Raw genomic sequence first — 288,358 nt, 5'->3', positions numbered from 1 at the left:
GCCACGAGAGTTGAGGTTCGGGTGTGAAATTCATGGTTTTCAGGGTTTTTATCGTTAACTTGGTTTCCCTGGGTCTTTTCCCATGTGTTATGAATAAATCTCCTTTTTTCTTGGTACAAGCACTGGTTTTAATTTATTGTATTTATCCGCGACAAGGCCGGTCTGTGAAAATATTGTCAGAAATAAACCAGTCCGTGGCGCAAAAAAGGTTGGGGGCTGCTGCACTAAGGAGTCCTCCACAGCTGTCTTAAAGAATGGTGTCAAGGAGAGAATGGTGAGCTGAATGCTAACCTGTAGGTTGGAGGTGTAGGTGTAGGCAAAGGCAAGGATTAAAGAGTGGAAGCTGAAGAAGGAAGAATGTTGCACAGAGTTGGAGGTGAGACAGGTTCTGGGTTGATAGGGAAGTGTTACCAGATCACTGGGAAAGTACAGCTGCTGAGGGGAACTGTCAGTGTTTGGTATATCCTCCTGACAGAGGAAAGAACACAAACAGGTTAGCTAGGAAAACATGGGATAGTAATGGTGAACTACTATTAGGAGGCTAGGTGTACAGCAAAGAGGGAGGTGGCAAAGACAAAGGAAATTGCTTATAGTGAGTATGATGTGAAGCTGGACACGAAGAAAGACTTGATTTAAATGAGTGGACTTCCTTTTGGCTTTTTTTAAGAATTCTTTGTGGACATCAATTTCAGACTATGAAACACAGTTTATGGTGAGAGGTTAGAAGAGGTTGTAAAGGAACTAATGAAGGGGAAAATATTTCAGGAGAGTATATCAGGAGAAATTACAAGCTACTATTTCCTCCTTTTTAGCTGTTGGCACCCTACATATTGGCTCTTACTAGAAGCCTCTCAAGCATTATATCACTTGCCCACTGTGTCTGCTCATTAACTGATGATGACAGTGCATTATGCTGCTTTCTGTTTTGGGTTCAGTGTGTTGGTATTTTAAAATGGGTCAGGTCTGGCTGTGCTATGATCCGCCTCCAACAGGGTTTCTCTTTCTTGTAATTCCAAGGTCTCTTTCCAACCGAGTCCAAATAAAGAGCCGCTTTATTTTGCTGTAAAATTGTATCACTCTTTGAGAAAATTAATACTCGAGTAAAAAGAAATAAACTCAAAGATATTTAAGCAAAATGGGATGTTTTGCTTCTTTAAACAAACGTAATAATATGGGTTTGAGTGTCATTCCATTTGCTGTAATAACTGAAATTCTCCTGATTGCTAGCCATGGCTGCTCTTCAGAGCACAGATCTGTTAGAATGATAAATATCAAAGGACAGAAAAGAGTGGGAAGGGCTACAGAAGCATTTCTTAAGAATGAGACCTCAATCAGTCAGCAGTCAGTCAGATAAATGGGACAGAGGGATGAAATTTGGCACTCCTGCTTCACTTCAAAGAGAGGTCGCACTGCTAAGATCACTGCAAGAGTGATGTGAGAGCTCAGGCTGGTATTTTGCAGGCACTGCTTGTAAATGTGTTTTTCACGAGACAAAGATAAGGACGATGACAAGAACACCTCCAAACCAATGAGGTTTCACGACCTTACTGATCAAACGCAATATAGCTGTAATAAACCTGCACTAGAAATCACTCACTGCAATGACAAGATGCAGTATACTGGGAACAGAGACAGATTGAACACTGGTTTTCCCTTTCTTGTTCTACATAATCAAATTGAAATTATGGTTTCAAATAACGTGGATCTTTTAGAAATTTATGATTATTATATTTTACTTACAAAAGTCATTGTTGTTCAATAGGAGAAAAAAAACACTACCAAGCATACAGTTGTAAATAAGAATTTAACTAATTGAATGACATCATCAGTTTCAAGAAAAGTTAGGCTGCTGTATAAAATGTGATTAAAAACAAATAATAGAAAACATATGAAATGTTTAAACTGAGAGTGCAAAGTACTTAGTAAACTACAAAGTAAGGAAACAGGAACTGATTAGGTTAACTGGCTACAGATCAGCACTGTGACTGGGTTTAAAAAGAGCATCTTACTGAGGCAGAGCTTCTCAGAAGTAATGAGCAGAGGTTCATCAATCTGCAAAAAAAATTCTACAAATTGTGGAAAAATTTCAAATGTTCAAAGACACCATATGACCCAGCAGTGTCTCATTCTTCATTTAAATGATCTATATCTATCTATATTTCACTGTTTTTATGTGAAGTCAAGTCAAGTGGCTTGTATTGTCATTTCAACCATGTACTGTGGTACAGCACAGAGTGACACGAGTGCAAAAGTTGCAAAAAAACAAGACAAGACCGTGCAACACGAGACAGAACAGGATGATACAGACACGAGACAGTGCAATGGAAATGTGCAAAATACTGAGTATTGTGCAAAAAGGAACTTGCTGTCTGAAGGTGTGTGTGTGTGTGTGTGTGTGTGTGTGTGTGTGTGTGTGTGTGTGTGTGTGTGTGTGTGTGTGATTCTGCAGATAAGTGCTTGGTAGTAACATGTATGAAGGTATGCGTGTGTGGTCTCATTCTAGTCGCTGAGTGTTCAGGAGTCTGACGGCTTGGGGGAAGAAACTGTTCCGCAGTCTGGCAGTGAGGGCCCGGATGCTTGGACATGAACAAAACTGTTCCTCTTTGCAGAAGGTACCGGGTGCGTGGGGTCCTCCACAATGCTGGTAGCTTTGCAGATGGAGCAGGTGCTATGAGTGTCTGTGATGGAGGGAAGAGAAGCTCCAATGATCTTCTCAGCTGCTCTCACTATCTGTTGTAGGGCATTGCGATCCGATACGGTGCAGTTACCAAACCAGACAGTGATGCAGCTGCTCAGGACGCTCTCGATAGTCCCTCTGTAGAACGTGGTGGTGCTTTGGCAGCCAGGATCAGGGGCATCACCAAGGGGTGGTGCACTGGCCACCCCCCATTGGTCCCCTCTGATAATTTTAATAAATGTGAGCACAAGAGAGAGGGAGATACCCTACAATGAGTTAAAACGTTAGCTCCTGGCTAGGCTCCAACACCCAACCGTGAGAAGGATAAGCAGAAGTGTATGGATGGATGCGATTTGGGTAGTTACTGCAGGTAACAACTTCAACGCTTTCCCCAATTGTGTCTGAGTGAAGATTCTTCTGTCATCTTCACTGCAGAGATTCACATTTCATGTCCATTATAGCAGAAATAGGATTACTCCGCGTAGCGAGTGTGAATTGGACCACAGTAACATCACCTGTCACACCACTGTACTATCAAACACCCCTCCTCTGTGGGCCTCTTTATCCCACTCCCTTCTAGGGATTCTCAGAAACTCCAGAGTAATACCCTGCTGTCTGAGAAACATCTACAGCAGCAGCATCTGTCCTTAACTTTGTTCTTTTAAATCTAGCAGTGGTGATCTGATATTGATTCAAACATAAAGTGGTTTTCTTATTTAGTGCACTCCTGATAGTGGGTTTCAGTGATAGCAAAATCAGCTCTCTGTGCCACAGCTTGAACAGACTGAAGATTGTGTGTTTATGTGACCCATACCCACATTAGCATACCTACATGACCTTTGACCTTGGGACTTTGCGGAGCCGTAAAACAGACTAGCTGCAGTGGGATTTGCTGGGTGTCAAGGAGACAGAGGTTTAGCAACAATTGAAGATGACAGCTCATTCATCATGGCTGAAGTATCCGTTCCACTGAATAGAGCACATTTTCCATCCTAGGCAGCTCTGGCTCGCTTAATTAAAAATATGAGCATAGTAAACAACTTCACTGACTTCTTGTTTTCGTAGTGCTACCTCAATAAAAAAACAACAACACACTTTTGATGTTTGGCATCTTTTTTTTGAATGAAGAATTGAACTGAGTTGTTAATTTTGAGGATATGCTTTAGATATTCTCTTTGTTCTTCTGTCTTGTTTTCAGGGCTGCATGGAAAATAAATGTGTTTGTGTGTGAATGAGATAGTGCCTTATTGTTCACCACAGACAGATGAAAGCTGGGTCTGATGTCAGGAAAGTGTGCACAAACACACACACAGACTCACACCTGGGGATTGTTTCACAAAGACAAAGTATCTGTGACTTCCGTCAAATATTCTAGCAAAGATGCTTAAGTTGGACAAAGATTTTTTGTGATGTCTTTGAAAGTAATATTTTGCTAAGAAATTTGTAAAGCTTGGTTTACAGGTAGTTATTGTCAATTTCTGTGTTTTAAAATAAATTCACATGGCGGCATTGTGCTACCACCGGTGGCGAGGGGCAGCAGTTCATGGAGCCCTTTCTACTCTGCTGTCTCTCCCCGGGTCCCTGCAGCTACTGGCACTGTAACCAGCTTGCAGGGGCCAGCACAAACGTCGGGGCAGGAGTGTTGGTGGTGCCTGCGGTCGCTACACTTCTGCCGGGAGTGCCAACTCAACCAAGTCAACCAAGTCTTCCGTGTCATTAGAGGCCCAACACCCAGGAAAGACGTACAGCATTCTGATAGGGTGCCAAGGGGGTACACATCAGGCTGTGGTGGCCAAAGACTGCATGCAAAGCCGGGTTCGGCCAGGGGGGTTGTTGGAGGCAGAGTGGGTGGAGGTTAGGGGTGTGCTTGCTGCAAATTAAATACAAAGTCAAAGCACAGAGTTAAGGCTGCGGTGAATGAATGAATGCGGATGACTTCACAACCTTTAGTGACTCTGAGGAGGAGGAGACAGGAGGGCCTTCTCGTGAGGCCTCACCAGCTCCATTATTTCACTCTGTGGGAGATTTCCCACTAGAGCAGTCTCGTGATGACACCCTACGCTGAGTCTTTGAGCAGGTAATAAAAATTCATGATCACACGGTGCACCCTGATACAGTATTGATTAAAGATAGGCTGTTTTGATTGAGTTGTGACACTTGCACGGAAGAGGAATACACCCAGTTGTTGGTACCTAATAGCCGCCAGGAAATGATTTTCCCAGCAGCTCATTATAATGCATGACAGGGTTTATGGGATGTAGGATATGAAAAAATTCTGGAGTAAATAATGGCCCGACTTTATTGGCCAGACATTTGGGTGGATGTGTGCTGATGGTGTGCATCCTGCCCAGAGTGCGCCTTTGAACCCATTGCCATTAATGGAGGTCCTGTTTGAATTCATAGGCATCGACCTCATTGGACCATTTCACCCAAGTGCATGTGGCTATCCCTTCCTATTAGTTCTTGTGGATTATGCAACATGATATACCTGTGCCGCTGTGCACCATTTCTGCAATGAGTTTGGTGGAGTTTTAAGTCATCCTCCAAATTGGCATCCCAAAAGAGATGCTGACTGACCAGGACACATCGTTCATGTCTTGCACAATAAAAGTACGGATTATTGAGTATTAAATGTGTTTGGATCAGCACCTACCACCCTTAGACTGAGACAAATCCATGATTCGTTTATTCACAAGGATGAACACAATTGCGATCAAATCACTCTCCAAGTTGCATCGATCCTTTGTGGTCACACGGCAAGTGGGGGACATTGACTGTGAGAAAGTATGGTCGGACAGGGGAGGAGCCACACTCAACCTCCTAAAAGAATGGAGAGAGACTGAAACTCTTCTCTGGTTGCCCTGATGAAGGAAAGAGATGAGTCTGGGCCAGAGGTGCCAAACTCCACCATTCCCTCCTCGCTCCAGTACTACTCATTTTTTCATAACGCTGGGTTTAACCAAGGGCTACTGGCAGACTCCATTGTTTGCAGAATCCAAGGAAAAAATGGCCTTTCCCAGTCTGTGGGGGTTGTACACCTTTGTCATACTTCATTTTGGCTTGTTTGGAGCCCTAGCGCCTCATGGACCGGGTGCTGCCCCCGCACGCTGCATATGCTGCATATGCTGCATTGTGGGCGATCGTGGCTCAAGAGTTGGGAGTTCGCCTTGTAATCTGGAAGGTTGCCGGTTCGAGCCCCGGCTTAGACAGTCTCGGTCTTGGACAGTCTTGGGCAAGACACTTCACCCGTTGCCTACTGGTGGTGGTCAGAGGGCCCGGTGGCGCCAGTGTCCGGCAGGTAAGGGGGGTGGACGAGTGATTTTGGTGATTGTCATCATGCTAACCACAGCTTCCAAGTTTCTATTAGCTGTTGGGGCCTGGCGCAGCAATGTGGGACCAGAGCCGAACGTGAGCTGGTCTGGAACAGAGCTGCAGTAAAAACTGGAGCTGAACCACAGCTACAGATCCTAAAACTGTAAATAAAGCGCATCAAGAGGTGTGTGTGTGATTGTGCCAGGCTTTGTGTAACGATGTGTTACAAACACATTCTATTTATAATGGCAGTGTTGAAAAAGGGTAAGCCTCACAAATAAAAGGGGTTTAAAAAACAGAAACATCAAAAGTTAAGCAGCTGCACACATACAGAAGAATCTTAGTTTCCCCTTCCACAGGTAAAGGAACTGTTTCAAGCTTTGGCACTGGCACCAAGTAGAAAAGGGGAAAAAAACAGAAGAAGGTGTGGATGCCTTGATACCCACACTAAAAGATATTGCATGCAGAGAGCAATCGCTCATGTTTCAAAGAATGACAAAGTGCGCAAAAGTAGGTTGAAGTATGCAGTAGATCAAAAACCTGTCAACCAGGAGGCTCCTGGGAAAAGTTGGAAATTAGGTTCAGCAGTTTCCAGGCAGAGATTGAGATGTTTTGGACATATGCAGACAAGGGATAATGGATATATTAGGATATGGGCTAAAGGATACTGAATATGGAAGTGCCAAGGAGGAGGAAAAGATATAGAACACAAAAAGATTCATTGATGTAGTGAAGGAGGACATGCAGAGAGTTGGTGTGACAGAAGAGGATGCTCTTGACAGGGTGAGATGGAGGCAGATGATCCGGAGTGGAGATCCCTAAAGACAGCAGCCAAAAGAAGAGCAAAAAGAATATTTCCTAGCATTAGTTATTGTTAGCACTGATGATTTTTCTGGGTGTATCCTTTCATCCTATGACAGCTTAAATAAGTGCCAACCTGCCAAAGACTCTAGCTGGATGAGTGTTAGAGTCAATGAACAGCTGGATGGAGTTTGTGTACAAGATTATTGTCCTACAAGACCAACTCAGTTTGGAACAGAAATACTAGATTTAGTTTTTTATTTTAAGTACAGGTGCCTCTCATAGTCTAATTAATTAAAATCATTATCATTATTCATTCAAATATTTTGTGATAACTAAAGGAGTACCTGAAATTTTTTTTATTTTCTTGAGTTGGAGAAAAATATTGAAGTTCTCCAACCACTAATTAAGTAGTGTATACTCTGTGGTAAGAATACGGTTGCTAGAATGGGAAGACAGCAATTATTCTCCTCAAGGACCACAGTATTATGCAAGAGCTTTTAATGGTGTGTGAATCTACACAACTTTCAGTGACTATATAAAGTAAATAGCTTTTAGTACAAATCACTTGGGAGTTTTTTATTGGTAAGGCAAATGGTCCAACAATTAACACCTAACTCGAGCCAGTTACTGTATTGCAACCTTTCTAACATAAACAAAACTAGTCTGAAAGCAACACTGATACCAGAAACTAAAGGACTTTTGGATCAATTTCTCCCCAATTCATGCCTCCCAACATTTAACATAAAAATTATGCTTCAGGAGATCGCTACATGAGGTGTCTATGCTGTGAGAGGTTTTCAAACCACATGTTTACCTATCAAACTAACTCACTTGTGGTTTTATAATAATGTCAACAAATAGTTGATATTTAGTTGAAATAAAATGATTATTTGGCAGATTGGCTACCACCGTTGGCAAACCATGGGTAAACCACCATTTTTGGAGCCTGGATTTACATTATGGATGAATAACGGTAATTTATGAGTTGCTTCTTTCAAACTTGGTTAGAAAGCTGCATTCATAAACTATATGACTACTGTATTGCCACTGCACCAACACACATATTAACTACTTATACATAGGCATTAAAACTGAAGCACAACCTTTCTGACACAGTCTGTGCAAGCCACAACATTAATGAAAGTGTTTATTTAAAATGCTCCAGAAGGCCCTAACAGCACACACACACAGTGAAACGGTCCAGTTTCATGACTTGAAGTAGTGGACGAGGCCTATCAGACACCAGCTCTCTTCAGCTACAAGTATATGAATATACATCTATGTATAGAGGCCCAAATACTTTTTGCACCAGTCTATAAATATACTTTGAAATTTTACTGCTGTTTTTGCCACTTCAGTGGCACTTCATTTCTCAGCTCAGAAAAAATATTCTGGCCCAAACTTCCTTTTCTGAAACATGAATACTAACTAATACTTGGTCTAAGAGTGAATCACAAAAGGAACACAGGAAGCTGGTGGTGGTCAGAGGGCCCGGTGGCGCCAGTGTCCGGCAGCCTCGCCTCTGTCAGTGCGCCCCAGGGTGGCTGTGGCTACAATGTAGCTGCCATCACCAGTGTGTGAATGTGTGTGTGAATGGGTGGATGACTGGATGTGTAAAGCGCTTTGGGGTCCTTAGGGACGAGTAAAGCGCTATATAAATACAGGCCATTTACCATTTACCATTTGTGCTACCTCGATGCTCTCTCTTTGTCTTTCTAAGGTTTCTTCCTGTTAAAAATAAGTTTTTCCTCCCCACTGTTACCAACCTCTTGTCCAGAGGAAATTTTCTGATTGTGGGTGTTCTCTTTTTAACACTTTATTTTGAAATAATCTGTCTATCTATTATATCAGCGGTCCCCAACCTTTTTTGCGTTTATGCCCGACAATATTTTCATGGACCGGCCTTTAAGGTGTCGCAAATAAATACAACAAAATAAAAGTAGTACCGGTACTGAAAAAAAGATTTATTCATAACACACGTGAAAAAACCAAGGAAAACCGAGTTAACGATAAAAACGATAACAAAATAACGCTGAAAACCGATAAAAACCCTGAAAACCATACATTTCACACCTGAGCCTCAACTCTCGCGGCCCGGTACCAAACGACTCTCCGAGGCCCGGGGATTGGGGACTGCTGTATTATATTATATTATATTATATTATATTATATTATATTATATTATATTATGCTGTGATATACTGTTCCCAGTTGATTAGTGTTACCAGTCCATTTGTTGCGATGGGCTCTGCTGATGGCCTGAGCTGGAAAGCCTTGTGGTTTCACGGTCCCTCTGTCCTCCCTGTGCTTGCTCACCATTTTTCTATCTCTCTCCCTTTGCCTTATTGCTCTCTCTCCTTTCTTTTGTCTTTTTTGTGTCTGTGTGTGTTAACCTCACCCAGTGCCAGTGTATGACTTTGATTAGTTGTACACTGGCACTGATTCCTTTCATTGAGTCCTTTTTCACAGAACATATTTGGACCTGTAGAAAATGCAGTAGTAGTAATGGCAGAAATCAATTAAGCTGAATTAAGCATTAGTTGTTTTCAGTCAGATAATAACTACTCAGAATTAAAAAATCAAATATCTACTACAAACAGACTCATGGAAACCAGAATTGGAGAAGAACAAAGCTAAGCTGAGGCTGTGTTTCTCAATGTCAAATCTTCAACAAAACCATGTGATTTCCAAAAACTAGGCTGTATTTTTGCCAGAAGGCCAGTTACACAGTGTATAATAATGAGCTGGAATAGAATCAGTTCTCCACTTTCAATAAACTTCAATGTTCCCGAACTGCATTACTGCCTGACTGCTAATTTGTCATCTCAATTGAAGAATATGTAGACCAGAGCAGGTGGCTATCACTTTGCAGCCCTCTGGTGAAGGTAGTGCTCACCCAACTGTATTAATGACACATACCTGCCTGAAATTACTTATATTATAATCATTCATACTGAATGCATTCAGCTATAAAAATCCAGATATCTTCACTGAGCTGATCAGTCAAAACACCTTCATTTCATTTGTTATTGCTACTCCTATGAAAGAGAGGTGATGCTGATGCTACATACAAGAAATAACTTAAGCAGGACCTTTCTGATAAAGTGAAGTAGGTTAAAAGAAAACAACAGATCAAAAAGAAACACTATTATACTGCAAACTAAAGAAATGGCTGAGAAATAAAATCAATGGCGTCTATCTGTCTAGAAAGGGTTACAAAGTAATTTATGGCTTTGGGACTCTAGTGAGCAAACTGAGAGTCATTATTACAAACTTGAAACAGCGGTGAATCTCTCCAGGAGTAGCCAACCTACTAACATTAATTCAAGAACATATTAACAACTCATTTAGTAGGTCAACAAAGAACCCAGAACAACACCTAAAGAAATGCAGGTGTTTTTCTCTGCATCAGACACAGTGGCGAAGATGGTTAATAAGAGGAAACTGATCTGTTATAATGACAAATCACTTGTATAATGCTAGCCATGGTTTATCCACATTTCACAAGTGCAAACCACCAGAACAAGCTTCTGGCCTCTAAGCTTGACCAGTTCAATGTAAAACAGACACAAACACACCCATAAAATGGAGACAGCTTTCACTCTTGAAAAGACCCCAAATAACCACTAGTAACCAAAAAACATACAAAGGTTGTCTCACATTTGCCAAGACAAAGGTTGATTTTGATTTTGAAAGGTTGATTCCCATTGCTACCAGTGTAACTCATAAAAAAAAGAACAAATAAAAAGAACATCAAACACACAGTTAAACATGGCGGTGGTAGTGTTGTGGTAGTGTTGCGGTCAAAAAAATTCTGAAGGAGAATGTCCAGTCATTAATCTGTGCCCTGAAACTCAAGCACACCTAGTTATGCAGCACAACAATGATCCAAAAAACCAGCAAGTGCACCTCTGAATGGTTACAGAAAAAAGAACATTTTTGGCATGACCTGTAAATTCTCCAGTTTCAAACATTCTACAAAGAAGAGTGAGTCAAAATTCCTTCACAGGAATGTGACAGACTCATTGCCAGTTACAAAAACACTGAATTGCAATTTTTCCACCATGGTTGACACAACCAGTTATTAGTTTTTAAGGGCAATTACTTTTGCACACAGAGCTATGAAGGTTTACATATTTCTTCCCTTAAAAAATAAAATCATCTTTTAAATACTACATTTTACATTTACTTAGGTTATCATTTTCTAATATTAAATTATATACTAATTAATGCTCTGAAACATGTTGCTCTGACAATTCAACTCAATTTTATTTACATAGTAACAAATCACAACAACAGTTGCCTCCATGCACCGTATATTGTAAGGTAAAAATCCTACAATAGTACAAAGATGCCTAACAAATATGCAAAAAATCTGAAATCAGAAAGGGGGCAAATATCTTTTCACAGCACTAAACCCTGACAGCTCCTCTCCAAGCTCTCCACCATGTGCTTTGCAAGACAGACACACTGAATTCTCTAAGGAGGAAGGAGAACAAAAGCAGATATGCATTTCCTTGGACCTGAATTTTAGACAGGAGCCAAACTGTCCCACGTGTCATGGAAACTCAGATTGGACTCAAACGTGGGACTCAGGGCAAAAAAAAAAAAAAAAAACCTTAACGGGTTTATTTATTTACAGACAAGGGAAACAACAGTTCAAGCACACGGTCTCTGTTAATGAAGTTCCAGGTTCCTGTCAGACAGTCAGTTCCACATATCCTTTTCTCCACAGAGTCTCTCTCATAAGTCCCAGCTCTCCCACCTCCAGAGCAATCTGCACAGAAGGACAAACAATATAAGCGACTTCTACCATGAAAAATAGACAGCGAGCAGACTACTTATTTCAATGACCCAGCAAAGACTGAAGACAAACCACCATCTTAAGTAGACAAGACCATTAGGAAGAGGTGAGCTGAGCTAAAACACAAGGTGAGGTTAACACACACAGATGGAGCGAGAGGAAAGGAGAGAGAGCAATAAGGCAAAGGGAGAGAGATAGAAAAATGGTGAGCAAGCACAGGGAGGACAGAGGGACCGTGAAACCACGAGGCTTTCCAGCTCAGACCATCAGCAGAGCCCCATCACAACAAATGGACTGGTAACACTAATCAACTGGGAACAGTTTATCACAGCAAAGCACATTGCTTCAAATACAGGTCTTTAACACAGCTGAATGTAAATGTAATGATTTGTTTGCTCGTGTAACGTACACAAACATCTATCCTATAAAAATATAATAGTATTTGCTGCTTTGCATGTCAACTACTGTACTATTCATGCACTGAATTTTATTGTGCATGAATTTTGATCTTTAAAACACACCATTGGATATCTGCTATCATGAGTTTATATGTGGTAAAGAAATGATTTTCAACTCTGTCACAACATATTCAAGCAGAAACATCTATCCCACTATTGCTGTTAACATGTGAAGCATTACAATTCCTTACCATGATGATCTTTATTGTCATTATACACGGGAGAGAGAAGTTCAGTTTGGCTTCTCCTTGGATAAAAATAACAATAAATAAATAGAATGAATACATGAACACAATGAATAAAGGTAAATAGGTAAATAATAAGAGATTAAAAATTAACTCTAACTTAATAAGCCCAAAAGATAAACAGCATCACTTTAAATGATTTGGCCATTGAACCTCAGTTTTAGCTGCTGGAAACCATCTCACAGAGGTTTAAACTGAGGTTCAGTTGAAGTGACTGTAATGTGTACAGTACATAAAAGATATACCAGATAAATCGGAAGGTTGCTGGTTCGAGCCCCGGCTTGGACAGTCTCGGTCGTTGTGTCCTTGGGCGAGACACTTCACCCGTTGTCCGGCAGCCTCGCCTCTGTCAGTGCGCCCCAGGGTGGCTGTGGCTACAATGTAGCTTGCCATCACCAGTGTGTGAATGTGTGCGTGAATGGGTGGATGACTGGATATGTAAAGCGCTTTGGGGTCCTTAGGGACTAGTAAAGCGCTATATAAATACAGGCCATTTACCATTTACCATAAATCTGTCATTGCAGGCAATACAGCATTCTATAAATCCAAGCTTTAAAACTTAAAAGGCTACGTTCACACTGCAGGTCTTAATGCTCAATTCCAATTTTTTGATCAAATCCGATTTCTTTGTCTGCTTGTTCACTACAAATAAAATGTGACAGCAAACGCGCTCTAGTGTGAACGCTCAAAGCGTCCCGCATGCGCAAAAGAAGACGTCACACACAACGCGCTCTGTTCAGACCCAGAGCAAACAGTATTGTTTGACTGATGGCCCTTAATATAAAGACTTGTTTCGGACTTTACGTTTCCCAATTTTGCTTTAAGTTATAAAGTTATTTACATTTGGCCTAATAATGATCCTTATTGCTGTTTTAGAGAGGAGCGGTGCTTCAAAGGATAGTTGCAGATTTCTGTCAGAATCTGCAGATTATACAGTTCAAATAAAATGTTCACGTTTCTCCAACGTTGTCTTCCCAACAGTTTCACTGACGTCTACACTGGATGGCCAGGAAGCGTTCGCGATGTCTTCTCGGGTGCTTCTCCGGCGCTGATAATTGGCGTCTGTCTTGTGTCAGTGACTTAGTGCGATGACCGTTCAAACAGCAGTTGCTTTCTAAAACATCAGATATGTATCGGATTCAGTACCACATACGAAAGTGACCCAGATCGGATTTGAAAATATCGGATTTGTGCCGTTCACACTGTCATACCATGATCGGACATGTGTCGCATAGGCTCAAAAAAGTAGGATTTGATGTGCTTTCATCTGCAGTGTGAACGTAGCCAAAGACACAATGAAATCAGTTCTTCCTTGACAATCTGTTTGTGTAGTTGTTCATCGGAGTGTGAATGTGTATGAATATTAGATAAAACGTGCTTTCTCCTAACTTACTGGCACAACCTTTGGGGTTCCACCGTTTTCCAGCTGAAAACCAGTCTGAGGCTTTAAATTGATGCCAATCTCATTTACACTGCCTCTTACCTAGTTGCAAACTGCTCCAGTAAGAGCTAGAAGCCACCACCTGAAAAAACCAACAACCACATCATCCACCAAAAGTAGTGACGAGGTCCTGGGACAGCCAAGCTGGATGCCTTCCGTTACTATGCTACAAAATGCCTTCTTTAAATCCACAAAGCACAAGTAGACTAGTTAGACAAACCTCCAAGCACCCTTAGATATCCTCAAGAACATATAGAGCAGGTCCAGGATTCCAGAGGATAAAACTGCAGTTTTCCTCCATAATCTGAGGCTCCAGTACCCTTCCATAGATCTTCCCGAGGAGGCTGAGTAATGTGACAGGACCATGTAGGACTTTAAAAACCAAAAAAGAAACCTTCAAATCAATTCTAAAACTAACATGTCACGCAGTAACTAGTATAATATAATTACTCCTTTTGATACATATAAAAAGCCTGGCAGCAGCATTTTGAGTTAACTGCCATCTGTGTATGTTACGAGTAAAGTGCATTGGACTGTGACAGGAATGGACACTTTTTAAAAATATCTTTCTAAACTGAATAAAAAAGGATTGTATGACAGCTGTGACTGCTTGTTACCAGATACGTAGCCAGTAAGAAAACTCTCATTCTCCAGGGAAAACCCCAACATACAACATGCATGCAAAGATATAAGATGCTAACACAGTCTTAGTGTAACACTGCAGAGTTTTCCTCAGATTTAGAACCTATTTGTGGGTGCAAAGACAAGTTTAATAAATTTGGGGCAAAGTAACTTTTTTGGCTGTCTGAAACTGCAGAGAAATACAAAGTCAAAAAAAGTGTAAAAAATACAGGAAATCTGAAACCCTTATGTTGACCACTGGACACCAGGTTTAAAGCAATGAACAGTAGAAACTGCATTAGCATGCACTGACACTCATGCCGGGGAATGACCGGAACATTTTATAAATGAAAACAAAGCAAGCACACATCACATATATCAGATTTTTCATAATGTGATTAATGTGAGTTGTGATGGTTTGCAGTTGAATTTATGTCATTTAATTAGAAAAAAACAAAAGCCCCCATCTATTTCTGGAAAGAGGAATTTGACATTTGCCTTGAGTGATAGAAAACAAACGGCTTTGAAAGATTTATTGTTATCTTTAAAGCGTGCACACCCTGGTGGAAAAAGAAAGAACAACACGCAGAGGTATGCTCTAATTCAAACCAGGATATGGTCTGTGGCAGTGTATGTTGTCTGGCTAACATCTGTTACTTTGATTTCTTCAGAGACCATGCACCTTTTGCCCTCTCTTAAGCTTCCAATCCATCAGTTTGCCTCCGACTCCTATTTTCTTTTCAGACTTCTCCTCTGCCTGTCTGCCCATCTGTATTGTGTCTGTCCTTGAACCTGAAATGAGACGGACTTAGCCATCCCGAGCATCCTAATCTCAGGTAATGGAAGAAAATTGGTCTCATCCTCTTTCCCCTCCTCCATCCTGAGCCTGCTGATCTCCAGGGAGGGCTGGCCACCATTTTAATGAATGCTGAGTTAAAAATAAATAGCAACATTAAATCCTGTAATCCATACCCAGTGCAGTCTGCTATCTGGTCCGGTTTTAACATCATAAAGTCCTGAGGTATGCCTGTTTCTAACAAGATGGCAGAACTCATTCACTTATTTAAAGTAAATGAATTCCAAAGGACATGATTTTTCTTTACAGAATAATTAAATTGTGCCTCATCCCCCAATTAGCTTGATCTATGTGCTTATTCACCAAAGATGAAGGGAACTCAAGGAAGACTGACTCAATTAAGAGAATAATTACATCACAGTGGCCTTAAATTGAACAAGACATACCTAACTCAAGACTTTATTTTCCATTAGTAAATGTCAGAAAGCAGCATTAAAATCCAAAGGTGGAAATTTGTATTTAAGGACAAAGACAAACACAGTGCTATATATAGAAACCCCAGAAAACAGCCGGGGCTGCACTAACTGAAATGAGTACAACGATCTAGCGAGGACCAACACTCCACTGAGGCCTTAAATACTGCCAGGAGTAATCAGCCGGGATGAGCAGCAGGTGAGTATGGCGAGGAATACAGAACAGAACCTCGGGCGCCGCCCTGATGGAGAAGGTGAGCACAACCACCAGAGCAGCGTACGGCGGACCATGACAGTTACCCAAAAAACATGTCAAACAGACTTTTTGGACTGGATATTTTAAATTTCTTTGTCACTGTCAAATGTGCTTGGTCAAAGGGGGTCATATTATTGTTGGGATTTTCCTCTGTATGTATTATTATAGGGTCTACCTTACAATACAACTGTTGTTGTGATTTCGTGCTGTATAAATAAAATTGTCTGACTAACCCCTCCAAAAAACAACCCCTCCTGTTTTTATGACCTACATACGGTGGCCCTGAGAGGCCAAACAGACTGCAAGTTAAGAAAACACCAGTAATAAGAAAAACACTTCAAAACCACACAAAACACAACGGGAATAGGAAAAAACTGATTTCCAAAAGCACAAGGGAAGTGTTTCTGGGGAGACAATAACCCGACGTACCAATTGCAGGAACCAAAATATGCTAAGAATTGCGCTGGGAGACACTTAAAAGAAGTGGAGGATCTATCGGTTTTGTGAGGAAAGAAAAGATGAGAGGTAAGTTTGTTAGCCTAACTATTGGCCTAAAAATCCGTCATCAGTATTATATGAATCATGATAAAACACACCGACCATGTTTTGGATTCCTGCAGCTGGTCCGTCGGGTTAGTGTCTCCCCAGAAACACTTCCCCTGTGCTTTTGGAAATCAGTGTTTTCCTATTTCTGTTTTGATTTTTTCCTGTTTCCGTTGTCGTTTTTCCTATTGCTGGTGTTTTCTCAAGTTGCAGTCCGATTGGCCTCTCAGGGCTACCGTACCTACCTACATGCTACTAATTGACCTTGTTTGATTAAATCTATATAATATATTCTGTGGACTTGATAACGTCTAATAATTCTAAAAAAATCTGATTCGTATCAGTTCCTGTCAAGTAAGGCTGAACATCTGAGAGTTTCCAAACACACACACATCTACACACTCACATCACCGGTGCCTGCCTAGACTGTTATTTGGTGCCATAGACAGGCATAACTGCTCTGTAATTGGCTGAGCTAGCTCATTAACAGCTCTGTTCCAGTCCCTCTGGGTATTAAACGTGGCCCCCGAGTGCCCAGACTGCCACCCCCGGCTTTTGAAAACCAGAGCTATGAATTTGCAGCAATTAGAACCCATCACTTTGTAAACAAAGTGCCATGCTTAGTGTGTTTAAAATGTTTGTGTGGAACAAAGGACGAATAGGTGATATACAGGTATAATGTGTGTTGAATTCCAATATAGTTCGATATAGCTCCATAAATGGAACCATAACTATTCACACTGACCCATTCAGAATTCAATGAGCGGAACAGCCGCAGAAAATGGACCTCCAAATTACTGAGAATCAATTTTCTCTGCATGTGTTATTGGTAGAAGTGTGGCACACTATATAATTGAATGGCTGTGTTTTAGGTGTTGGGAGTATGATGACAAAGCTCAGCAATCAGGTGAGATTTAGCAGCAGAGTGTGAATATTTGTTGATCACTGCAGGGAGTTTCGCTGAGGGCTTACTGTTGCTGTCAGAGATTTGTGTGGGATTAATGGAAAATGTGAAGTCGCTCATTTGAATCTCAGCTTATTTATTTGGTATTATGTTACGTTTCTCTCAGTGCCAGCTTCACCGAGGGTTTGAAAGGAAATCTCAGGACGTTTATCCAAATCACTGGTGGGCGCTTTATCAGGTCCCAAAGTGAGTGCTAATCCATGGGGATAAAGACAACGTTTTACTGAGATAAGTTGTTTGTTGTTGTGGAACAATTGTAAGGTCAAAAATTCTTTGTACATGTTGTTTTAAAGGATCATGTCACCTACATCACAAAAAACTGAAAATATTTAATAGAAAAGTGTTTTTTGTTCATTTTTCTTTCATTTCATTAGAAGTTAATGCAGCTTATAATGTCACAGCTTGGTTTCCTTATAAAAGTTTTTATATTATTTTATTCAGTAATGTTCATTAGTGTTTTTAATCATTATAAACTATGCTTTGCCCTAAGTTAACATGTAACTTAAAATGTTTAAATTAAACTAAACAGCACTAAAAAGCATGTTAATAGCATCAAAATACAAAAAATAGTTATACAGTCTGAATTATACTGAACATGTTTTATGTCTGTGTATGGGGGAAATGCTCATTCTGCAAGGTTTCATGTCTTGTATTACCAGGTGTTTCTGATTCTACTGTATCTAAATGTATTATGCTGATTATATTTCCTGTCCATCCAGCTCACAACAATGAGACAAGTGGGCTCTTATTGCATAGTACTACAGTACTACAGCTTCCTTGAGATTGCCTGTCTAGTGTGATGAATATTGCAGCATTCATGAAAGTAGTATACTGGGGTTATTAAAAACAACTTAAAGGCAAATGGAGTGTCTGCAAATTTGAGGAGGATGAGGGTTGGAGAGAAAGTGATTCTGTGCAAACCCGAAGGCCTGATATCTTTAATCACCTAGCCTCACACATCACAGCACTCAGCACAGAAAATGACTGAAAATAATGTAGAGAACATGAGCCATCAGCTGACTGTACATTTTGACACTACTGGCTGAACTAACAATAGTAAATGACCTATAAAATTACCCCCTTTTATGTTTCTAAAAGTATGTCGATCTAGTCATAGTTGGCCAGCTGGATCAGCTCATTGTTATTATGTGTTATAAGGTGTTTATTAAATAAATCTTTAATCAATAACCTGAACCTGTAAAAGCTTTTTTGGCCATTTGACAGCTGTGAAAGCACTGAATAAGGCATTAATGCCTTCTTAAATAGCTACGGCAAAGCCACAAACTTTACACAGCAATCACTTGTAGAATTGTAGAATCAGTGTGGGTGTTGCTGTGGTGTGTTCAATGTTTTGTGGTTAGGAGATCTTCAGTTTGGGTGACAGTTGGTTGGAGACCACAACTGTTATTGAACTTTAGCTTTCAGTGAGTGTTTCAGGGCATCAAGTGAGTTTAATTTCAACATTCAGTCTCTTATTTCTGGATTTGGTTTCTGCATGCTTGACTTCAGTAACAAACAGTATATTAAATGATTTGGAGAGCATAGGCATATGATCACATATATTTGAACCTTTATACTTTATATCTCAGGTGTAAAGTGCCAGTCTGAACATGCATATCTGATGAAGAATGACTGATTGGAAGTAAGATTCCTGCAAAGATGATGGTTTCCCAATTGCATTTCCACCCTGCATGAGAAATATGTCTTTATTGATATGCCTGCACAGCCTGGATCAACAGACAAAGAGCACTTCTCTAGTCTTTGGATGATGATGGAAACATTATCACAGATGTTGCGCAGTGTGCAAAGCAATTAGAAATAAAAACGTAACCTTCTTTCAGCAAATATTACTTCCTGGCATCACACAAGCAGTCCTCTGTGACACTGTGAGGGATGAAGCCTTTCTCCTCTCATGGACCTATCTGCCAGTTATCAGGGGCGTAGGTGGTGAAGAGCTCATTTGGGATCCTTCCATTTCACTGTAAGTCAGGCTAACTTTATTTATAAAGCACTTTAAAAACAGAACATAGAAACAAAAGAAAAAACAGAAAAACAGAAAAAATGTAAAAAAAACAAACAATAAAAAATAAAATAGAATTAAAATTACAACAAATAATGTCAACATCTCAAACTAGAAAGGGTGTGCAAGTGCAGCAGCTCAGAGGACCAGGGTGCAGCTATTTAAGGACTAAGAATTTTAAAATGAGCTCTAAAATGGACACACAGCCAGTGCAGTGAGGATAAAGCAGGAGTGATATGGTCTCTCTTCCATGTTCCAGTTAAAACCCCTGTTGCACCATTCTGCACTACCTGCAGATGAGACATTGAGGAGTTACACTAATCCAGAGCTGCAATAAAAGCATGGATTACTGTTTTAAAGTGATCTTTCAATCGATTTTTTTTCACCTGCCGTCTCTGGTGAAAATCCAGTGAAGTTGGATTTCACAGCTGCACTGATCCAAACTAAAATCACTGTCCATTCTGAATCCCAGGTTTGTGATAGTAGGCTTTACATACTGTGTACTGTGTAGGTCCATGTTTACAGGAGAAGACCCACCAGTGGCACCATGGCCAAAAAGAATCAACTCTTATTTTCATTTAAAATACAGGCAGTTTCAAGCCATCCATGCTTTTACTCAGACTGCAGCTTCAGCATGTAGACAGTGATAAGGACCACATGTGTCCTGCACATTTTCTTAATTTTCACTTCCAACCCAGCAACTCAACATCTGGCACCAGTGGTGGTTCCCAGAGCCAAAGGGCATTTGTGAACCTGCTGCTGTGTCATCTGACAAAGGAGATCTTTTCCTTTTTAAGGGAAGCATACAAGGACAAGATTCAATGTATATAAAAGACGGAGAGAGCCACTGTGGCATCACCCAGTGCCATCCTTGTCCATAGTCTTATTACGTCCCGTATTGATTACTGCAATTCCATCTTATTTGGTCTCTAATAAATCTAAATTAAAGGCTCCATGTATCAAAATCAGAGATTTTTCTGAAGTTGCACATTGAGGGCATTCTTAGAAACCCCAAACAGCAATCTTCATTTGAAAAATTAAGATTGTTATTAATAAATACAGCTCCTCTTCCTCTTCTCTTGCTACAAGGTTCTGTTTTGGGGCCTTTATTTTGTTTTTTTTAAAATATTTTTTCCCTCACAAGCGCATTTTGAGCACTTAAGGACATTTCTTATCACTGCTATGCAGATGACATTCATTGGACATCTCTTTTCAGTCGCACAATGTTTCTAAGCTAAACTCTTGCATAGGTGCTTACACTCTGTTAAAAGCTGGATAGCAAATAATTTTCTCCAAGTTAAAAATGAGACAGAAAATAGAAGTCCTTGTTTGTGCAACAAATAGCTTTGGTAATGGAAATCATAGGTCCCCTTTCCACTTTTGGTGTTTTCATCACAGAAAACACAGTAGAAAAATGAACTGGGGTTTTTGCTGATATTTCTCCATATAGATCGACACATTAAATTGAGTCATTGTAACAAAATGTTTGTCATTTATAAGGTCATTAGAAAAAAAAACCCACATGATAAAGGAGGACATTCATGTCTATCTTGTATCATAGTAGCTGCTAGCTAACATTTTGAGTTTGACGTATTAGCACAGTCATTTTTTCCTCACTCTATCCGTCCTTCCAATTTCTTCCACTCTTCCAATTCAGGGTCACAGGGAACTGGAGCCCATCCCAGCTGTCGAGAGCGATAGGCAGGGTATATGCTGGACAATTTGTCTGACAAAAGGACAGAGAACCATTTACACCTACTGTCAATTTCGAATCACTAATTAAGCCATGCATATTTTTGGACTGTGGGAGAAAGCTGGAGTAACTGGGAAAAGCCCATGCAAGCACAGGGGGAACATGCAAACTCCACTTCCTTTGTTGCTGCAGTGATATGTTGATTGCTTGCTTAAACAGCACAACCAGTGTTTCTCAAACTCTGTTCATTATGAAAAGCTTTAATAGCAAAGAAATGAATTAAAAAATGCTGCAACACAACTCAGAATTTATCAAAAGTTTTATGTTTCTTTCTCTGACTCTCCAGCTTGCTTTCTTCTCTTTCCCACTGGCATGAGTGACACTTCTCCTCCCATGCCATCCTTAGTGGGCACCTGACAGGCTCAATGAAAAGCACCCGGCAGGACAGTATTGAAGAATGAAGTGAATAATTTATCTGAGCATCTGGGCTCATGTCCCTCATTCATCTCAGCCCCCCTTCCCAGTATCCTCTTCATCTCACCCCTATCACTCTTTCAGCCTCCAAACACGCATCCATCAAGAAAATATTTCTTCTTCTCTTTGGACCTTAGTGTAACTGGGCTCTAGTTTTGTTTTGTTTTTTGTTTTTTTCTTCAAAATGACATCTCACCACCCACTCTCTGCTTTTAGCTCACCATCCAATTAGAATTTGTGGGAAAAGATGATAAAACCAAATTTAAAAAGATTATGATTGTGTTAGTAAGTAGCAGAAATGGCCACTTAATGCCATAAACTTACATTTCACTGTTGCCTGTTTATTTGATCTCATGTGTTATTAAATCAGGGTTATATATTCTACTACAACATTTATGAAAGAAAAAAATATGATGAATTGATATATGCTTTTTGCTTTAAGCTACATGTGAGAGACAGGATTCTTGTTGTTAAGAATACTAACTTTTACAGAATGATAGCAACAGAGTTTTAACACCTGAATTGATTTTATGACTCTGTCAGCAGAACAAGAAGAGGAGGAAAAACGACACCAGCTTCATAGAGCCTATTTACCAAGTGTTGTAAATACTGTAAGAGGGGAATGTTGTGACCTGTTTTTTGATTCTTGTGTATTGTGCTTCAGTGTTATTGATATTTGCTTGCTTGTGTTTTTACAATTGTAAAATCTTACTGTGGATGTAAGAGACAAATTATGTGGATATTTTGCATCTTTCTAACAATCATCTTTATTGTGTAACGTTTTATTAGATTATACTTGATGGCTTGGGCTCCAGGAAGATTAGCAACTAATTCAATTCAATTCAATTCAGTTTTATTTATATAGCGCCAAATCACAACAAAAGTCGCCTCAAGGCGCTTCATAGATACAGAGAAAAACCCAACAATCATATGACCCCTTATGAGCAAGCACTTTGGCGACAGTGGGAAAGAAAAACTCCCTTTTAACAGGAAGAAACCTCCGGCAGAACCAGGCTCAGGGAGGGGCGGGGCCATCTGCTGCGACCGGTTGGGGTGAGAGAAGGAAGACAGGATAAAGACATGCAGTGGAAGAGAGACAGAGGTTAATAACAGATATGATTCAATGCAGAGAGGTCTATTAATACATAGTGAGTGAGAAAGGTGACTGGAAAGGAAAAACTCAATGCATCATGGGAATCCCCCGGCAGCCTACGTCTATTGCAGCATAACTAAGGGAGGATTCAGGGTCACCTGGTCCAGCCCTAACTATATGCTTTAGCAAAAAGGAAAGTTTTAAGCCTAATCTTGAAAGTAGAGATAGTGTCTGTCTCCCGAATCCAAACTGGAAGCTGGTTCCACAGAAGAGGGGCCTGAAAACTGAAGGCTCTCCCTCCCATTCTACTTTTAAATACTCTAGGAACAACAAGTAGGCCTGCAGAGCGAGAGCGAAGTGCTCTAATAGGGTGATATGGTACTACAAGGTCCTTAAGATAAGATGGGGCCTGATTATTTAAGACCTTGTATGTGAGGAGCAGGATTTTTAATTTAGTTCTGGATTTAACAGGAAGCCAATGAAGGGAAGCCAAAACAGGAGAAATATGCTCTCTCTTTCTAGTCCCTGTCAGGACTCTTGCTGCGGCATTTTGGATCAGCTGAAGACTTTTCAGCGAGTTTTTAGGACATCCTGATAATAATGAATTACAGTCGTCCAGCCTGGAAGTAATAAATGCATGAACTAGTTTTTCAGCGTCACTCTGAGACAGGATATTTCTAATTTTAGAGATGTTGCGCAAATGGAAGAACGCAGTCTTACATATTTGTTTAATATGTGCGTTGAAGGACATGTCCTGGTCAAAAATGACTCCAAGGTTCCTCACAGTGTTACTGGAGGCCAAGGTAATGCCATCCAGAGTAAGAATCTGGTTAGATACCATATTTCTAAGATTTTCAGGGCCAAGTACAATAACCTCAGTTTTATCTGAATTAAGAAGCAAAAAGTTAGTGGCCATCCAAGTCTTTATGTCTTTAAGACATTCCTGCAGTTTAACTAATTGGTGTGTGTTATCTGGCTTCATGGACAGATAGAGCTGGGTGTCATCTGCATAGCAGTGAAAATGTATGCTATGTCTTCTAATGACCACTATTGTGGAAGCTAATAGGGTTCCTTACAAACAAACAAACAAACAAACAAATGGTAATTGTTTGGGGGTGGCACGGTGTTACCACTGTTGCCTCACAGCAAGAAGGTCCTGCTTTCATTTCCACCACCTTGGCCGGGGCTTCTCTGTGTGGAGTTTGCATGTTCGTGGGTTTTCTCTGGGTACTCTGGCTTCCTCCCACAGTCCAAAGACATGCAGTTAGTGGGGTTAGACTAATTGGAAACTCTAAATTGCCCGTGTGAATGCGGGAGTGAATGTGAGCATGAATGGTTAATTATTTTGGTTTTACGGTTCTATTTTTGGCTCAGTTTTATTGTTTTCTGACCATCACTGCTGGTTTTGATTTGCCTTTCCCCTTCATATTATTTATTGTTCTAAACACAGCCTTTGCAGTCAGATGTAAATCAAAAAACATATTGAAACCCAAGGATGCGGTCACTGGGTTACCTTCTTCATAACTTCACTGAGATAACAAATGAATAAACAAAGAAGGAAACCAAGACACTCTGACCCTTCACCGTTTTTCATATGCACTGGCCTTCATTTGTATTGCACTGAAGTGGGGAATAGGTTAACACCTGGTGTGCAAATCCAAGACATAATATGTGGAAATCAATTCAATGAATGTCTGATAACCAAGAGCAAAAATAAAAGAGGCATGCACCACAAAAACATGACTTCAGTGTATCTGTAATAAATGATTTTAAAAAACTGGACTTTTTAGAGCTGAGTTTAGCTCTGTACCAAGAACAGAAGTTATTAATATTCTGTATTCAAAAGAAAATCTCATTCTCCTGAGTGCAAAACAGGAGTAAATAAAACAACAGAAACTGAAGAGTGAGGCAGTGGTGAGGAATGGAGAGATTTTCTGAAGGAAGATGACTGGGGAATGTTTTCAACGCCTGGCAAGTTATGGAGGGTTGTTTTTAATCCCTTTGCCTGGTTTCATTAGAGCGAGCCGTCATTTGTCATTGATCACTGGTTGTCATGGAGGATATGTGGCAGCCTTGAGCCCATCAGCTCTATCCCATTCTGGAGCATGCTGGGATCTTAATGGAATGATTCAGTCGGAGAGGGGGAGAGAGAGACAGACACACAAACAGAGGAAGGTCACAGATATGTTTAACCCCTCCGGCTGACAGCGAGATAGTAAAATGAGGGCGCGGTATCGCAGCATGGCCTTAATAGCTCGCTCTGTTGTGGAGCTTGCGGTTCGGACAAAGCGGAGTATATTTCCTTCATGGGCCAAGAAATGCAAATGTCCCAATTCTAGCAGCTGACAACAATTGTTGAAAGGGAACCTCTTTCTCAGTAAAAGAAATATTTTATCAGAAATGTTGCTCTGTCCTTTAGCTTTGCCAGAACTGATATATACCCAGTATTTACTCTTGTAAATATGTATGAACTCGTCTGAACCTGTTAGCGTGCCTGCTTCAGATGCATTATTACTCCTGGAAGAGCTTCATTTAGCTAAGGGAGCTCCCTGGGTACTGGTCATGGGAGAAAAAAAATTAAGATGAACTTTTGCGAGATTTCGCAAAAGTTCATCTTAATTTTTTTTCTCTCTCATGTCCCTTGTGGGGCTCCGTAGATTTTTGGTATTTTTGATGCCCAAAAAATGTTGTGCATTTTGAGGTTCAGTCTCATTAGATGCCACTTCTCTGTTAAATGTTTGTACACAAGATACAAAGTCATATAAACTGTTCTGTCATTCTCCATGTTCAACTACTCACCCTGCCTGTGATAACTATCCATCTGGACCAGTTAGTTAGAGCTACTGCCTTCTTTACTATGTCAGTCTTGGAAATTGCATTTTTAATCTCTGTGACATTTTCACCGCTATAAAAAAAGTTATTATATAATATATTACTGGCTTGGACATGTGCTTCTTTGCTGCCTTGAGGCAGCATTGTTAATTGATACTATATTTTGAGTTATTGACACTATATTGAATTGACAGTAGTTGACAGTGATGACAGTCATGCTATAAATATATGTTCTTAAATCCAATACGCTGTTAAAACTTTGCATTATACAAAATGACATTAAATAGCTCTGGTCCTCCCATTTCCTTGGTGACATGCTTGAAACACTTAATCATGAACCTTCAGGCCTAAATTCTAATTGATGCAGTAGCTTGGTCTTTGCTAATATGTTTAGCCAAGAAACCTAGCATGAATGAATGAAATAAAATACTAGTGGATCAAATACTGATAAAGGACTGTTGCTGAACATGCCAAAACACACTCTCTACAATAAATGAAATGTATACTACTCTGTATTTCATAGCTAGAGTTGTAGGCTACAGTTAGCAAAGGCTAATGATGTCACCCAAATGGTCATGGCAGATGGCCGCTCCTCCAGTTCTGCAGGAGGTTTCTTCTTGTTAAAAGGGAGTTTTTCCTTCCCACTGTCGTCAAAGTGCTTGCTCATAGGAGGTCATATGATTGTTGGGTTTTTCTCTGTATGAATTATAGTAGGGTCTACCTTACAATATAAGATGCCTTGAGCCGACTGTTGTTGTGATTTGGCGCTGTATAAATAAAATTGATGTCGAATTGTTAGCCTCCAAGCTGGGATATGGTGAAGTGTAATATTGTCGGTCATCGGTCATTCATGTGTTGATTAAATCTTCAAATTCATTCAGGTTGAAAGGTTGCATGAAGTCCATTTATGCAGAATTGTATTAAGTCTTGAAAGCATTAAAGATTCTAGCAATCATCGACCATCAGATCTCATAAGAGCAGCATTTATGGGCACATCGCACAGTCTCTCCTCCCACACAGGCCCATCTCCCTTAAGCAGAGTGAAAAAATAAAAAAGTTGGTTTTATTTGTTGTAACAAGCTGTGGTCCACACCTTGAGAGTCACTGGTGTAAAATGAAGTATGACTCAATTACATACACTCAACAAAAATATAAACGCAACACCTTTGTTACTGCTCCCATTCCCCATGGGATGGACGTAGAGACCTAAAATTCATTCCAGATACACAATATAACCATCCCTCCCAAACAGTGGTCACAAATCAGTCCAAATGTGTGGTAGTGGGCACATCTGCTATATTGAGATAATCCATCCCACCTCACAGGTGTGCCACATCAGGATGCTGATCTGACATCATGAGTAGTGCACAGGTGTACCTCAGACTGCCCACAACAAAAGGCCACCCTGGAATGTGCAGTTTTTTGCGCTATTGGGGGTCTGGGGACCCAGAACCGGTCAGTATCTGGTGTGACCACCATTTGCCTCATGCAGTGCAACACATCGTCGCATGGAGTCTATCAGATTGTCAATTGTGGCCTGTGGAATGTTGGTCCACTCCACTTCAATGGCTGTGCGAGGTTGTTGGATATTCGTGGGAACTGGTACACGCTGTCGTATACGCCGGTCAAGCACATCCCGAACATGCTCAATGGGTGACATGTCCGGTGAGTATGCTGGCCATGCAAGAACTGGGACATTCTCAGCTGCCATCTGCCCTGAACAATGTGAACCATGATTCATCCGTGAAGCGCACACCTCTCCAACGTGCCAGACGCCATCGAATGTGAGCATTTGCCCACACAAGTCTGTTACGGCGACGAGCTGGAGTCAGGTCAAGACCCCGATGAGGATGACGGGCATGCAGTTGAGCGTCCCTGAGACGGTTTCTGACAGTTTGTGCAGAAATTGTTTGGTTGTGCAAACCAATTGTTCCAGCAGCTGTCTGGGTGGCTGGTCTCAGACGATCTTGGAGGTGAACCTGCTGGATGTGGAGGTCCTGGGCTGGTGTGGTTACACGAGGTCTGCGGTTGTGAGGCCGGTTGGATGTGCTGCCATATTCTCTGAAACGCCTGTGGAGACGGCTTATGGTTGAGAAATGAACATTCAATGCACGGGCGACAGATCTGGTTGACATTCCTGCTGTCAGCATGCCAATTGCACGCTCCCTCATTGCTTGTGGCATCTGTGGCATTTTGCTGTGAGACAAAACTGCACATTCCAGGGTGGCCTTTTGTTGTGGGCAGTCTGAGGTACACCTGTGCACTACTCATGATGTCAGATCAGCATCCTGATGTGGCACACCTGTGAGGTGGGATGGATTATCTCAATATAGCAGATGTGCCCACTACCACACATTTGGACTGATTTGTGACCACTGTTTGGGAGGGATGGTTATATTGTGTATCTGGAATGAATTTTAGGTCTCTTGCCTTCCTATCTCAAAATTTAGCAAAAATAACAATAAAAATAAAATTCTCTCTCCTAGCTGTCTCCACATCTTACTTATGATTGTCATTTGGACAGGACTCCCAAGCAGTGTATGCTCATGATCTTCCCAGGAACACTCAGGCTGTCACTTTATATGAACCCCATAATGGCAGGGCTACTATTTATATGCCTGACAGCTAGCTTGAGAGTCTGATAGGGGATAATGGTGCAGCTCTGCTGTTCAGCAGCAACAGAATCAATAATCGCGCTTTTCTGACAGGTGCAAAGGAGGCCTAGGGATAAAATGAGAGAAGGAGAAGGCAAGAATGAAAATCAAAACAAACATAATAGGATGTAGAAAAATGCGGGCCAACAGAGTTACAAAGTTGGCTCTTACCTTTGTCATACATCATTAGTTAATATCAGGCGGGCAGATGGGATAATTATTAGTGTTTCGTCAACCAAAGGGGCTGAGAAAGAGGGTGCATTTCAAAGTATAATCTCACCTGTCAAGGTTAGAGACCCTTTGGGAGGGAGGGTAATGGAGCATATTTAGCATGGGCCTCAGGCATAGCTTTAAAGCTATATACGTTTACTGTAAGACTGTATTACTCAGCATCAGTCTGCTTGTTGTAGGACTTTATTTGGCAGACTTACTCAATTCCTCAAACTATATTTATTGCTTAAAATTAAAATTGTCTTTGCTGTAATGTGTGCATGTTTTTTATACAAAAATATAATGAATATTTGATATCCTCAGAGTGATACCTCTAATACTCCTCAGTTTTAAATTCAAGTCCTCTGCTTGTAATAATAATACTGTCACAAGCCCAAGGAATGTTACCACAGCAATAAAGAAGCAAACACAGGCCACATTCAGGAACAATAAACTGACAGAGCCCACGGTTTTCCTTCTAGATTTCATCTCTTACTACACGGACAATATTTAGGGTTTAGAGGCTATGCGCTTGATGGAAATAATCTGACCTGTGGAATTGTGCATGCCTATGAAAATGCACATTTTCTTTCCCCATACTAATGCAATCCTGTCCTTTTTTTGCCAGATTTGTTTCCCTGCAACTTTGTCCTGTTCATAATAATGGGTTTCTGCATATAAGGAGACCCATGATCAGAGAATTGGGCTGCCACAGAGCACTGCAAAGATAGAATATGTTCTCAAGGTTTTGTGTCACTAAGAGAGAATAACTTTTTTTTAGTGGAACACTTTGATCTCACCTTAAACTTCACTAGGTATCGACTACTTTTATAGTTGACACTTTTTTCAACAGTTTGTGTAACAAAGTTGTTTTTGTTGAAACAAGCTGTTGTAGTAATTCACTCTGTGCTTTACAAAACTGTTTGCCTCATGCTCTTGATGTTTATCAAATAACCATGTATTTTCCAATGTAGATGCTCATCTTTCTTACTAGTGAAAGATGAGCTGTGGTGGGCGTTTACTAGTGAAGTGAAGACTGGTGTCTCAGAGATTTTAAATTACGCAAACATATAGTTTAGGGAACGTTAATCTCTCCACTGAGGTTAAAATAAAGTTTGACAGGTTGGACGAATGCTGACTTTTTTATTGCATGAGACTGTAGTGATCGTCCCACAAGTGGGGCTAAGAGGTTTAAATCCATTAATTCCTCTCTCAAAGCCGATATTATTGCTGCTCTTTCACACTAAAACCTCCGTTGCACTTGCATGCTGTATGTCTTTTGGATCGGAGGATTGAAAGACTCTGAACAAATGTAACATATGCTGTTAGTACAGTATGGTGGTTGAACTGTTGCAGTCTAACCTTAAAGGAGAAGCAAAACATAAACAGAGAATGACTCCAGGCAGTGAATGAGATGATGCTGGGAGCTATGGTGCAGGGAAATTCAATCCCTCACAGTGAGACAAATTGTTCCATTAGCGACTTGCTGTCCTTTCAATTTCTCAGCCTGTTGATTAATAGCTAAAGAGCACTGTCTGTCACAATGGGAGTCCAACTTGGCATGTCTTCCTGGCTACTCCTCAGCCAAGGCCCCCTATAATGAGCCTGTGCTCTCGGCGCCCAGCAGCAGATTGCTTTGATGCTGCTATTTACCCAGCTTCTCTTGGCTCACCATACAAAAATGCACAAATCTACCCACTCGCCCCCAGCCCTCCACCCCCCGCCTGAAAATTGCAACAGGGTGTTCTTGGTAATGAAAAAAAACGAGACAGCACCATCGCTACAAATGAAAATCAGCATGGTATTGTCACTCACTTTAATATAATGCAGTAAGATGTGCATTTTCAACTTCTATCACCTCCTTGGTTCGAGTTTTGCTCCCGTGCCTCGACGAAGACTCGTGCTTAGCAGTTGGCCAAACACACAAAGCTGCATATTTCACCCATAAGGATGAAATAAGAGAACGGCGGCAAAACTCAATTGAATCGGTCTTAGATGTTTAGTAAAACCTCAGTGTCAGGGTGGAATGCTAATGCTCTCCTAGCTCTTGATCAGGGCCCTGCGGACAGAAAACGCCAGCTTCCACAACCTTGCTTTTAAGATTTTAATTTACTCTGTAAACCTGAAGGGCCTTCTTTCACAATATGTGAATTATATGTTTAATTTTAACATTACGCTTCTCATTCCACACACACAGTTCACATCCCAGCAAACAGAATGCACCAGTTCACATAAAAGAATAACAAATCTTTACTCTGTAGAGTCAGTAATTCCAGTAAATCTTTTCAACACGTTTTATTTGCCTTTAAATATATAATTTTTTTGTCTAGTAGAAAGTTTGACATTTTTTTCTTATCTGTTGCTTGAGTTTTCTTTCCCTTAAAATAATTCTGAAAACTCAGGTTCATTCATGTTTGTCTTTATTTTTGCCCTTCTGGATACAAACCGAGTAATAGATTTCAGGATTTTCTTTGAAGATAGTTTCCTCACTCTGATCTCTTCCTTCCATTGTTTCTTGATCTTTCTGCCAAACTCAGTGAAACAGGGTTTCCTCTGGATATTCTCTATTTGTATCTGGTATGTTTCTATAGCATTATGACAGTACTAGATTTCCATCAATCACATATAGTGAAGCAGTCCTTTGCTATTAGCATAGTGAATTATGCTGATTCACTTTCACAAAACTTCTCAGCTGCAGAATTTTTCTTTAAAAAAAGGTTTTCTATACTGATTGAATTTTTGCCTCAGTTCTTCAAAGGATTTCATAACATCAGAGTTTGGATGATACAGATCGTGAATCCTTTCAAGCTCTTTAGAAGACTCACGTTAAAAATGTAGCATCAATTCATCCTGGGACAAAAAACTGGCTGCCTAGCAGGGGCTATACTGAGACATAGAGTCTGGTTCTTTAAAACATTTTCTCATACCATACCATATTTCAAACATATGTTTAAGAAATGAAGTACCAGTCCACTTTTGCAGCTTTTACATTATGTTAGAGTATAATTGCATGGTAAGCTGTAGTTTTAGAGAATAACATTCCACATGTGTCCAATGAGGAATGTTGTTTACTGACATATAATGATTGGCTTCAGTTGTGCAGCAAGAACTGCTAGTCACTAACAGAAATACTAGTCAGTTAAATGTATTATTCTTATTTGTGTCGCACACTAATTAGGCTACAGGTTGCTAGGCCTGGTTGCTGTGATGACGACAACCCACATTAGGTGGTTTTCGATTGTAATAGACAACCAGTCGATCTGAGTTGAGTTGTGGCATGTCATGCAGGTCTAACCGAGTAGGTACTAATGGAAAAAGGGCTTCAATGAGAGGCAACAAGCAAGGTGAAAAGTAAAAAAAATGGCGTCTGCAACAACCAGTGTAGTACTGCAGTACTTTGATGCTGAAAATGAGCAGCTTTTGTGTCATCTGTGAAAGTAAATTCATAAAACCTCATTTTTGCACAGTGGTGTGGACATTAACCTGCAAGGTAAGAAGGCCGCTGCTGCCATCACTGCTGTTAATGTATACTAAGGACATCATTGGGTGTAGGATTTCATAAACATGCAAACATGACAGATTTCAGCAACTTGTAAAACATAATTTGATTATTGAAGAATATTAATCTTAAATGCATATGCAGTAATTGTATGACTGATGAATGATGTTTTCTATTAGATTGTGCTCAGCGGCGACAGTTTTAAGTATCTTATTAGTTTTAGACTGTTGACTACTCTTTTTTTCTCTCCCACTTAAACAACCATTAGTGTCCAGGAACCTTCCCGACAGCCCCCACAGTAAAACGATCCATAATGCAGCTTATTAAAACTCCTAAAAAGCAGAGAAATTCAAGTAAATTACACCAGATGGTGTCTTTACTGAGCTCCACAGGGTGATATCCACCTCAACCTGCTAGTGTTTCTCTGCTTCCCTCCTTTGACATCAGGGCTTTCCGCTGCAGCATTTCACTGCATTTGGAGTGAAAGTTACAGTAAGTATGGGAAAGTTAAAAATGATTTAGACATAATAATTGAATCTATTCTGACCCAAGATGTCTGTGAAGGTTCTCAGTCATCGTAGTCTAAGGAGCTTGGAAAGAAAAGTGTCTGGACTTCTTTGAGTTTCTTGAAGACTGAAGAAGCTTCTCGGATGAGACGTGAAACGTCTTCAAGCAACTCAAAGGAGTCCAGATGCTTTTCTTTCCAAGCTCCTTAGACATTCTGACCCAAGGTTGGCAAAACTCCCCAAGCTACTCTTTTACCTCTCTCTTTCCCTGTGAGAAAAGGGGGGAAGCATATTCTTATTTTAGCCAGCATCAATTGCAATTTTCACTGTTTTAAAGGAATACTATTGCTGGTGGTTTGCCAAATCAGCTGTTTCTACTTTGTGCTAATTCTGTGAGTAGCTAATAAACTGCATTCTGGCTCCATTGATGACAATGACTTTATTTAATTTAATTGGATGTGTGGCAGCATGGTTTAGACACATCCCCAAAGTTGCCATGTGAAATTGCACCTAGCAGATAAGGAGGAAACGAAGTAAGACTGAAAAAAAGAGAATATGGTCATTTTTCTACTGAAACACCCCTCATGTGTGCTGTTTCATTAAAAAAACAAACTATAAAAGATACAATATAACCCCAGGAGTATGTCGTGTGTAACTTTAACTTGCTTACAATGCTTGTCCATGCCTATATACTGGAGTGCTTGGCCCTGTACAAGCCGAATAGCGTACTAACAATAACCAGGAACTTCATGCGGCTGTGAAAGACAAAACTAGAGACAATCGCACAAGTTGCCATCAAGGGCAGAATATTCACTGTCTCCACTGCTGTTCTGCATGGGCCCAAACCCCTTAAACCAATGAGCCCCTCCATGGGCTCTACTATCAGCAGGCAGAGGAAGAAATCCTATCAGTGGCTAGAGAATGATGACCTAAAGGACAGCACACGCCCGTGTGATCAGAGCAGAATTGTACCACGGACAACATGTTGCCAACTGTGCAAAGGGGCCCTGGAGAGTATCTAATACATAGTAGCATAATTAAGATGTGAGCTGAAATCAAGTGGATGTGAAAGTGTGGAGGAACATATGGACAAAAAGTTCCTAATTCCCAGTGAAAGATACCATTGAAAGAGTTTGAGACCACCAGGGCTAAAGTCCTTTGGGACTTTGAGTTCCAGCACTAGGAGCATTATGAGCTGTAACCCCAAAACTCAAAGAGTGGCTCGAGCAGATTCGAGGGACAACAGTAGAGTCTCTGCCCAGAAGAGTGCAGTCACTGGAAGTGTGCAGAACCCTCAAACCTCAGGCCTTCAGTAGAGGACCTGAGCTTGAGAAACAAACATATCTCCAACCCCAGGGGGTGAGAGGGAGATTGGCATTGTTGCATCACAGGAAGAAAATCCTGGATTTGAATTCACCATCTGGCCAGAGCCTTTCTCTTCTGTTTGCATGTTCGCCCTGTATCTGGGTGGATCCTCTCTGGGTACTCCAGCTTCTTTCACAGTCCAAAGACTTGTATCCTTTAGTATTATCATCAACTAGTTGGGTGGAAAGGATTGCGCCAGGCTTTAAAGGTCACAGCTACTGAGTTTCTGGATTAGACTTAACATCAGAGACACCCAATATTAAAGGATTCAGATAAGTGGAGGCCCAAAGAACACTTGATTACTGTAGTGGCTTTACTCTCGACTGTTAAAATGAATCTATAAATCACCATGATGGAAGGCATATTTAATCACCCTGTTTGGTTCAGCTAATGGATGACACTGCAAGAATAGAACTTGATTTCCTGTGTCCAGTTTCATGACGACTCGATGCAGGATCTAATTTACTGACTTTCAAAACCACTTACTGCAATAATAACCCATCGGGAATGTGAGCCGTACAACAGATAGGGTGTTATATCTGAATTGTGCATCAGTAAGAAAGTCCTCTTGGTAAGTGATACATGAATAAATGTATCTAACCTTTGAAAGTAATATCCAGTCAGGACAACAGCAGTGGGAAGCTTTAGTGCTAGTGGCTTCTGCACTGTGCTGACTCCGCTCTCTGTCTCTCTAACAAGTGGGTTGGTGTTGTGATGTTTTTTTTTGTTTGTTTTTTTTTAAACTGTTGTCCTGATTTCCCCATTACACTTAAAAGGAATAAATCTCTCTGATTGACTGCAGTACAATCCAGGCACTTACAAGCTGGCATGAGCTGTCACCGACAGATAAATTGTTTTTATTCACACAAAATGATATCACGTGCGTATGAGGACAAGTCTGTGCAAAACAGTTATCTAAAGCTCTTAAAATAGATTAAAACAGCAGGAAAACACAGGAATTCAACACAACAAAACTACTAGTGTGATTTAAGTTGGACTCATGTGGCTGGCAATCACTTCAGTCACAGACTCCTACTCTTCTTTGTACGAGTCCTGACCAAACAGCTCAGGACTAAATAATAAAAACCTCCAATAAAATATGGATATAAAGCGAAAAGAGAGACTATTTAAGAGCTGGAAATCCAGAGTGTAATAAGACTGGGTGAATAAAAAGTGCTCAGTTAAGGCAGCCTCTGGGAGTTGTCACTCAGCCTGTATTTCTGATGAAATTAGTGCTGGCGGAGAGCTTGTCTCTGGTGGGTAACGGTTGGGGAGAATTACTATCACGATGTAGACTGCTATCCGCTTAGTAACATTGAGCTGATCAAAAACAGTCAAGTAAGGGCTCTAGACTAACTTTTTGCCATAGGCGTACCGGTACGCCTAACTTTAAAAAGTTAGGCGTATCGAAGTTAGGCGTACCGGCACAAAAATTAGGCGCACACAAATTTTATAATAATTTATATAATATAATGTGTTTTTCTGGATACACTGTGCTTTTTCAGCATTCAAAGATTGATGACACCGTGTCAGAGCACTGGCTATGAATTTCAGAAGGATCAGGCCTTAACTTAACAGAAAAGTTAGCAATAGTTCTTTTCCTATTACAGCTACATCCACGTCTGTCGTGCCTAGGCTGCTCACTAGGGCTGGGTATCATCACTGATTTCTATAATCCATTCGATTCCTGTTTTCAAAGTCCCGATTCGATGCAACTTAGCCTCAGACAGTCAGAAATATTATAATTCTGATCATTTATCAGTACTGACTTCATCAGAATTGTGAACATCACAGCAGATGCCTTTGTGTGAAAGTAACTGAGAATAAAACACAGAAAAACATGAAGGAGATTTTCCTGGTCTGGCTTTTTATAGCAGATAACCTTAAAAATATTCTACAATGTTCTGCATATAAAGTTTAAATTTCTTCAGTATTGAACAACAGAAAAAAATAGGCTTTCTTGTCCGAGGTCATTTAAGTGAAAAAGAAAAAGACAGCAGCCGACAGCGCTGTAAACAACGGTAGACTGGTGGGTAATAAGCGAATGAATAATACAGAAAACAGAGATTGGAGACGGGAAACTGTTCTTGAAGTACAGAGAGAGAGAGAGAGAGAGAGAGCTAGCTGTGCATGAAGTGTGATTTTAATAGTCGTGGAAGCAAAACAGCAAAATTCATGACGACATTGATCAAATGTGAAGCGCAGTTTGCTGCTTCTTTTGCTGCTGGCTCGGTGAATTTTGGTTGGAGAGAGACAAAACCTGCAGCTCAGAATCAGCGCAAAAAGACGTAATCACAGCGCGGACCGGACGCATCAGGATCGCTAAGCTCCGACAGCGTGTCCGTCTGCGGGCCGTCGGGTGAGAAAGCCGAGAAAGACAAAGTTGATTCTGATGCGTCGGTCCGTTCTGTGTTTACGTCTTTGTGTGGAGTCCGTGTACCTGCTCTCATTTGCTGTTTGGTTGTTGTTGAAATGGTTTTGTGAGCTTTAATCTGAGAATCTGGCGTTTCTGGCAAAACACAGTTATATTTAAAAGTCGATTCAGGATTTAATGAATTGATATCGCTTTATTCAAGCTACTCACCTCCCACTTCCACCTGCACTTTCAACTGGACCACGGCCAATCAGAGAGGTCCCGCCCCTGACTATCTCTGATTGGTTTAGTCCACGATAGGGGCATAATGTGTGTCTGTTGTTGACCACAGGGAAGGTTGCAGATTTTTTTTTTTTTTTTTGCTACCGGAACAGTTGGGTATTTTTTTTTAGTGGCACCACTGAAAAATTTGGTCGCACTCTAGAGCCCTGCAAGTAATCCAATTTCTTTCTGTTAACTATGGGATAACTTGCTCTTATGTCTTCTTATATTATATATCATAATATATTATGACTTAAAAGCTTCACCAATGTATATTCTGATGTTAACAACGTACAGAATGTGAGAACTGCCAACTTAATTCTCCTATCATAAATATTGTTTAGTGTAAAAATGACAGGGGTTAAAAACAGAGGATTATTACAAGACTTCATTTTCTCAGATGTGTGAAACTTTTCAGGATACAACTTATGCAGACCAAACATTTTCTGGTGTTGTTCTATAGTTCAGCTCCATGTAAGTTAGGTTAATGGATTCTAAAACATAAATAAAACACAGGTAAGATAATGGTGATACTAAGAGTGGTTGGTAAGCCTTGAAAAATGCTATATAAATGTCAAACTATTTTCAGTTTTGTCCACCATCTTGTGCTTTCACCACTGTCCTAACCTAATATTCAAGTGTTGCTGTTTTAAAATTGTTCCACATTGAAGGTTATGTCAAAGTCACATGGCTACTGACCATCCAACTTGGACGTTCTAGCTTTGGGGCGACTGTATCGAGTGAGGGGTAAGATAAGATAAGAGATAAGATAAGATAGAACTTTATTAATCCCTCGGGTGGGTTCCTCTGGGAAATTCGACTTCCAAAAAAAGCACAGCAACGACCAAAGTTACAGTTACAGAACTGTTATATATATATATACACACACACACACACACACACACACACACACACACACACACACACACACACACACACATATATAAATACAGAGACAAATATAAATAAAATATATGAAGGGGATAAATAGAATAAATAGGAATAAAAAATAAAAATACAAGTGAATTGCACATTTCAAGTATTGAGTCTATTGCACTGTTGACTATTTACAAAAAGTATTGCACAAGGTATTGTACAGTGAGGTGCAGAGGCACTACAGCTTAGTTGTTCCCCCCTCCTTTGTCCTCCTGTTTCCCCTCCCTCTCCCCTCCAGAGAGGAGTTAAACAGTCTGATGGCGTGTGGGACAAAGGAGTTTTTAAGTCTGTTAGTTCTTGTCTTGGGGAGAAGCAACCTGTCACTGAACAGACTCTTCTGGTTGTTTATGGCCGTGTGCAGAGGATGCCTGGCATTGTCCATAATGTCCATCAGTTTCTTTAATGTCCTTTTCTCTGCCACTGTCACCAGAGTGTCCAGCTTCATGCCGACCACAGAGCTAGCCCTCCTGATCAGTTTCTCCAGATTGTTTTGCTCCAGGGTGTAGCAAAACAAGTAAGTTCACCACAAATAAATTTGAATTGAAAAGACATAGGGTGTGTTTTGTGGAAACAAAAACAAAAAACAAATAAAGAAGAAAAATATAAGATAAAGATGACTTGAGTAAATGAAAAATGCATTTAACATCACTAATAAACCATGTTTTGCAAGAAACCTCTTACACTGAGCCTGTCTAACAAAGTGAATCCTGGTCTAGTTAAACTATCTTAGTTCAAATTTTTGTTTGTATTGTCAAGTTTGTCTTGCCAGCAAATAAAGCTGCCGTCTTAAGTAAATGTTTGGTCCTTTAGTCCTGCACTTGGGTCCAGCCACTGCCAGCCACACAGCTCACCGTGACAGAAGCTTGTCTTGTCAAATCCAAGAATAAGCCTAATTTAAAAGGCGCCAAAGATGGCTCGTCTTTATACTACGTCCACACTAGCCCGGAAAGATTTGAAAACTGTGTTTTGGTCTGAAAACGCTACGCGTCCACACTAGCGTTTTCAGCTGTTTTCACGGGGTTGTGCGTCCACATTGAAATGGCCGAAAACACTTACGTTCCAGTACTGAGCATGCGTGAAGCGCAAGAAGATTCAGCCTGCCTTATTTCTGTCAGCCGTTTATTTACTTTCCGGCTCGTTGAAACGTCGTGGCAAAAGGTTGAGGAAAAGCACCGAGTTTTTTAAATGGACTAACAATGAGGTGAAGTTGTTGCTGCGAGTAACACAAAAGTACAAAGTTGCAAAAGCGAGTGAGAATTAAATAATTTGAAGAAAAGCTATCTGGAGCATGTACAAAGTGATATTAATCTTTAATAGGGCTGTCAAAATTGAGAGCAAACAAAACAACTGCTGTATAATGCCCTCCGCTGTCTTTGTTTAATGGGTCACATGACTGCATCACATGACTAAAATGCATCACCGTTTTAGAAAGTCTCCGTTTTCACTGTCCACACTGCGACGCAAATGCACCGTCTTCAAATGTATTCGTCTTTGAGAGCATTTTCAAAATGCTGTGTTTTTCCTTGGGGAAAACGCCATCTCAGGTGAGAACTGTGCTTAAGTGTAGTTATCTGTGAGCATGTCTCACAATGGTTTCAGCTGAAACCTCTGCAGAGAATGACCCACAACCTTTTCCACACCTTGGCTCATGTGATGAGGCACATGATCAATAGTGGCTCAACGACCCTCATAAGAGACAACTCCCACTATTGCTTAAATAGCTGGGACTCTCCACCATTTGGTATAGCCACTGTTCGAATGCAACAATACAAATGCTTTAAGATGCCAGAACAAAATTGCCCTTTCACTTAACATTATCTGCCCAGCTATGCCATTTAACTTCTATATTTAATCTGAAATTCTGCAAAAGTTTCCACAGGAGTAACATCCTAAGAAAACAGTTTGCTTTGATGTCAGATTTTTTTTTCTGTTTTTCTGCAGCCTGTGGTTTGCAGTAGATTTCCCTCCTAAACCCACATCTGCAATTCTCCAGACAGTGAAGGAGGCATTATATTCCATTTACGGAGATCAGCAGCAGACTTTTGGTTTTCAAGAGTCAATAAATATTTTGATTAATTGATTGATTGAATCTTTATTTTGAACATGTTGAAAAAGTATAAAAAAAAAAAAATAGAATTAAAATATTTTAAAATGACTCCGCTCTGTAAAGTGTTTTACAGCATCCCGTACCACATGTGAATGATGCAGTGAATGACGATCAGATTAGTGTTGATCGTTCCACACAGAGGTGAAGTTGCTCCTCTGTATCATCCCATCACAGCTGCTGCCCCATCGTTTCAAAAGGCAACAAACCGTGTGCACAAATTTTCTTCACAGACGCCCTTCATACAAGGCTTTCTAACTGCAGGATGTCACAGACAGCAGCCCCACGTTTTTAGTCTGACTGGGATAACAGTCAGGAGAGCAGTAAGGTAGGTCAGTCACACACACACACACACACACACACACACACACACACACACACACACACACACACACACACACACACACACACAGCGAACCCTGAATGCAAGTGGCATAAAGGTAAAGTAATGGTAGTATGTGTTTGCGCAGTGGGTGCTGTGTAGCTTATTTCATTAGTGGTCACTGTTTCACATGAAAATAATAAGGTCTGTCCGTCTACAGTGCAGTTTTTGCCATCATAACATGATCAGTTTAGACTAGAGACATGACAATAATGTTTCAACCGTCCCGACGTTATTACATCTCTGAAATCCAGCTTTATTTAGAGTTTTGAAAAGATAACAATAGCATATATTGTGGCATGACTGGTAGGAATCTTAAAAGCAATTTTTGACATATTAAGGAAAAAATAAACATTTTACATTTTATTATTGAAGCGTAGCCAACAAATAAAATGATCAAAAAGAGTAAATGTGGTGAAAACGTCGTGTGTGACTTTTGTTGTGAACATGTGGTCATCTGAATGAAACTATTTCACAGAGCTTCATCACATAGCTCTCTCTGTCTATTCTGGGTCACCACTCTCATCCTGATTTTGTCTCAGATTCTGTGGTCAGGTTTAATTTGGCTGTTTTTAGTCACGCTTTCAACCCGGTGTCCAAGGCAGCATCATTAATCCACCAGCAGATGGAGAGGTCATGTTTACCAGTGTCATGTTTACCATTCTCAATGATGAATCAGCCTTTGTGTTGCTCTAGAGGTACACAGCGGGCAAACCGGTCTAATGAGAGACTGCTTGGTATCTGCTGTGTATGACCATCCGTCTGCTAATTGACGGCACCAGGAAACAAGGAGCACTGCTGCTGGTTGGGAGAGTTATTTACCAGGATTAAGTGGTGGATTATGTGTTTTGGCTTGAATTTAATTATGTAAAGAACAGATGATGAATTTGTTTCTGAATGTATATCTTATTTAGCTGAAGCTATTGTTGTTTTCAGATTCACAGAACTTCACAAAACTGTTTAGATCCTGAAAATTAAAAATATTTAAGCTGCCAGATACAAGAGTTAGGAGGGTTTTTAAATCTTACGTGGTCAGAGACAAATCGCATGGATCTGCGAGGCTTTTGTGCCACTTTAATTGCACTTGTAAACTTGCCCTTAGAACTACTGTATACCAAAACTTCATGGATTAGTTTGCTGTCACTTCTGTTTGGAAAGACTTCCTTTGCCTTTAAGGGGATTAGTGTCTGACCGGCCTTAAGAACACTTGTATATCCTTTGGGCATCTTTCTTCGCCTTTAGACAATAATTCTGATGGCAAAAGAGCCAAACGGGACAGGCAAAAAAAAAAAGAAAAAAGAACACTTGTATATTAATACTTAAGAACTGGCATACTCACTGAATTATAACTACATCAATAAATCAAAGGAACCAGGTTACAGGTAATCTTAGCCCTTGTTAGGATTGCACTAAAATGCAGTCCTAAGATCCTAAGGCTTCAATGCTGTGCTTCAGTTCTTGCAGCATCCTAATGAGCATCAAAATGTCACAGACGGCAGAGAAAAGGATGGGAAAGCACAAAAAGCTGCTGGCATATCCACATTTGGTATGCATCAGAAGTTTCTGTATGTGTCTGGGGAGGATTTGGTTTTTGGAGAAAGCTTAAGGGAGGTGGACGACATATTCTGTCTTATTTTAATTTTTTTGGGCTGTTTGTGAAGCAGTTTGGTGCGCTGGAGAATTTTAGACAGATTTGTGACAGGATTCATTCTCATATTTCTTTATTTACACAACACTTCAAAACATGAACTGAGAACATAGATCAAATATATCCTGCTGTTACATGTTTCATGTAAAGTTGGTGATGGATGGAATACAAAGAGAAGTGGACCAAAGTTTAAAGGTCTTTAAGGCTCAGGTGCTATATAAGGCATTCGCTTAAATTGTGAGAAATAAATGTGTGTCCTGCAATTATGAAATTGATAACTTTTGTTTATTGAGAGAATGACCTATTTTTGTTTAGTGTTTTTGGTGAACTGTAAAAATCATAGATTTCTATTGTAGATAGTGACAAAACAAGAACATTCTGTCATTTAATTGTTTAGCACTTGTTGTAGTGTGGACAGGTCCATTGGACAGGTCTTTAGCAGTAGAATTAGCGGTAAAACTTGTGTTAAAATACAGGCCATTTAACATTTATGAAAATACCAATAAAAGTGTCATGCCATGTTCACATCTTCCAGTACGCCAGTTTGGAGTCATTGGTCGGCTGATTCTGGCTACCTGTCAGACTTCAAACAGAAGTAGCCAGGTTTTGAAACAAACTGATTATGAGTGTATAAATTTTACTGCAGTCTTCCAATTTGCATCTGAGATAGTAATTTCTAAGTCTTCCTCACGTTGCCTCAATAAGTGTTTCAAAGAAGCATCAGACTGGCCTCTTGATGTTATTCTCCTTAAGTCCTTAACAAGTGGTTCAATAGTTCAAACATTCATCTCACCCAGAGTTCTGCTGGTTGTCAGAATTTTTTTTGACATACTTGTCGATACCTAAAAATAATCTGATTGAAAGACACAGTCTTTCTTCAAATGTTCAAAATAAATAAAATGCCTTTGCTTAAAGATAACCTTCATACGCTTGAACCCTCTATCGTGCCATGGCTTGAAAGATGTGTCAATGAGAGGGGAGCCAAAGTTGGGATTTGCCTGTAAAATAGAAGTTTTCAGTTTTTACATAATGCTTTTTTTTTTTTAAATGACACATTAAATTATTTGACTATTGCACTAGTCCTGAAAATTGTAATCACAAACATATAACATGCTTATGACAGTCATAAAAAAAACTAAACGCAAGCATCAAGCTGGAGTTGGAGCAAAGAGGATTTCTGTGTGGATAGAGTCATGAGACACTTAATTTTCTTCTCATTTTAGTGAATTTTATACACACTTTAAGGCCTGTTCTACTTGTTTCAACAGTGATAAATGTTGTTGCTATTTTATGAGACAGTGTGCTTGAAAAGCATTTATAGTAGTGTGGGAAAAAAACATAATTCAACAGCTTGTCTGATCACCCTGAGCAGAATTAACTTTAAGCAGTTGCCTCCTGTATTATTTTATTAGCTTCTTAAATCGTTCCACTTTTCTTCCACAAGATTGCTTCAGTTTAAACAAGTATGCAAAAAGTCATACAAGTTGATTCTTCTTCTAATTGTACTTTGCAATGAACTGAACATATCAATATCTGATCTTGGGGTTTTGCTGGTACACCCATTTCCCTGTAGATTGTAGTGTTGTGTCAACACACACCTCAATGCAGACCAACAAATGGCAAAATATCTTCTTTAATAGAGGAGTTTGTACTTGCTGATGATCAGTTAATCATGCACATTTGGTTATCAGAAACTGGCTGCTGCTTAGCCACTTAAGTCCTATGGAAGCAGTAAGGGTGCATTTAGTTTGATAGAGTTTTATGGAATCTCGCTTTTTCACATGATTGTGTTTTTGAGCAATATTTAAGTTTAAAATTTGTGCACATTAAAAAAAAGCAATTGTCTCAAGTAAAACTGAAGTTTTATTACTTAAAAAACTAGAAAACAATGCTGAAATCAACAAATGACCTCCTAGTGGCTCAAAAACTCCGTCTCCTTTCCCCTTCAGCCTCCTTCATGGTTATCAAGAAGCCATGCCTACACAGGGCTCCTGATAAAAAGAGATGTGGTGCCACTGTCATTTGCCACAGAAGATTCAATGATTGCATGGACTCATAATTCATATTCATATATGGGAGTTAAAAAAAGAATCACCCTTGCAGGAGGCTCTGATGCTTCCATAAAAGTTCATGATTTATAACGTGTCTTTCTTTCTTTGCTTCTTTTATCACTGGGACAAATGCGTGTGTTCTAAATATTGAGTGGAACTTATCCCTGCTGCTCCTCCTCTGGTGGTATAAAATGCTTAACACAGCTGCAAGCTGAATCAAAGGTGGCATGTCGGGTTTAGACAGAAAGACAGAAATTACATCATTAGTTTCTTAAAGTGAATTTTTATACTAAAGTGAAAGGTTGATTCAAATGGCAGAAAAATACATTACTACTCACTCTTTAACTGTCAGAAACAAAAGTATGGTAGCTTAATTACATCCAAGTCCAATGACTGAATGATTAAGAGACACAGAGTAATTACAGAATAATTATTCACTGCATGATCCCCAAGTGATAACTGGTACCTAAATATCTTTTAGCACCAATAACTGCAGAGCAATTCCTTTTGTGGCTTGAAATAGAGAACTTTATTTCACCAAGTAATTTCTATGAAATTTCCCAACTTTCTATGAGCGTAGATGGAAGTTACATTTATACGCTGTACTGTTTCAGATCCAACTTTGAATCAAAGAAGCAAAAAACTGATTCATCCATCAAAAATTAAAATCTAAGCAACCACTTGATGATTGGTTGCTGGTTCTCTATTTACCGGTGGTTACCAGGGGGTCAGTTACCAGTGAATCGGGCTTCATAGCAACTGGCAACAATCTCTAGAAACCACTGGTCGGTAAATGCACTTCTTTCCCTCACAACCAGTGGCAGATAGGTTTTCAGGTCTGTGTCAGTAAGGCCTGCATATTCTGCAATAACTAGTGTTCAGCTGTCGTGTGGATCTCTCATTTTAGAAGAAGCAGCCAACAGAAAAAAGTAGATGCCCTTGTGAAGTAGGCTTCACTGTCAAAGGCACCCTGTAGTCTTGGCCCAACTTCTGATCATTCCTTTGTTCCCCTGTAATGTGGCTCACACTACTGTGATGTCCTTAATACTTACAGAAAGGTATTTTACTGCAACCAAAAACTGTAAAACAATTTGGACTATATATATTTTGTCACAAATTGTTGAGTCTTTACCTAACAATATTAAGCGCCTTGAGGCAGCTGTTGTTGTGATTTTTGGTGCCATATATAAAAAATTAATTTAATTGAATTAAAGTTCTCCTTTCAAAGACAGGGGAAACTGCTAAAAGAAAAAAGTACAGATTGTATATGTATGTTTTTATAGATGTCACATCACTCCCTGTGTAACCTGAAGTCGAGAGAGGAGGTGCTTTTAAATATTTAGTGCTTTGAATCTCTGGTTACAAAGGACAATAAAATGTTACTGCCCAACAGAAAAGTATCATAGACGGCAGAGCGGGGTCTTTACCCTGCAATTTAAAGCACTGTGAGGTTACTGTTGTTCTGAATTGGCCCTATATAAGTAAAATGAATTGGACTACATTGAATGGAGAGCCTAATATGAGTGAATGTTGGACTAACAACAAGTGGTGGTTGATACTGTTGCTTCTTCATCTGAATAAGGAGCTCATTAGCCTCGGTGCCTACAGTGCTTTTGTCTTGTGTTTACAGGTTGTTCCCCTCTGGCTAAAAAAGAACAAATGCAGATTTAAAAAATCTATGAATAAAAAAGCGTTTCTCTGAATAATTTTACATTTTTGCGCCAAACTTGTTTGAGTCAAATCATTGTGAACGCTACGGCTTTGAATTAAAAAAGAAAACTATTAAAATGCTAGAACAGGAGTGTGTGTGTGTGTGTGTGTGTGTGTGTGTGTGTGTGTGTGTGTGTGTGTGTGTGTCAGACACTTATTGTAGCAGGAGCTAGCTCAAGAACAGTTTTAGTAGGGCAGGTGTTGAAATTGTCTGTCCATCCATTTTCAGCCTATCTGTCAAACCCTGGAATAAGATGCTGTCTTTTATTGTAAATAACTGCTTTCAGTGTTTTTACTGGCCTTATCATTTATAATAACTAACCATATTCCTTTGTTTTTTTCATAAACCTTTTTTTTCCTGTTTACCATGAAATTAGGTCATCTTCATTGCTATTAACACAGTCTTCAACTGAGACACACCATCCTTTTAGTAAATTAACCTTTATTGATGAAATTGATAAGATCTTATTCTTTAAACATCTTCCTCTACACTGCTGATGCAAGGTGGTACAGACTGGAGGAAACTAGTGACTTATTCATTGTGATGTTTATATGTATCATCTGCTAAAATCTTAAATCACACTCGGTAAGCATTATATCATTAAGTGAAAAGTACATCAAATCTAAATTTAGAGAACACTGCTTATGGTTGTCAATATGATACAGGAAGCCACCACTGCTGTTTAAGTAGGCAGTTGCTCTCTACTTGCTTCCATCTCAAAGATGCTTTTCTTGCACTGTCGCATTCTCTAAGATGTTTTTCATGTTTTTAATATTTAGAGGAAACTCACAGTGTAACACACAGCTGCCAGATCACACCATATGCCTGGCACACACACACACATATAAAAAGTAGGCTGTTTGAGGCCAAGGGCTGGAGGCACTGCGCCACACGTTTAATTGGAAGAGGAGCTTGTTAAGTCCTCTCACGCTGCACATAAAGAAATCGTTTGTGAAACATCACTAAAAAGAGGATCTACAGTGTGTCTAAACTCAAATCTTTATTTGTACATCTTTACACAAATTGACTTTGGTCAAATAATTCAGTCTCTAGCAAGTAAAAGTATTTTCTTTTGTTAATGTTTGTGTGAATTCCACTGTGGAAATTAAGTTTTAAAGCCACCGAGCCCTCGTGGGTGTGTGGAGAATGACTTGTTCTGGTTCAAACACCAAGCTCAGCGAGGCAGCCTCAGAAAAAGCATTCAGAATCCCAGCACAAAAGAAGTCGTGTCCTTGTGTTACTGTAATGAACACTATTCCCTCACACAACTCCGCACTGCTGGGGATTCTTCAGTTTCCAAATTCTCTTTCATCTTAACTTGCCCACAGACTTTCTGGCCCAGAAAGGTGAACTGTCATTCATTTTAGTCTGTTGGATACACGGTTGGAAAACAGACAAAGCAGCGGTTACAACTACATCTATTCAGTTAGGAAAGACAAACCAAAAGCAGTGGTAATAATTATTTGAGCTTGATATGACCTCCAAACAATCTTTATCCTTAATCTTGATGAGGTCCAGATAATGATTGAGGGCATCAGCATGCATCAGCATGCATCAGCATGCATCAGCACGCTGCAGACGCAGGATAACTAACTTTGGTTTTACTGATTAAATTAAATGAACTTGGAGCGCTTTCTGAATTTTAAACAGAAGGAAACAGAATATATCAGAGGCTACAACCAAAAAGCCAACAAAGAGCAGAAGAAAAAGCTTCTTTAAATTCTCAATCATGCTCAGTTGTCAGTAATATTGCTGGCAATTAGATTGTGTTGTCTATGTAACTGAATGAAGAACTACCAGGGCTGGACTGGCCACCGGGCATACCGGGCATTTGCCCGGTGGGCCGCTCGTGATTTTTCGTTTTTATGGGCCGATGGGGTTTTATTTCTTTTTCTTTTAACCAGAGGTGTGGACTCGAGTCACATGACTTGGACTCGAGTCAGACTCGAGTCATTAATTTTATGACTTTAGACTTGACTTGAAAAAATGTTCTAAGACTTGTGACTTGACTTGGACTTTTACACCAATGACTTGGGACTTGAATTGGACTTGAACCGGTTTACTTGAAAAGACTTGATATTTTACCCCAAATATAAAATTTAACATGCATATTATATAGAGATTAAAATGTGACGTCATTCACGGATAGAACCGCAAAGGATTCTGGGAACTCGTGGCAAGCGGTACTAGCGCACGCAGGCTTTCAATTAAAATCAGTTATACAGCGATAAAAAGAAACACAAAAATGTCAAGAAGCTGTTGTATTATTAACTGCAATAGCCGGTCGCATGACAGCCACGGGAAGCCGACGGGTAAAGAGATCGGTTGTTATCGGATTACGTCGTTGAAGAGAAATTGTTCGAGCCATGTTTCCGAAGTAACAAAGAGGCGACTGGATTGCAGCCATTCAAAGACAAAATATAACGTCCCAGAACACTCCAGCTCACAGGTTAGTCTGCTCCAAGCATTTACACAAAGGTCAGTCTGCTGTTGTAGTTAATACGTCATTTTTTTAACATAATTGGTGATATAGGTTACAAGCAAGTCTGGCGCTGAACAGAAATGGTCGCGCTATGCTCCTTTGTTTATTGTGCATAAATAGTGAATTGTCCTGACACAATATTGCGTTTCGCTTCTGTTATTATGGTACATTGACAAAAACATATACTTTTATTCACAGGATAAAACAGTTGTTTTGTATCACTAATTGCACAGTAGGATTACAGCATACAATATTATTGTCACTGCTACATTTCTGTGATGCTACCAAAAATTATTTCCACTGCTAATTAATTACCATTGAGCTCAAAGGTCCTATTAATAAACGGTTAACGAATGTGTATTTATGACGACGATTTGTGAGACTGGTAAACTTATGATACGTACGATGGTCTTTACTTTCTACACGGTGCATTTCAAGGTCCTGTACCCATCCGTCGGTAAACTGTACCTGGGCTTGTTGCAGTGACCGGAAGTTACTAAACTTCATGAGTGTATGCACTCACACCAAGAAGCGTATAATTATAAATATGCATATAAATATGCTACGATGAGATAGCTGACTTCATCTAACTAGCAAATGTTGTCCAGGCTACGTTGGTGATGCAGTTTTTTTTAATGTGTATGATATTTTTGTCATGTGATTTTAAAGCTGGTCCTACAACCGCATCCAAGAATAACGTGCAGCTTATCTCAGAACTGTCCGTGAAAATTATTCTTGGAGCTCGGTTTAATTGAGCTGCATTTTAAAGAGGTGCAATTTCACAATTTGTGTATATTTTCTAAGTTCACTATTTTGTCATGTGTTGAGAAAAACACAGATTTAAAAATTACATGGTCTAATATTTACATTTAGCATATAACTGCAACATGCTTTTTTTCATTTTTTTTTAAAGACTCGAAATGACTTGAAATTCAAAATTTCAGACTTGTGACTTTACTTGGACTTTTACACCAGTGACTTGAGACTCGACTCTGACTTGCCTGACATTACTTGAGACTTGACTTGAGACTTGAGGATAAAGACTTGAGACTTACTTGAGACTTGCAAAACAATGACTTGGTCCCACCTCTGCTTTTAACAATATAAATGAATGGTGGTGGATTGGCCAGTTGGTCATGATCGACTCTGGGCTTGACCAGTTACAGCAGAGGAGGTCAAACTTTAAAGTTGAGGTGAAAAGGAACACGATTTCATAACTATTTCAGCTAGAAAGTTGCTAATTCAATCATGAAACTGATCAATGATCAGCTGATCGGCTTTTCTCTCTGCGCCAGAAAGAGGGAACCAGCAGATGTCGCGCTAAACAACAGCAGCACGTTTAAGCTTGATCAGCTGTCGGTAGAATTTATTTAATGTTAATTTCTATCAGCTGATGTTTGTTGGAGCCACAGCTGTAAAGCTGCTGGTCATGATATCGGTTTGGATATGTGGTGAGCAGTGTTGGTCAAGTTACTTGAAAAAAGTAATCAGTAACTAATTACTGATTACTTCCCCCAAAAAGTAATCCCGTTACTTTACTGATTACTTATTTTCAAAAGTAATTAATTACTTAGTTACTTAGTTACTTAGTTACTTTTTAAAAACTCGATTTACAACCTGAATAGGTGATAAAGCGATAGATCTTTCAGCCCAATTCTACTTTTTCTACATAATCCATCATACAAAATGCAATCAAATGGAAAAGTCTCTTTTCTTTTTAACTTGTTTTATCAGTTTTAATCTTTTAACTTTATGCATCAAGCAAAACTTTAATTATATTGTAGCATTCACAAGAACCAGACGGTTGGGTCTCAGTTTGTCCTTTTATTCGGCACATAAGCAAGAGGGTTGCTAACTCAGGGGAGAGCGCCCTCGTACTACACCTCTCTCCACCGTGGCACACACATACACACAGAACAACCAGGTCCCCCCTCCCCTTCCTGTACACCACCCTCCCTACTTCCTGCAGCACAACCAAACATGAATCTTAAAGGAACAACAACAGTGTGCAGAGATAACCAACATGTCACTGTACAATAACACTTAACCATCGTTACACTGCCCCCCCAGCAAAAAGTTCCTCGTCCCCGAGGGAACGACACAGTCTCTGAGGCGGGGTGGTAGCCTACATTCCCTCCTTTACCTCCTGAGCCCCTGAGGTGGACGCGGAGCTTCGGGGCTTTGGGGTGAAAAGTCAGAGGGAGGGGAACGCAGCGCCGGTCGGGGGCCCCTCTGAGCTGGGTCGTGGACGCTCTGTACACGTCCCTCTGGAAAGGAGGGGAGGGACTGCCCTCTGTAGGGGGCCATCCGGTCTCTGTGCAGCGCTACTATCCTCCCCCTAGGAGGCAACTGCACCCTGTAAACAACCTCCCCCACTTGCTCTAGGACGCTGCAAGGCCCCACCCAGCTGCTATCCAGTTTAGGACACCGTCCCTTCTTCCTCTTTGGGCTGTAGACCCACACCAGCTCCCCAGCACGGAAGTGCCTCCCCTTAGTGGTGATGTCGTAATTCCTCTTTTGGCGCAGGCCTGCCTTCGCCAGCTGCTCTCGGGCATAGGAATGTGCAGAATCCAGGCGGTCCTGCAGCTTCCTTGCGTAGTCCTGGCCCGGTGGTGCCTCTGGTGCGTCCGGGGGCTTCCCAAAAGCCAACTCTGCAGGAGTTCTCAGCTCCCTCCCTAACATGAGCAGGGCAGGCGTACATTGGGTGGAGTCCTGCACTGCCGACCTGTAGGCCATGAGGGTAAGGGGAAGATGGTAATCCCAGTCCCGTTGGTGTTCTGAGGTAAGGATGGCTAGCTGCTGGGCCAGCGTCCTGTTAAACCTTTCCACCAGCCCATCGCTTTGGGGGTGAAGTGGGGTGGTGCGGGTCTTCTTAATCCCAAGGCGTTCACACATGGCAGCAAATACCTTGGACTCAAAGTTACGCCCCTGGTCACTGTGGAGGGTCTCTGCTGTTCCAAAGCGGCTGAACATCCCCTCCACTAATACATCAGCGACAGTCTCAGCCTCCTGATCTGGGATGGCGTATGCTTCCGGCCACTTGGTAAAATAGTCCATGGCCACAAGAACATAGCGGTTTCCTCTGTCTGTGCGAGGAAATGGGCCCATGACGTCCACAGCTACTCGCTCCATTGGGGCTCCTGCTGGTTGCTGCTGAAGCTGAGCCCAGGACTGGTCCTGTGGCCCTTTGTGTGAGGAACATGCATCACAGCTGCGGCAAAAGTCCTCCACATCCCTCCGCTGTTGACCCCAGTAATAGCCCTGGCGGAGGCGGCGGAGAGTCTTGGAGACCCCAAAGTGGCCGGAGCCAGTGCTCCCATGGCAGGCTTCCAGCACAGCTGACCTCAGCGACCTTGGCACCACAACCTGCCACCTCTCCTCCCCCGTGGCAGGATCCTTCCAGGCACGCTCCAACACCCCCTCCTTCAGCCTGAGAGATGCAAACTTGGCCCATAGCCCCCTGGTACAGATGGAAAACCCAGTGACCTCATCCCAAAGGGGTTGCTCCCCCTTCTCCAGCCACTGCAGGACCGGCAGCAGGTCCGTGTCTTGTTCCTGCCATGCCCTCCACTCCGCTGCATCCACCACCAGAAGAACCCTGCAGGCGAGCTGTGCTGCTCCGTCTATTGTCGTGAGTTCCCGCTCTATTTCCTCTCGCTTCTCACAGTAACGGCAGCCAGCTGCAGAACATGGGCGGCGAGAGAGGGCGTCTGCGTTAGAATGGTGCGTCCCTGCTCTGTGCTCCACAGTGAAATTGAAGGCTTGGAGCTCCTCCAGCCAGCGAGCCACCTGTCCCTCTGGCTCCCTGAAAGACATCAGCCACTGAAGGGCAGCATGATCAGTTCTGATAACAAATGCTGTGCCGCACAGGTAGTACTTAAAGTGTCTCACCCCCGCCACCACAGCCAACAGCTCTCGTCGTGTGACACAGTAGCGCCGCTCACTCCTGTTCAGGACCCGGCTGAAGTACTCCACCACCTTCTCCCCTTCCGGCCCAACCTGCGACAACACCGCTCCCAGCCCCACATTACTTGCGTCAGTGTCCAGGACAAAAGGCAGGGCGGGGTCAGGGGGGGCAAGGACTGGGGACTCTGTCAGCGATCTGCGGAGGGTGTCGAACGCCTGCTGACAGTCCTGGGTCCAGATGAAGTCACGGTCCTTCTGCAGCAGGTGGAAGAGTGGTGTGGCTATGGAGGAGAAGCCCTTCACAAACCTCCTGTAATAAGACGCCAGTCCTAGGAAGCTTTTGAGCTGTTTCTGGTCTGCTGGTGTGGGCCACTCGGTAATGGTGTGAATTTTTTCCTCCAATGTGCTGATGCCCTCATGACCCAGCTTGTGGCCCAGAAACTCCACCTCCCTCCTCATGAAGTGGCACTTGTCGGGGTGCAGCTTCAGGCCTGCAGCCGCCACCCTCTCCAACACTTGTCTCAGGGCATCCAGGGCAGCATCAAAGGAGCTCCCGTGCACTAGAAGATCATCCAGGTAAACCAGACACCATTGCCGTGGGACGCCAGCCAGCACACTGTCCATAAGCCTCTCGAAGGTCGTGGGAGCGTTGCAAAGACCAAAGCTCAGGACTTTGAACTGCCATAGTCCCCTGTTAGTGCAGAAGGCTGTCTTCGGTCTGGATTCCGGGGACAGTGGCACCTGCCAGTAGCCACTCCGCAGGTCCAGGGTGGAGAACCAGGAGGACCCGGCTACTAAGTCGAGAGCCTCATCAATCCTGGGAAGGGGATAAGAGTCCTTCTTCGTCACTTTGTTGAGTGGTCTGTAGTCCACACAGAAACGCATCCTAGGACTTTTTTTCTTAGGCACCATCACCACCGTGGGGGCCCACGGGCTATCAGATGACTCTATGATGCCCGCCTTTATCATTTCACACAACTCTCTGTCCGCAGCTTCCTGATGAGCCAGGGGCAGGCGGCGGGGGCGCACTTTAATAGGCTGGGCATCCCCGGTCTCAATGACGTGCTCTACCAAGTGTGTCAAGCCAACATCACTTTCTTTCAGGGCAAAAATGTCACTAAACTCTTTTAGTACCTGCCATAGACTCTCTTGCTGCTGTGGAGTCAGCCCCTCACAGTTCTTTGACCAGATACTCCTCACTGCTGAGAGCCTCTCCTCCTCCTCCGCTCGCTTTTCTGCTGGCGGGTCTGCAGGGGTCTCTGCGGTGGAGGTGGACGCCGCGGCAGATGCTGTGCAGACCGGGGGAGGAATAAGCGGCACCTTCTGCCCATCAGGGAGTACAAGGAAGCCTTTGCCTAAGTCCAGTACACCACCAATGGCTCGTAAAAAATCCAGCCCAAGGATGCAGGCGTCCTGCACGTCAGCCACCCAGGCAGCATAAGACACACCGAGGTCCCCCACCTTGAACTGGAACACTCCCCTCCCTCTCATTGGGGCCAGCTCACCGGTCACAGTCTTAAGTTGCACATTAGTCGGTTGCACAGCAGCTCCGGTTGGGACAACATCGGGTCGGACCAGCGTTGCATTGGACCCCGTGTCCAGCAGGGCCGTACAGGACACCCCACAATCGTCACTGGAACATGGCAAAAGCCGCTAATCTGGGTCCAGCCCACAGCGATGGCCGCACCGGGTGGAAGTGGCGGTGGTGTGGGGATTTCGTTCTCCCAGGCCCGTGTACTCCCGCCTACACGGGCCCGTGGGTGTTTCCCTGAACCGCTGCAAGCTTGGGGCACTGCCTGATGAGGTGTCCGACTTGTCCACATCCCCAGCAGCTCTGTGGTCGGCGGTGTGGGCCAGCCCAAGAGGAAGGCGACTGCAGCGAAGCTGCCTGCACCAAACTGCACAGGCCCGCTGGCGTCTCCATCTGTTCCACAGGTGCTGACACAGCCCTCACCACGTGTGCGTCATCAGCGCCCCCCAGAGGATCCTGCAAGCATCTCCCTCTCCAACGCTAGCTCCAGGGCTGCACTGAGTGTGGCCGGCCGAGCAAGCTGAGTTTGCATACGGAGCTCTTTAGGGCTCAGGGCCTGCAGGAACTGGTCCCGAGCTAACTCCGCCTGCACTGATGGTGGCATGCTGTCATACGCCCTCTGGCAAAGGCACTCGACTTCATGGGCCAAAATGCGGAGGGGCTCGCCTGGCAATCTGCGTCTGTTGTGGAACTCCGACCTCAGCAGCACTGGTTGGTTATACTGCCCGAAGCACCTCTGAAGTGCTCCGACCAGAGCATTATAATCTCCCCTCTGCTCCTCGGTCAGCAGCAGCAGGCATGCAGCTGCATCCTCACACAGGCACAAAGCCAATTGGAGAGCTTTATGTTCCTCAGACCAGCCAGCTGCAACAGCTAACAGCTCGAACTGTGCGATAAACACTTCCCATGGTGTCTTGCCGCTGAACTTAGGCGTTTTTATATTCGCTGCAGCTTGCTGGGCGCCGCCATGTTTGTTTACATCACGTGACGGCGCGCCAAGCGAGGTCGACTCCTTCCCGCCGGAATTGCGGCCGCTGTGCGAACAGTTCCCGAGCCTAGTCAAACCTGGAGAAAATCCAGCCTCGGCAGACAGCCGCAGCGCCGTTTCCCTCACTCCATGGGCGGGCGAGCGCGGACGAACCTCCCTCTCCTCCCTCTCCTCCCTCTCCTCCCTCTCCTCCGTCTCCTTCTTAATCTTGCCCGGCAACATCCTCGTCTCGTAACGGCAAGCGTCGCCAGCAACAGGGTGTCGGGCGTTCTGGGATTCTTTTTTCTTTCTTCACTTCTGACACCAATGTAGCATTCACAAGAACCAGACGGTTGGGTCTCAGTTTGTCCTTTTATTCGGCACATAAGCAAGAGGGTTGCTAACTCAGGGGAGAGCGCCCTCGTACTACACCTCTCTCCACCGTGGCACACACATACACACAGAACAACCAGGTCCCCCCTCCCCTTCCTGTACACCACCCTCCCTACTTCCTGCAGCACAACCAAACATGAATCTTAAAGGAACAACAACAGTGTGCAGAGATAACCAACATGTCACTGTACAATAACACTTAACCATCGTTACAATACCATGGTGGGCTGGTCACTAGTCAAAATGCCCGGGCTGATTTTTTGTCCCAGTCCAGCCCTGAGAACTACATTGCCTTGGTGGCAAAGAATTCCCTCATCAATATACCTGCCAAAATCCCCCTCCTTCCCTGGTTTCTCCTGCATTTTAAACCCATCTCCCAGCAGCCTTCTGTTTTGCGGTTTCTTCCAGGAACCTAATTCATGGGCTGGGTGAAGCTGGTTTTAGCTCAAATGCACCAGCTGGATGCTGAATGAATTGGCTGCTGACTTCTATGTTGTCTGAGCATTTCAAGTTTCTGTACTGCAAAGACATCATAAAGAAGGTGACTTCAAAAGCACAGAAGTTTAAATAACTGCAAGTCAAACCTCTCTTCAGATGTGCATCATGAGGAATTGCTGGAAAGGTATTTGTTGATTTGAGCTTCCAGATTCAAGAATACAAGAATAGAGTCCAATCAACAGTTTGATGCAAAGGATAGTAATTTGCTGTCTATGGTTAGAGGCAGAAGTGTGACTGGGACAATCTGTGAAGTCACAGTTAATATCTTGTTTAAATCAGACCATAATCCTTAACCTTATCCCAGCACTGTCAGAATCTTATGACCAAACAAGTCCCCAAACAAGAACAGAAAAATTAAACTATTGGTTCCTACTCTTAGGTAGAGTCTGAAAGAGCACAGAAATGTCTCACCTCTGGGAACAAAACAGCTTATAATGGTTTATCGGTTTTAACAGGGAAGGTTTGTTGTAATTGTACCAATTACATGTTACATAAAATACTTAATAAGTAACTATTCTAAATTTTAAAGTGACTGTCTTCCTTTCTTTTTTTTAACGATCATGCTTTATCAACCCTGCCCTCCACCCCAACCTCTCTTCAAAGCTTATTTTGTGAATCTGTAATTAGTGTAACCATTAGAGGCCACTGTGACAGTCAAACATACCTATGCTGACTTGTAATGGTCAAATAACGTGCTTTTTTGTTTGTTTGTTTTATAAAAGTCAAAACAAAATCATTTTACTACAGGGGGATATTATAATGAAACTTTAGTATCATACTGATTTTGTTGTTTTCAGCATTAAACTAATTGTGACTTGCCATATAACAGTGCTTATCCATTATATATATATATACAGGAAAGATATGCGTGAGTCTGAAACTATTTAATTTAGTTTCATGTTTTATTGAATAGAGACAACATCTGAGGATACACTGACTGGGGAATCACTGTTCCTGGCAGGTTGCAAAGACACTCCACTATAGACGAACACTAGAAAACTAAACCTTTATGCTCATAAACTGAATTTCCTGCATGTTTCCTGCAGGTCTGAATGTTGCTATTGAATAAAATCTTCCAGACCTTTCAAGTTCAGAATCTTGTATCTCTCAAAATGAATGGGTCAACTTTCAAATTCAATATATAATTCAACATGCTGTTCAACACACTGCTTTTTAGAAGTTGTTTTTGTAACATAGAGGAGACAGAATCTCTGTGTGCATTGTGAAAGCAGAATTGGAAATACTTGCTGTAAACGCAGTGCATTTCTGTTTCTTTTTTGGAACATCATGTAAGGAGCGCTAAGATTCCAGTGAATACAATTGAAATTTCTAGCTAAATTTGGTCATAACATTGCTTTTCATATTTAACCTATGCATACATTTACAAAATGTTTGAGAGTATCTTGTTATCCTTAAAATACACAGTAAAAGTTTGAAAAAAAAATAGGATATGTTTAACAAATACATAAATACATAATGTCTACACCAACAATCCAAGACATTATGATGACTGACAAATAAAAACAAATGCTGAACATCTCATAACATTGCTTACAGTGCCCATCATCAGGAAAACATTAGAGCCTTAGGTAAACAATCATCTTTACTCTGAGCCCCTCCCGGATGGCTGAGCTTCTCATCCTATCTCTAAGGGAGAGGCCAGCCACCCTTCGGAGGAAGCTCATTTTCGCCGCTTGTATCCGCGATCTCGTTCTTTCGGTCACTACCCACAGCTCATGGCCATAGGTGAGGGTAGGGACGTAGATCGACCGGTAAATTGAGAGCTTCGCTTTTACACTCAGCTCCCTCTTCACCATGATGGACCGGTGCAGCGTCCGCATCACTGCGCATTACAACAGACTAGTCTGTTATAATAATTACTATGTATGTTTACTATTTTATCTCTACTATGTACAGCACTTTGGCTCAACCCGTGTTGTTTTTAAATGTGCTTATAAATAAATTTTGTTCCCCTATCCAGTTCACGAGTCGTTGCAGGAACGTGTTTGCTGTCTAAAACAGATAGAGTAGGTTGTCTATTAGAAGAAATTATCAGAAGATCAGTTGTTTAGTGTCTAGCTCCCCTAGTCTCAATGTTAAAGTATCTTTGGGTCAGATACTAAAACTCAAGTTGCACCTGATGCATTGAACACAGAGACATGTTGCTGCACCAAGAATCTTCTTGCAATTGCTTTGGCCACTAGCAGGTTGCCACAGATGCCCATAGTTTGTATAGAAGATGCTGACTTGCTGTGTTTGCATCACACGTTTTCAAGCTTCAGTAATGCTTGGTGTTTAGATAGCAAGTGCAGAGAAGTCAGCATCTTCTATGTAAACTGCAAATGATCATGGCAAAACCAAAGTTTCTCAAATTTCACTCAATCCAGCAATCACTCTCAAACCATTTGTGAAATATATGTTTATTAGAGGTCCCCACTGGGCGCCACCCAGTCTCTGGCCTGTGTGACTAAAGCTTAACATGTTAGAGGCACTGAAAATCAGCAGTTCTTAATCACTGTGCACTTTTGACAAAGGTCAAATAATGAAAGCCAGGTTACCTTCTGTATTCTGGTTCAAGAACTAGCAAGAGAAGGAATCAATGACAGTCTTGATTAGGGATGGGTACCAGTATCCGGTGCCATCTGACATAAACGGTAGTAACGGTAGTAACCGAAAAGCAGCGCACATTTCCGTGCTCTATTTCGGTGCTCTTTTTTCCTGAGATGTCACACACTATGGATTCTAGCCAATCATTTTACCTTTGCAAGCGTAGTAGGCGGCCCAGGTACGTACGTTCTTTTAGAGCAGAGCTACAGATTAAAAATGCCTAAGGTGAAGCGGTCAAAGTCTGGCTTTACTTCACAGCAAAAGATGCAAACTCAGCAGCCTGCAACAAGTGCTTTAAGGTGACACTGTGCAAAGGAGGTAAGTCCTCGAATCCGATGAAACACCTGGTGACGTATAGCATTTTGTTAAAAGCCGAGAAATGCGCTGTACTTGATAGCTTGCTGCGAGACCTCTCACCCTGCACATCTACTGCGGGTGTGGTGCCTGTTATCAGACCCGGAGTTTGCAACATCCCCCAAACACCCGAAGAGTAGAGTCCTGGCCCCCAGCCCTGCCAGTGTAGCAGAAATGATGAAGGATGATGATGGCAGCAGCAGCCGTTCTTCTCTGCGTGAGTAGCTTAATGTTGTTCGTGTGTAATTTACGTTGAGTAGGCTAACCACGTTATTACATTAATGCATGTAAGGTGAACTAGCAAACATCATCATAGCTACATGCGGCTGTCTTCTTGTTTGAAGGCAGATACTAACTTCACCGTGGCCAAAAAGGCTAAAATGACCAAAGAAAAAGTGGAAAACAGCTAAACATGAGAGGTTTTTGGACAAAGTTTGTGTTTTTTCCATTGTTTAAGCACTGCTTCCAGCCAAGAGTGAGACCATATATGCCCTATAGCTGCAGAAAAGGCTAACATTGTTATCTTTTTACAAAAAAACAGCTGAACATGAGTTTTTGGACCAATTTTGTGTTCTCCATTCTTTAAGCACCGGTTCGAGCACCGTTTCAAAAGTACTGGTTTGGTACTGGTATTGGATAAAACCTAAACGATACCCATCCCTATTCTTGATGCATGTTCAATCTTCCAGGTAAGGAAAACCCAAAAGGTTGATTCTGTTCATCTGGACGAAGCATTCATAGTGGGGAAACGGTTCATCACCCAGCCAAGTGACTTCTTCAGTCTCAGCTGACTGCAGGTTTCCCCAACCTTATAAACAGTACATTTGCATAATAAATGAAACTAGCACCACTGACAAACAGAGGATAGGAGGTCAGTTTCTTGATCATTAATATGCAAATTTGTTAGGTGAAAATGGCCATTGATCAATTCTCATTGATCGATGGGCATTCATCAGTGGTTGCTGATCAATGGCCATGAAATTTACATATTTAAGATTAAGATACTGCCCAATCTTTACTAGTGGTGCTAGTTTCAGTCATTATGCAAATGTACTGTTTATAAGGTTGGGGAAACCTGCAGTCAGCTGAGACTGAAGAAGTCACTTGGATGAGTGACGAAACGTTTCTCCCACTGGAAACGCTACGTCCAGATGAACAGAATCAATGGCAGATTATTCGAAAAAGTATTGGGACAAGTGACATCCACAGTGCTTTTTTGCTACCTACCAGTCTAGTTTCAGAGCACAACCTAAAATAGTCAAATGTGAAGTTTCTTTTTCTAACAAATGCATTTAAGCGCTAGGTATATTTCTATTTGTATCTCCAACATGTATTTTGTCCGGTCAAAGCAGGCACACATGCTTAATGGCTCATAATTATGGAAATGTTAATAATATAAGAAAATGTGTAAAAATCTGTGACGTGTAAGACTCAAAAGTGAATGTGAGCAGTAAAAAGAATCACACCATCAACCCTTTACAACCTATGAATATGGACCTTGTTGCGTCTTAAAAATGAATAATCCTAAGTCTGTGAACATCAAATTAATCAGCACATATGACACAATCAATAAGGGAAAAAGAACATAACAAGGGGCACACAAGTAATATGAAGTGTAATACAAAAATCGATAGTTTATGATCAGAAACACAAATGGGTAGTTTAGAGGAACTATTTCACAAAATGGTGTGAGACTGTGTTATTCCTACAGCATTGAAAAGAGGTGTAAGGATATATATTGCATTACTGAAATTATTGATCCTATACTGGAATGTTCAGTGTCTGCTGTGCCATGTTTTCTGTATTAACTTTCCATCATCGAGCTATCAAACCATAGAAATAACAAGTCAAAACTGACTACCATTATTATCCTGAATACCAAAAATCTTAATATCCCATGAAAAGTCATAGAGATGTGGGGCAAATTCTGCATTTTTATTTTAAGTAAAAATAAATAGAAACAAATTAGCCACTGTTTAAAAGAAGATTCTAAAGTGAAGAGCAGCAGGCAGGTATCCTGATTAGGAGTAACAGAAAGCCACTGAACTGAAATGTGCGTGTGAGATGCAAGTTATGGGAGATTTATCAGCTGAGCATAACAGTGGCTCTGAATACCTCACCTGCTTTAGCTGTCCCTGGACTCTGCTTGTTCTTTGCCACTTCACAACACGTTAATGCAGCACTTACATGTGGAGTCATGAAAACAATCATTACTAGTGATGCACTTTAAAACACAGAGAGGTCTGAGCATCAACTTACTAAGGCTACGTTCACACTGCAGGTCTTAATGATCAGTTCCGATTTTTTGATCAAATCCAATTTTTTTGTCTGCTTGTTCACACTACCAGTGTAGGGACTAACGCGTTATTAAGAAACGCCTTACAGTAACTACGTTATTATTGTGGTAACGAGCACGGTAACTAGTTATTATGCCAAAATCAGGAAACGCGTTAGTCGTGGCTATCGCGCAGCTTCCACAGTTTCAGTAAGATTAGCAAGTGGTGGAGGCCAGCCACCAAGTGGACGAGAGAAAGGGGAGGCAGGAGGAGCAGAGACCCGAGGCGGCCCCGGTCCGAGTGTCAGGTGAACTGAACTTCAGGTAAGAAGTTATGACCTGCAGTCTATCTGGGTCAGATATAAACCAAGTTGAGGTGGAGTTTATTTTCGTTATGCTGACTTTTTCGTACTGGGTACTAGCTAGCATGACGGGGTTATACAGCTGGGCAGGTGCTATGATGTTACTGATGTTGAGCTTTATTTTGTTCATAAGGTTAATTATTAGAGTTGCCAACAGTCCCGTAAAAACGGAATCGTCTCGTATTCAGAGATAATATTACGCATTTCGTATTGAGGTGAAAAGGAACGCAGTTTGTCCCGTACTTAGTAAATGGACTGATTCTTATATAGTGCTTTTCTACTCTCCCGGAGTACTCAAAGCACTGTATACAACATGTCTTTATACAAGCACTTCTAAACACAAGTGCAAACTAAACTACATTCACACACAGTCATACTCCAATAGGCAGCTGTGCAGCAAAGACAGAATAACTCCAGCTTTGTGTCTTTTTCATTCTAGCTGAATGGGGTGGCTGTGGCTCAGGTGGTAGAGCAGATCAGCTACTGATCTGAAGGTTGGTAGTTTGATCCTTGGCTTCCTCAGTCTGCATGCCAAATATCCTTGGGCAAGATACTAACCCCAAGTTGCCCTCCGATGCGTTCATTGGAGTGTGACTGTAATTTAGTTTGCACTTGAGTGTAGAAGTGCTTGTGTGAATGAGGCATGTTGTATAGAGCGCTTTGAGTACTCTGGGAGAGTAGAAAAGCACTATATAAGAATCAGTCCATTTGCCATTTGGTGTTGCCTACATCTTCCTACTCGGAAGGCAGAATTTCCGAGTTCTGAGTACAATCGAAAGCACCATGACTGCAGTTTTCGTGTTGGATGTAAAAAGTGCATGTGACGCTGTGACGTAGGCTAGAATCATGGTCAACGACGGTCCAGGCGCGGGAAATATGCAGATTATCTTTTCCTTTCTATTGGTAGGTGGCACACTGCTCTTGTGGCAAGTAAGCAAGCTAGAAGACTGGCAATCTTGCTGGGTATCCATTTATGGAAGCAACACATTAACAAGAGAATTCTGAGTAAAACCAAAGTTACTTTCCCTAGTAACTAGTTACTTTGAAAGTAACAAGTAGATAGAAGTAACTAGTAATGTAACTAAGTTACTAATTTAAAGTAACTTACCCAACACTGCACACTACAAATAAAATGTGACAGCAAAAGCGCTCTGGTGGGAACCCTCAAAGCGGCCCGCATGCGCAAAAGAAGACGTCACACACAACGCGCTTTGTTTAGACCCAGACCAAACAGTGTTGTTTGACTGTTTCGGACTTTACGTTTCCCAATTTTGCTTTAAGTTATAAAGTTATTTTGTTATTTACATATGGCCTAATAATTATCCTTATTGCTGTTTTAGAGAGCGGGGCTTCAAAGGACAGTTGCAGATTTCTGTCAGAATCTGCAGATTATACAGTACAAATAAAATGTTCACGTTTCTCCAACGTTGTCTTCCCAACAGTTTCACTAACATCTACACGGGATGGACAGGAAGCGTTCATGATGTCTTCTCGGGCGCTTCTCCGGCACAATATTAATATCCTGCAATATTAAGCTTAACAAAATATTGACTTTTTTTCATAAATTAACAATTAACTATCATTGTATTGCTAAATGTGAATGGACCTGGTATGATATATAAGTTCATCCTAAAATAAAAGTTTCCATGTTTAATAGATTGTTATAGATCAAAGTGTCCAGCAAACAATTTTTTTTTTTAGTAAAGTGGACCTATTATGCAAATTTACAGCTCCACATTTTATTATTTAAATCTTAGTAATGCAGTCGTAGTCGTTGTAGAGTAGCTTTGCATGATTAATAGTTCACAATGATTCTTATTATTGGTAATTATGTAGCTCTTTAGTTCATCCATGACTGAAACTGTCACATGACATGTGTTTTTATGTGTTTAAAATGTACCTTTAATGATAATCTGAAGTCCAATAGAAACAAAAGTCCAACAGGTGACAAAATCCAGGAAGTTAATGAAATCATGAGAGCAGAAAATAGACTAACATCACGGGCTGGGAAAACTAGTTCACCGACAGAGAGCTAAATTGTAAGTTACTTAAACACACAGGGATACACAAGGAAATGATCACAGCTGGGGAGAACAAAACAGGTGCAGACAGTTGGGGAACTGAGCTTAGTGAAACTAGGATAGAAACGACACAAGGAAAGTGGAAACTATAACCAAACCCTAAAGATTAAACGGAGAATTTAACTAAGGAATCTGTTATAAGAGATATTTTGGAAAGCTTGAAACACCAAACAAAGGAAATACACCTCAACTAAGGATAAGGCGGTCCACACAATGACAAGTAATAAAACTCCGAAGGTTAAGCATGACATCTGCTAACTGTGGTTCTGTTCCTGGCTCCTCCAAAATGTCCTTGTTAAATTTCTCTGATGCATCTATTGGAAAAGTGAGTTTGTGCATGATGGGTAGAAACCATATAAATGAAGAATAATGAATAATGAATGAAGCACTGGATTGTAGTTCCAGTCCATTTATCTTCTCGTTTATTTATCTTAACATGAACATCCACCATTGTGCCAGTGTCACCAATCACATTGGGTGCCTACTGTGCCAGAGTCCAGGTAAATCAAACCCTATGCCAACCTTTTCAAGCAGTCACACTAGTCAAATGAACTGGACTTTTGAGGTCAGGCCCTGAACATGTGAGTACGCCCAGTCACAGTATGTATTTATTCTCCCATATCTTGGCATTCTGATGAATAAACACCAAAAACCACTTACATTTTTCCCTTTTCTACCACTTCAAATTCAGGGTCACAGGGGGGCTGCAGCTTTTCCTGCTGGTAATAGATTGTAGATCCTTCATAAGTGAGTTCTTGATTTAATTCCATCCCCAACTTTCTTAGTTTATAGTGAACGTAACAGTTTTTGGTCATGTACTTCCCAATGAGTGGGAGACTTGCCTACATCCATCATGCACTCTCTTCTAAACACATGCATCATAGTTTGAATTGTCAATTGTGATGCACAGAAGTCAGGAAGATGAGTGTATTGTTGTTTATTTATGCCTGAAAGAATGCATGTGAATGCACTTTCACTTTGCACAGCTCCGAAAGAAGCAGCCTGAGAGTAATCCACCTGCACAGGTGTACAGGGAGTGCAGAATTATTAGGCAAGTTGTATTTTTGAGGAATAATTTTATTATTGAACAACAACCATGTTCTCAATGAACCCAAAAAACTCATTAATATCAAAGCTGAATGTTTTTGGAAGTAGTTTTTAGTTTGTTTTTAGTTTTAGCTATTTTAGGGGGATATCTGTGTGTGCAGGTGACTATTACTGTGCATAATTATTAGGCAACTTAACAAAAAACAAATATATACCCATTTCAATTATTTATTTTTACCAGTGAAACCAATATAACATCTCCACATTCACAAATATACATTTCTGACATTCAAAAACAAAACAAAAACAAATCAGCGACCAATATAGCCACCTTTCTTTGCAAGGACACTCAAAAGCCTGCCATCCATGGATTCTGTCAGTGTTTTGATCTGTTCACCATCAACATTGCGTGCAGCAGCAACCACAGCCTCCCAGACACTGTTCAGAGAGGTGTACTGTTTTCCCTCCTTGTAAATCTCACATTTGATGATGGACCACAGGTTCTCAATGGGGTTCAGATTGGTTTTTCCACACGCTTCTTGCGACCCTGAATGAAACGCTTGATTGTTCGATGATCACGCTTCAGAAGCTTTGCAATTTTGAGACTGCTGCATCCCTCTGCAAGATATCTCACTATTTTTGACTTTTCTGAGCCTGTCAAGTCCTTCTTTTGACCCATTTTGCCAAAGGAAAGGAAGTTGCCTAATAATTATGCACACCTGATATAGGGTGTTGATGTCATTAGACCACACCCCTTCTCATTACAGAGATGCACATCACCTAATATGCTTAATTGGTAGTAGGCTTTCGAGCCTATACAGCTTGGAGTAAGACAACATGCATGAAGAGGATGATGTGGACAAAATACTCATTTGCCTAATAATTCTGCACTCCCTGTACAGATTGCTTTGATGGAGATGCTCCAGTATGGATGAAGCTTACCTCTGAAGTAGGCACACGGCCACTGCTGGGTTTTATTCCTCATCTTGTGTTGTATCGTAGCAGGGGGGAACTGACTGTGCTGGCCCTTTCTGGTTGGGTTATTTCATCTCCAGCTGCTGCTCCTGCTGGCTTTCTTGAACTTTGCATGATTTTAGAAGATCCTGCTTTCCATGCTGAAGAACATGGTAGTTATGTAGTGCAGAGCAACTCCAGGTTTACAGAAGCTCCATCATTACTTTCCAAAGCCTCTTATACTGTTATTAATAGTGTAGTATTATGGTATAGCAAAACAAGAAATTACTTATTTTAGACACCTTTGACTTTGAAAATACTATAATTTGTGTTAGGTTTGATGGATCTTCCCATTCTGTTGTGCCCCTTGTGTGATATCCAGCAAATTATAACTTTAACCCCAAATCAACATCAACATTAACAAACATTAACTTTGGGAACAATGTTTAAAAATCAAACCACAAGACAGAATCCTCTCCTTCTGTTTTCTCTCATTGAGATACTGGATCATAATAGCTGCTCCACAAAGGCACGTTCTTTTCAGAGAGGGCAGCGGTGCAGGCGTTAACGTCTTGTACACATTTATGTGCACACCTTCATGTCACAAGTTTTGGTTATTAGTGAAGGCACTGACTTAACACTATTGACAGATGTGATATTTTATATGATAATGAAAATCTACTAGGTAGGTTCTAGGTAAAGTTCTTCATGTACAGACCTTCTTGTCAAGGCACACTATCACAGCTCCGTTACAGCCGGTGAGACATTTTTATTTCACGGTAATTACAGTTAGAGATCATTATTATTATTGTTTTTGTGGCATGGCAGACAACAAGTTGCTTAACGACAGTGAAAGCACATTTAATGTGTTGCGATCTAGGAGTGTGTAGAAAACTGACATTTCGTGAATGAGTATACTGATTCTCTGATTTTCTATTTCTAGGACGTTAGAGTTCAGACTGGCTGCTGATGTCATCAATACGCGCAGAGGACAAAACAAACAAACAACAGTGCGAGACGAGAGACTATCGGTTATTGATGATATGCTGGGCTGCATGTAAACTCCAAACCTAAACTGAGGAAAATAAAGACAAAAGGAGAGTGGAGTCATGTCTCTCTGAGGGTGCAACAAATGCGATGCTAGATAAGTTCTGTCACAAACAAAGTTTCAGAAATTTGTAAGTAAATGAGTAAACCATTTCAATTATTGTTGTTTTTGTGGGAATTTCCGCTCCACAGAACTGCCAATTTTCTTATTCGGTGCAACAATGTCAGCAGTTTTATTGTGTTTAAACAATATGAAACCTGTCCAACAATAAACTGGCCGTGCTGATTTTGTATTACTGGCTTTTTATTTCTCTGGAGACAATTTAGTTTCTAATTAGCTTAACACTGGAACTGCCAGATGACTCGACAAAATAAGAATTTAAGATGCTTTGAGGTTTTATTAGATTTACAAACGATTAAGGTTCTGGGGTTCTTTCATTATATATATATATATATATATATATATATATATATATATATATATACAACTACCGACCAATAACCTGCCTCAGTACTACATGGAAGCTCCTGTCAGGCATCATATCGGCTAAGATGAACAGGCACATGGGTCAATACATGAGCGGGACACAGAAAGGAATTGGCAAGAATACCAGAGGCGCAAAACACCAGCTACTGGTAGACAGAACAATCAGCCGAGACTACAAGACCAGACTGACCAACCTGTGCACTGCCTGGATTGATTACAAGAAGGCCTATGACTCAATGCCCTACAGCTGGATACTGGAATGCCTAGAATTGTACAAGATCAATGGGACCCTAAGAGCCTTCATCAGGAACTCAATGGGGATGTGGCGCACAACACTAGAGGCCAACTACAAGCCCATAGCACAAGTCACCATCAAGTGCGGGATCTACCAAGGAGATGCTCTGTCCCCACTGCTGTTCTGCATAGGCCTGAACCCCCTCAGTGAGATCATTAACAAGACTGGCTACGGATACCGACTACGGAACGGAGCAGTTGTCAGCCACCTCCTGTACATGGATGACATCAAGCTGTATGCCAAGAGTGAACGAGACATCGATTCACTGATCCACACTACCAGGCTATACAGCAATGACATTGGAATGTCGTTCGGACTGGAGAAGTGTAGTCGGATGGTAACAAAGAGAGGGAAGGTAGTCAGAACTGAGGGGATTGAACTACCAGAAGGCAACATTGCAGACATAGAGGACAGTTACAAGTACCTGGGGATCCCGCAGGCAAATGGGAACCATGAAGAGGCCGCTAGAAAGGCTGCAACCACCAAGTACCTGCAGAGGGTCAGGCAAGTCCTGAGGAGTCAGCTGAATGGTAAGAACAAGATCCGGGCCATCAACACGTACGCCCTGCCCGTGATCAGGTACCCTGCTGGGGTAATAGGCTGGCCAAAGGAGGAGATAGAAGCCACTGACATAAAGACAAGAAAGCTCCTTACCATGCATGGAGGGTTTCACCCCAAGTCCAGCACCCTGAGGCTGTACGCTAAGCGGAAGGAAGGGGGTCGGGGACTGGTGAGTGTCAGCACCACAGTCCAGGATGAGACAACGAACATCCAAGAATACATTGGGAAGATGGCCCCAACTGACCGAGTGCTCAGTGAATACCTCAGGCAGCAGAAACCCAAGAAAGAGGAGGGAGACGAGGAACCATCATGGAAGGACAGGCCCCTGCACGGTATGTACCACCGGCAGATAGAGGAGGTGGCTGATATCCAGAAATCCTACCAGTGGCTGGACAAAGCTGGACTGAAAGACAGCACAGAGGCACTAATCATGGCAGCACAAGAAAAAGCTCTGAGTACAAGATCCATAGAGGCTGGGGTCTATCACACCAGGCAAGACCCCAGGTGCAGGCTGTGTAAAGATGCCCCAGAGACAATCCAGCACATAACAGCAGGGTGCAAGATGCTAGCAGGCAAGGCATACATGGAACGCCACAACCAAGTGGCCGGCATAGTGTACAGGAACATCTGTGCCGAGTATAACCTGGAAGTCCCGAGGTCAAAATGGGAGATGCCCCCAAGGGTGGTGGAGAATGACCGAGCTAAGATCCTGTGGGACTTCCAGATACAGACGGACAAAATGGTGGTGGCTAACCAACCGGACATAGTGGTGGTAGACAAACAGAAGAAGACGGCCGTAGTGATCGATGTAGCGGTTCCGAATGACAGCAATATCAGGAAGAAGGAACACGAGAAGCTGGAGAAATACCAAGGGCTCAGAGAAGAGCTCGAGAGGATGTGGAGGGTGAAGGTAACGGTGGTCCCCGTGGTAATCGGAGCACTAGGTGCGGTGACTCCCAAGCTAGGCGAGTGGCTCCAGCAGATCCCGGGAATAACATCGAAGATCTCTGTCCAGAAGAGCGCAGTCCTGGGAACAGCTAAGATACTGCGCAGGACCCTCAAGCTCCCAGGCATCTGGTAGAGGACCCGAGCTTGAAGGATAAACCACCCGCAGGGGCGTGCTGGGTGTTATATATATAATAAGAAGTTTCCTTGTTCTCCCCGTGACCCTGGAGCAGATAAGCAGAAGAGAATGGATGGATGGGTGTCAGAATAAGAAAGGTTAATAATAATTGATAAAGATTAAAAACAAACAATCAAATACAGCTGTGAACCTGATTTTACTTGGATTAGTATTCCACTCTCAGGTCAGTTCAGCTATAGTTCCCTCACTGCTCTGTACATCCAGCAACCTCCTCATGCATATTATCACACCCTTCCCGGCTGTGACCAGGCTCAATATCACATCCACAACTCATTTGGCACTACAGTAATTATTCTCAGAGGGACCATCTACATTTATTTATTTATCAATCACATCTAGTTATCTCAGCTAATGCTATGGGACCACCCATATCAAAATGTATGTTGCCAATGTTTGTTTGTTTTTTTAATGTCTAATATTCTTGTTTATACTACAGAGCAAGCTGTATTTTACATGATTTACATATTATATGAATAAAGGTATAAAGTTAAATAAATAAAGTTAAATAATAAAATTATAATAAAGTCATCTATAAAATTAACGAAATTGCTGTATTATGTTACCTGCTGTGTTCAAAGCGACTTTTGCCAAAAACTGATGTGTGTGTTCTTTCTGTCTCAAAATGATTTCATATCATTTATGAGAGACAGATTGTAGGTCAACAACACATTTTAATAGTTTTAACATCACAATTTTGTGTTATATTACATTCCTTTCTGTGAGTTTAAAATGATTTCATTGGCAGTTCTAAGTAGAAATTGTCCTTTTTTTAATTCTTTTTGCCTCCCATAATGCAAAGTTAATAACAGAATGAACTTACCCATTTAAGAAAAAAAATAGAAAATGTGTGCATTTTATTTTAACACAGATCATTTTTAAAATGCAAAGGGTCATAATGACTGTAAAAATGACTGACTGAACATGCAGACTGAAGGCTGCATACAGGACTTTGTCACACTGGTATATGAAAAGAGGTACCAAGAACATGTGTGCACACATGTACACACACACACAGCGTCTCACTTCATGCTTGCTCCTGTCCTAGCCTCTGGTGTCACCTAGTCGTCTTGTCTTATTATTGTCCTATTTGTTGCAATTTAGTCTGTGAGCACAAGCAGAGGTGTTTTCTTAGGAAGTAACCGTGACCTCATTTTCAGAGGCTTCTTTAACATTTACTGCTTGTGAAATATGTCAAACCTTTCTCCCCTACCTAAAGTTAAACAGCTGAGAGCATCTTAAGCACAGCGGAGAAAAAAGGTGTGCACTGAGGATTTTGAACTGTGGTGTTTAAGCATTGTCACTGCTGAGGATTTGTGGACACAGGAGGAGTGTGGACACAGATCGTTATTCACTTAGCTGCTGTTTATAGTTTAAAAGTCTCCGTGTTTTATTCTGTGTATTTTAGTTTTTAATATATGGAGGGAACGTGCTGTTAGCCTTGTGCTCAGAGGGCTGTGGTCATCCATCTGTCCTGTTCTAATAAACCCAAATTTCAGGAACACCTTTAGATCTGTTCAGTTTTATTCATATAGCACCAGTTAACAGTCAACAAATCTTGTCTCAAGTCACTTTATATTGTAAGGTAAAGACGCCACAGTGTTAATGCAGGACAAATGTTCACTCAGATTCACTGATGAAGTAAATGCAAGTCAGTAATCAAAGGTGAGTTTTTGGTCATAACTGACTACGTGTGTATACTGTGCACAGACATGGATTTAAACCACGACTTAACTGTTAACAACCACAAGGCAGTGATTCTAGCTTAAAGGCATTCTGGATATTTTTAAATGTTTGTTTGTCCGGTATCCTGTTGGAAGAAAACACTTTGGAGCCACTTGAATGCATATGAACACATTTACATGAGAACAAAATGATTTCAAGTAAAATAAAAATGCCAAAATTGTAACGATTGTGTTATTTTGCTGTTTATTCATCTTATGTGGAAATGGATGCTTTCATTATATTTTATTATAATTTTTGAGTTAAGGAGAATAAAAGGCTATTTAACATACCAGCATGTTTGTTCTACTAACACAGATGAATTTAAGAACTGTAAATTAAAAAATGTTTGAGTTAATGGTGTTCAAAGTTTCATTTGTATAAAAAATGTATGGTTAACGATATAAAGAAGTACATTTGATGAGTCACGGTAAAAAAAAAAAGTGCCTGAAATGTGATTTAAAGAGTATTTTCCATTTTTCTATTAACAGAAAATATTTGCTAATGGTAGAGAAAATATACTGTCAATAAACTGAATTTTCCATTTAAGAGTTGAAGGAAATGTCCAAAAAATACTACAGAGAATATGCTCTAAATCAACAGAATTTTCCATTTCACCACTGACAAGATGGCACGGCCAAGTCCAGACGCTTTCCTGACCGCTCTGCTCCAACTATCCACTTTTCTTGTTTTTTACTTATTTTTTGCTCTGGTTTACATCCCAAAATCCTCTAGTCTTATAGTATACGACAGCGGATCACTTGTAAACATCGGTGCCAAGGTTGCACATCTAATCTTGGACACTTTTAAACCCGACCCTTCCTGGCCGCCAGAGATTCTACGCGGCGCGGAGAACAACAAAGGACGGGCCGCTCATCCGAGGCGCAGAACAAAGAAGCGCCGGGGGAAACGCGCTGGTATTAGGAACAGACTGAAACAGCAGGCGCATCGCGCACCACTGCCCAGTATCCTACTGGCCAATGTACAATCCATGGAGAACAAGCTCGATGACCTAAGAGCAAGGGTCACCTTCCAACGTGACATGAGGGACTGCAACATTCTGTGCTTCACGGAGACATGGCTGACCCCCACTGTGTCGGACCAGGCCGTAACTCCGTCGGATTCATTCTTTGTGCTCCGCGCGGACAGAACGGCAGAGTCGAACAAAACCAAAGGTGGGGGAGTGTGTTTCATGATAAACAGAAAGTGGTGTGATGCCAGGAGCATTTCTACTCTCTCCAGCGGCTGCTCGCCACATCTGGAGTTCCTGAGCATTAAGTGCTTTCTATCTGCCCCGTGAGTTCACCTCAGTCATCGCCACGGCGGTCTACATCCCACCCCAAGCGGACACAGGTATGGCTTTGTCCGAATTACATGATGTGCTGAGCTCGCTTCAAAACAAGGACCCGGGCGCAGCCCTCATTGTAGCAGGAGACTTTAACAAAGCGAACCTCAGACAAGTCATGCCAAACTTTTACCAGCATGTCTCGTGTCCAACGAGAGGGGATCGAATTTTGGATCACTGCTACACGGCATACAAGCAGGGCTACAAAGCTGTCTCACACCCGGCTTTTGGGAAGTCAGACCACAACGCCATCTTCCTCATTCCCCAGTATAAACAAAATATACGGAGGGAAGACGTGACCACGAGGGAGGTAAAACGGTGGACTGCCCAATCAGAAGCTACGCTACAGGACACACTCAACGACGTCGATTGGGACATGTTCAGAGCATGCGCAGTCGACATCAACGAGTTTACGGAAGTAGCAGTATGCTTCGTCAATATGCTAGCGGAGGAGATTATCCCCACTGCGAGAGTCACCACATTCCCAAACCAGAAACTGTGGATGGACAGATCGATCCGCGCTGCAGTAAACGCCAGGACCGCCTCCTACAACGCGGGTCTCGCCACTGGCGATATGAGCGCCTACAAAGCGGCCTCATACGGCGTGCAGCGCGCGGTGAGAGATGCCAAACGCCAGTACCGGGAACGTGTGGAGTCCCGCTTCCACCAGGGCGACACACGGAGTATGTGGCACGGACTACGCACCATTACGGACTACAAAGCCAGGGACACTGCGCCGATCAACGCCGACTCTGCATTCACCAACGAGCTGAATCGGTTCTACGCCCGTTTTGAGGTTAGCCAGGCGGCTAATGCTATCTACCGCCTGACTACCAAGGACAGTGACGTCATCAGCGAGAGACCGGTGACCAGCATCGTGGAGCATGACGTCCGAGCGGCATTGAGGAGAGTGAACACAAGGAAAGCGGCGGGGCCAGACGGCATCACCGGCCGTCTGCTGCGCTGCTGTGCTGACCAGTTAGCAGGTGTGTTCACTTACATCTTCAACGAGTCCCTGGCGAAGTCTGTGGTCCCCACATGCTTCAAAAGATCCACCATCATCCCTGTGCCCAAGAACAGCAAACCCTCATCCCTGAACGATTACCGGCCAGTTGCACTGACCTCTGTAGTAATGAAGGTGTTTGAGAGGCTGCTGAAGAACATCATCTCCTCCTCCATCCCAGACACCACAGATCCGCTGCAGTTCGCCAACAGATCCAACAGATCCACAGAGGATGCCATCGCCCACGTCCTACACACCACTCTCAGCCACGTGGACAAGAAACAGGGTAACTATGTGCGAATGCTGTTTGTTGATTACAGTTCAGTGTTTAACACGATAGTGCCCTGCAGACTGTTCACAAAGCTCAGGGATCTCAACAGCCGTCTGTGTGCATGGGTGTTGGACTTCCTCACTGGCAGAACTCAGGTGGTGAGTTGGCCGTCCGACTGCGATCTGGAGTGTGGGGCCTCCCTGCTGCTACGGAGTCGGGGTGGTCTGCCTCTCCCCACCGCATGGAAAAGGGTAACACCACCTGGGTCTGGGTGCAGTTCCCCCCTCCAGGGGCAAGGGTACCTAGACCCGGTTTGTAGAGTACGCTTGGGGAGTGTGATCGTGTGTACAGCCTCTCTTTATGTCTGTCTCCACGCTGGTTGAGTGTGGAGTGAGTGCATTTGAGAGCATGAGGGGGGGAATGGATGTTTGTGTCTGTGTGTGCCTGTATGTCTGTGTCTATATGTCAGGTTGGGTATCAGACGCCACCTCTCTGGGGACACCTCAGGCCCTCCAAGGTTTGGAGGCCTATCTCCACCTACCACCACTTCCCCTGCCGGTGGCGGACTCCCTCAGGTGTCGGTGCGTTGGTGGTTCCTTGTGTCTGGGGGTGGGCGTCCAGGTACACACCGGCTCACTCCTTGGCGGCCGCTTATCGGGGCCTGGAGCCTGGGGCTCGCTCGGGCCCCTTCGGGGGTGGGGTGCCCCCGGCCTCTCGGCCTGGGGCTCGGTCACTCAGGCACAGCTGGCGGCCGGCGGAGCTCACGGGCGCGTCACTGCAACTCCCCCTGGCTTCTGCTCCGCGGCTGCTGAGTGAACCCTCATCTGGGACTATCCTCAGCTCTTACTGGAACAGTGGCGCGGCTGCCCCTCTGTTGGTCTTCCATGGTTTCTTGTGTTCTGGGGGCCTCTGGATGTCTGGAGTTTTGATCTCCTCCATACCTGCTTCACACCCTGGAGGACGGGGCTGTGGCCCCCCCACACTCCCTAGCAGATCGTTACATGGAGAAACCTTTGGAATACAAGCGCGCTGATCCACACAGGTATGCACACGGGTGTTCACTGCTCGTAGACCCAAATTACACCTTTCTTGGCTGCTACTTCGAAGCACATCTGTCCTGCGTGCTGCACAACAACATTGAATATTTAGTATTTACTGCTGTTTACACTTAGCTAGATTAATGCGATGGTGTTGTGTTTAGTATGTTGCTTTGTTTTTTGTTTTTTTGTCTTTTTTTGCTTGTTTTCTATTCTTCTCTCAACAGGTGATCCAGGAGATTTTTATTTTTTTTCTCCCCCCCTTTCTCACTGTCCCTCTCCCCTTCTGTTTTTCCTTTCCTTCCTCTTTCTTTCTCCCTTTCCTATCTCTCACTCATGTCTGTCCCGTCTGTAACATCTGAAAATAAAATATAATAAATAATAAAAACAAAGATCGACCAAATGGACCAATACGGCAATGCCACGATGATCCATTTGGCAAAGTAAATCCATTGGGTATCCTTGTTGGTCTTCAGACAACAATTCTGATGGCTAAAGAACCAAATGGGACAGGCGGAAAAAAAAAAAAAAAAAAAAAAAAAGAACTCAGGTGGTGAGGGTGGGTAGATGCGTCTCTAACAGCATCACCATCAACACAGGAGCACCTCAGGGATGTGTCCTCTCGCCACTGCTCTACTCCCTCTACACTTCAGACTGTGTGGCCACCCATGGCTCCTACACCATTGTGAAGTTTGCTGACGACACAGTGGTGTTGGGTGCCATCTCCAACAACGATGAGGCGGCCTACATTAGATTAGATTAGATTAGATAGAACTTTATTAATCCCTCGGGTGGGTTCCTCTGGGAAATTCGATTTCCAAAAAAGCACAGCACCGACAGAAGTTACAGAGTTACAGAATATTATATATATATATATATATATATATATATATATATATATATATATATATATATATATATATATACACACACACACACACACACACACATATATATAAATACAGAGACAATATAAATAAAATATATGAAGGGGATAAATAGAATAAATAGGAATAAAAATAAAAATACAAGTGAATTGCACATTTCAAGTATTGAGGTCTATTGCACTGTTGACTATTTACAAAAAGTATTGCACAAGGTATTGCACAGTGAGGTGAAGAGGCACTACAGCTTAGTTGTTCCCCCCTCCTTTGTCCTCCTGTTTCCCCTCCCTCTCCCCTCCAGAGAGGAGTTAAACAGTCTGATGGCGTGTGGGACAAAGGAGTTTTTAAGTCTGTTAGTTCTTGTCTTTGGGAGAAGCAACCTGTCACTGAACAGACTCTTCTGGTTGTTAATGGCCGTGTGCAGACGATGCCTGGCATTGTCCATAATGTCCATCAGTTTCTTTAATGTCCTTTTCTCTGCCACTGTCACCAGAGTGTCCAGCTTCATGCCGACCACAGAGCTAGCCCTCCTGATCAGTTTCTCCAGCCTGGATGAGTCCTTCTTTGCTGTGCTGCTCCCCCAGCACACCACAGCATAGAAAAGTACTCCAGCAACCACCGACTGGTAAAACATCCTCAGGAGCTTCCTGCAGATGTTAAAAGACCTCAGCCTCCTGAGGAAGTACAGTCGGCTTTGGGCTTTTTTATACAGGTGCTCTGTGTTGCATGACCAGTCCAGTTTATTGTCCACCCACAGCCCGAGGTACTTGTACTTGTTGACCACCTCCACCTCCTCCCCCTCTATCTGAACCGGCAGTGGACCTGCTCTAGACCTCCCGAAGTCCACAACCAGTTCCTTAGTCTTTGAGGTGTTGAGTTGCAGGTGGTTTGTGTGACTCCATGCGACAAAGTTCCTCACCAGACTTCTGTACTCCTCTTCCTGATCATCCCAGATACACCCCATGATGGCTGTGTCGTCTGCAAACTTCTGAATGTGGCATAATTCAGAGTTGTAGCAGAAGTCAGAGGTGTACAGGGTGAAGAGAAGAGGGGACAGCACAGTTCCCTGTGGCGCTCCTGTGCTGCTGACCACTGTGTCAGACGTGATGTCCTTCAGCCTGACGTACTGTGGTCTGTCGGTGAGGTAGTCGGAGATCCAAGCAACCAGGCAGGGGTCCACCTCCATCCTGTTCAGTTTTTCCTGAAGCATACAGGGCCGGATGGTATTAAAGGCACTGGAAAAGTCAAGAAACAGGATCCTGACCGTGCCTTTTCCCCCATCCAGGTGTGAGTGGGCTCTGTGTAGGAGGTACAGGATGGCATCCTCCACTCCGACACCCGCCTTGTATTCAAACTGTAGTGGGTCCTGGGCATGTTGTACCTGTGGTCGGAGGAGGTTGAGGAAGAGCCGCTCTAGAGTCTTCATAAGATGTGACGTCAGTGCCACCGGTCGGAAGTCATTCAGCTCATTGGGCCGGTTCTTTTTGGGGACCGGGACGATGCAGGATGTCTTCCATAGGGCGGGCACTCTCCCCAGTCGCAGACTGAGGTTGAAGACTCGTTGTAGCGGCTCCCCAAGTTCAGCAGCACACGCCTTAAGCATCCTAGGACACACCTTGTCTGGGCCTGCTGCCTTTCTGGGGCGAAGCTTCCTCAGTTGTCTCCTGACCTGATCCACTGTGACACTGGGAGATGTTTGGGAGGAGGGGAGGGGGGGAGATGTCTTGCTGCTGAGAGAGGGATTGGAGGAGGGGGGTGTCATGGTGTCAGGAAGGGGGGGAAGCGAGGGAGGTAGGAGAGTGGGGATTGGACTCTGTAGTGAAGGTGAGGGTGAGGGTGGGGGGGTTGTGGGCTGGTCAAACCTGTTGAAGAAGTTGTTGAGTTCGTTTGCCTTCTCCACAGTCCCCCCCACTGTGCTTTTCTTGGTGTTGTGGCCTGTGATGGTTTTCACACCATTCCAGACCTCCCTCATATTGTTCCTCTCCAACTTCTGCTCCACCTTCCTCCTGTAGGTGTCCTTTGCTTCCCTCAGGCAGCGTTTCACCTCCCGCTGTGCTGCTTTCATCTCCTCCTTCACTTTGCTCCTGAAAGCCTTCTTCTTCATGTTGAGGACAGCTTTGACTTCCTGTGTTACCCACGGTTTGTTATTAGGATAACACCGTACTGTCTTAGCAGGGGCGACCGTGTCCACATAAAAGTTGAGGTAGTCTGTAAGACAGTGTGTCGCCCCCTCTATGTCCTCACCATGTGGGCTCAGGAGCACATCCCAGTCTGTGGTGTCATAACAGTCCCTCAGAGCATCCTCCTTTTCTGGGGTCCATCTCCGGATGGAGCGCGTTGTGACCGGCTGCCTTTGGACGAGGGGTGTGTATTGTGGCTGTAGGTAAACCAGGTTGTGGTCTGACTTCCCTAGTGGGGGGAGGGGGGTGGCTCTGTATGCATCTCTCACATTAGCCTACAGTAGGTCAATTGTCCTGTTGTTTCTTGTGGGACAATTCACAAACTGGTGAAAAGCAGCCAGAGTAGAGTCCAGTGTGGCATGGTTAAAGTCTCCAGATATAATAATGAAAGCCTCGGGGTTTTGTGTCTGAAGTCTTCCTGTGACTGTGTGTATTTTCTCACAGGCAGCTGTTGCGTCGGCCCTCGGAGGGATGTAAACACACACACAGATCACATGACTGAACTCCCGAGGTAGATAATATGGCCGCAAGCTAACAGCTAGCAGCTCCAGGTCCGGACGGCATACCGAAACTTTAACGGAGACGTGTCCAGGGTTACAGTATCTGTTGTTAACGTAGACAATGAGTCCCCCACCTCTGCTTTTTCCGCTGCCCTGCGTGTCCCTATCGGCTCTCACGGATGTGAAACCGCATAGGTCTACGTTAGCCTGCGGCGTTAGCTCGGTTAGCCACGTCTCCGTGAAGATAAACAAGCTGCACTCACGGTATAGTCTGTGGTTGTTCAGAGCGCACAGTTCATCAATCTTATTCTGTAACGAGTTCACGTTGCCCATGATCACTGTCGGGATTGATGGTTTGAATCGCCTCCGGTGATCCGCTCTCCTCGCTCCAGCTTTGCAGCCTCTGTAGCTCCTCTTTAGCTCGGCCGGGATGTTGTGTCGCATGCCGGTCTGTCCCTTTGTTTTTAGTGCCAGCAGCTCCGCTCTCGAATAGATGAAGGAACTGGTTCCAGAAGTTTTAAAAAGTGCATTATCCATCTTGTATCGCTATATCTAAGAGGTATAAGTAGAGGAAGGTGAAAAAAGTTTGAAAAGTCTAGTCTAAAAAAGTTAAAGTTAACAAAAAAGGTGCGGTGTTGCAGAGCTACTTGGAAAGGCTGCCGTCACTCCAGCGCCATCTTTGAATAACATGGATGAAGTGAAGAATCTGGCATCGTGGTGCCAGGACAACCACCTCCAGCTGAACGTCGGCAAGACCAAGGAGCTGGTGGTAGACTTCAGAAGGGGTCAGCACAGAGACTACAAGCCCATTATCATCAATGGAGCTCCAGTGGAGAGGGTGCAGTCCTTCAAGTATCTTGGTGTCCACATCTCCTCAGACCTGACATGGGCTGCCCACATTCAGGTCCAGACCAGAAAGGCTAGGCAGCGCCTGTATCACCTACGACAACTGAGGAAGTTCGGGGTCTCTCCAAAGATGCTCAGGATTTTCTATACAGGCGCTGTGGAGAGCATCCTCACACAGAATATGACATCGTGGTTTGGGAACAGCTGTGTGAAGGACCAAAAAGCTCTCCAGAGAGTGATCCGTACAGCAGAACGCTGCTGCAGGATTGCTCTCCCCCCGCTTCAGGACACCTACACCAGGAGATGCCGGACTAGAGCAGCGCAGATACTGAAGGACCCGTCCCATCCTGGCAACAAACTGTTCCAACTTCTGCAATCTGGTAGAAGGTTCCGCATCATCCGGGCAAGGACAGAGACACTCAAGAGGAGCTTCTATCCCCAAGCCATCCGTGCCCTAAACACACACACCCGCCCTCTCACATCATCTATAATTGACTGAGTCAGGACTCTTCCAGACACTAAACCAAGGCACAATGTACATTTCAAATTCCTTTAATTTTAAATATGTTTACATTGTCTATCCTGTAAAATAGTCAGATGTCTATTCATATTAATGTACAGAATTCACCTGCTTGCTGCTACTACTGCACATTCGCCCAATGTATATATATAATGTATATATATATATATATAATGTTCTTCCTCTACCCCCCCCCCCCCCCCCCCCCCCCCCCCCCCCCATGTCGAGGAGCGTGTCAGGCTACATTTCACTGTGTGTTATACTTGTATAACTATGCACGTGACAAATAAAGAGCCTTGAAGCTTGACGGAAAGGTCCACAAACTAAAATTATCAAGCTTACCATTTTTCTGTTTTTCTACGCAATTTTTTACAGTGTAGTGTTGAGGTTTGTGTTTTTAGGTTAGGAAGTGTCAAAAATGCAGATGAAATAGACTAAAACTAGAAAGTTATCACTGGAGGTCTAAGTTGTCACCAGTGGGAACCCCAAACCTAATCTCAACTGTAACCTCAGGCAATCGTGATATGACATGCAAATTTTTGCTTTGATTAAACTGTTCTAAGTCTTGATATGATCAGTGAAGAAAGAAAATAATTGTGATTGTATTGTTGGGAAAAACAACAACAATAAACAAAAATTGCTAAAATAAAGTCAAATAAAATCTTCGTTTAATGCAGTATATTGATATAAATAAACATGCTAAATAATAAATGTATCATAAAGATATAAAATTTATATAGCTGCAATATCAGTGTCTTTTATCAGTCCCCAACTAAACTTTAAAGCATTGTCATTCTTTTGATTCGTATCGCTTTTATTTATTTATTTATCATTTTATCATTTTTGCAGCATATTGTAAAGAAAAGTAGCTTTTTTTATTACAGATTTCTCAGGACTGTTTGTTTCATCACTCACACACACACATAGTCGACATCAGTGTCCCAAGACATGCTTCATCTATATCGACTATATCGATTCTTCTTCAGCTGCTGCTCCCGAGCTGCCCTCTTGTTTTCGGAGAGATGCGCATTCATAAATCCTACACTTACACTGTACTCATCGAGTCTTCTTATTTATGCCCCATTAATTAGGTATTACTGCAATAAACTGCCTGTCCCTGATTATAAATTGGTACACTGTTTGTTGTTTACCTGCTAAAGTTTTCAGCATTTTTGCAATAGTGTCATCATGCTAATTTGCTCTTTTTAGTAAATCTCACCCTGAGTAGCACACTCTGTTCTCCATATTTAGCTCACAATAGTTTGAATCATCAGACGGAGAGACTTAGAAAAGGAGCTTCTGGTTCATTCAATGACATTTATGATTCAGTACAGTCAGTTCAGCTGGAGTTCACTAAGAACTGAATGTGTCCTCAGACACCAAACTTTGACAGAGAAACAAAAAGAGACAGTGGGGTTAAACCAACAAACCATTCATCAGTTTATCTGGGTGTAAACTCATGTGTTCATAGACACATAAACTCTCCAGTCTACACTTACAGCAACTCAGAGAGACAAACTTGAATTAGGCTATTTTCTTTTTCCCACATTTTAACACAGCCACACATGAAAGTAAGCGTAAACAAAAATGAAAGAATGAAAAAAATCTCATGCATAGTCAGAAGGCAACAAACAAAACACCCATGGGGCCCAAACAAAGGGAAGGCTTTCACTGGCTTGTAACTGCCTGTGCTTGAGGTTATCAAAAGGGTAGAACAAAAGCCTGAAAAGAGAGAAAAAAGTTATGGTTGTTGTTTGCTGTTTTTCTCACATGTGACCTAGGTTCTTGGGGCTTGTTAGGCCTAACTTTGTACTCAGAGCGTGACCCAAAAAAGTCAGGAAGGACCAAAATGCGCCCACATATGAGAACGTCTTGGGGGAGCATAGTTGCCAGTCAGGGATCACTTGGTAATCTTTTACAGTGCTTCTGCACCATCAATTTGTAGCTTACTCACTACTTAGCATAAGAAAATCTTTGGTCGTCCCACGGCTTCTTATAACTGAGGCAAAATCCCACGAAGCAAAAATACTTTCACAAGTTAAAAGCTGAAAAGATATTGACAATGACTTAGGTTGATGTCTAGAGAACATTGAAATTTAGTTAAAGGGTAAAATATATAAACTGATTTTCTTAGGTTGTTGGAAAAAACACAAAAACAAACTCGTTTGCATCTGCATTTAGTTCAAATGTGAAAAGGACACTTTCTTTCATCGCAACCTCAAACGGCCACCAGATTTAAACCTCGAACCTTGTGGCTAATCGCAGCAACACTGCGACACTCTGACATGTAGGAAATAGTTTTGGCTCACACGGATGCAACAAACAATAACAAAAACTCCTTTAAGAAACACAATTTACACATAGAGGTATAAATTAATGGTCAAAATCTAGAGAAAGTCACTGTTATTGTTGTTTCCTCCCACTGGAATAATCGAACTTCTTTCAAGGCTGTTTTGGGGAGACAAAGACCGTCATCTCTTTGATAGTTTCCTTCTCTTTAATTGAACTATGTTTAGTGAAGTTGTTCAAACATGCTCATCTTACACATATATAAGACTACATGTATCTTTTTTGTGGATTTTTGGTTTACAGGGCCCTGTTTCAGAAAGCCGGTTTAGTGCAAACTCTGAGTAAGTATACCCTGAGTTAACGAAAACTCTGGGTTTTCGGTTTCACAAAGCGAGTTTAGATTAATTCTGAGCGAGTTACTATGACGACACACTCCGTGAAGCTAACCTGCCCCCTAGCAGGTTTACTTCAACTAACCCTGACCTTCTCCGCCTCTTTGTCGGAAACCTGACTGTAGGAAGTGTCAGACATGGCGTGCCCCTTCCTTGAAGAGCCAGTAGATGTTGAAGCCCAAATTCTCCGCAGAGCTCTCCGCCGGGAGAGAGTGATTAGAGCGCGTTTGGACATTTTATCATTTCCTGATGATTTTCTGTGTGAACGTTACCGTTTTTCAGCACAATCTATAATTTATTTGAATAACAACTTCAGGCCTAATATTGCTCATGTGACACATCGCGGACATTCTCTCAGTTCTGTACATATTATTTGTATTGCACTTCGGTTTTTTGCAAACGGGAGCTTTCTGTATAATATTGGTGACACTGAGCACATTTCCAAGGCTACCAGGAATGTTACAGTTGCACTGAAACATCTCCTGTACTCGTCTGTGGTGTTCCCCGGTCATAGACCCACAAGATTTATCAAAGAGGGATTCCACAAAATTGCAGGTAGCAGGATGAACAAAACTTAATTCATGATGTGGTGATACTTGGACTACTACTTAAATTTTACATGTATTTTCAGGGTTCCCAGGCGTGATTGGCTGTACAGATGGCACTCACATTCCAATCATTGCTCCTTCAGTAAATGAAGGAGACTATGTGAACAGGAAGTCTTTCCACAGCATTGATGTACAGGTACATAGCTCCCTGTAGCATTTCAAACTAACAAATTATTTCATCATAGTAATGGATGCTAATTTGTGTTCTCTGCACTGTGAAGATCATATGTGATGCTGCCAACATTATCACAAATGTGGAAGCCAAGTGGCCAGGCTCTGTTCATGACTCACAAATTTTTTGTGAATGTACACTGAGCACAAAATTTGGACATGGTGAGTTGAAAATACTTTAAAATATATAAAGACCAATTGCTACAGGGACATTTGAACTGAAGTGTATCCTTCTGTCTTAGGAGAGTTCACTGGCTACTTGCTTGGTGATGGGGGGTATCCATGTTTACCCTATTTGCTTACCCCTTACCCTGAACCGGGCCCACAGCAGCGATATAATCTGGCTCATTGCAGGACAAGAGCCAGAGTTGAAATGACTATCGGAATGCTTAAGGCCCGGTTCCAGTGCCTTCAAAGACTCAGGGTCACCCCAGAAAGGGCATGTGACATTATTGTGGCATGTGTGATTCTTCACAACATTGCCACAATTAGAGGAGAACACTGTCCTTCTGAACCAAACATCAGCAGTGATCCAAACCATGAACATCCTGACCCTCCCACGGACATACAAGATGGAAGCGCAGTCAGAGACACCATATGTCACAATCATTTCCTTTGACCCATCACCTCAACATGTTGAAAGAAGAATAAACAGATTTTTTTGTTCAACTGGCTTTATTGGTCGCCTGTATTTCCTGTACACAAAGTATTAATAAGTATATTATTATGTTGTTCAAACACTGAAATAATTCGTCCATCTCTGACCACTTCACCCACCCTTAACTGATGTTCCAGCAGTAAAATCTCAATCTTGGTCTTTTGGATCTGCTGCTTGAAGTGTTCCATTTCCAAGTCAGATTTTTTTATTTTCTTGATCAAATAGGTCTTGTACAGCTGCTTTACAGGGAGCTATTGAAACACAGAAAATAGCATTGACATTCATAGTACATGCCTACTTAGGTTGGTTGTAAATCAGTGCTGAACATCCTACTGAGGAAAGGTTTGTTGGAGAAGTGGCTGGACCCTCTTCCTCTTCATTTCCATCATCATTCTGTTAGAGACATAGAAAGTCCATGGTTTTATTATAGTACCACATTTTATTCAATTGTTATATTTTCCATTGTAAGATGTAAACCTCATAAAGTGTCTCTGTTGCTTCCTCCTCTGTAACAGCTGTCAATGTTTCTTCATTATTTTCCTGTAGTAAAGAAATTAACAACATTGCTGTTCTACTGCAAACTCATATAATCTGTGGAGTATTAAGAGTACTCACAACTGCATGTTGGTCTGGCTCAACAGGAGGCTGCACCAGATGCAGTACACCATCACCATCAACTGATAGAATATGAGGTTTATACAGGTCACTTATAACTTACAAGGGACCAAATGGCAATTAACAAACATACCAATCACCTTACACTTCATTGTCATTATGCTCTCAAAGACAACCAAGGCTGAGGGAAGGCAAAATCAGTCGGAAAATAACTTCACTACAAAATAATTCATTATGGTAAAGAGTTTATCAAATGAATGAGTAGCACTGCAAAGGTGACTGTGAAGAAAGGATGTATGCACATCATGTATTATTTTGAATTTACCTCTTATGTAGGCACTTGTGTCTTGTGGGGTTATTGACTCAGAGGATGTCCCCGCAGAGATGCCTTCAGCCACAGGGTGCCCACTGGTTTGGCTGAGGGCCAACTGCTCAGCCTCTGTGAGTGGTGGTGGTGGAGGACCCCCACCTGTTTTTCGGGCCTCTGCTTTTTTTCTGTTGGCTATAACGGGTCACATTTGAGCATACAGAGTAAGCAAATATGTACTTGTAATGTGCTCAGATAATTTCAATAAGTGCTTACAGAAAGAAAATTAATGTAGCCTCTAACTGCAATTGATTTACATAGGACAAACAGACCAAGCACTATGGCTCATAATACAATTACACCTTACCTGTTTGGACTATATTTTTATATTTCATTTTTACTTGCTGCCAGGAACGTTTGGGGCCTGTTGGGTTGCACCTGCGCTCACATCACATCACAAAATAAAATGTATGAAATAAAAAATAAAATAAAATATAATAAAATAACGTGTTAAATGGGTGGAAATCCCTAGATCAATGTTTAAATTAACACTCACGCATTGACTCTGTCGGCTATGTTTTGCCATGCATGCTCCCTTTCTTTTGCAGCTGAAGCTGTGTTACTTTTTTTCCGCAAAATTTGCATGTTATCGGCATATGCTGCCATCAGAATTTCGGCCTCAAGCGCTGTAAGATATATTGACCGCGCCTTCTTTCCCTCCGTCTCCATGGTGACTCGCTTAATCTGTGCTCCACTAATCAGGGCTTTATGTATCCTCGTGTGCGCGCTTAACTTGGGGTTAAAGCAACTCCGCGTTGACTGAACTAATTGTTATCAGCCTTTCTGAAACCGAATATTCCGAGTTGGACAGTTCGGGGTTACTTGACCCTGAGTATCGTTTTTCACTCTGAGTTTTCTAAATCGGCTTCCTGAAATAGGGCCCAGGTAAAAGTTCTTATTTCTAAAATAATGTGGTCACAGCTCGAGCATTTTACAGAATTGACCATCACTTCATGTCACGCTTGCAAACTTAGTGATTTTGTCAGTAACACCTCTTTCGTAGCTTCAACACCTAACAAAATGGCAAGTTTATTTGAATAGCACATTTCATTATACTCATATAAAATGTGCTCATATAAAAAGTTAACCTACACGCAAACACAAAGACACACACACTCAGCTGCTGAGTGTAGGCTTGTGATAATGAAAAGGTTTTGAGTCTGTTTTTGAATGCATGTACAGATTTGATTGACTTCAGGACAGCAGGCAGCTTGTTCCAGAGAGCAGGACCACAGTCACTGAAAGCCCCCCCCCCCCCCCCCCCCCCAACTTGGCTTAAATTCTGGGAACCGTTAAAAAGTCCGTACCTGAAAGGTCTGACTGGGTTACAGACGTTGAGCAAGTCAGAGATGTAGTGGGAAGCCAAGCCATTTAGACCTTTATGAATAGAAGGATTTTGGAGGTAATTCTATATTAAACTGGGAGCCAATGAAGTGAGTTCAGTCATATTTCTGTGTACATGTAAAGACTCTCGCTGCTGCTGAACAAGCTCAAGCCGTCACATTAATGTTCATTCTCACAGATTTGGTAGAGGTTGAAAATTCAACCTTTCAGTTGGGCTTCCAGTTTCTTTCTGAGTCAAAGAAAGCCGGAGCAGCCAGAAAGAGAGCTGAGTGGTGGCACTGGTGAGATCTAATAGTGCTGCGTTTGTGAAGTGGAATCTGTCTGTGTTTACTGTGCAGGAAGCAACCAAAGGTCGAATCTACAAGGCAGATGACCACTTTCTGGTACGTTAAATGTCAGTTCTCAAAAATCAAAAGTAAGTGGCGAGAAAGTCAGATCTGCATGCAGCCAACAGACAGAAGTCAAAGCATCACATTGCAAAGACATCAGTCACTAAGTAAAAGAGAACATTAGGCCTTTGTGAGGTGCTACTGATTCTGTTTTGCCCTCACAGACTCAAAGTAGCCTCTGGTGCTTCTAACATCTAACTTATTTACTTGTAAATAACACCAAGAGAAACATCATTATCTTTAACACATCCAATCCATGTTGTATCAGATTTCTGCCTATTTGCTAAAACTGGTTATTTTATCTGATGGTGACTTTGTCAGCAGCATCATTTTTACAGCAACAGAAATGACAAACAGCTGTAAGGTTCTCAATTATCCAATATGGTGAAATTGCACTGTTTATGAATTTGAAGCTGCAAATTAAAAGCTGTGAAAATACACTTGTTCACTTATTCCACCATTTCTCCACACCTCCCACACCTACACTACCTCCCACCTTTACAAACCAGTCAGAATTTTTTTCCACTCCCCACATCAAAAATTGATAACCGATAGGTGTCCGGCTGAAAATGCTCATAATTCTGCCTCTCACTGCTCGTGTGTTCCAAGGTGAGGTGGGAGAAACCCATCAAATTCCATCAGATCATTGAATTTGCTGGTATTCCAATGTGATTTAGTTTGTATTTGTTAGCAGAAGTATGAAATGTGCAAAGAAATCCGACGTGGACAGCAAACTGTACCGGCGATAATTAGGGATGAATAAACACACATCTGCCTTGATGAATGAATGAACACGCCCCCGAGAGAGCGCAACTTTATTTACAGCCACCTAATACATACATACATTATGTATCAAGTGAACATCAAAAAGAACACATCCCATTGGCCGTTTCCATCATTTGAGAGCATTTTATTTTCTTCATGTCAACAGTATTACTTTATGATACAAAACACAGTTGGAATTATTGTGTTTTGCCAAGTTTTGGTTAAATGTGCACATGGCCCGAAGGAATTGGAGGCGGTGTTCATGCTTGGTTGGCTTATTAGTTCAGAAGGCTCTGAATTAGTCAGTGCTCTTTAAAGTTTCCCCTTTAACAATGTCATACTGTTACACCTTTCTATGTGTTAACGTCAGAGTTTTTGTTCAAGAATGGGATACATACTGTCACCCACATTTTATCCACCCATCCAAGTGGTGAATTGTAATCCCTCTTTTCGTAAGCGCAATTTTCTCGCCTTTAGGTTTCTGACACTTAATATCACTTGCATTTACAGTGTAGTTTCCCCAAGACATTGTTATATGTTTCTGTCCTTGGTATCAGACGTTTTCAGAATAGCAATGTGCCCAGAGTGCTTTCAGGGGAAAACAGACTAAAATCTATTAATCTTTTTCTTGCCAAAGGTATAAACAGAGTACAGAACATACTTTGTGTTGGCTGATATTTAATTAAAGGCCTACAGCCGCTCCTTAGGGAACACCAGACAACATAAAGAATGCATCTGAATTTATCAAGGTCCATATGAGTATTCACTGTCAAAGAGCAGTGACTTACAGTGATGTGGTCAGAATGCATTAGTTTGTGTTTGTGAATAATCAGAAATCAATAACTCATTTCATTTGAGGAGAGAATAGGTTTGGTTTCTCCAAGTCTGTCAGAAAATAGCGCACAACAGAGCTGAGAACTGTTGCAACATTAGAGGTGCTGATTGGTGAACCAAACATCAAGCATGGGACTGAAAAATGAAACCAGTAAGAATTGTAGTTCTTCCAACTTATTATGGGCTCCCTTGTTAAAATGTCAAAGTAAACAGCATTTAAAAGAAATAATACAGTGCTAGATGTACTGTATATACATAACTTACCCATTTGGATACTTGGCTTCTTTGACTGACATGTATACTGTTACATGTAGATGTAGAGCCAGTCTCAAGTGCATTAGCTGATAACTAAGTATTCCACTTCCTCCAAAAGCAGTAACTTCCAAAACCAATTTCTGTGGATATGTCCATCTTTTATGTTTGTTTGTTTATTTGTTTTGTTGTGAGTATGTTGTGAGTTAGCATCTATAGATTCACAGCTAAAGATCAGAGAGAAGGCCAAGCTATTAATTTTCAAAACATTAAAAAAGCAGGCATATAATAAGGTGAATGGGATGCACATGGCTTTCAACACATCAGGAATAATGCTCTTATGAGATGATGAGGTTAAATAATTGTTGGCCTGTGCTGTAATTTCAGTATCTTTCAGGTGTCTCCTCACAGCCTCCCTTCACCTCTCTGACTTCAGCCAGTAGGTTTAATATGTAAACCACCTCCTGTAATGCACCTTGACATTGTGTGGGTGTACAGCTCATTTTCTCTCTCTGCCCCTGTAACATACTCCTATTTTTATGCTAATCCTTTGGCCAGACGTTCACAAGATCCCCCAGAGAGGATAACGTGCTCCCAGAAACAATACACTGGAAGATAGAAACACACACAAATTTAATTCAATTCAATTCAATTGTATTTATATAGCGCCAAATCACAACAAAAGTCGCCTCAAGGCGCTTCATAGATACAGAGAAAAACCCAACAATCATATGACCCCTTATGAGCAAGCACTTTGGCGTCAGTGGGAAGGAAAAACTCCCTTTTAACAGGAAGAAACCTCCGGCAGAACCAGGCTCAGGGAGGGGCGGGGCCATCTGCTGCGACCGGTTGGGGTGAGAGAAGGAAGACAGGATAAAGACATGCTGTGGAAGAGAGACAGAGGTTAATAACAGATATGATTCGATGCAGAGAGGTCTATTAATACATAGTGAGTGAGAAAGGAGACTGGAAAGGAAAAACTCAATGCATCATGGGAATCCCCCGGCAGCCTATGTCTATTGCAGCATAACTAAGGGAGGATTCAGGGTCACCTGGTCCAGCCCTAACTATATGCTTTAGCAAAAAGGAAAGTTTTAAGCCTAATCTTAAAAGTAGAGATAGTGTCTGTCTCCCGAATCCAAACTGGAAGCTGGTTCCACAGAAGAGGGGCCTGAAAACTGAAGGCTCTCCCTCCCATTCTACTTTTAAATACTCTAGGAACAACAAGTACCGTAGGCCTGCAGAGCGAGAGGGAAGTGCTCTAACAGGGTGATCTGGTACTACAAGGTCATTAAGATAAGATGGGGCCTGATTATTTAAGACCTTGTATGTGAGGAGCAGGATTTTGAATTCAATTCTGGATTTAACAGGAAGCCAATGAAGGGAAGCCAAAACAGGAGAAATATGCTCTCTCTTTCTAGTCCCTGTCAGGACTCTTGCTGCAGCATTTTGGATCAGCTGAAGACTTTTCAGTGAGTTTTTAGGACATCCTGATAATAATGAATTACAGTCGTCCAGCCTGGAAGTAATAAATGCATGAACTAGATTTTCAGCATCACTCTGAGACAGGATATTTCTAATTTTAGAGATGTTGAACAAATGGAGGAACACAGTCTTACATATTTGTTTAATATGTGCGTTGAAGGACATATCCTGGTCAAAAATGACTCCAAGGTTCCTCACAGCATTACTGGAGGCCAAGGTAATGCCATCCAGAGTAAGAATCTGCTTAGATACCATATTTCTAAGCTTTTCAGGGCCGAGTACAATAACCTCAGTTTTATCTGAATTAAGAAGCAGAAAGTTAGCGGCCATCCAGGTCTTTATGTCTTTAAGACATTCCTGCAGTTTAACTAATTGGTGTGTGTTATCTGGCTTCATAGATAGATAGAGCTGGGTGTCATCTGCATAGCAGTGAAAATGTATGCTATGTCTTCTAATGATAAAAATTTTATTTGTGAAGAAGTTCATGAAGTCTTTACTAGTTAACGTTAAAGGGATGGTTGGCTCAAAAGAGCTCTGACTTTTTGTCAGCCTGGCTACAGAGCTGAAGAGAAACCTGGGGTTGTTCTTATTTTCTTCAATCAGTGATGAATAGTAAGATGTTCTGGCTTTGCGGAGGGCTTTCTTATAAAGCAGCAAACTATTTCACCAGGCTAAATGATGATCCTCTAAATTTGTGACACGCCATTTCCTCTCCATCTTACGAGTCATCTGCTTTAGGCTACGTGTTTGAGAATTATACCACGGAGTCAGGTACTTCTGATTAGAAACCTTAGTTTTCACAGGAGCTACAGTATCCAGAGTCGTACGTAGTGAGGAGGTAAAATTATTAACAAGATAATCGACCTCTGTTGGAGTAGCGTTCAGGTAGCTGCTCTGCTCTATGTTGGTACAGGGCATTGAAGATGATAACAGTGGGTGGATTATATTATTCTTAAACTTAGTTACAGCGCTTTCAGAAAGACATCTACTTTGATAAAGTCTACTCTCCACCGCTGTGTAATCAATTATTGTAAATGTAAATGTTATCAGGAAATGATCAGACGGGGGAGGGTTTTCAGGAAACACTGTTAAATGCTCAGTTTCTATGCCATATGTTAAAACAAGATCTAGAGTGTGATTAAAGTGGTGGGTGGATTATTTTTACATTTAAACACGTCATACTACAACACCTGCAGTCAAAGGAGCTTGCAAAGAAAAGAGTCTGGACTTCTTTAAGTTGCTTGAAGACGTTTCACCTCTCATCCAAGAAGCTTCTTCAGTTCTAAGGTCAAATGGTGGGGAGTCCCAGATTTAAACCTAGTGGGAGTAACCCCCCACAGAGGGACAAAAGGACCCCCGATGATCCTCTAATCGCCTGAGCCAAGGTGTGAAACTGGGTGTGGGTCCCAATCCTTGGCTGATTGGGACCCACACCCACCCACACTTAATGTTTTATTGTATTTCAGATTATAGCTTCATAATAATTACAGGACATTAGACTACTTGTTCTTGTTGCTTAATAATACAGAATTATCATATAGAAATAAAAAACCTGAAGTTGTGCACTATTTCAACACGCTGCCTGCCTGCAGCACTAAAGGACTCCGTGAGAGACGTCTGTCTCGCCCTAGCAGCACCTGTCCCTCTCCTCCTCTTCAGTTTGCTTCAACATAAGCTCGTCATATTCTGTGATATGATTTACTGTGAGGTGTTTGACAAGGTTAGTGGTGTTGCCACAACACCTCACTGTCTTGCCACATGTATCGCAAACCGCATCTTGGCTGTTTGTGGAGGTAAAATATGTCCACACATGACTCAGTTTATGCTCAGCCATTGTTGTGAGTGCGCACACCAAGGGCCTGCGACACATTTATACAGCCGTATTTCGCACATGACTATGAAAGGCGGAAGAGGAAGTAGTTCCTTCCAAGTTACATGATCCCAATGATTACCTCAAATTACTAAAATATCAATATTTTAATTTGAGAATCGATTCTAGAACATAAATTACTTGTATCGAAAGAATCAATATTTCAATATCGATCCGCCCACCACTAAGAAACACCAAAGGAATTTTCAAAATTCTTTTAAAAGAGAGTTTTCAAACACAAGCAAGGCAGTCTGAGATTACTTGACAACATTAAGGCCCAAGGCCAAAGACACCAGCAAGGCTCAGACTTTAGCCACTCAACGCGTAGGTCCAGATAAAATCACAGAAAGAAACTTGACTAAAATCAGTCTCATTTTGCTGCTGACCACAGAAAGACCGTGTTGTGACTACCAAAGTCCGATCACAGAAACTTGCTCTGGCAACAGTATGTCAAGGGCTCACGTTTTTCAGTTTTCACAGCTGGTTGCACTGTGGTTTACAATTCCATCTTGCATCCTATTGCAGATATGCAAAGGTAACGATGCAGATAATACAATACACACAGATGCTTTCATACTATTTTACTATTTTTCAGTTGTAGGAAAAATGTTGTAATACTTTTAAAACAGTTATGCCAGAAATGAAAGATAATGTAAGTTATCGACTGCAAAATAAATGCATGTGTGTGTTCTGGATCATACAGACCCTGTTTGCAGAAAGTTGTTTGTATGATAAACTTTTCACCTCAGTAATTCTTAGCCGTTCAGATGAATGTTCAAAGCTGCAGGATGTTAAAGCCATTCCCACATGTTTCTCTAAGACTTATCAGCAAGGATGCAGTTACTTTCATATCAAGCCAGCAGAACACGGGTCACTGCCTCTGAATGGAGAAACTGCAATCTACTGAGAATCTACTGAATGATAAATGAACAAATTCCTTTTATGACTGAAATATGATTGTTTGTATGTGAATTTCATTACATATCATACCAAGTCAGTCCACACTGATGACTTGGTATGATAATTCTTGTATTTATTTCTCCATTATTAACCTTTTCTGTTCTTTTTTACGACATGAAATTATGATGGAAAATATACAAAATATTCACATAAATATTCAAGTTTAAAGATTAAAACAGCTTAACGTTTTTTCCTGTTAGTTGCACTGAGTATAAAGTGACTCAGAAAAGTTGATCCACACATTTTCACATTAAAAGCTAGTTTATAATATCTGGATTATGATTATCACAGCTAGAAATACAGTCTCAACAGTTGAGGTCAGTTGGAGCAGCTCAAATGAAACAATGAATAAACAGAGTTTAGTCAAGCAATGTCTTGGACTTGCACTGTAACTGCCTACAAACCAGTTCTCTTGTGTAAAGTTATATAATTAAGCAAACAGAGGCAAAAACACATTTAGGACAAGTGATCAAGTTATGAAATAAACTCTTTCAAAGGTAGGAGACAAGATTTTCACATTAATTATTTTAAAATATTCGAGTCTTACAGAACATCAGCATACCTGGAACAGTTATTTATTAACTCAATTAGGGTTCTTCGTCTGGGGAAAATAACCTGTTGAGCTGCGTCTCCTTCAGATTCAACCACAAACATGCATCCCTCTTTTTGCCCCGTTCTATATACACTGTTTTTACGCAACTCCTCTTTTCATAGGTTTTACAATGCATTCATTACATTGACTTGCTCTTAAATTATTTTTAACTTTTCACTATTTTTTCAAGCTGTTTTAACAAAAACAAAACAAAAAAAGCCCAAAAACCCCTCAATCCACAACCCTTAATTGGATAAGCAGAAAAAAATGGATGGATGGACAAGACCCAGCTGTACATTTGCATCTAAAGGGCAAAGGTCACTTTCGAAGATGCCATTGTCCACATTTTGGACAGAGAAGACAGATGGTTTGACAGAGGAGTAAAAGAAGCCATCAATGTCCACTGTGAAGGACCATTTTGAGATCCGTTCCCAGGCGCCCACTCACATCATCTGTCACATCTCAACAGGTCACATGATAGGGTGAGGCTGATAATGACCCCCACCCTTTTTCATACCTTTGCTCATTTGATGAGGCACATGATCAATAGTGGGTCAACAAACCTTTTAGGGGACAATTCCCACTAAGGCTAGATAGCTGGGACCATTGGGCTTAGAACTGAAGAAGCGTCTCTGATAAGAGAAATTTTTATTCAACGCTTTATTATTTTTGTTACATCTGATTGTTTTGGTATTCCAGCCTTAATAAAAGGTATAATTGATTTAAACAAAAACGTAAGCTTCTCCTGTGAGATTTGATGATTAAGCAGGATAGCGTTGAACAGTACAGTAACCATGACGTTTAACGATGAGCTGATGATTTTTGTCCTTTTGTTGCTTTTTTATTTAACCGTTGGTTTGTTCAGACAGATGACAGAAAGACAATACCTTCAGAATTTCATTGATGATCAGCTGATCCAACCCAATCCAGCTCCCACTGAGTGTGGTAGGAACGAACAGATTGCTCTTTTTTGCCCTTTTTCCCATACAGAAACATAAGCGATGAACTAAATTCTACATTCAGAAATCTGAAGAAGTGAGAAACATGTATTCATATTTTGCACTTACATCATGTTTTCTATTGCAATGGCTATGTATTCTTTGCATCATCTTTGTGTCACGTATTTATGAACTAAATTAATTGAAAACTACAGAAAAACTACAAAAATTATAAGTTGAGATTTTCTTTTGTAATTTTTGAATTAATTGTGAAAAGGTTCTTTTATTGCTGCACCCCTAAGTGGTCACACCTACATCCAAACCCACTAAGACTTAAACATTGCCTCCATACAAAAGTAATAACATTAAATACAGAGACTGGAATGTGGATCTGATCAGAACTGACAAAAGTTGGAGCACAGCTCAGGATTTATAATTCACATTCACTGCATTAAATTGTATGAAGCAAAAACATCAATTAATGATGCAATATTAAGAGGAGTTTCAGAAGTAGCAACAGCTTGAGGAACGCCATTTCCAATCTACATAACATTTTATAATCTCCTATTCAAAGACTACAGCTGACATGAATAATTTCCTCATGTCAAATATGTCAAAACATGCCACAATTTTCTGTGTAGAATGTCAAGAGCAGACACAGTCATGAACATACACAGCTCTGACTCATCTTGCCTTATTCATAAACCCCACACTTTGATTGCAAACACGTTGTGGTTTAATATATGAAAAAGCTAGATGATATATGACTGACCCATTTTCCAGTCTAGCCTGAGTAAGTCATCTAATTCATTCATAAAAAATTCCTGCTTGGAAAATAGGGCAGCTTTTTGCATCACATTATTTTGTAGACTCGGCAAGACCAGACTCTATATAAACGACTTTTTTGCAAAGCAAAGTCAGTATTGAAGCCTTTTTTCTTTTAATGACCTGCTTTCACATTTTTTTTAAAATTGTTATATTTTATATAATTTGTATCTTGTATTTTACATATTAATTGCTTTAAGTGGCACTTGTTGTGCTGTGTTGGGAGAAACACAAACAGTAATAACTAAATCACTGCCTCTAAGTATGTGTTTTGGCTAGCAGTGATTATGGCCACTGCAAAACAAGACAATGTAAATGTGAGAACCCAAAAACATGCAGAACCCAAAGCTCACAAAGGAACAAAAAGTCAAGCTTAAAAAAAAATCAAAAATACGAGGCGCAAAAAGACATATAGAAAAACAAAACCAACAGGGAAACAACTAATATTTTGACATATTTAAAAGTTTCTGGACACCGGCCCTTTAAAAAAAAGAAGTAAGTCATAATTTAAGGGGTTTTTGTAACTTCGAAATAGTGAAGGTATGTACTACCAGCAAAAGCTTTTGTGTTTCTGTGCATGGAGTGAAACTGTGGAACAGTTTGAATATGGAATTGAAGCAATGTCCAAACATAAAGCCGTTCAAAAAGAGTTAAAAAGATATGATCTTTTATCGAGTGGAAAAAAGTTAGCGTTCATCCTCCAGCTTCACTGTGCTAATGTGTTTATATTATGCTAACCATAGCTGTGTAGCTAGCCACCACATTATTATATACCAATTAGCCCAACTTCAGTAACCCTATAAATGTCACTACTGTTTAGTTTTCTGTCTTCATTTATGTACAGAGTGATAGCAGAGCTGCACTTTTTAATTTTTTAGAAATTTCTCAGTCAGAACATGATGTATAATATAATCCTTTCTGTCATCGTTGTATTTTTACTCAGTTGTATATAGTATTTGTATTTGTATTCTATTTTTATCTTATTGTATATTTATTTTATTTTATTCTACTGTATATAGCATTTTATTTTATTCTATTCTGTACAGTTGTGTACTGTATTTATTCTTATTGTATTCTAATTTTTGCCTCATAACTTTTGCACTGTCCACTCCTGCTGTGACAAAACAAATTTCCCACGTGTGGGACTAATAAAGGTTATCTTATCTTATCTTATCTTATCTTCAGATGGAAACTAGTGAACTCCCCCACCTCCAATTGCCGTCTCACAGAGAATCTACTTTGGAAATCACTATCTAAACTGCAAGCTTTTATAATACAATATAAACCACACTTGCTATTAACTGTTGTATCACTCAAAACCGATTAAATCCAGCTTCAGGTTTTAAACTATGAAAAAAGACTATATGACTATATTCATATACAAGTAAATGATGGATGTAGCCAATGTTGATGGCTTGTGAAGTCACCCTGTGAATAAGAAGATACTAGCCAATGAATAACCCCTGGTTTTTTCTCATTTCTGTAAACACTAATGATCGCAATTAATGATATAACCTTACTTTTTCATCCGAGACATGTAAACAACTGTCAACAAAAGTGTTGTTGTTTTTCGGTCAGAGGCGATGGCCTCCGTTGCTGATGACAAAGGATGCAGCAGTAAAGTCTGCACTGACTTCACTTGTTAGCTTCCGTGTGTCCATCTTTTATATACAGTCTGAAACTCAGGTGACTGTTTCCTCGCGGCTGCGTGCAGCGGGGCTAGGGGAGGGTCTGTGCTGACGGACGTGGGTTACTGACCTGGTAGCCTGGCTGCCCCTGGGTGGGTCCGGGATGGGCGTGAGGTTCTGGGGGCGCTCCGTCTCTGGGCTGGGACCCGGACCGGGCCTCGGGGGCTTGGGTCCTGGTTGGTGTGTTGCCGGGGTTGTGGGCGGGTGGGTGCATGGGGGCCCAGCCCTGGAGCAGGGTGCCGCCGGTGCGTCGAGCCACCTGGGGGGCTCTTCAACTGGTGGGGGAGATTGTCACATCTTGCAGGAGCTTTCCTCTCCTCAGGAGCTGCCTCTGCAGGAGGGGGAGATACAGGAGAGGTGGAGGAAGATCTCAGCCTGGGTGTTTATTGTCTTATGTAGTCTGGAAGATGAGTGGATGGTGGGGTGGGTGCAGTTTTCTCTGTGGTGGGGTTGGGTGGACTGTCCCGGGCTCTGTGGGGCCGGGCGGCGCTGCTGCACTGGGCCCGGTCTGGATGGGCCTGGGCCCCCTTTCCCTGGCGGGTCGCGGAGTATGGGGGTGCCTACTGGGGTCAGCGGGGGAGCTGGCCCCAGGGAGGGGTCACCTGCCCCTCCCTTCCTTCCCTCCCCATCTCCAGCTGCCTCCCTCTTCCCGCTCCACCACAACCACCCACACATGCAGGGCCTTGGAGTAGGGGTATGTCACCAGGGTGCAGAGGAGGCTACCCCCCCCTCTGTCCCCTTCTGGCTGCCTCTGCCTCAATTTTATCCCACAACTTAGACATTCACATTACTCACACTCTCATTACACATACATATAGGATCTTGGGGGTGGGCACGATACACGGAGTCCAAAGTACCATCAGGGTGTACACCCCACCCCTGGCATCGTTGCCCACCTCTCAATTTTAAATACACGTAGACATTGAGGGCTAGCAGGAGGGACCATGCGCTTACCTGCTGCTCTCTGGCAGGTAGCTCCATGCCCTCCTGGGTTTTAAATGCACCTTAGAACACACATGCATCAACACTATAATGAGCGGGTGGAGGGAGGTTCGGAGTCTTCTCTCACCCCCGTTCTCTGCGACCTGCTGGAGCAGGGGGGCTAGGACTAGGAGGAGGAGTTGGCCGTCCGACTGCGGTCTGGAGTGTGGAGCCTTCCTGCTGCTGCGGAGTCGGGGCGGTCTGCCTCCCCCCACCGCAGGGAAAAGGGAAACACCACCTGGGTCTGGGTGCAGTTCCCCCCTCCAGGGGCGGGGGCACCTAGACCCGGTTTGTAGAGTACGCTTGGGGAGTGTGATCGTGTGTACAACGTCTCTTTATGTCTGTCTCCACGTTGGTTGAGTGTGGAGTAAGTGCATATGAGAGCATGAGGGTGGGAATGGATGTTTGTATCTGTGTGTGCCTGTATGTCTGTGTCTATATGTCAGGTTGGGTGTCAGGCGCCACCTCTCTGGGGACATCTCAGGCCCTCCAAGGTTTGGAAGCCTATCTCCCCCTACCACCACTTCCCCTGCCAGTGGCGGACCCCCTCAGACATCGGTGCGTTGGTGGTTCTTTGTGTCCGGGGATGGGCATCCAGGTACACACCGGCTCACTCCTTGGCGGCCGCTTATCGGGGCCTGGAGCCTGGGGCTCGCTCGGGCCACTTCGGAGGTGGGGTGCCCCCGGCCTCTCGGCCTGGGGCTCGGCCTGGGCACTCAGGCGCAGCTGGCTGCCGGCGGAGCTCACGGGCGCGTCACTGCAACTCCCCCTGGCTTCTGCTCCGCGGCTGCTGAGTGAGCCCACATCTGGGACTCTCCTCAGCTCTTTCCGGGACAGTGGCGCAGCTGCCCCTCTGTTGGTCTTCCTTGGTCTCTTGTGTTCTGGGGGCCTCTGGATGTCTGGAGTTTTGATCTCCTCCACACCTGCTTCACGCCCTGGAGGACGGGGCTGTGGCCCCCCCACACCCTCTAGCAGATTATTACATGAAGGAACCTTTTAAAAAAACAAAAAACAAGCGCGTCCATGCTCACAGGTGTACACACGGGTGATCACACCCACAAACTACACCCTTTTTGGCTCCTACCTCAAAGCACACTGTGTTCTGTTGATCTTATGTGCTGCACAATAATGTTTAACATTTAGTATTTACTGTCATATTCCCATATATCATTGTGATGTTGTTTATTCTATTACTCTTGTTCTCTTCTGCTTGCTTTCTTTTTTCTTTCTCAGCAGGTGATCCAGGTGATTGATATATGCATTTTTTTTTCTCTGCCCGTTCTGTTGGTTTTTGTCTCTTGCCCTTCTCCCCCGTCCCTCTTCTCAGCTGTTTCTCTTTCCCTCTTTCTTTCTCCCCTTCTTTCCCCCAGTCAAGTCTGTCCCGTATTCAGTAAGTGAAAATAAAATAAACAATAAAAGGTGAATCAAATAGACCATTACGGCAAGGCTGGGATGGTCAGTTTGGTAAAGTAAATCCGTTGGGCATCTTTCTTTGCCTTTAGACAACAATTCTGATGCAAAAGAGCCAAACGGGACAGGCCAAAATATATATATATATATATATATATATATATATATATATATATATATATATATATATATATATACAGTCTGAAACACAATACAAAATGAAATTCAGCAATTGTTAATATTTATGTGTGAGAAATGTTTTCTATGACAAGCCCCATTAAATCACATCTGACTAAGAAGGCTGAAAGTAAGACAGGATTATATGCACATATTTTTTTTGGTGAGATCAAATACATTGATCCATTCTACCCATAATTCACCATAATTTGTTTTTCTTTACACCTTATTGGTCTTAATCTGACTTTCATCTTTTTGCAGCTCTTTCTCAGGTTGAATAAGATTCCAGCCTTTTCTCCTAAACTTTTGCACCTGACCTTCAGTTAGAAGGTCTTTTGGTTGTTTAGCTCTCAAGTGCTGAGTTTTAATTTTCATCTTGAAGCAAAAGCAGCACTGATTTCTGTACACTAATCAAGTGTGCGCTGGACTCTCTTCCAAAATCCCGAATAAGTAAAAATAACTGTGAACTCTTCTACGCTAATAAACCAGAAGAATACTTTTTGTCACACTTCCTCCAGAGATCAAGTAACTGTGCCTCCAGGCCAATATGTTAACACCTCTCCATGCACATCATACCTCAAGCTCAGCTTATTCATCAAGTGTTAACCCTCAACTCTATATTAGGGGTCTGACCTTCTTAGATTCATAGATCTTGCATGTGACTATTAATTTACTTTACACACACACACACACACACACACACACACACACACACACACTTTCGTTCTAATCTGCTATTCACTTTACTGTATGTATGTTTATTTAGTCATCAAGTCTATTTTAGAAGTCCTCAAGATGCGTTCTTTGCTGCTAATTGTAATGACTACAATTAAATTCACAGACACATAAACTCACAGACTGTGTGTGGTGCTGAAGATATTACCTTTGATAACTTTCAGAAGCTGCGTATAATTACTCATTAAACTGGATAATTAGGACATAATCGAGTGTGGGCAATTTAAATGTCAAAAAAATAAGGGCCGGGTTATAGATCATTCTATTTTTATAGGACTGATGAAGTGACGTTACATGCGGTGGTGACACACATGCCGAGATTTGAGGATGTTACAGCGACACACTGCAGCTCTACAGCCCAGAGCCAGTGAGTGGGGTAACACTGCCCCCTTCAGGTGACATCACCATCCAAACAGAAATAGGGTTTTTCGGTGGACTGTTTAAGTTGCATCACTTATGTTTTTTTCCCCCCACATTGACTTGTTGGTCTTAGATACTAAATGGGCAATAAAAAAAGAAGGAAAACAGTAAAAACAGAGATACACAGAAAAAATGCATTTCAGTTTCCCAGCAGAAGGTTCCTTTATCCATCTATTTGCTAAAATTGCTTATTCGTTCAGCCAAATGTTGATCTGGATCCCTTGTAGAGAATGAAGATGGGACTTTGCTAATTTCTCTGTTTTGTTTTTCATCTTATTTTTCCTCCTGTGGCTACAAAATCCATGTCAGAATCACTTCAACTCCTTAAATGCATCTGGAGGAGGAAGAAAAGCTATATTCAAGAATGTACAAGTGTTTCCAATGTGAAAATACTTTTACTCATCAGGCATGAAAGACTGGTGGAATATACAAAGCATAGCTGGAGGAAGTCTCTACAAACAACTATGAGCAACTGAACGAACGAGTTAAAAAAAAAATAAAGAAAAAAGATGCAATTGTCATGAATATGAGAGAAATTATGGTGGAACGCAAAAAAATATTTTATCCAATCAGTTTCAATACAGCCCCGCACATCTCATCAGTATATGGCGTGAGCATGTGTGTGTTTCTTACAGACTCAAAACCTTTAAATTATTTCAAAATATATGTTCCATGGAATCATGTCACAATATCTGAGCCATAAATTTATTCTGAATGGGTTTTTTTTTTTTTTTTATTTAAAAGCACATAAAAACATAATAAAATATCACCATTATCTCTTATAAATAGTGGCAATTGACAGAAGTGCATGAAATGTTCAGAGAGTTCATGATATTAGCTAAATGGCTGCAGCAAATATTTAGAAAAAGCTGATTCTGCTGAGTTTTTAGCAGAGGATTGGAAACCAGCATATGGTGAAGCTCATACTCAGACAGTGAATCTACATTTCAAATTAAAGGTTTACCCAAAATATCATGCCCTCCTGTTTTGTATTCAGAAGAAGGTAATCTTTTTCTTTTCTTTTTTTGTTTTAAAGGCAAAAAATAAAATCGTTTTGGCATTTACAGACTGTTCAAAGTAAGAATAAAAGGGAGAGTAATTTATGACTAATTATTGTTGTTTTTCTTCAGTTATGTGCTCGGCACGCAGTCCTAGAGCAAAAATATTCCCAGTGCTTTAAAATTCAAAATTCTAATACAAGCTACCATATACATATACACCGTATAATACCAGTGACTACATTGATAATTAATTCTGAAATGTAATTCTTTTCTTACCAGCTAATCTATTTTAGGTCACCAATTTTATGATTTGAGAATAAAATTATGCTCTGGAAGGAAACTATATTCTGCATTCAGTTGCTCTATTAACCCAACTGAAATCTTTTTTATCAGACAATGCATTCTGTTTTGTCTGAAGTACATTAGGGGGCACTGTGGCCCCTGATATAACCAAAACAGATGTCATCATGGAGAGTTTCAGAGCTGCGTGAAATAAACAAACTGAGTGCAGCTGACCTTTAAGTGATGCCATGGGAGAAATCTGTCAGTTGATGTTAAGCCCTCACGGCTTCCTGTGAAGTTTTTGTTTGGAAACAGGAATTTTCCACTCGAGCAGTAAGGTGTGAAAGACGAGAGCATGAAGAAACGCTGCTCTTAACTAAATTGACATGGCTAATTCAGTGCAGCAGCAAAGGAGCGTTTGAGAGGGTTAAACACTGATATATGAAACCACTACAGGTCTGCACATCATCTCCTTTAACGTGGCTGCTGGTGTGGGATCTTATCTTCTGTCATTATGTAATGGGAAGGAGCTCTTCACAGGATCTGTAATCCTTCTACAAGAAAGCAGAGCTCAGCTCCACCGACCAGTCTAAATGGAGGGATTCCTGCGAGTAGACACGTCCTTAGTCACATCTATAGTCGGGGTCATGTTCTGGGACAAACTGAGTCTAGTAAGAAGGATGAGAGAAAGAAAAAGAAGCAGTTTTCCTGTTTCTAAGTGGAAGACACTTGTGGCCAAATGTGGGCAGGATCGGAGAAACGATACAAACATATCTTGAGCATGGAGTTTGGACTCAGGCCGAGAACAGGGAGAAAATTGATAGTGTTTATGTTTGGGAATTCTGAAGGGATGTAGAATGTGTGTTGATTTCTGTCAACGCTGTTCATTGCACATTTTTTGCAGGCATCTCAGTGAAGTTTAATGGAGAACATATAAGATGTTGCAAGTCTGTGTTGGAACCAGACAGTTGGCTAAAATCTATTTTGTCCAATGTTAAAAACCTGCTTTCCTTTTAGAACATGTGCAGAGCAAGTTGCAGTGTAAATGGAAAAGAGATGATCTTTTTTCATTTTCTCAGTTTTTGTGCATGATTTTAAATGTCATAAAATGAGATGTGAAAAATTTTAAATGTATAAAGTGTAATTGTGCAGCTTGGTTTTTAATCACGCCATAACATTTTCAGTCTTGTTGTTCCAATTCCTGCTCTTTTAAAGCAATTTTCTGATGTCAAAAACAAAACAATATTCATTTTTGTTTTTGTTTTTTCATTTGTAAAAAAGTTGCTCTCAACTATTTGTATGAAAGTTGGACTTTAACAGGACGATTATGGGCAAGTGCCTGTGACAAAAAGAAGTAAACCAGAATACACTGGTTTGATCCACAAGCAAGGCCTTGCTTCAAAAATACAGCATCTGGATCAGAGCATATTTTGCTCCAATACGTCCAATATAAGGTTTAGCATTAATGGTGCCTTCGGATGTTGTCACAGTTGTGGTTGGACGGGTCATGGGTATGAATGCCATGGCAATTTTGGGCTTGAACTGGTCTTTTTCCAGGATGTAATCACTGTTCAGAAAACCCTGTTCTAATTTCTAACATTTGTAAACAACTGCTGATTCCAAGATCATCATTTCAAACTGTTTTAGCACAAGTTACTACCAAGGTCTAAAAAAGGCTCCAAACAATCACCCCCAGATAAAAGGAAATTGGTTAAAACAATTTGAAAACTGCTGGAACACTAGTGTGACTGTCCACAGCGAAGCCAGATTTATATTGCCGAGAGGATGTCACACACAAAAGGAGTCCTTGCTTCAAAACTGACAAAAAATTGCAGCTAGACAAGGCAAATACCTTCTGGAGAGAGGTTTTATGGTCACATTAAACAAATATGTAAGACTGGTTTCTTCCATTTGAACAATATTTCTAAAATTAATTCAATTCAATTCAGTTTTATTTATATAGCGCCAAATCACAACATAAGTCGCCTCAAGGCGCTTCATAGATACAGAGAAAAAAACCCAACAATCATATGACCCCCTATGAGCAAGCACTTTGACGACAGTGGGAAGGAAAAATTCCCTTTTAACAGGAAGAAACCTCCGGCAGAACCAGGCTCAGGGAGGGGCGGCCATCTGCTGCGACCGGTTGGGGTGAGAGAAGGAAGACAGGATAAAAGACATGCTGTGGAAGAGAGACAGAGATTAATAACAGATATGATTCGATGCAGAGAGGTCTGTTAACACACAGTGAGTGAGAAAGGAGACTGGAAAGGAAAAACTCAATGCATCATGGGAATCCCCCGGCAGCCTACGTCTATTGCAGCATAACTAAGGGAGGATTCAGGGTCACCTGGTCCAGCCCTAACTATATGCTTTAGCAAAAAGGAAAGTTTTAAGCCTAATCTTAAAAGTAGAGATAGTGTCTGTCTCCCGAATCCAAACTGGAAGCTGGTTCCACAGAAGAGGGGCCTGAAAACTGAAGGCTCTCCCTCCCATTCTACTTTTAAATACTCTAGGAACAACAAGTAGGCCTGCAGAGCGAGAGCAAAGTGCTCTAATAGGGTGATATGGTACTACAAGGTCATTGAGATAAGATGGGGCCTGATTATTTAAGACCTTGTATGTGAGGAGCAGGATTTTGAATTCAATTCTGGATTTAACAGGAAGCCAATGAAGGGAAGCCAAAACAGAAGAAACATGCTCTCTCTTTCTAGTCCCTGTCAGGACTCTTGCTGCAGCATTTTGGATTAGCTGAAGGCTTTTCAGTGAGTTTTTAGGACATCCTGATAATAATGAATTACAGTAGTCCAGCCTGGAAGTAATAAATGCATGAACTAGTTTTTCAGCGTCACTCTGAGACAGGATATTTCTAATTTTAGAGATGTTGCGCAAATGTATATAAGTATATAAGTGCATATGAGAGCATGAGGGTGGGAATGGATGTTTGTATATGTGTGTGCCTGTATTTCTGTGTCTATATGTCAGGTTGGGTGTCAGGCGCCACCTCTCTGGGGACATCTTAGGCCCTCCAAGGTTTGGAGGCCTATCTCCCCCTACCACCACTTCCCTGCCAGTGGCGGACTCCCTCAGACATCGGTGCGTTGGTGGTTCTTTGTGTCTGGGGATGGGCGTCCGGGTACACACCGGCTCACTCCTTGGCGGCCGCTTATCGGGGCCTGGAGCCTGGGGCTCGCTCGGGCCACTTCAGAGGTGGGGTGCCCCCGGCCTCTCGGCCTGGGGCTCGGTCACTCAGGCACGGCTGGCTGCCGGCGGAGCACACGGGCGCGTCACTGCAACTCCCCCTGGCTTCTGCTCCGCGGCTGCTGAGTGAGCCCTCATCTGGGACTCTCCTCAGCTCTTTCTGGGACAGTGGCGCGGCTGCCCCTCTGTTGGTCTTCCTTGGTCTGTTGTGTTCTGGGGGCCTCTGGATGTCTGGAGTTTTGATCTCCTCCATACCTGCTTCATGCCCTGGAGGACGGGGCTGTGGCCCCCCCACACCCTCTAGCAGATCATTACATGAAGGAACCTTTTTTTAAAAAAAAACAAGCGCGTGGACAGATAGAGCTGGGTGTCATCTGCATAGCAGTGAAAATGTATGCTATGTCTTCTAATGATGCTGCCTAAGGGAAGCATGTATAATGTAAACAGAATTGGTCCTAGCACTGAACCCTGTGGAACTCCATAATTAACCTCAGTGTGTGAAGAGGACTCTCCATTTACATGAACAAACTGGAGTCTATTAGATAGATATGATACAAACCACTGCAGTGCAGTACCTGTAATACCTACAGCATGTTCTAATTGCTCTAATAGGATATGGTCAACAGTATCGAATGCTGCACTAAGGTCTAGCAGGACAAGCACAGAGATGAGTCCACTGTCAGAGGCCATAAGAAGATCATTTGTAACCTTCACTAAAGCTGTTTCTGTGCTGTGCTGAGCTCTGAAACCTGACTGAAACTCTTCAAATAAGCCATTCCTCTGCAGATGATCTGTTAGCTGTTTGACAACTACTCTTTCAAGGATGTGATATGAAAGGAAGGTTGGAGATTGGCCTATAATTAGCTAAGACTGCTGGGTCTAGAGATGCTTTTTGAGTAAAGGTTTAACTACAGCCAGCTTGAAGGCCTGTGGTACATAGCCGATTATTAGAGATAGGTTGATCATATTTAAGATCGAAGAATTAATTAATGGCACGACTTCTTTGAGCAGTTTTGTAGGAATGGGGTCTAAAAGACACGTTGATGGTTTGGAGGAAGTAATTATTGAAGTTAACTCAGAAAGATCAATTAGAGAAAAAGAGTCTAACTTAACATCAATGGTACTAAAGTAGCTGTAGATAATATTACATCTGTGGGATGATTACTGGTAATTTTTTCTCTAATGATAAAAATTTTATTTGTGAAGAAGTTCATGAAGTCATTACTAGTTAACGTTAAAGGGATTGTTGGCTCAAAAGAGCTCTGACTTTTTGTCAGCCTGGCTACGGTGCTGAAGAGAAACCTGGGGTTGTTTTTATTTTCTTCAATCAGTGACGAATAGTAAGATGTTCTGGCTTTGCGGAGGGCTTTCTTATAAAGCAGCAAACTATTTCTCCAGGCTAAATGATGATCCTCTAAATTTGTGACACGCCATTTCCTCTCCAGATTACGAGTCATCTGCTTTAGGCTACGTGTTTGAGAATTATACCACGGAGTCAGGTACTTCTGATTAGAGACCTTAGTTTTCAGAGGAGCTACAGTATCCAGAGTCGTAGATTAGGCAAGGCAAGGCAAGGCAAGTTTATTTGTATAGCACAATTCAACAACAAGGTGATTCAAAGTGCTTTTGATTAGAAACATCCTGTCTCAAAGTGATGGTAAAAAAGTAGTTCCAGCATTTGTTACTTCTTGGTTGGACTATTGTAATTCATTATTATCAGGTTGTCCTAAAAGTTTCCCTGAAAAGGCTTCAGTTAATCCAAAAGTGTATTGACAGGGACTATAAAAAAAGATCACATTTACGTCTCTTAATTGGCTCACTGTTAAATCTAGAATTTGATTTAAAATCTTTTATCTCATGCAAAGGTTCTTTGAATACTAGGCCCCATATTTATAAGAAAGAAAAAAAGAGGAGAAAAGGTGGAGAAAAAATGAAGTTTTGAAGATTTTGAAAATGTGAAGTTTTCGATGTGTTACTATTGACAAGACTCAGGAGAACAGTGTAATGAAAACAGAAAAAGACATATTCTAATCAAGGTCAGTTAAGATCATGGTTAGAGTTGAGGCTGTCACCAATAATGACTTAGACCTCAAAGGGTTAATGCAGTTCATCTATTTTAATTGTATTTATATCTAAACCATCAGCTTGCCTTAAACACAACAAAAGTGTTTCTTTACACAGACAAAAGTCTGGATGCAAACCTCAAGTCTTTGGATCGAGGGTTTCATGTTTTCTACAAGGATCTAGCCAAAACACAACTGACATGACAAATATTCTGACACTGAGGTCAAAACTTCACTAATCCCCTCTTTTACAAAGCTGTAATTTGTGTACGACTGCCTCCATGCCAGAACAAAGAGGAGTGTGGAATATTGTTAGTGAGACTAACAGCACTGAAAAATTGCATTTCTCAAATTCAGTTTCCATTTGCCTTTCCGGAGAAATATCTTTGTTCTCCTGGATGATCCGCAGACCTCACTGTAAAAGGGTTTTGTTGGAAGTACTTTCTATTAGAAATATAGTCCTATCAACACTGCTGACAGCTAAGTAACCAGAAGCTTTTTTTGTAAAGGAATCGTGGCACAGTCACATTTCATCACAAACAAAATTCCACTCACATTTATTGTACTCACAACAACATTTCATTAAAATAGTAATTTGGGTTGTGCTTTTTCATCAGTCTGTTTTATGTGAAGTTACAGTATGCGAACAAATATAGAAAAGAACCACAATAAAGGTTTTGAGCATTCAGTGTCATGTTTGTTGTGACAATTTGGTATTGAAACTGTTTTGATATCTCTTTCAAAAGCCATTATTCTCTTGTAGCATTTTTCCCCCCAGTCGTTTATTGGCATCCAACTGGAGAATTAATACCACCAACAGGGTCTTGAATAATCAGGTCCCATCTTATCTTAAAGAACTCACAAAACAACAGAGCACTTTGATCTCGGACTGCAGACTTATTTGTGGTTCCTAGAGTGTTTACAAGTAGAATGGGAGGTAGAGCCTCCAGCTTCCAGGCCCCTCTTCTGCTCCCAGTTTGGATTCCCTCCCCTTTTAAGATTAGGCTTAAAACATTCCTTTTGATAAAGCTTATGATAAAAGCTGGATCAGGTGACCCTGAACCCTCCCCTAGTTATCCTGCAATAAGCATAGGTTGCTGGGGCTTTGCCATTTTTCAGTCACCTGTTTTCACTCCATCTTTTACACCATGTTGCATTTAATCATTAGTTATTAATAATCTTTGGCTCGCCTGTCCCTGAGCCTGGATCTGACTGAGATTTCTTCCTGTAAAAAAAGAGTGTTTTTCCTTTCCTGTTGCCAGATGCTTGCTCTTAAGGGGTCGTTGTTGGGATTTTCTTAAAATTCTTGCAGGGTCTTTACCTTACAATAAAAGCATGTTGAGGTGACATTTTACGTAGGTAGGTAGGTAGATAATTAATTCTAGCACTGCCAGAGTTTTTAAAAACTAATTCTGTAAACTCTGCACATCAAATATTAGGTGTCACTTTCTCCTTGCACCAGCATCCAAGGCTTGGATGCGTTCCTTCGACATTTTAGTTACCCCTCTCTGATTCCCATGTTTGACAGAGTTTCTGGTCTCTCTCACTGTTAAACTGGACTCCAGGCTGACACTTCACCATCACTCTCCACGCTAAACCCACCGAGGTTGACAAGTTCTGGAGTTTATCAGCCACACAAGCAAGGATGGTGGTAATTATTAGCTTTAATATTTAAAGGCCCTGTGTATATACTATTTGTTGGATTGATACAGTAGCATGAATGTTACTAAAATGCTATATGTTGATCAGAATATGTTCACTTATGAAGTCAGGGACTTTTAGTGGCTCTAATCAAAATAGACGTTGGTTGTTTTGTGACGCTATGAGTCTATGTTTCAGAGTTACTTACAGATTTCCATTCATCGATCCCTTTTCTTGTTTGCTTAACCAAAGCTGGTTGAGTGAGTCTCTCAGTCCAAACCATCTCACCTGGCTCCATTTGAGGCGAAGGGCAGCGGCTCAATTCCAAACTCCCTCTGAATGTCCAAGCTCCTCATCCCAGCTCTAATGCCCAGCCACATTATGGAGGGAATTAATTTCAGTCACTTTTATCCATTTCAGCCAAACATCTTTAAACCAACTACTTTTTTAGCACGACCTCGGTGGATGGATTATTTAAAAAAAATGAATTATTTTGGAACCTATAAGAACAGCAGTTCCCGTTGGAGGAGGAGGTCGTGGTACAGTTCCAAACAAACTCCAGAGCGACTCATTTATGGTTCGCTTGAAGTTGAATTGGATTTTTCTCTTTGTGAAAACAAACCAAATGATGGGGAAAGCTAAGTTTATAAACTCATCAATTACAAGAGTAAATGAACTATAAGTGTGAAAAAGCCTGAACTCTTAAATTTCACTGGGAACTCTTGCCATACTTCAAAACATGAGTGATTGAGGGATTGTGAGATTGATTGTGGGTTGAAAAGGGGTACTGTCTTGTGTCTACTACCATTCAACTGGTTATCACCAGTCAACCCCTTTCTTTTGTCAGTGCCCCTGACAAAAAGGGGGGAGGTACTGTCTTTTTCAGGGGTACTAACAAAGTTGACTGGTTATCACTAAATATTTCTTGGACTCTGACTCACACCCTGGGATTTGCCAATAAGTGTGTAAGTGGTACGAGACGCAATGCGCAAAGAAATGGAAAAACCCACAGCACATTTTAGCTCCTTAGCACTTAAAGCCAGCATTGAATAGATTGATACTTGCATTCATAGAACTTGAAATACAACAAATAATTATCATTATAGCTCAGATCTGACCACAGTGACCTTGCAGCTGCATTGAATCAATTATACCTTAATGACTTGTTTGCTTCATGTGTTTGACATTCTCCTCCAGAAGCAGCATTGAGTTGCATCTCCAAGCTTTGCTATGAGTGTTGTTAGGTCTGGCCTCAGCTTACAGAACAAACAAAACAGAGGAACATTTCTGCACTGAAACAGCGGGCCAAGAAGTGTCCGGCAATGTTGAGTGTGTGTACATAAAGCTGCCATGAGAAGCAGATAAACGTTTAAAATATTAATTATTTGATCGTTATCTCCCGGCTGGAGCAAAACAGAATGCAGTCTAAGAGTGCAAAAGTATGTGAAAGATATTTTCTGGCAAATACACAAAACAGATAACCAGTCTCAGAAATGTAGAGAACTAACTACTAGTATCAGAGGTTATGTAATTTTTTATTTAATATTCCACATGGAGGCCTCTTCTTACCCAAACTAAAGCTTTCACCGGCCTGAATATGTCCTAGTTATCACTCCATGTCTCCATGTCAACAACTTTTTATGAACCCTCTTCTAAATATAAACTACACTCATGAATAAACATGTCTGATTACAATATTTACTCTGCTAATAAATAATCCTTAATGATTTTTAATCTACAACTTTCTTTCTAAATAACTTGCTCATAAAAACATATCCAAGTGTATGCATTAATTCATGCATGAGCACGAGTAATTAATAGTGGTAAAGTTCTATTGTGAATGCCACAGTGTGAGGTTTTATTTAAGGACTCTTTGCTTTTTGTTTAGAGTCTGGTGCTGAGACTGTGTTTTGGGAGAATGTAAATGGATGATAAATCTTTGAAGTACAGAGCTGACAACCTTCCCAAAACCCTCCTCCTCTCTGTTTTCCTAAACCAGAGCTAATCTCTCCCTTCATCTCGAGCATGGGGGCGCTGACAAAAACATATATTACTAACAGAGCATGTGTGAACAGTAAATGTATGAATCTATGGGGGATTGGGGAGGGAGAAGATGATATGAAGAAATAACAGGTATTTTTCATTTTGCCAGCTCAAGGACATATAGAGCTGCTGAAAAGGAATTAGAGGGTTGAGTCCTGTGTCACAGACCTGTTAACAGCGTCAATGGCCAATATTATGTCCCACCGCAGGATCCTGGCTACTATTGAAAAGCGCCTTCAGCTATTAGAAAAAACAAATCTGTCCATGAGCTATTAAGTAAGCTAGCACTGTTAGAGAAAACAGAAACCATCAGTTTCCATCAGTGTAGGAAAAGTACCAGCTGATCTGAGATGTATATTTAGATCCCCCTTGTTCCTCCTACAGTATCCTCGGCCTTATATTTACTTACTCCGTGTGTAACAGGTAATGAGTCAGAACAGGAAGTGTGGTGTCATGACTACCTAAGTCAAGGATTTCTCTGTTAGCTTAGTCATTCATCTTCATTAGCTCATTCCAATGAAACTCAACAACTGAAATTATGCGCTGCATGTTTCTATACTAGGACCAAAACACAAGCACTTAAAGGGCCAGTACTCTGCTAAGTGGTAAGCCATTTTCACATGGGAACTTAGGGTAAAATCAGGAGAATTCGTTTAGGTTAGGTCACTGCTCAAAGATGCCCTTTCCCAAAACACACACTGATTCTATTCATGCTTATTATGGAAAGAATTTATAGGCGTAGCCAGGTGCCTTCTAATTGGTTGGTCACAGAATCTCATCTCTGCTTTTCATGTATGATATGTTTCTGTTGGCTTCATCAGGTGGTGGCCTCCAGCTCACACTGTAGTGGTTCACAACCAAGTGTGAAAGAAATTAGAATCGGCACCTCCAAGTCTGATGCCATCGTCCACAGCCGTAAAAGGGTGATGTCCACTCCAGGTCAGGGCCGAGTTACCTGCCCCAAGTGGAGGAGTTTAAGTGAAGGGAGCTTTGGGTGGTGACCAAAAGAACAAGAGTGTGGATGTAAGCTGCGGACATGAGCTTTCTCCGAAGGGTAGCTGGCCTCTCCCTTAGCGATAAGGTGAGGAGTTTAGCCATCCTTGAGGGGCTCAGAGTAGAGCCGCTACTTCTCCACATCCAAAGGAGCCAGCTGAGGTAGTTCGGGCATCCTACAAGGATGCCTCCTGGGTGAGGCCCCAGGGGAAGAGCCAGGACACGCTAGAGAGATTATATCTCTCAGAATGCCTTGGTGTTCCTCTGGACAGGCTGGAGATGGTGGCTGGGGAGAGGGTGGTCTGGGCTTCTCTGCTTAAGCTGCTGCCCCTGGATAAGCAGAAGAAGATGGATGTAACAATGATGGATAGAATATAATGTATTAATTTTGGGGTGAAACTGTATAGCAAGACTTAATCATTTTGGTGAACTGGTTGGTTAAATATAATTGAAAGAAAGAAAAAAAGGTTCATAATTTTATTTTAAGGGTCTTCCTGCATGTTTGCATTTTTTCTTTTCAAAATAATAACAGTGAAACACACCAGATTTTCCACTAATTATCAATATATACCAATATAGCTCTATCTACACCAAACAGTTTTCTTTAAAATAAAAGTGATTTACTTTGCTTCTGGCTCATATAAGTAAAAGAAATAATGAACAAATGGGTTTCTGAGACTAGAATCAGATCAAAAACTTCCTTTTTCTGCGAACTTGACCGTCGGGGTTGGCTATTACCTTGATGCGGTTCTAATGCTGTTTTCCGGCTACCAAATGATGCAGTGCCTGTAGCTGTGTGGAGTGTTGACCCAGGCAAACCCATAGACAGGATGTTCTAGAGCATCCCCGGGCTACAGCGGGCTCTTTTGCTGCAGCCTCACCCTATTTGTTTTTCCAGTTGAGAGCTACCATTTGCTCCCACCATCTATCCCTCTCTGCCCAGCCATCACTCTGGATTAGCAAGAATGTAAATGCAAGGAGGATGTGTGCACATGTTCTGTACATGGGTTTGGACATTTACAAGCTGAGTACTTCAAATACATAATATTTAACATAGGTAATATTTCAAATATTCCCTGCATTAAAGTATCACAACCGATACAGTATATGAAAAGTAATATAAAAATAATTATATTCAGTTAATGAGCACATGACTTAACAGGTTATGTGCTGTATTCACATATATCTATAATTTTCTGCCTCAGGGCTTTTAAATAAGTGTCTTTAAAGCATCCTAACACTATGCTGCCTCCTTACTAAGAAATGTTTGTACTCTTTACCTGAAAAAAGACCAGATCTCCCACTCCCGAGCACAGTACTGCAGGCACTCAGGCTTTAGAGATCCAAACAGTTTATGCGGCAGCACTGCAACCTGTTTAAGCTTCCACATAGCACCTGTCCTGTCTGGTAAACCATTTGCAGGAGAGCGTAAACATTTGCAGGGCTGTGTTTGCCTAATACGTGTAAGAATGACACCCATCTCCATCTCTACCTCACCCCGCTACTATGTTTCTAAAAGGCGAGCTTCAGCTGAGGTGCTGGTGTGGAGAGATACATTAATCACCGTGCCTGACCTCCTTCAACCTTCTCTTGAAATTCACTCCGTGAATTTATGGCTGCTTGTTTGGGACTGAAAGTCAAATTTATCAAAAATGTTGTTAACATAAGGTCAGTTTGATTCATGGGAAAACAGGATATGTTGTGTAATTATATTTCTTTCTCAACCTTTTTAGCTTATTTTAAATGTTTAAATGAGGTTTTAAGGAATAATATAAATGACTATTTACGTTATGACAGTATAACTTGGAATCCTTGGAAAGTGCAACACAGTCAGAAGATAAATGGCATTTCTTAGGAGCTGAGAAAATAGTCAGATCATTTATATATCCCCAAAGTCAAAGTCTGTGATTGAAAATAGCGTGTTTCCAACACTGCTGTAAGAGTTGTTAAAACACTTTTGGGAAGTAATTAATCAAATTCTAAACTAACTGACAATGATCCTGAGGATACTGTAAAGTACGGTGGCCCTGAGAGGCCAAACAGACTGCAACTTAAGAAAACACCAGCAATAAGAAAAATGCTGCAAAAGCACACAAAACACAACGGAAATAGGAAAAAAGAAAACAGAAATAGGAAAAAAGAGATTTCCAAAAGCACAAGGGAAGTGTTTCTGGGGAGACAATAACCCGACGGACCAGCTGCAGGAACCAAAATATGCTAAGAATTGCACTGGGAGACACTTAAAAGAAGCTGAGGATCTATCAGTTTTGTGAGGAAAGAAAAGATGAGAGGTAAGTGTGTTAGACTAAAAATCCATCATCAGGGTTATATGATAAAACACGCCTACCATGTTTTGGGTTCCTGCAACTGGTCTGTCCGGTTCTTGTCTCCCCAGAAACACTTCCCTTGTGTTTTTTCCTATTTCCGTTGTCATGTTTCCTATTTTGTTTTGTGTGCTTTTGCAGGGTTTTTCTTATTGCTGGTGTTTCCTTAAGTTGCAGTCCGTTTGGCCTCTCAGGGCCACTGTAGTAAAGAGGACCAACTTCCTGAAAGTTTATGTCAGCATGGTGCCACACATGCATTCATTTATGCAGCACACTCACTATAACTGACAGAAATTTCACATGAATGTTTTTCACACCTTATGACACAAAGAAATTTAAAGCTAGTCTGGCCAGTGTTAAAATATACTGAAACTCTGAGAATTAGCACCTAAATCCGTTCCTCACAGTTTTGTTGAGCATTTTATCATTTTTCAGTTAAATTACTTTGGTTTTATGACTCTGGCATTTATATTTTTTTGATAATTAGTAAGACAAGAATTGGACTTCGAATGATATAATCAGATGAAACATATCTTTCAAATGAATATTTCTGTTGCTCTTTGTCTGCTGAATGAAGAAAACGGAATTTGCTAGCACTTTAGCCGTAATGCCTATAGATATAGTATAGATAGATAACATGCTTTAACGTAGTCTGTTACCACAAACTGGACAATTGAATTAATAAATGAAACTTTCTTTGTACTTTTAATTCAGCTTTTATATTTTTATGAATACTTTTTACTTTTTTATGAGTTCATAATTTGTTTCATTTATTATTGGCTTGTACCAGCATAAGAATGCGATGATACTCATAGATAACATAGACTGTGACATCACCCACTAGTTTTTGAAGCCCCGTTTAGAAGCATCAGTTTAGGCCTCTAAATGTTGAGAATGTAAAATTCTCGCAAATATTTTGTTAGTTGAAAATTACTGTGTCATTTCACAGGAGAATTTTGCATGGGTTTTTTGGTAGCTCAAAATGAACACAGATACTGAATATACAGTGAATAATACTGTTTTACCTCAGACACACAGCTAGACGCTGCTCTGGGTCAATCGGCTCTTTAAAATTTTTCCTCTGCCTCCATAGATGTGGTCCCAACTCTGCCAACAGGAGCTCAAGCCCCCCCCCCCACTGACACGATGAAAATCTCCTTGCTGCTGAGCTGTTGTTTGGAAACAACCAACCAAGCTCATCATCGCTTGATGTCTCCCTATTTTTTTTCATTGTGCAGGATGTTTTTGCAGAAATGCTATGGATGCAGTGTTTATACATATTCCATGACAAGTTTGCATCCAAAAATATTCAGAATTTCATGTTGTTTTTTTCACAAAACATAAATAATATGACAGTGTAATATAAATAGTATTAACCTATATATTTCCCATTGTTAGCATCTTGGTGTTTTGGTGGTGGAGGCGATGAGAGAAAGTTGAAAATGTCGGCCAAACAAGAAACACATTTGTTTATTTAAAAATCTCCTCCAGTCACTTTCTCATGTCCTGTTGTTCTTTACTGTGCAGTAATTGACAGGTGCCATGGTTACCTGGAGCCCTGTACACCGCCCCTCTAATTTTGCTCTCGCTTTCTCTCTCTCTTCTGCTCCCAGGTCTTTGTGTGATTGGGCTTTGAGAGCAGGTGTGATCGGGGGCTGCAGCAACTGCATCATCACACCTGTGTGTCATTGCCTCTGCCTAACTGGCTTTTGAGCTATTCGTTGTCAGGCTGTTCAGCTTGGCTTTGTGGTAATTTAGGGCTTGTAAGTCTAAATATTCAGAATTGTTGTTTTCCAGGTGATTCACACTCTCATCTCCCAGGAATCCCTGATTGTGCGTCCCTTCAGTTTGCTGCCTTTGTCAGAACCTCATCTCATGGATTTACTTCAGTTTGGACTTTGAACTATGTAATTCACCCTTCCAGCTTCATTGTCTCAAGGGAGCCAGAGACTGTGCTCCTCAGTTGACTCACTGAAACTGCAGGTATATTGACTTTCTTATTCAAACCAGAGTTTGTGAATTAAACCTTTGAACTGTCCTGTGACTATCATGACAACAGCAGTCACTGCTGACCACCACAACCACATCTAACACCTTCACATACACACCTAACCTCTGTTTTCAAATGTCTAGAAAAGAGTGTCCTGTTGCAATCAGTCGTAAATCCTTAACAGATCATTTAGCATGCATTTACACTATCAATATGTTTGTGTTTTATGGGTAAATGTATACATGGTTTGTATTTTACTGATTTCAATTCTGGATATGTAACCAGCAGTGTATTTCCTAAAACTAAAATAGAAAATTGGACTTACTAGAATGGGATTTATACAGTTATTTTATCCATTTTACTCCACTGCCTTTACTAGTAGATCGCTATCTCACAATCACTTTCTTGGTAAAAGACTCAAAGTGGCTCTCAGGTTTAGTGAAGCTCTCATAAATGGAACCAGAGCACAAACCATGGGAGAGGTTTCGACCATTAAGTGGGTTTGAAATGGCCACATTTGAACTCTCACATTACCTCTTCAACAGCCTCTTCTCTTCCTGCTGTCCAGCTATAAATGAGAATCCCTCCACACCAGTACCCTAAGGCCATACGTCTGCTGCTTGAGACCGCACACTGCTATTTAAATCTTTCAAATTGCACTGAAAATTCTGATGTATTTTTCCTCTAGTCTAAACCTAATCTCTACTGTCTGCAGGCACATAGTGTGCACATTCAGCCACAGCTCTGTATTGCCAAGCTTACAAAGCTGGAATAAAAGGATCTTACTGTTAGTTTGCATGTCATGATCATAAATAATGCAAAGCTTGGTGCACTATGTCATCCTGAAAGAATACACACATATAGATAGATAGATAGATAGATAGATAACTCGATATATATAGATATATCCCGATAGATGTATAAGTATTTTCTCTAAAATGGATTCTGTCACGTTCATATTACAGTAAAATTCTAAAGTAACATGTAACAAATACACAAATCTGAGGTTTTTCCTTGAAGTTGAAAATAGGTAAATATCCCATTCTGAGTCACTTTGCTGCCTGGGATATCTCTTGATTTCACCTTCCTTTTGTTAGATAATTTTGGTGATTATATTTGTATATGTGTGGTGTGAGATTACATACACACTCAAACGGCCTGTAAACGGCCGTTGAAGATCGTCCTAAAGCATCTCAATAGGATTTAAGTCCAGACTTCAACTAAGCCGCTCCAAAACCTTTTTGTTTGTTTGTTTGTTTGTTTGTTTTAGCTATTCAGAGGTGGACCTGCTGGTCTGTTTTCTATCATCGTCCTGCTGCATAACCCAAGTGCACTTGCTCTTCAGGACAGAAAGTGATGACTGGAAAATTCTCCTTCAGGATTTTGTGGTAATAAACAGAATTCATGATCCCATCAGTTGCAGCAAGTTGTTCAGCAAAGTGCTGCAGACATCACACTACCTATTATTTTAAATGTCAATAATCATCTTATTTTTTATTTTTTAAATATTTTTTATTTATTTTATTTTATTTATTTATTTATTTTTTAACATGTTCAATGTTAAAAAACATTGAACATGGCATGTCAAGTGTACAGCACTTTGTGTTCAGCTGGGGGCTGATCTGAAAGTGCTTTATAAATAAATTGCTTGCTTGCTACCTCCACCGTGTTTGGTGCTCTTGGTCTCTTTTTCTGAAAGGCTGTAAAAGTTTTATGCCAGATGTAACAGGACTCAAACCTTCCAAAAGGTAACTTTTGTCTTATCAGTTCACAAAATATTTTTCCTAAAATCTTAGGGAAAATCATAGCCTCTTTCTTGTGGTTGTGTCATGATTACTGGCCTCAACTGAGACAAGTGGCATCTGCAGCTCTTTAGATGTTCTCCATAGTTCTTTTGTGACCTCGTGGATGAGTCATTCATGCGCTCTTGTAGTAATTTTAGTAGGCCGGCTGCTCCTGGGAAGGTTCACCACTGTTCCAAGTTTTCTCCAAGTTTGTGAATAATCACTCTTACTGTGGAGTAAACTGAAGTCTTTGTTGCGTAGCTGTTTCTTTAGATTGTGGCTTTTAGCCTGGTTCCCTTGTCAGACAGTAATCTCTCCTAGGTGTGGCTAGTGAAATTGAGCTTTCCAACAAATGTGGTTAATCACAGTTAATCTATGATTGGTCACAACTTTTTTTACTTCAGTCTGGCAGGTTTGGATAGCTTTTTTCCCTTAATAAATGAAATCAGATTTTTAAAACTGCATTTCTTCGTTTAAAATCAAAACGTTCTGAAACATGTAACTGCTTCTAAAATACAATTAACTAAGAGGTCACAAAAGAGCAACTGCTTTTTCACAGGACTGTACGTGCATGCGTACATACAGCTTTAATACATCATCAAGCGCCTTGAGGCAGCTGTTGTTGTAAATTGGTGCTATTAAATAAAATCAAATTGAACTGAACTGAAATGGAATTTATTTGTCAGTGAGAAAATTCAGAATGCAATTATTAGGTTATGAAATAAGAATTCATCATATGCAAGGTTTTTTGTGATCCATGTGATGTAATAACATTTTATCTCTCGTTTTGTTTAAGTTTTTTCTATCTGCTGTAAAAAGTCATGAGAAAGTTGTGGCTTAATTAGCTAATTGGTTAGTCAACTAATACTGTTACTACTTCCTTTCTGATTGTGAAATTAGCTTTTGTCAATTAAAAATAAATTACGCAAGGCGATTTATTCTTAATGATATACTGAGATGGGTTTTTAATGCACCAACCCTGGCTCTTTGCTCTCTAATTTGCTCGTCTGTGTTTGGCTTCTGTGGATGTTAGTTTACACTAGATCCCCATTAGTGTCAGAAATGCTGGGTGATGCCCAGTTACTGTTTGAGCTAGTTAGACAGAAGGGAGCAGTTGTGTCTTCTCTTTTTGTCACAAGTTAAGGTGGTATTTGCTTGTGCTTGTATGTGCATTGTGATTTTTTTCAGTGTATATGCGCATGAAATCCCAGTGAATGCTGGTACAACAGTGTGTGACCAGTTTACTCCTGTGTGATCAGTTTTCCTGGACAACAAAGTTAGTTCATTTATACTCTTCTGGGGCTTTATCTTCATTGGTTAGGGGAGGACTGGGTGGGAGAGGCAATCTGTCGGTGAGGATCCACAGGCGTGTTCAGCTGCTCTGTATCTATAGGGAGCACAGACAGATCCACCTCAGTCCCAGAGCTCTTCGTGAACAGATGAGAACTTGGTTTTACCCTCCATGAAATCTGTTATTAAAAAGTAATATAGTAGCTAATTGAAGAACTAGAGTGGAAGCATTTGCTGGATCTAAGGAACTCTAAGGATAACTGGTATAGGTGGGAGACCAGCTTTGAGCACAATTCTTTCAAATCATCCTTCCGTCGTAACAAAATTTTCGGAGTTTCTTGGAAGGAGGTCAGGTTCAAATCCACTCTTTTTGATGCAGTGAAGCTGGAACAGCAGTGCAAAAAAGGAAGTACGGCGCTAAAGCAAGGATGAGTGAGAGGCCCGACAAGCCAAAGCGAAAGGCATGAGGTGGCAGGAAAGCCAAGAGACCAGACACCAATTGATTTCAATGTGAACACAGAGCCATGCCGGCTCCAATGCCAGCCTGGAACAAGAGGACCAAACTCCTGCTCACACTGCTCTTTATCATCTACAGCCATCAGGTAAACTGTACATACACACACATTTGAGGCTTTTCTGTGAAATTATAACCAGACAGAAAAGCAGTATTTATCACTGAGTGTGAGAGCTGCGTCACACTTAATGGAAACGTCTTCTATATTTGATTCAAACGATCATTTTGCAGCACAAAATAACAGTAACAATGACAGCTAACAGTTGTCTGTGGAGACATATATAATGCATTGTGTGATCCGTCGGGCTTTTATGTATTTTCTGCAGCGTTTACAGGCGGCACAGGCGGTTGCCTAGTTCAGCTGTTGCTCTCATTTTGATGTGAAGCTTGGAAGTGTTCAACCAAGATAAGATAGGTGAGCTAGATATCATCTATAAAAGACGGGGTCTCAAATACAGGAAATGCTGACGTCTCACTAATGAAAGCAAATTAAGGGGGAATTATAATTCACTCTGTATATGTCACTGAGGCCGGAATAAATACACAGGTGTGTGTTTGCATTGCTGAAGGCATGGCACTAATGCAGTGAGCCAGGTTGATAAATTGCATGTATCAATTGAAGATTAAACTAAGATGAAAATGTTCCCTCAGTCACAGATGCTGCTCCTGATTAAATACTCCCACCAAGTGGATAAAAAAGGATACTGCAACAGTGCCTTCATCTGCAGGCTGCAGATACTGTGAAAGATTCAATCTTGCAATCATTAAATTAAATAGACAATTCAATTAAATGACTGTAGCTAACTGTAAATCGCTTTAATTTAATCAGCAATGAACGAATGAATAAATAAACTTTCATAATATTGAACAACTGATTAAATTTTCACTTAATTTGAAGCAAAATTAACTAGCAAAAACTTAAAATTAAACTGTGCTCCTTTCATAAACTCCTTCTGAATAACTTAATATGGTAAATATGCAATGATTACACAGGATACTAAGCATTCACTTAAATACATAAATGAATCATATGATGATGACGCCTCAGATCAGGAAACATTTTTCCAATCATCGGTTGTCGTTGCCTTCTCGTTGACTGGAGTGGTACACTGGGTGGTCTTCAGGTGTTGCAGCCGTTTTAAGGATCAATGCATTGTGTATGCTCTTTGGCATACAGTCCTGTCAGCTCAATGCACGCTAGCCATTCTCCTCTGGCATCAATAAGGCGTTTTTGCACAGAGAACTACTGCTTACTAAATATTTTCTTGAGATGATTATGCAGGAACGTCTCAGCAGATCAAAAGTTCTTTTCACCAACAACCATGGCACATTCAGAGTCCCTAATTTGCCTTTGTCCACGTTCTGATGCTGGGTTTGACCTTCAGCAGGTTCTGTTTTCCATGTCTACATGTTTAAAAGCATTGATGTGCTGCAGTGTAATCGACTGATTAGATATTTGTATTAACAAACTTGGCTCATCCCAGTGTCAGCTGAAAAACATATGCAATATATAGTACGTCACATGGTTGCTTGGAAATAGCCTCCAGGCTGGTCCATGCAGACCAGACAGTAGTTTCACCCCTCTGGTCTCCTAATGGGGTTTTTTGGTGGACAATTTATACTAAGTTTACTCATAGAAAACCCATGTAGACACCTCAAAACGATTGTTGGACCTGTAGGCACACACAGTCATGTTTGCTGGCACATTATTAATAATAAGAAAATGCCACTAACAAAACACGATTGTTGTAAAGGACATGAAAACAAAGAAAATGTTTGTGTCACAGAAGGTGTTTCAAACCTCATTAAAATGAAGATTAAACTGAATCTTATTGATGCACTTTTATACATGTTATCCCTGTTGGCCTTCCTGAGCTTGGTTAGAGGTTCTTTTTTAAAATGCTGCACTTAAAAATATTTAAAACCTCCGAAATTGAACTACAACAATCTGAAGAAACAACACCATAACTTCATGTTCTAGACATCTACATTTGGTATTGTGTTGAACTAATATCTTAAGTTTAAAACTCATCTTTACTTTCATGTAACACAAGTGTGTGCCATAAGATGGTGCAGTTAGTCAGTTAGAGAAGTCATTAGGAAAACATCCTTATGTGTAAGCGTGCCTTGGTAAAAGAAAAAGACAGCGTCTCACATCTGGGCACACCCATAATTAAACAATTTTAGTAAATGGCCTGTATTTGTATAGCGCTTTACACATCCATTCACACACACACACACACACACACACACACTGGTGATGGCAGCTACATTGTAGCTACAGCCGCCCTGGGGAGCACTGACAGAGGCGAGGCTGCCGGACACTGGCTGCCACCGGGCCCTCTGACCACCACCAGTAGGCAACAGGTGAAGTGTCTTGCCCAAGGACACAATGACCGAGACTGTCCAAGCCGGGGCTCCAACCGGCAACCTTCCGATTACAAGGCGAACTCCCAACTCTTGAGTCACAAATCGCCCCTAACTGAAAGTTACTTTTAAAATGATGGGTTGTCTTTTCTTCTCGTGATTAACTATATTCCAAAATGTTATTCACACAACCTGTCTGTTAGACTTTTAATTAAATTTTAACTGTTATTTTTTAATTTTTGTTGTAGTGGGCAAATTTGAGAGAGTTTGGAGTCCATGAATTTCATTACCAATAAAGATGTTCCCCTGATAAAAACCAATAAGTCAAATGATCAGCGTTTTGTACGATGTACTGTTTATGTGGTCTTTTATATAAGCATCTTAAACAATTCTTTCCCAGATATCATCCTGAGCGAAAACATATCAAATAACAGTTTTTCTCTCACTTCTTTCTCCATCTGAATGGAAGGTAACAGGTTCACTGCTTGAAAGTCTGATTGCTAAGCGGAATGAATACTCGAAGAACTGCAATAAAACTCTGGTAGCGAGTGCACTCTCAATAACTGGTAAGCCTTCTGCAAGTCTTCATATTTGTCATTTTTTATTACCTTTACAAAATCCTCAAGCATTATTTTTATTGCAGGAAACTACTGCAAAGGAGCGTTTGACATGTTTGTGTGTTGGCCCCACTCTTCTCCTGGAAATGTGTCCGTCCCCTGTCCGTCTTTCTTACCGTGGATCAGTGACGGTAATGTTGTTTTATCCGAAACAAATCACATAGGAGTGCACAAATTTTTAAAAACTGTATTATGCATACTTTGTTCATTAGTCACAAGAATGCAGCAAAAAGCATACGAATTTTACAGTGCATTTAAATGTCAAAATCAAAACAGCTAATTACACAGTCACACTTTAAACGTGAAAAAGAAGAAACATAGTCACAGTATTATTGCCTAATGGTCATAATAAACTCTTGGAACTGTCCTGAGCTGTAACCCACTGTTACACAATTTAAAATGCTTCTTCTCTTAAATATACACTGAAATAACATTTTTCATGTTTTTGCCAATAGTTGTAGGTTAATAAAGAATTCTTGTATTCTTTATTAACCATGGAAAAAAGCACAGGTTGCATTTAGGGCTGTCATAATGCCACAATTTCACTTCACAATGATCGGAGTAAATTTGTCGTTATTTTATGTTTGTGTGTATGTGTGTGTTTAAAGTGCATGTATTTTTTTTGTGCAATCTCAAGTCAGTTTTATTCAAGTTGAATTTTCCATGGAATTATTTTCTCGATAGTAAGACAGGAGGAACTATACATGCAGAAGTAATTCAAAATCACCCAGCTTCAAATAACCATTGTTATAACTCAGCACGATTCAATTTTGATATAATTTCATGCTAAATTGTTGAACTGTAAGTGACACAGTCCCTTAGGGGAAAATAAATGTTAGCATAGACTGCTACCCCTCTAATTTTGGACATCAGATGACATTTTTCCAGTATGTCCCTCATATTTAGAAACTTTATGAAAGACTGAATATAAAGATGTGCCCTGAAGTACTTTAACATTTCACATTTCTTAAATCTACCACCAGAAAATGATACAGAATATATCACAATGAAGTTTGAATTCTTGACCTCTTCTTCCAAGGAGAAGAACTGCCTACCCAGAATAAATACAAAACAATAAACGTAAAGTAATTATCTCCCCTCCAAGTCAGCCTTTTTTCTCACTGAGCTGTCAGAGGAAATAATGCCCATCCATGTTTCTTCCATTTACCTCCAGACAATTCTAGGAGCGCACATAGAGAATGCTTGGAAAATGGGAGATGGCGACAAATGGAGAACTCCTCCGAGCCCTGGAGGGATGTCTCAGAGTGTGAGGAGCACCATTACTTTAAAGACAAGGTGAGGGAAAGGGTGTGTATTACATAGTTTCCCTTTAGGTTTTAACGCTGAAAGCGAGGTCTCTATTTTGCAATTTGTTTCTTTCTCTAGGCGTAAAAGTTCTAGAAAGACTATAAGGGATTATTTTCTTGATTGTCCTTAATCAGAATTTTTGTGCTAAAGAAGTGTAGCATTGCCTCCGTCAGTTTTATTGTGTAATTATATCTTTTTCCAGGAGGATGAAATGCTGCGCCATACAGCCCTCAGGCTCATCTCTGTCATTGGCTACTCCTTGTCTTTGGTGTCTCTCATATTAGCCACTCTGCTAATGGGCATGCTAAGGTTTGAAACAATTTTTTAATGTTCAGAAAAATAAAGTTTATAAAGATTTATGACAACTTTGGTATTAACTTTGAACCTTTGGTCATCAGATCTTGTGTATGATTACATGATAACATTTTTTACTAGATCATTATAGAGTCGAGCTGCCAACTGTAGACCGTAGTTCACATGTATAGAGCTGCCATATTTAGTAAACCTGGCATGCTTGCTTTATGTAAAGGAAACAAAAGCTGGAAGTTTTTTAACAGATCTCCACAGACTTCAGTTGCAATATGGATGCTACATTTTGGCACTACATTTGGATGGTAACTGAAGATATCCTTTAGGCCTAAAAACATCTACAACATTCTGCTTCCACTCGGCAGGATACAGCTTCTATAATTCTGTTATACCACTAGCAAAATATAGGATGGACTTATTAACTTCAACTGCATTGATTTTATGCAGAGGATTACAGGACTTGACAGTTACCCACTAGGAAGAGATATTTACAAGCCTGTGGAGACAAGTTATCATTTTTAATTACATTAAAAGCCACAAACATTTCCATGTACCCGTGACAACCAAGAGCATTTTTCATTTCCACTTATGTTATGTCATGTGCCCTCAGTAATGCTTTTACAGTTGCACAAGAAGGATCAATGGCTTTTTCAAATTGCTTCTGTATCTTCTTACCAGGAAGCTCCACTGTACCAGGAACTACATCCATATGAATCTGTTTGTGTCATTCATCCTGAGAGCTGCAGCTATCCTTTCTAAGGAGATCATAATGCACATCATGTATTCCAACCTACCAAAGGACGACCCTGGATGGAACACCTACTCGAGCTCTCCGGTACACTATGGTGTTTTTTCTAAAGACTGTTAATAATGTCTTCTTATTTGTTTCTGGTTTTCAGTGGATACAGTTCTGAGACTAATCTACCTGAAACTTACACTTTAACAGATAGTGATAATGTGCAGATTGTCCAAGGTGTGCATGGAGTACTTTGTGGCCTGTAACTACTTCTGGCTTTTGGTGGAGGCCATTTTCCTTCATACGCTGCTCTTCACTGCTGTGCTGACCAAGAGGTGTCTGCTGAAGAAATACATGCTGCTAGGATGGGGTGAGTTAGACATGAACTATTTGTGTGTATGCTTTTATATTAGGAAGTAACCTGAGCCCAAAGCTCACTTTTGTCCAGATAAGTCAAGGACGTGGCCATATTAACATGTTCACACAAGAATGAACAAACAAATGAACATGGTAGCATGGAGAGAGGTTAGCCAACTATGGCTCGTGGATCTGAGAGCAGACCACAGCAACCTCCCTGAACAGGGTCCATAAACCATCACAGTGACAGACATCCAAGAAAGGTTTGCCAGTATGAAGAGTTGGACAGCACCAGGCCCTGACATGGGTCACACTTATGGCTGAAGAAGCTGACTGGGGTTACATGAAGGGACCGATGGAATCTTCGATACCAAACATCCACATTGACGGCGAAATAATGTAGCTCAGTGCTCCAACTTTCGGAAGAAGGGAATGCTCTCATAGCTAGAGATTGATGAGGTACAACACACATGCTACAGCAAGGGGGAGCCAGGATGGCAGGTCAGGGGAGAGATAGCATCACCCCCACCCGAGATTGGGTACCAAGCCCAAAGTGTGAATGAAGAAGGATTGTTGAGTATGAGAGGAACTGACCTGAAAGACAGAATCATGGCAAAGCTTGAAACGTGGATCCTCCAAGACTACGTGAAGTACCCTCAGAAGACCTACTAGATGATGTGAATGCAGCACGATGGACAACTAACAAGCTGATCTACACTACGGCAGCAGTGATCAGTGAGATGCTTGGCTACAAGTTGAACAGCCACAAGGAGCAATACCCTCCATGGAGAATGCGACTAGAGGCTAAGATCAAGGTAGCACGGGGGGAGATTAGCCAACTATGGCTCGTGGATCTGAGACAAGACCACATCAACCTCCCAGAACAGGGTCCAGTAACCATTACAGTCACAGATATCCAAGAAAGGGTTGCCAGTATAAAGAACTGGATCAAGGCAGTATATGGTTGAATTAAATGTTAAGTTAGGTATTTCATCATGTTAACTCCACAATGGTGCAGTGGTTAACTAAGGTTCTGGGTTTGAGTCTGCTTGCTCTCTGTGGAGTTAGCATGTTGTCTCTGTGGTTGCATCGGTTCTCTCCATGTGGGTAAAAACTGAATGGGTTTCATCTGTTAGCAGGATTATTTGTCCAAGTCAGAAACATTTCCCGTGGCAGTGAAGGTTTCATGCACTTGTAGTGCTTCAAAACTGTGAGCGATAGCGTCTTCTTGTGTAGTTTGATTCATGTGCACTTAAGTGTGATCTGTTAATCTGAAATGCTCCAGTTTCAACTACCATCTCATGTCATTGGTGTTTCAGGAACTCCGGCCTTGTTTGTGACACCATGGACAGTGGTCAAGATTTTATATGAAAACACAGAGTAAGTCTCTCAATACATGTTTTATATTAAAATAATCAGTTTAACAGACTGCTGCTTGACTCGTAAACCCTTTATTCCTTAGATGCTGGTCCATTATTAACAGAGGGTTCTGGTGGATCATAAAGGGCCCGATCACTTTATCAGTGTTAGTAAGTCAAGTTTCTCAACAACCTCTACACACTTTTCAAAGAACCATAGCACAGTCACATTGGTTACAGATATGTCATGTGGCTCCAGTGGTGCTTAATTAATTAGTTACTTTCCCCCTAATTTTCTCCATGTAATGGTTTATGCCTCGTGTTGGCATGTGATATGATGCTACTATAGTCACAAGTATGAATGATATTAGCCATCTTCTTACTTTGAAGCATTTCCAACACACTTTTAGTCTTTTTTAATGTGCATTTCATTTAAACCTGCTTTTGTTGTATATTGCAGGTTATTTTCTTTATCTTCATTAAGATTCTGATGTTGCTGCTGTCCAAGCTGAAAGCAGATCAGGTGAAATTTACCGACTACAGATACAGGTATTTAAGATTTTACTGCTTCCCTGTCTAAATGTCAGGAAACAAGCTTGACCTTGAGAACTGTTTCCAAAGTCTTATTCTTAAACTGGTACAGCAGACTCCTGGCTTACCATTTAAATGTTAATCACTCACCATGTGCAGCACAAATTCAAATGTCACCCCCACAGCTCTGACCATAAATGTCACACCACGAGGGAAAATCATGCATATAAATGTACGCACAGGTTATATAATGTTTCTTATTCCCTTAGATTTAAAAAGAGCAAAGGATAACTCCACTCTAAAAATGCTCATACTCATTCTCAATGATAAATGTATTTGTTTATGGACTTTAGCTTGGCCAGAGCAACACTGGTGCTGATTCCTCTGCTTGGAATCCATGAAGTAGTCTTCACTGTGCTGATAGACGAGTGTGTAGATGGAAGCAGTCGCTATGCTCGGAACTTTGTCAACCTCACCCTCAGCTCATTCCAGGTAACACCACTAATACAAATTATCCACCTGATGAGAATTTTATTTTGTTCTAAAACTGCATTATAACTGCTATTTGTTGCGTACAATCTTTTTTAGGGGTTCTTGGTAGCTGTTCTGTACTGCTTTGCTAATGGAGAGGTATGTTTTTCTTTTGTCAGTTACAATAAATGCAGTTTTGATATCAGGAAAATTGTATAGTAAGAACTGAAAACTTAACAAAAAAATAAATTTAAAATGCACAAGTTCTTGCTTTGTTGCCTGAAAGCTTTAAAGCTTCTTTCTTCAGTTTCTGCAGTTTAGCAGACCACATACCTGCTTGTACTTCATAATATAACCCCAGCTTGTAGTAGGCTACATTAGCCTCTATGGTCTGAGGTTCTCTGAGCTTCTATAGTGACATATCACTGAACAAGGTAAAGACTGACAAGATAGTATCCTCATTAAAAAAAAATCATGAGGCGCACAACTAATCAAAATAACACCAAAGTGGAGCGTGCAAGAACAATTGTTCACAAGGGAAAGTGGTGACCATAAACCGTGAACTACCACAGCCCCCTCGCCCCAACTAATAACACTTGAAACCAACAAATGAGATAATTGGCCGGTCAGAGGAGTGTAACGGATGCATATAAGAAATACATGGGCCATTTTTAAATTATACTAAATGTCTGTGAAGGTTCTCAGTCATCCAGGTCATCGTAGTCTAAGGTGCTTGGAAAAAAAGTGTCTGGACTTCTTTAAGTTTCTTGAAGACATTTCATCCGAGAAGCTTCTTCAGTTCTAAGAGCAACAGTCCCACAGTTTAAGCCCTATGAGAGTGTCCCCCAACAGGGTCATGGACAGAGATGGGCAGTAACGCGTTACTTGTAACGCGTTACTGTAATCTGATTACTTTTTTCAAGTAACGAGTAAAGTAAGGGATTACTATTGCAAAATCGGCAATTAGATTACCGTTACTTTCCCGTAGGAACGCTGCGTTACTGCGTTACTAAAACCGTGATTTTTTTTGCAAGAATGTCTCATGACAGTGACGTAAGCAAGTGCGACGTTGGTGACAGCAGCTGTGTGCAGATCAACAATGGATAATATATCGAGTGCGGGAGAGAGTATGAGCGTGCAGCGTTTAAAGTGTGGAAGTACTGACCTTACTTTGAGTTTGATTCCATAAAAAGTGACAAAAACATTAGCGTCCATCGTGCGTGGGAAGAAAACTTCTTTTTACAGCGAAAAAAACCCCTAAACTTCCGAGCAAGCACCGAGTAGCTACGACGTGATGGGAAACTCACAGAGACACTCGCGCGGATTCTTCAACTGACCGCAGCACACCTACACCAGGGTAACCCTCCGCCTACCCTGCTCCTGCTTTACAGGTGAAAATAGAGCAAAAGGACCGCTGAGTCTTTGACTTTATTTATTTTCTGCTGTGTTTTACTTGCATCTGTTTGAAAGAGTGAGTGAAAACACAAAAAATATTTTATTTTATGTGCTGGAATGTGCAGAAAATAGGTTTAAATGTTAAACTAATTTATTCAAGTCAGAGAATGTTGCATATAATTAAATGTTTTGCTTGATGCATAAAGTTAAAAGATTAAAACTGATAAAAACGAGTTAAAAAAAGAGACTTTTCCATTTGATTACATTTTGTATGATGGATTATGTAGAAAAAGTAGAATTGGGCTGAAAGATCTATCACTTTATCACCTCTTCAGGTTGTAAATCGTGTTTTTAAAAAGTAACTAAGTAACTAAGTAATTAATTACTTTTGAAAATAAGTAATCAGTAAAGTAACGGGATTACTTTTTGGGGGGGAGTAATCAGTAATTAGTTACTGATTACTTTTTTCAAGTAACTTGACCAACACTGGTCATGGACCCCCTATTGATCCTCTACCTAATCACACAAGGTGTGAAAACAGATGTGGGTCACAATCAGCCGAGGTTTCGGGTGAACCCATTGTGAAACCTAGCCCCACCCTATCATGTGATTTATTGAGGTCAAATGGCCCAAGACACACAAAGATTTGTAGCCCAACTTTGGTTAGAGGTTTCTAAAAAATCTTGTGAATGTGACAGCTCAAGAATTAAGTCGCCTAAGATTTTCAACTTGATGCTATTGGTGCATCTAATAAAAAATGTTGGACAAGATTAAATTGCAGTGACATTGATCTCAAGGCCAGAAATCAGAGGTTACGTTTTCTGAAAATCTTGTGATTTTAAAAAAACTTGCGTACAAGGCAGTCAGTAACTTGCAGCAACTCCAAAAAGTATAAATCCGAAGCTACGTGCCATTATGTACATGTATGTAAATATATGCCTAATGGACTGCTATAACTGGGAACCTTTATCTTTAGGTACAAGCTGAACTAAAAAAGCGCTGGCAGCTCTTCTTGTTCACCAACCACTTCAAGGTCAGGACCTGTTTTCGGGGAATGCCCCTGAAGCACCTGTGGAAATGTACTCGAGGACATCATCCGCGGTGCTCTCGGCAAAGTGACTCCTATGACGAGGGCGGCATTTCAACAATGCACCCCCACCTGCTCCAGGTGGCTGTGCACGGCAGAGGCAGAGTACTCGGAAAAGGAGAAGTTAAGGGTCAAGCGCTGAATGGCTATGATGTGACAGGACTTGAGTTCCTCACCAGGAAGAGTCTATCCAGTAGCGATGGTGAGATGACGCTTGGGGAAACCATGGAAGAGATTCTGGAAGAGAGTGAATTCTGATATACATAAGTTTTCAAGAGTGGATCACCAACCAGAAAACTTGTTTGTTTCAGAGCAGTGGTCCAAATCCTCAGTCCCCAGGCCTTCGCTGACTAAGGGGACACCAAGGTAGACATAACTGCACAATGGGCAGGAAGTTTAAATGTATGGAGAAGAGGTTAACAGACACCCTGTGAGAAAACGTTTGCATTGAGATTGTAATTCGAGCATTCTTCGAAATAAAATAGATTTTTTTTCATTCAGGGTGAATTTTACAAACTTGCAGTATAGAACGTGTTTACTCTAAATTCACCAGAAGACAATTTATCCTGCTGCATTCCCAGCCACTAAGATACACAAGCTTCATCCATGGCTATAAATCCATTAATCAGATTCTTATGTACTTACAGTATTCAGTGAATTCCACACAATTGCAGGCACGTAATGTTCACCTTTGATATTAGTACTCGCACAGTTAAAGTTATCCTATACACAAACAGCAGTGTTAAGCATTTCTCTGTTTTATTTACACAATATAATATGTCAGGCCAGTTATAAATATCCATATGATACATTTGGATTGAATTGTGTGTATAAATACAATGTATTTGTTGTTTTAATGTGAATATGTGCAGAATGTTTTGCAGGCTTTTCATGTTTTCTATTCTTGTGAAGCTCAAAATGTATCAAAGGTGATGTACAGGTACAGTAAAACTATAAGATGATTTGTACATGTAGTGTCACAAAATATGATACTGATCATATATAGAAATAAAACGGCAGTTAAAGTGTAGTTGTGTGCTTCTTCTCTCACTATCTGGGCCTGAGACACTGCGGTTACATTTTCCAAACAGATTCAGTTACACTGAAATGGAATTTCATGCATGTGCTTGAAGAGTCATGTGAAGTGACACAGAGAGTGCACAGTCTCATAGTTTCATTTATTGATTTATGTTCATGGACACAAATTTTCCTTTTTCCCGTGTACACTTACATGGTAAAGGGCTGCCATGGAGACTAAAGTCAGTTTGTGAGATATAAACAAAATTATTTTTATCATGTTCACAGACATGAACTGTAGTGCTTCAAGTCTGAAAGAGCCGCACAGTCCACCCCAGGAGTCGGGAGGAGCGGTAGCAGCTTGAATCACACACAGGACCACACTTGGGGTTCTTATACTTGAACTTTATTTAGATTGGAATGAAGTGGTGACTGAAAGTAACTACATAATATGACATCAAAGCAAAGTAACCATAGAAGGATTCAAAACAACAACAAAGAAGTTAAAATTGACAAAAATGATTTTATGACGGGAGTATTCACGGTGTGCTGCATTCACAAGTCACTGAATTCATATAAGCTACAAACTCACAGCTGACACTTGTTCCTGTGTGACGTTCCTCAAATAAGTCAGAACTGACCTGGCCTTGGCTTTTGTGTTCTGATGTGGTAAGGCACTGATAAAACACACATTCCCAGACACAAACCCAGAGAATAGGTTGATCAGTGTGTTTGAATACCTACTGTATATGTAACAGGTTTGGATTTTTCCCCCTAAATAATAAATACCTTCATTTAGAAACTGCATATTGTGTTTACTTGTGTTATCTTTGTCTAATATTCAAATTTGTTTAATGGTCTCAAACATTTAAGTGTGACCAACATGCAAAAAAAAAGAGGGAAAGCAGCAAATACTTTGTCAGTGTTTGTACAGTAACATGTAGCTTGGCATTAGTGTCTGTGGCCACTCATTGTGAGAACGAAAATTCCCAGCCTACTGTCAGAATTACCCTTTTCCAACACTGTTACTTGCACTACTACCATTACTTGACCAACACCTAGTTTTAACCATAAAGATGGAAGAATAGAAGCTAGTTATTTTGGCTCTTGTCTATTATATTTCTCCCTTCCTTTCTTTTATGTGCCTTTTTTCACTCTTATGTGTATCCATTCAGTCTGAGCTCAGATTTAGGCCTCTTACCACCAATAAATGTTGCTGACAGCCAACATAAGTGGCATTTCTTTTAGTAGTTCTAGCTGTTAATTACATCGCCCTCAGCACAAAATCCAATTTGCACCAAATTTCATACAGTTCTACTCCAACAGTTATAAAACAGCCAGCACTCAGCATCGGTTCAGCACCATCTACGTTTAAGTGGTTTCAGATCGTTCCTTCCAGCTATAATTTCCATCTGATTTTAATCATAAAGAATGACGGTGCTACACCTGATTTACACCTATTTTCCTATAAATCTTGACACACCTTCACTTTGCCTGTAGCATCGCCCTCCATGGTGCAACCATTTTCATCAGAGGTTTATCATTCCATAAACTAGCATTACAAACATGTCTGCAGAAATAGCTTTCTGTTCATTCACAAGCGTTCCTGTGGGCTGAGAACATAAAAAGCAACAACAAAAAAACATTAACAACAGAGAAGGCCCAGCAAGAGCCATGGTATACATACAGGTTACCCAAAATAGTTAAAGCCGGAAAAGTCGTCATGAACTGGGCATAGCAAAGTGACAACTTTGCTATAGGAAGAGGAATCTTGCAGATTTTGTCAACCTGCGATTAGTCTGACACCAATGACTGACAGTTTGTTCATCTAAATACACCCCAGTACATTTGGGCACAGTTCAGTGCATAAGTCTTGCACCATGGCTAAATCAATAGCCCTGGATGCATAACGCCCCCAACGAAAAAAATTCCCTTCCCTCTGGTAAAGTCTGTGTAGGTTTGACTAGATGGTTTTGGATACCCTGGAAATGCTCTCTAGGCTTCTGGTACAGGTTCATGTGCTTGTAAAATTGCACTCTTCAAGTTTTTGTAAATTAGACCTTGGGAAACAGGGGAAAGCAAGCCCCCTGAGCCTTACTTGCTAACTGTAACTGCAACATTAGTAGCAGTTTAGTAGCTTTACGCTCAAACCTAGCAAAGTAAATATCAACATCTGCCTCAGAAAATACAAGAGTCACATTGCTATTTTTAATGAAGTTAAATGGTTATAAACACCCTGGTGCACCAGGAATCATAGCATCAGAGGCTTTAACCACTTAAGTGCCAACTTTCTCCCTCTTGTCTTTCTGAAGACATGCTAAACACACTCTCAGTCTAGCATCCACCCAGGCAGCTAAGATAGAGCTTTTACCCTCTGATGCTCATTAGCAAACACAATGACTGGTTAGTGGCATTAAATGACTGGAGAATCCTACAGGTGGCAGTAATGCATCGTTCTGGATGTTAGCTGCTGTTAAGCATCAAAGAAGAAGAACTGCACGCTAAGCTACAAGCACAAAATCAGATTGTTATATGCACACAAATTAAAATGCAACAACACCTTTCCACAGACCTACCTGTCTTCCGGAGCAGGCTTGAGACATCTTTATAGACAATTTCAGCTTGTTGAGAATAGATTCCTTAATATACATCAGAGTTAAAGAGAATATAGTTTGGGATTGCTTTTAATATTACAATATGGCGGTTAATGGGTATACAAAATAGAAAATAGGCCTGGAATGGGAACAAAGAACTGGGGTACAGGGCAGAAGGACGATCAACCCCCACCCCCAGGGCAGGAAGCAAGAGTTACTGAGGGTGAGGGGCAGACCATTGCCAATGGACACTACCTTAAAAGGAGATGGGGGTCAGCACCCCTGGCCACTGTACCTGTGTATTTTCATTGTGGGGGTGTTTACTGTAGGAGTAGGTGACCAGAGGTTATACCTGCAACTGCTGTGTGGAATTCTTTAGATCAGCCTTTAGAATAGGACTGCCGTGTGCTGATCTCCAGATGCATCTGTAAGGAAAATGGGTCATAAAAGGATTGTGTAAAACATGGAAACATCTCTGCGTGATTTCTACCAAGACAAAAAGAATTGGAGAGAGAGACCGGCGTTGTCCCTTTTCACAAGCTTTACATCATGTTCATTTTTTTCGTCTTGTGAAGGTTTGCCAGTTTAATGATTAGTCAGGGGTAACTATTAAATATATACGTTATATTTATTGAAAACAACTTTTTACCACATTTACCATACATACCAATGTTCTGAATTATAGGCGCTTGAAGTACACAAGAGGGGTTGTGTACTTTAAGTGCCTATTAAATATACTAAAGTAATGGTGTAAAAAAAAATCTGGCTGATTTTGAGGGGGTCAGATAGCAGGCCACCACAGGGTGCTGCTCACTTTAAAACATATAAAGCAAAAATGATGGTTCTGAAACTCATAATTTTAAAACCCACTGTAAAGTTTCCATCAGAATAAAATATTACAGCTTCTACAGTAATATTTCAGAGGTCAGGGTTATTGTACTTCCTGTTTCTGTTGATTATCTATTTCCTGGATTAGACAGAGTAAGCAGTAAACAGTGTCTCATTAACCATTGCGGATTAGTTGAAGCAGAGCACGCTCACTACACTGGGATTAGATGCTGGAATTAATCACACAGCTTTAAGGCAATCTGGTTGAGGAACCCACACATATATACATAATGATGGTTTTAAGATCACCACAATGCAAAGAAGGAATCACAGGGCTTCAGTGTGGCACTCACATCACAGAGTCATGCAGGACTTATAAAGCGGAAGCAGCTACACACACTAATGACACTGTGGCAAAGTAATCCTACTCCAGAAGGAAACCAAACACAGCATTACACTGCAGTATGTGATTAAAACAGCTTTCCCTATTAAATCAGTCGAAATGAAGCACACAAATGAAGCATTTAGAAGTTTTCTCAGGGGGATGTTGTTTCACAATTAAACTAAATGACACAGCCAGGAGAAACTGCAAGACCACTCTAAAATTGTTGTAAGACAAAGTTCTTAATATATAACAACAGAGACCAAATATTTCTCAGCATTTCCTTCCATAGTTTAGAAGAACATGTAGGTTAGCTTTTGAATTGATTCTTTCTCTCTGTGCCTTTGTGACTTTCCTCTTAGTGCTCTAGTTTGCTTCCAGAGTTCAAAGACATGCATGGTATATTAACTGGTGCATGTGAGAGTGTGAATGCTTGTTTGTCTTACTGTGTTCACCCGAGGGGAGAACAGGACGGATGGATGACTTTATGCTCTTGTCTTTGAGTTATTTTCTAAGCCTGCCGTTCATAATTCATACACTGTATTCCGTGCATGCTTGGTTGTCAGATGATCATTGTTTTTTAAATAACTCCCAGACGTCTTCTTCCTCTTATTCCTGTGTATCTCAGGTAATGCTGACCGCATCCTATTAGTCATTGCTGGCACCAGACATCAACATGGGGGATGATTACGTGAAATAGGGTTTATTTGTGTTTAAGCTTGTGGCTTTATTGACTTTGCTGACAGTGCTATACTGCTATTGGCAGGATGACTGGATACCAGCAACTAAATGTGGGGGAAAGAGTCTTGTTTGTGTTGTAAAGTGTTATATAACATTAGGTTTCATGTTTTCATGATGTCCATTGCACTTTTTCTATTCAAATAACTGTTGATAATATAATAACTTATTGCAGCAGCTGCTCTATTAATAATATTTACGTATCCGAAAGGATGCACCCATAGATCAGCACCACTCTTTTTTTGTTTCCAGTGACTCACGTATATTGACTTTTGTAAATCAATCACAATGTGTAAGCAGGATAAGAAGACTATGGATAAAAATACAGTGTCGTGCATATAAGTTGGACACCTGGTACTACCTGCTGATAAGACCTTCACGTGTAATCATCTATTTATGTGCATCTACAGCATTAAAATGTGTTATATTGATGAGTATTTATGTATTCATGGTCTTCCAAATTTCACCTGAGGGTTTTTGTTGCTTATGTAGATCATGTGACTTATAATAACGCCCCTGATTTGCGCCAATGACCTTACAGCTTGAGTCACGGTTTTATACCTTCTCCTTCCGGTTTATCAGCTGATATAAGCCGCCCCCTTTGTGTTTGTGCCGTGACATCATGGCAGGGTCATCTGCTCAGAGTAGCACAGCGGAGCGCATCGGATACATAAGCAGAATCGAGAGCTTCAGCACTTGTCACCGTCTTCACAGGTACATCGCCTCCATCCCTCCTCCGTTAGGGAGGGAGCGGGCTGATAGAGAGTCGTCCCGAAAGCGGGTTTATTTCAAACACCTTCTTAAAGCACTCAAGTGCGCCGAATGAAAGTAGCTTTCACCTGGTGGCGCAGGGTTTGCGTTTGACGTGTACTGAAGTGTGTTTTTACAAGAGCGAGTAAAATCCCGTGTGTCGTGGATGGAGGATCGTGGAGAAGTGAAGCGCGATGATTAGGATACTGAATAAGTGTGATGTGGATTGTTTGGAGCAGGGGGAAGTCACTGACACCCGTGTTCTTGCTCTTTAGCGGATTAAAGCGTTTGTTGCTTGCCACATTCTGCTTAAACTCAGAGAAAGATTCGCGTGAATATCCACTCATGCTGCATTTACGTGCAGTGGGCGCTGTCGAAAACGAGCCTATCCAAAGATTAATTGGAGACGACTTAATTAGATCTAGATCACAGGTGTCAAAACTCCAGGCCTCGAGGGCCGGTGTCCTGCAGGTTTTAGATGTGTCCAGCTGATTTAAATGGCTAAATTATCTCAACATGTTTTGAAGTTCTACAGAGGCCTGGGAATGAACTAATCATTTGATTCAGGTGTGTTGACCCAGGGTGACATCTAAAACCTGCAGGACACCGGCCCTCGGGCCCTGATCTAGATCAACAGTTTATGCTGTGCTAATAAATGTCTTTTACTATATTGTTTGGTGTACAATTCTGTTGTTGTTAAGCAATAACACATTACCTGGTATACACCTACATAATGTGGCAGTTACACTGTTAAAAATCAAAATACTTTTTGTCATCTCTTTATACTACATGACTGTTAGAAATGCACATTAAAGAGCTTTTGACTATCTTGGCCAAAAGGCTTTCCTGACTATTCCTTCACATCTCATTCAGCATTCACCTGAGTGATGAGGAGAATAAAGAAGTGTACGGAAAGTGCAACAATCCCAACGGTCACGGACACAACTACAAAGGTTTGTCACACTCCTTCCCTTAAACGAACTATATTAGGAGTGTAATGCTCTTCATTCATCGCTCTCGTTTCTCTCCACAGTGGAGGTAACCGTGCGTGGAAAGGTATCTGCAACATTTATGTGAGGAATCCATGTCACCCTAGTAATAAATAGGAAAACCTGTTTCAGGAACAAGTGTGTTTTCTGTATATGTTTTCAGATTGATGCTAAAACTGGTATGGTCATGAATCTGACTGACTTGAAGAAATGTATTGAGGTAACTTTTTTTCCCTTAATGGAATTTAAAAACTGGCTAATTTTTACTCAAAAAAACAGACTTGTTTTGGACTGTTTAGCTTGATAAAAGCTGTTTTGGATGCAAAGATTAATTTAATTTTTCAGTTTTTATTAACAATTTGACAGTAAATAACTCAATTACTTATGTGCTAATTAAAATTATTATTGTATAGTTTTCTGAGGTTTTAACTGTTGTAAATATTAACCGTTTATAGACAGTTTTTATTATGTTAAGTTGGTTTGTGCACTACTTCTACAACATGCAGACTAAAATTGGCATTTGTTAGTTTTACACAGAACATTTAGGATGACATACATTAGCCTTGTATGGAACAAACTGTGAAGTTGGTAACTAACTGCCCAGTTGGTGTACAGTATATTGAAACATTTTAAATTAAAACCAGTGCTTCCCCTGCAGGAAGTAATCATGATTCCACTGGACCATAAAAACCTGGATAAGGATGTTCCATATTTTACTACTGTTGTCAGGTGTGTACCCTTTCAGGCTATTGTCACCGGTCTTATTACAGATTTATTTTATTTATTTATTTTCCTCACTGAAACTTTTTCATCTGCCCACGTAGCACAACAGAGAACGTGGCTGTTTACATCTGGGACAACATGGTGAAGGTTCTCCCGCCCGGCCTGCTCTATGAGATCAAGATTCATGAGACCGACAAGAACGTGGTTGTGTATCGAGGAGAGTAGTGAAGCAGTGTTTGGTTTAGTAGCCCTAAAGTGCCATTCCTTTCTACTTATTTTAGGCTAATTGTTTACGGACTGACTTCACTCTGGTCACACGTAGTTTGAAAGTCTTTTAGACGTTGTTCCTTTTGCACAGAAAAGATTTCATAGATACTGCCATGTATATTCTTGTAAACAGAATCCTATTTATGATCTCATCATTTTGATGAAAATTTGCCGTAAAGGAGAGAACAGAAGCCTGAAAAATGTGGTTAGAAAATAAACTGTAAAACATTGTAGACTGAATTCAATTAAATAAAAATTGGTTCTCTCTGGTGGTTTTGGGCCTCGTTAGACATGGTTTACACAAGAGGAGATCTGACCTCCCTCCAGAGGATGGAGAAATTTAATGAACCAAATTCAAAAGTAATACCGGTGAAGCAGACCTGACCAATCAGAAGCATTCTGTGTTTCATGCTAGTATTAACAAATGGTTAAATTACCAGAAGTCTGATATTTACATGTCATTTGGCATTTATATGAAAATAAGTTGTGAACAGCCTAATAAGATGTTCTCAGTCCAACAGTGACATCTAGTGGAATAAAATCATCCCTCTCAGCTCGGATTAGACCCAACTTTTTCAGATGAGTAGAGCTTGGATTTTATTTTCAGATGAAGGGTTTGAGTCAAGAGGTACAGAATTCAAGATGTTGGAAATCTGTTTCCACAGTCTGTAAAGTCATCGGTAGCTGTTGGCAGTGGTTGATCTTCTGTTTTGTGAAGTCCAAAGTCAACACAGCAGCTTAGTAGGAGCTTTGAGAGCTCTTCATGTGTGCATCTGTGTGATAGTGAATCCAGCTGAACAAAAGTAATCAGTATCTGGCTGCAATGCTAAAACTACTGCAGGACCAAATGGTTCGCTGACCACATTAATACTGTATGGAACTGGCCAACTGCCTCACCTGACCTGAACCCCATCCCCATGGAGTATTGTCACGACGAAAAGGCCCCAAACAAAAAGATGCAGAAAGAGCTGATGGCAGCTCGCCATAACGAACCACAACGACGCAGTAATTCCTGCTAAAGGAGACTTGACCAAGTACTGAATATTTAAATTTGAATATTTATAAGAAGGTACACATCTGTCATTTTAACCACTTGATGTCAGTAAAGAGCTGCACATTTCTTAGAGGCTATGGCACATTTGCACCGGGATAATAAGTTTACCACAAAAGGTTGGGGAGGGGTGATATGAGCTCATATTTTCTGCTCCCACAAAACTTACCAAAATGAAAGTGGTCGCTGTCCTTTCATCTCAAACAGCATTATTGTCATAAAACCTGGATTGTCTTTATTTACATACCTGCAAAAGTCACACCAAGTCACCGGTTTCAAGTAACGTTTGTGAACTTTTAAGTTGTCTCAGATCAAAGGCATGGAAATTAAAAATGCATATATGCTATATGTTGCTGTGTAATGTTAATGCTTCATATTTGGATGCAGAGAGCTTTCAGATTTGGTTTGTGAATCATAGCTTCAGGCAGCTAAAATATTAACAAGGACGACTTTTTGCTGGTGTGAAAAAGATAACTGTTTGTTCAAACCTGTCTTTTTTAGATCCCATCTGATCCCTGAGGATCAGAGGATTGAGGTGCCGTCAGCTTGTCTGATCTCCTAACTTTATATAGTTGCTATTATGAGTAAGTCATAAATTTAAAGCCATCAGTCAACCTACCAGCAGAAATTGAGACCATGCACTGTTTCTTTGATTTGATGTGCTCAGTCTTTTTTAATTTGTTACTCCAGGATGTCAGGATTCAATAGGACACCACATTTTGGTGACTTTGAGAATGTTATTGAGGAGAGTAATAGGTCAGACTCCTAAATGACCTTTTAAAGCTGATGCTTTTTATTTTTATATTGCTTAAAAATCCAAGAATGTGGAACAATGTGAATTGAGGTTTGTAGCCTTGAAAGAAGTAGTAAAAGTATAGGTGACATTCAGCACTACTGTATCAGGCATTTTTTTTTTTTTTTTTAAGTGATCCTGTTTACAAAAATGCTGGACTCTAAAACAATTTGAAACAGAAATATGTACAGTTATATGAAATTTACTGAATGTGTATAGGGTCCAGATAAGCCAGGATGTAAATGAAATCTTCTGTGTGGGCTTTCCAACATTTCTGGAAGCATAGTTGCAAAAGAAAGCAGCCTGGTAGTTCAGGCCTTGCAGGAGGAAATATTAGGGTGAATGTTGTGTGTGCTCTGGTTTGTCCTTTTTTTCCCCAAAAACATGAAAAGTCAAATGGAAGAAGCAAAAAGGGAGGAAAGAAAGTTAATGTTATAAATATGAACCCGTATTAAGTTTTTCTACACATTTTGAAACTCATTAACCATAAATATTTTTAAAATTTGACAGGCCATAGACTAAAATCTACGGATACGGAAGACGATTAGGGCCACAATTTTTTATTTTTTTTCCCCCAGTATTCTGAGAAGAAGAAAAGAAGTTGGATCGACCGTGCGTGCATGGCGCTAATGCGTTAATGAGCTAACCACGCTAACGCGTTGACGCCGTCACCATGCAGCCCCACGCACGGGTTGATCTGCGCTAACTTGCTAACGGAGATTTGCCGCGTTAATGCAGTTATGGCGTTAATGTCATTTTAACGAGATTGACACTGACAGCACTAGTTATGAATACATTTTCTTTTTTTTTGGTTTGGTCTTGTTGTATTTATCCGTGGCACCTTAAAGGCCGGTCCATGAAAATATTGTCGGACAAGAACCGTGGTGCAAAAAAGGTTGGGGATGGCTGGCCTTCAAAGCAGAGAGAGGTTAAGCTGTAAAGTGACTAAAGGACAGTACAGAATTAATTTCCTCTGATCTGTTGCATCATCTGCTGAGCTACGATCACATTAAACCAGCTTTGTCTCACGAAGAACATCGTACCATAAACACCTCGTCTCAGGTTTTCATATTAAAAAACAGAAGTGACAACGGTGGGTGTACAAAGTAGTTTGACCTTTTAACACTCAACCCTCTATTCAGATACGCTAACTTCAGGCTCCAAAAAGCCAACAACCTTCAGGAACCTTGGTGTAACTTTTGACTCAGCTCTGACTTTGGACACTCATGCAAATTTATTGGTTTGCTCCTGTTTTTATCATTTAAAAAATATTGCTAAGCTGAGTCCTGTTGTTTCACGCTCAGAACTAGAAATGGTCATCCATGCATTTGTTTCATCCCGTTTGGATTATTGCAATTCTTTGTTCACTTGTTTAAGTAAAGCCTCTGTGGGTCATTTGCAAGTTGTTCAGGACGCTGCCGCAAAGCTTCTGACCAAATCTTCTAAATCCTCCCACGTTACACCTGCGGATCCAGTTGCACCGGCTCCCCATAAAATTCAGAATCCACTTCAAGATTTTGACTTTGACATTCAGGGCTCTGCATGGACAAGCACCAACCTATATCAGAGATCTTTTACATCAATACATCCCCAGCAGGTCCCTGAGGTCATGTGATCAGGGCTTGCTGGTTGTCCAACATACAAGGCTGAAAACGAAAGGCGATAGAGCGTTTGTAGCTGTAGCCCCCAGACTCTGGAGCTCCCTTCCTTTAAGCCTGAGATCTGTGGACTCAGTGGTTTCATTTAAAAAACAGCTAAAAACCCATCTTTTTAAACTTGCTTTTGGTTGATTTCTGCTTTTATGTTTTCGTTTTTCTGCGAAGCACTTTGTGATTTTTGTCTTGAAAGGTGCTATACAAATAAAATTTTACTTTACTTACTTACTTTACATGGTGGCGACCAAAATGCTAATACTACACGGTGATCGTACCCATCGACACCAATAGTAACAATCCTTTATAAATTGACTATCACTATTACTTAATGTTAAAAGCTTTGAATGGAGCCAGGCTAGCTGTATCCTGTGGTTCCTGTGATTTTGTGCACTAAATCTGTTTCCATGTGCAACACACATTTACCCACACAGATTAAATCCAGTGTCCCACTTTAATGGTTTCTAGTCTGATCCCTTTATTGTGTTTGTGAACTGAGACCACAAAATGTGTGAAGTGTCTCTGGATGAACAGACACAGTTTAAAACAAGGGGCCTCTTCTTGTTTCCCTGCCAGAGTTGTAATCTTTGTGTCAAGATTCAGCAGCCGACTCAAACCTTTAATTAATAAAATTCCATAAACATGCGTCATGCACAGGCAGATGACCTGCTATAAACAAACCAGAGCAAGACTTTAAGAGCAGAAGTGCCACCTCTTTACTCTGATTCCAGATCAGACTCAGCCTTTTGTACTTCACCTCTTTTCTTGATTCCAGTAAGCACTCGCTGATCTGAGATCTGTCAAAAAGCCTGGAATAAGAACCTGCTTCTTTTATAGCAAGTGGGTAGATACAGAACAAATCAAACTATAATTACATGTCATAGAGTGCAGCTGGATTACTGCAATTAACAGGTAAAGCTAGTGATTATCCTCCTGTTTCATGGAAAAGTATTTTTTGCTACATTTTAAGGCCCTCTTTGCTTTTCTGTTTAAACACAAGCAACTGTGTGCCTTATTTATTTATGAACTTAGCCCAAAGTAAGGCAGATGAGTCGGATTACATCCCCTAATTATCTTTGCAAATGTAAATAAAGATAAATGTGCAAAGCTCACAGTGTGTTAGCATGGATTTAACATATTTTTTGGTGCTGTGATGTTCAGGTAGTAGACTTTCACTTGTTTGGCTGTGCATCTTACTACATCTTTCCGAAACAGCTCTTATTTATACTCTTTAATCTCTGCCACAGATTAGCTCAACAACACAGCACAACACAAACAAGTGCTCATCTAAAAGCTTTGGATCAGAACGCTTAGGTAATAGCAAATGGCCTGGTGCTTATGTGGCACTTTTCTACTCTACCGGTGAGACTTTAAGGCACTTTATACAACTTGCCTCGTTCACACAATCACTTTTTTCTGCTGAACTCGATCTGCCGTTCACATGTATGCGTCTCTTGCCCAATGATATTTGGCATGCAGACCGGAGCCGCCAAGGATCAAACCACCAACCTTCCAAATAGTAGATAACCTGCCCAACTTCCTGAGCTACAGCCGCCCTTACAACAGGCTGTCTCACTTCCTCATTATGTAGTGAAGTTATGTAAATCCAAGGCGGATTCCTGCAAACAGTCAGTAGAAGGTTTGTTTTATTTGATAAGTGATATTTAACAATTTAGATCTCAGTGAATGTGATAAATGTGTCGAATGTGTAGCAAACTGTTGTAAAAGAAAAGCTTCTGAAACACCATTCAGCAAAACACTAAACATTTCTAACTCAACCACATACTAATTGTTTACTTGCACCAGTCTCTTTCCTTACCACTAGGAGACTAGGAATCTTGTACATACCTCAAAGATGTTTATCACATTTTGACATTGGAAAACCACGGTTTGTCAAAATGGGACATGAATGAAAACATGTAAAAAGAGTATTTCCTACTCCTTTTTCTATAAAATTGGTTAAAAATAGTTTGTGCTCATCAAATATTTGTGCTTCTTTGTGGAACTTTGCTTGAGAAAAGGTAGCTAGCTAGTTAGCACGATAGTTGCAGAAAAACAATGAGTTGTTGCTTGAGTCATCTTGGATCATCCTGCACATAGAAAAGTCTTTCTTCCTTGTCACGGTAATGTATGATCTTGTTAAATGCTAAATCTGTTTTGACGTTTACTGCCATGATGCCAGGTCTCTCTTGGAAGTGAAATTTGGATAAATGAAGAATTAATAACTAGACAATATAATGCCCATATTGTCATCTTTAAAATTTCTTAATCTCGGACACAGGAAGCCATTTGCCTCATTTGAGAAGCAGCAAACCTACAAGTTGTCAGCTAAAGCGTAATGTATGGTCCCACAAATGTCCCTGTCTGCATATGCAATAGAGACTGACTTAAGACAGAAATAAACAGAGAGGAATTTCCACCCACCACAAACGTGTTCCCATGCTTTTCTCCAAAATGCAAACGCCATGTTGCTGAACTTGGTCAGTCAAATGCTGGTTGGAAGAATTGAACAGTGAGTCAACTCCGAGGCATTCCCTGGACAGCCAAGAGATATAATCTCACCAGTGTGCTCTGGGTCTATCCTGATAGCCTCTTTATGATAGGATATGGCCTGAACACCTAACCTGACTCTTTTTGATGTGGAGGAATAGCGGCTCTACTCTGAGCCCCCCTGGAATGACTGAACTCTTCACCCTATCTCTAAGGGTAGCCAGCCACCCTCAGGGGAAAATACTGTACTATTCACTGAATAAACACATCCAGAACCAATCATTTGGAGCAGGTAAAGTTGGAAGCATGAGTTAGACAAAGTTGAGCACCATATAAACCAAACAAGCTGGAAGATGCTAAAATCTTTAGCTTAGCAGAGCTCAAGAGTTAATGATCATTGTCTTCAGGCTTGTCATTACACATTGTTGTTGGATTCAGTCAGAATATATTAGTATTTCCACTAATATAAATGTAAAAACAAACAGAAATGTGACTTTTTACTCTTTATAAAGGTAAAAAATAAATTCACTGTGACATAAAGTATATTTTTTTATGAGCACAGGATCAATTTCTTGAGCTTTGCATGCATGCTGACATCCACTTGACTGTGAGTCAAGCCATAAGCCAAACAATAGACAATAAGCCTCTAAAAAATCCCAAGTTTCCCTGCCAGCTTGATTAAAAACTTCGGGGATCTGTTCTTTTCATGCCCACAAGATGAAACAAGATAAATTACCCACTGCTGTCATTTTCCCTGTGTTGCAAGGTAAACATATCATTTTGTGCATGATTTCCTCCTGCCTCCAGCCAATAGGTGCAACAGATCTTTAACCAGCAAATGACACACACACAAAAATACACAGGGGGTATTTATTAAGTTATTAAAGTAGTTTAATTAATAAATAAGTAATAATAAAATATATGCATGAATTATGAAGCTATTGCAGGTCCTAGAGACTTCCAATTAGCAGATAAATGAGAATATGAAATGCTAGTGTAAGTTCAGTCATAGCCTGAAGTTTGTGAATTACTTGTGTGAGTACCAGAAATTTTTACTTTTAACTTTTTCCTGCAATAATCCAAAAAATACAAAAAGCATTGTGCATGCATTCCTTACAATGTGACGCTGCTTTTTCATGGTATTGTTACAACTTTAATTTACAACTTCTGGCATGGGTTTTTTTCACCATTAAAATTCAGTATTTGTTATTTTAAAAACAGAAAATAATAATGTCACATGCACAACACAGTTTGGTTGCAAATGAGCCACTCTGTAGTATGTGTGTGCTACATTGTTGCGGTAAAAGCTGCCAGTCTGTCTTCTTTTGTTATGCCTTTGTCAGAAGGTGGCGTCGCTTTGAGCAAAGAGGAGAAATGTGTGCATGTGTGGAATCAGGGTTTAGAGCGGCGTGGGGGTGTTCAAGCTTGTTTTTTGCTTGCTCGTCATCTCCCTCCCTTCCTCCCTCCCTCCCTCCCTCAGGGTCAGGTAGCATGCATAGCACTCTCACACACACTCCCACAGCTTCAAGAGAGCACACACACATTCTTCACTATCTACCCAGAACCTGCTTGGGTGAAGACAGCATGTGCGTCTGTGAGCTGTGAGGATGGAAAAGAGAGTGTGTGTGATCCAGACTGACTTCCACCAGTATAGACCCACCATTGCTCTCCACAACAGACCCCTGGCACATGTAAGAAAAATGCCTCTTTTTCTCTGGCACTACATGTTTTCCTTCTTCACTTAATCTTTGCTTATTCATTTTTTGCAGACTTTGTGTTATTTAATCTCTCCCGGTTAGTTTTCTTTCTGGCACTTTCTTCCACCATGATGCAGGGCTCTTCCTTGTTCCAGGCCCACACCTCTAGAAAAGAGGGTCCTTCATTCAGCAGGGGGCATCAGAGTGTATAGGATCATTTGTGACACATAGTGTATGTGCTTTTCAAGTTTTTTTTAATTTACTTTAAGATTTTCCATGTTTCAGGATTAGTATCATTCTTAAAGTTTAAGCTGTGAGTAGCTAAATGTGTAGTTTTTCCTCTTCTTCTCACAAGCTCACACATACATTTCAGTGGAATGCAAACACAGACAAGCATCAGAAAGCCTGAGGAGACTAAAACAGGGAGTTTCATTTGCTTGCTCACTGATTTAAGGTACTGCTGAAGGATCAATTACAACCACTTAGAAAACATTGGAAGATTTGAAGATTTAAAGCAAAGAGTTTTATGAGGAGATCAATACAACTCCAAACTACTGAACTGGAGCCAGGTAGCAACTCCAGAGTTCCCCTTAAACTCACTGACATCATTCTTTATGGAATTAATTACTAATATTAAATGATATCAATAATGAAAAACAGTAAAACAAAGTGTCTGTGAAGATCATGGTAGTCTATGGAGCTGAGAAAGAAAAGTGTCTGTTTCACCTCTCAGTTTATGGAGAGTCCCAGATTTTTAAGCCCTATTGGGAGTGTCCCTAAGAGGGCCGTGGACCCTATTGATCCCCTGCCTGATCACATGAAAACAGCTGTAGGTCACTATCAGCCAAGTAAAACAAAGTATTAAATGTGACAGCGGGGGCATGTACTGCAGCCTGCCAGTAGGGGAGCATCACAAGATGTTTGACCTCTTTTGGGGAGCTGTCATGTTGTGCACCTTTATATTAATGTATACTATCTATGGCGTGTGTGGATATTAAAAGATAGTCAAATGATATGAAGTAATGTAAGGCTGTACTTTTGATGATGGCTACTGCAGAGTAACTGATTACCATTTTTATGTAACTTGCCCATCACGGATGATATACAACTCTGTGACCTAGACCATGGTGGCTCTTTCAGCTGGCTGGTTCCTGTCTCTCTCAGTAGTTTCACATGTAGCAGCTGGGTCTGTCAGCAAAGACACAAAAAGCTCGGTGGTTTTCTTCTTTGATGATGGTGCATGTGGGTCATGCGGCTCAGACGGGATACTTTGTTTCTTTGTGTGCGTTTCCTCCTAAATTGAAAGGAATCCCACTGATCCTCAGATAATGTTATGTTTAGGTCTACACACTTCAAGGTAACTACAGTCAGTGTTGTCTATAATCCATCCAACCGTTATGCGGTCCAATAATGTAAGGTATTTCAAATCAACCTTATCGGGACAATAACTCACAAAGAAAAGAGCAGAACTTCAGTGTAACTACATGATGACAGTCATATCACTGATATAATTTATAAGCTGGTATTATTGGACCTGACCTGCAGTCAGTTGACCACATGAGTGTAAGTGAGCTATGAGGTGCTTCGCTGATCAAAGGCTTGCTGTACCTCCCTCCGCGACCTGGATCCAGAGTTCAGCCAGAGGCCAGGCTTCGCTCTGTGGTCCATTTATCTGGGAGCAATTTGGATGCTGAGGATTGTTTACTGTCCAGAAATGCTCTGTTTGCAGCAATAAGCTAACAATTCAAGGACGACACACACCTGGATAAGAAGCACCCAAACACAGTAGATGTGCATTAAGTATCACTGAGCTTTAGAGCTACAGGTTTTTGCTTAAGCTCTGGGTCTGCAGTCACAGTCTGACCTGTATACTGCAGTGGTCAGTAGCACTGCAGATGAAAGAAAGAATAAAGTGCATTCATCAAAGTCGCTCTGAGTAAAACTTAGGTATACGTCATGTGTTTTATCTCTTGTCAGACACACATGTATAAAGACAGATGTGATTAATCCCAGTCCTCACTGTCTGTTAGGATCTTTTCCATTTACACACTGTGCTATTACCTTTAGCTTACTAGAAAAACTAACTTTAATGATTTTTTCTACTAAATAATGGGCCATTATCACACAAACCTTTACGTTTTATTAACAGAGGAATGATTTAATGTGCACATTCATTGAACAGCCTGAAATTAGTCATTAAGGCTCACTATAGTAAAACAAAAACATATTAAGAGCTGGCTATTTAGTGGTTGTTAGTGGCATTGCAGTTTGCCATACTTACAAGTTAACTGGTTCTTAATTATGATCTCACTAGGGACTGTATTACTAGTTTTAACGCATTGCTACTAAGAACCTCCCAGCAATGACTTTTGCTCAGGCACATTTTGAAGACTAACTTTATAATTCCTGAAGTTTTGTTTTGCACCTACATATGCAAATATAAAAGATATTAATTTCTTTTTTTATGGATATTAGTGATGAATGATTAGACTTAAACATTAAAGGTGACGGACATCTCTGCTGAGGTTTTAACAGAGGTGTGGACTCGAGTCACATGACTTGGACTCGAGTCAGACTCGAGTCATTAATTTTATGACTTTAGACTTGACTTGAAAAAATGTTCTAAGACTTGTGACTTGACTTGGACTTTTACACCAATGACTTGGGACTTGAATTGGACTTGAACCGGTTTACTTGAAAAGACTTGATATTTTACCCCAAATATAAAATTTAACATCCATATTATATGGAGATTGAAAATGTGACGTCATTCACGGGTAGAACCGCAAAGGATTCTGGGAACTCGTGGCAAGCGGTACTAGCGCACGCAGGCTTTCAATTAAAATCAGTTATACAGCGATAAAAAGAAACACAAAAATGTCAAGAAGCCGTTGTATTATTAACTGCAATAGCCGGTCGCATGACAGCCACGGGAAGCCGACGGGTAAAGAGATCGGTTGTTATCGGATTATGTCGTTGAAGAGAAATTGTTCAAGCCATGTTTCCGAAGTAACAAAGAGGCAACTGGATTGCAGCCATTCAAAGATCAAATATAACGTCCTAGAACCCTCCAGCTCACAGGTTAGTCTGCTCCAAGCATTTACACAAAGGTCAGTCTGCTGTTGTAGTTAATGCGTCATTTTTCTTAACATAATTGGTGATATAGGTTACAAGCAAGTCTGGCGCTGAACAGAAATTGTCGCGCTATGCTCCTTTATTTATTGTGCATAAATAGTAAATTATCCTGACACAATATTGCGTTTCGCTTCTGTTATTATGGTACACTGACAAAAACACATACTTTTATTCACAGGATAAAACAGGTTTTTTGTATCACTAATTGTCCAGTACGATTACAGCATACAATATTATTGTCACTGCTACATTTCTGTGATGCTACCAGAAATTATTTCCACTACTAATTAATTACCGTTGAGCTCAAAGGTTATATTAATAAACGGTTAACGAATGTGTATTTATGAAGACGATTTGTGAGACTGGTAAACTTATGATACGTACGATGGTCTTTCGTTCTACACGGTGCATTTCAAGGTCCTGCACCCATCCGTCGGTAAACTGTACCTGGGCTTGTTGCAGTGACCTGAAGTTACTAAACTTCATGAGTGTATGCACTCACTCCAAGAACCGTATGATTATAAATATGCATATAAATATGCTACGATGAGATAGCTGACTTCATCTAACTAGCAAATGTTTTCCAGGCTACGTTGGTGATACAGTTTTTTTTAATGTGTATGATATTTTTGTCATGCGATTTTAAAGCTGGTCCTACAACCGCATCCAAGAATAACATGCAGCTTATCTCAGAACTGTCGGTGAAAATTATTCTTGGAGCTAGGTTTAATTGAGCTGCATTTTAAAGAGGTGCAATTTCACAATTTGTGTATATTTTCTAAGTTCACTATTTTGTATGTGTTGAGAAAAACACAGATTTTAAAATTACATGGTCTAATATTTACATTTAGCATAACTGCAACATTATTTTTTCGTTTTTTTTTAAAGACTCGAAAGGACTTGAAATTCAAAGTTTCAGACTTGTGACTTGACTCGGACTTTTACACCAGTGACTTGAGACTCGACTCTGACTTGCCTGACATTACTTGAGACTTGACTTGAGACTTGAGGATAAAGACTTGAGACTTACTTGAGACTTGCAAAACAATGACTTGGTCCCACCTCTGGGTTTTAATATTAAAAAAGATCAAAATGATCTTCAAATGCCGACTTTACCCAAAATTTAGAATTAGTTCTTTTTTTCCAAAGGCTTGAAAGTAAACCGACTATCACTTGCATCCTTCTGTCCAAGCTCACACTCTGTTAGTCTTTGACTCTTTATGCTTCAATAAGTGACAGGATTTTTCTTTGCATTTAGCACCTGCCTGTGCAAAGGTGTTCAATTAAAACTGAGCATTAACTAAGCAGCTTTCAAAGCTTCAAAGCATGATCCAGAGTTTGCATGATGATTTTATTACTTTTTTCCTGAAATAGTTTGGCTGTTGCCTACTTGAGTAATGTGAATATTAACAGGGATAACACACAGGCATGGTAACTATTGGTGGTAACTACTAAAGATGGCGGCGCGTGAACAACGCGAGGCTCAGTGTCTCTCCAGAATCTGCTATTTAGCGGTTTTTTATCTACTTTTAACCGGATTATTCGTCCAGAATTGCTGTGCGTTGCTGACCTACAGCAGACAAGAGCTTCTGGACTCACAACTCCAACAGTTTTATCGCCGATCTCCGACTCATCCCAGAGATCTCCAGAACACCGGAGGCTGCCCACTCTCCCCGGCTGGGCGGAAGTGCACGCAGACGGCGCCGAGATCGTAAACAAAGGCGAGGTAGGCGCGGAGGGCTACGGGCTAAGCTAAAGCTAACACCACACCGGCTGCCTTTACCCAGTATTTTTCTCGCCAATGTCCGTTCTCTGGCAAACAAAATGGATGAGATACGGCTCTCCATCACTAACAACAGACGGATTATGGACTCAAATGTCATGTTTTTCACCGAAACATGGCTGAACAACAGCTGCCCGGACAATGCTATCGAGTTAGCAGGACGCCACACACACCGAGCCGACAGGCTAGCAGATGACTCCGGCAAGACCAGAGGTGGAGGTTTGTGCATTTATATTAACAATGCTTGGTGCATGAACTCCACTACTACTGAGAGTCACTGCTCACCTAATGCGGAGTTTTTAATGGTCAAATGCAGACCTTATTATCTCCCCAGAGAATTCACTTCGATCATACTCACTGCCGTGTATATACCCCCCGACGCTAATGCTAGGTTGGCCATGAAAGAACTTTCTGCAGCCATTAACAAACACCAGAATAAACACCCCGAGGCTGCTTTTATTGTTGCTGGCGACTTCAACCACACCAACTTAAAGACAGTCCTCCCCAGATTCCACCAACATGTCTCCTGCCACACCAGAGGAGACAAGACTTTAGACCATGTGTATTCCAACCTGGCTGGAGCCTACAAAGCCACACCCCTCCCCCACATTGGACAATCGGACCATCTCTCCCTGTTCCTCACACCTGTTCACCACTCATCCAACGTGTGAAACCTGCTGTGAGGACAATTAAAGTGTGGCCAGAGGGGACAGACGCAGTGCTCCAGGACAGATTTAAAAACACAGACTGGAATATGTTCACCCACACAGACCTGGACCAGTACGCCTCATCTGTACTGGATTACATCTCCAAAACCACAGACAGTGTCACCACCCAGAAACGGATCACCATGTACCCCAACCAGAAGCCTTGGATGAACCGGGATGTTCGTCTCCTCCTGAAGGCCCGCAACACTGCCTTTAGGTCAGGAGATGCACACGCCTACAGTACAGCCAGGGCTAATCTAAAGAAGGGCATCAAAAAAGCCAAACACCATTACAAAAAGAAGGTAGAAGAACACTTCTCCAACTCCAACCCCCGACGCATGTGGCAAGGACTCCAGACCATCACAGACTACAGGACCACCAAACCCTCCCCCGCATCCTCTGATGTCTCCTTCCTCAACGAGCTCAACAACTTTTATGCTCGTTTTGAGCGAGGTAACCCCACAACCAAAGCAGACATGACGCCAGACCACCAACCTATGACTCTCTCCCCCACCGATGTAGGAGCGGTGCTGAGCAGGATCAATGTCCACAAGGCTGCAGGCCCTGATGGCATCCCCGGGCGTGTTCTCAGAGCGTGTTCTGGGGAGCTTGCAGGAGTGCTCACAGACATATTCAATCTGTCCTTGGCCCACGCTGTGGTACCGGCCTGCTTCAAATCCACCTCCATTGTCCCGATACCCAAAAACTCCAACCCATCTTGCCTCAATGATTACCGCCCAGTAGCACTCACCCCCATCATCACTAAGTGCTTAGAGCGACTGGTCCTAGCACACTTCAAATCCTGTCTCCCCCCCACCCTGGACCCCCACCAATTCGCATACCGCCGGAACAGGAGCACAGAGGATGCAGTCTCCATCGCAATGCACTCTGTCCTCTCACACCTGGACAACAACAACACCTACGCCAGAATGCTGTTTATAGACTTCAGTTCAGCATTCAATACAATCCACCCCTCACAACTCATCAGGAAACTGACAGACCTGGGTATCAGTTCCCTCATCTGCAAATGGTTACTGGACTTCCTGACCAACCGCCCCCAACATGTCCGGCTGGATAACCGCTGCTCATCTACCATCACAATGAACACCGGTGTACCACAAGGCTGCGTGATGAGCCCTTTCCTCTACTCCCTCTTCACCCACGACTGCAGACCTGCTGATGGTTCCAACACCATCATTAAGTTTGCAGATGACACCACGGTGATTGGCCTCATCAGTGACAACGATGAGGCCGCCTACAGGGAGGAGGTGGATCGTCTGGCTGAGTGGTGCGACAGAAACAACCTGCTGCTTAACACCGAGAAGACCAAGGAGCTCATCGTGGACTACAGGAGGAATGCTGACCCACATCCACCCATCCACATTAAGGGGACGGCTGTGGAGCGTGTGAGCAGCTTCAAGTTCCTGGGAGTCCACATCTCCGAGGATCTCACCTGGACGACCAACTGCTCCAAGCTGGTCAAGAAGGCTCACCAGCGCCTCTTCTTCTTGAGGACTCTGAGGAAGAACCACCTGTCCTCAGACATCCTGGTGAACTTCTATCGCTGCACCATCGAGAGCATCCTGACCAACTGTATAACAGTCTGGTACGGGAACTGCTCTGCCTCGGACCGGAAGGCGTTGCAGAGGGTCGTGAAAACTGCCCAGCGCATCGCCGGAGCACCACTTCCTGCCATAAAAGACATCTACAGGAAGCGGTGTCTGAAAAGGGCTGGGAAAATCATCAAAGACCCCAGTCACCCATCACATGGACTCTTCACCCTCCTGCCCTCTGGGAGGCGCCACAGGAGCCTCCGGACTAAGACCACCAGGTACCGGAACAGCTTCTTCCCCACAGCTGTCAGACTCCTGAACTCTGCCTCCTGACATCTGACCCACGTTAAACTCATGGACTGAACATACACACACCCACAATGGACAACTGTACCCTCAAACACAATAATAACATGGACTGAACCACCACTCACAACCACTAGCACTTTATATAGCCTCTGTAGGAATTATATCTCACTTATCTTAACTGCACTACTGTATAGCTCTGTGTAAATAATCATTCTGTACATTCGATAATCTTTAATCCTACAACTGTTTACAACTTGCATAGTTCCCATTTCTGTATAGCTGTATATCCCAGATTCTGTAAAGTTATTTATTTCATATTCTGTATAGTTTTTCATATTTATATCCTGTTCATATCCTGTACATAGCTTGTACTCACTACAGCCTGTACATACTTATAGTTATAGAATATTCACAACATACTTCATACCGTGTACATTATAACATACCATAATAGACCCATTTCTGTAATATACTCACATATCTATATTATTGCTAATATATATTGTAATATATCTATATCACTAAAGCACTTCTGGATGGATGCAAACTGCATTTCGTTGCCCTGTACCTGTGCATGTGCAATGACAATAAAGTTGAATTCTATTCTATTCTATTCTAAAGAGTAACTATTATGGCTGTCCTTGTTTTCTGCTACACATTATATTATTACAAATATTAAACATAGTTACACAACTAGAGGTCAGCACACGTATGCAAGCAATCCGTGTACGCAGACATTTTTTTCTTGGATGTTAATGATGGTAATAAGAACAGTAGCCCCGCCCACCTGCAATCTTCTGTTTACAGTTTTTTCTGAATGCTTAAACCCTAACTGTGATTCCTGTAGCACAATCTCTAAAACTATTCAGACTTATAGCAAAACCACTCACTGAGTTTGCAAAACTAAAAGCACAAAAACTGCTTTGCACTCAGTTTGCAATTTTGTAACACACACTTTGCAAAACTGTAGGCACAATTCACTGCACAACACTCAATTACCAAATTTCCAACACACTCCTAGCAAAAGTATACACATGTATGGATATCATTAACACTAATTTGCCAACTGTCTGGCACACTTTCACATGTGAAAACTTTTTTAGATAATTAGTTCACTTTGCAATCAGCCTAAGCACTATAATACAGGTAAGCTGTGTGTGCGGAGTACAATGGAGGGAGCAGAAAGAGTGAGAAGTAGAGGAGGCCGAGGAAGAGGACGTGGAGGTGAAGAAGTAGGATGAAGAGGACAACAAGGACAAGGAGGAGCAAGAGGAAGACGAGGAGGGGGGAGAGGAAGATGAGGAGGGGGGAGAGGAAGGGTAGGAAGAGTAAGAAATAGAATTGCTGATGACATCAGAGCTACAATAGTGGACCATGTAATCAACCGTGGAATGACCCTGAGGGTAGCTGGCCAACGGGTCCAGCCTAACTCGAGCCGCTACACTGTAGCAAGTACCATAAGGACATCTTGAAATGAGAATCGGTTAGTACAGTCACTTCGCACAAAGATTTGTAGCACTGCCATATGCCAATGAGAAACACACCAATACCATTGATGTAAAAATACGGAAATTGTTACTTTACAGAATTGCTAGATGACCAGATGCTGGGGCAGAGGAAGCATGTTCACTGCAGACCAAGTAACCCATATAGTCATTATGGCGATTGCAAATAATCCTATACTTGGAAATAAACACTTGTGTTTGTTTTGATGTGTGTGAATAAACACCAGTACTTGAAGTTTGGATTCCTCTATGCTTATGGATCTATGACAGAAGTATGAGCTCAGACTGACATAGCCTACCTTGTGCACAGAGGAAGCAAAAGCCAGATGTGTTTTGTATTCATACCATCAGTGTGCAGTTGGCGCATTGTGTGCTTAGTAGATGATGGCTTTTGTGTACTGTTTGATACGGAAACACCATTTTTACGAAGGTGTGAAGAGTTAATCTAGCTGTGTTTGCTTTTGCAAGAGAACTACAATGTTTTGATTATTGGGTGACAGGTTTTCTTATTTGTGTGAAGAGTTTTGCAAAATTAGCCAATAGTTACAATAAATGTGCTTAAGCAATCAGAAAAAACTGTAAAAGTAGCAGCCACTCAAAAGAAGGTTTAGTCAGGGAGGGGGTTTGTTTCAGAAGACAAGGAATAAGTTAAATAGGATTATTTTTGAACTGTGAATCAATATAAAAGTGGAAATGGATTAAGAATAGAACAACAGAATAAGTCCCCTTTTCATATTCATAGTCCTCAGTTGACTTCAAAGTATATTCAGGGAGTGCAAACAATTTTTACAGCACTACGAATCAGATGGACACTTGGAAAGTTTTTTTTCTGAGACAAGAGGTGCAGAAACACCTCAGAGCTTCAAGTCAAAACATGACACCTTTGCTCAAGTGTAATCCCCGGCCTTCACACAAAGCGGGAATGCGCTGCAATAAAGAGAGTACTTTATTTGTGCAATATCAACACTGGTGCTGGCATAAGGGGTTAATCCCTGTGATCATGCTAAAGGTGAACCATTGATGTGTCATATTTGTCTTCCTCTTCTTTTTCTGGCATCGGCGTGCAGATTGAAGCTAAGTGAGACATTCAGTCCCGCACTGACAGGTGAAGGTATTGTGTGTTTAATCTGACTACAGGCAAAAGGAAGTTCAGGTGTGTCAGGCGATACACATGTGCTAAACCGTGTTTGGACAACGTGGTAATTATCGGCACACACTTTAAGAAAGATGATAATGCCCTTACTACTTTCCCTGCTGACGAACTGTACAGTTTGTCAGGCATGAGCAGTGAACTGGCTGTCAGATCTCTGACAGCCCAACTAATGACAGCTCTTTTTCAGATACCAGCACTCAAGCAGCAACAGGTTTTTGTGCATGTGTGTGTGTGTGTGTGCGTGCGAGCCTGCCTTTCTGTACAGTAACACAGCATATGCTTTTTAACACCTTCTTTTCAATTCAATTCAATTCAATTCAATTGTATTTATATAGCGCCAAATCACAACAAAAGTCGCCTCAAGGCGCTTCATAGATACAGAGAAAAACCCAACAATCATATGACCCCCTATGAGCAAGCACTTTGGCAACAGTGGGAAGGAAAAACTCCCTTTTAACAGTAAGAAACCTCCGGCAGAACCAGGCTCAGGGAGGGGCGGCCATCTGCTGCGACCGGTTGGGGTGAGAGAAGGAAGACAGGATAAAAGACATGCTGTGGAAGAGAGACAGAGGTTAATAACAGATATGATTCAATGCAGAGAGGTCTGTTAATACATAGTGAGTGAGAAAGGTGACTGGAAAGGAAAAACTCAATGCATCATGGGAATCCCCCGGCAGCCTACGTCTATTGCAGCATAACTAAGGGAGGATTCAGGATCACCTGGTCCAGCCCTAACTATATGCTTTAGCAAAAAGGAAAGTTTTAAGCCTAATCTTGAAAGTAGAGATAGTGTCTGTCTCCCGAATCCAAACTGGAAGCTGGTTCCACAGAAGAGGGGCCTGAAAACTGAAGGCTCTCCCTCCCATTCTACTTTTAAATACTCTAGGAACAACAAGTAGGCCTGCAGAGCGAGAGCGAAGTGCTCTAACAGGGTGATCTGGTACTACAAGGTCATTAAGATAAGATGGGGCCTGATTATTTAAGACCTTGTATGTGAGGAGCAGGATTTTGAATTCAATTCTGGATTTAACAGGAAGCCAATGAAGGGAAGCCAAAACAGGAGAAATATGCTCTCTCTTTCTAGTCCCTGTCAGGACTCTTGCTGCAGCATTTTGGATTAGCTGAAGGCTTTTCAGCGAGTTTTTTGGACATCCTGATAATAATGAATTACAGTAGTCCAGCCTGGAAGTAATAAATGCATGAACTAGTTTTTCAGCGTCACTCTGAGACAGGATATTTCTAATTTTAGAGATGTTGAACAAATGGAAGAAAGCAGTCTTACATATTTGTTTAATATGTGCTTTGAAGGACATGTCCTGGTCAAAAATGACTTCAAGGTTCCTCACAGTGTTACTGGAGGCCAAGGTAATGCCATCCAGAGTAAGAATCTGCTTAGATACCATATTTCTAAGATTTTCAGGGCCGAGTACAATAACCTCAGTTTGATCTGAATTAAGAAGCAGAAAGTTAGCGGCCATCCAGGTCTTTATGTCTTTAAGACATTCCTGCAGTTTAACTAATTGGTGTGTGTCATCTGGCTTCATGGACAGATAGAGCTGGGTGTCATCGGCATAGCAGTGAAAATGTATGCTATGTCTTCTAATGATGCTGCCTAAGGGAAGCATGTATAATGTAAACAGAATTGGTCCTAGCACTGAACCCTGTGGAACTCCACAATTAACCTCAGTGTGTGAAGAGGACTCTCCATTTACATGCACAAATTGGAGTCTATTAGATAGATATGATACAAACCACTGCAGTGCAGTACCTGTAATACCTACAGCATGTTCTAATCGCTCTAATAGGATATTATGGTCAACAGTATCGAATGCTGCACTAAGGTCTAGCAGGACAAGCACAGAGATGAGTCCACTGTCAGAGGCCATAAGAAGATCATTTGTAACCTTCACTAAAGCCGTTTCTGTGCTGTGATGAGCTCTGAAACCTGACTAAAACTCTTCAAATAAACCATTCCTCTGCAGATGATCTGTTAGCTGTTTGACAACTACTCTTTCAAGGATTTTTGATATGAAAGGAAGGTTGGCGATTGGCCTATAATTAGCTAAGACTGCTGGGTCTAGAGATGGCTTTTTGAGTAAAGGTTTAACTACAGCCAGCTTGAAGGCCTGTGGTACATAGCCGATTATTAGAGATAGGTTGATCATATTTAAGATCGAAGAATTAATTAATGGCAGGACATCTTTGAGCAGTTTTGTAGGAATGGGGTCTAAAAGACACGTTGAAGGTTTGGAGGAAGTTAACTCAGAAAGATCAATTGGAGAAAAAGAGTCTAACTTAACATCAATGGTACTAAGAGTAGCTGTAGATAATATTACATCTGTGGGATGATTATTGGTAATTTTTTCTCTAATGATAAAAATTATATTTGTGAAGAAGTTCATGAAGTCATTACTAGTTAACGTTAAAGGGATGGTTGGCTCAAAAGAGCTCTGACTTTTTGTCAGCCTGGCTACAGTGCTGAAGAGAAACCTGGGGTTGTTCTTATTTTCTTCAATCAGTGATGAATAGTAAGATGTACTGGCTTTGCGGAGGGCTTTCTTATAAAGCAGCAAACTATTTCTCCAGGCTAAATGATGATCCTCTAGATTTGTGACACGCCATTTCCTCTCCAGATTACGAGTCATCTGCTTTAGGCTACGTGTTTGAGAATTATACCACGGAGTCAAATACTTCTGATTAGAGACCTTAGTTTTCACTGGAGCTACAGTATCCAGAGTCGTACGTAGTGAGGAGGTGAAATTATTAACAAGATAATCGACCTCTGTTGGGGTAGCGTTCAGATAGCTGCTTTGCTCTGTGTTGGTACAGGGCATTGGAGATGATAACAGTGGGTGGATTATATTCTTAAACTTAGTTACAGCGCTTTCAGAAAGACATCTACTTTGATAAAGTCTACTCTTCACCGCTGTGTAATCAATTATTGTAAAAGTAAATGTTATCAGGAAATGATCAGACAGGAGAGGGTTTTCAGGAAACACTGTTAAATGTTCAGTTTCTATGCCATATGTTAAAACAAGATCTAGAGTGTGATTAAAGTGGTGGGTGGGTTCTTTTACATTTTGAGAGAAACCAATTGAGTCTAATAACAGATTAAATGCCATGTTGAGGCTGTCATTTTTAGCATCTACATGGATGTTAAAATCACCCACAATAATTATTTTATCTGAGCTCAGAACTAAATTAGATATAAAGTCTGAGAAATCAGACAGAAACTCTGTGTAAGGCCCATTCTTCAATGGATAATGACATTGTTTTATTCCAGATCCACTTCTTGTTTCTTTTAGAAGTTATGCCAGAATTACTTGCAGAATCTTGTTAGGTGAGCAGAGAAAATAAAAGAAAATATATATATGTTCTGGCAGAAAGTTTAAATGTATGCAGCAGACAGAAGGTCTGTTGCTTTGGATAGTGCATTTTGTGTGGAATTGAAACCATTTCCTGCACTACATTTAATGCGGGGCTTTATTGTGTTAAAATACCCTGTCTAAGAATTCAGTGCAGAACAGCTGACATTTCTATTTGCAGTATAGACAAATACTATTGTTCATAATCAGAGGGTTCAGAAATTCCTTGCTTCTATTTCAAGGTCACATTTGCTACAGCAGAAAGCAACATCCTAATGGTTGTCTAAACTTAGCACAAAAGTAAGAAAATGTGTGTTTGGTTGATTATTTGTCCATGCTTCTTGAAAATAAATCTTACGCCTTTGGAAAGCAAGGGTACTGGTTATTATAAGCAGACCTTTGACAAAAAAATTAAAAGTGAGTGAGCAAAGTGAGCAAACCCACTCTGGACACTAACTAAAATTAAACTGAATTAAAAGAAACGTTAAAATAAAAATAAATATAAAAAATAATTAGACATTAAAAACTATAATAACTCTGATGGAAACCTGTTTATTTCCCCTAAATAGTACCACATTTGTAAGGAACATGCATGTGTGTGTTAAGCAGCAGGGTTGAGCATGTGGATGGATTATCTCAGCTGTTCTCCTGACTGACGTTTGGTCCGTTTAAAAATCTTTTTCCTGCCATGTGATTGCATTTGTCCCTAACCATCGTTAACTTTTATCGAGTGGAAAAAAGTTAGCATTCATCCTCCAGCCTCACTGTTTCTGTTATGCTAACCATAGCTGTGTAGCTAGCCACCACATCATTATATACCAGCTAGCCCAACTTCAGTAACCTTACAAATATCACTGCTGTTTAGTTTCCTGTCTTCATTTATGTCGAAAGATGGTGTATCATCTTTAGATGGAAACTAGCAAGCTAACTTCCTGCTGACTTCTAACTCTGTTAAATTTAATAAATTCTGTTTTCATGGATGTTAGACTTCAATGTTACACCTGGTAGAGCAGCCACACTGATCATTTTATTAAAGACAAAAGGATTTAGACAGTTTTTAACTCTCAGTGATGCTGCAGTGTTCCTGACTTTGGGACCTGAAGCAGAGTTTGGACCTGGAAACGGCTAATGAGGTCAGAATTAAAGACCAGGTTGTAAAGCAGAAGGGTTTAGTAACTGCAGCAACTGCAGAATGTGAAGCTATGGAGTGGGGTTGCTTATGATAAGGTGCCTTGTGCTTAAAAGTCACCTATGCTCTGCTGCTAACTGCAGAGTTCGAATTCTTTCCTAGCATTAATATCGGCACAAAAACTGATATTCATGGGCCGGGTACATGGTTATGTAGCTTATTTGTGGCCATACAGTGTAGGCTAGCTGGGATTTTATGGTGAAAAACTAGTCAACTTTCTTATTTCACTGCAACTCTATCAGTGACTAGATAAGTTGTTGGCTTCAGCTTTGTTTTAGACTCCTCCAGCTTGGCTTTTAGTCTTTGGCATACACTGATTCAAATCCTGAGGACATCTTGAATTGTGGTGTACATTAATCAAAAACGTGGCCTGGATTTTGAGAAGACCTTCTATTATAAAACCCCCACCAGCAGGAGATCCAGAGTTACCAGTCTTATGATAGAGAGCTGACCTCTTGCTTGATTTCTTACTTACTTCCAGCAGCACAGTTGTTAGTTTTTATTGTTGCAGTGCAAACCAGCAGGAGGCCAGTTAGGTAAAAGGGGAGAAAATGTGGGCTCATACTGGTGGATTCTTGGATGTCTTTTACAGGGCAAAACTCCCTGACGTGTGGGCTTGTGTGTGTGTCAGATGTGGATTTGGAGGAGTTGGGGAGTGGGGAAGGCCAGACAGCAGTGAACAAAAGTGAGAGAGACTCAGTGAGAGCACCAGACAGCCTAGCTGAAATACCAAGCCTTCTGTATGCATGCGTGTATTTGCAGATGTGTGTGAGTGGTGTTGCGGGTCAGGTCCCTGTGTTTGCAGCCCGTTCATACAGAAGAAGCAGGGATGAGGGAGAGAGAGGAGCTCAGGAGAGCCATAGAGCAGAGTGACCGGCTCCTTTCCAAGGTCCGTGAACTAGAGGAGCAGAACACCCAGCTTAACAAGGAAAAGAATGAGGTGGCCACTAAATACCGAGCTGTAAGTCTCTGCTGCTTTTCCCTCTATGCCTCAACTTTATTCTTTCCCTTTCCCCTTTAAATAAGAAATTCTTTTGTTTCACTAACTTGATACTTTGGAACTCACATAATTTGTAATTAAGCTTGAATTTCTGCTCGATAAGGGATTTTGAACGTGGTCATTATACCAGCCCCTAGTGTATGAAATTAAGTGGATAATGATACCTTTGCTGAGGGAGAGACAGAAAGAGAGAGAGGGATGGAGTCACTGTGGCAGTCGTATTAAATCTGGATTTTCCTTTTCTTGCTGTGCTGACTATTTTCCAACTGATTATTTCATGTAGTGAAGAAGCACAAAGTATCTTATTTTTATTTGTTTTTGTACCCAGACTGCTGTCAGTGCTGTGGGGCACCATACTGTTCCTTGGCTTCAGACTCACAGTATTACTGGTTTATTCCAAGGAGGAGTGTTTGAGTGGCACATTCCCTTCTTTATAGCTTCATAGGAGAAATAGAACAACCATTTTCTTGTCAGTCCATTAAAGAAGCACGACAAAACTAGCATTAGCACAAAAGCAAAATTACAAATAAATGATATCGTTTCTTTTTTCTTAATTTGCAAATACCTGAAGTGACACGTGTGAACTCAGCTTTTACCCACTGAGGATTAAGTCTGGTGATGACTCCAACCCCAATCCTAACCCTTACTCTAACAATAGGTTTAAGTCTAAGCAGTTAGGGAAACAAAGAAAGTAATCATTTTAACTAATGTACATCAAAAAATGTTCACATTAAAATAAAAATCCATTTAGATTTTCTTGAAAACATAGGTTAGGAGTAACCTCCTATGACAACTTCAGAGTACTATTAGGTACTAATCAAGTACTACTTTTGCAGGACCAGGCTGTTTGAGATATAAACTGGAGTGTAAATGTGGGACAGTCTCTTCTTCTTGTTGGTGGTCTTGCCATTCTGGTTGTGATACTGCCCAGAGTTCTATGCTAAACAAACATGACAAAACAGAAACCTTCACCTGTCTATGAGCTCTGGGCTTTTGGCCACCATCCCCTCTCCTAGTCTCCAAATCAACAATGGGTTAACTTAGTTTGTGTTACCTGTTTTGGTGCTCTGCATGTCTAGGAAGCCTGTGTGTAAGGCTTCAGACAATCTTCGTGAAGCAAAGGTTTCTGTTGTTTAAGATTTTTGGTAGTTACATCAACGTTAACTTCCACCAGTGAACCCCTTGGCGATGGGGTTAGAAGTAGGTTAGGTTGGATTTTAGCTATGTTACACAATTAGAAGATGTTACTGTTCAAATCAACTCTAAATTTGGCCTGACAGCTTCTTCTCTTATAACGTCTCTATTTGGTTAATAGGTGACAATTCAATATAAAGGGGAAGATTTGAACCTAACCCTGACAAGTGCAACAGTATCGACTTCTTATACTTGTGCGGCTTTTCCATAAAACATTATTTAGAAGTTGAACCAGAAGCTCCTTTTTACTGAACACAAATCCTGATGTTAGGATGTCTCAGGAAGAAAAACTTGAAAGTTTAAAAAGTTCAAATAACTGCTTTCTATGTTGTATTGAGTTAGGGCATTATTTAGAGAGATTTAGGTGCTTCAAGATAACTTATTAGTTGTGAGAAATAAATCCATCCTTCAGGCAGAGGATTTAGTGTGAGAGTGCTGCTGCCAGTATTTGTTGAAAATGCTCCAGGGTTGCCCATGGGATCTGGTCATTATTGGTGCTGAGTGCCTTAGCAGACTTTTCATATGGCTTTGATGGAATACATCATAAAGGCTTTCAAGGAGCTGGACCGTGGCCTTTGTCACTGTATTTTACCAGCAATCATCTTTCTTGTCCTTGTGTGCCTCTAATTACAGTGACCTTCAGAAGATTTCTTCTGCATAGTCACTTTGTTTGATGACTTGCAGCTGATCTTCCTTTCTTTATTGATATAACAAGTAAGTCTTTAAAGTGGGTTTAATTCGGAGGAAAAGAATTTCCTTTATAATCAGCATTCTTCCAAATTTTATAAAGTGACAGAGACAAAGTGTTAGGACTATAATCCCCCCCCCCCCCCCCTTTTTTTATTACCCTTTTAGAGTAGAACATAACTTTTTATTGAAATCACCAGGTGTGCACTGGCTCCCACTGTGTCTTTTTTTCACTGCTTAGATTAGCCAGCCACAAATAATGACGTGAATCTGCGGAGGAGACAGATCAGCCAGCAGAGTTCATATCTTGGAGACCTCCAGATTTGACTGCAGTGAAAAATGTGACCCCTTGTCAGAGTTGTTTAATGCTAAGGAAGACTTCCAGTTTTCCAAGGGAGTTTTGTCTCAGACTTCATTACCCAAGTTGTTTGCTAAGGGACACATCTGTTATCTGGGGTACAATAAAATCCTCCTTATGAATCAACCCTGATGCATATCTGCCCTGTTAGGTCAACACTGTTCTGGCAGATTGACATTCTGTTGGCTTACTGTTAATAAAGGGTCATATACTATTAGACTGTCAACCTCAACAACCAAAAAGATGAAAGTTTTCCACTTTGTTGGTCTGGCTTTCCAATATTAAACTAAAGCGATTCAATCCAGCCTGTGAAAAAGATCATTTTGCTTTCCTTTTCAACAGCTGGTTTTGTGGAAAGACAGCTGACAAATTAAAAAGAAAAACTCAAATCTTTTAACCCCTACAGTACAGACACCCAGCACCTTTGTTATGCTGTGGTGGCATTTTACAGGCGTGGTTTGGGTCAATAGAGAGAAAGGTCACAAATTACAAATTAGTACAAAGTTGGTCTGAATGACCAGCTTTGTTATATGATTTCAACTAGTTTATGGAACTATTCCTGTCGTATGTGGTGGCCTATCTCCTTATCAGATTTTTTCTTGAAGTTAGTTATTTGGAGTGAGGCCAGCAGACACCAATCAGCTACAGATCCTTTTGACAGAATACTTGTCAGTCAAAGTAGCCCTAAATCAACTCAAATTAATACTATTCAATTCAATTTACAACAGTAGTTGCCTTATGGTGCTTTATATTGTAAGGTAAAAACCCTACAATAAACTCCGGCTTATAGTGTACATTAAAAAAATCCAGTATATAGATAAATGACAGAATGAGTTATGACAGAATGCACATTTGTTATGAAGGGGCAAACTATACATACAGTAAAAGCCAAAAACTTCCTGCTAGCCTCTAAACGTGTTATTTCATATTTTAAAGTTAGGTATTTTAACATGGAAGTATATGGCGATTGAGTCACTTTTGGATCTAAAACCAAGTGTCCATTTGTGGAACTGCAACTTTTTAAACTCTGCCTTGGCTTAAAAATTTCAGGAGGTTTCTGCAGAACAAGCATAGTACTAGCACATCCATAGTTAATATGATATCTGAGTTTAAATTAAATTGACAAACTTTTCCATTCCTGACCTGTTAGTGTGGCTACAGAAAAAAAAAGGCAATACTAAAGAACAGATGGTAAAACTAAATGAGGAATTTGAGGGTTGACACTGCATGATAAGCAGAGTTTTCCTTTTTCTGATATTCAGACCAACTTTGGTACAAATGGATATAAACAGAAAATGCCACTGTTTACCGCCCAGTTACTGCTAATGGGAAATAAATGTGCCTTCCTGCAGCACTATCCAGATGCCCCAATTCTGCATGTGGAAAAACTTTCAGCCTGGATAGACTTTGGAGTTTCTGAGGCCTGAGGCGAACTGTGGGACAAAAGACTGGCAGGGAGAGATGAATGAGCAGTGTAAAGAAGAGGAGTGAGTAGGGTAAAGAGAAGCTAGGGAATAGAAGATTGACTTCAAGGGCAAGAGGGAGCGAGCAAATGAATGGAAGAACAAATTAGTCAGGAGTGATAAATTTTGACAGGAGTTGGAACTGGAAAGCCTGCGAAATAATGCTAGAGACACATTACTTTTGTAGTTGGAAGATATTTCATGATGAAGTTTTTATATTTTCTCCTTTACTTTGCACCAGACACATTTACCTTATATGCAAAAGATGTCTGCTTTTAGGTTAGGAGGACAAAAAAACCCAGCATAAGGAAATCACGCGATCATTTAAAACTAGTAGCAATAACGAGCCCGGATAAATGGGATGGTTGCCAATTTGCAAGCACAAGACAATGGTTATTGTAAAGACTGACATTCCTGTAGTCAGATATTAAATTAAATTTGCTCAAAGCACAGCTATGAAAAAGTGAAGCTTCTCAGGAGTGTTAGCATTTAAATAATCTGTGCAAAAAGATCCAGCAGATGAACCCGTAGCCTCCCCTTCCCTCTGGGGTTATCACTCATCTTACCCTGATGATGTTAAAAGGATGGCTGTCAGTTAAATACCAGGCATCTGGCCTCAATGTGGCAATATTTTGAGCTTGAGACACTATACAACTATTGGCTGCATTTGGCACTGAGAAAGCCAACACAGCCAAAGACATGTAACCAGAGGGCTTTCCTGTTATGCTTTTGCCTAGTAACCATGTCCTCACATTACATTATAACTCTGTAATCACAGTCAGCTGTCATTTCAATCTCTGGATGAATGAATAAGACCTAAAACAGCAGTGTAAACAGGAAATGTGCTGTGTTTCATAAAGTGACTTGGTTCTAGAGTTGGTATAATGAAAATCTGATATAGTCTCGAGTTATCTGTGTGTCTCAGTCACTGGCAGCTGCTTGTCAGATATGTGAGTGTTGGTGTTGGACATGAGCAGTGTCTGGTTGGGCAGCCTGGACGAGCACAGTCTCAGGCTTCTCCAGCTCTAGTGGGAGTAACATGAACAGAACTCTCTGTGCTGCCACTCTGCATAAGAACCCAGACCGCATTGTCAAAATAAAACAGTATAAATTCTCAGAAAGCCTATGTTTGTCTTTTTTTGTGGCTGGATATCTTTCATGATGGCATTGGCTTGTCCTGCCTCATATATCTGTGTCCACTGTTGGACGACTTTAAATTCAGTGTTATTCTAACTCTTTGTAAGTTAGGAAGGTCGTGTGTGATTTTAGCTGCACATTCTGTGGTTTAGAGGGGGATAAGTCATATACAGCACATGATTTTGTTTTTCCTGATACTTCCAATTATATATATGTTAGATATAATTAATGTTACATATTTACTCATTATAGTTTCTGCTGTGTTTTGTGACATAAATATACATCATTATGTACAGGTAGCATGCTACATACCAAGGCTTTTACTTTCCTAAAAATAACTTAAAACAAAAAATATGTGAGATACTGTTCTTTACTTGTATCACTCAAAAGAATAACATATATACATTAATGATACTCCTATCATGCTTCAGTACAGCCACCATATTCCTGTGGTAATCAGTTTCCACTGACAAGTTTGTTCTTGTCTTAATCACAGTACCATCTCCATTATTGATGTTAGCTCAAATAAGGAAATGCTTGGTTAAGTCTTTGTGGGGTCTCAGTAACTTCATTAAAAAAAACAAAGGAAACCCCCCCTATCAACACTTAAATGTAAAGCACAATACGCCTCTTTGTTCTTGCTAAGATGAATGCTGTGGCATTGTGGGGGACCATGTGGGCGTGGGCACACATGACATTTATGTCAATTATAACCGAGAGGAGAAAAGGCATTCTGACTTACTGCCCTTGTTTTTTCTATTCTCTGCTTGGGCTTTGAGGGTACAGCTGAGGGCTGCGTTTCTGTGGTAGAAAGGCACAACTTTACAGGCTTTTCTTTGGACCTGACATCCTACACCAACCACCATCCCTGTGGGACACCCTTGGATCCCCACCCGAGAAACTAGGGAGAACCACCTGTTTCTGGACTACAGCAAGGGAATAAAGCAGCAGAGGTAGCCTTTGTGGTGAAACAGCCTTGAGAGTGGACCAAATAGTGGCAATTTCAAAGAGGTCCAAGTACAGAGGAATGTTTGGATTCCAGCAGCTTATACCAGCACACCCATATGAATGGCTGATTGAGTGGGAGTGGAAGAACGAGATAAAAAAAAAACAAAGAAGAAAGACAGGGCTGATAGATTAAGGAAGGAAAAGAATGGTGAGCAGAGCTGCAAATGTGTAAGGGAGGGGATCTGTAGGGTGAGTATAGACGAGAGCAACACCAGGGAGGGAATTACTACTGTCACTCCTCTTCAAACCCACCTGTAACAACCAGAACAGCTGTACACCCAGTCAAAGGAAGAGAAAAAGGCTCAGTTAAGCCTAGCTGTGGGACGGAAATACTGTTGGGCAAGCTGCGGCAGGTGAAGTTGGAAGCGTGTACGGTAGAGGAAGTACCACAGAGATGATGTCTGGGAGACGAAATCAGTGTCGTCACCCCATTTTTGATGACTCAGAGGAAGCCAATGGGAACCACGCAGATAATGGACCAGAACCAGAACCTGAGGAACTGGATTGGGATAGCTATAGCACCACACTGGAGCACAGAATAGCAGCTGTGGGTAAAGCATACAATAAAGTAAAGCATATATTAGGCTAATTCTGGATTATATATTGTGCTGGGAGAATTTTGGTTTTTTAAGATAACCGGTGTCTTCATAGCAGGAAAAGCACACAAGTTACTCTGTAGATATTTAAGTTCTCCAGTAAACACCACAAACTAAGGCAGGTAAATGTTAAAAATGCCAGTTGCCTGACATTTTATTCTTTATTTGTATATTTAATTATATTCCTTATTACTTATAATAATTATTTTATTGCTTATACCTCTGTGTCTCCTCCTGTGACATATGGTAAACTTGAGTTTAAGCTAAGTGAAGAATTTGAAACTAAGTATAAATAGTAAAAAAAAAAGTAATAGTGGCATATGTTCTCTTATAGTCTAGCAGTTGTGAATTACCAGGACAATTTTGTAGTTTTTGGCTTTTGGCTGTAGTTGGCTTTTGAGACTGTGTATGAAGTGGTAGAAAAGGTAAGAGATATTAGCAGCTCTTATAAATGAATTTTTGGGGCTTTTTTGCACCTTAAATAACGCAGTAAATATAGACAAGAAAGCATGTAGAAGTTAAAGTTATCAAAAGTATAAACTGTTTGTTTTTTTTAAGTGACAGTCGTTGTGAAATGCTTAGATAGTATAAAAATATTAGCAGTAGTTCTAATAGCAATGCTAGCTAAAACGCCACTGCTGAGTTATAGCTAGCATAGCAGGACAAGCTTTAAATACTATTTCGTTTCAAAGGTAAACAAGGTATAACACTTATCAAATGTTGTTCTTTACAGAATTTTACATCTATATATATATATAAACACCCAGCACGCCCCTGCAGGCGGTTTATCCTTCAAGCTCGGGTCCTCTACCAGAGGCCTGGGAGCTTGAGGGTCCTGCGCAGTATCTTAGCTGTTCCCAGGACTGCGCTCTTCTGGACAGAGATCTCCGATGTTATTCCTGGGATCTGCTGGAGCCACTCGCCTAGCTTGGGAGTCACCGCACCTAGTGCTCCGATTACCACGGGGACCACCGTTACCTTCACCCTCCACATCCTCTCGAGCTCTTCTCTGAGCCCTTGGTATTTCTCCAGCTTCTCATGTTCCTTCTTCCTGATATTGCTGTCATTTGGAACCGCTACATCGATCACTACGGCCGTCTTCTTCTGTTTGTCTACCACCACTATGTCCGGTTGGTTAGCCACCACCATTTTGTCCATCTGTATCTGGAAGTCCCACAGGATCTTAGCTCGGTCATTCTCCACCACCCTTGGGGGCATCTCCCATTTTGACCTCGGGACTTCCAGGTTATACTCGGCACAGATGATCCTGTACACTATGCCGGCCACTTGGTTATGGCGTTCCATGTATGCCTTGCCTGCTAGCATCTTGCACCCTGCTGTTATGTGCTGGATTGTCTCTGGGGCATCTTTACACAGCCTGCACCTGGGGGTCTTGCCTGGTGTGATAGACCCCAGCCTCTATGGATCTTGTACTCAGAGCTTGTTCTTGTGCTGCCATGATTAGTGCCTCTGTGCTGTCTTTCAGTCCAGCTTTGTCCAGCCACTGGTAGGATTTCTGGATATCAGCCACCTCCTCTATCTGCCGGTGGTACATACCGTGCAGGGGCCTGTCCTTCCATGATGGTTCCTCGTCTCCCTCCTCTTTCTTGGGTTTCTGCTGCCTGAGGTATTCACTGAGCACTCGGTCAGTTGGGGCCATCTTCCCAATGTATTCTTGGATGTTCGTTGTCTCATCCTGGACTGTGGTGCTGACACTCAGCAGTCCCCGGCCCCCTTCCTTCCGCTTAGCGTACAGCCTCAGGGTGCTGGACTTGGGATGAAACCCTCCATGCATGGTAAGGAGCTTTCTTGTCTTTATGTCAGTGGCTTCTATCTCCTCCTTTGGCCAGCCTATTACCCCAGCAGGGTACCTGATCACGGGCAGGGCGTACGTGTTGATGGCCTGGATCTTGTTCTTACCATTTAGCTGACTCCTCAGGACTTGCCTGACCCTCTGCAGGTACTTGGTGGTTGCAGCTTTTCTAGCGGCCTCTTCATGGTTCCCATTTGCCTGCGGGATCCCCAGGTACTTGTAACTGTCCTCTATGTCTGCAATGTTGCCTTCTGGTAGTTCAATCCCCTCAGTTCTGACTACCTTCCCTCGCTTTGTTACCATCCGACTACACTTCTCCAGTCCGAACGACATTCCAATGTCATTGCTGTATAGCCTGGTAGTGTGGATCAGTGAATCGATGTCTCGTTCACTCTTGGCATACAGCTTGATGTCATCCATGTACAGGAGGTGGCTGACAACTGCTCCGTTCCGTAGTCGGTATCCGTAGCCAGTCTTGTTAATGATCTCACTGAGGGGGTTCAGGCCTATGCAGAACAGCAGTGGGGACAGAGCATCTCCTTGGTAGATCCCGCACTTGATGGCAACTTGTGCTATGGGCTTGGAGTTGGCCTCTAGTGTTGTGCGCCACATCCCCATTGAGTTCCTGATGAAGGCTCTTAGGGTCCCATTGATCTTGTACAATTCTAGGCATTCCAGTATCCAGCTGTGGGGCATTGAGTCATAGGCCTTCTTGTAATCAATCCAGGCAGTGCACAGGTTGGTCAGTCTGGTCTTGCAGTCTCGGCTGACTGTTCTGTCTACCAGTAGCTGGTGTTTTGCGCCTCTGGTATTCTTGCCAATTCCTCTCTGTGTCCCGCTCATGTATTGACCCATGTGCCTGTTCATCTTAGCCGATATGATACCTGACAGGAGCTTCCATGTGGTACTGAGGCAGGTTATTGGTCGGTAGTTGGAGGGGACCGGTCCCTTCTTGGGGTCCTTGGGGATCAGGACTGTATATATATATATATATATATATATATATATATATATATATATATATATATATTCGGAGCACTAGGTGCGGTGACTCCCAAGCTAGGCGAGTGGCTCCAGCAGATCCCGGGAATAACATCGGAGGTCTCTGTCCAGAAGAGCGCAGTCCTGGGAACAGCTAAGATACTGCGCAGGACCCTCAAGCTCCCAGGCCTCTGGTAGAGGACCCGATATATATATATATATATATATATATATATATATATATATATATATATATATATATATATATATATATATATATTAGGGGTGCAACGATACTCGTATGGATATTGAACCGTTTGATACAGTGCTTCGGTTTGGTACGCATATGTATCGAACAATACAAATTTTTAATTTATTTGATCAACTTTCCTTCTGACGATGCTGTCTGTGTTGAGCGCTCAGTGAACCTCCCCCACCCTCATTCAGATGTGGCGTTTGGAGCTATTTTGGTTTTCATGTGACGTATGACCCTGAAGGTAAGCGCGTCATGGACAAAAGTAAAACAGTATGTTGGATGTGCCACGCAATGCTCAATTACATTGGTGGGAACTAGTGTGTTAGCGCAGTTAGCTCGTTAACGTGTTGGCCGTCCAGGCACGGGGCGGTAGCTCGTTAACTTGCCGTGTTGTGGCGTTAACGTCATTTCAACGAGATTAACGCTGACAACACTAGTGGGAACACAACGAATATGACTGCACATTTACTCCGACATCATCCTAGTGCAAAGACAAGTGGAAGCAGACAAAAACAACAAGCACACATGCTACAAACTTTACCCGAGTCATTTAGACAGCCGTTAGCACATGATTCTCCTTATGGGGACCTGATATGTTTAATATGCTGCTGAGAATATAGCCCAGAAGAAGCGGATAGTATAGCTTTTATTTTGGTAAGAGCCATTTCTCTGTAATAAACTCTCTTTTCCAAAGATGAGTGATTCCTCGATCAGATATATTTATTTTTTTATTACTTTGTTGTTTCAGCAACATTAAATTTAAAAACTGTACTTTTGAGTTAAAATATATATTTATAATTTTAATAAATGAGAAATTAAAAAGGCATGAACATTTTTTTTTTGTATCGAAAAAATATCGAACCGTGACACCAAAGAATCGAACCGAATCGTGAATTTTGTGTATCGTTGCACCCCTAATATATATATATATGTGCAACGATACACAAAATTCACGGTTCGGTTCGATTCTTTGGTGTCACGGTTCGATATTTTTTCGATACAAAAAAAAATGTTCATGCCTTTTTAATTTCTCATTTATTAAAATTATAAATATATATTTTAACTCAAAAGTACAGTTTTTAAATTTAACCCTAACCCTTGTGCCTGTTTTTTATTTTGACAGCGAATGCGCACCTGTGGACCACTTATGTGCACCCCTGGTTATTTAGCTCATCATATCCAGCCACAGAAATTATTTTGTCCATGAAACCATAAAGCTGCACTTTCTTTTTACCTTATAGTCTGATTTTTATCATAACTTTTCCGTTTTGTGGTAAGCTTTTCTTTGGCTGTCACTTCTTCACCCTGACCTGTCTTATTTGGCTCAGCAGAACTAAAATATATATCCTGCTGCTTTTACACAGGCACTCACATAACGCTCAGCAATTCTCTGCGCGATCAACCTCTCATATGTTTAAGCTTGCTGCGGGAGATTTCACTTGTCATGTTTGCATAGTAAGCTAACGATTAATAAGACGATGTCAGAGGAATTGGTGCACAAATTATCATCACTCACCAATCAGTGCTGTCGCTCTCTATACACAGTTCGCGTGATTGCAAAGTGAAAGCAAAAAACAAGCGCAAATTCAAACGCGATTTCAATATGTCACATATTGACAGTGGCTCACCCATGCCAATGACATAATTACCCAGCTACATTTCCGAAAGAATGCAAAAGTATTGACATATATTTTTCCTTCCTACAATAGCCCAACGGGCAGGGAAGAGATAGATTTTGGTAGCCCGACTGGAAAAATCGCTAGCCCCAGGACGTCGGGCTAGCGATTTTGCGAGCCCTGTATCTGATTGAGGAATCACTCATCTTGGGCTATATTCTCAGCAGCATATTAAACATATCAGGTCCCCATAAGGAGAATCATGTGCTAACGGCTGTCCAAATGACTCGGGTAAAGTTTGTAGCATGCATGCTTGTTGTTTTTGTCTGCTTCCACTTGTCTTTGCACTAGGATGATGTAAATGTGCAGTCATATTCGTTGTGTTCCCACTAGTGCTTTCAGGTTAATCTCGTTGAAATGACCTTAACGCCACAACACAGCAAATCTCCGTTAACGAGCTACCCCTGATCGCCCCGTGCGTGGGGCTAGACGGCCAACACGTTAACGAGCTAACTGCGCTAACACACTAGTTCCCACCCATGTAATTAAGCATTAAGCATTGCGTGGCACATCCAACATACTGTTTTACTTTAGTCCATGACGCGCTTACCTTCAGGGTCATACGTCACATGAAAACCAAAATAATTCCAAACACCAGATCTGAATGAGGGTGGGAGGTTCAATTTGCCATGTTGCAAGGAGAGCTTAACTTCTGTCTCGCTAGCTTGCCCTGCGCTCTTCCTTCTGATGATGCTGTCTGTGTTGAGCGCTCAGTGGATCTGCGCTCGACAGTGCAGCCTAGGCGGAGTAGTCGAACGCAGATTCACTGAGCGCTCAACACAGACAGCATCGTCAGAAGGAAAGTTGATAAAATAAATTACAAATTTTGTATTGTTCGATACATATGCGTACTGAACCGAAAGCACTGTATCGAACGGTTCAATATCGATACGAATATCGTTGCACCCCTAATATATATATTAAAATACATCATTGTAAGACAAGGATGTGTGTTTTATCATGGGGATTCTAGCTGGGCCTACCCTAGTTAGCTAAAAGCAACAGAAAAATGGATAGCGAAGATTAAAATTTAAACGGGTAGATAACTGATAATAACAGGTTGAAGGATGTAGCCTGTGAGGAACCAGCTATGAAGGACAGTATCGATGCCGTCTTGTTCCAGTAGCCCACTTCTCATCAGGGTGTCCTGGTTCCTCAACACCCGACATGGACCTTGTTAATCCGGGTAGGCTTGATTTAGTATAGGGGTTCTAGCTTAGGACCCTTACTGGATAGAGAAACCCGGGGCAGGAATCGGAGCCCTAGGTGCAGTGACTCCCAAGCTAGGTGAGTAGCTTTAGCAGATCCCAGGAACAACATCCAAGATCTCTATCCAGAAGAACACAATCCTAGGAACAGCTAAGATACAGCACAGGACCCTCAAGCTCCCAGGCCTCTGGTAGAGGACCTGAGCTTGAAAGATTGATGGCCCGCAGGGGCAAGAGGGGAATTTATATATACTTTTATAGTTTACAATGTATCGCAAAACAGTTTCTTTTGGTTTAAGAATTCAGTCTCCAGCACAACAGTATCTGATGGATGTTTGTACAATGCCAATGTTTTGTTTTGTTTTTACTGGTTTTAGCTTAAAGAAGGCCATTGATATTAAGCTCCCTTTTATAATTACATCTTAATTACAGTCCATTAAAAGACAATGGAATCACACTCATGATCTATTAACTTAAGGGATAATGTCAATTTAAGAGACTGCTACATAAATTTCTAATGTAGAAAATGCCAGTGCATTATGAAACCCACTGTATCAAAAGATTTTTACAGAATTATAAGTACAGGTAGGACAAGCTATTGTATATTAATTACTGGTTGACTGAACAACCTCCTTCCTGCAGTTCTGTGTATTGCATATCTCACTATAGAAAAATGTATGTGCAAATTTGTTTGCACATACCCTTTGTGTTAAATAGGCTTGTATTCCATTCATACCTGGTAATACCTGTTTAGTAGTGACGAGGTAAAAGGGTTAAAGGTGCAAACAGCTTTGCACAGAAACTTGTGCGAGGAACTTAAAAAAAAGCACGGAAAGTCCTCCAACCAAGTACTTTTATGGAAATAAATGCAGATGGAAATGTGGTTGCTTGATCATTTCACAAATGCCCAGATATCTGGGTATGCTATTTGCTCATTTCTAAATGCCTTGCCCATGATGACTGGCCTATAAGAAAGTAACTGTAACAAAAGCAAAGCTCTCATAATATGGCCCTTTCACTACTGTTATGGATGGCAACTGATTAAATGATCTGGTGTTTGGTAGAACTTGCTTATCTGGTTGGTAATACACGTGACCATGTTACTTCTTAGCAGGACTATATTAAGGCAAGTGCACACTGACAGAGAGACGGTTCTTTGTGAAAGAGGATAAATTTCATCCTGTGGTAAGATTATCTTTGCATGAACGTCTTGAGGTTTGCTTCAGCTTCTTTAATTCAGCAAATCCCTTTATATTACATGTTTATCCTTAGCCTTTTACTAACAGTGTCAGCTTTTTCTTACCTTATCTTGCCCTTCTTTAAACTCCAGCGACACTGAGTTTGACAAAACTATTATGTTGCTGCATAAAAGATCTTTTACAACTAGATTAGAAGTTGGTACAAGGTCTGAGGACTGTGCAAAAAACAGTAAAACTGGACAAAAATTATTATTCGTAGCATATCTGGCACAAAATGAAATCCAGCCAATGCAATAATCTCCATAATACAGATCTACAGATTCATTCAGTTGAAAAGTAAGTGATTTAACTCTTAACCCCCAGGAGCAGGAGAGTGCCCAGGTATCTGAGCATCGCTGTGCCCAACTGGAGAAGGCAAGGCGTGAGCTGGAGCAGCAGCTGGAGGAGGAGGAGGTCTGCTCAGTCCAGCTGGCCCTTCACAGAGACAGGCTGGAGGCCGAGTGCAGCAGCCTCAGACGAGACCTGGAAGAGCTGGAGAGCGCTCTGACTGTAGCTGAAGAGGATAAACAGGTAGGGCATTTTTGGATCTTCGTGATATGATAATCTCTGGAACAAGGATTTTTGCGCAGAAAGAGAAGGACTGATTTGTAATATGGAAGGAGCATTTAGGAAGACGACAGATTGGCAGATGAAGGTACAGTTGTCATCCAGCTCTTTAATTTAAAACAAGCAGTAGCCAGGCAAGAAAACTAACAGACTGCAAGAAGCACTGAAGCCAGTGGATTTTGGCAAGTGGGAGGTGGATGGCTGGTGGTACACTTAATATGGTAACAGGCTGACTAAGTTAGACAGGTTAGCCAATCATAAAAGTAACAAAGTGAGGAAATAATATTGCCAGAAATGCACAAAGTCACTGATTACTAAATAAAGCATGGTATAACTTCAAACCATGACAAGGTTATAGTTTCAAAAAGTAACACTAGGGCAGGGGTGGGCAATCTCAGTCCACGAGGGCCGGTGTCCCTGCAGGTTTTAGATCTCACCCTGGGTCAACACACCTGAATCACATGATGAGTTCGTTACCAGGCCTCTGGAGAACTTCAGAACTTCTAATTTAGCCATTTAAATCAGCTGTGTTGGTTCGAGGACACATCTAAAACCTGCAGGGACACCGGCCCTCGTGGACTGAGATTGCCCACCCCTGCACTAGGGCCATATGTCTGTCTGTGTAGGATCTCAGTTGTCCAGGTCATGGTAGTCTCAGGAGCTGGAAAAGTCTGGTTTTAAGAACTGAAGAAGCTTCTTGGACTCTAAAAAGTGCAGTCGCCTTCTTTTCAAATACAAGGACCATCACTTTTCCAAAATATTAAATCTGAATGTAATTTGTTTGAAGTAATTAGCATTAAGTAGCATAGTGTTGACTGGTGGAACATTGAGCACCAGTACTGAAGAACCAGTCTGAAAAATAAAAACCAGAAAGCATAAAAAATGGAACTGAAACCCAAACAATGCGCATAGGTTCTGTTTTCAGTGAACATTTTTTCATCCATTATTATCTGTTTTAGAGGGATTCAGACATCTGTTCAATCCCTGACTCTGAACGGTTATGAAATGTTGATCATATTGTAGTTTGTCACAGTATTACCTGTTTCTATCCAGATCTCAGGTAAAACATCTTCCCACCAAGAGTGCTTGCACTCTTTTAGTTTTTTTTGTTTTTCCACGCTTTGCAGAAGCACGGTCTTCTCTGTGCAGAAACTAACAAGAAAGGGCTGTTCTGACACCTCCGTTACAGCCCCTGCCCCCCCAAACCCTTTTATCTATTTCACTGAGGTGTATTAAAGGATTAGGATCCTATCTTTGTTCAGGAATGCTGCAAAAATGTGTTGCGCTCACAACACTGTGCGTGACAGTGAATTAAGATTTCTCTGGGTAGCAAAGCAGTGCTGAGTTGGAAATTTACTCTGAAGAATTTGATCTGCTCCATGATGTTATAAACTTGATCCTCTAGTTATATGATGATTTTTTTTTGCTGAGTGGCCTCCCGTGTGGCAAAGATACAGTAAGAGGGAAATGTCAGGGGGCTCAGAGAAGAGAACAAGACCAGACTGGTTTGATGGCGCAAAGCTTTGAAAAAGAAAATGATGAGACCTCCTCTGATGCCACAATAATCTTTTAGCTGGACAAGATGTGAGAAGAAAGTTTTGACTCACCTGTTCACTCTGAAATTTGTTGAAAAACATGTTAGTGTCCACGTACCGCAGTCTGCTGCCTCGCCTTGTTTTGCACATTTTTAACTCTCACCTTTCTCTCTAAGAGAAGAGAAAGCTTTGATGTCTACTAGAAAGAGGGATCGTGACATCTGTTTCTGTCATGATAGGAGACAATTGTTTGATGGTGTGGCTGCAGTCACAGGCTACAGACTCAAACTGCTGTATTCACAAGCAATCATGGTTACATGCCCAAGCAAACAGCGGTAGCTACAGATGGAGGGGTTTTAGCCGAGTTAGATAAGAACAAAATCTATGTATAGATAGTTTAGCTTGGTCATTTTTTGAATGAATAAAATATTATCTGATGTACAAAGTGGCAGATGTTAAAAATTGCTATTAAGTTACAACCTGTGTCTGTTTTCATAGCTGTCACACAGTGAGGTAAGGACGCTGTCAGAGCAGCTTTTTCAGAGGGACGAGGTGGTGCAGAAGCTGCAGAAGGAAAAGGAACATCTGGTGGAGCTCAGCCAGGTATGCTGTTAAGTGTATGATACTGATATACATACATACCTGGGCTAATGTCTATTAATAGCTAAGCTCCATAAAAACTAGAGTTTACATTTTCCATAATGCAAGTAAACTGCTTTTCTTTTTTTGGCCTCATAAATGCCCTCATGCCTAATATCTCTCCAAATCCACTCCTTTCATTTATAACATAGATTGGAAATCACAGCCAAGCAGAGACAAGGTTTATTTTGGTCATTTTTAGAGGACTTTATGGGTAATGATGGATACCTTAACCCGTTGCAACACTGTTAATTTCCCAAAACTGATAAACTCCTCCAAAGCAACAGGGTTAGGGTTTGCACTATGCAACTGTTTTCACCCACTGAGTTGTATGAGAGATTAAAGGTGCTCTATGAAGGTTTCTTATTGCCCTAGAAGACATGTTTACATTCACTTTTGTTTACTTTGGCGTGTGGTTAGTGGCTCGGCTGCAGGGGAGGGGTGGAGCAGCGGGTTCAGGGTGTGGTTGCAGGGGAGGCTGACACACACCTGAGCTCCATCATCTTGTCATGGATCCCCAGTAAAAGATGTGCTGGGACATGAGGTGGGAGGTGTGTGTGCTACAAGCAGGGCAGCTGAAAAGTTGACCAGTGAAAAACACAGAGCAAATAAAAACGTGTGCGACTGCAAACGCTGTTGGTGTCAGGGCAGTTATTTCCACATTTACGAACTCTGATTATGTGTTCCTTTATTTTAGAAAATGCGTCGGACGTCATAAAACATTAACAAGATTGTTTAAAAAATATATATATTGTCTGCAGCTTAGATCACTGAAAATGACGACTCAACACCTCTTGTGTTCAGAAAGTGGTTAGGGTAGTCAGAAGGTAGTATGATATAAGATATTTTAATTTTCACCATTAATGAAAATCTTCCTACCAACCAAACATTCCTCTTGGTCATATTATGATTCTGTCATATAACAAACTTGTGATATTTTCGATTTTATCTTCATCATATACTCAGTAATTATCCCAGATATCCCAGAATACTTGTGGGGATAGGTTAATTGGATAATCCAAATTGCCACTAGGTGTGAATGTGCAAGTGAATGTGAGAGCGAATGGTTGTCTGTCCCTGTGTGTTGGCCCTGCGACGGACTGGCGACCTGTCCAGGGTGTACCCCGCCTCTCGCCCCATGACAGCTGGGATAGGCTCCAGCGCCCCCCGCAACCCTGGAAAGGATAAGCGGAAGCGAATGGATGGATGGATGGATGGATCCCAGAATACCTGAGTATTGGTAACACACAATAAATTACCACGTAAATTAACATCAACAGAAGCACACACAAGAAGTACAGCACTGTTCTTCAATCTTGGTCATATACGTGAGTCACCTGCACAGAAGGTTCTGACTTGCATCTGTAATCTTTACGTGTACAACACACGGACATAGATATCTAAATAAGTCACAGACTGATAAAATCCTAGAATTTCCCACCAAATTAGAGAGCAAACTTTGTGGGTGGACTGTACTACACAGCAAGCAATATTATTTGTCAGGTAATTACGTTAAAATATTAAAAGATGTACCAACAGGACAAACATGTTTAACCAATCCAATTCATGTCCACAAAGTCTAGTTCACTAGTGGAAATCAAGCCTAGCCAACAGCATTTGGTTAATATTAATCCAGGCAGCCACGCCCCAGACTTTAAGTCTTAACAAAATGCAAACAGATTTCATTAACCGTGGAGCTATTTTATTAGAGATTAAAAATATTATTTGTACTAGGCTGTAAACATGTTATTCTTATGACTTGTTGGAAATCAATGGAGGTGATTCACTTTTACAGCCAGCCTCAAGTGGCCATTACAGGCACATAAGCGTTTGCTCCTTTTTTCAGCCCATTCCCTATAACAGACCATAAATTTGTACATGAATAGATTATCTTTTGCACTTGAAGCAAATGTTCTAATCTCAAAGTATGCATGTGCACACTTTAAAAAATATCTGTTTGCATTTTATTGGAAAACATTTAAATTGTAAATTTAACTCTTCCGTTCCCAAAAGCATACAGGGACGCTCCACTGGCTGTTTGACTCAGAATAAAACATGAGTTTAGGAAAAGGGAACCATATGGCCTGTGGACAGAAGTGGCACTCGTGATAAATGTGCTCTTCACCAGACACAGACCAGTCTCCTAGAAAAAAGAGAGAGATCTGAAGAATTCGCAGCCCTCAACAACCTCATCTTCCTTATGACAGCTATAAGAGGCCCTGTTTGCTAATTCCTCCCAGATGGTTCAACCAGTAGTAGCAGTCTTCTTCATTGTGTAATCCATGTGGACAATTTAGCATTAGTCCTCATTATGTTCCTACTGTTTGCTGAACATGTCTCAGATTATGGATTTGGCCTGGAATACAAGGAGACGCCTGTGGGGAAAAAAATTTAACACAAAGTGCACGCACTGCTGTTTGAGTGAGTTTAGTCTTCCTGTTTGATGCTTCGCTGCTTTTGCTCCCTGTTGATGAAAAGACAGATAAAAAACATCTCATCTATCAGATCAAACTGAAGATGCCTTCTGACATTTTCATGGTTAAGCAAATAAATCATATTTTTCCAAAGTACAAATATGGCAGACAGATGGACATGAGACAGACATTTAAGGACACATGTGCAGTCCAGGCTCAGACATCTTTTATCACCCTCAACAGCAGGCCATTGAGGACCTGCAGAGTGAAGAGGAGAAAGTCAACCTGCTGACCAAAGAGAAAACCAAGTTGCAGATGCACACTGAAGATGTATGTACATATTTTTCAAATTGAACATATAGTTCATACCATATGCACTACACAAATGTTTTTTTTTCAATATTTATTCTGTAATTTCTGAAATTTGCAATGTGTTATAGCTCGGTGCGCTTTTAAATTAAAATGCAGGACTGTTCCGTCTAATTCCTCCCAAACGTGCTCACCTGGGTGTAATTGTAGGCTGTAGGGTGCTCTTCCATGATGTAAAGCTGGTTAATGTCTTTGAATGTTTTGAGTCATTGTCTTACTGCAGGATGGAGGCCTGGCCAACCACGTTGGCTTTTAAACTGCTAAAATTCCAACAGCTAGTCTATAATTTTGAACGTCTGTCATTTGTGTTAGATGGAAAACTATAAACTCACTGGAAAGTGTGTTAGGTAAATGTTGCGTTTAAGCCTTTTTTTAACCTTCAAAATTGCTCTCATGGTTCGTGGCACATGGTTGCTGCAGATTGGTCAGCATCCATGATGCAAATCTGCCACCGATTACTCAGGAACTCAGGAGATCAAAGTGTGCAGAGAAAAGATACACGACAACCACCAACCTGAACTGTTGATACAAAGCAGGATGAACCCATCCTTTCCTGTTGTTTGTGACACATTCAGACCTTCCCATCCAAATGTATCAGCAGAAGTCAAGTAGTGTTATTTTATAAAATCTATAATATGTTAATAACTGATAAAACAATCTCTGATTTTATGAGACTACCTAGAGCTTTAACTGTAGACTCCATGATAACTTATTTTAAATATAAGGTCAGTGCCATTACACTGGTGTAACATTTGCATCCAACAGAAACACACATGTTGTACACATTAAAAGTAATAATAAGCTTATGAACCAACTATTCAACAGCAAAGTGAGGAATGGAAACTCATGGTTATTTAACTTAATTGTAACCCTGCTAGCCAATACAGCTTGGCAAAAATAGGGAAACACTGAAACATGTAATTTCACACATAAAAATTGTCAAATATAATAAATGGTGATTATAAAATATATTAAAAAGTGGCACAAAGCATTTCACTATTTGCAATTACAGTCAAGAAATATTGTTAAACCCTATTATTGAATCCGTCCTGTAACTTTCCTCATGCTCAGTTGGAGTACCAGCTGGAACAGGAGCGCCATCAGCGTGCTGAGCTAGAGAAGAGCAGGAGGAGGCTGGAGGGGGACAGCAGATCTTCGCAGGACAGTCTGGGAGAGATGGAGAAGATGAGGAATGGTCTGGAAGACCTCATTAAAAGGTCAGTCAAAGACGCGCTGCATGCTTATAGCAAACTTTTCAGAGTAGATGGGAAAAAAGCCAGTCAGCCAAAGTACTGTTTGCTCCTGACACCAACAATTTGAGGCTAAAGCTACATTCTGTTAAATTCTGTTGGGAAATTTTGCAGAGATTTTCATAGTTTCACAGAGACCTTCAATGATCTTCCGACGGTTTTTCTAGTGTAACATTGAGGCTTGCATCTCAGGGGTCTGCTGAATCATCCTGCTAATTACTGAGTAGACTGTCTGTAAAGACTCTGTTGATTCCCAGAAGATAAATCCAAATGTCCTTGTTGATGCCCTTGTTTTATTGCTAGCATTACCAGAGGGTCAAAATGTTGGCTTTTATATCAAAATTGATTAACATAGACATTTAGACAATGAAAAATCCAAATAATTAACAGTTTTCTTAAAAACCAAAGTGAGACTGATATGTTTAACTGTTGTATTACTTAAGAAAATATGGTACAGATGTCCACAATTTCACCAGGACCTATAATTTTATTTCGGTCCACCGTCATGAAAAGATTTTGAATCAGTTTTCTTAATTTATGCTAATTAGCGTTAGCATATTTGTAATGCTCTGTGAGATTTTCTGTTTACTGTATCGGTTCCAAAATATTAAAAAGTTTGCAGTGTGCCTAATGGCTGAAGGTTTTTTGTACTATAATACAGTACTATATATTGTACTATAATACTGTGGTTGAAAATTATACAGGATATTGTTGTTATTTCCAGTTTGATCCTATTTGTAGCTTGTGGCATCACTACCTCATGGTCACAGTGGCTAAACATTGTGTGTCTGTCCTGTGGGTGGGGGGATAATAGTCATTCAGAATGTTTTGAGCTATACAATAAAGCATATTTGTTCAAAGAAGAAGACACACAGGTAGTATTTCAGGTCAAATTTCTAACTTGAGAAGCCTGGAGACTCTTGGAAAACATTAGCTTTCCAAAAGCATTTATAGCATTAGCAATTTTAAAGCTCCAGCCTATAAAAGTCAGTACAACCGATATTTTATTCTTTGAGACTGTCTATAAGGTTAAATCAGTCAAAATGTGGTTAAAGAAAGGACATAAACAGGGCACCATTATTAACATAAACATTTTCACAAACTGTGCATTTATCACAGCCATCATGATGGGTGGTAAACCCGTCTCTAAAACATTTATATCAGCCTATCTAAGCCAGAAAACATGGGGTGAATTTTTTCCCCCCATTTAGACTATATGCAAGTGACAACAGGTCTTATCTACTGTTGTCTTTTAATAGTCCGCTGAACTGGAACCTAAGCTGATCTGATCTACTATCCCAAGGGAGAGAGAGCCTGATGGACTTTGGAAAATTTCTCACTCTTGTGTGCGTCTTATATCCTGAGGCAGCAGAGCTTGGACTCTATGAGACTACATTGTCCTTTTGCATCTCTTTTAAGGTGTATGTACCTCTAGGGATTCACTAAGATCCCAGCATGTTGTTATCTGCCCAGTGATATAAAAACAGATGTAATCATTCACTGTACCCTACCCTGCAGCAACAATCTACTGAAGGCAAAAGCCTCCTGTCAGAAAACAAAAGTACAGTGCGCACCTACAATATTGTCTCCGTAACAAAGTTAAAACTTGTTCTCTTTGGCACTAATAGTTGCGTGACCTTCTTGAACATTAACAAAGTGAGTGACTCACTTGTTGCTAAGATACTATGGTATTCAAACAGTACTTATTGTCAGAGGCTATTAAATCTGCCACTCAGTATAACTTTAGTCCAGTGAAGCGTCACAGACATGGTGTTGCGATGTTGTCAAAGCACATACATATACAGAGCCTCACGTGCACGCCTCACAAATGTGACCAGAAGGTCAGATGGAGCAACCTTTTCATGTGACTGATACTCCTTTGTATTTGCTGTTGATCATTGCGGCTTTTAAAGCACTATTTTTTGTGCCGTGTGAAACACATTAAAGAACATTGTTGTAATGTGTGTAATGTTTATATTTATCAGTAGTTCAGTTTTAGATGTCCAGCCCCAACATCCCGCGGTACCATGATGCTGCCTATATTAGCTAGTCCGGGGGTTTTTAAATGCAAGAGAAACTGTAGGGTTTTGGGAAACAGTTTTTGTGTTTTCTGAGCAAAAAACTTCCTCTATGCTCATTAATTTCAATTATATATTCCTTTTCTCATTAAAGGAAGGAGCTGGAGATCAGCAGTACCAGCTCCAAACTAGAAGAAGAGGAGGCACTTAACTTTGGACTGCAGAGGAAGACCAAGGAGCTACAGGTAAGTTTGCATTTTGTTGTTTGTCTTCTGTCATTTAACACTAGCAGTCTTGTTTAACAATCGCATGGTGAGACCTAGCAGAAAGAAAAAAGAAATCACACACCCAAACAGGTGATATTAAATTTCACTTCAATTTTATTTATATTTATACAGCGCCAAATCACAACAAAAGTCACCTCAAGGCGCTTTATATTGTAAGGTAGAGCCTACAATAATACATAGAGAGAAAAACCCAACAATCATATGACCCCCTATGAGCAAGCACTTTGGCGACAGTGGGAAGGAAAAACTCCCTTTTAACAGGAAGAAACATCTGGCAGAACCAGGCTCAGGGAGGGGCGGGGCCATCTGCTGCGACTTGTTGGGGTGAGAGAAGGAAGACAGGATAAAGACATGCTGTGGAAGAGAGACAGAGGTTAATAACAAGTATGATTCAATGCAGAGAGGTCTATTAACACATAGTGAGTGAGAAAGGTGACTGAAGAAGAAACACTCAGTGCATCATGGGAATCCCCCAGCAGCCTATGCCTATTGCAGCATAACTCAGGGTCACCTGATCCAGATATAAAGTGGTAGTTATCCATAGAAATCTAAATCGTTTCCTGCACCAGGCTGTAAATATGCTTTTCAGTGTTGTAAGGTTGAGCATTTTAAAATGGGAGTCTAGTTGGACTGACTCATTTTGGAGTCTCAAGTGTTCATTAGCAAAAATGCAGTTTTTGGCACTTCTGCTTTGACCTCTCTGCGTGCTTACAGTTTAGTTCACTCAGATTCAAATAAACCAAGTTATTGTCATACTTGACTCTATGATATAGTATTATATAATATAACTGTTTGTGCTTTTTTTACATGACCAAGAAAAGCAGTCATGTCTTTGTTTGACCACTTAATGTTTTAGAAAGCAAAACAGTTCAAACAGATAAGTGTACAAATGTAAACCAGACTTTTGTGGCCCATGGCCTTACCCTTTGGTAATGATTTCTTGTTATCATCAATCATTTTTTAGCTATTTCCCAGAACAGGCTGAATGTGTCAGCTCAATGTGATGTTTCCACATTTGTTGCCAATGTCACTGACTCTGTCGCTCTTTCTGCTAGTAGCTGCAGCGCTGTTTACTGTCCATCACCTGTGGCTCACACACTTAAAAGCATCTGTTTACTCTTGCAAAAAGCTTTTTTCACTAATGTCACGTTCGAGATAAAATACTGGTAGCTAAGTTGACTGAGCTCACGCACAGCACTGCTAAAAGACATGTGGAGTCCTTCCTTATTGGTTTGATAGTCATCAGCCAGACAACGGGGCTGGTATGCTCCTTTCCTCTGCAGCCTTTAATTTCTGAAAATGTTCAAAGAGCTATAAAGAACTTTACGTGTCCTGTGTGCATATCGCGATGACATTTGCTCAACACTGAGCTGGCTTATCAAGTTAGTCATTACTAATCAACACAGAAAAGGTCTTTTAGTTACCTTTATAATAGTAACTGTAATATTTAGTTGAAGTGGCTGTGGCTTTTGTAGACTGGCTTCTAAGTGGAGTTAAAAGCTGTTAAAACTGTTGTTTTACAAAGACAAACAGTGAGCCCAACTGTAGGTTACAACACGGCAGAAAAAAGGCATTCCTGTCTTTTAGCAAAGCTGCTGGGCTCTGCTCTGTGATTGGAGCAGTCGCTTCAAGCTCCAAGCATGTCAGGAAATGGTTAGAACGCACTGGCTACATCAAAAATGAACTGGGTAGGTCAAGTTTATTATGATCTACCAGCATGCATTGACTTTTTGACTTCCAGGTGAATAATTGCAAAGCATTATTACTGTTATAGATATTATATATGGCAGTAGATATTTACTATCAGCTGACAGTGACTCAGGGTTCAGAATGTTTTTACATCCTCTCATCTAGGCAAAGTGGATTAAATGCTAAAAAAAAACACCTTAATGTGTCTTATCACTAAATTTCACTTGAAGTATCAAAATTAAAAATACTTAGTCTGTGAGAAAATGTTATTGCTATATGATTCAAGACGCTGTTTGTGAGTCTGGAGTTATGTGACCTGATTTCCCTGAGACAGGAGGATCTAGTGATGGTCTCCAGAGGTGGCAGCCAATGATTTTCTGGGCAGTGTTAATTACTCTTTGTACAGCCCTCCTGTTGTCACTCGTGACCCTGCCTACCACAACACCCAGCCAGTAGGAGAGGACGCTCTCCACTGAGGAACAATAGAAGACCAGAAGCAGCTGGGACGGGGGCGCCGAGTCTAACTGATTGTTACCGGTTGGCGAGGAAATCTTTGATCCAGGACCAGGTGGCATGTGAAGGTGGTCCAGTCTTTTGCTGAGGATGTCTGGGATTATTTTGTTGAATGCTGAGCTGTAGTCCATGAAGAGCATCCTTACGTTGCGCTCTGTAAAGGGTGATGGTGATGGCATCCTCCTTGGACCGATTTGCTCTTTAAGGAAACTGGTAGGGGTCGAGGGAGGAGGGCAGACAGTGTCTGATGTGCTGAGGCACTATCTGTTTGAGACACTTCACGACTACAGACGTGAGGGAGAGATAAAGGATGATAAAGAGTGAAAACTGTAAATCCCATCCACGACCACAAGTGCATCCACACTGCATATGCACATGAAGACACAGCAAAGTCATTTGGAAGTTTTGATGCTTTACGAGAAACAAAGATTTGTCGTTTAACTTTCAAAATAGTATTTCTCAACAAAAGATAGTGCTGCACCTCATTTGTCTGTCGATGACAGGAAAAGGACTTCTTTGGAAGTAAATCTTTCTCACTGCAGACATTTGGGCTTGTTACAGCAGGAGAAACACAGGTGCAGCTTGTAAGATTATCGATGGATTTAAATATTCCAGTAAAACATGCCAGCCGACATACCAGTGCATCGTCAGGGAAACACCTGAATGCAAGTTGTAATTAATGGGGTTAGCTACACATTGTGTTTATTAAGTCAGCATGGGATAGTTCAATTGTGGAAATGTTTTTTAAACTTCTTTTCGAAATCTTTGCATGTAAGGTCAAAAGTAGCATCACTAACTGGTGATACTTTCAAAGTGTTGTTGAGTTGAGAGTGAGCTTGTTCATTGTTCCGTCTGAGCAACTATAGGAAGTACAAAACCAAAACTATTTCACTGCATGCTAAACTGTGAGAAGAAATATTCCTTGTATTTATGTTAGGTTGTCTTGTGAAAATGTTGTTTAGTGATTGCTGCAGAAATTAGTCCTAAAACCACAAAATAAATTGGCCCTTTTTTTAATTCCAGCATTCCTTGTCCCAGAATCAAGGTTTGTTGAATGGGTTTTGATTTAGAGGCTTTAAATAATATGGTCTGTAGTTAAGACAAGCTTTACATATTTTGTTCTATAGGAACAAAAGCAAAAACTCTGCTTAATATGTTTATACAGAAATGGAAAAAATATCAAATGACCACCTATCATCCTTGTTCTGTAGCTCCATACAAGATCTTGCCCCTTATGAGGTGGACAATTATGATAAAGGTGGTGAATTGGCACTAAACTACATGGGAGGAGTTGTTAATAATAGGAAGACAGTTGGAACTGTAGTCACCATAAACATCATTAATAACAGGCTACATCATAATAGGTTGAAATCTTGCAGCACCTGCAAAATCCCACTCCTCAAGAACGCACATGTACAAGAGCATCCTGAGTTTGTCAGTGAACATCTAAAGGATTCTGGGCCTGGGAGAAGGTGCTATAGACAGATAAATACTAAATCAAGGTCTTTGGCATCAACTCAACCCACTGTGTTTGGAGGAAGAGATAATATGACCCAAAGAACATCATCCAAATATGTCAAGCATGGAATTGGAAATATTATGCTTTGGGGATGTTTTTCTGCTAGGTGTAAAGGACGACTTCACCGCAGTGAGGGGCCAATGAAAGCGGCCTTTTCTCAGCCAGAAAACCGAAGATGTGTCGTGTATGATCTTCCAGACCCAAATGACCCAAAACATACCCTGATGATGACGTTGGAGTAGCCTAACCTGTCTCTGACCTTAAGGATCACTTATTACCTAAAAACTTTAAGCGAATGCGTATATTTGAACCTGTATATATACTTCTGACACTGTGTGGATAGGAGAAAATTCAACATAAATTCAAACCGGTGCATCCAGTCATTGCATGTCTAATGCTGGAAAAAGAACAGTACAAATAAATGATGAAGTGTATATCACATCTTTTGTACTAGATTACTGCTGTGTATTGGCTAGGCATGATAAAGTTAGCAGCTTATCATAGGCTTGGCTTATGTGTCTTTGGGTTTAGAAAAAACAGCAACATTTTTCAGTATTCAGTATTACTTTCAGCAGAGTTCAACATCTGGAGAGATGCAAAGTTTCATGGAGCTTTCAGTGACTGTGACCGGTATATGGACTAAAACCACAGCGGCCTTTGAGTGCAACAAAAAAGTGCCACCTAGCTGAACCTCAAATTTCAACAAAGCTAAAGGAAAAAGCCATCCCAGTTATTAACGAGTAATCTTTGGTGAGGCAGTGGAAAATCACCACAGCAGTGAGTGTATGCTGTACCACTAAAGACGGTGCAATTTAACTAACCATCTTTAGGATTGCAGGCACTGCAGAAGCAAGGGTAGAATAGCTATTTATTGTATGCATTATATTCTCTGCCAATCTGGGAAGTATATACTAATGTTTTTCTGCTGAATCTTTCAATGGCATGCAGATAAAATCAAACAAGTCTGAGAGCTTTTATCTGTGTCACTGGTGCATGTTGCAGATAATGTGTTTTGTCTGTGTCTGTCGTTGAGTTCAGAGAGAGAGGGAGTGTTATGGGTTCAGGTGGTGCTTCTCTGTTCTGCCAGTGCCTCTGGGAGCCTGATGTTTCCTCCAGAGTTTGTCAGTAGTGAAAATAAAGAGCTCCTTTGTATCTAATTTGAGGAGTGAAGGACAATCCATGTGTCTTTGAGGGTGCACATGTTTTCGCATGTAGCTTTGGCATCCTCTCACAATGAAGCTATTATATGTAAACTTCTCCTACTGATGAAGATGCAGGTGGACAGGCCAGCCAGCTGGACATCACCCACTGAGGTCTTTCCTTTGACGTAAAGGTTGCATGAATATGTCCACGCAAGCTGCTGCAGAATCAAAGAGACCGCTTTGTCTGTCGCTGATGATGAAGCCGCCTCTCCCTCTGTAGTATGCTGTAATTCAAAGCAGTTGGCCTAAAGAGAAAGCAGCCATGCAGCCTTGATTTCTTACAGCAAACGAATCCTTTTTAGCGGTTTTATTTAGGGTTGTAAAACAGTTTACACTCAGTCACAATCTGAGGGTTATCACAATCTGTGAAGATAAAGCTCATTTTGTTTTTTTGTTTGGTCTGTAGCAGATGTTTTGCTGAAGGTGTTAGATCAGATTGGGCCACAGCGGTGATGAGAGTCTCGTATCCAGATTACGCTATTCAAGCTTTCTATTGTCCTCTCCCTTATAGCTACATATGCTTGTCTTGTGTATAATATGGGATCATGTGCTTTTGTGTCATTTGAAACATAAAGCATAGAATTAATCTTAGTTTAAACTGATAATACAGTCACAATACCATATTTTGTTTGTAGACTGATCACTACTGGAAAAACTTTTTTTTTCTTGTTTTTCACCCCTAAAAACACGAGCTGTGTGTACTAAGAGTCATTGTTTTGCTAAGAGGTGTTTCTCAGACAAATGTTCTGACAAATGAGCACCTGTGGTGAACAAGTCTTACTTCATACTTAGTACCAATAATTTCATCTATATAAATATAAAAAAAATAGTTGGGACCATGTCTGTGGAAGCTGTCAGCAACAAAAACTTTACATCTGGAGTCTGTAGGTGGCCATCTGGTGGCATTTAAAACAACAAAGCATGCAGATTCCTGCACCATTGCCGTGATCTGAATTATGCTAGTGTGTGCGAACAGTATAGATGCAGGGAAGGCCTCCCAGTTGTTCAGCTGGGGGGGTCTCACAGGATATCACTGCCCACACTGCTGACCATCCCCTCTGACACAAGCATGGAGACATCTGCACTGAGGCCACATCTGATTGCAATTTATAGACAATTATTATGGTTTCAGATTGAAGAGGGGAAAAAGAAAACCGTAAGCACAAGCAATTATGGAGATCAAACCCTGCAACCATTCTCAGCAACAACGGCCTAATTCTGTTGTTTCCAGCTCACTGCTTCAAGACTAGAGACATCTTTGTGGGTTCATTTAGAATCAGTGTCTAAATTCTTCCTGCTACACATAAGTGGCCAGAATTACCCATGTAGCCTGGCTCAGACTTCTTAACACTCTTGGTGCACGATGTGTTTTTTACAATTGTATTAGAGCCACAATGTTTACTTTGAGGGTGGTTTGAGGCTCTGGAAAAGAGGAATTTAACAAGAAACATATTTGAGTGGGGAACTGTCAGTGAGAGAAAAAGAGGCTGTGCATGCATAAGGGGGTGTGGACAGTAAAGTGCCGGAGGGGATCGACAGTGAAGGTATGTGTGTGTGTTTGTGTGTGTGCGCACGTGCGTGTCTCAGTGTGTGGGACACTCAGTCAGTCATTCAGTTGGGCTGCTGCTGCCTCACGATGGCTGTTCTCTCTGCAGAGGCGCTCCGCTGGCACGTGAGTTTTTATTTCTGTGTTTCTGTTTAAACGTATCAAAAATGATAAAAGGAATAAGTTAATGTCTCTGTGTGTTGCTTTTAGGCATTTAAAAATATTCTGTTGTTTATAATCAAAGATGGCACAAGTACAGGCGAGCTCTCCAGCTCTTGTCTGTACACATAGTTTACAGTACGTTTGTTATGGTTTGTTGTTTGGGGAGATTTAGGCGCTGTGGCTTTCACCACTTGAGTGAAGTGGAGGTGTTGTTGCTGTGAGTGGCCCTGGGCCATCCGGCATGTCAGACACACTTCCTGACATTGAAACATAGATACAAATTGTAGATAACCAAGAGCATGACTCATCTTGGTAGAGTGCAGCCGTGCTGGGAAGCGAGCAATAAATTTTTATTAGTAATAAAAAAAAGCAGTTTTGGCATGACATAAGTGGAACAGAAATCATCTGTGGATGATATACTTCTGTTAGATCATTCTGATGATTTTGAACAGAATCCAGTAAAATGAAATTCAAAGCGCAGTAGGTGTACACAGAGGGTTCTACGTATACTGTAAGCTGTGGTAGAGGGAGTTGAGTTTTCACTAAGAATAACAGTTTGTATCATGGGAGGATCTTTACCATAATAAAATGTATATAAGTGTGTAAAATGCCTTGAGGCAACTGTTGTTGTGATTTGGTGCTATATAAATAAAAGTGAAATGCCTTAAGAGGACACTGGATATTTAAAGTTCAAAAGCAAGAGTGTTTAAAAAAATGACACTATGTTTTCTATACATTATAACATATTTAGTGCCGTTAGCCTGTGCTGAGGTCTCATGAACCTGCTGGGAAGCTCATATTTTATTACACAAGTGTGTGTCCTGTCCTTCTTTTCCCCGTTGACCTCCAAACCGGATGGAGCAGATAGTAAAATGGGAGTTTTCCTTCCCACTGTTACCAAATTCATGCTCATAAGGAATTGTTTGATGACTGGGATTTTCCCTGTAATATTTTGGAGTCTTGACCTTAGAATATAAAACGCCTTGAGGTGCTTCTGCAACTGATTTGAATTGAATTGCATGTAAAAATCAAACGTATCATACAATTCACATTCGCATTTTACATGCAATCATAATAATTTCTCCTCATATCTAAATGTAAACTTACATGAAGTGATTGAACAGAGTAGATATTCCTGTTTTTGTTCCAGGATTGTTTACGCTGCATAATTAAATATATTGTTGTATGCTGTGCGTGTTATGGGCTCACACAGAGCAACAAACAGTTATGGCCACATTTATGTCAATGGTTAATTTAGATGTCTTTGGACTGTGGGAGGAAGCTGGAGTACAGTGAGTATGCTGACACAGGAACAACATGCAAAATCTGCCCAATATATTTTGGATATTCATTTATTATTTTTATGTTGGGCCAATAAGCTCATTATTTTATTTAAACCCAAAGTTAGATAGATAGATAGATAGATAGATAGATAGATAGATAGATAGATAGATAGATAGATAGATAGATAGATAGATAGATAGATAGATAGATAGATAGATAAAACCCTCAGAGGAAGTGCATAACATGAAGAACTTGAAGGGTGGTTGTTTGGCACTGATCGACATCCTTTACCTGTACCAACTATGCACGATTGTCATTGTTCTACATAACTATGGCTTTATAAACACAGTATCCTCTGCGATGAAATAGCTGAGTGTTCCAAAAATAACTGAAAATGCTTTGGTTATTTTCAGAGGTGGTCAGTTCACTGTAAAAAATAGTGCTGTTGTTGGTTTGCAAGGAATAAAGAATGTGTTGTGTAAAGGAAGCGGTTGTGCGTATTTAAAGATTTGTGTCATCATTAAAATGTTTTAAAAACCCTTGAATTGAGATGATGAAAGCAAGTTGTCACTTAGAATATGTGCAGTCATTTATTTAAATACTGTATATTCAAGGTAGATGCATAGTTGTAATTCATGCATGTGCATTAAATGGTACATATTAGTCATTCTTCATGATGATAACATGCTTGCATGGGAAGTAATTCAGCTGCTGTTGAAAAAGGTTACAAACCTGGAAGGAATAAACCTTACAAAATATATAGAAGACACCTGAAAATGATTTTGACTGATAAAATACTGCATGTATTCAGACCTTGATGCATCACTTACTTCAGGCCAGGACCATAAAACCAAGAGCAAAAAAACCCCAAAACAGAACAAAAAGAAAAAACACAACAAAAATTCTTCGAATTTCATGGAAATGGCAGTGCTGATGATTTTTGGTCTCGGTGACCGGACATAGCACACCCAGCCTGGGGTCAAAATACAGATAATGACGGTGCCTACAGGACATTCTTGCTCTAAATTGCTACCTGAGGAAAAAAGCCAGAGGCGTGCCAAATCCCTACAGAAAGTGGAGTGTATGAGAAGGACTCACCACACACACAAGTGCTGCCTTGAAATAGCAAACAGTCTGTGGAGATGACGCCCCGTTTGTTCTCTGTCAAAATTACACATGTACTGTGAAAGCAGAGGAAATATCCTCCCCATGTTTTATTGTATTTTATTAGTTCAATGTTCAGGCCTGTGGTACTGAAAGCAAATTAAGTTTTCTTGTTTTGGTTTTTTTTAAGTATGCACCTTCATCCATTTCAATATCTCTCATTAGGCTCGCATCGAAGAGCTGGAGGAGGAGCTGGAAGCAGAGCGGACCATGAGAGCCAAGGTACTGTATATCTACACACTTATGAGGAACTGTGTGGCTTCGCTCTTTAGTGCACATGAAACAAAGAGCAGTTAAATCTGTCTGTCCTTCTTTGGGGTAGATAAGAGGAAACCAGATAACTTGGTTCGGCTCTAATGTTCAGGCCTGTGGTGCTTAGAGCAGTTTAAAGATTGAAGGGGACGGTAAATGAAGAAGAACAGACGAAAACAGTGCTGATGTGCTGGCAGCTGGTGGGGTACATGTGCTGGTGCTGTGCCTCTGGTCACCCCAAACTATCTGCACCTGTGATAATAAAAGGGGGTTGAAGAGACCTTGTGTTTCTGATTAACATAGAGGGAACCCATAGGCGTGGAGGGAGCCCCGACGTCCTTTTTCCTTTTTCTTACTTTCCCAGATCGTTCTCTGTCTTCACACACCCATATCAGTGCACCTTCTGTAAGCCCTTTGCCTTGCTCCTTCAAGTGGAAGAATAGGGCATTTTTTCCATCCATCTTACATTTGACTGCAATAAAGTGTCCCAGATGACTTCTTTCTAATGCATAACTTTTTCAAAGGAGCATGTCTTTGTCATAAAAAGCTGATACCAAGGTGGCTCTTTAAGTGCTTGCTGTTTCAAACAAGGACTTATAGTATGTGTGTGCTAGCATGACTTAAGAGCGTACTGTAGTTACAATAGGAAAAGGCAGAAATGCAAAGGCATATATTTCACTCCAAGTGGCAAATAGAGTGACAGCTGGCCTGAGGGTGTGTTTTTCCCCACTCTGGGTGGTATTCTTAATGGTGCTAGCTGAGACCCCTTCAGCCTCTGAAGCTGCAGAGCAGCGAAGAGGCAGGCAGAGACATGCAAGGTCTTTATCTGTTCCTCCGTCTTCAGAGCAGCTCAAATACAGCATACCTTTGCTGCAGACAGGTTCGCTATTGTTAGGCTCTGCTCCTCGGGTCGCACTGGGGAGATAGAATTATGAGATAGAGGCTGACAGACAGCACTGTTTTTTCTAGGATCCTCTCCCGTCTGGAATGCCATGCGGTTTTACACACACACGCTCACACGCACACACGCTCACACACACTATATAATTGTAAAGTAGCATGTTCTCACACACCCAGGAACACACATAGAACACACATAGTATGCATAGCATTCAGTCAGTACACAAACACTTTATCTTTAAACTGGAAATCACACATTCTCCATAGAAACATGAACAACAAAAATTAACTTAAAAGTCAGGTGACTACGTAAAATATGAAAGGGGTTATTTATATAAGCTCTCGGTTATTATCCAGTTTAAGCTTAAGGGTTGTCAAATTGTTTAGCTCCTTTGCTTTTTATCTTGGGTTTACTAAGTGAATCCTTATAGTTTTGATGCAGTCAGGAATTAAAACAGATAAGTATGACCTCACAATTATCTTGCCAAAGACGCAACTTTAAATTGTTTTTCACTGTTTTTGCTTGCGACAGATGCCCAAAGTAGCCAATTCATGGAAACCAACAAGCTACCAATGTCTTGATAGCTAATATTGCTAATTTATTAGCAATTAAAGTCAAATTTATTCAGTATAATTTTTTTAATATCTGATGCAGATGATGTCCTAATGTGAAAAGTAAAGCTGCTTCACGATTTAGGAGCAGCAAGCTGCAAATGGCACTTGATGCTATGCTTAAAACCCCCAACATTGCCATTCTTTACTAAGTCTAATATTCTGCTCTGGGTACTCGCTAACATTTTTATGAGATTAGATCTGATCAGATCAGAGCCAAAATAATAAATTTGCTTGGTTCTTGTCCCAGATGTTCCCTCGCCCCAGCAGATATTGTGCCTCACCCTATCCATAACATCATCCTCTATCACACCAAACCTCTGCATATCCTCCTTCACTATATCCATATATCCTTTGGCCAGTATACCCACAATCCCACTCTGCACATCTAAAAACAACCTCAACCTTGTCTCCCTTAACTTTGTCTCCAAACTGCTCAACCTGAGCTGTTCTTCTGACGTACTCATTTCTCATCTTGTTCACTCTTAATGAAATTCTGAACATCTTCAGCTCTGCCTAGCCTCACCCTCTCCAAACATGTCAAACTGTCCATCATAATTGGAACCAAGAAGGAGCTCACCAGTTCTTTGATATAATCTTACCTCCATCTTTCACTCCTACCATACATATGTCCTGCACCACCCTAACATACTTCTGTGCCATGCAGTCTCACAGCTCCTCTCTTGGCACCCAATCATATGCTGTCTCAGAATCCACAAAGACAAAGACACCTTTTCAGTACTTCTCCATGAACACTCTGAAAGCAAGCATCACACCTGTAGTGCTCTTTCGGGGCATGAAGCCATACTTCTGCTCCCTGATAGCCACACCTCTATTTAAGCTAGGTTCAACGACTCTTTCCCATGGCTTCATGGTATTTCTCATCAATTCTATCCCTCTGTAGTGACTCCAGCTCTGAACATTACCCTTGTTCTTGACAGACTGAACTGGATGGCTTTCCCTGAGATTTAAAAATTTTATTAATGGCATTTACATATTTGCTGCATAGTGAATGTACTTATACAAGCTTCTGGACAGTCAATAGCTATTGTTTCCTCTTTTTGGGATAGCACATAATACTGCTGCCATGTAACAAAAAGCTTTGTGGTGGCAGATTAGAAATCACGAAGGCAAAAGTTTCACACAAACATTTTTAAAAGGCAATTTTTCTACCCTTCAGTTTCAATCAAATCCCAACATTGAACATTGCTGACCTTTTTGGTTGGATTGTGTACACCAACCATTGAATTACTTGAAATACCGGACACGTGAACTACAGCCCTGAACTTTTCGAGACATTAGCCAACAGATGGGTGTGTGAAAATTAAGATCTCTCTCACTTTCTGATCGCACATTGGCCAGCTGTCTTGTACATGTGATATCCAATAGGTGAACAAGTAGACATCATGTGACTGAAATCAAGCAAAGTGGACCGAATGTTACATCTCTGAGGAAAAAATAAGTCATGCTAAACTGTCACTAGCAGGACTTTCATTGAAATTATCTCATTTTTGTGTTAAATTGGTCCCTGCTTGTAACTTACAGAAGATGATGGACATGTTGTATTGTATAAAGACTAACTTTGGAGAAAGCATTTGGCTCTTTCAATATATACTTACTTACTATAGCATATATACTTCTCTAATATAGAAAAAGAGACGTATACAAACCTGTATCTTTTTGGACAATAAGATTAAAACCATTGAAGTAAACATACATTTAGTTTTGTTTCAGGATAGAACATCTCACCAGTCAGGGGTTTAGTTTTTGGAGACTGAGTAAATGAACACTAGAAATCACTTATGCAAACACAAATTGGCTGACTGCACAGAGACACACTCCTACTCCTTCATGCTCTTGTGCAAATGAAGATAAATCTCCTATCTCTAACAGAAGGGCACTTTAGGAGCACTGACCTTCCATTCCACCTCCGCACAGTGTTAACCCTCGACACAGAGCCAGCGTGTGGACACAAAGGGCTGGGTTCAGGTGTGAGCTGTTTTTTGAAGATTTAGCTGGAGGAGTAGGGGGTGGAAGAGGAGGCCCCCAGTGAGAGTCATCTATTTTCTGGCTGAAGTGTGCTGACGGCCGTGCCTCATTGCTTCCATCAGGGGGCCCCGAGACTCCAGCTTTTGTGGATCAGTCTCAACATCTACGGCTGTCGTTAAACTGGCTGTAAAACACGTGTATAAAAAATAAGTGTTTTTAATTACAGAGCACCAGTTGTTGTTTGTGCATATAATGGACCAGTATAATAAACTCATTCCATGTGTGCTGTTCCATGTTTGAGCATGAGATGAGGGTATGTACTGTCAAGTTTTATTACACTGTGTATAAACTGATATATAATCAGTTTTCTTCTACTAGTGGAGCCGAGATTTTGTTTGTAGAAGGTAATCATAGTTAATGATCTTATGTGTCTCATAATGTCAGAACATATCTATTCTTAGTACTTTATTTATATTATATCAAAAGCGTTACCAGAAATCTAGAAAAAGTTTGGGTATATATGCTGATACTGCTTCAGTAAGCCACTTAAGTTTTAGGACTTTTTGGTTGTTGTCAATCCATCCATCTTCTGTTTATCTAGTGCTGGGGGCTGCTACCTAAGTATATAAGCCAAAACGTCCCTGTCCTTAGCCACCATCTTTAGCTTATCCAGGGGGAACCAAGGTATTCCCACGCCAGCCAAGAGATGTAATCTCTCCAGCGTGTCCTGGGTTTGCCCTGAGGCCTTCGCCTGGTGGGTGATGCCTGAACCACCTCAGATAGCTTCTTTCTACTCAGAGCCCCTCTGAATAACTGAAATCCTCACCCTGTCTGTAAGAGAGACACCAGCCACCTGTCAGAGAAAGCTCATTTCTGGTGCAGGTATCCACAATCTCTAAATCAACAGCTTCACTTTTACGCTCGTCCACATCACTGCAGCTGTGGCCCCAATCCGTCTGTCCGTCTCCCGCTCGCTCTTAAACAACGACCTGAGATACTTGAACTCCATCACTTGGAGCAGCAATTTGTCCCTGACCCAGAGAGGACGCTACAACCTTTTCCAGCTGAGGACAGAGGCCTCAGACATAGAGATGCAGATTCTCATTCATTTCATTAAGTCCTTCAGTTTTCAGTAGATATAATGAGAAAGGAGTCACTGGTAGTGAAAGGAGTCACTGGTAGTGAAAGGAGTCACTGGTAGTGAAAGGAGTCACTGGTAGTGAAAGGAGTCACTGGTAGTGAAAGGAGTCACTGGGAGGTAACTGTAGAGTTTCTCTGGTTTGAATCCTTTAGCTTCCTTTTGCCCATTATTGTTGCTTTATTACTGATGAGTGGTTCAAACCAAAACATAGTAAGAAGAAGGGTGAATCAAAGTGAGGTAAAGAGCCAAAGTATAAAGAGTATAAAGGGTTTCAGATCCCATAATGATGGACAGATAGCCACGGCACTTTTACCCAGAAATCTTTGCATTATATTGTATAATTTTGTTGTCTGATATCCTTCTTTAACTGTTGTGTTCATGGCAGGTGGAGAAGCAGAGAGCTGATCTCACCAGAGAACTGGATGATCTCACAGATCGCCTTGAAGAAGCAGGAGGAGTCACCGCCTCACAGGTAAACTACCAGTACACAAACACTGTCGAGCTGCACACTTCTGGACTACATAATTTCCCTCATAAATAATCCCAGATTGTACAGCTAAATGCCCTAGAAAATCTAACTTAAATGACTTCCTGTGTGTGTCGAACAGATGGAGGTGAACAAGAAGCGAGATGCAGAGCTGCAGCGCCTGAGACGAGACTTGGAGGAGTCCTCTGCCCAGTCTGAAGCTCAGGCTGTGTCTCTGAGGAAGCGGCACAGCGACGCCGTCACAGAGCTCACAGAGCAGTGTGAAGCTCTGCAGAGGACCAGAGCCAAACTGGATAAGGAGAAGCAGAACCTGAGGATGGAGGTGGATGACCTAGCTGCTTCACTGGACAGTTTACAGAAGGCCAAGGTCAGGATCTGAGATCACATGGACCTTATCTGTATTTTGAACAAGACAGCAACGTCACAGACTTTTGTGATGAGCGTGACCTAATGTGCTGTGATGTTACTGTGCCCCAGGCATCCTCTGACAGCCAGATGAAGAAGCTGGAGGAGCAGCTGTCTGAGGCCAACAGGAGAGGAGATGACCTGCAGAGGACGCTCACTGAGATCAGCGTGGCCAAGAACAGGCTCACAGGTAAAACAATGTTACACCTGTGGGACATGAGCAATTACAGAAAGTCATTCAGAAATCCCATTGTCCCATCCTGTCAGTGGCTGTGGCTCAGGCGTTAGAGCAGATCAGCTACTCACTGGAAGGTTAGTGGTTCGATCCCAGTCTGCATGCCTAATGTCCTTGAGCAAGGTACAAACCCAGTTGCAAGTTTTCTTAATCAGTTTCTTTCTGTCTTACAAGTAGGCAAAGCTTGATGCATATACTTTAAGGTTAAAGTGATCTTCTCCGGGATGTTACATGCAGCCTTAATTCACTAAAACTGGCTCCCAGTAGATTTTGTGCATGTAAAAATAATATATTTTGATGACAACTAGTTAACGATTGACACAAAAGACGGTGGTGGTATGAACTCATATTTCATATTCATATTTTAAGAATAAAAAAGATCCGTTGTTGGGAAAAAAGACTGTCAGTAATTTCTAAAAAATTTTTGAGTAATTCTTTCTTTTATATTTTGCCAACGACAAACCTGACTGACTAAGCCCTCCTGACCACTTGTCCTCAGGAGATTTGGGAAAAGATCTAAAAAGCAAACTATTTAGGCAGAAAACGAATGTGTTGTTAGGATAAGATCAAGTATGCATACGTACATTTTAATTACATTAAGTTTACCAAAGCAGGAAGGAAGGTCAATCAAAATTAGAGCAAATCCCAAATGAGAGTAAAGCACCAAAAAACTGCAGATGTGTCCTCTAATGCAACACGATCACATCTTTCATTTAAGACTCTGAGGACCTTGTCTCCAGGTTTTCTAGTGAAAATGTCTCCAAGAAGTCTCGCAGAGACACTGACATGGTGTCTATTTGACACAGCATTTTATGCTACACTAAGACATTACACAGCTCTTTTTGCATTTCTCCCATGTGAGCTCATAATAATATGAAATATTTTGTTTCAACCACTGAAATAAAATAAATGTAACTTCCTGGAAGATGTGTCTTTGCTTTGCCACCACGTTGCTATTCTATATGAACGTCTTAAACTGCATCTGCCTTTTGTAGCTAAATAATCCCATTGTTTGTGTATGGTGCCTGAATTCTGCTGCATGCTACAGTGCATCATTAACCGGTGCTCCTGTGTGTCCTGTCAGCTGATAATGCCGACGTGAGTCGACAGATGGAGGAGGCAGAGACCAGAGTGAGCCAGCTGACCCGATCCAAGACTCTCCTCCAGTCACAAGTGGAGGAGCTGAAAAAACAGCTTGATGAGGAGGTCAAGGTCTGTGTTTTGAACATAAAGCAAAAACACATACTTTTTGTCTGTTTTGCAGTTTAAAGTAGGCTTATTCAATAGAGTTAGTTACACAAACTTAGTATTTAAAACGTTTCTACTATTATAGCGTGTTCTGTGAATGTGGTTGCCTTTGTGAGGCTATTAGACTGATTGTTTTTGGTAAGATTTGGGAGAGAGTCTGGAGAGGTGGAGATGTGTGCTGGAGAGAAAGTCAGAAGAAGCAAGACAGAATCTATGTGCATGGGAATGAGAGCGAGGCAGGTGGGATGCTGGAGACACAAGTGCAGAGGTATTGTAGGTGGATGATTTTAAACACCTCGGGTCAACCATCCAAAGTAACAGGCAAGTGCACCTCTACTGTGCACAGGAGAGGTGAAGAAGAAACTGCAGACAGGATGAAGCAGGTGGAAATGAGTGTCAAGGTTGATTAATGGACAATCTTCGGATTTAGTCGGCCTGGTGAAAGGTAATGGGGAAGTGTGAGTGTGAGCCTCCTAGTCTAAGAAGAGTATTATGCATGCAATCATAGATGATCAGAATCAGAATCACCTTTATTCGGCTAAGTTTGTGTACACAAACAAGGAATTTGACACTGGTACACTTTACTCTCAGCATATGAAATGTTTCAAATATGCAATTTTAAATATGCAGTATATAGACATACAAATAGTGAGTGTAATCAAGAAGAGACAAAAAGATGGGCAGTACGAGTGAAGACTAACCGACACCTCTATGTCCCAAACGGATGTGTCATTTTATCAAAGCTTTGTACGTTAGTTCAGCTTTTATATTGTGCTTGTTCTCCAAACAGGTTAAAAAACCTTTTAACAACCATGAGTGAAGTGAGTCAGTGTGTTAGCACAGATTTGTGTTACATTTCTGGGCTTTACACTGTGCTCAAAGTGTGTCTCTTCGCTGGTGTTGCCAGTGTAAGCAGGGGGTCAGCAGCACTCTGAGCTCAGTGCGGCAGGACTGCGAGGTGCTGAGGGAGCAGCTGGAGGAGGAGCAGGAGAGCAAGCAGGAGATGCAGCGCCTCGTCTCCAAACTCAACAGTGAGGTGACGCACTGGAGGACCAAACACGAGGCCGACACCATCCAGCACGCAGACGAGCTAGAGGAGACCAAGTACGTGGTGTTGATACTGGCAGCTATCATCTTCATCTGACGAGATGTGATGCCTTGAATTGAGCCTGTAATGTGTCTCAGAAGTCCAAATCATACGTGTGTCACAGGAAGAAGCTGGCAAGCAGGCTTCAGGAGGCTGAGGAGGCCGTGGAGGCCACCCAGGCAAAATGTTCCTCACTGGAGAAAACCAAGCAGAGGCTGCAGGGAGAGGTGGAAGAGCTCTGTATGGACCTGGAGAAGGTAGACAGAGCGGCTCGTTATATACTCATTTATTTGATGCCTTGCCATAAAGCTTTGGTGTTATAGCAGTGTATGGTCCCTGCCTTAGGCCAGCAGCTGTGGGCAGGCTCTGGATAAGAAGCAGAGGGTCCTGGAAAAGCAGCTTGGAGACTGGAAAGAGAAGTGTGAGGAGCTGGTGGCCGAGGTAGAGGGCTGCCAGAAGGAGAGCAGGCAACATGCCAGCGAGCTCTTCAAACTCAAGACGGCTCATGAAGAGACTCTGGAGCAGCTAGAGGCTCTGCGCAGGGAGAACAAGGCCTACCAGGGTATGACGGCACACATGTGAGGGCTGAATGAACATACAGCTGCCTGTCTTGGATTGCCTCATATGCAACTTCTTCTTTGTCCCACAGAGGAGGTAGCAGACCTGACAGAGCAGCTGTCCGATGGAGGCAAGAGCGTGCATGAGCTCCAGAAAGCAAAAAAGAAAATTGAGATGGAGAAAGAAGAGCTCCAGGCCTCGCTGGAGGAATCTGAGGCCGCACTGGAGGTGAGTGCTTTATCAAGTCTAGATTTGCTCCAATATTTGAAGCTTGTCATTTGTAAATTGTGCGTTTCTTCTTCATTCCTCCCATTTTGCCAGGCTGAGGAGACCAAAGTGCTGAGGCTGCAGCTCGAGTTGTCTCAGGCGAAAGCAGACCTGGAGCGCCGACTACAGGAGAAGGAGGAAGAGGCGGAGGCTGCGAGGTACCTCAGCTTCCTCTCATCCTTCATGTTTCTCTGCATTCTGTTTTTCTCCACCATAATGTTTCTTTTTAAAGTTTGCAGATAATACACAGTTACACATGACACTGGAACAGGGTTTAGTCTATTTAAACTTTGGGTAACTTTCCCCCTTGATGTGGTTCGTTTGTGCAGAAGTGAACATGGTAATTGCACTCTAGTGCAAACCAAATAAGCCACACTGAGACCCTTTGAAAGAGGTGCTCGTGGTCTAGTCCAGCCAAATCTAGAGCAGCTGGTTTTTGGTAAGAGCCTTGATCCAGCCCAACTACCAGGTGTACGCTCCAAGTCCAAGTGGCTAACTCTGATGAGCATAATCATTAGCTTCTTAATTTGTTTACTTAAGTAAGCATCTAAATCTAGAACAGAACTTTTTCTCAAAGTTTTTATGAAAGCTAAAGATTCATGAACACAGAGGAGAATGAACAGAACCCTTAAGTGGCCATTAGAGCTCATTTTTGGCACTTATATGCCATCTTTATTTTGCTGTTTATCTAAGACAATGTTTTTCATCTTGTTCCCTCATGCCCAACGTTAGAAAAAGCCACCAGAGGGCGTTAGAATCCCTGCAGGCCAGTCTGGATGTAGAGGTGAAAGGGAAGTCGGAGGCACTGAAACTGAAGAAGAAACTGGAGGCTGACATCAATGAGCTGGAACTGCAGGTGGACCTGCTCACCAAGAGCAACACAGAGCTCAGCAAGAACAGCAAGAAGATGCAGCAACAGATCAAGGTCTGCTCACAACATTCGGCAAGTACAGTAAGTGTTTTCTACACCACCCTGCTCACAGAGCAAGTGTCTGTCACAGGAGCTGCAGGCTCAGCTGGAGGAGGAAGTGAGGAGCCACGAGGAGTGCAGGGAGGAGCAGGTGGCCATGGAGCGACGCTGCTCTCTGCTGGTCAGCGAGGGTGAGGGGACCCACGCGGCCCTGGAGAGCGCCGAGAGGGCCCGAAAGGCTCTGGAGATAGAACTGCAAGAGTCCGGGGAGAAATACAGCGATCTCAACAACCAGGTATTACACAGTGCCTCCGCTTCTGTTTCACTCATTCTAACCGGACCCACATACACTCACAGACTTCCTGATGTGTGTCCAGTTCCAGTCGGCTCTCAGCGGGAGGAGGAAGCTGGAGGTGGATCTCCAGACTGTGCAGCAAGAGCACGAGGAGCTCCAGGCCGAGATGAGAGGATGCACAGACAAAGCTAAGAAGGCCACCTGTGAGGTAAAACACATGAGATGACTCCATGTCGAAGCACACAGCAGATTAATACAGACGAGGTCGGTAACGCTGGAAACGGATGTTCTGTTCTGTCAGCTTGCACGAGTTGGGGAGGAGCTGCGTCTAGAGCAGGAGCACACGCTCCACCTGGAGAGAGTGAAGAAAGGACTGGAAGCCCAGATCAAAGAGATGAGCAGCAGACTGGAGGAAGCTGAGCAGATGGCTCTGAAAGGAGGAAAGAAGATCATCCAGAAGCTGGAGGGAAAGGTACACACAAACATGTCAGAATGCCTGAACTGTCGCTTCTTTTTAGCCTCACAATGTTGGAGCTGTGAAGCAACTGCTCTGGGATATGTGCAGTTACTTTAGCTAGTGTGGTCACGAGTATCCCTGCTGTAAGTGTCTGCACAGAAGAAGTACTTACCTGTTAGACTTATAAAGTAATTCAATGTGTAAAGTCGATTAATAATCAATACTGCTGTAGTTTAAATTTCTTCCAGAAGAAAATCTTGCTACAGGGCAGGCTTCATGAAAATGCTGCCTCCTGGAACTTATTTGAACCGTTACCCTAAAGTACATAAAATCATAAAAAGTCAGACCTGCAAGAAAATCCTCCTAAAAGTGATGTTTCTAAACCATTCTTTATTTTTACAATATAATAAGATGATATAAAAACTAATTAGAGGATTAAGGATTTATATTTACATGCTAGTGGCTAGCCATTTGCACATGCCTTTGCATGTAGCACACTGGTATATGCAGAAATATGACAAAACAAAGTTATGAGCTGTATGTTATTGAGTATTGGTTGTCTGGCCTGCAGTACATTTCTGCTTTTATGGAACTTTTGACAAATAACAAATTGTAACAGAGTGTGTCTTCACTAAACACTCAGTGGATAAATATGAAGCCTTCCTGCACACAATAGTAGATACTCTTTGCATGCAGGTGAAGGAGCTGGAGCTGGAGCTGGACTCTGAACAAAAGCGGCACGCTGAGACGGTGAAGACGCTGCGGAAGAACGAGCGTCGGCTGAAGGAACTGCTGTTCCAGTCGGAGGAGGACCAGAAGAACCAGCAGAGGATGCAGGAGCTGGTGGAGAGGCTGCAAAACAAGATGAAGGCCTACAAGAGACAAGTAGAGGAGGCCGTACGTCACCTCATCCTCTTACTCTGAACACGTTTCCAAGCATGGTGTTTGTGGGCTTTTTAAAATAACTCACACTGCTGTCACTTCAGGAGGAACAAGCTAACATGAACCTGGCAAAGTACAGGAAGACCGTGCACGAGCTGGATGATGCCGAAGAGAGGGCGGACATTGCTGAATCAGCGCTCACCAAGATTAGGACCAAGAACAGAGGAAGCTTCGGCAAGGGATACTCCTCCGTAAGTATTCTCTGGAACAGTATATTATCAGGTGTATTACGCGGTTTATTAAATAATAACTCCATGTTAGCCTCTTCTACTAAGTACTTGTTCTGACTCTAAGGCCTGTGTCTGTTCTAACAGGGTTACAGCACTCCGTACCCAGGCCGAGTCCGGTCACCCAGTTCAGTGGGCTCAGAAGGCGGAGGAGAGAAGATCCTCAACGATGACGAGGAGTCAGTCAGCTCCCTCATCCCAGCCTATCTCAACTCCCTCAAGAAGCTCATGATTGATTAGGAGCATGGCTTCAATTTCACCATCGTCCCCCAGAAGTGAAGCATGGTACAGTATGAAGTTTGAAACCATGGGTGGAGCCTGACTTTTTTTTGTGTATGCTGTACATTCCTGTTGAGTTGTCTACAATGTACTTGTGGCTTCCTCTCTGAGTGAAAGCTCATAGCCCTGACACATTCCAGCTTTATATCCCCTTTTTATCCATTTATACTGTAACATTTGTATGTAAAAACTAATAAATGTATTTCTAAGTGTTCCAAATTTCCAAATATCTAAAGAACAATCCTCAGGCTGATTCTCAGTCTGGAACACACCATTTTATATGAGATATTGTATTTGTTTAATACATAAAAAGCCAGACAAGACAAAGCATCAATAGTTACAAAATAAAGCTGGCACCCAGAAACTGCAGTTCCTCTAATGGCCACATGAGGCTGTTCAAAAAGCAAGTCAATCCACTACAGACTTCCAAATCAAAATGTGCAACTTTACTGTACTGACATATATACGGGGTGGCTGAGACTATTCCAGACATTTGTGCTTTAGCAGATATCCTTCTCTTTCTGTAAACATGCAGAGTTTATGGATGCAGCTTGCTAATCAAGCCTGCTAGCATTAGTATTTACACTTCCTGATTTCTTCTTTTTTTTTTTTTTTGCCTGTCACTTCCTGATTTCTTAGATTTTCAAATATTTGTCACACATGCATGTTTCAGATCAAACACACGTGGACAAAAGTAACTGAAGTAAACAGAAAATACAGTTTTTACATGATGATTTCATTTATTAAGGAAAAAAGTAAACAAAAGCACCGGGGGCTATGTGAAAAAGTAACTGCCCCTCAAACATAGTAAGTGGTTTGAGGGGCAGTTACTTGGGATGGAGCGTTTTTCATACATTTCCAGGAAGGATGTTGTTCCTCTTAGTAAATAAGCTCATTATTTAAAATCTGCATTTTGTATTTATTCCGGCTCTCTTTTTCCGATGTGATCATCAGGAAACTACTGTTTGTAGTCAAGATTTCCTTCATTTAAGCAAATGCGTGACAACCTTTAAGATAAATAAGGTTCAAACTGGCTGCAGTATTTATTAAACCATACATGCGAGAGGCTAAAGGGAAGTTTTTGAGTCCGTACATAAGTGGTGACTTAAATACAAAACACTTTTTTTCATGATTAACTTTTGCCTTATAAATGACTTCAGTCACTATCATAAAGTGCTGCTGGGGTGCTGTCAGCACATGGAGTAGTTTAGGCCATTAATGTCAATGTATTTTCAGATTTCAAATGCATCTGTCTGAACTTTTCACTGACTAAACCTGTAACAAGACCTGACCAAATATGCTGTTGAATGTAAAAATATGTTTTTTAAGGAAATAAAAGACCTTTTTTTCCCCATTAACTCTGTTTTCTTGCTTTTTTTCTTCATTTTTTGGAAACAAACAAACCACAAAGCAACGCATTGAGACATGAGATACGTATTTCCATTTTATTAATGAAAAATGACAACTTTTAGCTGTTAATGTACAAAAACATCTCATTTGTCTCCTTTTAGCAGTCAAGCAGTACTAAGCAGTAATACTGGACAAGAACATTTGGTATGGCAGTTAGCTTCTGCAGTACGGTTACCAAATCCAACTGAAGCAAATGATTCATATTCCAAAACTCTATCATACTGTTAGAGATGTTTTCTTGTGTATAAAGCACTTGTATGTTTAATATATTATCAGTACCAAATATCTACCGTATGTTTTCTGTAAAAATCTATTTAATCTATTTTACATTCTTTCCACTACGATCCCCTTTCAGAGCAAATCACCTTAAAACATATTTACACATATATGTCACAGTTATGCTTCATGAACATAACCAAAAACAAGTCTGTAGCAACTTGTGTTTAGATGCCTTTGTATATGAACAGCAATTTACAGTAAAAGTTGATTAAAAATCATCTGAATGTAAAGTGCAACTGGCTGATTTAAAATTCTTATTAGAAATTTAAAAAAGGAGAAAATTAGATTTGTGAAGTGTTGCCAGATTTGGGATTTTAGTCCTCAGGAATTCACCGTTGGCTATTGCCCAACTCCTAAGTGTGATGATCAGTTACTGCCAGTCATAGTTTAGGAAATGCAGCTTGTTGGTGGCAGTCCCATAAAGCATCTGATTTCCCACCATTTATTAACTGTGTCTGAATCTTTAATGGGATTCATATCCCCTGCTTAAATTGTTTGTGTGTACAATAACAGAAGAGCCAAACTTTGAGGAACAGCACTTGGTGTGAAGTAAAATTTAGCTTGGCCTCATTAAATAAAGTCATTGTATGAAAAGAAGCCATCAGTTTCCGGTGGGTTTAGGTGGGAGGCTCGCATCGATTTTCCACAGAATGTGAGAGTCTGCAGATGTGGATCAACTGAACACTTGCGACAGCTGTGTTACAAAAGAGAAGCCTGCTTTTTTTTTTTTTACCATAGATTGAACCGAAGACCCACCATTAGAAAAAAAACTTTACCTTCAAACACCACTGCCATAATAAGCTACATTTTGTTTTTAATTAAAATTAGATCTAGCAACAGTAACTAAAGGGTGGAGTCTAGCAAAGTCACCATGTACACACTGGAGACATTAAAGTACTTCATTCTGCTACAAAGTAACAGAGCAACTCTTTTTTTCTGAATGCAGTTTGCTTAGCAGCATCTGTTAAATCATTGCATTTCTGGAGTATTAGCATTACACTTCTGCCTAACATAAAGCTATTCAACACTTACAACATGTTGGTGCTTCTTAAACATTTGCCTCACCTAAGCATCCTTTACTAAAGAATATACATAAAGTTCCCATTCACTCGGCACGAGTAACAGCTTGTATAACACAAAACTATGACAGGTCTCGTCATCCCTCAAAAAACTCCCTCAGACACTGATATCATTGTCAGCAGGGGGGCTGTCAGGACGTAAAGAATAGCTCAGCACAAACTGACCGTCCCTCAGTCTGTTAGGAATCACATACAGATCAGTGTGTGCATGCGTGGGAGGGGGAAGATCCCAGCACAGACTTCCTCTCCTCCGGTACGGAGCCTCGAGCTTGCTGTATCTGGGTGTGAGTTCATCAGATAGCGCCGATATCAGATCTCGATGTCCACTGGGCGAATTTCTCCAGTTTTATTCTCCCGTACCCACGTTTCTCTGTCTTTGGTTGGGTCCACACACTGCAGTAGCTGATCCACTGGCTCCATGGTCTGAAAGAACAAACAACAGCTGAAACGTCAAACAAGAAACTTTAGCCTCCTCTTCATGCTTCAGTCACTCAGAGAAAGTAGCTCTTTGCCTCCCTCTGCTGCTACTAGTGAGGTAACTATACAATCAGGCTATTAGACCCTAAGTAATAGAACAAGCCCAGCAGAGGCCCTAGCCCTGAACCCAGGTATAATTTATTTGGGAAGCACAGATCACAGCTGGTACTATATAAATGAGTCCACCTCTCATATGTGTTGTAACTCCCATATGAATGGGGCCACCCCACCTCTTGCCCTATGCTAGCTGGGATAGACCCTGAGTTGGATAAGTGGAAGAGAACAGATGGATGGATGGATGAATGAATGACGCCTTGGTGTATACTACCTGCTGCTTGCAAAAGACAGCAGACGTTGCACTTACACTTTGGTTGAACATGTCTGTCTCATGTCGAAGGGTGGTGTACTGGCAAAGATGCTGTCTGATCATCTCCACCCGCTCGACCTCCAGTCGTTCCAGCTCCTGAGAAAAAGATCAGTTTTAACAGCTGAGTCACAGAGAAGTTACCGAAACTCAGCATCAAGTGCAGTGAATTCGCAAAACTCATTTGGAAATTCACTATTAGGAAACTGAATGGAATGGATAAAAAGAAAAAAGAAAAAGTAATTTCAGATCAAACTAGCACACAATGAACCACAAAACCCTGAAATAGATGTAAAAATGCAAAAAAAAACCCAAAAAACTTATATGTTGGGTATTAAAGGGTAATTAAAGTTAATACCCAACATTAATACTAACTTGTACCACAGGATGGTGTAATAAGTGACCATAATCTTTATTTAACCAGGCAAGTCATTAAGGGGCCTGTTTTTAATCACAATGGAGGCCTGGAAGTGGGCAAAAAAAGTTTTTATATATAGCTAAAAGCACTGTATGAATGCTTGTGTGAATAAGACTTTGTAGTACAGAGCACTTTGCTCACATTGAGTTGAAAGGCACTATGGAAGCACGAGTGACATATTAGAAATAACCAATGGTAACATTTTACCCTTGGTGGTGAAAGTTTCAGTTAATTCTTCAGAAGGTAAATCCAAAAAGCACCTTTAAAGGTGTACAGACATTTTAAGTAATTGCAAAATATTACTTTGACTAAATTATGCTAACACATGTAAAACTCATGCATTCTTACCAGGCTTGTGGTGACCATCTCTTCAAACCATTTGGACTGCGACTGATTATAAAGGTCGACACAGCGCATCAGATCATCGCCTGCCACGAAGAAGAAAAACAAGCCAATTAGCAACTTTTATTTTGAAAATCTATGCACTAATTTGGCTACAACAGCAAAAAACAAAACCCCAAAACAAAGCAAGCCCAAGCACTTCATTTGGTTCTAGCATTTTACATCCAGCAGATGGTGTTGCAACCAAGATATTCCCTCACAGCTGGGGCGTTCGAACAAAACATGCATGTGCAGGGATGTTTTCTCATTACTCAGCTGATACAATTATTCCAGAGCAGCACAGATAATCTAGACTGATAGAAGATTTCATTATGATACCATGAGCAATGAGAAAAGGAAAGGTCTAATCTGTTATTTCATTAATGTGTCTGCCTGCATCCAGCTGACAACAAAACAAACACTAATCATGTAGAAGATTAGATCAGAGAGGAAATGATGCTGAGTATTCTGTTCTTCATTCTTCTTCAGTCAACATGCGCTCATATATGTGCTACATTATGTTCACATTATTCCTATTTCTCTCCAATGTGGCTGCTAAATATCTCACAGCCGAGCTAGTGTGGAGTAATATTTCTTACAGTATAATCAGTAGTACAGTGAAAGCGGAAGGGGGTGGATGGTTTCTTGGGGCAGACCTGGCCTATAAGCGTAGTCCACAAATTTTCAATTGGGATAGCATCAAAGCTTTGGGAAGACCACTCCAGAAACTTAACTTGCTTCACTTAACATGATTGACGTGTGCTTAGTTTGATTTTCCAGTTGGACCATCCAACTGTTTCAACCATGCAGTAATTCATTTAAGGTGAAGCTGAAGAATTTGGAACTAGTTCTTTATAAATCACAGGTACTTTATGCAATATATCAGTATAGAGAACATTTATATCCAAATCTGGTTTATAGGTCTTCCCTCTTGCCTGGACTCATATTTACCCACCTAGATTGTTTTAGTATGAACCCAGTTATGAGTTAAGGCTTTAGTTTAGTTTAGAAGACATAAAACAGTTCCTACATTAAACATTTGTCGCTATGAGTTCTATTCACGTGGATATCTCTACAGCTGATATCTCCAAAACTGAACAACTCTTTCAAAAATATTCTAAAAGGACGAAAAGAAATACAGGCCATAAGAAAGCTGTAATAAACTGCTCCTTTTGTGTACAATGCATCCATATATATGGATCTTGAAATGTTCTAGCACTTCTTAAAGTTCTTGCTGCTGCAGCAGAATTTACAGTAAACAGGGTTTTCTCTCACTTCAGCTCAGAATGGCTTCTATAAATAAACAAAGAAAAAAATGAGAAGCACATGCGCATAAGCCCTCCAAGAAAAAAGAGACTCTAAGAACAAATACATACATATACATATATATATGTATATGTATATATGTATGTATATGTATATATGTATATCAACCATCTGAAGCTGTGATCACCCTTTTATAGACTCCAGGTGGCACAGCTAGTAAAAACTTTTATAATCATCAATACATACATACATACATACATATACATATATATATATATATATATATATATACATATACATATACATATACATATACACATACATATATACATACATATACATACATACATATACATATACATATACATATACATACATATATATATATATATATATATATATATATATATATACACACACACATATATATATATATATACATATATATATAAAGTAATGGAGTCTATAAAAGGGTGATCACAGCTTCAGATGGTTGATTTAAACTGTCTATAAAAGGGTGATCACAGCTTCAGATGGTTGATTTAAACTGTAAGGAAATCCCTGCTATCACTGCTGTGTGAAATCCAATGCAGTGAGAACGATAATGAGACTTTGTTATAAGCACACAGATGCCATGCTTTATTTGTTTTGGCATCAGACTCCTTTCTGCTTCCCTCACACTGCAGTCATCATCATTGGCAGCCAGACACCACGAGCACTGTCAACAACTGCCGCTTTTTCTTTTTTACCTGGTTGCATAAGCAACAGAGGAGGGATCGCTGTGTGTGTGTGTCATGAGTCACGTGTGGTCATGCCTGGTTGGCCCATGACATCACACTTTGGTGGTTTACATTGTTGGCTCTTAGCCTGTCACTTTCCTCAGGTGGCACAGCTAGTAAAAACTTTTATAATCATCAATCTGCTGCAGCTACTTTTCCACTCTGGCTCTTTTCCACCTCCCGCCCTTCTAACATGCACATGTGCTTTCACTATTTTCAGTGGCTTACGATCCATTGTTCACGCAATGTGACATAATGTTTTGTTTGTGAGGAGCAGTGGATGAACCCTTTTACCCTAGTAAAAAAAACAACACCACAGGTAACGGAGACTACAGCATTGCACCATATATGTATTGTTACACAGCTGAATGCAAAGGTGCCCAGTTGCTCTACTTTTACTCTTTATAACTGGCAAAAAAACTTTAAATAGAGGTATTCATACCGTTTATAAATACTGAAGTTATATTGAAATGATAAACCAAATACTGAAACCAGTGAGGACACCTTGGATAATCTTCCCGACTGAAACCTAGAATGGCCAACATTTATAAAATGGGGCTAAAAATTGATTTTATATAACCTGAAACGAGTGACTATGAACTCACCACTAACATGTTTACTGAGGTCAAGTCCCAAGACCATTTTCCCACAGACTTCTAAAGGACCGGAAGTCTTTTGCAACTGCAACCAGAGCCCCCCACCCCTCACTGTTGTTATAAAAAGAAAGCAGGTTTAAGGCCCTTCCACGCTGGCTTTGCTTTTTAAAAGCTGAAGCTAAGTACATCTTTTATACAATCTATGATTATTCTATTGCTGAAAATAGTTCACAGGAAATGCATGTAACATTCGTTCAAATTTAGAATACTCAGCTCCTTTCTGAAACTGCAGATTGTGCTGAAATAATGAATTAATCAATCATCAGCATTGGCAGTATTGTCTGTCTTCCTAAATCCTGCTTAGTGCCCCAAAGAACATAATATATCCTTTATTCTTGCCCACTTCAAAGCAGTGAGAAGAAACAGACACCTCATATAATCAAACAATGCAACAAAATTGTTTCTTTAGCAAGATTTGAAAAACAGCACAGGTTGTCAGGCTACAGCAGGGCAAACAGTGGAAGGATGGTACATCTCCCAGCCCAAGGACCACGGAGTTGAGCATAATTTATGATGTCCATATCAGCGACATCGAGGGATTTTCACTGACGTATTTTGCACACACCGCCTCATTGACAGTAAACACTCTGCAGAGATGCGGACTGCCTTTGCGATACCCAACCTCAAGCACAGAAGCAGAGAAGTCTCTTTCCCAGTCTATTAGGAAAATATGTGGGTTTTTTTTTTTTGGGGGGGGGGGGGGGGGGGGGGTTCTCCCAGTCTGGGTTGCAGCACTGATGCAAAAAGACAAACAGAATCCCGGTTCATAGGCCAGGTCAAGTGAAGGGCTAAAGAAACACTGAAGGAGGATTCAGATTTCATGTTCAGTAAGTTAGCTATTTACAGGGTCTAAACTTTTACATGCAGGCACTGGAGGGTCTCATAGTTACATTTTTAGGAAAGAAAAGATGCAACGCCTTGTGCTTATTTAATACAATGCTTTTCTAACTGCATAAAGTCAACTAATTATTTCTCTTATTTAGAATTAGCATGTTATCTGACTGGAACCCATTATTAGATTCACTTATTTAATCTAAATTCTATTAACACTATTTCTGAACCTATTAATGCTCCAACCTGTGGCTGCTAACTAAGGAATGGGAGAGGACTGAAATTAATCATGAAAGAAACTTCTGTGCCAAAGATAAACAGATTCACGGCGGCAGAAGATATGAAATGTTGACAGAATGTTTATTTACATTCAGACACTTCAGAACTCATGGCTGACCTGATTAATTTACTGATACGAACAGAATTTAAATGTATGTTCACATTTGCACACAATGACAAGTAGACCTGCATTTGTCAAACTGTGTGAGTCCTGCTGTCGGTGTAATTTATTCTTTTAGATTAACTGAGGATAGCACCACCACAAACTACCGCTGATGTGATGATGAAATATATTTTGGGGTTATATATATATATATATATATATATATATATATATATATATACACACACACACACACATATGTATATATAACATAACATCAGTGTAGAATAGGAAGTTGAGAAGACTCAACAAAGTCTTTTAGCACTGGTTTGGATCCAGTAAATTTCTGCTGAAGTAAGTTTAGTTTGAAAACAGATGTTGTGCACATACAGTCATAGTGGTTCTTAGAACATTTTGACAGATTTGTTTAAACTACATAATTTTAAACCTAGAAATTTAGAATTTACATGCAGTACCATTAAAGTCGGGAAACAGCGACCAACGGTGAATGTTTCACAGCCACATGAGAGGGTACAGAGTAAACAACAAATACCTCAGTGAAAGTGTGACCCTATAAAGACCCATGGTTTGACCTTTGCCCCATGCTCTGACCTGCTTGTGTGGATTTCCTGCGGGCTTTTTTGATGTCTTCTTCAATCTTGTTGCTGAGTTTGATCTCCAGCTGCTGCGTCTTTAGCTCCAACTCTTTCTGCCTGTCAGACAGAGCTTTACGAGCCTGCCAGAGATAAGAGTCTGAAGTAAAGACTTTCACAAAACAATCTGAATTTCTGGCTGAGCTTCAGGCAGCAAATGTTTTCCTTTAAACAATGTGCAGCATCACGCTAACACGATAAAATAATGTTACAGTCTTCTTCAATTCACCACAGTGATAATGCTGTCTGCACCATTCATGCATCATTCAGTGTTAAAGCTTTCTTTTGACAGCCAACAATGTCAGTAACTTATTTGCAGTCCTGCTTTAAATGCTCAGTCGCCCATCAGATTACTTTATTTGAGAGAAACTGTTGAGTCCTTTCTCAGCATGATCGCTGATCATAAAGACACTGACAGATGATGTTAGACGAGCTTTACCCAGTTGCTTTCTATTGTATATATAAACAAAGACAAAATATCCAACAGATGAGAAACAGCCATCTGCTTATAGAAGAAATGTGGAATTATAATCAGCAGTGAGATGATTCCCTAAATAGTTTATACTGCCATATGAAATAATATAACGTACATGAGTTCTTATATTTGTATGAGCTTGGATACCTTCTCCACAGCCGCATAGCGGCCAACCATCTGCTTCCGTAGGTCGGCAATGTGGTGGTCGAGCCTCTTCATGTCCTTCTTAAAGTTTTCCCTGAAGGTCAGGAAGGGCTTCTCCACTTCACTCTGGAGCTGCTCAAAGAAAACAACACATACTGAATACTGATTTTTTCTGAGCAGAAAAAAAATGATGAAAAGCTAGTTTCAGGCAAGCGTTTGTCAGTAAAACATGACTGGCCATTGCTATAATAGAAAAATAGCCCTTTATTGTCATTGTACATGTACAATGCTCTACACCAACTGTGCCGTAATAACATATAGACAGCAGACAGCAGGAATAAATAGCAAACAGGAGAAATACTGACTGCAGCTTTCCTGCTATGACAGAATTGATTCATTAAACTTACAGTTCCAAAATTTCTGAGTATCTTCTTTGAGATAAAAAGGTGAGAGGCACAGACATTAGCCAAAAGTTTTGCTAGTGGCTAATTAGCCAAATATTTGCACTGTTGGCTAGTCAAAAACAGTTTAGCATTCATATACTTTGGTTTGTTGAATCAACAACAAACCACAGAAAATGTAAGTGAGGAAGATTATTCACAGAAGGAGAAAGTCTCCCGGGAGTGGACATCCCAGCAAATTCCCACAAACCTCAATAAGCTAAAGCAACGTTTCAAATAAGAGTGGGCTAAAGTTCCTCCACAATGATGTGAGAGACTCATAAAGTCAAACAGAAAAAGCTTACTTCACTTTATTACAGGTACAAATGCTTCTACAAGCTACCAAATCACATGATGCACTTAATATTTCACACCATCTGCTTCTGCATTTATACTTAGTTGCTGTTAAATGAATAAGGATAGTGTAATATGTCATTTGTTGTCAGTCATTTGAGGTTGTTTTTACATGTCCTTTTTTTTTTAACATGACCGTATTTACAAAATAACGGATAGAAAAGTCATTAAGCCACTCAGGTCCATTGTATGTCCTGACACTGATACAAAATAGAGCCAAGTTTGGTCTCATTTAGCACTTCGTGACTTATAGTGTTCACTACTCAAAACCATGTGGTACTTTGATTGGTTTCAGAATTCTGGTAGCTGAAAGGGAAAACAAATGTGTCAGGCAGATTCATGCACTGAACAACAAATGACTGTTAATGCACATTAAGAGAAGTTTCAATAAAATGACTTCTTCTTCAAGAGCAACTCAGGTTTATAGGAGTTTAGATTACAGTAATGCTAGTGATTAATCACAAAGGGACACCCTTTAATCACCTCTCTGTTTATCAGATTTAATTATCCAGAACCTTAATTAGCTCCATTCGCTCTGGTTGCATTCCATATATCATGTCATCATCTTCTGACACTGAGCTATTTTAGATCACAAATGCTTTGATATGAAGGAGCCAAGCAAAAACCAGAATCTCAGTTGTTATCATTCATTTGCTTCTCTTTTTGCTTGATCCTTTATTGGTAAAGTGGCTTTTAAAGTTAACAGCACATCTTCCAGATCCAAGTTTCTGACAAGGCCATATTATTTTTGAATGCCAGCAGCAAGCCCGTCACTGGTAATATGCAATGTGGTGTCCTGTCCCAGCTGTCAGTGATGAATGAGATGTGCAGCTCCTTCCTGCAATCACACCGTCATTCAAAATTCATTTCCACTTAAACCCTTCCTTCTCCTCCAAGAACCTGGAAAAGTGCCGCACATCTGTGCATCCCTGGAGGATAACATCACCGATTCCATTTCCTCCATCACTCCAGCTGGAATCCTGGCCTCTGTCTTTTGTCTTCCCCTCTTTCCTTCGACATCAAACATCGAAAACGATCTGAAAATGAAGAGCGCTAGCTGGCCCCTTGAAGACTTTGAAAGCATTACTGAGTTCTTAAGACAGAAGATGCCTCGCTCGTAAATCATCTGCTACCGGTTCCCGCAGTCTTTCTGCTTGTGGGGAAATCGCGATTAAAAATTATTTTTAAAATAAATCAATAAATAAAATGTTGAGTCAAAGCCTCCGTGTCACACACATGTGCTTCAGCCCACAGAGCCATCAGGAAGCCCTTTACTCTATGTCACTGCATTAGAAGGCAGTCTGTCTGCCTAGTGAGTCACATGTGCTGTAGGCTGCAGTACCCGCAGCCAATATGGACGTACTGTAAAACCAAGCACCAGCGACCGTCTGGAGTGATCAGCCAATAAAATACAGTGTGACCTCTTCATCATAAGGCTTAAAGAGGTTAAACAACTGGAAACATTAGTCCACCTGATAAAACATCCCCCAGTTTATTCAGTAACTGTAAGGTGAAATAAGAGCCTTGGCTCTATGAATAAGAGACGCTCACAGGGAGATGCAGGAAGTCTCTTTGTTCAAATCACAGGGCCACAGTCACATTTATCACTGTTCAGGGTCCCTGAAGGTTACGTTAAAAAGTTAACTGGGTTAGATCACATCTTATGGCTTTTATCTAAGCTAAACCTATTTTCAGTGTAGGTTTAAATGACCCACTTTTAAAAAAGCAGGAGCCTGGGGAAAAGAGGAATTGATGGGCTTTAACAGAAAGCTCAGCAGAAGTGTTCACACCAGTACTCTGTAGTTTCCAAACAGCTGTGGATAAACTGAGTGGCTGGTTGTTAATGCATCAGACTGAAGAAGCGAACTGAACTTTGGCTAAACAAAGTCGGTTAAAAAAACAAAACAAAAAGTGAAGAAATCTTCATTTAGACCTTTGTTTGTGCATTCTCATAAACGTGCGATCTCAAATGAATGAAAACTGTAAAAATGTTGTGTTTTTTTACAAATGTGATGCAACGCAAATAACGTATTATAAAGCTAGGTCGCATTCAATCAGAATATCCTGTCTTCCTTCTCTCTCCTCAACTGGTCGCGACAGATGGCTCCCTGAGCCTGGTTCTGCCGGAGGTTTCTTCCTGTTAAAAGGGAGTTTTTCCTTCCCACTATCGGCAAGGTGCTTGCTCATAGGGGGTCACATGATTGTTGGGTTTTTCTCTGTATGTATTATTCTAGGGTCTACCTTACAATATAAAGAGCCTTGGGGCGACTGTTGTGATCTGGCGCTGTATAAATAAAGTTGAATTGAATAGCAGAGACAAACTGATTCCTGTCCAGAGTGGAAGGCACTAACTGTTAGTTTGTTTTAATCATTCTGATAAGAGAAACACAAATAAAACAAGAAACAGCACCCTCATTTTGTGCATGTATTCACTTTTATATCAGTGTAAAAGTCAAAATATGTTGTCACCATGTACTTCCATGTTCCATTTTCTCAGTTTGTCTTAAATAAATAATGGCACGGTGCAATATGTCATGTTAATCTCACTTTGCATATAATCTAATTTTAAGACCTGCTAAAACCAGGTTAGGTATTTCCTAAAGTGACAGAGGGTGTCCTTTCTTTCTTTTTTACCACGACTAACTTTAAGCTGTTGTTGTGAATGTAATCTGGCCAAAGAAAACAATGTTGCCTCTTAAAGCCAGTTCTGGTTTGGTCTAAACTATGTCTGTGGTGTGCGGGGGAGGAATCCATTCAGCATTTTGTAAACAAAACAAACACTGGACATATCTTGTATAATATAGCGATGCTAGCTTTGTGTTTATTGGTATCCACCCACTTCATGTTGCCACTGGTAGTTTTGCCTGTTATTGAGACATTCCGTGGTCTCTGGTTGCCACATTGTTGCTAAGCTTTTCCTGTCTGCATCTATTGTATGCCCTTTTGTGCTTTAAGAGATAGACAGGCATGGCGAATAATCAGGCAGTCAGAATACTATGAAAAATCTGTTTAGTTAATATTTGGTTTCATATCTTATTAACCGGATCCGACAGAGTTTGATGAATTACCTTCGAGGAGAACTTAAGGTGAACTTCAGCTTCGTCTGCCAGGCTCTTCTTCAGCTGGGCCCAAGCCTCCCCCAGAGTACTGAGAGCAGATAAGAAGGAGGGAGAGTGTGAGTGGTTAATATATTACACAATAAAAGACCACACACACTTTTATAAAGACTCATAGGGTGGGCATGGAAGCTGTCAGAGAAAATGGGGGGGTAAGACGGAGCCGAGGGAGCAGGATGAATCCCCCCCCCCCACACACACACACACACACACACACACACACACACACACACACACACACACACACACACACACACACACACAGAGTTGAGGCTCATGAGTAGTCAGTGCAAAAGTTCACAGAAGCACAAGTAACCGGTAAATCTACAGAGCTGAGCTGAGGTCCACCGCCAGTTCAACAGATGATTAGGATGTATGGGACATGAGATATGGCTCCACTTATTCTCTCAGCTTCGAGTGCAGCTTTCTCAACACAGCTGGGGGCAGTAAAACTCAGAAGGCTTGTTTTGAAGACGAGATGATGCACATTACATTATCTTCACATGCAACTTGTCTTTTTAATAGTGCAGATATATGTTTGCATTCTTAGACAGAATGGTTTATGGCAACAAGATCATGAAGACTGTAAAACAATCACTTGCTTAGGCAGACAGTCACAGACACACGGCTTTAAGTCCAGGACTGGAGGTCTTCGCGGGTCAGCGGGTCACTTCAAAGCGCCGCTCTGAGTGGAAGACCTGTGGAATTCCCTCACACTGACATCCAGAACATTCCAAACACTGTCGGAGCAAATTCGGGTACCTCCAGATCGACGCCATCTAAACCATTGCGAGCTTTTCAAATCATAGAGATCATTTTAAAGCTTAGATACAACAAAAGCTGCCTAACGGCAATCAGCAAGCATGATTTCTATAACAGTTACACCAAATCATCAGTGTCGTCCAATCAGGTTGCGGAATAAGCTGTGCACCTTTCTTCAGGTGAAGGTTTGTGCCTATTAAATGCTTAATAAGTTCATTCTTGTTTCTCCCACCTCTTCTTTGCTTTTTTAATTATGAAATGATTTGCCTGACAGATAGCTAATATCATCATAAAAAATTAATGGCATAAAAAACTGATGCACCACCGGGTGTTGGCTTAATTGTTGATTCTAGTGTGTCCAGGTTATACCCAGCCTCTCACCCTGTGACACCTAGGCCACGATACACACCAACCCCTTGACTCAAGACAACATTTCAGTTTCCTGCTTTTAAAGTTCTCGAAAAGTCCTGCTAGACACAAGTCATGCAACTCGACAACCATCTTGGTAATATCTCTAGGGCCTTATTTGGAGAGCTATTTTAAAGCTTCTATCTAAATGAAAGGGGAGACATACATCTAAATTGAGCAGTCACTGGCACATAAAAACAGCATGTGTTAACCCACGACTGTTTTCTACACTCATTGGTTTTAACAAGTCGATTTGCCTGTGTGAAATTGTGTGAATGTGTCAGTGTCTCCTGAAAAGTCTAACCTTAACTATCGGAGTTCACACACACTTTACATTGGGAACTACAGAAATTGACCCTTTTGTCATAACAGTGACATCGTTGTCTTTAAAGACTGAAAGCAGATGTGTTTATGTTTGATGCCTCAGTAACAAAGGTATGGCTGAAATGAAGATAGATGTCAGCATTAAAAGAGTCAGCCACCATGGCTGAACAAAGAAAACAGCACCACCGACAGAATCTTCCTATAAATAAGCAACACTTCTGTTTACATTCAGTGGTACTCACTGAAATGTAATCTGTATATCCTTGAGGTCTGACCAATGCGCTGAAGATATTTATTTATTTATATTTTGCTCAAGTCATAAAATCCTTATTTCGTTGTACATATACAATAACAATAAAGGGCTATTCTATTCTATTCTATTCTAATGTTCAGCTGAGTGTAACACGAGTTTAAGTAAAGCAGAAAATTCTCACATTCAAAAATCTAGAACCATCAAATGTTTGGCATGCGTGCTTAAAAACTGACTTAAATGATTGAATTGAAATACAACTTTTTCACCTAATAAATCAATTTTTTGGTTTGTGGGTAGAAAAATAAGCTTGAAAACACTCCTTTTCTACACACAAGAAGGCTATTTTATTATTCTTTGCTCAATATAGACCAGATTAACAGCTCATACAGATGCAGTATCTTTCCACCTTAAAAAGACATCAGATGAAAGACAAACCTTGAACTAAGAGGAATCTGGATATTATGATTCCAAACTGGAAAAACTGCACCACTTCAAACATTCTTCACACTCAATAACTTATATGTGCCATGTGCCTGCAATCTTGCATTCCCAAGTGACAGTCACTTGGCAACAAAATGCTGCATCTCAGGGAAAATGAATCTCTTGCCATGCACTTCCTCATTCAGCATAGTACAGTATTGGTAACTATAAAAAAAATGGTCACATGCCTCACATCCCCACCAAACAAATGGCAAATTCAGGAATAAATAGATGGCTGGTTCTGGGCTGCGGCTGGTCGGATGGTAGGAACCGACCAACAAAACAGTGATTGTCCTGTGTGACAACAGAGCCAGCCTTAGGGACGGCATAATGAAAGCATTGTGTTGCACTTTTGTGGGTGTGGGCAGACTGAGCTGGCTGGCATAATCTGGATTCTATATGGGACAATTCCATCCCACTCTGTTACCATCCTAGCATGAAGAGGGGTTATCTTATATGCATGTAAACACTGAAAGGGAGGGTAAGTGTAGCTGAACCCCCCTTACATCCGTGTACAGTTTGCCTTCTTTCTTTGTCTGATAGAAATGATAATAATGTCAAATAAAGTGTCCAATATTTTTCAGCCTATGTTATTTTTGCTGAATTCAAAATATGCTAGCTCAAGTCTAGAAGAATCTGAAAGTTAGCTAGAATGTTAGCTAGCTAATGGTAGCTAACATTAGCAACCAAATCAGCAACAACACACATTCATGTATTAATCTGAGTGATTTGTTTTAGCCCGTAATATTTAAAGAAAGACATAACTCTTGTACAGGTATTCTGCCAGCAAGTTTTAAAGTCACTTTTTTTCTAAATAAAACTTTTTATGAATTATTAAAGTTCCTGTTTAAATTCCTGTTTTGAAGCCTCAAGCATTTTTTGGCATCATCATCTTGGTGTTTTCAAACCAGATCTAACAAACAAAAAAGATCACACTCACTGTCAGTCACAAGTCAGAAGACACTGAGTGTTTCTTGTGTAATCTTCTTTTCTGAAACCTTGAATGACTGAAATTAGCAACATGAACAATGCTTTATTCAGTACGACTCAAAATGAGTGACTGACATCATAAAGTTTTCAAGTCTGCGGGCCATTTTCTCCCAGAATTCTGTAGGACTGGAAGTCTTTTAGGAACCAGATGTCTCGCCATCTGGTGGCCATTAATAGGAATCCAAGTTAGAGGCACTTCCACGTTGTTTTCAAGCCAAAGACTTGTTTTATACTGTAGTTGCACCACATGAACGACTTACACTGAGATTAGGCAAGAAAAGTTACAAAAAAATCAAAGTTACATCACTGGCAAAGTAGGAAACTGCAAGTTATTGTAAACCATCTTAGAAGAGCAGTTCTGCTTAGTTTTAATGCCTAAAAACCAAATCAAACGTAAAAAAACCAATACATGAACTGTAAAATAGTGGTTAATTTAGGTATCATTTAATTATTTAACATTATATTTTAGGATAATTTTATGAATTAGCTGCAATGCTAATTATTCCTAAGTATTTGTATAAAGTAAAAGTATAATTTATAGTCTTTCTCTGCACCACTGTCTTTTTGCAACACAACAAATTCCTTGTTTGTGTGATTAGTTTTTTATTAGCTGAGGATTCTGCTGCCCTATATTGCCACTACAATCTTTCATCATGGCCACATGTATCATAATTTGAATAAAAATTGTGCTTCATCCGTATTTAGATAGTGTGAACATCAAATAATCAGCAGTTTAACTTGCGTTAACCCCTGAGCTTCTATTAAAGGCTGAGGTTAAGAGATTCACATACATGTTCCTGTGTGCCCTCGGTGAATCAGACAAAGAGCTGCTCTCACCTCAGCATGATATCCTGTGTGTTGTCAAACAGGATAAAAGAGGAGTGGCTGGAAACTCTCTTTCCCCCAGCAGGGCTTCACACCTTCCCCTCCCCTCTCCCCTTCAATCTCCTAACACACCCCCTCTCTTCGCATGCGTCTGTGTCTCCTCTCCTGTGCTTTCTTTTAATAGCTGGAATGTGTTGCAGGATGGAGATCAAAGCATGCAGTGGTTTTACAGGATGGCCACAGATTCACTGACAGGGCCTCCAGACTCCAGCTCACATCGGGATGTCTCGCGCGATTGGCTACTTGATTGGCTTGCTCACTGAGGAGCTGTCTGCTGGATTGTCTAATTGGCCGACTAATTCGGCATTAGCGTCAATTTACACCTAGCAATATCACTCATGGCAGACTTTAAAGCTCAATTGTGGAAACTGAGTACAAAAGTATAAAATAGGTGAAAATAATTATAAGGGACAAGTTGATTCCTAAGAAATAAAATTCACATTTGTATAGTTTTAAACACTCTGCAATTTTGATGTGACAGTCTTACCTGATCAGACACGTAGCACATGAGCTAAGAGTAAGTAGATGTATAAGCTTGTTACCTAAACCTGGAATAACTTTATGTTTATTGTATCCTACATGTAATATATGTAGGGGATAAATTATCAGCAAAGTTCACTGTCATTGTAAATTACTTAATTTAAACCAGCTCTAATGTTTAAAGCTGAAATATCTTAAAGAGATGTACCCTCTATTGTGCAATACAATTACAGAATACACTGTTAAGGAAGGAGCCTAAAACGCGGTACTTACAACCTGCACAACTCTAAAGCAGCTTCAAAGTGAGAAGCCTGGCACAGTGCTTTTCAAATGTTGACATGCGGCTTTTTTTTTTTTTATATATTGATCCATGCACCCATGTGTGACAGGGCGCTCTGTGATGAGGGCAGGTTGTGTGTCTTTCTTCTTCACAGCCACTCACCCTTCTTCCTGGCTTGCTAGAGGGATCTGTGAGAGCTTGGAGAGATTCTTAGCGTACTCCTCTTCTATCTTTATCCTGAGAAGGAAGTAGAGGGTGATTACCACACGGCATGTACGCAACAATGTTTCCATGTTCATTTCCTTTATTGTGCAATGCACTGATGTACATGAAAGAGCAAGCATGAAAAAAGGAGAAATGGTTTGTTTTTAATGACAATTGTATGGTTGTCACAGTAACCCGAGGACAAAGTGTGAACAAAATGAAACATTAAAAAAGTGAACGTAGCAGATACCGTTCTCGAATGAACTCGGCCATCTCTTTCTGCATCTGTTTCCCCTTCAGCTGTTTCTGCAGCAAAACCTCAAATCCTGTAATGCAGCCGTTGCCCTGGGGATCCTTCTTATCAGCCTAACGAGATAAACAAGGCGAACACACGAGAAATGCAGTGAATAAACAAACACTTAGCAACACACACGTGAACATTAGACCTCAACAAAGTTGCTAAGTAAAATAAACATGCTGCACGCTCCCTCAAAGAGATGACACCAGAGGAAACTGAATCAGGTGGCTTCACTGAAAACTGTAGAACCCTTTTTGATTAGCGCTATTCTGCCACCATCGTCCTCATTCTTCAATCTTTCTGTGAAAAATTTCACCTTCAAAAGACATTTTAGCTTCTTTCTGCTCACTTATTCATGGCTCTGTCACATCAGAGCAAAAAGCCGTCTTGCGACTTAGTAAAATGAGTTGTTGGTGATTGGCAACCAGTTGCAAATAGTTGCAGTGACCATCAAAACAACAATGTAATATTATGATGAATATGATCATTATATGCATGATTAATATGATCATTATATGCATGATGAATATCACGACTTACTTTTATTACTGCTGTATCACTCTGAGCAGTCGGATTTGCTAACCGTCTTCTAATTCATTGCACACAGTCACAAGAATTCTGATTATACTTTTGTCTCCAACCACCAGTTTCGTTACCATATCGATGGCATTGCTGTTGCTACAATGCTTTATCAGAGCTCGCACCAGCTGTTTTCTGCAAACAGCTGCTGGACATGTGTTTCCTAAACTAGTTGGATATTACCTTCCAAGCACCAGGTTTTTTAGCAGAGAGTATTTTAACAGCTTTCAGCTTCCTATCTTGGTTTCACTTCCTCCAGATGTACTATGTTGCTCTAATGTCACATATCCACTGTATGCTATCTCGTCTTGGGGTGAGCAACTCACTTACTGCAGCAAATAGCACCTTAAAATGCAAGTCGTGTTATTTTTAATCATTGGTTACAACGACATGAGTAAAAATGTAGAGAGGGACGACATGTAACATGCTTCTAAAAGTGCGCTGGCACGCTTACCTTAGCAGATACAGTACATAAATATTTCCGATGCCCAGCATCCATGGGATGACCAATCCATCCATTCATCCTGTTTTTTCGATTGACATGACCTTTTGAGGTTTGAAGTTGTCTTCGGTGACTACCCCAACAGTAAAACCCTAGAATACTGTTGCCAAGTGCTTTCTCATGAGGATTCGTCTGACTGTTGGGGTATTCTCTGTATTATTGCAGGGTCTTTACCCTACAGTATGAAGCGACCTGAACTAAAAGATTGAGCGCTTTAAAAATTAAATTGATATTGGATTAAAAACACTTGATTAGGACCAGAGATGGGCAGTAACGCGTTACTTGAAAAAAGTAATCGGATTACAGTAACGAGTAAAGTAAGGGATTACTATTGCAAAAACGGTAATTAGATTACACTTACTTTCACGTAGGAACGCTGTGTTACTGAAACCGTGATTTTTTTGCGAGAATGTCTCATGACAGTGACGTAAGCGAGTGCGCCGTTCGTGACAACAGCTGTGTGCAGATCAACAATGGATCATATATCGAGTGCGGGAGAGAGTATGAGCGTGCAGCGTTTAAAGTGTGGAAGTACTGACCTTACTTTGAGTTTGATTCTATAAAAAGTGACAAAAACATTAGTGTCCATCGTGTGTGGGAAGAAAACTTCTTTTTACAGCGAAAAAACCCCCTAAACTTCCAAGCAAGCACCGAGTGCGCAACGACGTAATGGGAAATTCACAGAGAAACTCGCGGATTCTTCAACTGACCGCTGCGGCACACCTGCACCAGGGTAAACCTCCGCCTACCCTACTCCTGCTTTACAGGTGAAAATAGAGCAAAAGGACCGCTGAGTCTTTGACTTTATTTATTTTCTGCTGTGTTTTACTTGCATCTATTTGAAAGACTGAGTGTAAACACAAAAAATATTTTATTTTATGTGCTGGAATGTGTAGAAAATAGGTTTAAATGTTAAACTAATTTATTCAAGTCAGAGAATGTTGCATATAATTAAATTTTTGCTTGATGCATAAAATTAAAAGATTAAAACTAATAAAACAAGTTAAAAAAAAGAGACTTTTCCATTTGATTACATTTTGTATGATGGATTATGTAGAAAAAGTAGAATTGGGCTGAAAGCTCTATCGCTTTATCACCTCTTCAGGTTGTAAATCGTGTTTTTAAAAAGTAACTAAGTAACTAAGTAATTAATTACTTTTGAAAATAAGTAATCAGTAAAGTAACGGGATTACTTTTTTGGGGAAGTAATCAGTAATTAGTAGCTGATTACTTTTTTCAAGTAACTTGACCAACACTGATTAGGACTGTGTTTCTTAATTTTTTAGAGTTTTAATGGAGGACATAATAAAATGACATTTGATAGTGAGCTAGACAGCAAGCAGACGATGCTAGCTAAGACTGCGATGGCTAGACAGTCAACACGACAGCAGGACTACATCTTCAGTGTTGGACACGACCACGCATAATATTGCAGTAGCTATTTCAATGAAGTGGTGCTGAGTTGTACCTTTTTTATATACAGGCTATATTTAAAACTGTGTCTAAAGTCTCTTAACATCTTCTAAAGCCTGTTAGAAATCACTTAAACACTGGACAGTGCGTACAGCTTTAATTGCAGAAAGCAGTCAGTAGACTGGGAGCTACACCATACATGACAAACTGACATCGGAACTCAGAGAACAGATAATCCTGAATTTTGGGAACTGCACATTTTACAGAAAACCAGACGTTCCTGGACTCTCCCATCCACTTTCTCCACTCTCTCTTTCTTTCTACTGCATTGTCACCTGTGTTTGTGATTACAGTGTGTTACCACACAAACTGCACCTGGTAGAAATTACACTGCAGGGGAAGGAGATGTCCAAACAAGAGCAGCTGAGGCCAGCTGGCCTCACTGTGCTCCAGCCAGTTACATGTAATGTGTTTCCCTGCTGCGCTGTGTCTTGGATGTTATTAAAGCCAATACTGATTCCCAGCGTGCAGTTGGGCCAGGATGACATAAATATGAAATCACGATGAAAGATGAAGAGGATCCAGTGTTGTTTCTCATAACATGGACACATAAGGATGGTCAACTGCAAATCTTTCTATATAAAAACTAAAATCATGAAAAGATTATGTTTTTGTAGGTTCTGGACTTGATCTATAGAAAATAGTTACTCAGGTAAACTTACCCAGAAGTAGTCACAGTAGCTCCATTCACTGGGTTTCAGTAGCTGTTGCTCGGGCATGCAGGCGGGTGATGGGAACGTCACACAGTTGATCTGCAGGAGAGAGGGGGGAGCAAGCGCAGTTTAATGGGCAGTTTATGGGATCATGACGAATAACTGATTTCACACACCTGTGATTGCTCCTTGTGTTGACAGGCAGTTCACACGTGCACGTGCACTCTCTCACACATACACAGACACCTGCACTGCTATTCAAGGTAGCGCGTGCTCTGTTGCTCTGGCAACCCTCTCTCATCCGTGCAGCTATGAGAAGATGCCGATGTGAAAAAAGCCCAAACGTTTACAGTCAAGCTGACATTGTTCGTTTATTTTTTTTCAGCGCTCGCTGTCCTCAGGGACAGCATTGTCAACACAGCGCCATTGTGGTTCTTAGCTTTTTTGAGGATACATTGTTCTGCTCTATAGCCCGACACTCTCTGCTCTACTCTGGTTTCAGAGCAATCAGTGGGATGGATTCCGGAAAATTGCCTTTAATTATCGCGGCGGTGTAAATTGTCAGCAGCAGTGTTCTTGAGTTTGTTGGCTTCAAGTCTCCCCGCTGTGAAGCACTCATAAGCAGAGGGACTGCACACAACTGATGATGCTCTACTACTCTCTGCTCTTATTGGGGTTTTTTTTCAAACTTTTACACTAGTGTGGAAAGGTAGCAGACAACCACAGGTAACCTCACCGCTTTCAGGAGTGAACTCACATAGTATAATAGATTCTCAGATCTCAGAGGTGCTTTGACAATTCATCGCTTCTAGGTTTAGCAGAACAAAAACGTTGCTTTGCCATGAAAATCTACACTTCGCTCTGCAGATTCATTTGCTGTCAAGCCAACAAGAAAAAGAAGCAGAAAAGACAGAGCCCAGAAAAAAGTAGACACGTCTCCACAGTGAAGACATACATAAAGACACAAGTTTTCACTTCAGAGCAAACAACAGGAGCTTTCTCTCACATTCCCATTAACCTCAGGAGGTAATCAGCCTGCAGCGATGATGCACAGTTGCTATTTAACAAACTTCAGTGGCACCCTGGTCTAATACCAAAGCCACGCCTTTCAGGGGAATTCAACAAATATGGTTGTGCTGATGTCTTTTCCAGAGCCAATAGTCTGACATGCTATGAGTTAGAAGAAAGGGGCCTCTAATTTAACCTTTTCTTGGCTTATGAAGCTTATAATTTGTTTGAAGTAATGGCTTCCTATTTAATCGCTGTGGAGGTCCAGAGGTTGAAAGCTACCAGGGCTTTAAACTGACCCCTGCTTTTCCTTTGGTGAAGATGAGGGCAAAGAGACTTCCAACTAAGTATCCAATGAAAGGCTTAGTTTGTTTGAATTCAGACACACACACACACACACACACACACACACACACACGAGGCACTGCTTCCAGCACTTTCTCTCCTGACCTTTGGTGACCCTAACAACTTGCCCCTCCTCCCAGCAATATCCAGTCTGAGCTCAACACTCACAGTGGGCACAGATTGGGATTTCTTCACATTTTGAAGCAGTGTGATGGCAGACACATAGCTCCACCTAATTATAGAATTCTGAAGGTGTTGTCTTAAAGCTAGAAGTTACCAAAAATATGATGCAACATGTGAAAACCTCAACTCCAAAATGTTAAAGTTTTACTTAGTTCATAAACTTTCAGATTGACTTTTAATTCAGTTCAATTTATACAGCGCCAAATCACAACAACAGTCGCCTCAAGGCCTTTTTCAGCTTTATTTGATGGACTCAGTGAAGAAAGGACAGGAAAGCAGGGGAAGACATGCGGCAAAGGGACGTGGACCAGACTTGAACCCGTCCGCTCTCAGCTGCTCAACGCACTGAGCTAAACCAGCACCCAGACGCTACAATAATACATACAGAGAAAAACCCAACAATCATATGACCCTCTATGAGCAAGCACTTTGGCGACAGTGGGAAGGAAAAACTCCCTTTTAACAGGAAGAAACCTCTGGCAGAACCAGGCTCAGGGAGGGGCGGGGCCATCTGCGGCAACCAGTTGGGGTGAGAGAAGGAAGACAGGATAACAGACATGTTGTAGATGAGAGCCAGAGATTAATAACAAGTACGATTTTAGATTTAATAAATCTTTCTTTTCTAGAAACGATTGAAGATGTCAAACTGTGTCTTTTCTTTGAATATTGTGGTTTAGTAACAATGTGTAAAGATAAGTATTCACTTGTAGCATGTTCATAGGATTAAAGTTCTTCTAAAAACTCCACTACGTTTACAAGAAACCATCAATGGATCCCAATCGAGTAATCGCCACAAGCCAAAGACGGAAAAGTTGCCAGCATCATTAAGGGGGCAAATTTCACTGGTTGAATGGTCAGGTCATACTCACAGCGCTCACAGCTTAAAAGGATTTGGGGCAAAATACATCAGAAACTGTTCAAGAACACAGTTTTTCAAGTTGCTGCAGACGGTAAAGTTAAGATAAAAACAAAAAAAAAAAACCTGTGGAAATTCCAGCTGTTGATTGCATCACTGCCTGGCTGTTTAGTGCGCAGCTTGGATTCTCTGTCAGCATTGTTGCTGGCTTTCCCTCTGCTGCGTCACACATGGACGACCATGTGTTTATCTGCTTTAATATAAGTGAACAAGTTACAGCATGTCCAGTAATTAGCACAATAATCTGTTAGTTTTCTAACGTACGTTCTTTTGGAGGCCAAGAGTTACAACATGTCATTAGCTGGATTGGTTGGTGTTTGGTGTTATCATGTCACTGAATACTACCGTATCAGCGATAAGGCTTACAATCAGTGTGCACTGCTTTGTTTTGAGTTTTTACAATCCAGCAATCTTGGACAAATTGTTCTTGTTATGCTAAAATAAAGACTTTTTGTCTTACAAAAATAAAAGCTCAGCTTCAGCCTCTTAGTAGATTCACCAATCAATCAATCTTCCTTTTCGACTGATTGCATTTACAATCAAAACTTGATCTCTAACCGAGGCCTCGAGGCCGAGGTGACAGGGATTTGAACTTCTCTGAGATTTTTAGTAGATACACCTATGGTATCAAGTTGACAATCCTGCCATTTATCAACGTCGCCCACCTGCCCGCCTGACAACAATGCCCCATCAGCCTGAGGGCTGAAAATGAAACAGTGTTTCAAAGTATACACTTAAAAACTTAAATCTAAATTTGATATTGTTACTGAAACATGTTTTATAGTATTATAGTCTAAACTGGTCTGGTGATGAGAATACTTCTTATTTATTTAGCTTCATCTTTTTTTAATTTATTCATCCTTTTATCCTCACTGTGATGTTCAAAAAGATAAACAACAGGTCTCTACCACTGCAAAGTGTGTATCTCCTGTGCAAGAAGAGAAGCGTGACTTTTCTGAAGGTCACCTGACCTCTTCAAGACTTCGCTGTCAGCAGACGGCATCAGTAGTAGCTATTTGATATCGACTGTTGCTGTTCTCACCTCCCTTTTCTCACTCCTGTTTCCTCTTATAACTATCTGCTTATCAATAGCATCGCTCTGGTTGCTATGGAAGCCAAGAAATGCCCCCTCCCCCTTACATTTCAAGCACGTTTTTTTTATACACATATATATATCCTGAGAAAATAAAAGCCTGGGCTTAATCCATGACCTCCTGGGAGCAGGACGTCTGCTATTTTCCTAGTGTGAGGCCAAACAGGAAGTAATGACCTGACAGCAGAGGAGAAATCATCTGGATGCTGAACAGGATGATGTCACTGTGTATCTGTACACTAGCAACTGAAAATAAGCATCGAACAATTCTCACAGGAGCGGACAGATAAAAAAAAACAAACAAACAAACAAAGCAAGCCTGAAGAGAAAATGAAAAGCATTTACAGCTACAATGCAGTTAAGGTTTAGTTAGTTAGTATATGCACTGATGTATTTTAAATGATGCAGAAATCATGAGGTTGGATAAAAAGTCCACCAGGAGGGACGTCTGCATTAGACATATTTTTTTTTAGCTAATAAGTTCAGAAATAAAGACTCAAGTTCTTCCTTGCTGGTCCTTTGGGACTATTGTAGTGCTCTGGGGTGAGTTCATGGTTAGTTAAGAGTTCCCAGTAGTTGCCCCACTCACCGTGACCGTGGTCTCCTTGTTGTGTTTACTCGTGGGCGATGTCGATCCTGGGCACTGCAGAGAGAAGAAGGACGCTCCGTCAAAAACTCTATCCTCCGTGTCAGACATGACTGCTCGGCGTACACACACCGCCACCCGCACATGCACGCAAACACAGTTGTTTTCCAGGCGAGTGCTGTTAGCGTCTGTCTGGCGCTCTCTGTGCTCCTGGTGCTGCTGCTGCTAGTGTGTATGGATGTGTGTTTGTGTGTGTGTGTGTTGCTGTGCAGAGTAGGGAGGATAGTTCTGCAGAGCAAAGCAAAGCACGGCTTGCGTTCTCTCTTTGTGTGAATGTTGATGCATGTGTGTGTGATTTCCAACACTTAAGCTCAGAATAGAGTCATTTCCAGTGCTCTGGGCTGAAGCAGCAGTGGGTGAAATAAATAAGTGTTAAACAGTAAAGCTAGATGGAAAGTATAGGGAGTTTATCACCTCTTTTCCCACAAAATAATTAAAGATAGAAAAGGGAACAGGACCTTGAGTCATTAGCATCATGTGCGTGTTTGCAGTTTTTGAATGAGCGGGTTTGTGTACACGAGTCTGCGATGCAGAAAAGGAGAGAAGTGAGGTGACAGCGAGTGAAAAACTGGTGGGTGGATCCTGTATAACTGCACCCTGAGTGCCTGGTTAATTATGATCAGGGGAGCAGATACTGTAGGAGGGATTAATGTGCTCAAACTGCCATCAGCTGCTCCATTAATACCGAGCGGAGAAAGAGAGAGGTGGTCTGATCATGACATCATGCATCATCAGTATAGCTGTACATCATTACATCTTTAATTGTTTCTAAACACTGGATATGGATCGAGTTGTGTTGGCAGACAAACTAACCTAAAGCAATGATTTTGCAACAGAGAAGCAGAAGCAGGGTCATTTATTATTATATCCACAATAACGTCCTGATAGAGCCGCACCAGTTTACTGGGAAGTTGTTTTAAGTCTTAATCAAAGCGTCTAAACAGCCTCGTCCCACCCTCACAGGGGTTATTTATCTCTTCTGCACTCCAATGCCATTACCAAGTACTTTGGTTAGTTGTACTGCACCTGTGGAGCTCTAACCTCAACTTCTTGTCCTCATGTGTCCTAAACTGATACACTATGAGACAAAACTGAGTCATAGTACGCTTGTTCTTAAAATAAGCAGTTATCTACATGTGGCGGGGAGCATACAGCAGGACAAACAGACTGTTTAAATGTCATGCCTGTGAAAAACCTGGCAGGGTGGAAGATGATTTAGAGCACGAAGAAACAGCAGTGAGACAAGTTTTCTCAAACCTTGGAAAGACACCAACACCACTAATTTTAGTTAATTTCACTCCATGTGACATTTCACAACTTTTGTGCTAAATTTGGGGGACTCACATCGCTTTTGAGTCTTTGGGATAGTAAAACTTTAAAAAACAGCGACAGACTTTCTTCGAAAGGAGCAAACAAGCAAGCCTTGACAGCTGAATATCCACATCTTTTGCATCTATGCTTTCAGTGATATAGTCAAGGACTAAAAATAATAAAATCAGACAGCTTTACCTGGGGCTCTGTATTGCTCTTCCTAACCAGACTGTTGTGTGAGTGCTCCACATGATGCAAGGGACTACCACCTGAGTGAAATCCATTCACTGGAAAAACAAATGAGAGACACCAGGACAGATAAAGACAGGCAGAAAGAAAGACATTCAGGATTCTATGGATAAGATGTAAACTTATTCTTATCATAAGGGAGTTTGCTCCTCCTCTTTAAGAGCTGAACCAAACCACAACTGAACTGAACTTATTTCTGCTTTGTGGTCTGAAAATGCCTTTAATGGAACAAACACACATAATCAGTTAGCTACATTACACTAGCTTGTGGTATAGGTAACTCCACCACCAGGTTACATGGGAATGTCTTAAAGGTTTATATATGTAAAAATCTCAGTTTTACAGTAAATCACTGAATTGACATATTTTCAGATAGAGATTTAGAATAACAAAGCCAATGGATCAGTGGCTAGCCAGAAAGAGGATACTGCTATAGCAGCTAATTAGCTAACAATTTTAGCCTACAGCTAAACGTTGTTCATGTTGTTAGATAAAAAGAAAATAGTTGTGCTTTATTGTTAATGATCCATTAGTGTGTTGACTTATTTATTTTTTTCATACATAAGAAAATCTAAAAAGTATTCATTTAGTTTAAAATGCAATTTACAGGAAATGTCAATTTATGCTAACCTAACAGATTTTCTAATAGTATGAATGTTTACAGCTTAACAAATTTTAATTGATCATTTGGTTTAAGAACCTAAAGAAAAACATGGACGTAGCTTCTGGGTCAGAAGAACGAAGCCAATATCGAAGTGTCTTAAACCTGGATTTTACCTGAAGGCCAGCAGATATGAGAAAACTATTCTCTGTTTTGACCTCGGTAAATATTTTATGTGGTCAGTTGCTCATTTTGGATCATGTTGAATAAAAAATTACACCTATTTTGAAAATCTTGGTCATAGTGCATTTGAAAATGCAGGATTGCCTGTGAAAACAACAACAACCACAATCCAAACAATTCCAACCACTGAAAAGAGACGTTAAATGGCTTTTACTAAGAATCAGCGAACGTCCACTTACTAAACACTAATGTAACTCACACAGTCAACATGGCCAACCTTTTCTCCATTCTTTTATTTAACAAGGCAAGAAAAGAAAAGTAATTTCTAACCAAAGTGAATGAACATAGCCCGCTTCCTGTATTTTACCACTTACAAACCTTACTGCTTCTTTCTTTCCTTCTGTCTTCTTTTAGGAGCAGAGCCAAAAGAGGGACACTGCAGGCCTTAATTCTTTAGTTGAGGCTCCAGATTAAGTTAGTTACAGGAAGTGACTGTGTGTGGTGTGTATGTGAGTGGGTGCTTTGTGCCATTGTGGAATCTTCAGAGAATTCACAGCCCTGTGGCATTATAACTTGAGGAAGTTGAAGTAAAAGAGGCTGAGTTGGAGAAATAAATATTCAGTACCTGCTGGCAGAGAGTTCTTGTGTCGGAAGGAGTTCTTTGGCGTCCCCGGTGCACTCGACGGTCTCTCCCATGTTGTCTCTGTTGGTGTTTGGGAGAAGGGGAAGAAAAGAACACAATGACATTAACAAAGTAACACCAGTTGCTACATTCTTTTGTTATTCTGTTGACAACTTTGGAAACAACTTTGGAAACCATAAGAAGAAGTGATTCACAGATGGAACTTAGCTCTTGTCGTAGTCAGCAGTTAAACTCAAAAAAAGCCACATCTCGACCGCAGTCAGAGGGCATCTATTCTGTTTCACTTCTACATCGTGTATCAGCTATAATTTTGATTTATAGTGTTCGTATTTTTAACGTGAGGCCTCTTTTGATTCTCGAGTAGTAAAAAAAAAAAAAAAAAAGAGTCGTTGTTGACAACACAGGAACAGTGCAAGTGTTCTAGGACCTGTTATAATCAAAGAGATAATGTGTGTCAATTTCTATTTTGACCACAACATTTGCAAATGTGTTAAATGTAACTGTCACTGTTTTAGTAGCTAAGATGTAGCTAGATAGGTCTAGGTCTGTAGGTCAGACTAATAACTTTTTGACTACTGACATTATTTTGTCAGTATTCAAATGGACTTCACCTTCATGCGCCTCTTTTATTCTGAGTCTTGAAGGCTCAGAATAGAACTGAAAGGATACGTCTTTGATTCTTTGGACGGATACGTCAGGGCAACATGGGGTTCAGCATCTTGCCCAAAGAAATTTAAGACATGCCGACTGGAAGAACAGAGGATCAAACTAACAACCTTCTGACCTGCTCTGCCTCTCATCACACCCAGAAAAACTGGACAAGAGTGAAGTCTGTTTGATTCATATTCCTCTAAGAGTCAGGATCACTTAGCAACAGAAAATCAGAGACTGCTGCGTGGCAGCTACAGCTGTACAGAAACCTCGTTCCATCAAAACCTCCTGGATCAACCTGTTGCACTGGACAAGATGAACATTTACCACACTGGAAGGACAGGGACAGTGTTTCTATCGGCGATGCTTCCAGCTCAAATGCAGTCAAAGTGGAAGGATGTTTGCCAAATATCAAGATTTTACTATAGAGATTTAAGCCACTGTCTCTGTTCATGCAGACACAAATATGTAGAAATATAGTATGCCATATTAATATAAAATATTTGCCTTTTGTCAGTTCTAGCATGTTTTTCTGGAAAATTAGAAATATCAAAAGCTAGCAAACACAAGAATGTGTTTCAACACACCCACTGAGGAAACGCTGTCCTCTTTCCAGTGGTGAAAGTTTAGTTATTTTTTGCATCGCAGAGTTAGAAAAAGTACTATACACTTAATAATGGAAACATCACAGAGTAAACTTTACTTGAGCTATAGACGTGTCACAGGCCAACTGAAATGCAAGAACTCCCACTTGAAGTCATGTGGAAGTTGAAGGTCTACCCAGCCTTTATTTTTTAATGACATCTGTTCTGGCTGCTACAAAAATATATATATATACACGTCTTTTATCAACCACCTGTTCTCTTTTCCTGGTTGAACTGTACCTGTACAAAAGGTTCAAGCTTTGAACCAAGCAAAAAAAAGTATTAATGAAGCTTCTCAGAGGTACTGATGATACTTTCCCAACATCTATCCCAGTTTCATTCCTGCTGGAAAAGTTGCTGGCAATTGAAGATTGTAAAAGCAAGTCCAATGCAGATCCTAGAAGATACCCCTTTCATTTGAACTCCCTTATGTCCATTCTGACCACAGTGCTGGGCTCAATTAGCCATTTTCTATGATCACAGAGAGAATAGGCACAAACATGTAAAGAGCTCTCATTTCATTCGGGTCTTTTAGGCCGGCCCTGCTCTATTTGGCGCTGCTCAGCAGAGGAGACAACTGAGCCAAGCCCATCAGCTCAAATGACACGCATGGAGGGGATAACTGGCAGCGAGCTTATGGAGAGAGGCTGTACCTTCATGTTTGATGTACAACATCGGGGCAGAGCCGGCACTCGCTGGCCATAAATGTATCAATTCCTCTCTGTTAGGCTGTCACAAACAAATCGATACAGTAAGAAAAATGGGATATTAAAGCAGAAAATTATTGTATAACCTTCTTAGCAGAGGGAAATTGCTTGTTATTGTCATTCTATGTATTGCCAGAGGAATAGCATTCAAAACATCATTAAAAATACAATTTCATAAATCCCTCTTAGTCAGATTTAAACTAGATTTACAAATTAACGAAGGCTATCACAATCATTTTCAGCATGAATTGCCCGTAAATATTTTTTCCAACCAAATAGCACTTTTATTTGTATTAAAAGGTGCGAAAGCCCACATATTTACTATATGTTCAATCCCAGAGAGGGACAGATTGAGTTTCCAGGCAACTGGCTCTGATCATTTCCATGAACCTGTTTTTTTTTTTTGTTGTTTTGTTTTTGTTTTTTTTACACACATCAGTCTTAACATTTGCTGCATTCGTTCATACAGATACAGTGATACATATGCAGCAGCAGGAGTGATTTTCATCAGCCTGCCTTGTCACAGAGGAGATGAAGTCTAAAAAGCTGTCAATCATCCTAAATTACTTTGACAGCCTGGATTACAGAACAGAGACCAAAGAGTGCAGTTTACTCGCTTTTCTATCCGCCCTTTTCAGGTTTCACGTGGGTCTTAATGAAGCAGATTCATGAAATCAATGACAGAATGAAGTCATCTAATGATCCAAGCTGCATCAGCACGGGCTCATTTATGGATCATAAAAGCATTCATTTCTTTTCGGATAGAGCAAACGTCTCGGATTTTCATTTTGCACAGTGTGACTGACAACGGAAGACAGCGATGCTTAAAAGTAAAAATGAATGAATGAAACTAGTCGACAGCAGGTCCGATAGCAACACGCCGACAGCTTATTGTCCACGACGCCACACCGAGAGAGATCCCTGATTCGAAACAGGGAGAAGGAGAATGGCCTAGTTAGCTTTGACACTGATGCTATATTTTATTCATAACCATATGACACAGGTCCCTGATGGATTAGCTACCTCCTGTATCTGGTTTTTATCAGTCCAAGCAGCCCGTTCACTCACTGTGTTATCTCCAGATTGTAGACGCACTGACATGTGCTTTTCCTAACATGCAGAAAAATATGGGGAAAACAATCAAAAACACTAAACATAAATACTGTACACTGTCTGTGTACCTTATGTGAACTTATAACATTGTAAAGTCATTTTTGTCAGATTCAAGTAAAGTCCTTTAGAAGCAGTCGTGCCAGTAGCCACCTTGATAAGACTTTTAGGCTCTTATTTATATCATTTAACTACTTATTAGTCATGTTCACTTAATGTCATGGAAAAAGTGAATCAAATATGTTGTTAACTGAATGTTGAGCTGAATTTTAGTAGTTTACTGTATTTGAAAAGTAACTTATACACATTTAATGTTGCATGTTTTCACAAAACAGGGTAGGCTGTAACAGGGCAGATTTAATTGCTTTTACAATTCGGCCTTAAAAATCCTGGGACTGAATCTGTATCTACAGCATGTGTGCTCTGGCTGGAATGACTTTGGTTTAGTATGTTTATCCAGCAGCCCACTGGTTCACTGGGATGAGTGGAGATTCTGAGGAGACGGGTACAAGCTGCAACAGCCAGCACCGCGGCTCTGCTGCACCCAGCAACACAGGAAGGAAAACCTAGAAAAAAAAAAAAACAATCTCCAACACAAGGACATGCAGCCCTCACCCACGCACTCTGCTGTTACCATGGTGACACAGAAACACAAATGCACACGCACGCGTGCACACATACACACACGTACACACACATATACAATCTAATCTCGCTGAACTTTAGCGTAACCAAAGGGAAGTCCAAAGAAAATAGCAGAGTTGCTATAAATACCTAAAAATTGTATCAAATGTGTTTGTTTGGAAACAGCTGCTGTGGTAGTGAAGAGAAAAAAACCACAAGACCTGTAGTACAGCGGTTGTGTGCGTGCGTCAGGACCGAGCGTTCTCTAAGCTTTTAGTCATCGTGCAGCTAAGACTCAGAAAATAAGTCCTGCAGGTTTTTCCCGTGCCCTGTGAGGCCAGTTTCACAACACCATAGCAACAATATTGCTTTTTTTATGAGCCAGGATACAGATGCTGCTGATGTGTGAAAAAAATAACAACAAAAAAAGTTATGAAAAATTAATCATTTTTTTTCTCATAGGAAATATTGTGGGACTCCTTTTATAGCACCAAACGCATAAAAACAAGTAAGATCTGCTGACTTCTCAGTGGAATAATGTGAAAGGGAGAAATAGATGTTTTTACTATTCAACAACAGTCTTATCCAGTGAGAGTGCGAGTTGGGTCCAACTTTTAAGACAGCAGCACTTAAGCACCTCATTAAATCCTAAAGGAGCAGAAGGAGAAACCCTTGGCTCGTGCCTGGGTGGAGACCTCAGCTAAGTTTAGATCCGTGCTAATGACCGCAACTTGACCGCCGCAGCCGTGATCAGAGGCGAGTATGCTGTGAGCAGGTTTGATGTGAGGGTCATCAGTGACTGCTAGGCCACAATCCCAGTTATATGAAGGAGATAGGTGCACATGTGAAACCAGTACAACAAGCTGATTCACAACACAAGGCCAAGTATGAATAATGTTTCTAACTGTTCTGTCAGGTCTTATTACTGACACGTGGTTATGTGTTCTGGTAGGAATTCACACTGAAAAGTGAGCGTTTGGTCCAATCTCCACGCCTGAGAGCCAGCTCTCTGTCTGAACGCAGCGCAGGAAACGAGAGCCCCTGCCAAACTGTCTTGAAGTTGAGTGACAGAAAAATGTACTGAATATAATTTGTTTTTATTTTGGCTCAGTAGGAGGAAATGAGGATTGTTTTCATTTACTGACTTCTTGATTTTGTTGGTTTTCACCTGAAGGTAAAGGATGCTAGTAAGACTAAATGTATGCATGGTTTACACAAGTTTGCACACTGCTGTAGAATGTAAATGTGAATGTAATGTCGTCATGCTGCTTGTGTGACAGTTGCATGTATAAACCACTCTTACCTGTATTATTTAACCCAAAGGCACACAAGAGTTGTAAGATATTAGTATCATCAGTCAAGTTTTATAGTGACTTCACTCTGGGATAGTATTAAGCTGTCTCTGTGCCAGTGTGTCAGTGTGTGTGTCTAATCAGGGAGACACTGAGAGGTGATTGTGTTGACAGAAACAAGGCACTATCAGCAGGGTCTGTCCTTACAGGCCCTGATGGACGGCGTCTCTCTCTGGTACCATGACTACAACAGACACTGAGTGAACATTCAGCCGGATTACAGTCACATGAAATCACGCAGGTATCATTTTAAAGATCAAAACAGAGCTCTGCTAGCTTTCTGTTTCATGAAAGAAAACATATTATTGAGAATTCAAAGAGCGGTCTGAGAGCAAAGCAGGAAATCTTTTACTTCAATGTGGCAAATGGGAAATGAATGTTTATAAGCATGTCTTTTAGAGACATGTATTAACAAAGAAACCCCAACAGACAGCACAAGCGTCAGAGTGCAAAAATTAATAATGGCAGCTGAAGAAATAAATCTGCAGAAATAAACCAACTAATAAACCCAGGTGAACCTGTTTTACTTTCTCAGTAAACTGATTTAGTGGGTTTTGCAAAAAATACCAATACTTCTCTGAGTTATAGCTCCATTACATTTACACACTGACAACCAAAAGGTGATGATTATTGTAACTACAGAACTTGCCCTTAAGGGTAACTAGTATCAGAACGCCTGGTTATAGCTGTAACTACATTCAGGGGTAAATTCCAAACGGAAACTGCTAATAGCTAATTCAGCATACTTTTAATATTAACTATCATGTGTAGTATACAAAGTGAAAACTGAAGCTTTGGCACAGTTTGACGTTCACTGTGTAACTGGAAGGAAGTGTGTGGTTGGCACTTTTTTCTAGAGGAGGAAAGGCACAGTGTTATAAATGTTCTGGTGTGATGCCTTTTGAATGTGGTTTCAGAATATAACTCAGAAGTAAAGAGTTTTGATCAAATGGTAGTGTGTTTGGTCCTGGCAACACTGTGCCAAGTATGGTTCTCAAGTCAGGAGGTGATTAGCCTAGCTTAGCATGTAGGCAGGGGGCACCAGCTAGCTAGATTCTGAAGCTTATAATAATAAGTAATAACAGCTAAAAACTACTTCACTCAGGTCTCCATTTCTCTGTTTTGGAAGGTCACCACCCTTTCAAAGCTGCATCTGCTGATTTTTTTAGCTAATGTGGAATGAAACACAGCGAAACTGCTAGGCTTGACTCCATAGCGTGCTAAAGCTAATAATGAAACCTCATGACAAGATCAAACACACAAACTGATTTACTGACATTTATGATATGCAATTTACTGTTAATTGTGTCAATACTTATCGCTGAAAAAATTTACTTATTCTTTGCGTTTGATGTTAAATTTAATGGACAAAGCAGCTCAATTTTTATAAGTCGCCTGTAAAACTAACCACACCTATGAGAACTATTTTATTTTCTATTTTGCTCTGTTTAGTAAATCTGGTCTTAGGCTAACAATTGGTTGTCTACCAATCGTAAGGTCAGTGATTAGATTATAGCACCTCACATCTGCATGTCAAAGTATCCTTTGGGAAGACATGAACTCTGACTTTCCCCAATACATCCATTGCAGTGTAAGTGTTAGGTTAAAAAGCGCTTAGGCCTGTGTGAATGGGTGAATGAGGCTTGTAGTAAGAAAGAGCTTTGAGCGCTCACATAAACTAGAAAAGCATTACATCAGTACCACTCCATTTACCATTTAAGCAGTGACCTCTGGGACTGAAAACAAAAACTGAAGAGGGCCCTTAGGCTTGAATAGGAAAGCAAGCCACAAAAAGCCAGGCTAGTGATATTCCTGCTTCGGCTTCTTTTCACAGCACGTCTAAAAAATCCACATTACATTTTCGCTTACCGTTGTTTGTGGTGTTGACATAGTATCGCCGCCCTTGTGGAGACATATAGCATTTCCAGTGAGGAGGCAGGGGATCTTTGAGATCCTCAACAGGAATCTGACTCAGAGATGCTGTCCTCTATCAAAACAGAAAAGTAAGAAATGTCAATAATGATGAAGAGTCTTAGTTTACTCACTGTTTCTTAACCTAACGTTTAGAGTTAAAAGAAAGATTAGGCTATACTACTGGTGCAGAAGACATGTACAGCCTGGGTTCAATGAGGTTCTCATTTCCTCAAGCATTTCGCAACCATCGATGACATCATAGCGGAGCAGGCGGAATTGCTGCCGCTGCTACACAGAAAACAAGAAACTGGCATGGCCCTGAGGTTGGACGGAAAGCTCCAGAGCTCCAGAGTCAGCACATGAGCACACACAGCCGACAGCTGAAGAACACGATCGAGAGAGAGAACATGTAGCCAAACTGCGCACATCTGCTACTGATTAGCAGAAAAACAAAGGGCTGAGACTATTGTAACACTTTGTGGGGATGCTGTCTGGAGACCCGAGAGAGCCAAATGAAATTCCAGCTCTATTCCTCAACAGAAAGTCTGGCATAAGAGGTTCATTTTACAAACTGCGAAGATATTTGAGCCAATCACTGGTGGTAAATGGATATGTCTTTGAAGGATAAAGATTTGGAGCACTTACAAACCCCACAGTAAACTCCATCTCTGAATACTGACTCTAAACCCTTGAATTTATAATCATGCTTAAGGAGAAGGAGAAACATTATGCATTTAGGCATGGAGGGTGGCATTACTTAGCCTTTTAAACTATAAGACCAATTGTATTTGCTAGACATTTACAAGTCCTGATCTTGGTCTTCAAATGATGCATTTTTAAGTATTAATCACTGTGAAACTCAGATGGTGAAAAAGCATGCTCTCTGCATCTAAACAAACTAGTAGGTTCTGGGTCAGTTCAAGTGTTGTTATGTGAGAAAATGACAACAGGAAGCACTGGGGAAACCAGTAATGAGTGAAACTAACTGTCCTGAAAGGCCACTCTGGGTACGAGTTTGGAATCCAGGAAACAGGAATGCACTTCATTATCATTAGAGGCACCTGGGATGAGGACAGACAACACATTTCTTAATGGAAACCATCTCATTACCCATTTAGGGGTAATCAATTGCTAGTCAGTAACTATTTAAGCCCAAAATGTCCCTGGAGAATGAATCCATTACATGTAACTGCTGCCCTCAGTGAAAGAAGCAGAAGGATAGAAAGGAAGGAAGAAGGATAAAACCCAGACCTCTGTGGTCCCACAGGGCTCGAGAGCATGAACACATGTCAACCTCGGGAGACTTACGACTATGTGTAATTACACACTCTCCGACAGCATCTCAGCTAAGTTTTCTCTTTGATGGTCTCGGTGGTCACTTTTATATTTGTCCTTCATGTGTCTTTGAAAAATCGTCTGGTAATTTCTTACAGAAATGAAAAGTGGTCGCAGAGAAGTAACGATGGATAAACGGCATGCTACAAAAGAAAATCAGAGCTATTTCCAGTGGCAGCAGTGACAGAGTGTGGTTTGTGCACTGAAAAAGAAATGGAAAGAGTGTAAAAGACAACATGACAGTCAAACCACAGATACAGCTACAGCAGAGCTTAGTGCTACAGTGTACGGTTGTGCCTGCATAGGGAAGACGGCCTTCATTTACTTCGCACGTCTCTCAGTCAAACATGTGCTTTTGCAAATTCGTTTTCACAGTTTCAGAGTAGAATTGTGAAAACAAGACGAGACCAAGCCAAGGGTGTAAGCAAGACCCGATGTCTGACGTAGCAGCAATGCAGGAGCCAGCTTAGGGCTCTTATCATGTTGCGTTGTTATTTGGTCTTTGTGACACAGTAAATCTGCCTTTGGGCCCGGCTGTCTAGATGTTAATCATGTTTTAGTGAAAGTTCCTGTCTGGTGAGACCTAATAACTTATCCAGGGAAGAGAAATGAGCAGATAGAAACATGGAACTCAAAAGAATCCTGAATCGAAATCTTTCTGGATTTACCGTGTTGGTTTTTAGAGCATCAAGTGACCATGTTTAACATCACAAAAGCCATTTGCCAGATAATTATTTTAGAAATGCTCCATAAAACCTTAATACCACATCATCTGTCAAGACGTCTCATCCAGGGTAAAGCTTAATAGACGGCTAGCAGCTACAGCTATCTGTGGTGGCATCCACATGCTATTCAAAGACGCCACAACCCAAATAATATAAACCAGTGGTCCCCAACATTTTTACGCTACGGACCAGTTTATGTCTGACAATATTTTCACAGACTCACCTTTAAGGTGTCACAGATAAATACAACAAAATAAAACCAGTACCAAACAAACAGAAGATTTATTCATAACACACGGGAAAAGACCCAGGGAAACCAAGTTAACTATAAAAACGATAAAAAAATAACGATAAAAACCGTTAAAAACCCTGAAAACCATAAATTTCACACCCAAGTGTCACAGTACTGGGCCATGAGGCCCAGGGTTTACGTTCTAATGCATATTTTTGTATCCACATGTGTAGTTTAATGCATCTAGTTATTTTCTAGTTTGCAGTTTAGCCCTTGGTTTCTTAGTCCCTTTTGTCATCTCTCCCTGGTCCATGTGTCTACCTGTCATGTTTCATGTCTCTGGTTAGGTTAAGTTCATGTTCTATCTCCATGTCTAGGTCTCTGTGTTTCCTGTTTTATTTTGAAAGAGTATGGTGTTCTTTGTTCACTGTAGTTAGTGTTACTCTCCCCTGTATTGTCATTATGTTTCCTTCTTGTCAGCTGTGTTCTCATGTGTCTCCACTTCCCCTGATCACCTCATGTGTGTATTTAAGTCCTCAGTCTTGTTTTGTTCGTCGCTGCGTCGTCTGTTCAACTTCCCCCATGTTACGCCAGGTTTCAGGACCCTGTGCTGGTCATGTCCACGTTGCTTACGTGTATATGTTTCACAGTTCTTTGTTGTTCCAGCACAGAGTCCTGTTCATAGTTGTCTCCGTCATATGCATCGTTGTCACCCTGTCTTAGCCTTCCCTGCTGTCTGAGTTAAGTGTCAGTTCTTAGTTTTCCCAGTTCAGCTTCTAGTTTAGCTTTGCCTCAGTGCTTTCTGTTGTTTGCCACATTATTCAGCCCAAATAAAGGCTCGCTTTTCATTTCAAGTTCAGTACTGTCTCCTCGTCTATGTCTGCACCTGGAACCTCACACTCCCACACACGGTCCGCCCGCCGCAGACCGTGACACCAAGCCTCAACTCTCCCGGCCCGGTACTGGCAACGATCCGTGGCCCGGGGGTTGGGGATCACTGATATAAACTTTCTACATTTATAACATTTATAGTTTTATAAAAATCAACCTCATACAGCTGTTGTAAAGGTAAACCTTAGCTACAGTGACCCAAACAATTTTTTTAGAATGACCTGTAGACATTTTTTTAACTTTATTATTACACTTAAACACTTCTATAAGCAACGACAGCACTTAACTAGTTCATCTAGCAACCCAGTAATATGTATATTATTAACACTCGACAATAACACTGGACAATGGGCAAATTAAACTCACATCCAGAATGTTTGCCCTCCAAGTTTGACCTTACAGCATCAATCGGAACGAGATTCTGGTCTGTTTTTATCAGAGGACTTCATTTACATACCGTCGATACATCTCCAAAGCCTAAATGATCTTCCAGGTTAACAGATCTCATGTACTACACTAACAAAACACCCTTGGAGTTTTCTCTGCATTTCCTGGCTGCTTTCCTGTTGGCGTCTTTCTGTTGTTAGGTCACATGCTCATTATCAGTGAAATGTTAGGCCAGTATTGTTGTTCTCGGAGCTGAGCAGATATGGCTCTTAGTAGCAGGCAAAGACAGATGGGAGTGGGCTGTTTGAGCTGAGGACACATAATATGCAAAAACTCTTGGCCACGAAGACATTTTAGTTCATTTTTAGCACAACAATTTAAAAAAAGAGTGTCTCTGAGTCTTGTATTAAATTTCAGTCTCTTCAAACATCAACAAATTTCACAAGCGAGCAAAGTTTGGACCGAGCCACAAGAGCACAAGTTAAAACTCTCCTTCCTGACAGAAGTTTGTGACAGATCTGACAGCCCTGTCGTGGAAAAAAAATAAAAATCAGATGTGAATGAGAGAATGGGAACACCTTGGCAGTGGGAAATATTAAGAATCTGAGAGCCAGCTTGCCTAGGCATATGCAACTTTAAATAATGCACCATTCCAGATGGTTAACCTTCCAAGCCCCAGACTGCCTTTGGCTCCACACTCATGTCTTGCCAGAATTGCCCCTGGTAGCGAAAGCAAGGACTCATCAGGGCCTGTGATGACTGATGAGCAACCACTATAATCGTTTCAGCACTCTGCGGGCTCTGCAGACCCCAGTTTAAAAGATAAACCTCTAATTGAAGGCGTATTAGTCATTTCAGATGTCATTAGAGAATCTTGAAGATAAGAGAAATATTAGTTTGAGCAATGATCTAAACGAGTGAATTGTGGTTTCATTAAAATGTCACTATCAGGTTGAAGTTATGAATACCATGTTTGCTTTTTTTGAATTCTGTCTCATCTTTTCCAGGCTATCGTTTCAACTGTTTACAGTCACAATAGAGGACAGAAAACATGGAAATACACAGAGGGGTATGGTATTCTTCTTAAGCTTGGAATACACCTTAAACAGAACAACAAGTTTTTACCAACTTACACAAGTCTTAAGACTTTGGCTGTCCAGGCGGAGCATACAACTTACAAAGGAAAATCTGATAATCTGAGCTCCATAGTAGAAAACATGCACAAGCACATTCTGCAGACCCACAATATGATACACACCAAGATGAGTTTCTAAAGGTTCAAAACACCAAACACACGTGGTCTTCCAAGATGACTTATCTCAAAGTTGAGAAATAACCATTACACATTTTCGGGAAGTCTGCATAAACTCTACATTCGTCTGGGAAAGAAAGAAGAAGAAGAGAACATACTCAACGAAAAGCAGGCGTCTGATCAGTTTCTGCTACGAACTAAAGTTGAAAAACCAGTATCTCTGAGGATCCCAGTTCTAGACAACCTATTATCCTATTCTGACAACCTTGTGTGTTCTTGTATAAACCGGCATCAGTTGCAAACATACCTGTGAGTATACGGTTGATGTCTGTAGATCCTAGAGTTTGTAAAATGAAGCCAACTTCTGATAAAGTTGTTTATTTACCTTGACTAACACACAACTGATAAAACTGGCAGCGACTGGATTTGATGACTAAAAATGTTTACATGTCATACACTACAGTGATTTGATCTGACAGCTTTCAGCTACAACAGACTGGGACTATCAACTACACTAAGGCTACGTTCACACTGCAGACGAAAGCGCATCAAATCCAACTTTTTTGAGCCTATGCGACACATATCCGATCATGGTATGACAGTGTGAACGGCACAAATCCGATCTTTTCAAATCCGACCTGGGTCACTTTTGTATGTGGTACTGAATCCGATACATATCTGATGTTTTAGAAAGCGACTGCTGTTTGAATGGTCACGTCAAATTAAATCCGTCTCTTACGTCACTGACACAAGACAGACGCCAATTATCAGCGCCGGAGAAGACATTGTGAATGCTTCCTGGCCCTCCAGTGAAACTGTTGGGAAGACAACTTGGAGAAACGTGAACATTTTATTTGAACTGTATAATCTGCAGATTCTGACAGAAATCTGCAGCTATCCTTTGAAGCACCGCTCCTCTCTAAAACAGCAATAAGGATCATTATTAGGCCATATGTAAATAACAAAATAACTTTATAACTTAAAGCAAAATTGGGAAACGTAAAGTCCGAAGTCTTTATATTAAGGGCCATCAGTCAAACAATACTGTTTGCTCTGGGTCTGAACAGAGCGCGTTGTGTGTGACGTCTTCTTTTGCGCATGCGGGACGCTTTGAGGGTTCACACTAGAGCGCGTTTGCTGTCGCATTTTATTTGTAGTGAGAACAAGCAGACAAAAAAATCGGATTTGATCAAAAAAATTGAGCATTAAGACCTGCAGTGTGAACGTAGCCTTTGTCCACATTTCATCCATCAAGGCTTCAAAGCCACAGAGTGATGCTGCATTTTTTAAAATTGATGTTGAAGTTCTAGTTGATAAACTGCGATATTTGCCGCTGAATTCCAACTGAAGTTGCTCTATAGTCTGACGAGTTTGAGGTCTTTTGCTAATACAGCTATTAGAGCATTTCTTTTTCCTAGCTAAAAGGTTTTCTTTGCTACCTCTGTAGCAACTTTAGCTAGTCTTTTTGGACAAGAAAGTGTTTGTTCAGAAAAACAAACCAAACAACCAATACACCCACTCCACTCCGTCTGTCGAGCACCAAGTGGCTGTCAGATAAAGTTATCAACTAGTTAGCAATTAGTAAGGTTTGTCACTATAAGTCTCAGAAAAGAAGGTTTTGTCTGTTGAATGTGTGACTGTAATTATAAAACCAATACAACAGAAAAGGGCAGTTTAGCTTAGTCTACAACTTGTTGTGCTGTTCTTGAGTGGCTTAAATTTTTTGTTAATAAAATATGAGTAGAAATGTTTGAATTATCGTCATAAATCTAAAGCATAACACAAGTTTAATGTGCTTAAATGTACAAAGAGTGGAAGCTGAAATTGTGATTACGGCTGTTTTACAATGAACTATGGAGCCTTAATCATATTTTACACAACTGTTAAATTTTACTTTTTGAAATTTGGATATTTTTTTATCTTATCTTTTCCAAACGAAGCCACGAAATGCTCCGCGCTGCTATCATAAACAGATCCCAGCATTTTCTCCCCCCGATTACAGACATTTCCCACAAATCCCCAAACACAGGCAGCATCTCTTATTATGGAAAACAAAATACCTCATGGTCTCTCTATTTCAGGGACACTGGCTTCCTGCCTGGAAAACCAAGAATAATTTGTTAAATTCCCTTGGAAAATGCCTTTAAATAAATAGCTGTCTCACATTGAGGTCAGTAAGAGAAAAACAGCCTAGTAAACTAGGTAGTTAACCCTCCGCCCTTTAACAGTCTCAGCTGAGAACTAAGGGGAATACTAGAAACATTTCAAAGGAAGTTCAGACTCTGTTCATGATCTAACTTTTGAGAAAATGAGGTATACTTCAACTTCTATGCTATTTTAAAAATCCCTAAGATGTCAAAATTGTTTGCTGACTTGAGCAACTTGAAAATGCAGAATAACCTTCCACTGACATCAGACATGATCTTTTCAGATTGTGAGCTGTTTCCATCATTGAGCAACAGTCTGAGTGACAAATCCATCTGTAAGCTTTCGGCAGGTTAGCATCCTGACAACACAGACATCAGACTGTCCATCTAAGGCGAATCATCAGATGAAACTGTCACTCGCTGGGATCACATGGTTTGAGAAACGCTGGTCACCCACACACTGGCTGTGTGGAGGAGGACCGACACGCAGCCTTACTGATCCAGAGTTTCTACAGATTACTGGACAGGACTACTGCTTAGCTGTCATCAAACATGTCCGAGTGACTCAGTCTCTCCCGATTCGTGACAGGATGTGTGAAAAAAAGAGTTTGTTTTTTTGATCTTGCATCGCTGACCTCTAGTGATCCCTGTGGAAGCACATGGATGTCTGAGAGGAGGCTTTGTCAGAGCAGCTGTTTGGCTTTCAGCAGGATGAATCCAGAAACAGAGATAATTTCAAGTATTCATATTTCATATGTAAGCTGTAATTGATGAGCCTACACTCCAAAACCAGGGGTCATCTATTTAAAAAAGCCCCTTGACACAGTTTTACACAGCTCAGTGTCCCCAGATTTATGTCAAGTACCTCCACGTAAAGGTTTTACCCTAATAAAAGTAAAATGTTTTCAACAATTATATAACAAATAGTTTGTAGAAAGCCTATAAACAAAACAGTATCAGAAGAGAGTATCCTCTGACTCTTCACGTAACCCCAGACTGACTCCATGATGTCGTGACTCTGTGGGGGTCAGACCATCAGTTACAGATCCTTGCTCTTCTAATCTAAACCTTAAGTACCCTTTATCTTGTGAATCAGAAAGTAAGAATGTAATAGACTGCTCTGATTTTCAATGAACCCATGAGAGTTCATGCAAAATCACAGCTCTGTCGTGAACATTTGCCTTTTTTTTCTTTTCTTTCTTTAATCCAACTGCAAATGTTTTAGCACCGAAAACAGCCTCGCGCAATCAAAGACAATCCAGGGATTTCAGTTGATAATACCAAATGGATCTTATTAAACATGGAACAGTGGAGTTAATAGATACACTGAATGCTGCAAAAAAATGTCACTGAACACTATTTTACTGCTGAATCATCCAATCAATCTTATGCAAAATGTATAGATTCCAGCTCCACATCCACATAAATGCACCAGTAAAGAAAATAAGGGCAAATAGGGGGAATTATGCTCCAAGAACACTACATTTAAAAAACTTTATTTCCAAGCTGTCTGTCACAAGCTAGCTACAAGCCTTCCAGAGATGTGTTTTTAGCCTGAAGGCAGAAACTCTAAACTACAGCAAGAGAGGACTGAAACACAGGAAAGCAGGAAAAATCCATATTTTTCATTCCTAAACGAGCAGCAGTCATGCACAGGTAGGCAAACCAGGTAAGGAGCAGGCAAAACGCAAAGGCTGTGAAAGAGTGAAAAACATCACATGTGGTTGGATTAGAGCAGGGGTCAGCAACCTTTCTGATGACGAGTGCCATCTAAAATTTCCTCAGAAGTCAATGTGCCATATGATTGCATTAGCAATAAATTTAATAACGCTCTATATGAACAGTTACACACTATGTAGAACCACTTTATAGAATTATATTTGTTTGCAGATGTTGGCAGCTATCAGCGAATAGTTATCAGCTACTTTGAAACAAGACTTTTTATCCATAACAGCAAATGAACTGTATAACAGAAAATGCAAATGCTATTTATGGTCTCCTCACAAGAATGATAAGAAAAATAAACTGGGCCAATATGGCATGTTTGTTAATACAGAGACACACATGTTAATGTGATCTCTGGTCTCCCACTCAGAGACACAGGTCTCCCAGTGTCCAGCATTCAGAGGCTACCTGAGGACTCATGTGAGAGAAAATCTGCTCACACAGATATGTAGAGCCAAATACTGTCAATAAGGCCTCTGCAATGTTCTGAAGACAGTTAAACTTGTCAGGTAGTGATGTCCAGCAGGTGAACATGCAGCTCCATGAACACAGACAGCTATGGATTCCAGCTGCATTTCGGTGTTGCATTAACTGGCATTATGAGACAAATCCAGCTGCTCATTAAAGCTTTCTGGTTTGATCAGAAAAATAAAACATTGGTCCAAACACCTGAAAGTCCCAAAAACACATTGTGAATTCTGTCTCGAGTCTACGGATGTATCCGTGCATTTCCGTGGTGCTGATGCTGCGCTGAGTGGAAATGCGGAAAGCTAACAACGTCCCCCTCACCAGTAGGCTAAGTTATTTTTAGCCAATTACAAGTTGAATCTGGTAGTTGGGGTTGTTAGCTAAGATACCGTCATTAAGAAGCGGCACAACTAATGTGTCTATGCGAGCTGATTTGCGATGTGCACCGCTGGCGCGGCCATTTATTTTTTAATGCACCCTCTCAGATTAATTCACTGCGTGTAGTGCCCAGAGCTGGACTGGGACAAAAAAATCGGCCCGGGCATTTTGACCACCAGGTATTAAAGACATAAAGCCTTTGAATGAAAACAAACGCTGTTGTGACAATCTTGTTGGTATATGTATGATTTCTATACATTTTACATCAGATAAAAACGTTGGTTGTAAGCTTCAGATAATTATTTAATAGCAGCCAGACATTTTAAATGAGAATAAGGAAGTATTTCTTTGTGCCCCCCTCTCCCTGTTAATTCCCTACCTGCCCCCCTGGCAACACTTTGCTAGACCCGCCCCTGCACAGTTACCAGCTGTCAGCTACATAAAAAAGGCTCCTGGTGTTATTTGTCTCTCAGAAACAGTTCATAACTTCCTTTCAACTTATTCATGTCACCTAAAAGGTAAACCTGTTTCTCCATCACCTGTTCAGCTCTGATGATTCAGTAAGGACATCTCCTGGTTTCATCTTCATGTTTCCCTCTCACCACATATTCAAACCGACATCGTGACCAGCAGCTTTACAGCTGTGGCTCCAGCAAACATCAGCTGATACTAGAAATGAATATCAAATAAATTCTAACAACAGCTGATCAAGCTTAAACGTGCTGCTGTTGTTTAGCGCGACATCCACTGGTTTCCTTTTTCTGGAACAAAGTGGGAGATAAACAAACAAGAGAGAAAAGTCGATCAGCTGATCATTGATCAGTTTCATGATTGAAATAACAACCGGGGGGACAGAATAAGAGAAGAACAAACAGTTGTGCAGCATAAAGACACAGAAAAATTCCAGCTTTGTGTCTTTTTCATTGTAGCTGAAGTACCTGACAAACTGTGTTCCTTTTCACCTCAATAAGAAACGCGTAATATTTTCTCCGAATACGAGACGATTCCGGGACGGTTGGCAACTCTAATAATTAACCTTATGAATTAAATAAAGTTCACTATCAGTAACATCAAAGCACCCACCCAGCTGTATAGAAACTCCATCATGCTAGCTAGTACGAGTTATTGTAACTGACTGTAAAAAGTCAGCATAACGAAAATACACCTGCTGGTCTCCACCACTTGTTAATGTTACTGAACCTGTGGAAGCTACGCCATAGCCACCACCAAACAACTGAGTTATTTTTACACACCGGCCAGCAAAAAATCATGAGCCCACCGAGCAAATGTCCGGTATGCCCGATGGCCAGTCCAGCTATGGTCGTGTCATTATTTAACCCTGCAAGCGTCCCTCGGGTTGTCGACCCCTGGATTAGAGGAACATGAGAGAAAAGCTTGACTACTGTAATTTCAAAGATGATCCAGCAAGTGGATAACTGGTGCTATATATAGGCTGAATTCCAATCCCCTACACCCTCTTCCCACATACTTTTACTTAGATTCCCTTCATCTGGAAGACCTCCTACATAAGATAGTGTTTTAAACCAACTACAGTTCAGTGAAACAGAATTTGTCCACACAGAACAGGCTTGCTAACCACACTCTGAAGGTACAGCACCTGTTCTGTCCCCACTGTGGACACACTACCAGCACCTGCAAAAATGAGTGTGATTTAGTCTCAGTAACAAACAAAATGAATTGGCTTTTGTGTAAATACTGCATTTGTAGCCACAAAAGAACAAGAAAGAAGAAAATAGATGAGTTTAAGATTAAGGAAAGTGGATGAAATTGAAACTGAAAATGAATATTTTTTAATAACATATGACCTGAACACATCATCTGAAATTGGCTTTGCAGAAGCTAACACAAACATTGCTGTTTAAAGTTGTTCCTGTTTTCCAAAGCCTTCTGTTGTAGTTCTCTGTCTGTGAATTAAGAAACCGTTTTGCAAATGTAAGCATGACTCCATACAGAGTTACACGTGATACAGACTGAGGAGGCAGATTAGGCGCTACGGCCGGTAACAGGACAGCCAATACGAATTTCAATATTTGTTTTTGTTTGTTTGTTTTTGTAAATTGCACCACAGAGTCGGTGCTGTAATTTCAGGAGGTACTGGCCCTCACAGCAACATGTGGATTTGCAGCAACAAGTGCAGGCAGCAACAGGTCAGCTGTACTGACTTGATACAAAGAATTATGGTTATTTCTAACAAATGAAATCCATGTTAATCATACTTCTTCACCAAGTCACGGAATACGTACAGTGTATAGTCTGCTCTGCATTTCTGTGACAAGACTACAATGGCAGGAAGAAATAAGATCTCCCTTTCTACTCCTGGCTTTATGATGTCAGTAGATATCCACTCCCACTGTGGCTGTAGCTCAGGAGGTAGAGCAGGTCACCTACTGATCGGAAGGTTGGTGGTTTGATCCCTGGCTCTTTTAGTCTGCATGCCAAGTATCAAGTATCCTTGGGAAAGATACTAACCCCCTAACAAAGTTGCTCTCCGATGCGTCCATCAGAGTGTGAATATTGTTAGAAAAGCACTCAGTTTAGAGTCAGTGCTTAGGAGAATGGGTGGGATTGGGTGAATGTGGCATGTTGTATACAGCGCTTTGAGAGTAGAAAAGCGCTATATAAGAATCAGTCCATTTACCATTATATGGACACCTAAGCGCTGCCCATTTGCAGTTCAACCTTCCTGTTTGTGAGGCGCAGCCAATCAGAAAAAAGGTGGCTTAAAGGGAGAGGAAAGCAAGCAGTTTCAGATAGACAGTAAATGGAGAGGCTGCATCGAGGCCCAGTGTGAGGCAAATAAGGTTTATCTTGGTCTGTGAATCAGGAAAAGCTAGTTCACTAGTAAGGTGCAAATATCAGAACTATGGGCAGAATATGAGTCACTTAAGACAAAACCCAACTTTAAGTATGATTAGATTGATCCAATAGGCTTCTGTGGTGGTTCTAAGCACAGCCTACGGACAGATCAGCTGCCTATGTTTCACAAACAACGTCTGTGGGCTATTCTCGCTTGTGCTGTCTTGTTTGTATTTTTTTTTTTAGGATTAGGATTAAGGTTACCACCTATGATGATGAAGTATTAATTCATCCCTGCTTGTAATCTGTTGGTTAGGTTGGTACATGTCTGCTTCAGTTATTACCAAAGATAATAACAAAGTTACAAGAATCCTGATCCTTACTCTAATTAGACCTTCAAAAACAAAATAAAATGCAGCCTGTAGTTTGCATCAGAGTTTAGTCGTTTCCTGCTGCATACAGTCGGGCACGTCTTGAGGAGAAAACAAACAAATTCCATCTGTACACACACTGGAGCAGAGTCGTAAACAGCCACCAGTGAGCATAAGCCACATACACAAACTCTAAGATGCAGCCTGAGAGTGGGGGCCATCTCTGGTCTGGAGTTTCTGCAGAATCGTAGCGAGGCATGCAGCAGCGATCTTGTTTCCCTGCTCACTCCATCTCCTAACGCTACATGTCAGAGAGGCATGGGAACAAAGGTGTAACAGCAAGTGGAAGTGTCTGTTTCCTATTATTCACTCATAAATACCTCCACCTTCCCTTTCTAGGGCGACACTGTCATGTCTGCACATCCTGGGTTCACACATGAAATGCTGACACTGATGTCTGTGTGAAAAGAACAACAGATGCCCAATCAACACCTTCACCCGGGACCAAATGATCTGATGATGATCCAGCCAGGTGTGGTCACAAAATGTGAAACTGTCACAAAGATGATATTCTTTCCCCTGACAAATGACATCCACAAAACAAAGTAAGACTGAAACTAATACAAACTAAACATTTTTGGGAAAAAGAAAAGGAAACGGTAAAGATGAAAGTTATACTGGGAACTGGCAAAAACTGATGTGAAACAAAAACTTTAAGACTCACATGCGAACCACTGAAAACATATCTTATCATCTGTGTTATGAATGGGCCTCAGAGGAGACTGTACCACTGACCTCCTCACCCTCTGGGCTCGCTCAGTGGGGGAGAAATTTCTCACATGCGTGTTGGGCCGCCGCCTACTAGACCTAAGGAGAAAAAAGTGTCAAGACACAGCGAAAGTAAATGTAGGAGGGGTGGTGCAGTGAAAGAATTAAACAGTTCTTGAAGGGGGAAACAGAGTGACAGGGTCTGCGGACCATATCTTTACTTGGGAGACATTGTTTTGGTTTGGGCAGATGTGGGAGCCTAAAGCAAAGCCACATTCCCAGATTTAGAGACACATCAGACACTCGGGGAGGAGGAGGGATTCACATGCCTGTTTAAACATGCACTCAGTCACATAGAGATATTGTGCATATGCTCCCACAAACTGTCATTGTCTGCCCAATGCCTCATCGTTGAGCACATGCATATATGTGTGTGTGAGAGTGTGTTTCACTACAACAAACAAAGCCCGTTCTGTTACATCTTGCCCTCTACAAGTTTATGTGAATTTCACATGCCCTGTGACTTTTCTACTTCACCCGTACAAATAATGTCCTACTATGCTATGTTCTGCATGCGGAGGAACGTGCTCACCAGCGTGCAGAGCTTATCTGCACGAGCCTGCTTATCTCAAGATCGGATATGGTCTCAATCCTCTATTCCAATTTCCACTCGAGTACTAAACTCACTGAGCTCTCAACGGAAACGAATGCAGTTCTTGCCGTGACCAGCTGATAGTTGGCGCTAGAGGAAATGAGGCGTTAGATTTTACTGTGCCATCCTAAAACTACCTAGTCCACTCAACTCGAGTCTACTCTACTTGGTTTTTAGGGTTACGATTAGGTGGCAGTACCTGATACCAGATACCTTTCACTACATGCTCAACCCCGAGCTACGTCGAGCCACAAATGCAACGCCATCAGACTGCATGCCACTGATTGGCCAGGGAGTCATGACACTGGATGAATCATGAGAGTGAGTTCTTAACAAGAATCAAACCAATGAAGGAAATGGCTGACCACAAACCAACAGTGTGGTCTCTGGCTCTCGTCTTTTACCTAGAGTCTGACACAGATCTATACACCTATATCTATAGCAGTTATACCTTCGCCTCCATTCCCAAAAAGTTGATTCTGATCATCTCGACGTTGCGTTTTAAAACTCTATGTCCAGATGAAGGGCATAAACTTTTTAGGATTTCCTTACCTGGATGATTGAGTACGTATCAAAACATCGCCTCCATTATTGTGCTGTGTTTGTACTACATACAAAAGACGTCACGGGACTTTCGGGGCGCCTTGCTATAACGATCCCACCCACAGCGAGGTGGTGCTCAACTGAAATGGAAAACGACTGAAACTGAATAGAGTAGAGCAAAGTCAAGCCCACTAGGGGCTAGTGGAAAAGAGTCATAAATGTTCCAGTTAGTACAGGTTGTCCCACCTAATCCTCCTGGTTAAGACTGTGTGTGTCATGTTGGGAATTACCTACTGATAGACTTCGTTATAGATGTTATAATTTATCTGGCGTTTCCCACCTGAACTGACTTGTTCCGACCTTACCCAATTCCAAATTGACCAAATTCTAGTTAGTTTAAATTGGGTTGTCTCAACATGTTCAATACCTAAATACCAGCAGAGTTTGGGTTGGGTTTCTAGGTCAGCATCATTTTGGATAAATTCTCTTATTCTCTGGTCTATTCAGGTTGGGTCTTGCGGTGCTTGGGATCTATAAATCTACTTACAGTGGATTTGTGTTTTTTCAGAGACTGTTTTGGTCCTGTGAAGATCTCCACCTCAAAGTCCATAATAAAATCCATAATGCCTACAAAATTGGTGGATTTCTTCAAAACAGTTGATCCACTAGAGCAGCGGTCCCCAACCCCCGGGCCTCGGACCGGTACCGGTCCGTGAGTCGTTTGGTACCGGGCCACGAGAGTTGAGGCTCAGGTGTGAAATGTATGGTTTTCAGGGTTTTTAATCGGTTTTCAGCGTTATTTTGTTATCGTTTTTATCGTTTACTCGGTTTTCCTTGGTCTTTTCACGTGTGTTATGAATAAAGTTTCTTTTTTTCGGTACCGGTACTAGTTTTATTTTGTTGTATTTATCCGCGACACCTTAAAGGCCGGTCCAGGAAAATATTGTCGGGCATAAACCGGTCCGTGGCGCAAAAAAGGTTGGGGACCGCTGCACTAGAGCACAGGTGTCAAACTCCAGGCCTCAAGGGCCAATGTCCTGCAGGTTTTAGATGTGTCCTTGATCCAACACAGCTGATTCAAATGGCTAAATGACCTCCTCAACATGTCTTGAAGTTCTCCAGAGGCCTGGTAATAAACTAATCATTTGATTCATGTGTGTTGACTCAGGGTGAGATCTAAAACCTGCAGGACACCAGCCCTCAAGGCCCGGAGTTTGACACCCCTGCACGAGAAAGTAGGAGTGAAAGAAGGAGCTGACTATCATTGCATCAACACATTTTCCAACTCTCAGCTGTGACCATAAACTTTGGATGCAAAATAATAAGCTTTAGGTAACAGAAACATTGCCTCTGAGTCTCAGCACTGACCTGAAGGGTAGACATCATGTTTATTATTACACTGTTGAACAGAGGGAAAAACATCCCCTTGCAGCACCTTTTAGAAACTAACAAGCTGACAACCACCCCCACATCTTCTAGTGATTACAATCTCATAGTAAGGAAGGAAGTTAGATTTATGTTATTATTTTAGCAGTATAATCTCATCACACAGAAACTAGACAGTTGTAGCTTACAAAAAGGGACTCCACCCTTTAGGTTTAGTACAGTTAACTAAGTTTCTAGAGGTATGGTTATACCTATTAGCAACATTTGCCTGGAGATGGAGCTGTACAGCAGCAACAGATTTTAAAGATCCCAAGAGTTCCCATGGGAGTCCACCTTCTTTCCTGACATGACCATATGATTTACATGCCTAAACAAGTCTATAATCCCAGCAACAAAAACACTCGATACATAAACTATTACCAACACCATCCATCTTCCATGTAGCTCAGACAATGCGTGCTTGCAAATACTCTTCACAGCACAACCCTCAGCCGAGCTCAGTCCAAAGAAGCTTTACACACATGAGTGAGAGTCAGATTTAAACAACAGTTTAATATGTTCATTCATTTTGAGTTTTCCCAGCACACAGATTTACGCACTATTACGGAGTAATGTGTCAACACATTTTGGCTGAATTAGGCCTAAGTGAAAGTAACTATGATTGCACTTTAACTAAGCTAATGTGTCTCATGCTACAATTTAAAATAGCTGCACGTGAGTTCAGCAGAACGATAGAAATGAAAGCATTCTACCTTGCTAGGTCTGTTCCAATGCACCGAGTTATTATTTCTGCAAGGAGATATATAAAAACAACACAGCTCATCTTCAGTGTCAAAACAAACAACAGATTGTGATTGATAAGGTGTGATTGTGAAGGTGGGTGCTTCACAGTTATCCAGCTGATATTTCCACACAAACTGCTTTCCGTGACAACAAGTGACTACGTATATTTCAGAATGACATCAGCGCAGGAGCGGTGGTGTTACTTTTCCAGCACGCAGGGGAAACACCTGGCTGTGCGCTGAAGACTCGCCAGCAGTCGTCTGACCCCCAGCATTCCACACCACGGATTATGCCAGCCTAAATCACCGTCCTAAAACCTCTACTAGAAGCCCCCTAAATAGCTCTCAGCGCTCCGGTTTCACAATAAACACAGCTGACTCTCTGCTGGGACAAGCATTAAGTAGACAAAGTGGTTCTCCACCATTTTCAGCTTGTTCCAAATTGCTTACAGTAGTTCCCCTGGCTACATGAAGACTTAATAATAAAGCATTTAAGCTGGAGGAAAAACAATATATACTGATATTAAAATATAGGAAAATTAGAATTACATCATTTTCCATGGAAGAAAACTCGCACTTAACCATAAGTTACTGGGAAACCTACACTAAAAATATTTTATCTATATGAAGGAATTGAGGGGGTGGGGAGTCTCCCTCCAGATGGCCCCAGGCAGCCCCCAGCTGCAAGGCTTTGGTTACATGTTAAGTGCCCTTGTTGATAGTGTAACACTTCATGGGGAGCCCTGATTTGTTATGGAAATGTCATATATAGCCCCAGAGTAACGAGAGCATATAAGTACCCTCTGCCCAGTTGTTAAGGGCTATAACCCACTGTGTCAACAATTCAGTGAATTATTAAACCCATTTTAGAAGGGTCACCTCAGCATGGCCTGGATTCTGTCTGTTTATGCTGAAGCTAGGACTGCAACTACAAATTATTCTATTATCAGTTAACCTGCCATCTTATTTGCATAAACAAATTCAACCGGTGTGTGAATTGGCAAAAAAAAAGCCTGTCAGTTCATCATGACCCAATTATTAAGTAAATTCATATGTGAATATGGTGTCAGGAGAGAATGTAGCAGGTGAGAATGAATGCTAGCCTATAGGATGACTTTGGAAATTAAGAAGAGGAAGCAAGTGAAAGCAGAGGTGAGGATTAAAAGGTGGAAGTTGAAGACTGTTGCGCAGAGTTCAGGAGACAGACTCTGGATGCCAGGGAAGAGAAAGGACAGACGGAATAGTGAGGAACACCGCCAAGGTGGTTTTTGGTGTATCCTTTGGAGAGAGGAACGTGGACAAAGTGACACAAGGGGAAGTACAGGAAAGCATTCAAAAGAAGAGGTTAACAAAGTAGGAAAGTCAGAGAGATGAAGAAGTAGACAGGAGTGCTGGGAGGCTAGGCGTACTGCAAAGGCAGAAAAGGCTTTTACTGAAGTGTGTGTGAGGCCGGACCGAATGGAAGGGGAAAAGAACTTGCACTGACTGGCTAGGCAGGGAGATCAAGCTGGAAAGGATGTGCAGCGGGTTGGGGTGATTAAGAATAGAGATGGAAATGTGCTAACGAATGAAAGGAACTTCTAAAAAGACGGAAGGATGGTATTCATTTGCTGACAAAAGTCCTCACATCTAAACTCTATGCAGTGATGTCATTCACGAACCATGCACGAACTCCTAATAGAAAAAAGTCAATCACTTCTTTAACGACCTGCTCTTTCATTTCCTCTTTAATAGTTGGACATTAAGGAGCCAAACAGTGATGTAATGTGTCATACCACTGTTTTTAGTCACAGCGTCTTTGGGAACAGCAATTTTATAATTTCTTATCAAATAAAAACTTGATTTTGCAAGATAACTGTGGGAGGATGTCATCTTAAAAAAACATGACAGCGTGACTTTGTTTCTCATATTTGGCCAAATAATTGCAGGTAACTATGTGGGAAACACTTTTAGGAGCAGTTGGACACATTTGAACTCATTTTAATTCGATTTTATATGTATTTTATATGTAATACAGCCATTACATTAAAAAGGTAACAGGTACCTCCAACCCTTTGCCAAGTGGCTCCTTTATAGCGGTTAAGTCCTGATTTTATTATTATGACATCACCTGGCAGCTATAGTATTGTGCAAAAGTCTTGAGTCACACACCAGTGATTTATATTTTGCTTCCAAGCAGCCAGACTTTCTTGTAATTTTTTATAGTGATCTTGAACAATCGTTCCCCAGGCTTTCTCAAGATCTCCTCTTTGCACACTGGCTATTGCCTGACCATTTTTTCTGTTGTCTTTGTTAAGCCACTTACACTGACCTATGAATATGTCAAGCATAGAAACACCGAGGTCAATGAATGAACCACATAACATAACCAATTTAAAATGGTCTCTTTAAACACTTTGTTACTCGCTGCCTGTTGCAATGACATGATTTGTTCCCATTTCTTTGGTTGAATCTACAAAAGCCTCCAAAACTAATACAGTCTGATGGCCATAAACCAGTATTTTTGCACCAACAAGGTGATTTCTCCTTTCCTACAAAACCCTGGTCACCATGATGTGCGTTGTATCCCATCTTCACAAAACAGATGTTAGGGAAATCTGCTTTTGTTTTATATGTCAATAGGGCCATATATCAGAATATTGGCTTTTTGAAGTATTTGTATCATTCTTAAAAATCCTGTATCAGTTGGGTTCTAATTGTTATCAACATTCCTGAAGAGCAAAGCTTGTAAGCTTACTTATAACATGTATCATTTTCTTACTGCTTGTCTCTGACTCAGTCGGACTACGTTATAGTTATGTCGCAACATCCTTGCAATAACGTTGGGGAGTACAATGTTACAATAACTAATGATATGTTCACAAGAAGTCTAGAAAAGGTCCATGCTGTAGTAACCATTGTAATTAAATTTAAAATTAGACCGTAAGTTGTACGGTGACAAAGAATAGATGAAAATAAATCCTGAAAACACAGCGTAAGATAAACACAAGCAAATATTAAATGTGTTTTACTGCTAAGAGTTCAGCTTTTGGTCTTTAACAGGCAGTTGTTTTGAATATTAGCCCAACTTTAAAGCAGCAACAAGTGTTGGTCTGTTAAAAACAGCAGAACTACAATGTGAATGATTCATTATGCTCAGAAGAATGACGCTGTTTGTAGAACAAAGCGACAATGCTGAAGATGACAACAGAGCCAGGTCACAGCTGCATTGTTAAATGTGCCAGCTATACAAAGGGATTAATGCATGTCCTGTATTTATGATCACTTATGATTCTGAAGGTTAGGGAGCGGAGTTACTCTGCGCCAGAGAACAGATTTTTTTTTGACAGAGGTTTGAATACGTAAACTAAATGAGGAAAATACAGAAGTGGCTTTTTTTTCACTATTAGTCATTTCATTGTGCAATCTTACAGCCTTCAGAACATGTCTGATCAACCTACAGCCCAGATGACACACTGACTGTGAAATCTCAAGTTTCAATATGTGTACTTTAGCTTACATGAAGTGGGAGGTCAACCTTCATTCCAGATTATAATGCTATAATCCTGGTAGTAGAGTCTGTGTTGACAGAGGTATACTTTAACCTAATATTGCATTAAGCTCATTAGGACAGGATTAACATTACAGGGGTGGAAAGAGGTGGTGGGGGATTAAATCTTTTCTTTAATCACTGATATCTTAACTGCTTTTCTGCCCTGAATTTTAAACTCTGAGGAAATATGGGAAACAATTTAAATCTTATCTGAGAGTAATTACCTTTTTAACATTTCTTTCATACAAGATAAACCCAGCAATGATGTCTGTGCATGCATGGGTGCATTGCAAACTGTTACTTCCAATAACTAATTGGGCAACTTTTAATGACACCAGTTTCACAACATGCAAACGGCACCGGCTGAGTTAATGAGGCGTAGCTGTAAATTCAGAGCTGAAAAATGAAGCAAATGTAGGAGTAAAAAAAAACAAAAAAAACAAAACTGCAGTTAATCTAATGGCCATCTAAACATCTAAAAGAAAGCCAATGATCACAGACTCCTATGTTAAAATGACAATCTTTACAACATTGAAAGGAATGTTTAGTGCAAAACCTATCTTGGTTTATATGTTTACGATCACCTTAAGTGTATATGGCAGTTTAAAAAAAAAAAAAAAGAAAAAAAAAAAAGAATATATATATATATATATATCCATCCATCCATTCGCTTATCCTTTTCAGGGTCGCGGGGGGCGCTGGGGCCTATCCCAGCTGTCATAGGGCGAAAGGCGGGGTACACCCTGGACAGGTCGCCAGTCTGTCGCATATTATTTTTATACATACATATATATATATATCCCTTTTGAATTTTAAAGTTAAAATGTATTTTATAGGGTTGTGGCCACTTCGACTTCTGTTTTTACCTCACTCTTGGAACTGGTACTTTTGCTAACTTTTAGGTTAATCCCACTATAACTATCCCCCTGCAATCATAGTTGGACAAGTAAATTAATTTGGGGAGTACCTGCACTTTTTGTTGATGCTGGAAAAAATGCCATTGATGCTAGTTTTAGTTCATATTGTCAACTAACTGTTAGTTCACTCAAAGTTAACTGTTTCTACCCATTTTCTGCTAATCACAGGGGGCTAGAGCTCATCCTAGCTGATATACGGAAAGAGGGAGAGTACACTCTGGACAGGCTGCCAATCTGTTGCAGAACTAAGATATATTACATACAACTATTCATATTCTCATTCATATTCACACCTATGGTCGGCTTTAGAATCACTACTTAACATAACCCAGTGTACGTCACTGGCCTGTTGGGGAAAACAGACTGACTCATGCTGTTAGAGAACAGGGGGAAAAACACCTTACCAGCTCAATACTGAACCAGCAAAGCTAACTGATGAGTGACTTTCCTCACTTTACTCCTGTGTCATTTCTCTGATGTGTAAGGTTATTTTTAGAAGATTCCACTCCGGTGCAGACAGGAACTGTGGGTAAGCGGTTACTTCTGGCGGTTGTACCCACAACATTGAATATATCAAACATGATCTGCAGACCGCAGAGTTCTGTGGGTTCACAATAAACTGGGGAGAAATTTTATTTGTGTGATGAGTCACACCTTGTTTCAGATAAGCAAGCTATTGTTTCCAAATGCACCCGTGTTTAAGGGGTGAGCTCTTTCCTCACATTGCATCAGAGATTTACAAAAAGTGCCAGTGCACCCAGCAGGGGAAGACTGGCCGGTTCTACAAAATTATATATTCTGCCATCTTTTTAGTATTCTTACCATGAGGACTGCACCTAATCAGAGTTTTTAAGACCATTTCAAAGGTGATTTCTGGCCTATAACGTATCGTAGTGCATTCAGTCTAGCTCTGATGCAACTATATTTCATCCTTCATCCACAGAATAACAGCAACAATGAAGATTATACCAGTAAGAAACAAGCAAATGTTTGTTTATTGTGCGACTGACATGTAGAATTTGCACTATGCTTAAAAGGACTGCTGTGTTATCATGATGAAACAAAAGGTTTGAAGCCAGACAAAGATGACTACAAAGTCATGCAAAATAATCCTAAAAATACAAGACACAATAACTACAGGATGGGACAAAATCAGCAAAAAGACACAAAGAGACACAAAACAACCAAAAAACAAAAAAAGGGATAAAATAAGTCCAGAGAAACAATGATCAGAAAAACCAGAAAAATATTACTTCAAAGACAACAAAAAACACCTAAAGATACAAAAACACATAAAATCAAAATGAGATGAAATGTCGTCAATGTCAAAGACACAAAAAGGAATCACACATCCTTGTGGAATGCAGCCTTCTACTACACACCTGTGAAGTCTTGTAATTACATCTCAAACAAAGCTGACACAATCTGCCCGTGGACCGGCAGACAGTCAGACAAACAGACACCTGCCAGAGCACACAAAACTATGTTTGTGGTACTTCTTTCCAGGACCACATTTTTCCTAGATGACACACATGTATGTACACACATGCACATGCCGCGGTGAATCATTTCGAGTTATTTCAGTATTCAAACTTCTTACAGTAATCTGGGCTCTGGTGCTGATCAGTCTGCGAGGGAGCTTTAGCTACCTCTGTCCATGCATCAGTCAAAGCAGCAATGTCCCTACATTTAGGTCTTACCAGTGCACATGTGGATATTTTAGATTTAAAAACAAACTACCCATCATGCACTGACTATGATGAGGGAAACTGTCCATAGAGATCTTTTTAAAAAGCTATTTTTGCTGCTCCCTTGCTATGAGGGGTCAACACAGCGGCTAGCGACGCATGTTTGATTGACCAGTTTTACATCGGATCCCCTCCCTGACACGACCCCAAAGGGGGTTTGTGTTAGCAGTGTAACATGGGAGTGTGTGGGGCTGTAGTTCTGACTTCTGCCTGGCCTTTACTCATTATAAAAGGCAACTTTTCACACCTTTCAGTGTCATGATTCATTAAAGTTATTTGGAGCCATATCATACTGAAACTCATGATTAAAACACTAACATGTGAACATCACCCTATTATTAGGCAGAAAGACCCTTCTGCCATTTCATTTCCAACATGTTGCACCTTTAGAGCTCACTGTGGTTTGCTTGATGAAACTCTTCAACCTGCACCACCCGACTGCCCCACCCATCAGCTCTGTCCCTAAACTGGTCTGGGACCAGATAAGAGATGCTGTGCTTGAACGGTCTTTTGTTTTACCCCTGCAAATGGCCCTTTTTTCATCAGCACCATTCAGCTGTCACTAATCAAGTTTCTGCATATGCTATCTAGATAAGATAAAAATGCCATCGCTGAGAATGCTGGGCTTAGTGCCCAACAGGATTGTAACCAACTCTCAGAACACAGGGTGGTGTCAAAAACCGACTACTCCTCTCAGAGCCATACATGCCGATGTTAAGGTATGAGATCTAGTGAGACTTGTAGCAGCAGTGTGGCTAAACCCACAGAGGGGATAGATAGGGCGAGGACTGAAAGGTTTTGACCATGAGAGCAGTCAGGCGCACAGAGAGGAGACCTGAGCGCTTCATTGGAATGCGTATGGAATGAGGAAGTGCGCAGCCGCTCAGCCAGGCGGAGAGGTGACTGCTGGGAAGGTCTGAGTTAATCTGATAAGCACAGCACGGGAAAACTATTTGTTAGAGCATCATTCAATGCTGTCTTTATCTTCAAGTTTGCATCTGTTGTTCAAACCAAGCTGTTACTGTGTGTGTGTGTGTCAAGAGTCACACAGGCATTAAAAATACACTTTTCTGCTTGTTTTCATCAAAATTAAAGCCAAATAAGTTCAATTTACTCAAGCACATTTTCATCTAATGCAGTCCAATGCAGTAAAAAGTCAAAACAATCGATTCTGCAGCCTTACCTCCAGGACCTGGACGTAACTGGAGGGGAACCATCCCCTGGCTCCATCCTTCTCTCCCTCCCACCAGCCTCCAGGCAGAGCCTGGACCACCTTAATAATCTCCCCTGCCTCGAAGCTCAGTCCCTGCTGGTGCTGCTCCCCGCTGAAGGGGTACAAACTTTTGCAGTGCGATCCCGACATGACCACTGCTCACTCAAGAAGCCACACGACGATGATGATGATGATGATGATGATGATCTCCACCACCCTCAGAGGAAAGAGCAAACTTTTTAATGGAACTGGAGTTTGGTTTTTAGGGCTGTAGAGAGGCGGAGTGAAACTGTGGAGAACTTGGAGAACAGGTTGTTTTCCTCCCACTGTTGGTACCGCCGCTACCGCTGCTGCTGTCAGGACGCCCCTCAGCGCTCTGCTCCGCCAGTGTGCCTGCCAGCCTGCATGCTGTCTCAGAAACTCGTTACAAGGCTGTCAAGTAGGAAGAACGAGGCAGAGGAAAGCGGAAGTTGGCTAAGTTTCCCTTTAAAATAAAAGCACAAACCTCACCACGGGGTTTTTTTTCTGTAATTGAGCAACGTGTGTTATACATATATTAGTTATATGCCATGCAGGTAAATAAACACACGAATGAGACAAACCGAGAAAATAAGGGACACTGCACAAGAAAACAACATTCAGTTTTTGGTTTTTTTGAAACGATGAAATTAAGAGTTTGTTCATCATTAATTTAGTTCAAAGCATTAAAAGTGAAACAATTATTTTTTTTATGTTTGGACGGATTTATTCTCATTGTTAAACGTCTTGATGTATGCTCAATCATCCAGGTGAGTAAATCTTGACTGTTTATAAGACTGGGGAGACCTGCAGTCAGCTGAGACTGAAGAAGTCACTTGGATGAGCGACGAAACGTTTCTTCCACTGAAGACGGTATGTCCAGATGAACAGAATAAACTTTTGGGGACTCATTGTGAAACAAGCCTCCCCACCTACCTTTAAGCCAGCTGGGTGGGGGGTTTTGTGCTCACACCCATAGTCCGTCCCTAGAGATGACTAGATTCGGGACATCCCCTTTCTATAATATCACAAAGACAAAAAATGACTGAAACAAAGCAATCTGAAACCTGAGCTTTTGACTCACATGAGTAGCTGACGTCATTCTGTGCATGTTTTCAGATGTTTTGTTGGGTATCTGTTTTCGCCACAGAAACCTGGTGTATGTGCACGTGGGCACTTTTATGTTTTACTTTGACAAGCTTAACCGGAAAGCTTTTATCATAGCGTACTTGACAGAAGAAAGGGCTGTATCTCCACTTTTACTCAATTTCATTAAAATGAGGAAGATGAGTCATAGTTTTTCTACTGCTTTAACTTTTTGGGTTAGTTCTTGTGAATTTATTTATTTCTACATAAATAAATAAACAATGCGACTGTTTATCTTTTCATCAATCTGTGTTATCTACCTTTCAGTGAGTTTATTAGGTTTGCACTGAGGAGTTTTGCAATTCTGTTGCTGCATTTGGGAAGTTGGTTGGCACCACAATAATCATTGCGATCAGTAGAATACTACTGGAGGTGAAAGCATGTCTAGTAAAACAGCAGAGGCTAGTTGTCTAGTTACCTAAACTGTTTATTTTCACTTGAAGTGAAGCAGCTGTACTAGGAACCAATGCTGCCCTCAATATGAACATGATCACATGAGCTTAGACTTCCTTCCTTTACCCTATTCCAGTGTGTCATGGCATATCATTGATTATTCAGGCAACACAATCAGATCAGCATGAGGCACAGTAAGCAGAGACCATATTTCACAAAAAAAGAAAGCTGATCACTCACAAATCAGAAGACAAAAAATGAGATATTAAACAACACAAGTACATGTTAACTCAAGGCTGTGTGACATAATGTAATTAGAGGATTAGTACAGCAGTTTATTACTATCCTCGTATGGCCACACTTTCACTACACTGCTGTTCAAAATACAAAAATAAGCTAAACAATAAACAACTAAACAAAAAAAAATCAATAAAGAGTTACTTTGAATAAAGCTCTTCGGTTGCTTCTTCTCTTTCATCCTTTTCAAACTGTAGATGACAAGCTAACAGATTTCAATGATTTAAATTAGTGGCGTGTTCTTTTAAAGTAAACAATCATCGAAGAGTCTTGAGCAATAATGCAGCCACAAATAAAAGGCTCTCTGCTACAGACTACTGGTTATCAAGCAGAAGTGCGAGTTTGTGGAGCACAACATGAAACTTTAATTGCTTCACAAAAATGCTGCAAAAACAACTGTTTAAATTAAGCCCACAATCATTTCATGTGACAACAAGACTTGACACTGTTGTTGGGTTTTTGGGGGGGGGGGTTTCTTGTTTTGTTTTTGTTTATTTTTGGAACTGGTCCCATTTAGACTTTTATTTGGTTTCATGTCAAGTTCCAGAATCATGCGATCTGCTGCATATTCCACACACATACACAAATACACACACATCAAGACACGCAAGATCACATACTCTTTCTTACTGCAGCTCTGATATAACCTGAAAGTACACGTCCTTCACTCAGACTGCTGTAACTTTGTCTTTGTATCAGGTGTGTAAAGTCTTTGTCATTAACCTCTCTTTAAACATTTTTTCTCATCAGAAAACACACCTGTTATTATTTGGAGAGTGCTTATTTGGGAGAATTTAGACAACAGATGGAGCTGATGGAGTGCTGCGTACCCAGAGTCAATAAACCAAGATCTTTTGAGCATGATTTTTTTTTAATGCGTTTGGAATAACACTGTCAGTCTCTCTTGAAGTGAAGGAGGATATCTAACCTACAACTAGCCCCTGTGAGCAATTTATAGCTGTTCTGTAATGCATCAGTACATTAACAATTCATTAAAGCAGTAGCGGTAGCTTAGAGAGAAGACATATACAAAGGATTTAATGTTGATAGAATGGCACCATCTCACCTAACCTTATTGTGCATTCGCATAGTGCTTGACAGATATTTGAGAATTGCAGAAATGTAAAGTCTTCCTTCTGAGACGGTGTACTGCCTGTTGCACAGGCCTGGACCTCTGCACAGCAACTCTGTCTCACTCAGATGGAGACTCAGAAGAGCTCCAGGAGGAATTTCAAGAAGAGAAATGTCTCACAAAGCTGTTCAGAAGAGAGGTAATGATCTAATGTGGTGTTTCATGAGTAAAGAATTTAATGTAGAATTGGTTTGGTTGCAGTCTGGGTTACTGCCTATTGATATGGCTCCACAGACTGAATATAAAAGACTAGCTCTGAACAATGAAGCCCATGTGGGACTTAACACTGGATTGCTTTTAACGGTTTATAAAAGAAGTCCAGTTGGTCTATGGGACAACGTCCAAATGCTCCTTTGATTTGTGACCTCGATAAACACTTTTATAGTGGGCTTATAGTCTCAGTCGCTAATCTCAATAAATATATCATGTGGTTGGCACATACATGCAGTGGTTTAGGTAAACTTTTAAAGCAAGCTGATCTCTAACCAGAAAACAATGGCTGATGTCACCATGACCGTGTTTTTAATGCACAAGCTTTGTTTGAAAAAAAGCCTCAGGCAGTTTCCGCTTTTTTGTCCTAAAAGAGGAAAACGCTCTCTGCCTTGAATCTCTACATGAGAGCTGGAGAGTGTGGAGTTGGCCTGACTCGTAGATACAAAGCAGCTACATTAATAGAAAATACACAAGGTTGAAATGAACCAGTAATTATCCTTAACACAGTCCTTCACACTTCTCCTCTACCTGCTACATAAAGGTCGCTGTGGAGGGTCTTCAAATGTGTCCCTCAGTCCTCCAACCTAAAGCAGAGCAGGTAATGTGTTAGTCCCTGTAGGACAATTACTCCTCTCCATTTCACCCATTGGGCAGCCACCAGTGCAGCGCCTGGGGAGCAGTGTGTAGGGATGGTACCTTGCTCAGGAGTACCACAGGATAGGCTCTCAGTGGATTCGAACCCCCAACCTTCCAATCAGGGGGCAACCACTCTACCTACTGAGCTATCCCTGCCCTAAGGTTTGATGGACCTTCCTCACACACCTGTCCAACAAGCTGCTCAGCTCTTTTACAAGCTCTCACACAAGCAAGCGTTCCAAACGGATGCTTTTCATCAAGTTGCAGCTGACCACCACAGCTTGGTGGTAAATACTGTTCTTGAGTTCCTCTTTCTGGATGACTCACTTGTGGAAGTCACACCCTCACATCCTCAGGCCACAAAGAAGAGCTCCAGTTTGACTGTGGTTCTAAAAAGCAGGGCCTAAAAAGCTGCTGCTCACATCTGTAAACTGCTGGCTGACGCAGCAATTGCTTGCTTCTCCCTGGTTGCATCTTTCACATGGGCTTACTTCAACCGGGGCTGCACATTGGTGGCCTGGAACATGGTGAAAGACATTTACAAAAAATTTCTTAACCACTCAAAATCCTTCCACCTCATGGACTTTGATGAAAACCTCACAACGGCTAGAGATGGCATCATCTCTGCACTCCATGACATGAGAAACAGAGCAAAGCAGGCTGAATCCAGCTGGACTCTCAATCAGCTTCCTACTCAGAGTGAAGTTATGTTAATTCCAGCTGTCTGAAAATGACATGTATTAGCATTTTTTCTTTTCCTAATGTTAATTTCAATTATATATTTAACTTTCTCAGATGGCAGAGTCATGCTCTGTGGAGACTGAAGAGTGGAATGGTTATATATATATATATATATATATATATAAACACCCAGCACGCCCCTGCGGGCGGTTTATCCTTCAAGCTCGGGTCCTCTACCAGAGGCCTGGGAGCTTGAGGGTCCTGCGCAGTATCTTAGCTGTTCCCAGGACTGCGCTCTTCTGGACAGAGATCTCCGATGTTGTTCCCGGGATCTGCTGGAGCCACTCGCCTAGCTTGGGAGTCACCGCACCTAGTGCTCCGATTACCACGGGGACCACCGTTACCTTCACCCTCCACATCCTCTCGAGCTCTTCTCTGAGCCCTTGGTATTTCTCCAGCTTCTCGTGTTCCTTCTTCCTGATATTGCTGTCATTCGGAACCGCTACATCGATCACTACGGCCGTCTTCTTCTGTTTGTCTACCACCACTATGTCCGGTTGGTTAGCCACCACCATTTTGTCCGTCTGTATCTGGAAGTCCCACAGGATCTTAGCTCGGTCATTCTCCACCACCCTTGGGGGCATCTCCCATTTTGACCTCGGGACTTCCAGGTTATACTCGGCACAGATGTTCCTGTACACTATGCCGGCCACTTGGTTATGGCGTTCCATGTATGCCTTGCCTGCTAGCATCTTGCACCCTGCTGTTATGTGCTGGATTGTCTCTGGGGCATCTTTACACAGCCTGCACCTGGGGTCTTGCCTGGTGTGATAGACCCCAGCCTCTATGGATCTTGTGCTCAGAGCTTTTTCTTGTGCTGCCATGATTAGTGCCTCTGTGCTGTCTTTCAGTCCAGCTTTGTCCAGCCACTGGTAGGATTTCTGGATATCAGCCACCTCCTCTATCTGCCGGTGGTACATACCGTGCAGGGGCCTGTCCTTCCATGATGGTTCCTCGTCTCCCTCCTCTTTCTTGGGTTTCTGCTGCCTGAGGTATTCACTGAGCACTCGGTCAGTTGGGGCCATCTTCCCAATGTATTCTTGGATGTTCGTTGTCTCATCCTGGACTGTGGTGCTGACACTCACCAGTCCCCGGCCCCCTTCCTTCCGCTTAGCGTACAGCCTCAGGGTGCTGGACTTGGGGTGAAACCCTCCATGCATGGTAAGGAGCTTTCTTGTCTTTATGTCAGTGGCTTCTATCTCCTCCTTTGGCCAGCCTATTACCCCAGCAGGGTACCTGATCACGGGCAGGGCGTACGTGTTGATGGCCTGGATCTTGTTCTTACCATTCAGCTGACTCCTCAGGACTTGCTTGACCCTCTGCAGGTACTTGGTGGTTGCAGCTTTTCTAGCGGTCTCTTCATGGTTCCCATTCGCCTGCGGGATCCCCAGGTACTTGTAACTGTCCTCTATGTCTGCAATATATATATATATATATATGTATATATATATATATATATATATATATATATATATCAAAACTTCACCTCATACACTCAACTCATGTTCTTTTTCTAATATTTGGGTGCCTGTTTCTTCTACAGATAAAAAAAAAAGGACAAAGAGGGAACAAAAATGGAGATCAGCCTGCAGACACTTCTGGAAAAAGATGTTTGAAGAGAAATGAATCACAGCAGCTGCTCTCAGATTATTCACGTTTATTAACATACAGTGTGTTTGTGTGATTAAACCAACACGTTTTGACAAAGCTATTGGGTTTTTTTTTTAGAAATAAACTGAAGCGACAGGTACATTTTGAAAGAAACATTATACAATCATATTCACATGAAACTCCCCAGTGCTACATGTACAACTCATATTCTAATTCAGTTCAGTTTTATTTCTGTAGTGCCAAGTCAGAACAATAGTTGCCAAAAGGCACTTTATATTGGAAGGTAAAGATCCTATAGTAATACAGAGAAAACAGAGAAACCCCCAACAATCAGTTAACCTACGAGAAAGCACTGTGGCGACAGTGGGAAGCAAAAACTCCCTTTGAACAGGAAGAACCAGTCTCAGAGAGCGATGGCCAAGAGGCGTTATTATTCATAGCAGCAATCTCCAAATGCAGACTATTATTACTCAGCAGCAAACAAACAGTAGGCAGTGTTATCATCTAGCTGTTGACCTTGACGTTTTAAGCAAAAAAAAAAAAAATAGCCAAACGTCTTTCTTAGTTCATGAGGTAAACAAAGTTCAAATGACATTACGAATGAGACAGGACAAAAGCTTCTTGGAATTCATCAAGTGCTGGAAAACCAATAAAAAACGTAACCAAACGAAGGGAAAGAGTCTTATTCTGACTCCATTCAGTCTTTCTGATATATAACATGTCAGACTTTGGCTTTCAGTCTTTCCCCCAGACAAACTCAATACCTGCAATGATGAGGACTTTAAAGCACTGACAATGAATAAAAACACGATCCATGTGTTGTGGAGAATTGAGTGGCACACCCTAATAGTCCATCTTGTGGTAATCTTCTAGAGCCTTCTGAGGATTAAGTAGATGTAGATGAGTGACAGTGAAGAAGATGGCTATTTTAACACAGAATGTAAATGTCACCAGGCCCTAATCTCTGCAAACAGTTGCTCTAATTAGATGCTAACTGCCCACATACATAGCAGTTTATATATAAACCTCTCACTCCTGTGAAACTGATTATCTGTTAGAGTGCTGTCGCTAGCTGGCTAATTAGCACCACAAAAAGAAGTTAGACAAGCTCATGAACACATCAAGGAAAGGTCTCCACTCATTTCTGCTAATATTAAGATATAATATGAAATATTGAGATTGTTGCGTGGGCTGGTGGAACATTGCACTTGATTGTGATGGCTGATACTGAATGCAGAGAAAAAACTAACAACATTAAACAACGTTATGCTTTAAATCACTTTATTCTGCTACAGTTTCACAGCAAAACAACAAATGTTTGTTCATTTCCATTTATGCTAATAAGTTCTGCCATCGCTGGATGTTTTACTCGGATTCTGCAGCCTGAGACAAGAAGAAAAGGAAATAAAATAAAATATGTAAAAATATAAAATAATCCACTCTTATTATTCTTTTTTAATTTCCTGCTGCAGTCTCCGTAGCCACTGATGCCCATTCCCAGCGTTTCCATCCATGTTAGGCCACACATAGGCAACAAGTATGCTTTTTTAACTGGTGGTTAAACACAGCTTGATAATGTAAATGTGAATGACTGCAGGAGAAAACAAAATATTCAGGTTTCTAACTTTACCTTTCCAAACTCTCTGCTTTTAGCTCTCATCTTGTTAACCTGGGATTCAGCGATGTCTGCACGCTCCTGCGCCTCCTCCAGCTCATGTTGCACCTTCCTCAGCTTAGCAAGATGAACGTTGGCCTGCTCCTCCTGTAGGAAAAGTCTGAAATTTAGCTACCGAATAATAATGATGAGAATATCAAATTTCTCACTTCACGGGAAGATCTTACCGCTTCTTCATTTTGTCGTTTGTAGGCCTTGACTTTGAGCTGCAGCTTGTCTACGAGGTCCTGTAGTCTCAAAACAGTCTTCTTGTCCTCCTCAGTCTGGTAAGTGAGCTCCTTGACTCTCCTCTCGTATTTCCGGACTCCTTTTATGGCATCAGCGGCTCTTTTCTGTTCAAGTTCCACTTCCCCCTCCAGCTCACGCACCTAAAGTCAGCACTCAACAAATTTAGCATCAACTGTGGTCATCGTTCTAAGTGATGCTTCTCAGGTACTGTTTATGAAAGGCTATGATACCCGTGCTTCCAGTTTCTGAAGCTGCTTCTTGCCCCCCTTCAGAGCCAGGTTCTCTGCTTCGTCCAGGCGGTGTTGCAGATCCTTCACAGATACCTCCAGGTTCTTCTTCATCCTCTCCAGGTGACTGCTTGTGTCCTGTTCTTTCTTCAGTTCCTCCGCCATCATTGCTGCCTACATTTGCACAGGAGGTTAGGTTGATGTTCAAAGTCTACCTTGTCATTGAAAAATGGAAAATGAATGATTGCTGAATAAAATTAAGGATAAAGACATTTACATCGGTGATGGCCTTTTTGGCTTTTTCCTCTGCATTACGAGCCTCTTGGATGGCATCCTCCACCTCCCCCTGCAGCTGGCTGACATCTGCATCCAGCTTTCTCTTAGAGTTGAGCAGACTGGTGTTCTGCAGCCAAATGACAACAAACCAGCTGTCAATAAAAGCGAACTTGTGCTAACAATTCATGCGTGAACTCTCACAAGTCCAACAACATATTTAATTTTATATCAGCAGCCCCATTACCCACCTGCAGATATTTTGTATTTATTGTATTTTGGTTTGACTGTGTCTGTTGTATGTTTCACATTTTCTGTTTTACTTTGATAGACGTGTGTGCTTTGTTAGCGTGTCTAGTTTTCCCTCCCTTGTCTCCTCATGCTTGATTTGTCCTAGCTGTGTTTTCCTCCTGTCTCCTGTTCCCTGATTACTCCACTGTGTATTTTAGTCCTTTGTCATTCACTCCTTGCTGTCACGTCGCTAACGTACACACTCTTACCGTCTCATAGTCTCTAGCCTCTTAGTTCTCTGTTTCCAGTTATTATGTTCGGTTCTCTGTACTTTAGCATCTGAGTTTTCCCGGCACCTTTGTGTTTAACCATCTGTTTCTGAGTCCTGCCTGCCACACAGCACGCACCTTGACATCATTGTTCCCTCTAAGCTGCGCGTGTGCGCAATTGCGCACTGCTGGCACGCTCTCTGGCTGCATTTTTAGGTAAACAGCAGCAAAAAACTTTGTTTGCAAAACTCAGTAACGTTTTTAAAGAAGTAACTATATAATTAATTGCCCAACATTGGTCATTATATACTGTATTTTGCAGACAGAGAGTTACAGACTCTCTCCCAGACCACAGACTCAGACTCATGATACAAGTCAGAAAAAGAAAAGAAAGTTGTGTTTTCAAAATTGGAGTTCAAGTTATTTTTACTTCCAATAGTGTTAACATACTGCACAGGTCATGAACAGGATTTTTTTTTAATTTTCATTGTAAGTGGGCTAAAGCAGTTAATTAAAAGTAGTCTAACATAAATGCTGTAATTTGATTATTTTAATAAACCATGTAACTTGGATGCATTCGATGCTGGCGTGACCACAGTGCACACGTCTGCTGTCGCTCACAGTGGTCCAAGGGATCGCTAAGAGAGTTTGTGTGTTCGCTCAGACACATGAAAAATTAGAGGGAACATTGCTTGACACTATTATTTGCTGATATGGAGAAATATTTCTTATAACTTGGATATATACGAAGAGCTTTTTCACTATTACGAGTTACCTGAGAGTGTAACAGCCCGACTCGCTCACAGGCATCAGCTACTTCCCCTTCAGCCAATTTCCGGCTTCTTTCTGACTGTTCCAGAGCAGCCTGCAGCTCCTCCACTTCTGCCTGTAGCAGGCTGCTCTTGCGCTCCACCATGGCCACCTGCTCCTTCAGGTCCTCCTGGGTCCGCAGAGCCTCATCCAGGTGAATGGTTTGTTCCTACAGAGAGAAATTTACCCATGATTAGACATTCATAACCGATGTACTTAAAGTGGCGTTTCATATTCTACTTTGAGGTGGCTTTGTATGTTCCTCAGCTGCTTCTGGGCTTCAGCAGCCTGTCGATTGGCATGGCTAAGCTGTATCTCCATCTCATTGAGGTCAGTCTCCATCTTTTTCCTAATTCGAATGGTATCATTCTTGCTCCGCATCTCAGCATCTAGAGCTGACTGCATTGTCTCCAAAACACGCTGGTGGTTGCGTTTCATCTGCTCAATCTCCTCATCCTTCTCTGCCAGCCGGCGATCGATGTCCCCTTTGACCTGAGTGAGCTCCAACTGAATGCGCAAAATTTTGGATTCCTCATGCTCCAGAGAAGCCTAGAGTAAAAAGACTGAACGGTTACACAGAAGGGAAAAAAGAATAATAAGGTTTGTGTGAATTATGTTTAAAAAAAATCAGATTAGGTCACCTCAGCTTCCTCCAAAGCAGTCTGAATCTCTGTCTTCTCAGTTTCACTTTGCCTCTTAGTCTTCTCCAGCTCATGAATGGCTTTGCCATTCTCTCCGAGCTGTTCAGTCAGATCAGAAATTTCTTCTATAAATGTAAAACAACATGTAACGCTCAGTTACTGATCACATGAAAAATAATCAGTTATTTTCTAAAAAGGGAGCTATCATGGTAAATCTACTATCTTCTGATTGGCTGCCTCCTGCAAACATGATGTTTAAACAGCAGGCGATCACAGCTACTGTGAGCAATCGATGGATGGTTGGATGGACAGATACACAGATGGATGCATGGATGATTGCATAGTTAAATAAATGTGATGAACCATCTATAAGAAATCATCCACATACGTTGCAGGTTTTTGTTCTCTCGTTTGAGGACTTCGAGCTGCTCCAACGCTTCCTCATAAGAATTCTTTGTTTTGAAGAGTTCAGTGCTGAGGGAGCGAGACTCTCTCTGTACACCATCCAGTTCAGCCTGAGTTTCCTCATATTTCTGCTTCCACTCAGAAAGAATCTATAGAAAACACAAAAAGTAGTTTGTCTAAGGCAGAATCTGTAAAGGCCTTTATGAAATGCTTTGACTCTTAGCAGCAGTGGGTTACAAGATGCTTCAGTTACCTTATCAAAGCTCCTCTGCTTTTTATCCAGACCAGCTGCTTGAGTGTTTGCTCTTTCCACGTCAGCCATGAGGTCCTCCACTTCTCCCTGCAGCCTTTGCTTTGTCTTCTCCAAAGAGAAACACTTGGCATTCACAGCCTCAATTGCCTCCTCAGCCTCCTGCAAACGCTGTGCAAGCTTTTTCCTGAGAAAGTTGGGAATCCATAATAATGGCAATTTTCTTACTCTATAATTTTTTTTTTTTTTAAATCTACATATGTACGGTATGTGTTTGAGAAAAAGTCTCACTTTGCCTCTTCCAATTCATCATTGCGCTGGATGGCATCAGTCTCATACTTGGTTCTCCACTGAGCCACTTCACTGTTGGCCTTGGACATTGCTCTCTGGAGCTCAGCCTTGGCCTCTTGTTCCTCCTCATACTGCTCCCTCAGCAAATCACAGTCATGGCGGGCAGATTGAAGAGCATGGGACAGGGCATTCTTTGCCTGACATGGAGGCAGATTTGGATTTTTATTTACAAAACTACACATAAAGGGTCAAATAATCCTGTCACTGTAAGCATTGGCAAGTTCAATGTTTTGTTTTTTTTAAATATAAAGTACATTTATTAGCATGTTAGTTGGAAACATTTGTGCAACAAACTAAAGCTTTTAAAGTTAGTTTTATAATATAAGGACTAGAAGCCGAACGATTGCATTGCTCCTTTTCCTGTTTTTAGCTTTAGCCTAGTTACATTTAGCTTTTTAACTTTGGACACAGACAGACTGGTTTCTGATCTTGTGCTAATTATCCACTAGTAAACAAACCTATTCTACAAAACGTCTGACTTTTCCTTTAAAACCAGTGTAGCAACCAGTTCTCCACAACTGTTAAAAAAAAATCGAACTGAGTCAACTTAGGGGACCAAGATGATGAATGCACTTTTAACCTTCTGAATTAAGTTAAGTTAAGCTAATCTAAGCTATGCTAAGATATAGCATAACTTAGCACTAACTTAACAGGTACTGTTTGGCACGGTGGAAACAAACCTTTATTTCTTCCTCAACCTGTCTCTTCAGTTCCTCGACTTGCTGGGTAAAGGCAAGCTTGGACCTCAACATCTGAGAGAGTATTGCTTCTTTCTCCTCAAGCAGACGAGAGAGCTCACCTGTTTGAGAGGGTTCAGAAAATAAGGCATAAAAAACAAGAGCACTTTCACTCCAAAAACCTTTTAATCAGCTGCTTACCATTTTCATTCTGAAGTCTTGCCTTTTGAGCATTTACTTCAGTGATCAGATGTGTGTTCTCATCATGTTTTGTTTTGTATTCACTCAGTTGGTCTTCCAGAGAGCGGCACAGCTTTTCATAATTAATCTGATAATATGGATAACAGTTTTATTTGTATTTCTAACATACTGATTATATGCAAGACACAATCCACTAATTGCTGATTACATTATTTTGAATGCACTATTCCCACTTTACTTTCAGAGGCCAAACTTTTTACCAAAATTGGTATCTTTGTATATATAATGATACGGCAAAACATGATATCAATTTGGGAACTTTAAACAGTGAGGGAACAGTTGGTTAGGAGTCAAGCTGTGGGCAAAAATGAGCAGAGGTAAAGAGCAATTAAATGTCAAATGACTGTTACGTCCAGATGATCAAGTCAGATTGTCTCTGTAGTGTAAGTGTAAAGGTCCTTCTAATTTGAATGCACACAACTCTGCCCTCTGAGGTCCAAGTTATACACTAATTAGATGATAATCCTAACTGTGTTAGGGTTATGGCCACTTAGATCTCAGAAGGTTAAATGATCTGCTGAGATTAGTTGCAGAAAACACATGGAACCTGCATCATGTAGGTAATGGTGATTTTGTATTATTATATTTGACATTCAGTATGAATGTCTTAACTTAGCTTACCTTTGCTTTGACCATGATCTCCATGTTGCTAGACAGATCATCAGTCTCCATCTTGTACTCACTCTTCTCCTTTTCTAGCTTCTGCTTGACTCTCTGCAGATTGTCAATCTGCTCTCCCAGCTCAGCCACACTGTCAGCGTGCTTCTTTCTTAAAGCTGCAGCGATGGCCTCGTGGTGTAGGGTCGATTCTTCGAGGTCTCGTCTTAATTTCTGAAACTCAGCCTCTCGCTTCTTGTTCAGTTCTACTTGAGCGGCCGTGGCTCCTCCAGCCTCCTCCAGCCTCTCACTGATCTCCTCAAGCTCTCTGGAAAGATCAGACCTTTGCTTTTCCACCTTGGCCCTAGCAACACGCTCAACTTCAAGCTCTTCCACTAGCTCTTCATTGCATGCCTTGTTAAAGCAACAAAAAAACCCCATTAACATTCACTGACTTCAAGATTTCAAGATATTTGAAAAAAGAAAAGAAAAAAAGAATTCAATAGATTTCTGCTGTTGGTACCTGAAGCTCCTTGATCCTCTTCTGACATTGTACAGCTGCACTTTGCTCATCCTCAATTTTTGATACAAACTGGCTTAATTCGAAGTCTTTCCTGTTGCACAAAATCATATCTATTTCTATAAGCAAACATTAGAAGCTTAAAATTATACCTAAACAAAGATGTGCCCATCCATACTTTTTGAGATGCTCCTTCAGCTGTTGATTGCCATTTTCCAAATCCATTATGGATTCCTGAGCAAGTTTCAGATCTCCTTCAAGCTTTCTTTTAGCCCTCTCCACATCCATTCGAACTTTCTTTTCTTGTTCTAGAGAGCCCTCAAGCTAATACATGGGGATATACACATTATACATGATGTGTGATTTGAATTTTTTAAAAACAACTACTGGCTATATAGACTTACATCATCAACTTGTTGCTCCAGCTTGATCTTAGCTTTGGTTAGAGAGTTGACTTTGTCTTCTTCTGCTTGCAGATCATCTAGTGTCTGCTGGTGGACCTCTTGGAGGGCCAGCTTCTCCTTGGATAACTTAGCAATAGTGTCATCAAGACACGACATTTCTTCTGTCAGATTCTTCACCTGAATGTGTAAAACACGTATCTTAACCTTCTGAGGTCGAAGTTGTCATCAGTGATGACCCTAACCGTAACTGCAACTCTAATCAATCAGATTGCATAATATATATATCTATATTTTTTTTTATTGTTCTTCTAATTGTGGCAATCGGAAAACAAACGAAACTGACAAACACATGATAAACTATTTATGTTTTTTCAAAATGAGTCAATTTTGCCTTCTTTTAGGGTTAGGTGACCACCAAAAACACACCTTGTTTTCAGTGGCATGCTTTTCTTTCTCCACTTTAGCCAAGGTGAGCTCCAAATCATCAATATCCTTCTTCAGCTCAGAGCATTCATCTTCTAGCTTCCTCTTCTTGGCAGTCAGTTCAGCGTTCAGCTCCTCCTCATCCTCCAGTCTCTCACTCAGTTCTTTGGTTTTAGCCTCGAGCAAGATCTTGTTCTTTATCAGTCCCTCGCATCGCTCCTCAGCATCTGCCAAGCTCTCACTTTCCTATTTAACAAAAATCACATTTAGCATTTATGCAGACTGCACTCTACTTGTGTATTGCAAAATTCATAGTTTCTCTCCTCACAGCTTGAATCTGCAGACACAAGTCGTTCTTTTCCTGAAGTAGAGAAACCATTTTGGCTTCCAGCTCCTTCTTCTTAGCCTCAGCTTTGGCTAAATCCTCCTTACACTTGGCAAATTCAACTTTCATCATGGCCATCTCCTTCTCCGTCTCAGCACTCCTCAAGAGTGGCTTGATCTTAAAGTAGAGCTTCATCCATGGCCAGTGTTTCACATTCATGAAGGAGCGAATATTGTACTGAACGATATAAATAGACTCTCTGGAAAGAGGTGGAACAAAAAGTTCTACTGTATTTAGTGTGCTGAACATTGACCTTGAGTTTACTCTGGACTCATTTTAATTACCTTCTCTCCATCATTTTCTGAAACTCCTTCCTTCTGAGAAAGCCACGGCACAAAGCCTGAGTAATTGTGATAAGAGAGGCAAGTTTTTCATCCCTCATCTCTTCCAGCAGACCCAAAAGTCCTGCTTTGAAGAACACCTACAAAAGAAAAGGAACATTTGTCTGTATATCTCTTAAAAACTACAACACTATGTTCAGACCCACTGTTCTCAATGATACTAAAAATGATTGGTTACAACAAACAACATAACAGTTCTTCACTAGTACTTGGATTACTGTTGCTGACTACAGTTGAAGACGATGATGTTGGAGTTTGTTTGACTGTGGGGAAAAGTTTGGTACTATCAAAACAATGATCTGCTTAGTGGTATACGAACATGAGATGGGAGTAGCTGGGCTAGCTAGGTACCAACAATTGAACTAAGTGGACAATCCCCCTACTCTTATGTTCAATGTGGGATAAATACTGTCCGCCTTCCAACAGTAAGTTTCAGTTTCACCGTATGTTAGGGTGACCAACCGTCCTCTTTTCCCCGGACAGGTCCACTTTCCACGTTCTGTCCGGGGGGATTTTCGAGATTGATGAAAATGTCCGGGTTTTTCTATGGGCCCACAGAGGACCCATATGTGTGACGTCATCCCCGAGCTGCTGCTTTGTGAATAGCTGTTCTGCCTTACAGACTGGACACAGCATGCCTGATGATGTTTAAAAGATGCCAAAGCACAAGTGCAGCTTTTCAGACGAACTGCAAAAGAAATTTCCCTCGCACCGTCCCGTAATTTTTCTTATACAGATGAGGCCTTATTTCTGTACCATTATTTAATTCCAGAGGTTTTTAAGTAATTTTTTTGCACTTGTTGACTTGTAAAAGCCTATATGACATTTTTTATTTCACCATTTATTAACTGCACAGAGAAGGCATTGTTTAAATATGTTAAAAGTTCTTCATGACTGGGCCAAGTGTCCTCTTTTTTGGAAATCAAAATATGGTAACCCTACCATATGTCATTTCGAATATGGCGAAGCCTTCACTTACACTCAAAATGAATTACCTTGGTATGTCCGAACTTATACTGTGTGTGATCTACATCGATAGAGCCCAAGAGCTTCTCGGAAGCTTTCTTGTTGTCAATGAATTGTCCTTCAGGAATCACACTGGCATTCAGTACTTTGTACCTAAACAAAGAAATCTCTTATTACACACAATTTTTAAAGTATTCTCAGAAAAACAGACTTTTGTTGATTACCTTTGCTTGAAATCCCCATACAGGATCCGACTGGGAAAGCCCTTCCTGCAGATCCTGATTCCTTCTAACACACCATTACATCTCAGCTGATGGATGACCAGATGGTGTTCCATAATCCCTACAAGTCAGGTAGAGCCACACTGTCTTTAGGCTGTATTCAGGCTGCCATACATACAGTACAAGTAAAATAGTCTGAAATGTCACGAGGAATACCTGGAGTTTTAGTTTCATTTGGGATCAGGCACCTAACAAAGTGAGGATGGGTGCTCCTCAGGTTTGTCATTAGCTTTCCCAGATTCTCCTGTTAGAAATGATCAGTGATGATTTATTTTTTCAATCAGAATATTTTTTCAGACTATTGTTGATCAGATTTTCAGAAAGTTACCCTAAAGAGGGCTGACACAGTCTGGAACGATGCGCCCTTCTTCTTTGCTGCTTTCTTAACACCACCACTTCCACCTGTGTTTTCTTCAAAATAATCATTGTTTTATTTATTTAGAATATTAAAAACAGGCCATTTTAATAGAGAATAAAATATTAGGTATTTCATACTCCTACCCTCAGAAGAAGCATAGTTAGAATAGAGGAAAGCCAGTAGTTTCAGGCTGGCTTTCTGGTAGAGTTGGACGACAGTCTCATTCAGCGGGTCCTTGTTTTTGTCTAACCAGCCTGTGATGCTGTAATCCACAGTCCCGGCATAGTGCACCAAAGAGAAATGAGCTTCAGCCTTGCCTTTGACAGACTTGGGCTTCTGAAAGTTGCTTGATTTTCCTAGATGCTGGTCATACAACTTGTTTTTAAAGGTCGTGTCTGAAGCCTTAGGGAACATACACTCCTCTTCAAGGATGGAAAAGATGCCCATTGGCTGTTGAAGATAGTGAGTCAGAAAATCCTGCTGGGATCACAGGGTCATATTGCATCTGAATAAACAAACCTTCTCAATGAGCTCGATACAGGCAGCCAGGTCCATCCCAAAGTCAATGAACTCCCACTCGATGCCTTCCTTTTTATACTCCTCTTGCTCCAGCACAAACATGTGATGGTTGAAAAACTGTTGCAGTTTCTCGTTGGTGAAATTGATGCACAACTGTTCCAGACTGTTATACTGCAAAACATGGAATTTACTGTAGAGCTTATTTATTTTTCTACAAATAATCAGATGGACCGTAGAAAGAAAACTTACATCAAAGATTTCAAATCCAGCAATGTCCAGGACTCCAATAAAGAACTGCCGAGGTTGCTTCGTGTCAAGCATCTGATTAATGCGGAGGACCATCCAGAGAAACATCTTCTCATACACTGATTTGGCCAAAGCGCCAATAGAATTGTAGACCTGTACATAATGACATTTTGTAGATTTCAACAGCAACTTTAATATCATCATGTTGTAAGGTTGTTGTGTGCAACACACTTCAAGACAATATCTATACACAGAGCAAGATTACTGTTAATTTGATAAAACTATGTTTGCTAGATGTTTAACTTATTTCACATGCCATTTTTAGTCCAGACGACACGTGCCTGCCGTCCTCTTTGATTAACACAAACTCCAACCCTGAGCTCTCCAAATACATACAGTTGTCATTTCAGAATGATCTACCAGGTCATAACAATCAGGGAACCAGAAAAAAGTAATTCTAGCACACATCAAAAACAATTAACCCACATTTTTCCAAGATGTTATTTTCCCCCCAAAGTACAGGATTAGATGTCAGAGTTCTCAGGACTGTAAGGTTAGAGTTTCTTGCTATATTCTTTTTTTTGGCCTTTTTTCAGCTTTATTTGATAGACACAGTGAAGAAATGACAGGAAAGCGGGGGCAGAGAGAACGGGAAAGACATGTGGCTAAGGGCCAAGGGGTGGACTCGAACCCAGGCCAGGCACTCTCAGTCATATGGCATGTGGTTGCCCACTCAATGTACTGAGCTAAGCTATATTCTAGCATCAACACAACTGATGGATTCAAAGACATTAAGCGTTTGACAAGGCTTTCCTGTCATTTAACAATAAAAATGATCAATACACAATATGAACCTCACAACGCTGATTAAGTTAGTGCCAATAGTTTTTCAAAAACCTGTACCAAGGCAAACACTGAAGATAAAGCAGATAAGAGGATGAGACTGAACATATAACACCTGTTCTTAAACAGCTCCATTAGCTTCAAGTTCACCTCCGTGTCAATTTCAAGATCCTGCTTCTTAACGTCAAACCGCTTCATAACCACGCTCCCCCATATTTATTTGATCTTCTCCATATGCCCTCAGTCCCTCGTACACTCCGCTCTTCTTCAGCTTCCCTTTTGTTTGTTCCACCTGCTCGTCTGACTTCCATACGACTCAGAGCCTTTAGCTGTTCAGCCACCAGATCTCCGGACTACAAACTCTCTCTCCACTTTTATAATTGCACCTTAAAACCCTTCTATTCACAATTGCACACACTTCATCATGATTCCGTCTTAGTCTATTTTTACCTTGTTGAGTTTTTATACTTGTTTTTTATTTTTTATACTAATGTAAGGTGACCTTGAAGGTCTTTAAAGGTGCCTATAAATAAAATGTATTATTATTATTATTATTATTATTATTATTATTATAGGATGAATTTCCACTTGTGCACCTGATATGAACTTTTCTATGTGTCCGTTAACACTAAAATTTGCAAGTTACCTGCTGAACAGTCTGCCCTTTGGTCACATACTCATTGCCAACCTTTACTCTTGGATAACACAAAGCTTTCAGCAGGTCTGCAGAGTTCAGACCCATCAGGTAAGCTGCTTTGTCAGCCACTTGTCAAAGAAAAAGAGAAGAGAAGAAAAAATAAAGGCAGAGTGTGATAAAAGAGGCTGAGATTCTAAGGTTTGAAAAGATTAAAATCTATATTTGCACATACCAAAAACAAACGATAATGAGCACAAGAGATATATATTTATATCAAGATAAATAAAATCATTAAGGTGGAACATTATGAATAACAATTACCCTCCGTGCCGTCTGGCTCTGCCTGCTCCTCTCTCTGCTTCTGCTTGAACTTCATATTCCCATAATGCATCACGGCACCTATCAGCTTATAGATGCCAATCTTCTCCTCTCCAGTGAAGCCCAGGATGTCGATAGCACTCTGAATGCACATGAAAGTAGAGCTGATCTAAGAGCAAAGTTAGCAGTGATGGAAAAGCAGGAAATGTTCATCTGACTTACATCAGTGGCCATCAATTCTTCACTGTCATCAATACTCGCCACGCTGATCTCCCCCTGGCTGACAAATGGGTAGTCATAGGGGTTGGTGGTAATGAGGAGAGTTTCTGGAAAGAACATAACAAGCCCTCAATTTGGTGCCTTGCACCATACACACATTGTGTATATGACTTTGTTGCAATGCTGTCATTTCTTGTGTCACCTATGAGCTCAGGCCTCTTGTTGGACATTATCTGGTAGAAAATATGGTAACTCCTCTCTGCGGCCAGTTGAAACGTTACTCTGGATTTTTCCAGTAAATCTACCAAAAACACACAAAATTGGCTTAAATAAAGAATACAACAAATTCTGACAAGATTGTATTACTTATTAATACCCACAAGTCTCAATATCAGCAGAAGCCAGCTTTCCTGTGGTTCCAAAGTGGATCCTGATGAATTTGCCCTGAAAAATGAAAGAAACGTTATCTATGGAGAGCAAAAGAAGACTTGGAATTAAAATAAATAAAAAAGTCTTCACTTACAAAGCGTGAAGAGTTATCATTTCTGACAGTCTTGGCATTTCCAAAGGCTTCCAACAAAGGGTTAGCAGAGATGATTTGATCCTCCAGATTCCCCTTAAGTAAGACAATGAACAATGTAAAATATTAAAAATACAGACAAGGCAGCTGATGAATAGTCCATATATATTTAAATATTACCTGTAATTTTCCAGTGGCAGCAGCATCTTTTTTCCTGTCCCCGGAGCCTGCGATTGTCGCAAAGTACTGGATGACACGCTTGGTGTTGACAGTCTTTCCTGCACCGGATTCTCCACTACAGTACATAAAGTACAATCAGAAATCTTTAATCAAGTAACAAATACAGGCTGTTGTACAATCTTTTAAATGCAGCTTACGTGATGAGGATGGACTGGTTTTCTCTATCTAAAAAAAAACAAACAAACAAAAAAGCAAACAGTCATGTTAGAGAGGTGCACTGGATTACATAAAAATGGTAATATAACTTTTAAGCTTACCAGTAAGCATCGACTGATATGCATTGTCGGAAATGGAGAAGATGTGTGGTGGAGCCTCCTGGCGCTTCTTACCCCTGTAGGCTACCACCACTTCCTGGTTGTACACTGGGAGCCACTTGTAAGGGTTCACAGTGACACAGAACAAGCCAGAGTAGGTCTACAACCAAAAGCAACATCTGTGGTCAATATAAGCTTATTAGCTTTATCTGACAGAATAACTATTGCTTTTTAATTAGTCAGCCTGGTGAATTTAGTCTCAAAGGACACCATATATTTATGTTGTTGACCAGGCAGCTTAGGACACAGGTGACACTGATTCTCACGACACAGGCTGTGATGGATTATAAGGACAGGCGAGTAAGTGGTAACTATGAAGTCTTAACTCCAAAGTCAGAAGCAGTATATAAACAACATTTTAATTTAATTGGATTTTCTCTTTTTGTGTTGTTCTGTTTATGGTTCAAATGTATTGTTTTCTTTTTTCTGGTAAATAACACTGGATAGTGGGTTTTAGAATATGAGATGCTTTAATTCACACAGTGATCTGTCATCATTCATTAGATGACTTTAGGTCACGAGCAGTTGTCCAAGCATTTCACTACATATCGTACTGTGTATGACTGTGTACGTGACAAATAAAATTTGAATTTGAATTTGAATTTGAATTTGATTTGACTTAAGTAATGTAATTTTTATATTTAAACATATATTTTACCTGGATGTTGGACTGGCTGCTATTTTGTAAAATTCCATCACTTAAAACTATGAGTATTGGACAAAATTAGGCCAAAACTGGGCCATATTATTTAAACGCTGAGGCTAACTATATTTATACAGGTGTTTTCACCTGTATTTTTGTCATGATCCTGGGCCTAACTTTGTGTTTTTGAGCTTTTTGAAGTTCATTTCTTTGTTTTCCAGGTGTTCATAGTTTTGTTTACTGTTCTTTATTTATTCTTGAGCATTCTGGGAACTTGTAGTTCTTGTTATATGTTACTCTTAATTTAGAGTCTAATTTGTTCCCTCATTGTTTATTGTTGTTGTCCTGTTGTGTGTTCCTGCATGGTGCAAGTCTGGACTCTGAGATCAGCCCGAATGAAGTTTGCTTTTTGCTTGAGTCTGTCTGCCAGTGAACTTGCATTTGGCCTGCAAATCATGAAAATTTCAGTGAATTTGTAAGACTTTGTTATTAGTTTGAAGAACATTTTAACATTAATTTATGTTTAGTTTCATTTATAACACTTCCTGAAAAAGAGAATAGGCTCACTTGTCCAGGAAGATACTCGAGGATCGATTTGGATATACACTTCTCTAGACTTTTTCTATAACCTCAAAGCATTAAAAAAAAAAAAAAAAGACAAAAAGAAAAGAAAAAGTAGCTACTGTCAGACCAAATAAACCCTCAGCTGACTGCACCTCTGCTGTTGGTCTGCACGCTTCAGTTGAGCAGCAGCTTGTCAGGCATTATCTGGTGCAGTACTCACATAGATCATCCAAGCTGCGTAACGCTCTTTGAGGTTAAACAGCACAGCCGCCTCATTAAGGTGTGTCATCATGGCCATGTCCTCAATCTTATCAAACTTGGGTGGGTTCATAGGGAAGATTTCATCTTCCTTCACTGTTACAACCTGTGACGGTAAGAAAGACATCTTCATTAAGAAATATATGAAGTTAGAGCCTGCTCTCTATATTGCTTCTACAATGTAAAGTACATTAAAAAGCTCATCAGTGGACAATCTAAATAAAATGTGCCAACGATGCCTATAAATCTCCAGTATAGAGATACATGGAGCAGATGTACCTGTCCTGACTGAGTTTTAACAGTCGCCTTGCCACCCTCTTTGCTTTGAAATGTGCCTTTAACAAAGAGCTCCTTTGGATCCACCACAAACACTGCAGTTTTGGCATCAAAGGGCCTGTTCTGAGCTTCAATCCTCTCTCGTTCGGGTCTCCTCAGATATGGAGCGGCCTCCCCAAAAACAGCCATGTCAGCGTCTGAACTCATCTCTGCAGTGTACACCCCAGGGGACTAAAACATCCAGGGTTAATGTTAGAATTCATCTATTAATGAATTTGATCATCATCCTGATCAAATCTTACCCCAGAAAGTCAGCGTATGGCTCCTTCTAGAGACACCTGAATCAAAGCTCCTGCTGGTTAAGTCAGTAGCCGTCACAGCCAGAAGACAATGAAGCAGAAAAATGTACGAAGCGTTGGCGCTTACTGCTTTTATAAGATGCATTAGCATAGACAGCAAACAACTATATTTAGGTCAAATCCCCCATTGAACGTGGGTGGAGGAAAGTGATTAGCTTGGCATGTGATGTCATGCAGATGGTGCTGAGCTTTTGTTATAAATCCGTGCCGTGGAGCAACTGCAGCTCAAGAAAAGAATGAATGCCAAAGGAGGGTGACCTCTGCCAGAGATACAGCTCACACAGATGATAAACTTTCCAAGTGTTTGTTATCTTGGGCACTGATCTCCAAGATTATAACTGGATTTGACATTAAGGATGTGTCTAGACTTAAAAGCAGCTATTGAACAATTTAAGCTCAAAGAATGCATTTGTAAGCCAGTAATAGTTGGTGGTACACAAAGTTATTAAACGCA

General features: G+C 41.0%; 5 protein-coding genes across 9 annotated transcripts; 3 read left to right on the top strand and 2 right to left on the bottom strand.

Annotated features, from left to right (window-relative positions):
• The first annotated feature begins 114,535 nt into the window (after positions 1-114,535).
• Positions 114,536-129,943, top strand: glp2r (glucagon-like peptide 2 receptor). Of its 3 annotated transcripts, XM_076887216.1 has the most exons (16): positions 114,536-114,799; positions 116,077-116,194; positions 118,260-118,482; positions 118,721-118,809; positions 121,231-121,327; positions 121,405-121,509; positions 122,553-122,674; positions 122,889-122,995; positions 123,674-123,830; positions 123,942-124,101; positions 125,408-125,468; positions 125,551-125,617; positions 125,907-125,995; positions 126,331-126,469; positions 126,566-126,607; positions 128,820-129,943. In XM_076887216.1, exons 6-16 carry the CDS (start codon positions 121,431-121,433, stop codon positions 129,186-129,188), a joined length of 1,392 nt encoding a protein of 463 aa, XP_076743331.1. In that variant the 5' UTR covers positions 114,536-114,799; positions 116,077-116,194; positions 118,260-118,482; positions 118,721-118,809; positions 121,231-121,327; positions 121,405-121,430; the 3' UTR covers positions 129,189-129,943. The 3 variants fall into 3 exon arrangements, with proteins under 3 accessions (XP_076743331.1, XP_004569770.1, XP_076743330.1); XM_004569713.3 differs by lacking the exon at positions 118,721-118,809; XM_076887215.1 differs by lacking the exons at positions 114,536-114,799; positions 116,077-116,194; positions 118,721-118,809 and adding an exon at positions 117,996-118,149.
• Positions 129,944-135,048: 5,105 nt separating this feature from the next.
• pts (6-pyruvoyltetrahydropterin synthase) lies at positions 135,049-137,490 on the top strand. The gene is made up of 6 exons (XM_004569667.5): positions 135,049-135,203; positions 136,113-136,192; positions 136,273-136,295; positions 136,392-136,448; positions 136,887-136,957; positions 137,053-137,490. The coding sequence occupies exons 1-6, from the start codon at positions 135,112-135,114 to the stop codon at positions 137,174-137,176; spliced, it is 447 nt and encodes a 148-aa protein (XP_004569724.1). The 5' UTR covers positions 135,049-135,111; the 3' UTR covers positions 137,177-137,490.
• A 7,249-nt stretch (positions 137,491-144,739) lies between these two features.
• Positions 144,740-206,022, top strand: LOC101476587 (putative uncharacterized protein MYH16). Of its 3 annotated transcripts, none has more exons than XM_076887213.1 (23): positions 144,740-144,895; positions 174,540-174,746; positions 176,816-176,920; positions 179,614-179,700; positions 180,811-180,956; positions 183,162-183,252; positions 192,539-192,595; positions 197,653-197,739; positions 197,876-198,121; positions 198,232-198,349; positions 199,479-199,606; positions 200,550-200,746; positions 200,854-200,986; positions 201,075-201,291; positions 201,379-201,515; positions 201,609-201,712; positions 202,287-202,479; positions 202,556-202,759; positions 202,842-202,967; positions 203,061-203,231; positions 203,913-204,113; positions 204,203-204,349; positions 204,473-206,022. In XM_076887213.1, exons 1-23 carry the CDS (start codon positions 144,812-144,814, stop codon positions 204,623-204,625), a joined length of 3,339 nt encoding a protein of 1,112 aa, XP_076743328.1. In that variant the 5' UTR covers positions 144,740-144,811; the 3' UTR covers positions 204,626-206,022. The 3 variants fall into 3 exon arrangements, with proteins under 3 accessions (XP_076743328.1, XP_014267176.3, XP_004569726.5); XM_014411690.3 differs by lacking the exon at positions 144,740-144,895 and adding an exon at positions 160,322-160,561; XM_004569669.6 differs by lacking the exon at positions 144,740-144,895 and adding an exon at positions 166,547-166,994.
• A 73-nt stretch (positions 206,023-206,095) lies between these two features.
• Positions 206,096-265,599, bottom strand: gas7b (growth arrest-specific 7b). Its single transcript, XM_004569672.3, has 14 exons — positions 265,159-265,599; positions 240,875-240,992; positions 233,900-233,977; positions 232,440-232,528; positions 230,874-230,927; positions 226,749-226,838; positions 223,485-223,600; positions 223,193-223,267; positions 218,121-218,199; positions 214,262-214,390; positions 213,599-213,722; positions 209,040-209,119; positions 208,274-208,372; positions 206,096-207,855 (listed from the first exon to the last, which is right to left on the bottom strand). The coding sequence occupies exons 1-14, from the start codon at positions 265,336-265,338 to the stop codon at positions 207,742-207,744; spliced, it is 1,425 nt and encodes a 474-aa protein (XP_004569729.1). The 5' UTR covers positions 265,339-265,599; the 3' UTR covers positions 206,096-207,741.
• A 7,040-nt stretch (positions 265,600-272,639) lies between these two features.
• On the bottom strand, positions 272,640-287,952 carry LOC101477534 (myosin-4). The gene is made up of 39 exons (XM_012924259.2): positions 287,848-287,952; positions 287,549-287,776; positions 287,232-287,375; positions 285,748-285,904; positions 285,628-285,655; positions 285,431-285,545; positions 285,254-285,346; positions 285,111-285,174; positions 284,933-285,031; positions 284,734-284,837; positions 284,515-284,653; positions 284,203-284,321; positions 282,717-282,866; positions 282,468-282,638; positions 282,092-282,398; positions 281,919-282,001; positions 281,747-281,834; positions 281,534-281,651; positions 281,339-281,462; positions 280,287-280,423; positions 279,946-280,201; positions 279,621-279,863; positions 279,195-279,371; positions 278,969-279,114; positions 278,794-278,884; positions 278,295-278,684; positions 277,614-277,740; positions 277,416-277,534; positions 276,676-276,872; positions 276,388-276,571; positions 276,118-276,283; positions 275,730-275,854; positions 275,329-275,637; positions 275,054-275,257; positions 273,783-273,908; positions 273,509-273,679; positions 273,218-273,418; positions 273,006-273,137; positions 272,640-272,758 (listed from the first exon to the last, which is right to left on the bottom strand). Exons 2-39 carry the CDS (start codon positions 287,750-287,752, stop codon positions 272,741-272,743), a joined length of 5,826 nt encoding a protein of 1,941 aa, XP_012779713.1. The 5' UTR covers positions 287,753-287,776; positions 287,848-287,952; the 3' UTR covers positions 272,640-272,740.
• Positions 287,953-288,358: the final 406 nt, after the last annotated feature.

This window comes from Maylandia zebra, linkage group LG8 (assembly GCF_041146795.1).
Source record: "Maylandia zebra isolate NMK-2024a linkage group LG8, Mzebra_GT3a, whole genome shotgun sequence".
In the NCBI taxonomy this organism is placed as follows: domain Eukaryota; kingdom Metazoa; phylum Chordata; class Actinopteri; order Cichliformes; family Cichlidae; genus Maylandia; species Maylandia zebra.
The sequence above is the reverse complement of the archived record's forward strand: the minus strand, read 5'-3'. Positions and strand labels throughout refer to the sequence as shown.

Excerpts from the sequence above, each read along its gene's own strand:
- gas7b (XM_004569672.3), bottom strand. The coding sequence starts at position 265,338 with ATGTCGGGATCGCACTGCAAAAGTTTGTACCCCTTCAGCGGGGAGCAG. Across the intron at positions 230,928-232,439 it reads AGAGCAATACAGAGCCCCAG|TGCCCAGGATCGACATCGCC; the intron begins GTAAAGCTGTCT and ends TTCTCTCTGCAG. Across the intron at positions 214,391-218,120 it reads ACCTTAAGTTCTCCTCGAAG|CTCCAGAGTGAAGTGGAGAA; the intron begins GTAATTCATCAA and ends TTCTTTGAGCAG.
- LOC101477534 (XM_012924259.2), bottom strand. The coding sequence starts at position 287,752 with ATGAGTTCAGACGCTGACATGGCTGTTTTTGGGGAGGCCGCTCCATAT. Across the intron at positions 282,002-282,091 it reads TAACTATGCTTCTTCTGAGG|AAAACACAGGTGGAAGTGGT; the intron begins GTAGGAGTATGA and ends ATTATTTTGAAG. Across the intron at positions 281,463-281,533 it reads TATGGGGATTTCAAGCAAAG|GTACAAAGTACTGAATGCCA; the intron begins GTAATCAACAAA and ends TTCTTTGTTTAG.
- pts (XM_004569667.5), top strand. The coding sequence starts at position 135,112 with ATGGCAGGGTCATCTGCTCAGAGTAGCACAGCGGAGCGCATCGGATAC. Across the intron at positions 136,296-136,391 it reads AGGTAACCGTGCGTGGAAAG|ATTGATGCTAAAACTGGTAT; the intron begins GTATCTGCAACA and ends ATATGTTTTCAG. Across the intron at positions 136,449-136,886 it reads ACTTGAAGAAATGTATTGAG|GAAGTAATCATGATTCCACT; the intron begins GTAACTTTTTTT and ends CTTCCCCTGCAG.
- LOC101476587 (XM_004569669.6), top strand. The coding sequence starts at position 166,842 with ATGATGTCTGGGAGACGAAATCAGTGTCGTCACCCCATTTTTGATGAC. Across the intron at positions 198,350-199,478 it reads GGCCAAGAACAGGCTCACAG|CTGATAATGCCGACGTGAGT; the intron begins GTAAAACAATGT and ends GTGTCCTGTCAG. Across the intron at positions 199,607-200,549 it reads AGCTTGATGAGGAGGTCAAG|TGTAAGCAGGGGGTCAGCAG; the intron begins GTCTGTGTTTTG and ends TGGTGTTGCCAG.
- glp2r (XM_004569713.3), top strand. The coding sequence starts at position 118,405 with ATGCCGGCTCCAATGCCAGCCTGGAACAAGAGGACCAAACTCCTGCTC. Across the intron at positions 121,510-122,552 it reads CTTACCGTGGATCAGTGACG|ACAATTCTAGGAGCGCACAT; the intron begins GTAATGTTGTTT and ends ATTTACCTCCAG. Across the intron at positions 126,608-128,819 it reads ACTGCTTTGCTAATGGAGAG|GTACAAGCTGAACTAAAAAA; the intron begins GTATGTTTTTCT and ends CTTTATCTTTAG.